Source organism: Prionailurus bengalensis, chromosome D3 (genome assembly GCF_016509475.1).
Source record: "Prionailurus bengalensis isolate Pbe53 chromosome D3, Fcat_Pben_1.1_paternal_pri, whole genome shotgun sequence".
Classification (NCBI taxonomy): domain Eukaryota; kingdom Metazoa; phylum Chordata; class Mammalia; order Carnivora; family Felidae; genus Prionailurus; species Prionailurus bengalensis.
The window spans coordinates 28,182,806-28,460,942 of NC_057356.1; the positions used below are offsets into that span (position 1 = coordinate 28,182,806).

Sequence of the window (278,137 nt, forward strand, 5' to 3'; positions counted from 1 at the left end):
CAGACATTCTGAGCTTGAAACAAGTACCCTTCTAGGTCTGAGAAGCTGTAGGCTAGCAGACCCTGGACTTTTCCCACCAACTTTAATGGTAAACATTCAATAATTAATCTGGGAAATCTGTCTGTCACATAATAGTTGTTGTTTTGTATCTTTGATGCCCAACATACTGCCCAGTATACAGTAAGCACTCAATAAACATTTGTCAAAGGGAGGAAATGGTTAAGATGGTAAATTTTATGTGTATGTATTTTATCACAATTTTTTAAAAAGCTGCCCGGTGAAAGGGGGCAAAGGGTCTTTGCAAAGCCCACTGTGTCCTCATCATCAATTTTTGCATGAATGCTGAGGGGGCACCAAAATGCCACATGGCTCTGGCCCTTCCACGTGAGTCCGGCTTTTAGAGGAGCTACAAGTCACCAAGGGCTGTCTCCAGTCCTGCTTCTCCACCGACTAGCTCAGGCCCTGGCCAGGCCCTCAGTGTTTTCTCAGCTCTTCCTGCCATCTCAAGAAGTGTCTTCCCAGGGCAAATCTAGAAATGCTACCTTAGGAGCAGACAGTGCTGTGAAAGACATGGAGCCATCGTCACATGGGTGGACTATTGTCACACACACATTTACACACACACACACACACACACACACACAGATAGGTCAGGACAAGCGGTTCTATTGGGATCATTCCAGCAACACAGGGAAGTCTCCCCAATCAGCGTGCCTTTGAAGAGTAGCCCGTGAGCTCTGGACACAGGCCTGACTGACTACTGGGGCCCTCCAGCACAGCCCAGTCCTCTCAGTGAAATACATGTGACCCTAATTGGTCTCAGGCCCTGAGCAGTCAGAGCTGGGGACCATCAGGGCACCCATGAACCCTGCTGTCTCTCTGGGAGCCCAGAGGTTCACCCTCCCCACACCTTCCATTTTTTTCCACTCTGATTAAGAGCTAGAGATTTGAACTGACCATGTAAAACTCTACTACCAACCTGAATTTCTGTCATCACAGGAAGGAGGACTCTGTTCCTGGGGTTGGCAAACTTTGGAAAAGGCCAGAGAGGAAATATTTTTGGCTCTTCAGGCCACATAATCCCTAATTGTACTGAGAAAGCAGCCACAGGCAATCCCTAAACAAACGTGTGACTGTGTTCCAATAAAGCTTTATCGTGGACACTGACATTGCAATTGCATATAATTTGCAGGCGTCATGAGATCTTCTTTTGTTTCCAACCATTTAACAATGCAATGGCCATTTTGAGCTCCTGAGCCATTGCAGAGTGACTGGGGGGATCGGGCGGCGGTGGGGGCGGGGGCTTCAGCTGGCTGGTGGCCTGCAGTGGGCCCTCAACACCCCTCTCCCCAGGGACTAGCCTAGGGCAAAATATGAAGTCACAATGACATCAGCTGCAGAGGAAGCAGAGTGGATAAACACAGAGACAGCGGGGCCAGAGGGTCAAAGCCCACGTATGCCTTGGCCTGGAGCTGCTCCCAGAGCTGACGTTGTCAGTCACTCAGAAAGTCAGCTGCTCCAGCCCCGCCCGAGAACTTCAACATCATTCTTTCCCTTTCCCGAAGCTGCTCACAAAACACACGTACTGATTCATGTCCCTGAAGGCCTGTAGTGGACCTTTGTACTAGAAAATCAACCCAGAAATGACACGTCAGTCTCTGTCCCCCGGGGGGGAAGCCACTCTGAGCACACACTCTGGGTCTTGAGGCAGGTGGTGGCCCAGCCCCCTGACAACTCAGGGGCGACAAAGGTCCAGAGACACTCTGGCACGGTCCGTGGCACAGGGCTGACTCGCTTCTGCACCAGCCTCGCTTCCCCTCCCGCCATCCACCCACGCACACCTGTGGCAGGTGTAGTGGGACCCGAGACCACTCCTCAGCTGCCGGCCCCCAGCTTACACAGGAATTGCCAAATGTGGAAGGATGCCCCCTTTGACTCTTGTCCTGGTCAGGATCCAGAAACGCACCCTTAGATTTAACTTCTCTGTGCCTATTTTCTTGGATGCAAAATGACAATGAGATATCTCTGGTCCTCATGGGTCGTTGTGGGGATTGGGACTGAAACAGAATAAAATAAAACCCCAGCCCGGCCTCGGAGAGCCGCTCCGTCTCCTTCACTCCACAGTCAAAGGTGTGAATTAATGAAACTGGCTTCCTGCTGCATCCGTTCTGTAAGGACTAGCCCAAAGCTGGTTGAAAGACAAGAACTGCCTGCAGAGGGCTTTAAGACAGTGCCTGGGAACACAGGCGCTCCACGGGTTCAGCTTTGACCTCTATAAAGATGACTGACATCTGACAGATCCTCTTCCTTAAGATGCAAGCAGCTGTCCTCAGCTCCATCCAGGACCAGGACAACAGGTGGCCAGCCCACACCAGGAGGAATTTGGGCCAGCACACAGGGCCACCCTGTATCCCATGCATGGCTGCAGAGATGATACTTCAGCTGTAGCCCCTGGGTGCCTTGGGTGGGAGGCGGCGCTCAGGCAGGCTCCCCAGAGAAGCATGGGGATCAGGGAGTTCATGTGTAAGGGGGGTAGTGTTTCCACTGAGGAAGATGAAAAACTTCTGGAGATGCATGATGGTGACGGCTGCACTAGAGTTTGAATGTGCTTAATGTCACTAAATTGTGCCCTTAGAATGGGGAAACGGCCAATTTTATGTTATGTATATTTTACCACAATAAAAAAAAAAAACAAAAAAACAAGAAGGAAAAATCACCTTGGGGGAAAAAGTTTTTAAAAAGAATACTGTCCGGGAGCATTTCCAAGGTTATGCTTAGGTTTTTTTTTTTCTTCCTAAGCCAGGAAACATGTAACTTGGCGTTTGATTTATTCCGTTCCCATCTTATCAGCACTTCCAAAGAAGTGAAAACGGAATTGGAGCGCTCACAGCCTCTGAGCGAAGACAGGCAAAAGATGAAAGTGCCCAGCACCCGCCGCAGCCTGCCAACCCGCTTCCTGTTAGGCCTGCCCCTGCCCAGTACTGGGACCAGGACGTGACCAGCCCCTCAGGTCCCTGAGCGGAGTGTGGGGGTTGTGACTTTCACCCAGGGTCCTCATGGCCTCTCTCCAACTCATGTTAGGTCAGATGGAAGCCCCGCCAGAAAGATGCTGTCATGTCCGCACTGCGCTCCCGAGAGGCCTGTGACACACACACACACACTTTGCTAAGCCTGCACATCCAGGGGCTCTTGGTTAGAGGCCTCTTCGTGGCTCCCCCAGACCATGATGCTAGGCTCCTCTGGGCCACGTCCAGTCCAAGGCATGCCCTGTGTGTGCCCTGCACCCCAGGCACTGATTGGCATCTGGCTAGCCCTGAGTGACCCCACCCCCAGGCACTCACCCATGCTCTTCCCAGCAGGAGAGAAGGGCTTCTTGCCCGGGTCCAGCGCTGCAGTGTGGTGGCCACATGCATACAAATCTTCCTCTGTTCCCTGCACGTCATGCCAACCAGCAGCAGAATGCGTGAATGGGCGTCAGGGCCGAGGGCGGAGAGGCCGGCAGCATGGGCTTGGACAGGGAGGCTGAAGGGCCCCAGCAGAACCTTGGGGGACTGTTTGGTTGTTGTTGTTGTTGTTGTTGTTAATAAGTGAACTTGCTTTGGAGTCTGGTATGGTAACATCTTTGCCCTTACATCTTGTGTGATGGGGATCTGCCCTGTGCATCCCTGGGACCACTGGATTCTGAAACCCACACACCCGCAGCCCTAGGAGTTCAGTTCTGGGGAGAGGCCCTGCCCGAAACAAGCTGCTTGTCTAGGTGGAGTTTCCTAAACCCGATGAACCTGCAAGAAAACCAAGCGATGAGTAAGTATTTAGTTTTCTTTCCACTGCTCTTTGCAACAACCTGCCATTTGTGATAAACATTTCAGAGAACAAGTTAAGCAGTGTTAGAGAAAACAGGAAAAATAAACTCCAAGTCTTTATATAAATATATATTCTACCAAAGCCTAAATTTAATCTATGAACTGGCACAAGACAAATGTAAAGGTCACCTGGAGTTCTCTGCGGCTACTCACACAGAAAATAATATCCCAATGTTGTACCAGTTGCTTCTATACAATACGAAACTTTGAACTGTTTATAAAATAATACAACAGACGCCCAATCACTCAAGAACATAGTTACTCTGCCCTTTGAAGCCTGCAGCTCAAGTATTACACAGGCAGGAAGTAGAAATCAGTGCTTTGATTTGTTTAAAATAAATTAAACACAAATGGCAACCATATTTCCTCTTATTCAGAGGAAGTTACAAAAGGTACAGAAGACCAAAAATACCAGGTGACTTTGAAATGAAGAACCAGTCTCTTCATGTGAAAAAACAACAAAAAACAAAAAACAAAAAACCCAAATACTCACCTTTAGCATATATTGGAAGACCTTGCATGCACAAATTTTAAAGCGTTATTGCTGTTCAAAATAATTCAGAAATCACTCCGGGTTTCTTTCAGTTTTAAGAGTAAGTCGTTCAAATAAATGTGCCTCAACATTTTAGAATCGAGTCCTTTTTTTTTTTTTTTTCCTTTGAAATCCAAACCTATACTGTGTTTCACTGCATTGGACCCAGCCACTTCCAAACCTATGCATGGAGGAAACCGTGAGAACTTGGTGCCAGAGGCAGAGTGCAGGAGGCGGAACAGAGTGCCGGGGTTCAGTCTGAAAGCCAGACCTCCAAGGACAATGGGGGGCATCTGTTTGTGAGCTGTAGGGAGGCAGGCAGCCCAGGGCAAGGGCCAGAAACCTGAGACCAGGGTTCATTGGCCTGTCCTGTACTCCGCCCGTGCGAGCAAGACAGATCCATCCATGCTCATTGTGGGCAGCACAGTGAGGGGGGCCCAGACCTGGCCTTGAACCTACCTGTACCGGGTGTGTGACCTTGCGGGGTATCAAGAAAAGCAGGCACAAGGTGCAAATCTCCAGGGGCCTCCTGAGTCATTACTTTCATCATCCTAAGCCAGAGCAGCCAAGCATGGTATGGAAGGGCATGGGCTCAAAGCCTAGCATCACTGTGCAGAACGTGGCTTCAGTTCTCTCATCTGTAAAATGGGGATAATTGTACCCACTTCAGAGAGTTGTGAGGGCAAAGTGATTTAATATTTATGAAGATTTTAGAGTAGCGTTTGGCACCTAGAAAGCCCTCCAGATGGTGGTGGGGGAAACCACATGGCAGTTTGGTTCCTTCCGTGCAAAGCAGAAGGTGACAGTAGGCTGATGTGCAGCAGCCACTGTTTGTACATGTACAGGTTCACGTTGTTTACATGGTCCAGGCCTTGCTCACCTGTCTTCCTCTTCTTTATCTCTGGGGCACCTGCTTCTGCCCCTATTGCTCTCTGATCCTGCTTGTGCTTATGGGGAGTCCTGCCTTCACATATGTTCAGCATTAAATAAAGTCCTGTGTGTCTCTGCCTTGGATCCTTCATGGTCCAGTCACCGTCCCATTCCAGACTCAGAATGCCATCCCTGGCATTCTCCTCCATCTTCCTACCAACTTGGGGTGGTTCTTGCCTTCCCCAAACTTCTACTTCCACTTCTAATTCAATGACTCCCCAAATTGTGTCTCTGCAGCCCAGAAGCCCTCTCTGAGTTTCAGACCATCTATCCTTCTGACTGACCTTTAGATGTCCTGCAAAAACTTTCAAGCCAAAACAATCCATTCTCCGCTGAACTGGTTTTATGTTTTGTCAAAAATCAATTGACCACACCTGTGTGGGGCTATTTCTGGACTCTATATTCTGTTCCATTGATCTGTGTATCCATCCCCTCTGCCATGCCACACTGTCTTGATGACTGTAGCTTTGAAGTCTTGAAATCAGATGGTGTGTGTCCTTGGAAAGCCCCATGCAAACCCATAGAAAGGGTTGTTCTTTTCCTCTGAAGTTGTCTTTTGGTGTGAATTTCAGAATTGGCTAGCCAGTGTTTACAAAAAAGGCAGCTAAGATTTTGATTGGGACTCAGTTTACTCTCTACATCCATTTGGGAGAACAGACCTCTTAAAATAATGACTACTCCAACCTATGAACACAATATATCACTCCATTTATTTAAGGAATTCTTTGATTTCTTTTCAGCAGTATTTGGCAGTTTTCAGCAAAAAGGTTTTGCACCTATTTTGTAGGTTTTATTCCTAGGTGTTTCATGTTTTCTGGCGCTATTATAAATTGAAATGGTTTTTATTTACATTTATTTATTTATTTATTTTGAGAGAGAGAGAGAAAAAAAGCACACAAGCAGGGTAGGGGCAGAGAGAGAGGGGAGAGAGAGAATCCCAAGTAGGCGCCACGGTGCAGAGCCCAATGTGGGGCTTGGACTCAAAAACTGTGAGATTGTGACCTGAGCTGAAATCAAGAGTTGGACGCCTAACCAACTGAGCCACCCAGGCTCCCCTATAAATTGAAATGTTTTTAATTTCAACCTCTGATGGTTCTTTGCTAGTACATAGCTAAGTTCACTTGTTAGTCTTAGCTTTTGCATATATTTCATTGGGTTTTCCTCATAGAAAATCATGTCATCTGCAGATAAAAATGTTTTTATTTCTTCCTTTCCAATCTGTGTGCCTTTGATTTCTTTTTCTTGCCTTTGCCCTTGCTAGGACCTCCAGTACAATGGTGAATAGAAGCGGTGAGGTCAGACATCCTTGCCTTGTTCCTGATCTTGAGGAAGAGCATCCAGTCTTTTACCTTTAAGCATGGGGCCAGCTGCAGGCACTTGCTAGATGCTTTTTACCAGATTAAGGAAAATCTCTTTTAATCCTGGCTTGCTGAGTTTCTTTCTTTCTTTTTTTTAAAATCACAAATGGGTGTTGAATTTTGTTAAAGGCTATTTCTAGATCTATTAAGATGATCATAAACTTTTCCTTTTTGAGTCTGTTGATATGAAGAATTCTGTTGATTGACTTTCAAATGTTGAACCAACCTTCTATTCCTGGGATAAACTCTAGTGACCATGATGTATTATCCTTTTTATACATGGCTGAGTTAAGATTCGATAATATCTTGTTGAGGATTTCACATCCGTATTCATGACAGACCTTGATCTATAGTTTTCCTTTCTTCTGTGTCTCTTTAAGGTGGGAATTTAAGTCCCTTCCAGATTTTTTTAAGTTAATTTATTTATTTTGAGACAGAGAGAGAGAGAGAGAGCACAAGCAGGGGAGGGGCAGAGAGAGAGGGTGACAGAGGATCCGAAGCTGGCTCTGTGCTGACAGCAGAGAACCCAATGCGGGGCTCGAACTCACGAACCCTGAGATCATGACCTGAGCCAAAGTCAGTCGCTTAACCAACTAAGCCACCCAGGCACCCCACATCCCTTGCAGATTATTAGCTTGACCCTTTCAAGACTTGTTTTTAAGCTTTGTTGGGGAGGTTCAACATACACTCACTCTAGGGCTTGTTTATCCCACTACTAAAGTGGAACTCTTTGAGAGTCTCTACAGCATGCCAGCAGGTCCCTGAGAGCTGTCCGCTGAGGTTGAGCTCCTGGAATTGGCCTCCTTGCAGCTCCCTGGCATTTGCTCTTGGTCCATCTCCATGGCATCTCACATTGCACATGCACAGCTCAGTAACTCACGAATGCTCAAGGCACCTTGAGGATTTCTGGAGCTCCTTCCCTGCAGAATTCCCTTCTCTCCAGGACTCTGTCCCACAAACCACAGCTGAGTCCCTGCACTCCCAACTCCACTTCTCAAGGCAGCTAAGCTACCAGACACTGCTTGGGTCCTTGTTCCTCAGCTGTGGTCCACGCAGTAGCCCTGGACAGAAATCCACGGCAACATTAGCCCTTACCTTTCTTTTTCTTTTCTAAGGGATCACAGCCTTATGCTGCCTAGTGTTCAATGTCTGAAAATAGCTGATTTATGAATTTGTCCAGGTTTCCATTTGCTTAGGGCAGCAGAGTACATGTGGTACAGTTACTCCAAACTGTTGACCTGATTTGGTATGGCCAATACTAGGACAGTCCAGTCATGGACCTGTGCTTGACCAGCCTTATGGCGGGCACTGCCCCAGAGAGCCATGTGTCCAGCCCCGAGAGTGGCCCTCACTAAAAGGGTATGTCTTTCCAAAATGCTGCTTTGGGGGCACTCCTTGCTGGTGGCTCTCTCTAGAGGTCTGATACAACAGGGATGAAGGAGGATGACCTACTTAGAAAAGTTCCAAAGGATAAATTATGAAAAATGATTTGCATTATTCAAAATAGATGTCAGTAGAATCATGTCAGTCATTTGAATACAATTGAGTCTGGGGCTCATTTCAATTAGTTTTAAAACATTTTTTTATTTTTATTTTTTTTTAATTTTTTTTCAATGTTTATTTATTTTTGGGACAGAGAGAGACAGAGCATGAACGGGGGAGGGGCAGAGAGAGAGGGAGACACAGAATCGGAAACAGGCTCCAGGCTCTGAGCCATCAGCCCAGAGCCGGACGCGGGGCTCGAACTCCCGGACCGCGAGACCGTGACCTGGCTGAAGTCGGACGCTCAACCAACTGCGCCACCCAGGCGCCCCTAAAACATTTTTTTAAATGTTTGTTTGTTTTGAGAGGGAGAGACAGACAGAGTGTGATCAGGGAGCAGGCAGAGAGAGAGAGGGAGACACAGAATCTGAAGCAGGCTTCAGGCTCTGAGTTGTCAGGACAGAGCCTGATGTGGGTCTCGAACTCACAAATCGTGAGATCGTGACCTGAGCTGAAGCTGGTCGCTTAACTGACTGAGCCACCCAGGCACCCCATCATTTAACAATTTAAATGTAAGCCTATATTTGTTACACACTGCATAAAACAATAAAATTCATGATCGTAGAAGATTGGGAAAAATTAAATGCCAGTTAGAGAAGAATGTCTAAATAAATGATGATATATTAACCCAAAAGATTATCATACAGCTATTAAAAATAAGTAAAGATGGAAAAGATATTTATGAGCAAAGCTGAGCAGAAAGAACCTAAATTTCCCATGTACAGTGGTTACAACAATGTAAAATATGTGTCGGTAAGAGAAAAGACTAGAAGAAAGTCTGGAGAAATGAAGGCAGCTATTTTGCTGTGATAGTGGAAATATGAGTGACATGTCCTTTTTTCATTTTTTTTCAAATGCTGTGATAAATTTTAATAATTAAAAAGGTTTTAGAAAAACTACCTAACGCTCAGCCAGCAGTCCTATTCAAACTTAGCAAACAATAATAATAGGAAAGAGCCAGGAAGTGACCCACCAGCTCCCACGAGGGTGAGAGCCAAGCCCTTGTTGGCAGACTTCCTGTGTACCCGGCGGGCAAACCCGTGCTGCCCTGTGGACTCAGCAGGAGTCAGAACACACAGCAGATGCGTTAGGAGTGAAGAGGAACAAAAGTACCGGTCCGACCCTCCAAACACAACACACATATTTTTGCCTTGTAAATGCCAATTTTTAAAAAGTGAACATTTATCCTGCTACAGAGTTGGAAGTTTACCATTTGAGGGCTTTCTATAATATATGAACAGCCTACAGATCTTCACTGTAGACAAGCCTGCAGGAATAGCAGTGACAATTGGGTGTCAGCACCACACAACACAGAGCACTCACTCTTGTTCAAGAGATCTTGAGAGAATATGCAAATACTGTGACCACAGTCACCACATTGCTGAAAACAGTCCTGAGGCAAACCACATATGTGAACCCCATGCTCAGGTCATGGTCAGGAGCACCTGCAGCAACATCATGGGCTTGCTCTCACCATTAAGGTGATTCCATCAGGCTCTTTGCATGCACCTGGCACGCAGTGGAAGCAATGTGCCTTGCTGCCTGCTGTGCTTTCCAAAGCACTTGTGAAAAGAGAAGGGCAGGAGCCAGGACCACTCAGCCTCTTGAGCCTCCCCTTCCTGCTTCATGAGAGGAAGGGATGTGCTGCCACTCCCCTGTGCTATGTGGCCCCTTCCATGAAGTCCACACCTCCCGTCTGTTCATTGTGCACATCTCCAGGGGTTCGTCTGACTCAACCTCAGCTTCCGGCCCCTGGCCCACTGTGCTGCTTTTCTACTACAGTCTCCACAGAGCTCTAGGAGACCCAGGGAAGGGGCATGGATGGCAACGTTTGCAGATTTCAGCCATAGTGATCTTCATTAGTAGTGACAACGGTGATGATACCAGCTAGCATTTATTATAGCATTCACGTTTATAGGCATTTACATACATTTACATACATTTGTGGTTTGTTTGTTTTTTTAATTTTTGAATGTTTATCTTATTTTTGCCAGAGAGAGAGAGAGAGAGAGAGAGAAGGGGAGGGACAGAGAGAGAAGGGGACAGAGGATCCAAAGCAGGTTCTGTGCTGACAGTCCTATGCAGCGCTTGAACTCAAGAAATGTGAGATCATGACCTGAGCCAAAGTTGGACGCTTAACCGGCTAAGCCATCCAGGTGTTCCTACATACATTTGTTCATTTAAATTTCTTAACCACACTAGAATGATAATATTAGCATTTCCTGCATTTTGGAATGGAGGAAAGCAAGGTGTAGAGAGCTTAAGTTGCTGAAATTGTGTTTCACCAGATCAGAGATTTTAGAGAGATTGGAACCCTCCTGCACAGTTGGTGGGAATGTAAAATGGTTCAAACTGCTGTGGAAAACAGTTTGGTGGTTCCTCAAAAAGTCAAACACAGAATTTACCACATGGACCAGCAACCCCACTCCTAGGTATACATGCAAAAGAATTAAAAGTAAGGACTTGAAAAAATGCTTGTACCCCAATGTCCATAGCAGATTATTCATAATTACCAAAAGGTGGAAATAACCAATTGTCTATGGATTAACAAAATGTGGTCTACCCATACAATGGAATATTATTCAGCCACAAAAAGGAAGTTCTGACATGGAGGAACCTTGAAAACATGCTAAATGAAATAAGTTAGACACAAAAGGACAAGTAATGTATGATTCCACTTGTATGAGGTTCCCAGAACAGCTGAATTCATTCCGGTTTAAAGATGGATAATGGATGGCAGGTGCAAAACTAAAGCAAAATGGGTTTCTGCAGTAATTCGGGTGAGAAATGAAGACTTGCTTGTAACTGGCTGACAAGATTTATTTGAGAGAGATTAGGAGACTGAAACTGGGCATGGTGGTTCTTGGATTTGGAAAATAGAAGGAGGAACCAAAAATTATCCCTAGGTTTCTGGTTTGGTCAGCTGGACAGGTCACTGCTCTGCTCACTGGTTTAATTATCCAGGAAGCTCCCATTCATCGTTTTCCAGGAGTTATTAGCAGGTAATGAGGAAGCAAGTAATGATTTTTAAAAATCATTTGAGGAATACTATACTACTCAGAAACCAAAGGAATGCATGTGGCAACATGGATAAATCTGAAGAATATTGTGTGAAAAAAAGGTGCCAGACAAGAAAAAGTATACATTGGATAACTCCATTTATGTGAAACTCTCGAAGAAGATAAATCTGATCTGCAGTGTCACAAATTTGATCAGTGTTTGCCTGGGGCTTGAATGTGGAAGCTGAGGGAGACTGGGGCCCAGGGAAGTTTTCCGGAGTGATGGGAATGTTGTATATTTTGATGGTGATGGTGGTTACATTGGCCACTAGCATTACAATTTACTTAAAACAAATGCATTTTATTGTATATAAATTGCACTTCAATAAATTTTATCTTAAATTTTTTTTTAAGAATTAGAACTTTAGGCAAATGTATTCTCTTCCTTTGGAGCAGGAATTGTCCTAGATAAGGTCATGGAATTGAACTAGTAACAAATCTTTGCAGTCACATGGATTTCTACTTCTTGAACCTATTACTTAATGAATCTAAGGTTTAAAAAAACATATATATGTGGTTCCAAATCTGTGAGCTTTTCTTTACATCCCACTCACTGAAATAAGTTCAACTGTATTCTTGAAGTTAACAAAATTTAATTTCTTGGATAACTGTTGTTTTAGATTATACTGAGTGTCCATGACTGGGATTACTGCATTGCAGCAAGCAATGTAAGAGGACAGATGGAGCGTCTTGCTTTGAGAGGCACACAGCCTCTGCTTATGTGAACACCCTTATATTTAACCTCGTTTTCAAAAGAATTGGATTTTTGCTGTGACTTGGGTATGATTAGGAAAGTGTGGATGGGAGCAATATGGGGCTGACCAGGGCCACACCACCTGCCAGGACACACACTGCCCCTGGCTCCCAGGGCCGTGCACAGGAGGACACTCCTAGGAAGACTCCCCCTCATCACTCAGACTTGAAGTCTAGCACTGCACTACCCAGCACTTTGGTTTCCTTAGTACTGTTTCCAAGTCATTTGGCAGTCCCAGACTGAATGGCACATTTTTTAGCGTCATCAATTGTAAATCAGAAGTTTTGGTTTCTGTTAGGGAACAGGTGCCCATGATGAAAAATTCAAGTGTCTCTCCCTCTCCGCCTATCCCCCATTACCAGGGGAACTTTTACAAGCAGATTTTGTACACTGATTGACATGGACAAGCATATGGGTAAATAGATCCTTTGAAAAATGGTAGCAATCTTTATGTACCATTCTGGGTTTCCATTCTTTTTTCTGATATAAACTGTAGTTATTTTAGAAAATCCAGAGTAGAGGGGCACCTGGGTGGCTCAGTTGGTTAAGCATCAGACTCTTTGACTTCATCTCAGTCATGATCTCACTGTCCTGAGATTGAGCACTGCATCAGGCTCGGCACTGGGTGTGGATCCTGCTTAAGAGTCTCTCTCTCCCTTTTCTACTTCCCCTCCCTTGCTCTCTCTCTCTCTGTTTCAAAAAAAAAAGAAAAAAGAAAAAGAAAATAAAAAAAAGAAAATACAGAGTGACTATACTACTGTACATAAGTTTTTTTTTTTTTTTTACCTTGGTTGCATACAAGATTTTTGTGAATCAACTTTATTAAGGTATTGTCTATATACAATAGAGAGCACTTAGTTTAAGTGAGTTTCATGAATTCTCACAAGCGTGTATACCTGTGTAAGTAACCATTGTCACAATCAAGACATAGAACACTTCCATGGCCCGAAAAGTTCCTTTGTGACTCTTCCTGGTCAATCCCCTCACCTCCCAAACCATGCCCCAGGGAACCACTGACCTGTTTCCTGTCACTCCAGATTGGATTTGTCCTTTTTAGAGTTTTCTATAGATGAAACCACGCCATCTGTGGTTTGTTTGTTTGTTTGTTTGTTTTACTTCTTTTATTCAACATAATGTCTGCGAGATTTATCCACTTGTGGCATCTTCAGTAGTTTCTCCTTTTTATTGCTAATAGTGTTCCGCTGCACCACTATACCACAATTGTTCATCACATGTTGATGGACATTTAAGTTGTTTTCAGGGTTTTAAAAAAAAATTTTTAATGTTCATTTATTTTTGAGAGGGAGAGAGAGACAGTGTGAGCAGGGGAGGGGCAGAGAGAGAGAGGGAGAGAGAATCCAAAGTAGGTTCCAGGCTCTGAGCTGTTAGCACAGAGCTGGATAAGGGGCTTGAACCCAAGAACCGTAAGATCATAACCTGAGCCACGGTTGGATGCTTAACTAACTAAGCCACCCAGGCGCCCCAGTTTTTGACTATTATTAAATAAAGCTGCTGTGTGAGTCTTTGCAAGGACAGATGTTTTCTGTTATGTATTACATAGCAAGAATTGCTGAGTTGTAAATAGGACATAAATGTTTAAGAGTGAAGAAAACTGCCCAACTTTTTCAAGCATACCATTTTCTTTTTTTTTTAATGTTTATTTGTTTATTTATTGAGAGAGGGAGCTCAAGCAGCAGAGGGGCAGAGAGAGAGGGAGAGAGAGAAACCCCAAGCAGACTCCATGCTGACAGCACAGAGACCGAAGTGGGGCTCCATCCCACAAACCCATGAGATCATGACCTGAGCTGAAACCAAGAGCCGGAAACTCAATGGTCGGAGCCACCCAAGAACCCCACCAATCATATCATTTTTCATTCTCAACAGTAACATATATCTCCTTGGCAAAACTTGACATGGTTGATCTTTTAAATTTTAGCAATTCGAATGGATGTCTCATGCTATCTCACTATGGTTTCAATTTGTATTTCCTTTATAACTAGAGATATTAAACATCTTTTCATGTGCTCATTGGCCACTGGTATATCTTCTGTAAAACACCTGCTCAAATCTTTTGCTTAATGCATAAGGAAATTTTGCTTTTTTCTGATTTTTGAGTTATACATTCTTCATGGATTCTGCATAAAAGTCCTTTGTCAAATGTACAGTTTTTGTCTCATCTTTTCCTTTTCTTAAGGGTGCTTTTAAAATAAGTTTTTAATTTTGATAAATTTAAATTAATCAACTTTTTTTCTTTTATGGTTTATGCTTTTTCATGTTCTAAGAAATCTGCCAGGGTGGCAAATATTTTCTTCTGTGTTTTCTTCTTCAAGTTTTATAAGGTTAGCTTTTATATTTAGCTTTATGATCTATTTCAGGTTAATTTTTGCATACTTTATCAGATAGGGATCAAGATTCATTTCTTCCCATGTTAATATCCAACAGTCCCAGCATCAACTGTTGAAGAAAAAACTGTCCTTTCCTCCACTGAATTCCCTTGGCAACTTTGTCAAAATCAATTGACTATGTATCTGTGAGTTTATTTCTGTTTAATTGATCTATATGTCTACCTTAATGCCAGTACCACACTGTCTTAATGATTATAACTTTGTGTGAGTTTTGAAATAAGATAGTGTAGGGGCGCCTAGGTGGCTCAGTCGGTTGAGCGTCTGACTTTAGCTCAGGTCATGATCTCGCAGCTCGTGAGTTCGAGCCCTGTGTCGGGCTCTCTGCTGACAGCTCAGAGCCTGGAGCCTGTTTCAGATTCTGTGTCTCCCTCTCTCTCTGTCCCAACCCACTCGCATTCTGTCTCTGTCTCTCTCAAAAATAAATAAACATTAACCATTTTTAAAAAATAAGATAGTGTAATTTTCCAATTTTGTTTTTAGTTTTCTTTTTTTTACATAAAAATTTATTTTATTTTATTTTTAAAATTTTATTTTAGATAAACTGAATTATTTACATTATTTAAGATATGTAAGAATTTTTATTTCTTTCATTTTCTTTTTCTTTTTAATTTTTCTTTTATTTTTTATTTTTTATTTTTATTTTTTTTCAATATATGAAATTTATTGTCAAATTGGTTTCCATACAACACCCAGTGCTCATCCCAAAAGGTGCCCTCCTCAATACCCATCACCCACCCTCCCCTCCCTCCCACCCCCATCAACCCTCAGTTTATTCTCAGTTTTTAACAGTCTCTTATGCTTTGGCTGTCTCCCACTCTAACCTCTTTTTTTTTTTTTTTTCCCTTCTCGGATGTGGAGAAACGGGAACCCTCTTGCACTGTTGGTGGGAATGCAAATTGGTGCAGCCGCTCTGGAAAGCAGTGTGGAGGTTCCTCAGAAAATTAAAAAGAGACCTACCCTATGACCCAGCAATAGCACTGCTAGGAATTTACCCAAGGGATATGGGAGTACTGATGCATAGGGGCACTTGTACCCCAATGTTTATAGCAGCACTCTCAACAATAGCCAAATTGTGTAAAGAGCCTAAATGTCCATCAACTGATGAATGGATAAAGAAATTGTGGTTTATATACACAATGGAATACTACGTGGCAATGAGAAAGAATGAAATATGGCCTTTTGTAGCAACGTGGATGGAACTGGAGAGTATGATGCTAAGTGAAATAAGCCATACAGAGAAAGACAGATACCATATGGTTTCACTCTTATGTGGATCTTGTTTTTAATTTTCAAAAGTGTTCTGATTAAAAAAAAAAAACTTGGCTTCAGCCCTTTGCATTTCCACACACTTTTTAGAACAAACTTGCCATTTTTTACATAAATCTTCTGGGATTTTTATTTGGGATTGTATTTAATCTATAGATTAATATGGGGGGAATTGAAAACTTAACAATATTAAATTTTCTGATTCATGAATTTGGTATATCTTTTCATTTATTTAAGTATTTTTGAATTTATCTCAGCAATATTTTGTAATTTTTAGTGAACCTCTCTTGCATATAGTTTGTTATATTTCCCCTTTAGTATTTTGTGTTTTTGATGGTATTGTAAATGGTATTTTTAAACTTTTAACTTCCAATTGCTTATATCCAGCATTTGAAGAAACAACTGATTCTTGAATATTAACTTTGTGTCCTATGATTAGCTTATTAATTCTTAATAGCTTATTAATTCTAGATTTTTGATAGAGTCCTTGGAGTTTTCATGGTACATGGTCATGTCCTATTTAAGATGGACATGGTGTCTATCAATAAAGATAGTTTTACTTCCTTCCAGTTTGTATACTTTTCTTTTTCTTGCCTTAGTCCACTGGCTAGCATTGCCACTAGAATGTTGAATAAAAACAGCAAGAACATCCCTGTCTTGTTACTGACTGGAGGAGGAAGTGTTCAATTTGTCTTATAATATTAGCTCTATGTTTTTAGTATTTGCTCTCTACAAGGTTATGGAAACTCTCTTCCCTCCTTAATTTGCTGTGCGTTTTTTGTTGTTGTTTTGATTTGGTTTGATTTGATTTAATCATGAACAGGTGTTGAATTCTGTCAATGCCTTTTTTTTTTTGCAACTGTTGAGATGATCATGTTTTCTTAAATTACTATTCTGTTAATATAGTAAATTACATTGATTTTTTAAAAATTTTTTTTCAACGTTTTTTATTTTATTTTTGGGACAGAGAGAGACAGAGCATGAATGGGGGAGGGGCAGAGAGAGAGGGAGACACAGAATCGGAAACAGGCTCCAGGCTCTGAGCCATCAGCCCAGAGCCCGACGCGGGGCTCGAACTCACGGACCGTGATTCGTGACCTGGCTGAAGTCGGACGCTTAACCGACTGCGCCACCCAGGCGCCCCAACATTGATTTTTTTAAATGTTAAATTAATCTTGAGGTGCCTAGGTGGCACAGTTGGTTAAGCTTCTGACTCTTGATTTCAGTTCAGTTCATGATCTCATGGTTTGTTAACTCAAGCCTTGCATTGGGCTCTGTGCTGACAGCACGGAGCCTGCTTGGGATTCTCTGTCTTTTTCTCTCTCTCTCTGCCCCTCCCCCACTTGTGCGCGCTCTCTCTCTCTCTCTCTCTCTCTCTCTCAAAAATAAAATAAACAAAAAAAAATCAATCTTGCATTACTGGGATAAACTCCACTTGTCCATGGTTAATAGTCTTTTTTTATGTGTTGCTGGATTCAATGGGCAAATATTTTGAAAGAGTTTTAATGTCTATTTACAAATGAGATACTGGCCTGTAGATTTCTCCTAATATTTTCCCCAGGTTTAGGTATTAGGGTGGTGCTGGCTTCATAGCATGAGCTGGGAAGTACTCTCTCCTCTTTTGTTCTCTCAGAGATATTGTGTAAAATTGGCACTATTTCTTCCATAAATGTTGGGTAAAGTTAATCCTTGGAGTCACATGGGCTTGGAGGTTTCCTTGTGAGAAGGTTTTCAAATATAAATTTAATATCTTTAGTTCATGCAGGGCTACTCAGATTTTCTCTTTCCTCTTGAGTCCATTTTGGTAATTTGAGTATTTAAGTAATTTGTTTTATCCAAGTTTTTGGATTTACTAGCATAAAGTCATTTATAATTTTCTCCTATTTCCCTTTTAATGTTTGTGGAATCATTTCCTGCCTTATTGCCTATACTGGTAACTTAGGTCTCTCTCTTTTTTTCTTAATCAGTCTAACTAGAGGTTTATCAGTTGTATTGCTCTTTTAAAGAACCAGCCATTGGGGCACCTGGGTGGCTAAGTTGGTTGAGCCTCCAACTTCAGCTCAGGTCATGATCTCATGGTTCATGGGTTCAAGCCCTGCTTCGGGCTCTGTGCCAATAGCTCAGAGCCTGGAGCCTTCTTTGGATTCTGTGACTCCCTCTCTTTCTGCTCCTCCCCCATTCATGCTGTATCTCTGGCTCTCAAAAATAAACAGCAATTTTCTTTTTTTAATTTAAAGAAACAGCCATTCAAAATGAACAAATCAGGAGACTATAGATGCTGGCGAGGATGTGGAGAAACGGGAACCCTCTTGCACTGTTGGTGGGAATGCAAATTGGTGCAGCCGCTCTGGAAAGCAGTGTGGAGGTTCCTCAGAAAATTAAAAAGAGACCTACCCTGTGACCCAGCAATAGCACTGCTAGGAATTTATCCAAGGGATACAGGAGTACTGATGCATAGGGGCACTTGTACCCCAATGTTTATAGCAGCACTCTCAACAATAGCCAAATTGTGTAAAGAGCCTAAATGTCCATCAACTGATGAATGGATAAAGAAATTGTGGTTTATATACACAATGGAATACTACGTGGCAATGAGAAAGAATGAAATATGGCCTTTTGTAGCAACGTGGATGGAACTGGAGAGTGTGATGCTAAGTGAAATAAGCCATACAGAGAAAGACAGATACCATATGGTTTCACTCTTATGTGGACCCTGAGAAACTTAACAGGAACCCATGGGGGAGGGGAAGGAAAAAAAAAAGAGGTTAGAGTGGGAGAGAGCCAAAGCATAAGAGACTGTTAAAAACTGAGAATAAACTGAGGGTTGATGGGGGGTGGGAGGGAGGAGAGGGTGGGTGATGGGTATTGAGGAGGGCACCTTTTGGGATGAGCACTGGGTGTTGTATGGAAACCAATTTGACAATAAATTTCATATATTAAAAAATAAAAATAATAATAAAAAAAAGAAACAGCCATTGATTTCACTGGTTTTTAGCTACTGCTTTTCTGTTTTATTTTATTGATTTTGGTTCTTTAATATTTTCTTCTATTTGGGGTTTAATTTTTTTTCTTCTTAAATGTGAGGCTTAGATCATGGTTTATAAGGCCTTTCTTTCTTCCCAATACAAAAATTTAAAGTTATAAATTTCCCTCTAAATACTGCCTTAACTGCATCCCACAAATTTTATTACTATTGTTTTTAATCATCATTCAATTCAAAATATCTTCTAATTTTCTTTGTGACTTCTTGAACTTTAGGGTTATTTGAAAAATGTATTAATTTCCAGATATTTAGGAGTTTTTTCCAGATGTCCTTCTGTTATTGATTTCTAATTTTTGTTATGGTCAGAGATCATACTATGTCAATAAAGTCACACTGATAAGGTTGCTCATGTATTCTGTATCCTTATACTGATTTTCTGTCTACTTGTTCTATCATTTACTGAAAGGTGTTGAGATGTCTAACCACAAGTGTGTATTATCTACTTATTTTAATTTGGTCACTTTTTGCTTCATATATTTTGAGTCTCTGTATTGGGTGTATATATATTTAGAATAATTATGTTTTCTTGGTAAGTGTTGATCTCTTATCAATATGAAAAATCCCCATCCCTATTCCCCTGCCCCTGGCAACCACCATTCTACTTTCTGTCCCTATGAATTTGACTGCTCTAGGATCCGCATATAAGTGGAATCATAAAGCATTTATCATTTTGTGTCTGGTTTAGTTCATTTAGCATAATGCATTCAAGTTTCATCCATGTTGTAGCATGTGTCAGAATTTCCTTCCTTTTTTATGGCTAAATTCCATTGTATGTATATACCATATTTTGTTCATCCATTCATCTGCTGATGGATATTTGGGTTATTTCCACCTTTTGGCTATTGTACATCATGCTTTCAACTCTTTTCAGTACCTAAGAGTGGAATGGCTGAGTCATATGGTAATCCTATGTCTAACTTTTCAAGGAACTGCCAAACTTCCAATTTTCCACATCCTCTGAACACTTGCTATTTTTTCATGTTTATTTCTATATTTTTGAGAGAGAGGGAGAGAGCAGGAGAGGAGCAGAGAGAGAGGGAGACAGAGAATCCCAAGCAGGCTCTGCACTGCCAGCACAGAGCCTGACAAGGGGCTCAAACCCAGAAACTGTGAGATCATGACCCAAGCTGAAATCAAGAGTTGGTCACCCAACCAACTGAGCCACCCAGGCACCCCTTGACAGTAGCCATTCTAAGGGGTGTGAGATGATATCTCATCATAGTTTTGATTTGCATTTCCCTAGTGACTAGTGATGTTGAGCATTTTCCATGTGCTTAGTGGCCACTTGTATGTCTTCTTTGGAGGAATGCCTATTCAAGTACTTTGTCTATTTTTCAATTAGGCTGTTTGGTTTTTTGTTGTTGAGCAACATTCTTTTTTTTTATGTTTATTTATTTTTGAGACAGAGAGAGAGCATGAATGGGGGAGGGTCAGAGAGAGAGGGAGACACAGAATCTGAAGCAGGCTCCAGGCTCTGAGCTGTCAGCACAGAGCCCGACACAGGACTCGAACCCACAGACTGTGAGATCATGACCTGAGTTGAAGTCGGAAGCTTAACCAGCTGAGCCACCCAGGCGCCCCAACATTCGGTTTTTTAAAAATACATTTTAGGGGCATCTGGGTGGCTCGGTTGGTTAAATGTCTGGCTCTTGATTTCGACTTGGGTTCGTTACTTCGAGCCCTGCATCTGGCTCTGCACTGTCAGCATGGAACCTGCTTGGAATTCTCTTTCTCCCTCTATATCTGCTCTTCTCCCACTTGTTCTCTCTCTCTCAAAATAAATAAATAAACATTTTTTAAAAACCCACATTTTATCTTGATTTGTTTTGCCAACTGAGAAATGTTTTATTTTCAGCATCAGAAGCTCAAAATAATAAAAAAAATAATATCATATTCAAGGCCACATTTTTTCTCCCATAATTTTTAACAATTATTGACATTCCACTGAAGTGACTCAATGTGTATAAATATGAGATTTACATTTTCCTCCATCATTCATGTAAGAATACACATTTAGCAATGTGGCAGAAGACCTAAAAGCATACCTGTTTGTATATAAACTAAAAACAAAATCTGTTTCTTCCTATCCCACTGGAACATTAGCATTCCTCATATTACTGATACTCATGATTTTGACCACAATTTCTAATAAATATGTGGAACCAACTCTGAGAGTAAGTGAATGGTTATCAGATCAACATACCACTCTTCCTCTCTGTTTCAAAACCATGACAGGAAATGGAAAAAAGGAAAACCCCTCAGAGTTTTTGAGCTGGTGACGGTGTCCCTGACCAGCACAGGAAGGAAATGACCATGGAGACACCTGTGCAGTGGCTAGAGCCAGGCTTGACCCTTCTGGATGTCATGCAAATAGCACACCCACCCACTCAGGGCGGGTAAGTATGCTGGGCACCATCCCACTGGGTCAGCAGAACATGGAAATTAGCAGTTCATCTCTCCCTCAGACTTTCTTTCTAGAAGCCTCATTTTGAATACAAACTGAAATACTTAAGGATGGCATATCTGTGGTTTGCTTCTAATTAATCCAGGAGTGGGGACAGGGGGCTGGATGAAACAGCATGGGTGTGAATTGGGACTTGTTAGGGCTGGGGCAGGATCATGGGAGGTCACTGTGCTATTCTGTTTGTGCATATATTTGTATTTTTCTATAACAAAGTTGTTTTTAAAAAGGAAGTTTCCTCCCTGTTTTCCTCCTTGGCACTTTCTAAATATCCAAATGTTAATCATGCTCTCTAAGCAAAAACTAAAGAGTGATCATCTCAGCAGAAATGACTCAACCCTAATCAGCCAGAAGTCTTACAAATGGGAGTGCCTGGGTGGCTCAGTTGGTTAAGTGTCCGACTTCAGCTCAGGTCATGATCTCAGTTTGTGGGTTTGAGCCCAAAGTCGGGCTCTATGCTGACAGCTTGGAGGCTGGAGCCCGCTTCAGATCCTGTGTCTCCCTTTCTCTCTGCCCTCTCCCCTGCTCACACTGTCACTCTCTCAAAAATAAACAAATGTTTTAAAAAGAAGTCTTACAAATGAACTCTATACATTTGTTCACTCCATGTATATTTATTGGGAAACTACACTGTACCAGGTCCCCTTCTGTCACCAAGGAGCAGCAGGGAGCAGATGTCCTATGGAGGGGCATGAGGGACATAAAATGTGGGCAGAGTGGAAAGCAGAGCCAAGTGAGGGTGGTCCTCAAGGGCTGGGGGTTCTGGGAAGCCACAGTGTGGCCAGGCCAGGCTGGGTTGGGTGGGTGGGCCTGCAGGTCTGGAGAGACTGTGGTTTGTATCCAGGAGACGTGGACACCTGCCTTTACATAGGCCTGACTAATCACTAACCACATCTTAACCACAGCTCACCATATTACCAAGGGATAAAGAGGGACTCCACCCAACTGGGATGTTGGAGCCCCAGGGAGAAGACAGGAAGAACCCAGCTCTGGCCCTCTCCACAGCCTGGCAGCCAACAGGTACCAAACAATTGGCTCAAGGAAGGCTGTGACATAGGTCATGCCCAGGGTACAGAGCTGGGCACTGCAGTAGCGGGAGGAGAGCACTTGGCCTCCAGTCCCCTGCACAGACAGGCTTATACCCTCTGAGAGGCAGAGGCTGACTTCCTTTCTCCTGGACTCCATAATGTCAGAACTGCCAAGTGCATGAAGGAGCCAAACAGTCCTCATGAGGACAGAAACCCAAGGCCCAGTAGGACAAGGGACTCTTCCATTGTGGCCCTGACTTTCCATATTCACACTAGAGCTGTTCACTTCTTCTTCCAGCAGATACTTACTGGGTGCCTACTCACCAGAGAAAGCAGACTCTGAGCAGCCCTGGGAGAAGTGAGTTGGGGACAGAGCCTACTCCAGACAGCAAGGACAGTCTGCTGTAGGGAAGGTTCTGCAGCATGTCCCGAATCTTAAGGGACCAAGAACAGAGTTGTCAAGATTCTTCAGAGGAGAGCAAGCAGGACCTAGTGACAACAGACAGACACAGGGTGCTGGGGGTGACAGAGAAGAAGGGGAGCTTCTCAGACTGCCGTTAGGTTGGGTGCATCCTTAGACTAGAGCTGTTAATATCCATATCACATAAAGAACTGTTATAGCTCAGTAGAAAAAGGAAAGTAACCCTAAAGAAAAATGGGCAGGGGCGCCTGGGTGGCTCAGTCAGCTGGGCTGGGTGGCTGACTTCGGCTCAGGTCATGATCTCGCAGCTCGTGAGTTCGAGCCCCACATCGGGCTCTGTGCTGACAGCTCAGAACCTGGAGTCTGCTTCGGATTCTGTGTCTCCCTCGCTCTCTGCCCCTCCCCTGCTCATGCTCTGTCTCTCTCTTTCAAAAATAAACATTAAAAAAATTTTTTAAAAAGAAAAATGGGCAAAAGATACAATTTTCTCATGAAAACTGGCTACAGCCAGTGGACATTTTAAAGGATACTTACATTTGCAAGTAATAGATGCAATGTAAATTAAAGTGTCGCTAAAATAAGACTTTTCACCCAACAGACTATGAAAAACTCAGAAAGGTAAAGTCCAGGACTGGTTAAAGGGAAATGGGCCTTCTGGAGCAGCTGGGCAATGTCTGTTAAAACTCTGAAGTATGCACGCACTTTGACCCAGTGATTCCACCTGGAAGACTCCAGCCTGCCAAAATACTCACAAATGCCCACAAATGAAAACATGCCCTCAAGGACCCCCACTACAGTGCTACTTTTTAAATTTTTTTAATGTTTTATTTATTTTTGACAGAGTGAGAGACAGAGCATGAGCAGGGAAGGGGCAGAGAGAGGGAGACAGAATCCAAAGCAGGCTCCAAGCTCTGAGCTGTCAGCACAGAGCCCGACGCGGGGCTCAAACTCTCGAACCGCGAGATCATGACCTGACCCGAAGTTGGACGCTCAACCGACTGAGCCACCCAGGCACCCCAACACTACTTTTTAAGAGGAGGAAATCTGTAGACAGCCTAGGCGTCCTGTAACAGAGGAAAAATTAAATAAATAGCGATGCATCCGTATAACAAGATACCATACAAGCATGGAAGAAAAAGTTGAAGGAATATGTCAACGGCGATGCCTTTCGGAAGACAGGATTGTAGGAGGAGACTTTATGATACAGAAACATCAGGAAAAAACATTTTCAAAGCCAACAAGCTGCTGAGTTGGTGGTGTGGGTAAATGCTGAGTAAAATTTAGGTAAAATGGAAAACCATGTGTGCGTGCACATATGTACATATGCAGAACAGTACTGGGTCTGTAAGGGTATGTGTCTGGATGCACGTGCCATGGCTTAACATCTTTATGACAAGCATGCTCACGCATAACCTGTTTGATTCAATTTATTGTTTTTATTTTTATGTTTACTTATTTTGAGAGAGAGAGTGAGTGAGTGACAGAGAGCAAGCAGGGAGAGAGACAGAGAGAGAGGGAGAGAGAGAATCCCAAGCAGGCTCCTCCACACAGTCCACACAGAGCCCAATGTGGGGCTTGAACTCACGAACCGTGAGATCATGACTGGAGCCAAAACCAAGTCGGATGCTTAACTGACCGAACTACCCAAAGGTCCCATAACTTGTTTAATTTTAAAAAGGAAACTACCCAAGGTGGGCTGGAGCTGGTCACCGTTGTCCTATCCTAGTTTCTCATGGAGGGTTCCTCTTTCCAAGCAGCTCTGACTCCCAGCACCATGCGCATGTGAGGAGTCACCGGCTTCTTCCCTCTGCCCACATCTCAGCCCTGAGCTCCAACCCCATGTGACCAACTGTCTCACCATTATCTCTCTCCACCTCTACCAGACCAAACACAGGGCTTCTCTTCCACATCAGGCTCTCCCTTCTGGTGCCCATCTCAGCACATGGCGGACCATCACCATCACGCTGACCCTCCCTCTCCCTGACCCACATCCACATGGTCAGAAGCTTAGATTCTAGCTGTTAGACACACCTTTGTCCCCACCTCCACCCCAGACAGCCTCAGTGTCTCACCTATATGACAACTCCTGCCCCCCACTCACCCTCCACGCTGTAGCCAAAATGGTGCCTGGGAAGGGGAGGTGGATCCATAGCTACTTCCTGCTTCAGCTGCTTACTAGCTGTCCATTGCTCCTAGGACCAAGGGAAATTCTATAACAAGGCCTGGCAACATGCCCAGCCCACCTCCAAGCCACAATCCCCTCCCTTAGGACTCCATCACCCTGACCGCTTCAGGTCCCTGGCACTACACAAGCCCATCTCACCTTCTAGAACTCTCTTCTCCCTTTCTCCTTGGCATCCAGTTAGTCACGCTTCAGACTTCAACTGGGTAAATCCTTCTGTGAAGGAAGCCTTCCTCCCCCTAGCAGTTTCTACTATTCAAAGTTTTCCTAATACCTCATCTCTGTGCTTCAAAGAATGCCTCTCTGTTTGATATTCAGTATTTGTGTGATGTGAGATTCATGTCTGTCCCCCATCGCTCTGAGCACCGTGAAAGTAGAGAAATGTCACTGCACCCAAACACCCAGCACAGCGTTTGCAGCAGAGACAGGGTGCAGTGAGAATTGCACGGACCATACATTTACACAAATGTTTAAATACCGCACATATTTTTAAACATACACAAAGAGTATGATGAATCCCTGTGTGGCCACTATCCGGCTTCGCTAACTATCAACATGCTGCCATTCCTCTCTCCACCCGCCACGCCTTTTTGCTTCTTTGTTCTTTTGCTTGTTCTACTCACAAAAACTTCACTATGTACACAGTGACACTTTTACACACACACACACACACACACACACACACACGCACGCATGGACAGGAGGAGCTTTGTATATCTGCTCGGAACACACACCGTGAGCAGCCATCACGCAGCACACGGGGAGTGCCACATAGGGCCATCTGCTTCCCACATACTCGGTTTCTCAAGAAGCCGAGACTGGACCCCTCAGAAGAGCTGCCTCGTACCTCAGGTGGAAAAGTTATTTGGCTGTAAGCCGAGTATCTCCCAGTGCGCTGTCACACCCTTCCCGACCCGAACAAACACAAAGAGACGCGTCCCATCAAGTCACCTACTTGGCTGAACTGTGCACCTGGTCACCCTCTGAGAAGCTTCCTTCGTGGGTATTTTTCTCCCCTACACAAAGCATGCCTACGAAGTAAACGGAGAATGACAAAAACAGGAAAGCCCAATTTTGCAGAGACTGAGGAGCCAAGGCCTGCCTGATAACGGGGCCCAAACTCGTAACTTGGATCCCAAAGAAAACAAACGATGCCATGGTTTCTGTGTCCACTTCCAAACTAAGAAATACACTGCAGGGAATAAATCACAGTTTCACAGATAGGAACTGCTAGCACTTACCGATCATATAATGAGTAGGGACAAATGTGTTTATCCTTAACAGTCACAAATAATTTCACAGCTGTTAGTTTTGGCAGCCACCGCTTTGGAGGCAGTATGGGCTTGTGACACACATCTCCATCACCGGCTCAGGCAAAAATCCCATATGCCAAAGGTATGTAATTGTCCGGAGGAAAAAGAGGCTTACGTAATAAGATTTTTAATACTTAAGAGTGCCTGGGTGGCTCAGTTGGTCAAGTGTCAGACTTCAGTTCATGTCACGATCTCACGGTTTGTGAGTTCAAGCCCTGCATTGGGCTTGCTGCTGAGTGCCGAGCCTACTTCGGATCCTCTGTCTCCCGCATGCACGCACTCTCTCTTTCTCAAAAATAAATAAACATTAAATTAAAAAAAAAAAGATTTTTAATAGTCAACACTTAAAAGCACATGAAAGTATTTTTTTAAGACCCATAGTAAATTCAGAGATGTGTGAGGATCAATGCTTTATCCATTTACCAATCCAGATCACATGGCCGCTTCCCACTGACTCTGTCAGGACACTAGGCACAACACTGCAGACAAGCCCAGGTTGTCTGTGCTTCTCCTGTGGCCCCCACCGAACCAGCTTACCTCCAGCCCTTCTGCTCTAAATGCTGCCCTGTCCCCCACCCTCCAGCCCCCCAGCCACCAATAGGCTCCATCTCTACCACCATTATTTATACCTGAGAGTCTGGAAGGCCAGACACTGGCAAGTGACGCTATGTGGTCAGAGAGGTGGCCCTCAGCCTTCCCAGATTAAGCCAGTAGCTGAGAAACTCAGAGGTGTTTGAGTCATTGGATCTTATTTTTCGGGGGTGGGGTGGGGGGAGGCATTTCAGAAAATTATCTTCTACACACATGCCAAATCTTTCCGAGTTTTCAAACTAACACCATTCGCTGAACCGACCACACTGCTGCCTACCTTGGGATGCAGGCTCAGATGTTTCCCCCCTGAGGGCAGAGGCCAACGCTCCTTACTGCCTCGGCTTCCGCAAACCCAAGGCTGCACAATTTGTGTGTGCCCTCAAATCCTCCAGCAAATTCCCATTTCAGTTCCATCGAGGAGAAAAGCTGCCCCTTATTTAACTTGAACAATAAAGAAGGATAAGAAGGTGTACCGAGATCTTGCAAACAACAAAAAACAAAACAGTTTTGGCTGCTGAATGATTGCTGTTCCTAGTTAAGATCTCAAAGACAAATCCTATCGGGGGTGATGTGCCTAGTGGTCAGGAGCTGAGGTTCTGGGCCTAATATCCTGAGTTCAATTGCTGGTTCTGCCTCTCACTGACTAAGTGACTTGGACCAGTTACTCTACCTCGCTTCTACCTCACTCCATTACTCCCCCTCACTCCAACCTTCCTCCCCCTCGCTCCCACCTCACTCCATCTCAATCCAAATTTACTTCACTCCAACTTTATTCCACCTCACTCCACCCCATTCCAATCTTACTCCAACTTTACTATCAGTAAAAATAGTGATAATGATCACACCTAACTCGTGAGGTGTTGCAAAGATTAAATGAGAAAATGCACATGAAGTACCTATGGACGCATAACCCCTGAACAACACCGGTTTGACCTGCATACATCCACTTAGAGAGGGATTTTTCTTGATAAATACCAAAGTGTAAATGTATTTTCTCTTCCTTACGATTTTTTTTTTCTCCAGCTTACTTTCTTGCAAGAATACCATCTACAATACATATAACACACAAAATAATTAACTAAGTGTTCATGTTATCAGTAAGACTTCTGGTCGACAGTAGGGCTATTCATAATTAAGTTTTGGGAGAGACTTAAGTTACATATAGATTTTTGACTGTGGGGAGTTTGGTGTCCCTACCCCCATGTTGCTCAAGGATCAACTGTACTGTGTTTATGAAGCATGCAATAAATATTAACCACTATTTTTATTAGTCTTTGAAGATTTGAAATTCAGTTAAAAATTATGAATAAAACTCAAACTTTATTTATAAATATATGATAAATTATATTTATAAATTTATAATAATTTATAAACTTAAAATAAATTTATAAATATATAAATCATTATTGCTACTTCATTTTATTTTAAAATGTTTATTTATTTATTTTTGAGAGAGAGAGAGAGAGAGAGAGAGAGAGAGAGAGAATCCCAACCAGGCTCTGTGCTGTCAGCACAGAGCCCGATGTGGAGCTCCATCTCATGAACAGTAAGATCATGCCCTTGAACCAAAATCAAGAGTTGGATGCTTAACCTCACTGACTGAGCCACCCAGGTGCCCCAAGCTACTTCATTTTAAACAAAACATTAATTTGTTATTTACATGCATCTGAGCAGAGCTTTGAAATACTTCTGGGACACAGATCAGATAGTCAAGAAAAAGAAAAAGTCCCTCAGATAACTGTGTCACCTCTGGCAAGGTACCTAATCTCTTCATGCCTTAATCTTCTCAACTATAAAACAGAACTACAGTTAGCCTACTCCGAATAGTGGTGATAGAAGTCAATATGCTCCTCTTAATGCACCTAGCAAGTACACGATCATTGGAAAACAGTGTTTTAAGAGAAGGCAGGTCCCTGACAGAGCTCCACAGAGCTGGAGTCCTCCCGGTAGACCCCTAGGATCTTGGTTCCTTGTGACTAAACTCTTAGGGTCAGCTATTCCATGAACAGAAATGGAGGCATCCAGGTGATCACCAGAAGTTATGACACCAGGCAAGAGGTTAGAGATCGCCCCGTCCCAAATCATTCTTTTAAAGATGGCCTTGCCAAGACCATTCAGGCATACATGAGTGCTCAGTTTCTTCCACAGCCAGCTCACTGTCACCAGGCAGCCTCCATCCTGCCCTACAACTGGGGGAATCTTGTTCACTCAGTGCTCATCTGCCTCTTTTCTGGGAACTAATGGGGATGACAGCCAAATCTGCTTGTGCCCACCTCTAATTGTGCCCTCTTTTTTTTTTTTAACTTAATCTGTATGTATTTCCTCTATATTTTACACTGCAGCAGTTCAGCTGTATCTTGGGAATTTAGAACACTGGAAAGTGCTCAGTAAATTTGTCAAATGAATCACCCCAACATCATGAAGTGAATACTGCCATCCCTAGTTGGCATGTGAGGAGACAAGCTTATCAAGGTTAAGTGAACTGCCATTCTGCTTAGCCAGTAAACTGCCAGTAGGTATCTCTACTCCTCCTCCTCAAGGCCCCATGCACCACCCCCCTCCAGCCTCCAGTTCCCACCCCACTACCCCCACACCAGTCTTCTTCTTGCATGCCCCACCATAGCCCAGCTTCAGCCTCCACTCTAACTTACCAACACCTCCTCCATGGAGAATAAAACTCAAGCTCTACCTCCCACCTCACACTCCAGAACTTAGTTCTACTAGTTGATCTAGTTTTATATTCCCACATCTGCATCTAGTGCTCTAAGCATATCACAAATGGCCTGGCCTTCCCACCCATGCATCTTCTGTGCCTCAGATGCCCACACTGCTTAGGAACTCCCGTTTCCCTGAAATGCAGGCCTCTCTCCTCCAGGAAGCCCTCCCTGCCCTCACCCCCACCTCAGTCTCAATAAAGACACCTGTAATGCTGTACACCACATGGATAAAGACATAACCATCTAGGTATGCATCCATTTTCTTTATTCAACTACAAACACCTAGAAGGCAGAGACTAGGTCTTTTCTGGTCTTGAGTGTTGAATACCTGGCAAAAGGTCTGCACTTGGTAGAAACTCAAATGTATTAATGACTCATTCCCCCCTGGTTTTCCAGACCCTGGAGTCATCCTACAGTAGGCTGTACTGGGGAGACACTGAAGCCTGTCAATTACTATCTTCAAAATCTCCCTGAAATCCTGCTTCTGTCTCCATCCCCACTGCACTGCCAGGCTCAGGCCCTCATTACTCCCAGGACTATGAGATTAACTTCCTTCCTCCAACATCCCCTTTGTATAATTACAATTCCTGTCTGGTTCCTGCCAGAGATACTTTGCTGAAATACACATCTGAGGTCAGTTCCCTGCCTGTAAGACTCTCTGCAGTCTTCCCTCCCTGGCCTGCAGGGGCTTTCAAGGCTCTCCACACTCGTTCCTTACCTTCCCCTTTCAAGCCCACCTATTCCCTCCCCACACACCCCAACACTGGTCTCACAGCTATTCCCAGAACTCTCCAGACACGACGACAGCCTGCCTGTAGAGGCTTTCAGGTATCCCTGTGCCAGGCGCACCTCATTCCCATCTCATCCTTCAAGGCTCATTTCAGAGGTCATCTCCTGGGTGAAACCTCTGCTGACTCTCCCCCTCCCATGCATAACTCACACCTGGCCTCCACTCTGTCCGGTACTGTGCTTTCAACATTACTCGTGTCACCACAAGTTCCAGGCTATCTCTTCCCTCACGGGATCCCTGCAGGTGAGCCAGGCCAGACACAGGCTGTGACATCCAATGCAAGAGCATGCATGAGTCAAATGGCCATCTCATTTCCTTCAATTTAATAACCTGTCGTGTTGAACAGAGGCGCACCCTCCCCCTTTTAACAATGGGAATAAAGAGCTCAGGAATATGACGTGCCTGGCCCAAAGCCACGGTGTCAGGCAGAGCTGGCCCTAGAGCATCCGAGTAATCTTATTCACCAACAGTTAAACAAAACCTCCGCACTGAAGGCGACGGAGGGTGCTAAGAAACCACCGGCGGCTTAGGAGTGGGCCCCAGCTGTTCCACACGGTGGGGGGGGGGGGGGGGCGGTCCGCCCCTTTGCCGCTCCAAACCGCTGAGCCCGGGTGTTCCTGGGAAGTCTCCGCTTTGGCAGCCAAGGCCAGAGCTCGGGGGAAAGTTGCTGTTCAGGGTCCCGCGACCGCAGGGACAGGCCAACACCCAACTGACGGCCCAGCACACCTGAGCTAAGGGCGTCTACTGTCTCCGGCTGCGCTCCGCGCGCATGCACCGCCCACCGCCCACCGCCGCGCGCAGGTGTACGCGCCGCCACGCACGCCCCGCTCATGCGCAGCCCTCGCTCTGGCACGAGCCAGGGGCTTTGTGGCCGCTCCCTGGAGGCGTGTAGCGGCCAACGTCGTCGGGAATTGGCCCCCGATCCGGGAACTGCCTTGGTCCCGGGAGGCTGGAGAGGATGGAGCGGTCGCTGCGCATCCCCGCCCCCTCCGCCCCCCCCCCCCCTCACCCCGGGGGGAAGGCTGTTGGATCCGCTGGGGGCCCTGAGCGCCTTTAACAGGATGGGCGTTTGCGCCCCTCGGGTAGGGGTGCTGGGCAGAGGGCGGGCGGGAGATGAGCTGCGCAGCGGGAAGTGGGCTGAATGTGGGGGGAGTGGGGTGTCAGGATGCGCGGGGGCTCCCCCTCCACCACCGTCAGCAGAGCAGAGCGACCAGTCGAGATTTGTACTCTTTTGCCCCCAACCGTGGACTTCCTTGTTCATACTTGACTTAGCCAAATACGCAGCTAAAACTTCAGCTTTGTGGGTATAGTTGTCTTGTGTCTTTTCTACGTGGAAGGCAGCACAGGTGGTGCCTCGCATTGTGGACCTGAGCCAGACCCGCTGAGTCAGATTGAAGCTCTGTGGCTCACTAGCGCTGAGAGATTGGCCAGTTTACCTTATCTCTTCTGTGCCTCAGTTTCCTCAGCTGGAAGAAAGGGGTTAGGGATCGTACTTCACAGGCCAGCCTGTTGTGAAGATCAAATGAGTTAGTGTAAGAATGAGATTGGTGCCTGGCAGACACTATATGAGCTTGTGGGTGTTGTTATTACTCTTTTTTATTAGAGCTGTGTGTAACAGGATGTTTAATGGGCCTTTTCCTGTTACCCTAGAATTTATGAGTCAGGGCACAAAGATGACCCAGAGGTGTTTAGTATCCTACACAGTAAAGAGAATATTGGACATATAAGCAGAGCTTATTAAAGGGCTGTGGAACCAGACCTGCCAGAAGAGAGTATGGAGGAGTTTGGGGACGGTGATGGGAATATTACATATCTTGATTGTCACGGTAGATTGTGTAGAACTCTAAACCTAACAAGAATGAGTGTTACTTGTGCAAATTAAATGTCAATAAACCTGAAGAAAATTAATTTTTTTTAAAGACCTGTTAAGACAATGTAAGGCAAGCCACAGACTGGGTGGAAATCAAAACACATATCTGATAAAGAATACATAAAGAACTCACTCAATCCTGTAATAAAACTACAGATAGAACAGATATTCCAACAAAGAAGTTGTACACATGGCAAATAAGCACATGAAGGATGCTCAGTCATCCTCAGGGAAACACAAAGCCACAGTGAGACACCACTGAACCACGACCGACACATTCACTCAAATGGCCAAAATTAAAAACCCTGACAACATCAAGTGTTAATGAGGATGCAGAGCAACTAGCATTCTAATACATTGTTGGTAAGAGTGCAAAACAGTACAATTTGGAAGCACTTTGGTAGTTTCTTATAAAGTTGCCATACACTTACCATTCACACCAATCCTATTCCTCATTTACCCAACAGAGAAGAAACATGCCCATGCTAGACCTGTAGGTACTAAACTGTTCACAGAAGCAATATTAATAGTCAAAGCTAGAAACAACCTAAATGTTATCAATTAGTGAATAGGTAAATTGTGATAGATCCATACAATAGGTTACTCCTCAGAAAAGCAGGAACAAACTACTGATACACGAAACAACATGGATGAATCTGAAATTTGTTAGGCTAGATGGAAGAAGCCAGACACCAAAAGACTACCTACTGTAAAATTCCATTGATAATGAAATTCTAAAGACAAAACTATAGTGACAGAAGCAGATCAGCAGTTGGGGGTCATGAATCAGGGGAGTCAATTCTCTGCAAATACTGCAGTCAATTCTTGGCAAAGAAGGTGAACTCTGGGAGTGGTGGGAATGTTCTACATCATAATTGTCGTGGTGGTGTTTATCGGATTTCATTTGTCAAAACTCATTGAATTATACTCCTAAAATTGGTGAGCTTTGTTGTAAACAAAGTATACCTGAATTTTTTAAAAAACCAATTAGTTTTTCCTGAGAGGAAACTACAAGCAGTGGCCCTTTAGGTAGCGAGATCTTTACTCTGCAGTAATTCATTCTCCATGACCCAACACCAGAGAAGCAAGATCCTAAGGCAGGTGGAGGGGAGAGGTGGGTAATCAAGAGGCAACCACATCCCACCCTTCGTCTTAAGGTTCTAAGTCATAAACCCAGCTGGCAATGAGAGTGGGCAAAGGTTTACCTTGTATTCAATATTGAAATGGCTGGACTTTGAATAACTGCTAGGCATTAGGAAGTTATACGTTCTGCCCAAAATATGATTAAGGGGAAATGTGGGAAATTTGATAGGGATTGATTGAAGGCAACAATCAGAGAAAGCAATTTATATACCTCCTGAGATGAGAGAATTGAATCATTTGATTGCATATGTCATTGAGTTAGTATAATAAACTACAGAACATAGAGTGTGTGACTCATCATACATAATAATGTATTGTTAAATAACAAGATTTAATGGAGTAAATATTAAAGATATAATTGGCTTTATTAAGTGATTCATGAATTGAGCAGCCTCTCAGCTAGCAAGTAGAGGGGGGCTCCAATGGGCCACAGAAAGGGAAAGGTTTTTAAAGGCAGGACAAGGAAGTCATAAACAGAAAAAAGGATTCTTTCAAGTGAGATCACCTTCCTTTGGGGAAAAAACGGGTCTTAGTTAGATTACTTCATCTTCCTTTGGGAGATGGAGAGAGCCCATAGGACTGGTTACCTTATTGGTGCTGCAGAAAATTCCTGATGGACCAGTTAAGACTACATTTCTGGGAGAGCTTGAAACTGCAGTTAGGTTAGGTATTTAAGCCCTGGTTTGGTGATGTGGCTTAGCGTAAGTGACTCCATTTGGGGCCTGTGGTTTTCTTTTTAATGGTATTTTTCAAGTGTATGTAGGCACTGTTCCTGTTAATAAAATACAGAATCACTTAAAATATTACTGAACTCATACCTTTGTCATTATTTATTCTCTTGATCAGCAGGTACTCCAAGTATAACTGCTATAAGGGGGAGTCCCTACCCGCCCCCCGCCCCCCACCAAATTTTGTCTGTAAAAAGGAGCACTTGTCCTTGGGAGCACTGGTACAGGAGAACCATCCCAGTCCTTTGGGAACAAGAATGAGAATGGATCCTGCTGGGGACTGGAGATATCAAGCAGGAGAAAAGAATGAGGATAATGCCATGTTGTGGACATTATAGGTAAAGAACTTTTCAAGAAATTGGGAGTTTGGGAGCCTAGTTCTGATCCTGAGCGCAGCCTGACCTGCCATCCTACCCACAGGCCCAGACAGGCTGACCAGTCACTGTGGCCGTCCAGCTGTATCCCTATACCTAGAACACTAGAAAGTGCTTGGTAAATATTTTCAGGTAAATAAACACTTCAATGTTATGAAGTGCATACTGGCATCCCCATTTTGCATATAAGGAGATGTGTTCACTAAGGTAAAGAGAATTGCACTTAGCTAATAAATGGTAGACTTGAAGGTGGGGTTGAACCTAGCCCTATTGAACTCAAGAGCCCAAGTTCATGACTACTGTGCTAGTGGCCTCCGAAACATGCAAGGTACTGAGATGAGAGGCATACAGCAGTGTGGCTGCTGCTCTGTGTTGAACAGGGATATGCTTAATGTAGAAGTGGCAAGGACCCAGGGTGGGAGGGTGCCCTTAGAGCCAGGCTCCTAGTGGCCAGCCATGTGATGATGGCAGGTGTCTGGGGCCAGGATACAGAAAAGGAAGATGCCTTGCCATCACCAAGGCCACACACAAGCTTGGAGAGGGGGTTGAGTGGGAAAGGTATACAGCTGTCAGTGATCAAGGCCACAGGGCAGCTGCAGGCCTGGTTCTACAAGGACTCTAAGGGGAAATCAAGGCTGTACACCCATCCACCAACATCTGGCTCCTCCTATGCACCCCAAAGACCACTTCCCAGCCAGTCTCCACTCTCCCTGCAGGCTATGTGGCTGCGTTCCCCACTTGGAGGCCACTGTGAAGCACACGTCCTACTTTTAAATGAGGTGAAAAGGTCGGCCATGACTTTGGGCATGCTTACCTGTAATGGTTTGTAGAATGTTTACCCTAACACATCTCGGGGACGCTCTTTAAGAGACTTACACAGGTGACCTTTGAACAATACAGCTTTGAACTGCATGGATCCAGTTATACGCCGATTTTTTACAAAGCAGTGCTGTAAAAGTGTTTGCTCTTCCTTAGGATTTTCTTAATAACATTTTCTTTTCTCTAGCTTACTTTATTGTAAGAATGTAGTATCTGATATGTATAACATATACAATATGTGTTCATCAACTAACCGTTCATGGTATCATCAAGGCTTTCAGTCCACGGTAGGCTATTAGTAGTTAAGTTTTGGGGGGAGTCAAAAGTTATGTGTGGATTTTTAACTGCACAGGGGTCAGTGCCCCATCTCTTGCCTTGTTAAGGGGTCCATTGTATTTGAGAAACAAAAATGAGCAATTATAAGACTATGCTTTTACTTCTACTTTCTTTTCTAATTCCCCAGAACATGGTTCACCAAAATGGACTTATTTTCTGAAATTTAAAACTTCTAAAATTAAGACTTGAAAATATGTACAGTAATGATAAAACTTGACTCTGACAGCATCCTATATTTGCCTTTAATTTTCCACGACTCCCCCATTCCTCTTTACTGTGGATGCTAATCTTCTCCCTCCACCTTCAGAAGGCAGCGCCTCAGGCATGTTTCTCCCCTGGTATTGCTGAGATAAAGCTCCCTTTGTTCTAGTGGAGACAGTGATGTTGGGAGATGGCAGCCACGCCCTGCCTCCACACTTCTAAATCACTGCACCACTAGGAATACCCTGGTCTTTCCCATTGTTAGGAAAGACTTGTCCCACCTTCGTGGCCAGCGCTGGCTTTCTCTTTTGGGTGGGCAGCAACAGGGTTGTTACTGACAGCTCTCTCTGCATTTGTGTATTCTTTGGGTTCAATTTCCCAAAGGCCTGACATGGCAGACAGAGCTCGGAAGGCAGACCCTCAAGATTCCCTTCCCCAGGTTATTCAGTCAAACAGGACTCCTGGTGCTCCTGTGAAAGGCCTCAGCTGATGGAGTGAAGGTTATGATAAACTGACCTTAAATGAGAGCTGTCATCCTGAATGGCTCGGGACACAATGAAATCCCAACAAGCCCCTTAGAAGCAGCAGCAAGAGGCAGAAGACGCAGAGCCAGAGCTGCAGTGGAAGGGAGGAGACGATGGGGGTGAAAGAGAGCCACCAAGGACTCCACCCGCCACTGGGGGCTTTGAGGGGGCCATGAGTCAGGGAATTCGAGCAGCCTCTGGAAACTGATAGTGATGTCTAATTGACAGCCAGGAAGGAAACACGGACCTCAGTCCTGCAACTTTGTGGAACTACGTTTTACCAACAACATGAATGAGTATGGAAGGGGATGCATCCCAAAGCACCCAGAAAAGAGCGTGGCCCTGGCAGCACCTTGATTTCACCCCAGTGAAACTTGAAGCTGAGAAACACCTATGCCTTTTGAGTGTTGAATGGGAGTAGAGTATGCCATCCCAAAATGTGCCACTTTGACATGTGGATTATTTTGAGCTAAAGTCAATAAAGACCTAGCAGACTCAAGAAAAACGTTTACCTCTTTCTTCATTACTTAAAAGAATTTAGATAGGGGGCCTGACCCAGAAAGGGAGCTATTACCAGAAATGACTTTTTATCTGGAAGACCGATTTGACAGGACACACATCTAATTACCAAACATCTGCTCTTTTTACAGTCCTGCAAATTACCCTCCTCCCTTTTTTAACATATGTATATTAAAAAAATTTTTTTTCTTAATTTGAGAGAGTGTGTGTGTGAGTAAAGCAGGGGAGAGGTGCAGAGGGAGAGAAAGAGAAAGAATCTTAAGCAGGTTCCATGCTCAGAGCAGAGCCTGACACAAAGCTCGATCCCATGACCCTGAGATCATGACCTGAACTGAAATCACAAGTCAGATGCTCAACTGACTGAGCCACATGGTGAGCCATCCAGGTGCCCCTACCCTCCTCCCTTTTGAAGCCAGGCCCCTATCCCATTCTTTAGCTCAGGATGGCAAATAAGCCTCAGTTGTGTAACTTGCCCTTGAGTCTCATGCCTGTGGGGCTCCTGTACATATGAAATTGTTTGTTTTTCTTCTGTTAGTCTGCCTCATATCAGCTTAATTAATAGACCAGCCAATGAACCTAGAAAGGAAGAAAGGAAAATTTTTCTATCTCTGTAGTGTGCACACTGTTTCCAAATGTCTCACATTTTTGTTAAGATCTCCAATTATGATATGAAGGTTGTAGTTGGTCACACTGACTCAAGCACTTGTCACCATTTGTTTTATTGTGGCTCCTGAGGACATGTTGGTACCTTTCTATTAATTTTATTCATTTCCCTTGCCATTATAGTAACAGTCTATTTTATGTACTGGAGGTTTGTGGATACTCATTTCCATTCTTTGGTTAGATCCTGACAGTGCCATTCCCTAGCCCCATGAAATGTCACCATGTCCTTCTCTCGGTGAGTGTGCTGATGGCTGTGCCCAAGGGTTAGAGAGTCTGTGGTATTGTGATTTATACTAAATATTTATTTGGTCTTCACCTTGTTCCCAGCACAGAACTCATAAAAAACTCTTGGAATTTTGTAAATGAGAAGGGTACCAAAGATGTCTTTTGTTATCTTATTGAGGTGACTTTTGGAAGCACCAAAAGTGGGAACTGGTTGCCAAGGGAACCAACCCTGTAATTAGAAGGTTGGAACCTTCATCCCCACCTCCCTGACCTCCAGGAGGGGAGAAGGATTAGAGATTGAGCTCAAGCACCAATAGCCAATGATTTAATCAGTTGTGCCTATGTAATAAAGCCACCATGAAACCCCCAAAAGACAGGATTCAAAGAACTTCAGGGTTGGTGAACACAAGGAGATTTGGGGCAAGTGGTGCATACAGAGGGCATTAAAACTCCACACCCATTCTCCAGACCTTGCTCTGTGCATCTCTTCCTATCTGGCTGTTCCTGATTTATATCCTTTTATAATAAACCAATAATCTGGTAAGTGTAATGTTTCTCTGAGTTCAGCAAGCCACTCCAGCAAAATACTCAAACCTCGGGAGGGGGCCATGGGAACCTCTGATTTATAGCCAGTGGGTCAGAAACATAGGTGACAACCTGGACATGTGGTTGGCATCTAAGATGGGGGCAGTCTTATAGGACTGAGCCCCTAGCCTGTGAAATCTGATGCTGTCTCCAGGTGGATAGTGTCAGAATTGAGTTAAACTGTAGGACACCTAGGAGAATTGCTTGGTGTTGGGGAAAACTCCATGTGTCAAAATTGGGAGGAGACTCAGAGAATCGTATATATGCATCACTCTGAACAGTGCCTGATGCACAGCATATGCTGGGTAAGTATGCTTGTGGCTACTGTCATCAATAAGTCACTGACCAGTCAGCTCAGATGGGTTTTGGCACTGTGCTTATGAAACCTGGGACACACCTATAGGTCCATTTGGCAGGTAGGTACAGAAGCTGGAGGTGGAAGAGGCTGACCACACCTTCTGAGAACTGAGGAAGAGCCAGAGCTAGTTCTCACCATCCACAAAGCCAGCGGGGAGAGTAGAAGAACTAATATCAACAAAGACATGAATTCTTTTTAAGAAGCATAGCATTTGGGGGCACCTGACTGGCTCAGTTGGTAGAGCTTATGACTCTTGATCTCAGGGTCATGAGTTCAAGCCCCACATTGGTTGTAGAGATTACTTAAATAAATAAATTTAAACCTTTGAAAAAACACTTTAAAAAAAAAGCAAAGAATTTGTCTTGTGGACTGGGAGCTGGCAGGGGCCTCTAGGTGGGACCATATCTGATGTTTTCTGTGGGGTTCCCCTGGCCTCCCTGAGCTCAATTCAGGAGGCCTGTAGAGCAAGAGTCAAGGTTGGCCTTAATGGCAAGCCATGTCATGTCACTATACCTTCTTGCCAGTTAAAGTAGGAACACTCCTCTCCCTTCCTACATCCAGAGCTTGGCTGCCAGGCTCAGCTTATGTGCTGTTTCTTCTGAGAAGCCTCTCTGCTCCAGTAACCCTGCCAGACTTCTCACAGTACTGTGGGAAACCCCCAACACTAACTCCTGAAGTATCTTGCTTAGCTCATCAGAGCACAGCATCACCCTGGCTGGGAGTACCAGAAGTCTCTGGTCCCAGTCTCACCTCCCATTGATCCCTCCCTCCCCATCCCTGCTCTTGAGTGGACTGTAGGCTCCATCAAAAAAAGCTTTTTGACTTTTCTGTTTGGAGGTGCTTCCCACGCTAGCACAGGATGTTTGGGAAGGGAGAAACACCTCCAACCATGGAAAGGACAACGAGTCTCTGGCATTTGCTTTGGATCGGAGGGCTTTGGGCTGGATAGTCTAGATAACCTTCACCCTGAAAACAACCCTGCAGAGCAGGGGTGCTGAGGGAGCCACATCCCTCCACTGTGCAGGGAGGAGCACAGCTGTCATCACCTATCCCTTCCCCGGAAGCAGCCATCCAGCTTGGCTCCCCAGCATATCCTGTCAGGTGGCCCCTGCCCAGGCCTCTGAAACAGTTGGCTGGTGAATCCATGGTGTAAGCTAAGCCAACTACCCACAGCCAGCTTCCAAGCAAAGTTTGTTTTTGATTTTATGCTTATGTTTTTAAGCTCCAAAGGCTACTGGTTCTGGGAAGGACTGGGTCACTATGTGACTTTGGGAAGATCCTTTGCAGCCTCTGTGACTCCAGGTTGTAACTCTTGGCTTCCTTAGATCATGGTGTTCTCCTCATGTTGTTGGCACACACTTGCTAGCACCCTTTTCTCTGAAGCGAAGTGGTTAGGGCATGGCCCATGCTAAAGGAGAGGAGCCCTGCTGGTGCCAGGATGCATGGTGCAGTTGCAGCCCCTGGCCAAGGGATGGTGGGCAGGACTGGGCTGGCCGAGGTACCAAGAAGGCAAAGCAGAGTTGTTGGCCAGTAGCCCCCTCCTACTGACTTCCCTATCACTTTTGTTTGTATCTGTTTTATTATAAAGTTGCATTTGAAAAAGGAAGTTCAGGGGCACCTGGGTGGCTCATTTGGTAAGTGTTGACTTTGGCTCAGGGCATGATCTTGCAGTCTGTGAGTTTGAGCCCTGCATTGGAATCTCTGCTGTCAGCATAGAGTCCACTTCGGATCCTCTGTTCCCTTCCTCTCTGCCCCTACCCTACTTGGGTGCTCTCTCTCTCTCTCAAAAATAAATAAACATTAAAAAAAAAGTTCAAACTGTAAGGAAAAAAGTCAAAGTTGCCCTGTCTCACTCCAGCCCCCTCCCTGAAGGCCACCTCCCTTCACCATTTCTGTTTCCAGTTCTTACTATGGTTACCTCTGTAACTGTAACCCATACACCCATGTCTTGATTTCTCAACTTTAGACGGTTTCTCTTGGCTGTGGTCTATGAAAAATATGAAATGAGCACATTTACATGATCCTTTACCTTCCAACTTGTTTGTTATTACTTTTCATTCTTTGAATCCAGTGCTTCTCAAGGGCCCACTGAGTGCCTGCCTAAAATGCAGACTCCCAGGCCTGGGGCAAAATTATCTGAATGTGTGATGGGACCTAGGAATACCCATTTATAATCATCACCTCTAGTTAATTCTTATGTACGTTACAGTTTGAGAACCATCAACCTAATGCCTACCTCTATAAATACATCTCTTATCAGTTGGGATGCTTTTGTCTACTCTATCAGAAACCCAACTAAGGAGCGATATCAGCAAAAATGGAGAAGTGGGGAACTCCACATTCCACCATGCCATAAAACAATGATAACATGGGCAGAAAATTTCAGGATCAACTTTTTTGGAATTCTGAAGACTAGCCAAAGGCTTGCAGCAACCTTGGAAAAACCTATTTCAGAAGAATAGCTGATGGAATGAATAAGTCACAAGAATGAAAGGTATAGCATAGGAAATACAGTCAATGGTACCGTAATAGCATTGTTTGGTGCAGATGGTAGCCACACTTGTGGTGAGCACAGCATATAGTTCAAACGCTATGTTGTACACCTGACACTAATGTAACATTGCATGTTCACTATACTTCAGTGAAAAAAATCAAGGCTGAACTCTTCCCAAATTTGATGGATTTTAGTTAGTAATAAAAAAATGTCTAACAAAAAAAATCCCAGGGCCAAATTATTCTAGTAGTGAATTCTACCAAATGGCGGTACTCACCAAATTGATCTTCAGATTCAGTGCACTACTATCCAAACTCAATCTTAAAAACAATTTAAAAAGACTGATTCTAAAGTTCATTTGGAATTATAAGGGATACAAAAAAGCCAAAACAGTCTTGAACAATGTTAGAAAACTCATAATTTCTGATTCCAAAACTTAATACAAAACTATAGTAATCAAGACTGTGTGGTACTGGCATTTAGACATATAGACCAGTGGAATAGAATTGAAAGTATAAAAAGAAATCCATACATTTCTGGTCAATTGATTTTTGACAAGGCTTTTAATGGGGAAAAAAAAGAATCTTTTCAACAAACAGTTCTGGAACAACTGGATAGCCACATAGTGAAGGATGATCTTGGACCCCTACTTCATATCATATATGAAAATTAACTCAAAATGGACTACATACCTAAATGTAAGAGCTAAATAATAAAACTCTTGGAAGAAAACACAGGTGAAAATCTGCATGACCTTTGATTAGACAGCAGCTCCTTAGACATGACATCAAAAAACATAAAGCAATCAAAGAAAAAAAATAGATAAATTGCTCTTCACCAAAATTAAAAACTTCTGTGCACCAAAGGGCATTATCAAAAAAAGTGAAAAAACAACTCAGAATGGGAAAAATATTTGTAAATCATATATCTGATAAGTGTCAAGTATACAGAATATAAAAAGTACTCTTCCAACTCAGCAAAAAACAAAAACAAAAACAACAACAGCAACAACAAAACGACGACTCAATTAAAATGGGCAAGGAACTTGAATTGACAGTTCTCCAAAGAAGATATACAAATGGCCAATAAACACATGTAAAGATTCTGAACATCACTGATCATCAGGGAAATGCAAATCAAAGCCACGAGACACCACTTCACACCCATTTGACTGGGTAAAATAAAAAAGTAATGACAATAGCAAGTGTTGATGAGGATGTGGAGAAATTGGAACCTTTATACATAGCTAGTGGGAATACAAAATGGTGCAGCCACTACGGAAAAGTTTAGCAGGTCCACAAAAAGTTAAACATAGAATTACCATATGACCCAGCAATTTCTCATCTAGTTATTTGAGAGAAATGAAAATATATGTCCACCAAAAACTTGTACACAAATGTTCATAGCAGCTATATTCATAGTAGCCAAAAAAGTGTAAATAAGCCAAATTTCCATCAACTGATGAATGGATAACAAAATGTGGTACAGTAGTCCCCCATTATCTGTGGTTTTGCTTTCTACGGTTTCAGTTACCACAGTCACTTTCAGTCTGGAAACAGTAGTGTCAGAAGAGCAGTAGTCCTAATGCTACATCACAATGCCTACATCATTCACTTCACTTCATCTTGCCACATAGGCATTTTATTAGCTTACATCATCACCAGAAGAAAAAAGGTGAGCACAGTACAATAAGATATTTGGAGAGAGACTACATTCACATAACTTTTATTATAGTATATTGTTATAATTGTTGTATTTAATTACTAGTTACCATTGTTAATCTTTTACTGCATCTAATTTATAAATTAAACTCTATCATAGGTATGTATGCATAGAAAAAAACAGTATTTATAGGGTTTGGTATTTTCCACAGTTTCAGACATCCACAGGGGATCTTGGAACATATCCCCCATGGATAACAGAGAACTACTGTATATCCATAGGGTGGAATATTTTTCAGCCATAAAAAAAACTAAAGTAGTGACACAGGCTACAATGTGGATGAACCTGGAAAACGATGCTAAGTGAAAGAAGCCAGACACAAAAGACCACAGTTTATATGATACCACTTATATGAAATGTCCAGGACAAGGAAATTCATGAGACAGAAAGTAGATTAGTGGCTGCCAGGGCTTTACTAGTATTTCATGTTGTCAAGCTTTCTAGAGTTTGCCTTTGTTCTCTCATTATCAGGCTTCCATTTGAGACTTCCAGATTGGCTCTACAGTCATTGCGGTGGCTGGCATGGGTTTCTCTCATGGTCATGCTGGCCTACCACTCCCAGCAGCTTGGACCTTGTGCGGGAGGGTGACTGTGGGTTGCAGGGTCCTGGGCAGGGCCAGGCTGCTCTATAGGATGTGTGGTGGGGGCTGCTGGTGGGGGCTCTGCCCCACATCATCCAAGCCCAGAGAATCTTACTTTATTTTGTCCTTTTATTCTGAATGTTTATTTATTTTTGAGAGAGAGAGACAGACAGACAGACAGACAAAGTATGAGCAGGGGAGGGGCAAAGAGGGAGATAGAGAATCCCAAGCAGGCTCCACACTGTCAGTGCAGAGTCTGATGAGCGGCTCAAACTCAGGAACCGTGAGATCATGACCTGAGCCCAAATCGGACGCTTAACCAACTGAGCCACTCAGGCGCTCCTCGCCTTTCTTTAAGAAAACATGCTTTTTTATTCTGAAAGATAACATTCAACATAAAGAGCTTCACAAGTTATTATAAAGCAAACATTCATGTAATCACTCCCCAATCTCCTCAGGGTCTCCAATGTCCTTCCACTCACCTTTTCCCAGAGGTAAAGCCTATCCTCACTTTCATGGTAATCATTTCTTTGTTCCTTATAGTTTCACCATGTGTAAACGCATTCCTAAACAATATGGTTTAATTTTGCCTGCTTTTAAACTTTACAGAAATAAAATCTGGTTATCTATCCCTGTGGAGCAAATATCCCAAACCTCAGGGGCCTGAAACAGGGATAATTCTGTTATTCTCTGGCAAGAGCTAGAGTTGATTGAGCTCAGGGTGGGTGATTCCTGCTCAAGGCCTTGTAAATGGTCATGGGGGTGAGGGGCACCTTTGGAATGCCCTCCCTCTATCCCTGGTAGTTAATGCTAGTTGTTGGCTGGATCATCCACACATGGCCTCTATATCTGGTCTGAGCTTGCTCACTACACAGCACCTGGGTTCCAAGAAGGAGCTGCTGAGGAAGACTGGGAGGAAGCTGTATCACCCTTTAAGACCTAGCCTGGAAGTCACACAGCATCATTCCTGTTTTGGCCTTCCCAGATCCTAGGGGAAGAAACATAGACACCCCCCACCCCCACCCCGCCACCTTTCAATGGCAGGGGCTGGGGGTGGTAAGTCAACATCCTGTGAGAAGAGCATGTGTGTGTATACACATGTGCATGCTAGCATATTGCAATAGACTAAAGATGGAGGCAGCCCAAGTGTCCATTGATGGATGAATGGATGAACATAATATGGTCCATCTATATGCTGGAATATCATTCAGCCTTAAAAAGGAAGGCAATTCTGACCTGTGCTACAACGTGGATGAACCTTGAGGGCATTATGATCAGTGAACTAAGCCAGTCACAAAAGGCCAAATACTGTCTGATTCTATGTGCATGAGGGACCTTGAATCAAATTCATAGAGACAGAAAGCAGAATGGTGGTTGCCAGGGACCGGGGGAAGGAAGGAATGGGGAGTTATTGTTTAATAGGTACAGGCTTTCAGTTTGAGACGATGAAAATGTTCTGGAGATGGGTGGTGGTGATGGTTGCACAATGTGAATGTACTTAACTTTGCTGAAATGCACACCCCAAAATTTAAGATGGTATGTTATACGTGGATTTTACAACAATTAAAAAAACTTTTTTTAATGTTTACTCATTTTTGAGAGAGACAGAGACAGAATGCCAGTGGGTTAGGGGCAGAGAGAGAGGGACACAGAGAATCCGAAGCAAGCTCCAGGCTCCGAGCTGTCAGCACAGAGCCCAACACGGGGCTCGAACTCATGAGCTGTGAGATCATGACCTGAGCCCAGTCGGATGCTCAACCAACTGAGCAACCCAGGCGCCCCTTTACCACAATTTTTAAAAAATTAAGTTACATTTCAAAAAGGAGAGAATATGTGATAAACGATATCTTCAGATATCCCTGCATTTATGCATCTTTGGAAAATATAGTCTGCCATAGAACATGCAACTTACAGTTTGGGGTTTTGTATCTCTTACCCAACATTGAATCTGTAAAATTCCCACAAGTTGTGTGTTGCTCAGTTTCCGAGGCTGTACACTATTCCCCCATGTGGATATGTCACAAAATTTATCCCATCTCCTGTGGATGGACATTTGGGGGTACTCTAGCTTGGGGCTAATAAAAACAGTGCTGCTATGGATATTCCTGCACATGGGCACTTGTTTCTCTGGCTCATGGGATAGATGCTCACTTAACTTTTTGAGATAATAGCAAACTATTTGCTGAAGTGCTTGTACCAACTCACACCCCCATCAAGTGTGCGAGAGGACCTATTTCTTGACCTCCTCCCTGACACTCTAGGGGCGCTAGGATACATTTAACTGACACTGCTTGGTTTCTTTCCTGGCAGGGCCTGCCTTTCTCACCCCAGCTGCCCTGGGGGCAGGCTGGCACTTACAGAGGTGCATGTCCGCATCCTTCCCAGCCACAGCCCACCCAGAGGGGCACTCCCAGGACAAACTGGTTCCCAGGGATACACCTGGATGCTGCAACCCTCTTTCCTGGCTCGTGGCTCCTGTCTGCACACAGGGTTGGCATTTACTTCCATTGTAGTTTATCCCTCCATCTGATCCCATCTCCTTCCTGTCTTCCAAAAACTCTTCCAAGGTCCTCAAAATTTCTGGTCTGCTGATGCAATTTTAAATGATTTTGCATGTTGCCATGAGTTTGTTTATTAGCTCTCAGTATCGTGATTGTTGTACATAATGGGACACACTATAATGGGAGGGAGGGGAACACGTGGGTGGGTTCTGTCTGCTGTCTTGAACCCCATCCTCAGCCCAGGGTCTCTGATTCACTCCAGCCTCTCGGGCTCTGAGCTTGTGAGCCCTCAGAGCCCAGCATTCAAGGGGATGATCGCTGCCCCCTGGGAATAGGAGGCCTACTGAGTTTATGTCTACTCAGCTGAAAGACTACATCTCACCTTTCCCAGCAGCTAGATGTGACCATGTGACTATTTTGGAATGGTAACTTCTGGAACCATAGGCCCTTGGCTTTGTCTCCTTGAGTTCTCTTCCAGGCACCACCCAGGCCAAGTCCAGCCATGCCAGTTCTTCCATTGTTCTACTGCTGTTTCCCCTAGCCTACCCCAACTGTGCTTGTTACTTCTCTGTCCCAGGGTCTCCCCTTGCCCAGAAGGCCAGTTCCCATCTTCACCCTAGTAAACCCATGTAAATGGCAGCTCTTCTCTACAACCTCTCAAACTCCCAAGTAGGTGACCGCGTCTCCTCTGCCCAGCACTTCTCCACCCACTGTCACTCAGTTTATGCGGTCTGGGACAGTGTCTTTGTGGATGTTCACTTGACCAGCATATGCTGCAGGGGTCAGGCCCAGCTAAGGCCAATCACAACACAGGGAATCCCCAGCTCTGCCTCTTTGGTGAGAGTATGAAGAGAAGGGGGTCTGCAGGGGGCAAACAAGGGCAACTGAGGGGTTAATGTGCATACTCCAGACCCTGCCAGACTCCCTGGGCATGCAGGCTAGTGGCAGGCTGGGAGGCACCACATCCTCCCAATCCTGGGAAGGTGGCAGGCTAGGAGAATGTCCCCATGTCCTTGGCATGGTCAGCCTGGCCCTGGATGTCCAGCTCTGACTCACTCCTTGTTTGGGCAAAACGCTGGCTTGGGTGCCAAGTCCCGAGAGCTTGACAAAGGCAAAGGGAGTAACAAGATAGGATCTGAGGGTCAGCTCCTGGGAACAGTGTGGGTACCCAGCCTGTGTTTACAGCTGCTTCCTGCTCTGGCTCTCTGTCTGGTGAGCTGGGTGCGGCTACGGTCTGAGGAGGTGGGGGATCCTCTCCCAGCCCTCCGGGTGGACGCTGCACACCAGTCCTGAGTGTATGAAACAATCACAAGGCAGTGAGGACAATAGCATGAGAGCCGGTGGCAGATAACAGGATTAAAACATTCTAAGGTTTTGGTCTTGGTGGGAGGAGAGCAACGATAGCAAAGATATTAATTTTAAGTTTATTCACTTCAGAAGGTGACTGCTGAAATAGGCAAAGAAGGTATCATTTGCAAACAAGTAAAGGAAAAAAAATATGAAAGAGACAAAAACAATCCAAAAAAAGACAGAAAAGAGGAGTAGAGAGGGGGATCTGCACATAAGCTGTTACAAATAAATCCAAACATACCTGTAATCACAAAAAATGTAAAGGGACCAAATGTTCCAGATACAGAGAAAGATTGCCACATTATTATGAAAAGCAATCCAGCTTTCTGCAATTACAGGAGACCCTCCTGAAGCATAAAGAAATACAATATTGAAGGTCAAGAGAGAGAAAGATACACCATGCAAAGACTAACTAAGAGTGAACTTGTGAGCTATGTCAGATGAAATACAATTTAAGGCAGCAAAGTCCAAAGTTGATTTGTTGGAAATACAAATATAAAGCTAAGTTTCTGGTAATATTAACAAGAAAAAGAGAAGGCACTAGTTAATAATAATAATAATAATAATAATACCAATAGGAAAGAAAAGGAGACAACCATACATGCTCCAGCAAGTAAACAGAAATAATAAGGGGCTATTTGTCAACTGTATGGCAACACATTTGAAAACAGACAAACTGAATAATTTCTTGGAAAACACCATTTTCCAGAATGGAATCCAAAAGAAATAAAAAACCTGATTGTCTTACAATTAAGCTCAGGTCATGATCTTGTGGTCCGTGAGTTAGAGCCCTGCTCTGGGCTCTGTGCTGACAGCTCAGAGCATGGAGCCTGCTTTGGATTCTGGGCCTCCCTCTCTCTGCCCTTCCCCTGCTCTCACTCTGTCTCTCTATCTCTCTCAAAAATAAACATTAAAAAAAAAAAGGTTGGTATAAAATTACCTAATGTAAATCAACCCTGTTAACAGAATAAAAGAGAAAAACCACAGTAATATGTCAACAGATGCAAAACTGTCCAATGAAATTAAATACATTCAAAATAAAAAGTTATAAAAAGAATGAAAATAATAATAGAAGCTAATAAGGGGCACCTTCCAAGAAACTACAGCAGACAACATAGCAATGAGAGCATTCCCTACAAGACTAGAAGCCTGGCTTGATGTCCATAATGAAGACTTCTCTATGATGATCTACTGGACATCCTAACTGGTGCAGTAAAATAAGAAAAGGAAATAAAAGGTAATGGATTTAGAAAGAAAAACACAAAACTCTCATTATTTGCAGATGATATGACTATAAGGAAAACCCAAAGGCATCTATAGAGAAATTATCAGGACTAAATAAGTTTGCTGGATTCAAAGTAAAATTCATTTGTGTTTCTAAAAATTGGCAAAAATCTCTTAGAAAATACAGTTTTATATTTATTTTATTTATTTTATTTTATTTTATTTTATTTTATTTTATTTTATTTTATTTTATATTTTATAGAGAGAGCATGCAAGCGGGAGAGAGAGGCAGAGGGAGGGAGAGAAGGAATCCTAAGCAGGGTCCATGCTCAGTGCTGAGCCTGACATGAGGCTCGATTCCATGACCCTGGGATCATGACCTGAGCCAAAATCACGAGTGGGACCTTCAACCGACTGAGCCACCCAGCTACCCCAAAAATACAACTTTAAAAATATACAATCTAAAATAGCAGCAAAAGGGTCACCTGGGTGGCTCAGTCGGTTAAGTGTCTGACTCTGGATTTTGGCTCAGGTCATGATCTCATGGTTTGTGAACTCAAGCCCCACATGGGGCTCTTCATTGGCAGTGTAGCGCCTGCTTGGGATTCTCTCTCTCTCTCTCTCTCTCTCTTAAAATAAATAAATAAACTTAAAAAATAATGAAATAACAAAAATATAAAGAATCCAAGAATGAATTTTATGTATATATAAAAAGTATAATCCTAAAATTTGGTAAAAATATTATCTGTGGCCCTTCTTATGGGCCATTACTGCTCTAAACACTTTAATCCATGAGCTGGTTTAATCCTCACCATGTCCCAAGAAGAAGCTGTCCTTACCTTTCCACCTGGTAGCTGAGTGAACTGGTCTACCCACCTAGCATCTGGGCACCTGGTGGGAGGATTTAGGTACAGATAGCCCAGCCACACAACCTGGGCTCTAGCCACTATGTTTTCTTGCCTCTTGTTGGTATGCATTGCTTCACAGTAAACATAGTACCCACAGACACTAGGAAAGTTAATAAAAGAAAATTTAAAGAAAATAAGATCAGCTCACCACCCTTGTTCACCTGTGCTCCTCCTTGCTTCTATTCCTGTTCATTCCCATATGGTGTGGGCGACTCCAACTCTGGGTCCCACAACCCCTCCTCAGAGCCCAGGCAAACTTCACCCTAAATTCTCTCAAGTCTGGCCAATGGGATAAGAATTTTTCTTTGGCTTGATGTTGCCTTAAATAAAATTATTCAAAATCAGAGATTTTCTCTACTTTACTACAAGACATATTCCTGTCCTCAAAGATGCTTCCTGGGCCAGGCTGCTTGTTATGGCAAAGTCCTCCTTGCCAGTGACCCCCAGTGGCCTGCTATCTTTCTGCAGAGAGAGCTCTTCCCTTGGCCTCTTCCAGTTAGCAGAACTCCTGACTAATCTCCTCTGATGGTGTTGTGAATGTGCCAGGTATTGTCAGAGGACCTCCCACTAGCTCCAGGGAATGAGCTCACTTTGGCTGTCTTCTGTTGCTATGTTGGGGGTTGGGAGACACCAGATGTGTGTCATCTACTTCTGGTGGGTGAGGGACATACAATTCCTGACATTATGCTGCTCTTTCAGTTCTGGATCCCCAAACCACTTTCCTCTTACTACCTTTCAGAGTTCTCCTTTGGCTGTCTCTTGAATTATTTCCAAAATTTAACATTGTACTTGGTGGAGAGGAGTAAGATCTATGCCATCTTGTCCAGACCAGAAGCATCTTTTTACTTTGACCTATTTGTATTTTCTATTAAAAATTTTTTTAACCTCAAAAATAAATAATTGAGGTGGGGGAGGCAGAAAGAAAGGGAGACACAGAATCTGAAGCAGGCTCCAGGCTCTGAGCTGTCAGCACAGCTCAAACTCACAAACCTTGAGATCATGACCTGAGCCGAAGTCAGATGCCCAACTGACTGAGCCACCCAGGTGTCCCATGTATTTTACTATTTAGAATGAGTTTCTTGTAGACAACATATAGTTGGATCTGTTTTCTAATCCAATTGAACAATCTCTGTCTTTTAATTGGGATGTTTAGACCATTTAATGTGATTATTAATATTTATGTGATTAATATTTAATATTTAATGTGATTATTAAGATGGTTGAGTTTAAATATACCAGCTTGCTATTTGTTTTTTTTATTCATCCCATCTCTTATTTGTTCCCCTTTTCCTAAATTTTTTTTTGTTTTTTTGGGGTTAAGTATCTTTTAAGATTCCATTTTATCTCCTTTGTTTGCTTGTTAACTATATTTCTTTGGTCCATTTTGGTTTTTTAGTGGTTGATTTATTATTTGTAGTATTGATTTTTTTGACTTAGCACAGTCTACATTCACATCGTATCATATGATTTCACATATGCTTTATAGACTTTACACTAATATACTCAGCCTGTATGGTGACAGAGGGTAGCTACACTTGTGGTGAGCATAGTATAACATATAAACTTATCAAATTACTATACAGTACCCGTGAAACTAGTAACATTGTATATCAATTGTACTTCAATAATAATGATAATAATAATAATAATAATAATATATGTTCAGCCTTTGTGTAAATATTGCACTGTCAGCACAAAGCCCGATGTGGGCTTGAACTCACGAACCTTAAGGTCATGACCTGAGCCGAAGTCTGACATTTAGCCACTGAGCCACCCAGGCACCCCAGCAATAAAGTATTTTAAAAGAGGCTTTAAAATAATTTAAAATTTGTCAAATTGACTCCCATATTTACCATTTCTGGTGTTTTTATTCCTCTGTGTACTTTCATATTCCCATCTGGTATCATTTACCCTGTGCCTAAAGGACTTCCTTTAATATATTTGTAGTGCTGGTCTGTTAGTGATGAATTCTGTCATCTCTTCTATGCTTAAAAAAGTCTTTATTTTTCTTTTAAAAATATTTTATTTTGAAGTAATTATAGATTCATAGGAAGTTACAAATATAATATAATAGAAAGATCCTCTGTACCTTTCACTCAGTTATCCCCAGTGATTACATATTACATAATTATAGTGCAGTATCAAAATCAGGAAATTGACAGTGGTACAATGTGTGTGTGTAATTCTGTATCACTATGTACACCCAATGTGTATATGTAATTCTATACATGTAATTTATCAAATGTGTAGATTCATGTAACCATGGCTGAAATCAAGATATAGACTACTGCAGGGGTGCCTGGGTAGGTAGCTCAGCTGGTTAAGCATCTAACTTCAGCACAAGTCATGATCTCATCATTCATGAGTTCCAGCCCCACTCTGGGCTCTGCACTCTCTCCCTCTCTCTCTTCCTCTCTCTCTGTACCTCATAGGATTTTCTTTCTCCCTTTCTCTCTGCCCTTCACTCCTTCATGCTTGCTCTCTCTCTCTCTCTCTCTCAAAACAAACAAACAAACAAACAAACAAACCTGTATATATAGACTACTCCATCACCACAAAGCTCTGCCTTCTATGCCTTCATATCCATATCCACCCTCTCCCTCTGCCATAATCCCTAACCCCTAGGAAACACTAAACTGTTTCCATCTCTGTAATTTTGTCATTTTATAGAAATGGAATCAGAGTATATAGCAAATTGCGGTTGGCTTTTTTTCATTTAATACCCTTGAGATCAAAGTTATTGTGTGTATCAAGGGTTTGTTGGTCTCTTTTTGCTGAGTACTATTCCACACTATGGTTGTGCCATAGTTTTTTTAGCCACTAACCTATTAAGGGACTTTTGCATTGTTTCCAGTTTGGGGCTGTAACAAATAAAGATGCTATTAACAATTGTGTACGGGTTTTTGTGCACTCATAAGTTTTTCTTTCTTTGAAATAAATGCCCAGAAGTGCAATTGCTGGATTATAAGGTATACACTACCATATAGTCCATGTTTAGTTTTTTAGGAAACTGCAAAACTGTTTTCCAGGGTGGCTATACCATTTTATGTTCCCACCAGCAACGTGTGAGAGATTCAGATTCTCTGCATCCTCACCAGCATTTGGTGTTGTCATTATTTTTTTATTTTGGTTGTTTTAATAATTGTAATCTTATTTCATCCTTAGATATATAATGATCATGTCATAGTTAAAAATTTAATTTTAACTTCCCTAATAGTGATTTGAACATCTTTTCATTGGTTCACTTGCCATCCTTTTTGGCAAAAGATTTCTGTGTGTCTTTTGCCCCATTTCTTCTTTTTTTTCAATGTTTATTTATTTATTTTGAGAGAGAGAGCATGAGTAGGGGAAAGGCAGAGACAGAGGGAGAGAGAGAATCCAAAGCAGGCTCTGCACCATTAACACAGAGACCGATGCAGGGGTTGATCCCATGAACTGTGAGCTCATGACCTGAGCTGAAATCAAGAATCGGAGGCTTAACTGACTGAGCCACCCAAGCACCCCTGCCCCATTTCTAATTTGTTTGCTTGGGGGGGTTTTAATTAAATATTTTCATTTTTTTAAATTAATTAATTAATTTATTTATTTTGAGAGAGAGAGAGAGACAAGGCACAAGTAAGTAAGGGACAGAGAGAGAGAGTTGAAAGAATGCCATGAGGGGCAGAGAGAGAGAGAGAGTGAGAGACAGAGAGAGAGAGAAGTGGGGCTCACCTGAACTCGGGGCTCAAGCTCACTCAATGTGGGACTTGAACTCATTAATGGTGAAATCCTGACCTGAGTCAAAGTCAGATGCTTAAAGACTAAACCACCCAGATGTCTTTTTTAAAATTTATTTTAGAGCAAGAGAGATCGAGCACGTACGAGTGGGGGAGAGTGGCAAAGAGAGAGAGAGAATTTTAAGCAGGCTCCACACTCAGCGTACAGCCCAAGGTGGGGCTCTATCCCATGACCCTGGGATCATGACCTGAGCTGAATTCCAGTCCAATGTTCAACTGACTGAGCCACCCAGGTGCCCCTGGATTGCTTTTTTTTTTTTTTAATGATCAATTTTCAGAGTTCTCGACATATTGTGGATATTAGCCCTTTGTTGAATATGTGGAATGCAAATATTTTCTCCAACTGTGTAGCTTGTCTTTTCATCTTTTTAAAAGTATCTCTGGGTGCCTGGGTGGCTCAGTGGGTTAAGAGTCTGACTCTTGATTTCGGATCAGGTCATGACAGCATGGAGCCTGCTTGGTATTCTCTCTCTCCTTGTCTCCCTCTGCCCCTCCCATATGTGCACACATGTTCTCTCTCTCTCTCAAAATAAATAATTTTTTTTAAATTTTTTTTTTCAACGTTTATTTATTTTTGGGACAGAGAGAGACAGAGCATGAACGGGGGAGGGGCAGAGAGAGAGGGAGACACAGAATCGGAAACAGGCTCCAGGCTCTGAGCCATCAGCCCAGAGCCTGACGCGGGGCTCGAACTCACAGACCGCAAGATCGTGACCTGGCTGAAGTCGGACGCTTAACCGACTGCGCCACCCAGGCGCCCCATAAATAAACAATTTTTAAAAAGTGTCTCACAAAGAAAAAGTTAATTTTGGTAAAATTAATTGGTCATTTTCTCCATTTATGAGTATGCTTTTGTATCATGTCTATGTCCCAAAGATTTTCTCCTGAGTTACTTTCTTTTTTCCCCCTGAGTTACCTTCTAAAATTCTTTAGTTTTACATTTTACATTTAAACCGGGATTCATTTTGAGATTTTTATTTTTTATGGTGTGAGGTTTAGATTCAGGTTGGTTCCCCATCCCCTGTTGATATCTAATTGCTTTAGCATATTGTTGAAAAGATTATCCTTCCTCCATTGAGTTCCTTTTTATTTTATTGTGGTAAAACTTACAATCACATAAAACTCATCATTTTAACAATTTTTACAGTTCAGTGGCATGAAGTACATTCATATTGCTGTGCAACCATCACCACAATCCATCTCCAGGACTTTTTCATCTTCCCAAACTGAAACTCTGTCCCCATTTAAATTCCCCATTCCTTCCTCCCCTGGCCCCTGGCAACCACCATTCTGCTTTCTGTCTCTATGAATCTGACAGTATATACTAGGTACCTCATGTTAGTGGAATCATACAATACTCTTCCCTTTGTGTCTGGCTTAGTTCACTTAATGTAATGTTCTCAGCCATGCTGTAGCATGTTTCAGAATTTCCACATTTTGGCTGTTATGAATAATGCTGCTATGAATATTTGTGTACAAATATCTGCTCAAATCGCTGCTTCCATTCTTTTGGGCCATTGAATTGCCTTTGCATGCTTGTCAAAAATCAGTTAACTATACTTGTGTGAGGCTGTTTCTGGGTTCTCTGTTCTGTTCCATTGAACAATGTCTCTGTCCCCTAATAAGCAATATATTAACATCTATATCATAAGTCTCAAAATCAAATAGAGAGATTCTTCCCACTTTATTCTTATTTTTTCAGAATTGTTTTAGCTATTTTAATTTATTTTCAAGTTTTAGAATAATTTGGGTATATCTATAAGGAATCTTGCTGGGATTTTGAAGGGAATTGGCATTATAAACATCTTTGTCACATTGAGTCTTCCAATCAGTGAACACACAAAGCTTCTCCATGTATTTAGATCTTTGATTCTTTTCATCAGTGTTTTGCAGTTTCCAGCATACAACTTTTGTTCGCATTTTGTTAGATTTACATCTATGTACTTTGGTTTTTGAGGGATTGTAAGTGATGTTGTATTTTTTATTTTGGTTTTCATGTGTTCATTGCCAGTGTATAGAAGTGGAAATTGATTTTTGTACTTTGATCTTGAATCTTTGTATTTTGCTGAATTCATTTATTAGTTCTAAGGCCTTTTTAAAAAAGTTTATTTATTTTGAGAGAGAGAGAGCACATTTGAGAGCGGGGCAGAGGCAGAGAAAGAAGAGGAGAGAGCCATAAGTGCAGAACCCAATGTGGAGCTCGATCCCACAACTGTGAGATCATGACCTGGGCCAAAACCAAGAGTCAGATGCTTAACCGACTGAGCCATTCAGGCGCCCCTAGGCCTTTTTTTTTTTTTTAAGTTTATTTATCTTGAGAGAGAGTGCATGCATGAGCAAACATGAGCAGGGGAGGAAGAGAGAGAATTCCAAGCTGGCTCTGTGCTGTCAGTGCAGAGCGTGATGCAGGGCTCAATCCCATGAACCATGAGATCATGACTGGAGCTGAAATCAAGAGTAGGAGGCCCAACCAACTAACACTCAGGCATACCTATCTAGGACTTCCATAGCTGGATGGAAGGTTGTTGCTTTTTTTTTCTTTTAATGGCCCAGAATATGGTCTGTCCTGGCTTAGGTTCTCTGGGCACTTGAAAAGAATGTATATTCTGCTTTGTTGGATAGTATTATATAAATGTTGATAAGATCCTGTTGTTTAATAGTGCTGTTGAGTTCTTCTATCTTCTTTCTGATTTTCTGTCCATTTGTTCTATCAATTGTTAAGAGAGGAGTTCTGAAGCTTCAGCTATAATTATCAATTTGTCTATTTTTCCACCCAGTTTTATCAGTTTCTCATTATTTCCTAGCTCTTTTGTTTGGTGCAAATGCATTTGTGATTGTTATGTCTTCTTGACACGTTGACCCTTTGTAATTAGGTAATATTTTCCTCTGCTTCTGGTAATTTTCTTAGTGAAGCTACTTTATCTGATATTAATACAGCCACTCTGCATTTATTGGATTGATGTTTGCTTAGTAAATCTTTTTCTATCCTTTTGCTTTCAACCCACACATAACATTGTATTTGAAGTGAGTTAGTTTTAAATAACATATATTTAGGTTATATATTTTTGTCTGCCCTACCAATTCTGTTGTTTAATTGTATTTAGACCACATGCATTTAAATCAATGTAATTAGAAGGATGCCTGGGTGGCTCAGTCAGTTAAGTGTCTGCAGCTCAGATCATGATCTTGTGGTTTGTGGGTTCAAGCCCCACATCAGGCTCTGTGTTGACAGCTCAGAGCCTGGAACCTGCTTCAGATTCTGTGTCTCCCTCTCTCTCTGCCCCTCCCCTGTTCGTGCTCTGTCTCTGTCTCTGTCTCTCTCAAAAATAAACATTAAAAATTTTTTAAAATAACGTAATTATTGATATGATAAAGCTTAAGTCTGCCACTTGATATTTGTTTCTGTTTGCACTCTCTCTTTTTGTTTCTGTTTCTGTTTCCTGCCTTCCTGTGGTTTACTTAAATATCTTTTAGAATTCCATTTTGAATTATCTACAGTGTTGTTGTTTTTTTTTTTGAGAGAGAGAGAGACAGAGAGACAGAGAGAGCAAGCAGGGAAGAGGGGATAGAGGGAGAGGGAGAGAGAAAATCTTAAGCAGTCTCCACGCCGATGCAGAGCCTGACACGGAGCTCAGCCTCATGACTCATGAGATCATGACCTGAGGCAAAATCAAGAGTTGGAGACTTAACCAACTGAGCCACCTAGGCGCCCCTATAGTGTTTTTGCGTGTATCTCTTTGTATAGCTTTTTAATGGTTGATCCAGGATTACACTATTATACACATAACTCATCAAAGTCTACTGGTGTCAGTATTTATCAGTTGGAATAAAGTGTAGAAACCTACTTCCCTTTATGTCCTTTTATCCTCCCCTAATTATAGTATAAATATCTAGATATCTCCTCTACATAGACCAAAAACCACTTGAGGCAGTGCAATAATTTTTGCTTCAAGCATCAAACATAACTTAGAAAATTCAAGAAGAGAAGGAATTTATTATATTTATCAGGATTTTGCTTATCATTTTCTTCTTTCCTGATAGATAGAAGATTCCTGATAGATAGAAGATTCCTCCTCTTATCATTTTCTTTCTGTTTAAAGAACACCCTTTAGTCATTCTTTTAGGGTACATCTGCTGGTGATAAATTTCTTAGTTTTCCTGCATCTGAGAATATATTCATTTCCCTTGCATTCTTGAAGAATATATTCAAATATCAAATTCTGGGTTGACATTGTTTTTCTTCCAGCACTTAAAAAAATATATTACTTATCCTGTTCTCCATGGTTTCTGATGAGAAATCTTTGATCATTTGATTTGTTTTCGCCCTATAGGTGAGGGTGTCTTTTTTCTCTGATTCTTCTTAATATTTTTCTTTGTCTTTAGTTTTCAGAAATTTAATTATGATGTGTCTTGGTGTTGATTTTTTGGGGGTTTATCCTGTTAGGAATTTGGGCAACATCTTGAATCTGTAGGATTTTTGGTGTTGTTTGTTTGCTGCATTTAGGAAATTTTCAGCTATTATTTCTTTGAGTACTTTTTTTCTTTTTTTAAAATCCCTACCCTCTTTCTCTTCCCCTTTTGGAACTACAATGGCATGGATGTTAAATCTTTAGTTATCATCATACATTCATCATACATTTCCCCAAGGCTTTCTTTTTTTAATTTTTCCAGTCTACATTCTCTTTCTTGCTTAGATGCAATAATCCTATTGTTCAAATTTACTTATTCTTTCTTCTATCCCCTCCATTTTGCTGTTGAGCAAAACTCTAATCTTAGTTTAGTCCCATCTACCTTGGTCAGAATGGGAAGCCCTCCTTGGCATGAGTAGAAGCAGAAGACAAGTATAAGAAAATATAATTTAACTTGTATCTTCTACATATAGAAGGACTTTTTAACTGTTAGTTAAAAATAAAGGTAGGTAGGGGCACCTGGGTGGTTCAGTGAGCTAAGCATCCGACTCTTGATTTCAGCTCAGGTCATGATCTCATGGTTCGTGGGTTTGAGCCCCATGTTGGGCTCTACACTTATAGTGGGAGAGATTCTCTCTGTCTCTTTCTCTCTCTCTCTCTCTGTCTCTTTCTCTCTCTGTCCCTCCCCAGCTCAGTCTCACTCTCAGTCCCTCAAAATAAATAAATAAACTTAAAAAAAAATAGAAGGCACAGTGAGAAAACCTAAATAGATTCAAATACTCAAAAATTCAAATTTCTGTAACATCCTGAAAAAAATCAGTAACATATTTCATAGCAAATGGCAAAAGGTATGTGCCACATATATGACAGCATGTAATGTTTCTAACATATAAAATGAGAAAAACATCCATTCACCAAAGAAAAATTCACCAGAGGAAATAAAAATAAGCAATATAAATTAAAACAAAATTTTAACACATTGCTACTCAAAGCAAGTTAAAGATACCATTTTCTGCCATCCAATAAGTAAACTTTTAAAACTGTGGATACACAATGCTGGTGACAGGCAATGCAAATGCATACTCAGATAAGAGGTCTATGTGATACAACCTCCTGGATGTGAGCTAAAATTCTTGGAGGAATTTTTCCTTAGGAAATCACTCAAAATACCAAGACCTACTTTTGCAGCAGTATTATTTACAACAGAAAAACCATCATTTATCAAAGTATGTCTTGAGGGATGATTGCATAATTAATCATCATCATTAATGTTAATCCAGCATTCACCTTGAGCTAGGGAACACTGTCCCCTTGACAGCCCCTTGACAACCCTTTGATCCTTATCATCCCCATTTTACAAAACCTCAGAACAGATTTCCCTGGTCACATCCTGCTCCTGGGAATGGTGGAGATAGATTCTATCCTGTCTCTGTCCAACCCCCAAGGCCATCTTCCGGGCAGTTAAAAACAATAGTAATCATGAGGGTGTTTTTAACAAAGTGTAGACATGCTTATTATATGATGCTAAACAAAAAAGGCGAGTCTAGAATCACTTTATGATTTTAAGTGGAAAGAATATAAAATTGTTGTAAAATGCAGCATGCAGAGAAGGAAAGAATTGGAGAAGGAAGCGGTTTAGGGAGAGAAGGTGGACAGAGAGGCCATGGAGGCAGTGCAGGCATGAGGGGTGAGGAGTGGGAGTGGGGTGGAGGACTACTTCTGGTCCCTGGAGGCACTACGGCCATGGGCTAGCCTCCTCCATGCTCCCAAGGGCACCCTGGCCTATGCAGAGACCACCATTTGGTACAATCTATGATGTCATCAGGGGCCTACAGGACCCTGGGTCTCTGTCAACCAGAGCTCCCTGCCCTTCACTCCCCATCCCACTGGGGAAGTAAAAGCCACAATGTCCTCCAATTTGAGCAAATAGCCAGTGGCACCTGTTCTGAGGACTGAAGTCAGATGAGCTGCAAAGGTCAAGGGAGCCAGGGAGGACATCTCAGGAACCCATAGAGTGATCAGGAATGGTAGCAGAGGACCCAGGATTGGTGACAGCCTCCCCTCCAGACTTGCAGCCTCATTGTGAGGGCTTTGTTATCAATGGGGAAAGTAAGACAAGGAGAGGCCAATTCACTAGTTTGAATTGTGAATTCACTAGCTGTTTGTCAAAGGGTGCTCTGCATGTCATCACAGGCCCTGTGCCCCTAGTAGGCCCCCAGAGCAGGGCCAGATGATGTGGGGATTCATGCTGCCTCTGGAAGCACCAAGAAAGGGCACCAGGAGGTGTTCTGTGATCAGACACTCTACAAACATCTGCTGCACTGAGGGAAAACATCCTTAACTGTTTCAAAGCCAAAAGATAGAAGGAAGGTTGTTTTTCACTTCCTGTGCAATTAAATTGGCTACTAGGAGCTTCCCAAACCCCAGTCCCTAGGAATCAGGAGCCTAAATTTAGACTGTCCTTGGAAGGTCACCAGATCACCCCTGGCTCTGGGTCAGTCGGCAGCTGCTCAAGATAAACTTTACTTTCTGCTGACTCAGGCCTTTCCCTCACACAATTAATGAGATCCTGCTGCACTTCCCCTGGGAAAGCAGAACAATAGCTGTAGATGAGCAGGTGGCCTTGGCTGGCACACTGGTCTGGGAGCTCCTCTCCAGAGATCAGGGATTCATGGCCCTGCCCAGGCCTGGACCCCTCTGACCTCAGCCTGCAGGCCCTGGCCCACTATCTTGCCCCAACCTCACTGGGCTCCATTTGTCCCCCCAGTCACCGTGCTCCTTCCCATCTCTGGACTATGACATGGAACTTCTTTCCTGGACCTTGGCTGAGCTGTCACCTCCTCAGAGATGGCTTTATCACTCTGCATCACACTGCCATCTCTTTACCCCATGGCCATGGGCACATCTGAAATGGCCCTACCCAGTTACTGGTTGAGGGCAGGAGCTTGCTGGGTGTGTTCTCCACCCAGAGACCGTACTTGGTGCACAGCAGGTTGTCACAAGACCACCATGAGTGGAAGGAAGGGCAGGTGCACACTCACGCCCCTCCTAGGTCTGGGCTGGGCTTTCTCTGTGCTGCTCTGATTCCACCAAAGGCCTAGGCCACAACCAACACAGTGGTGTTGGGATAGAAATCAGACTGTGATAGGTGGAGACTGAAGCTTTTCATGAAGCTGTCCCCAAAGAGACAAGGGCTCACTGGGGCCACCCTGGGGTGCCAGGCTGGAGGTGGACCCTGGGAGAGCCACGGTGAAGGAGGCAGGTGGGCAGGCAAAGGGGGAGATCCTCATGCTGGCTGCAGCTCCAAGCTGGCTGGAGGGGGTGGCAGTAGCCAGAAGTCAGCCACAGATCACAGGAAGCGCCTTGCCACGGACAGATGCATGAAGATGGTCACTGTGTGGAGGCTCATTCCTGGATACTGATGGGGAAAACCACTAAGCAGAAGGACAGTTCTAACTTGGGCATCTGAGAGTAGGGCTGGGGGACAGAGGCAGAAAGACATCCAAGAGCAAGTGATCTCAGCAGCACAACTTAGAAGATGAGCAGCCCCTACCTGAGGGACACACACTGCAGGCAGAAGAGGCCACGAGTGAGAGCAAGATCAGCCTGAGGGCCTAGAGAAAGACACGTGTGGATGGAGCATGGAGTGTGTGCTGCTGGACTGGCCAGGCCCAAGGCAGGCAGGCAGGCACACATCACCCTGGGCAGCTCCCAGGAGTCAACGCTTTGATCACTTTGTCATGTGAGCCATGACAGGTTTCAGGCAGAGTGTGACCTGGGAGAGGGGCCTGCAAGCATGGCCTGGCTGCTCTGAGAACATACTGAGTGGGCAAGGATGGGGTCCAGACGGCCTGAGGAGGCTACAGCAGTCATCCTGGGAAAAGAGCAGTGTGGAGCATGGTGGGGGACTTGGGCAAGGTCCCTGGACTCAGGCCCAGAGGGAGCAGGATTGGGAAGGGAGTGGGTGGTGTAGCTGGGCCCCCTGGAGTGGACAAAAGGAGGGGATGCCCAGGAAGGTCTGCGGGGTGGAAGGGGAATGGCCCATGAGTCTGCAGCGGGAGGGAAGCAGTGAGGTGATAGCTGGGAGAAGGCGGTGGTCCTCAGAGCCCCATCCTGTGCAGGGATAAGGAGGTTGGGGGTGAGGAAAAGGTTAAAACTTCTCCCCTCTCCCCACCTTCACACACAGGGCCCAACAAACTTGCCTTGGGTGCCTCTCCATGCTAGCTGAACCGGGCATTGGCCTTATCTCAGAGCCAAATGAGGGGGGGGGGGAGGAGAAGGAACCAGGTCCCAGGAAGGACAGATTTATCAAAACTCCTAGGCTGTGGCTGGCCTCAATGTCAGGCCTTCTCTGTGGAGGGCCCTGTCCAGCAGCACCAAGCACCTTGGACCAGAGGAAAGAACCCAGGTCCCAGCCACCTCAGTCCAAGACATTACAGATTTTGCTGGAAACAAAAGGGCTGATGGGGAGTGGGGAGGGAGCTGCCAGAAAGGGGCTGGTGCCCTCATGGGGTTCTGGGCTGCAGGGTCTGTTGCCCCCACCTGAGTCTCAGGGGGACCCAGTGTTCATCCCAGCGGGCCTTTCGAGAAACGGCTGGGCCATTGTGCAGAAGAATGCCCGGAAATCCCGCGCCTCCCGCCTCCAGCGAGGATGGGGGCTCTTCCTCCTGGCCAGGAAACTCCAAGTTAGCTTCCGGAGGGTGGCCTGGGGCCTGGGGTGCCAGGGGTACCACTGCCACTGGTGGGACGGCAGAGCACAGCACCTCTGTGTCCCTTGTGTTTCTCCTCCCTGAGGGCTAAAGGACGCCCCCAAGCCCCCGGCCACAGGCTGCTCCTAGGAGGACAGCATGTTTGTTGAGTCACTGGAGAACACTGGGGACTTCCTGAAAGTGGTGTCGCCTGAGCTGGGCCTCAAAGAATGGGGGATGGAAAACATCTCAGGAAGAGCAGTAGCCAGCACAAAGGTTGGGAGGTCCGGGAATCCCCGGCGTCAGGGGCAGAGTGGGGGTCTCCGGAGGCGGCAGAAAGGCCCCTGTTCCACCTGCTTCATATTGGGGAAGGTGATAGAGTGGGCAGTGGCGCTGGGCAGGACCTTGGGTTGGAGACCCACACACGCCTGCCTGGACTTGTGGTCTCTGAGACACAGTGCCAGGACTCAGAGAGGAACTGCGCAGTAAAGGTGCAGAGAAGGGACTGGGGATGCGACTGGACTCCAGGGCGAGATTCCTGGAGTAATAGGCGGAGCTGTCGGTGGACAAGAGTCTGCAACGCAAGCCTCTGCAAGGCGATGATGGTGAGGGGTACAGTGGAGCTGGCTTGGGTGGTAGAGACCTCCCAAGGGCTCATTCCTGGATGTAGCCGGAGAAGTTGGTGCAGTCATACAGCTCCCTGAAATGGAGAGGCTGGGACACAGGGAGTGGGGGCCCGCAGAGCGCACGCCCAGCTACCCCAGGTCAGTCCCGAGCCAGCTCTGGACAAGAGCCGGGCGGCGGCCGGGAGAGGAGTGGTCCCCGCGCCCTCCGCTACCCCCGAGGCAGTTGTTTCCCTAACTCCGGATGCCGGGGGTGGCTGTGATTGGTTGAGGGTCGACGGCCGGTGCACGGATTGGCTACTCGCGGACCAGAGGCTGGATCTGCAGCGCAGGGTCCGCCCCCGAACCTTCAAATGGGAAGCCCCCCCAGGAGGCGCCCGCAGTTCTGAGGCGGTGGAGCAGACTTGCTGGAGCGGCTGACGGGAGGCGGTGAACCGGTAGTGAGCCGGGCGCAGAGGCACCAGGGCCCTCTCAGGCTACAAAGCCGCTCCACCGAGGCACCGCCGCGCCCTCCCGGAGGCCCGGAGGCCCGGGGGCCGTCGGGCGCCCATCTCGCCTTCAGCCATGGGGTCGGCCGCGCTGGAGATCCTCGGCCTGGTGCTGTGCCTGGTGGGCTGGGTGGGCCTGATCCTGGCGTGCGGGCTTCCCATGTGGCAGGTGACTGCCTTCCTGGACCACAACATCGTGACAGCGCAGACCACCTGGAAGGGGCTGTGGATGTCGTGCGTGGTGCAGAGCACCGGGCACATGCAATGCAAGGTGTACGATTCGGTGCTGGCGCTGAGCACCGAGGTGCAGGCGGCGCGGGCGCTCACCGTGGGCGCCGTGTTGCTGGCGCTCGTCGCGCTTTTCGTGACCCTGGCGGGCGCGCAGTGCACTACCTGCGTGGCCCCAGGCCCGGCCAAAGCGCGCGTGGCCCTCACAGGCGGCGCGCTCTACGCGCTCTGCGGGCTGCTGGCGCTCGTTCCGCTCTGCTGGTTCGCCAATATCGTGGTCCGTGAGTTCTACGACCCGACCGTGCCCATGTCGCAGAAGTACGAACTGGGCGCGGCGCTGTACATTGGCTGGGCCGCTTCGGCGCTGCTCATGTGCGGCGGCGGCCTCGTGTGCTGCGGCGCCTGGGTCTGCGCTGGCCGCCCCGACTTCAGCTTCCCGGTCAAGTACTCCGCTCCGCGGCGGCCCACGGCCAGCGGCGACTATGACAAGAAGAACTACGTCTGAGGGCGCTGGACTCGGTGGGGCCCCTCACGCCGGCCACTCCCGCAAGCGGGACGACTGGCCAGGGGCGTCGTGCATGGACCGCAGCCTACGCTAGGTGGTGCGGCGCAGAGTCTCCGCGGAATGGCCGGTTCTGCCCCTGGACGCGGCGCACCGGCCGACTGAGACCTTTCACGCGCCCGCAGCCCGTTCTCTTCTACGGCCACTAGCCGGGCCCTGCCCGGAACAAGAGCCACGCACTTGGAAGGACTTGCTCGGTTTCTTTTTCGGTGCGCAGAACTTGCTCCGATGTGAGTGGGGCGCGGGGTTCCTTAGGCTGAATGGACAATGGACCGAAATGCCGCTTTCCTCCCCAACCCTCAGGGTCTTGGATGCCGCCATCCTCCCCAGCGGCTCCTGCTGATTCCAGCCAGGCAGACGGAAAGCCCAGGGATCCCAGCCTGGACTGCCGGAGGGCTATATACAACCGACCTTTACCCCAAGATCGGGGCCTGAGCCCAGGGGGCCTTGAAAGACTTGGCCTGGACCTCCCTGCCTCACCCCGGCAGCTCCCCAGGAGAGGATTATGGGCACTAGATCCTGCGCGGGGAGCTAGGGCCCTGCCCTCCTTTGCAGCTTGTGGGGGAGGGTAAGAATTTGCTTAGTAAATGGTTTGAATACCCTCCCACCTGTGTCCTGTCCTCTGTCCAGTCACTGCAAGTGCCCAGCAGCACCCCTCATCCACCCACCCACCCACCAACTCCTCCCTGAAAGGCTTTTTTGGAGACCTCCCAGGGCTGTCCCTGGGACCCAGAAGATGTATAGCCTTATCCCTGGTCCTCCCTGCCACTCAATCACCTTCCCACTGGGTGGGAAAAATAGCTACAGCTCATAGCAACCCAGGAAGGTGAGATCTGTAGTTAGAAGAGCCTGGGGCAGGAGGGTGATGCAGACCCCAGAAGAGGATGCAGGTTGGAAATTACTCCCCCCTTCCCAGGTCCCCCAGCCACCAGCCAGAGTGTGGCATTTTCAGATGCAGGAAGTGCTGAGGGTGGGCTGCCAGGCTGCTGGCTTTGAGGAGAGGCCTGGCTCCATGCACCACAGGTTGGGTGTTTTCCACCAGCGCTCTCAGGGCTTGCCTATCTGTGGATCACAGCAAATGACCAGACATCTGTAAAACACTGACTGGGACCTTTCAGTCAACAGTGCAGCAGGAACGGGCAACTCCAGGATGTGTGCTTGGCTCCAGCAGAGCTAGCTGTAGGTCCACAAGCATGTTGCTATGGGGAGGAGGCGCTTGTGCAGGTTGCCCAGAGAGTACCCGGGCCAGGCTCCAGACCCTTGTCCTGGCTCTTCTGCCAGTCTCAGCGCAGACTCTGCAGGGCCCGTACTCATGTAGCTGGCCTGGCAGCCAGCCCAGAGTTGTACTGACCATTAGCACCTCTGTGCCAGCCCCTGCCAGGAGCACCCTGTGTAACCTTCCTCCTGTGAGTGGGACCCCTGGGAGCCAGTACTCACCTGGGCCAGGAAGCCAGGGGTTGGGGGGGGGGGTCATAGAACAGAGCACACCAGAGTTATCTATTGCAGTCACTGAGAGCTCCTTGCTTCCAGCCCCATTCTAGGTGCTTGGAATGAAAGCAGTTTTACTTCTGCCAAAGGCCAGGGCAAAAGACAGCCGTGGATGGGGGGAGGGAGGGGTCTGTAGGGAGGAGCTCCAAGCCCAGGCAGCAGAAAGGCTTGGCATCTGCCCCCAACCCTGGCCTTGGGGACCCTGTCCAGAAATGCTTGGGCCAAATCCAGTGGCAAGCAGTCTCCCAAGCCTGGCCAGACTCCCCACTGTGGGGAAGAACCCAAGAATATGGGCTCAGGACAGCTGCGACGAACACTGCTCTGAATCCCAGGGTTTGCAGCAGAGCCAGTGAGTTGAACTATTGGGTGGCCTGAGCTCCTTGCAATGGGATGAGCTGCAGCGAGATGGGTCCCATAGCATAGAGGTCCTCAGTAGCCCCCCCGGGGCTGTGTAGCCAGGATCACAGAACAACCCTCAAATGCAAGAGTGTGTGAATCTGGGGCCTTGGCTCTTGGTGGGGCTGCTGAAACAAAGGTCCTTAACTCCTGGGGCCAGCCACACTGGTATTTGGCCAGGAGTGCAGGCCCAAGGCTACATCCCACACAAGCCTAGAGCTGACTCCTTTGGGACCCAGGCATCAGCACAGTCCCAATGATGTGAATGGCCAAGGTGGGCAGCTTGAGGGCCCTGAGGAGTTAGGCTGCTGCTGCTGCCTGACTCATGCCAGGCCAGCCAGGAGCACATTCCATTTACTAGAGGTCAGGCAGGAGGAGCCAGCCTCCGATGCGGCCAACCTTTCCGAAGGTTATGCCCCTTTCCAAAGTTCACCCTTAGACCTGGCCACCCATGTCCTCAGTTCCAGGCCACTGGGGCTTTCCACCAACTTAAAGCCTACCCAAACCACTCTGCTTCCTACTGCCAGGGCCCCAGGCACCACACCCAGGTGGCTGTGTCACTCTAGCCTGCTTCCTTGGCACCCTCAGTCCAGGCAGAACAGCCAGATAGCCTCAGACACTTATGTCAACAGCTCTCTCTTACCTAAAGGGCAGGAATGGCATCCTCCTTGCTTCCAGATTCCCTCAACCCTTGCCAGGGCTCTGGGGACATCTGGGAGAGTGGGACCACCAACTGATGGCACAGCTCCCGACTGAGAACTCTTGCTGTTCTGAAGACTCTGAAAGTTGCCAAGGTCCTGTCCTGCTCGAACCTTCTGTGACCCGGATGCCAGTTAAGCCATCTCCGTCCAGGGCCCCTTAGCCAGCCACACCCTTCCCAGGTGAGGACTGTGCCCTTGCTATCTGCTTGACTCTCCCAGCAGCCTGGGGGTGTTGTGTGTCTATGGGGGTGCCAGGACAGGAGGTGCTGGAGGGTAAGATTGCTGTGGGAGGGTGGGCCTGGCAGGGGGACACAGTCAAGAAGGTGGGCTTGAGATGTTGCCAAGGCCAAGTGGACAGGAAGAAGTGATGGGAGAGCAGAGTGAGGTCCTGGCTGGCATCACTGGGCAGTGGTCAGCGCAGGAAGTATGTAGAGGCCCAGGTGCTGAGGCACCCGACATCCACCACCCCCTGCTTTCCAGGGAGCCTGTAGGCCACCGCCCCCCCCCCCCCACATGCTGTTTACTGCTGGGCCTTGAGGTTACCCAGGACACAGGAAAAGGCTCCTCCACATCCACAGAAGGCTCAAGACAAAAACAAGTGCTGTCCCTATGACCAGAGCCAAGACTGAGGCACCAAAGCTAAAACAAACATTTTATTCCATTAAAAACCCACTGTGGGTGTCTAAAACCATGTCCATAACTTATAGTCTAAATAAAACCCAGTTAATATAAATTAGGAGAAGGAGGACGCATCAGAAGAAATCAAACTCTAGAAAAGAAAAAAAAAAAGTAAATTTCAAACAATTCTAACGTCTTTCCAAATTAAGCAAACAGCTCAGGCCTTGCCTCTGACATGCTGGGCTTGCTTCTGAGTAGCCTCCACCACTCACATAGGTGAGGAGTGGTGACCATGGGTGGAGGGCCGCCCCAGAACTGAAGTGCCCACTGGCCAGGTCCAGGCTGTCATTTGCTTGAGAACCTCCAAGGCCTCATGGCCCTCCACCACTATATCGCCCTGCAGACCCTGCCAGTGCCCTGTCCAGTCTCAGCCCCGTGGTACCTTCACAAGGTTTCTCCCCTGGCCTGGAACGTCTCCCCATACTGTCCCCCCACCCACCTTCCTGGCTGGCTCACTGTGCACACTGTCATGGTGGCAGGGCACACAGCAGCACTGGCATCATCACTGAGCAGGCCGCAGGGGAGGAGTATGCTTCAAATACCAGCCCCCCACCCAAAAGCCCCCACTTGTAGCCATTGATTTGGGTCATAAACTTACACCCTGCCCCCATCTGAAGGCTCAGTGCTCATTGTCCAAGGAGTGTTAGCCCCACTTCAGATGAGGAACCCGTCATAGCCTGGTGAGGTACCCAACAGACCTTGCTGAAGACCCAAAGGGTCTGAGTCCAAAGTTCCTCCCCAACACGAGCCCCTTTATGCCCTAGCCTACTCTGAAAGAGGGACTGTGGGGTCCCTGAGACCCCCTGTATCATTCTCAGCAGAGCCCACTGGGGCCCTGACAGGGGAAAGGCACCTGCCCTCCACAGTTTCCAACTCACTATGGATGGTGGGGGAGCGGGAAGACCCTGGGCCAGAACAAGGGTACCCCTACCTCAGAGTCTTGACAAGGCCTGTCTACCACAGCAGTGGCTCCAGCCCAGGGCTCAAGGAGATGCAGGGCTGGGTGTGAGCATCCACTGTGTGTGGGGCCCTTCAAGAGAGATGGCATGAGTGGCACTGGAAAGAGCCCCAGCTGGTGAGCATCACTGTGGACTGCCAGTGACAGCCTCATGCTGGTGCAGGCCCACAGAGATGACATTTTATAGTTATTGATGAGTGGCTGCCAACAGCTTTGTTTTCTCCTAAGTCAAATGCACAAGAGCCCAGATAGGAGCCTCTGTGGTCTCTTGCCCAGAGCCTGATACAATGCTGCAAAAAGCAGCAAAGCTCCAGGTGTCCCTCCCCTGCCCCCCTCGCCCACAGGGGTCACCCTCTTTCCCGGCAGTGCCAAGGAGGCCTGTATTTCATTCACTGATGCCCAGCCCATAGTGTGGTCAGGAGAGGGTAAATGCCAGCTCTTGCTGAAGGAGTCCCAGGAAGCTTAATGAAATGAGCTCTTTCAAAAATGCCCCGTTGTGGCACTGCCGCCAGCCCAGGGACATCCTTGGGAAAAATGTGTTGGTCCCAAATCTTAGAACACCGCTTGGGTCTGAAACCCAAGTAGAAAAGCCTGGCTTGAGGAAGAAAAACTCAAAGCAGGGAATGAGGGGCCCTCTTTACACTTCAACAAGGCTAGCTTTGTGGCAGGGCCACCCCCAGCCTCTTCTGGGGAGCCCCCCTGAACTCTCCAGCACCCCACCCCTCCCCCACATCTCACCATCAGGACAGGAGAGAAACAAGTGCATCCAGAAACTTGCTCCGATCCTCTGCTTTCAGTTCAATTACTGAAGTAATGAAAGAAAAACACCTCGTGAGGTGGAGGAGTAGGGCTGAGGGTGAGGGAGCAGTAGGAAAAACAAGTCAGGGTGTTTGAACTCCTTCTTCCGAGTCATCCAAGATGGGAACCACCCTCCAGCACATTTCAAAATGCACTCAGCTCCTTGAGGCCTGGAAAATTTTGAACTCAGAGGTTGTACTTCACTGTCTGTATTTAATCCTCAGAAACTGCTGGCTGCCCTGTTAGTGGGGCTAGCTGGGCTTATAGTCTATGGGGAGGACCCTCTGGGCAGCTAGGAGATTGGCAGTGACAGCCAGTAAGGGGGACATGGGATGTGACAGTTTAGAACAGATCTAGGCAGAGACAGGCCTTCCCATCCTGCTGGACACAGAGCCCTGCCCCATCATGGGTTGCAGGAGGCCCTGAGTCTTGCTCTGGCCAGTCTCTCGGCTTCAGTGCTCTCCTCTGCACAAGGGGGACACGATGTGAACTGCCTCCATTTCTGGGGGGCCATCAGACTCAGACAAGCACATGGACCCTCATCAAACAGGGCAAAACTGGACCAGCCTGGTCCTGTGAGCCATCTGGAACCCCAGGCCCAGCGTACCCAGGTGGGTGCTGGCCTGGCTCCCTCTGCCGTGTCCCTCCTCACTGCTCTCCACCCATGGGGGAAGCCAAGTAACTCCCAGCCCGCAAATCTTCTGTGAGAAGCTGGGACATCTTGCAGGCCAGCCAGCACCAACATCTCCCACATTGGTGTGTGCTGCTGCTGGGGTTGAACCCACCCAACATAGAGCCACAGCCCAAGTGGGCCCAGCATGAAAGAGCTGGCTTTAGATGACTGAGGCAGCTGGGATAAACACTGGGTCACTGATGGTAGGAACTCATTGTAACAAATCAGCTGATGGTGATGAAAGACACTGTCCTTTCTCACAGATGGGGGTTATGGGCTGAAGTATATTCTCCCCAAGTTCTTGAGTAGAAGGCCTAGCCACCAGCGCCTCAGACAGCATGTGCTTTATTTGGAGAGGGGGCTCTTGAAGGTGTTTAGGTTCAATGAGGTCATATGGGGGAGCCCTAATCCAGTCTCACTGGGGCCCTTATAAGGAGACAAAGACACAGACGGAGAGGGACGACTGTGTGAGGACACAGCCAGAAGACGGCCATCTGCAAACCAAGGAAAGAGGCCTCAAAAGAAAACGATCCTGTGTACACTTTGATCTTGGACTTCAGCCCCTAGAACGGTGAGAAACGTACTTCTGTTGTTTAAACTTCTTAGTCTACGTATGATGTTATGGCAGCCCGAGCACACTAATACAAAGGGTGAGGGGTCACCATGTCTGTTTTACTTAAAAATCTGTCAGTGAGAATAAAAAGTAAATATGGCTAAATGTCAACCATGTTCCACACTGGCCTATGGAGAAAACTGTGGGGTGTTGTGGGGGGCACTGGTCAGCTTGCAAAGCCACCCCCTGGACTGGGCTCTTCCATTCTCTGGGTTCATGCAACATAAGGGTGGGGCCAGTACCTGGGCTGTCACAGGACTACGTGGGACCCTTCATGATAACACAGATAAGAGCTGCTGGCCTGCAGTGGTGGCCAGCATAGCCTTAGAGGCAGTGCTCTTGGGTTGCCATAAGCCCTGTTTCCATACCCACAGAAGAGGCAGGTGACCCTGATGGGTGAGGCTGGCCCAGGAGGCTCTAGAGGCCAGTCCTCGGGACTCCTTTGTGAAGTGGTCTCAAGGGCTGGACTGTAAGGCCGAAGCCAGGCTTATGGCTCTATGGGCAATACCCGTTCTCTCTCTGCCCTGGGAGCCCACCAGAGGCAGGGGCATCCTAGAGCTCCCTGAGCCACCTGGTCCGGGGCTGGCTCCAAAAAAATGAGGGCTGCTTGCAAGGTATTTCTAGCGATGCCAGCTTCCCTAGTTCAAGGCCAGCGCTGACCTTGAAAGGGCCCCAGTACAGCAAACTCTTACCTGAGAGGTCAAAATGGTTGTGCAGCGTCCGAGAATTGGTGCCCTCTGCTGCCTTCTCAAACGCCCGCCCAAAAAAGCTGCAGACATATAAAAGGTCTGTTGGGAACCCATCCACTGTAATGGACCTTCCTAAGTCCCCAGAACAGACATTAGACTTGGCCCAGACTCCTCCCTGGCTGCCGGTTCTACCTGTTGGCACTCATACTCCTTCCTGGGCCACTGTCCTCTGAGGTCTCACCCACACTCACTAGATAGTCACCTTCTCTTGCTGCTGTTCAGCATCCAGCTGGACCCTGTTCAGCCCTCAGGGCATGAGTGTCCCTGGGCACCTCCCAGGGTATGCCCTGACTGTAGCCTCTCTCGTGCCTGCCACCGTGCCGGCAGCTGGGACAGAAGCAGAGGCTCAATGGGAGGCATGCTGGGATGGGAGTCTCGGCCAAGGCTGGGTCACACACAGGGTGGAGATGGGAGGAACCTGCAGGGCCGGGCTACAGTGTGTGGCCACAACTCAGGGGCGCAGGAGCATCAAGGGTGCAGGTGTGCGGCAGGGAGGCACACCCAACCCCTGGGGGCTCAGGGTTGCTGCAGGTAGTAAGGGCTGGCAGTGGAGGGAGAGCATCATGGGGAAGGGACTCGGGCTGGTCACAGTCAAGGAGAACAGGAAGAGGAGGGGCGAGTGCTTCAAACCTCTGTGGCAACTCTCACTCGAGACTGCATACCAGCCAGAGTGAACCACTAACCACAGTCACATACAGCAACAGATTGATGACTGGAGTGAGGAGGCAGGCAGCTGTGGTGGCCTGTGGGGGAAGGGCTTGCTGGCTGTCTTGGGAACACAGCCCAGGAGCCCCTGGCCAGCTCCACCCCATATGACTGAATCCAAGACCCATGGCATAGCTTTGGAAAGCAGCCCAGCAACATGGAAGCATTTGTCTTAAAAAAGTCCATTGTCTCTCCCAACTTGCTACCTAAATGGCCTTTGCAGACACAGAAGGAGGTCAAAGCTCACAAACCAGAGCTAGGATTGATCCAGATCCAAGACCAGCGTCTTCCACAGCAGAGGCCAATAAGAGCTAACCGGGAAAACTGACGAGCACAAGACACTAGTGGTCCTTGGTCCCCAAGCTGCCCCACTTGGGGGCTAGGTGTCTTGCTGCCAGCTGTCACTCAGTATCTGACCAAGGTCACCTCTTGGGATGTGTTGGGGAGCACTGAGACTCTGCCAGAGAGGCAAAGGATGGTCACACATAGCCCCTGGGATTAGTCACAGGGCTCTCTGGCCATGCAGAGCATGAAGGGGGCAGCAGGGAGAACTGGGGAGCCCCTCAAGGCCCTGCCTGTTGGCCAATACAATGTCTGGATGGAGTGGGCAGGAGAAAACCTGACCTTGCTGCAGGAGGAGAATGAGAACCCAGCCCAACAGATGCAGGGAAGACGTTTAGAAGACGGTGGGAGAAGCTTCTCAAAAGCACAAGAAGATGAACCTATGCATTCACAAACCCACTGGTACAATGTCCACAATAACAAAAAGTTAAAAACAGCCTGAATATCCAATAGAAGATGACAGGTAAACTGTCACCTTCATTTAACAGGTTTCCTACTGCTAGAAGTCACTTTTGAAAAAATGTGCATAAATGCACATTTGCAATGTGCAAAAAATGTTTTCTCGGTGAGAAAACAAAATGCAGAAGTACACCACTGATCAAAGTCCAAAACGTTTCCTAGACGCTAAATAAAGAAAAGGTTGAGGGAAGACAGGGAGCCACGACCCCAGTCTGGGTGACTACAGCAGTTCTACAGGCTTCTGCCAGCATGCAGGCGGTGGGGGGTGGGGGTGGGGGTGGGGGGGGTGGTGTGCTGGATTCTCCACCTGCTGCCCAAACCATGGGGGTGCAAATGAGCTCAACTTTGGAATGGCAACTCTGTGCTGGCAGGCAGCAGCCTGGGTGTGCACGCCCCTGCACACACTCTAGTGAATGATCTTTGGTATTTCAGCTCTTACAACTAAACTTTTAAATGTTTGGCAAATGCCTGAAGTGGGGATTTAGTGAATAGTGACTCTGACTCACTGGGGTGGGGGAAGGGATGGGAGACACTGCCTGGATCTCCTCAAAGGTTAGTGTGAGGCCCCAACAAGATGGTGATCACTCATGAAGGCTTTGAAGGCATTGTACAGAGTTGGTCTCAAGGATCCTTACAGGTGAAGCCTAATTTCTGGGGTGGCTGACCTGAAACCCCTCAGATTTTCAGTATAAACCATTTGTACCTCAGAAGAGGGTTCTGGCCCAGGAAGGGCTGGGGTTCCTGCCCAAGGCCACACAGAGCCAGGATACCTTATCACACCTCGCTGTAGGTGTGGAGCCCATTCTGGATCCTGGAAGAGCCAGACACTCTTGTCTGGGAGGCCTTGAACAAACTAAAAGAATTCAAAAGTCCAGTCAAGGGGTAAGGCAGAGGCTCAGTGGCTAACCTGCAGCCCACATATTTAAACCCTCACAGTCCCGCCACATGGTGGAAAAGGCTATGCTTGGTGTGGCGTTGAGGGCAAAGATCACCCAACTCAGCAGAACCCATGGGCCAATAACACCCCTTGAGATCCCAACTCCCAGGAGATGCAGAACCCGGCTCACTTCTTCCTGTCTGAGCTGTCGGTCTCTGGGGGGATGCCCACCACAGTCACAGTGCCCTGCTCCACACTCAGGGGTGCGGCCATCACCAAAGGCAGCAGCTTGCAGCGCCGGTTCTTTGTCTGCGGAGGTAAATTGCACCCTTAGTCACAGCCCCATAGGGCAAGAGCACCACTCCATGCCTAGAAGCTCTAACAGGGCCAGCCACCCACTCTCCAAAAACCTCCAGGGGCTTTCTCTCACCACAGATGCTCAAGTCCCCATGCAGCTGCCCCCCACGCTGTGACACCCTATTCCTAGCCTCCTTCTGTGCCAGTGTCCCTTGGTTGTTCCCTCCCTCACGTCCTTTAGGTCCTGAAGCAGTTGTCACATTCTCCAGGAGGACCCCCCCCCCCCCAACCAACCCCCCTCCGTCATCCTGCTTCAGCTTCTCCATGGCGTGCCACCATCTGACACCATACATAATCTTTCGTCATCTGTCCCCTTGCCAGCATGCATCCGCCTTCAACATGGAGACTCATGTGTTTCCTTCACTGCTGTACCCATTGCACCCATACCCTATAAAAGAGGTGACCAACTATCCTGATTTGTCCAAGACTGAAGGGTATCCAAGGGTCATTGGTCACCCTATGATATCAGAGCCTGGCTGGTGGTGACTGCTTAAGGAATATTTGATAAATGATGGGTCCTGTGAAGCGGATATTCATTCATCCTTTTTACAGATGAGGAAACTGAGGCCAGAGATCAAATAATTGACCTCACATCACACAACTGGTAAACAAGGAGGCTGAGATTTAAAAGAAGCCTAGACAGGGGCGTCAGGGTGGCTCAGTTGGTTAAGCGTCCAACTTCGGCTCAGGTCATGATCTCGTGGTACATAAGTCTGAGCCCCATGTCAGGCTCTGTATGGACAACTCAGAGCCTGGAGACTGCTTCAGATTCTGTGTCTCCCTCTCTCTCTCTCTCTGCCCTGCCCCTACTCACACTCTGTCTCTCTCAAAAATAAATAAACACTAAAAAAATAATAATAAAAGAAGCTTAGACAACTTTAGAGCTCATGTTTTGTCTCTAGTCCAACTTTTGTCATTATTTGACTGTCTTCACATAATACTCAGATAATCATTTTATAGGTCAGTTCAGTGGTATGAGATAATGTCAACATCCTATTAAACATTTTGTTTAGAGTAGCCCCCAGTGTAAACTGTCATACAGGAAGCAGAGTAAGACTTTGATTGTTGACATGTGTGGGATCATCCCTTTTGTGATCATACCCAGGGGGTGTGTTAGCCTGATGTTAGCTGGGTAGGGGTGGGTGTCCCCAGGCCAAGGCAAAGAAGGCTGTTAGGCCATACAAAAGATGGAACCACACATGGAAAAGGGAAAGCCAGCCCAGAAAACAAAGTTTTGCTAGGAAGCAAGTCAGTGCTACAACCAACTTCATCTCTCCCTGATCTGCCACAGCTGAACATTCTCCATGAGGTCCCTTCCTACTTGTCCAAGAGACCAGGATGGCCAAGTAACAAAATCAGAGCTTCTAGGAACTAGAAGATTCCAAAGGGTCAGCTGAGGAAAACACAGCTCAGAAAAAGTGAGCGTTTTCCTCAGACCCCACAGCTGGTGCACGGCCACCAGTACCTCAAGGCCAGCCTCTAACGCCTAGTCCAAGCTCTGCTCTGGGCATCTACCTTCTGGCACCCACCCACCCAGTTCCTCACCGAACACACAAAGGACTTCAGCAGGTGTCTGCTGAGCAGGCTCAGGGATGCTGGCTTGGAAAATAGCACAATGTCCGGAGTGCCCTGCAGGGGAAGGACACAGAGACAGTCAGACGGGGCTGCTGGCAGGCGTGGCCTGGTACTCAGCTGTCCACAGGAAGCCTGACCTCCATGAGGGAGCAGTAGAGGAAGGGCCCCTGGGAGATGACAAGGTTGGTGCACAGGCAGCTGGCGATGGTCTGCTGCGTGGCTCGCAGCTGCTTCTTGGCGAGTTCCAGGCCATGGTAGAGTTTGTCCAGGTTACTCCTGTAACACAGCAGACACACAGCTTCAGCATAGTCACAAACAGAGCACTTGGCTCCTGGGAGGGTATATGGGGATGAGAGTTTCTTTCTTTCTCTCCTGAGTTCCCTTTCATATGAAAGGAAGGAATAAAACATACATAAACCCAGTGACAAACATGAGATGTGGGAGGGACATCAGAAGACAGGAAACTGAAAGCCAACAGAGGGAAGACACTGTCCAGCAGGACCTGGAAGGTGTCCAGAGGGCTCTGACAGAGGGGCCAGGGCAAGGTCCAAGAGGAGGATCAGGGACACCTCACCTGACGGATGGATTATTACCCTTCCCCCCACGAAAGGAGGGTTCTCCTCTAAATACATTAAAATGAACTCTGTGGAGGGGCGCCTGGGTGGCGCAGTTGGTTAAGTGGCCGACTTCAGCCAGGTCATGATCTCGCGGTCTGTGAGTTTGAGCCCCGCGTCAGGCTCTGGGCTGATGGCTCAGAGCCTGGAGCCTGTTTCCGATTCTGTGTCTCCCTCTCTCTCTGCCCCTTCCCCCATTCATGTTCTGTCTCTCTCTGTCCCGAAAATAAATAAACGTTGAAAAAAAAAATTTAAATAAAAAATAAAATAAAATAAAATAAAATGAACTCTGTGGAGAAGTGCCCCAAGAAGTTAAAGGTCTCAATTGGCTCTCGACCTGCCAAGATGAAGCAATGCCTTCTAGCCTGTATGCTATACCCAAAGACCCAGTGCCTCACCAGGTTTCCACAGCTCCCCCTCTTGATCATGAGGACCACCAGGTATTTGAGAAATGCCTATGCCCAGAAAAAGTGACCCTAGATGAAACAGATAATTTGGAGAACAAAAGAAAACTTGAAATGAATTCTAATTAAAATCTTCAAAGGAATTTGGGCAACTAAGATATTTGTAAACCAGTAACAGGATGCCATGAAAAAGGAACAATCAGAAACTCAAAGTGTTTGTGGAAAGTAAAGTGATTGCAAAAAAATAAAAAATTCACTCAAAGGATAAAGTCAAGAAGCTTCCTTAACACCAAGAATAAGACAAACATGGAAAACATAAGGCAAAAATCAGACAGAGCATTATTCCAGGAAAGAAAGAATAAAAAAAAACACATATGTATGTTTGAGAGGAGTAATAAATAGTACAAAAGAATTCCCAAGCTGAAAAATCTGGGGCGTTGGATCAAAAGGGCTCACCTGAGAACCCAGTGCAATCCATGAGGCAAGATCTACCCAAGACACATCACTATGAAATCACAAAACACTGAAAATAAAAGAAAAAACCCTGCAAGCTTTTTTAGGTGGGGTATGAGGCATTGATAAAGAAACAAGAACTAAGATAGCTCAGACCTCAATTAGCACCACTGGCTGCTAGAAGACAGGGGAGCAATAAAACCCACATTTAACAGGAAATTACCTTCAACCTTGAATTGTATACAAGCTATACCAGGGACCAGGTGAGGGTAGAATAAAGATATTGTCAGATGTGCAAGAACTCAGAACATTTACCTCATATGTGCTCTTTCTTTAAAGAAAGAGAAGTATGCTCTAAAAAAATGAAAGGCTGAAAAAACCAAAGACAAGGACCCTAAGAAACATTGGCTCCAACCCAGGGCAGAGTCAGTGCCTGGGATTGGCACAGTCAGTGCCAAACATCAGTGGTGGCAGCGAACAGCAGGCCTAGAGAGCTGCAGGTCCAGGCTGGTGTCAGAAGGCAGAACCCCAGGCTCTCCTAGACAAAAGGGATTCAAGGAATAGCTCCTGGAAGTAGAGCTGAGGAAAAAACTGGATATTATAAAGAAGGCAATTAAGAGTTCCAGGAAAAACAAAGAGCAGCATCAGAAAGTAACATAATCACTGCACACGAGTGATTCTGGAACATTGATTTTCATCTTTTAGAATAAAATCTATAGTCAAGGATGAGATGACTTGCATTCTATTCTCTAACCAAGTGTTATTAACCCTAAAAATATAAAAGCATAGATTTCACAAAGTAGAAGGTATAGGGAAGAGAAAAGTAAGAATGCTAATATCTTTTTCTTACAAAGTAGGGAGAAAAGAGACAATGGTGATAGAACAAGATGCAAGTATGTTACAGTTACAAAGGAGCTAAAAACAGTGGCACAGGAAGGGAAAGGAGCACAAAAGAGGAATAAATATTCTGTCATAGCAGGAAGTCAGTAAACAATGTCTAAAACTGCTCCATCAACTCTGGGATGAGGGCATCAACAGTTGATACTATAGTTTTGGGATTTCCTTATATTTCTAGATAAAAATAGAGCAACCACATTGTAAAACCAAAAATCTAGGACTCTCACGACAAGAGAATAAGGGAACACTGTAGACCCCAAAATATAAGCAGGGGGAATAGACCACCAACTGGCCATAAGACTGGTGTATCTTTGGGAGTTAGTGTGGGAGGGAGCAGAGAAGCAGCAAGAGCTAAGAATGTTTAAAAACACCAGGCAACTGGGGCACAGTGGTTCAAAGTGAGAGTTTTACCCTGTCCAATAGCAGGTGAGTGCAGGAGCTGTGATAAAGTGCAAGGGGACATGGTAAAGACTAGGGGGCAGTAGCAGTCTAGCTCTGACCAGCCAGAGCTCCTTTCCACTCTGGGTCCCTCACTGAGGAGAAACTGCCAAGATGGAATCAAAATTGAGTAAGACAGAGACAATATGAAAAAGGAAAAAGAAGGTACAGATAAAAATGTACCTGGGATTGTAGTGAAGGTTCTAGCAGTTGGAAAGGAAGAAGTAAAACCATCTCTATTTGCAGATAACATAATCTTGTATACAGGAAATCCTAAGAAATAACTAAAACCTACTACAACTAAAAACAAACAAAAAAACTATTAGAGCTAATATATAAGTTCAATACTGTTGCAAGACACAAGATAAAGATACAAAAAGCAACTGTATTTCTATGCAATAGCAATCAGTAAACAAAAATAAAATTAAGAAAACAAGTCCATTTACCATAGTGTCAAAAAGAATAAAATATTTAGGAATAAATTTAACAGGGGCAACCTGGGTGGCTCAGTCGGTTAAGCATCCAACGCTTGATCTCAGCTCAGGTGATGATCTCAAGGTTCATGAGATCAAGCCCCAAGTTAGGCTCTGTGCTGATGGTGTGGAGCCTGCTTGGGATTCTCTCTCTCCCTCTCTCTTGTCCCTCCCCTGCTTGTGAATGTGCTCTCAAAATAAATAAACATTTAAAAACAAGAATAAATTTAACAAAAGAAGTACAAAAAGAATTTATTCTCTGAAAAATACAAAACGTTCTTGAAAAAAATTAAAGAGGATCTGAGTTAATGGGAAAACATCCCATGTTCATGGACTGGAAGACTTCCTATTGTTGAGACAACAATACTCCCCAAATTTATCTATAGGTCCAAAGCAATATGACTTCTTTGCAGTATCTGACTAGCTGATCCTAAAACTCATATGGAACTTCAAGGAACACAGAATAACCAAAACTAGCTATAAAGCTACAGTAATCAAAACCGTGTGGTATTGCCACAAGGACAAATACACCAATTGATGGGACAGAACTGAGAGTCTAGAAATAAATTCTCATATTCACAGTTCACTGATATTCAACATGGGTGCCAAAATGATTCAGTGGGGGGAAAGAAGTCTTTTCAACAAATGGTATTAGAACAATTTGGATGTACACATACAAAAGGATTAAGTTGAACCTGTTCCTTGCACCAGACACAAAAATTAACCTCAAATGAATCATACACCTAATGTAAAGGTAAAAACTATAAAACTCTGAAGTGGTTTCTTAGATATGACATCAAAAACATAAGAAACAAAAGAAAAAGGATAACCTGGATATGACTGAAATTAAAACCTTGTGCTTCAAAGAACTGTATCAAGAAAGTGAAAAGATAACCCACAGGATGGGGGAAAATATTTGCAAATCATGTATTTGGTAAGGGATTTATATTTAGAATACAGGAAACAATTCTTACAGCTCCATAATAAAGACAATTTAAAAATGGACAAAGGACTTGAATAGACAGCTCTCCAAATGAGATCTACAAATAGCCAATAAGCACATGAAAAGCTGCTCAACATCATTAGCCATGAGGGAAATGCAAATCAAAACCACAATGAGATCCCACTTCACGTCACTTCACACTAGGATGGCTATCGTGGGTGTGGAGAAATTCAAACTCATACACTACTGATGGAATGTAAAATGATGTAATCACTTTGGAAAACAGTCTACCCACTATTCAAAAGATAAAACAGACTTAACATACGACCCAGAAATTCCATCCTCAGGCATATACGTAAGAGCAATGAAAACACGTCCACACAACTTATATATGCGTATTTATGGCAGCATTATTCATAACAGTCAAAAGGTAGAAACTACCACTGATCAATGGATGAATAAAATGTGGTATATCCATACCATAGAGTCTTATTTGCAAGAAAAAGGAAGGAAATTTCTTCATGTTGCAACATGGATGAACCTTGAGAACACTAGTCTAAGTGAAAGGAGTCAGTCATAAAAGGACATGTATTGTTCAATCCCGTTTATACGAAGTGTCCAAAATAGCAAATCTATGAAGACAGAAAGTAGATTAGTGGTTGCCTAGGGCTCAGAGAGATGGGAGATTTGGGAGGTGATGGTTCAGGGGAATGGGGGGCTTCTTTCTGATGCAACGAATATGTTCTAAAATTAGGTAGTGGTGATATTTGCACAACCTTGTAAATATACTAAAAGCCACTGAATTGTACACTTTAAATGGGTGGATTATATGGTGTACGAATTATAACTCAGTAAAGCTGTTTAAAAAAAGTATGTCAGGGAACAGGGCAGGAAACCCCAGAAAGCAGACCCCTACATTTTTTAACACTGCACAGCAACAGAAGTGGCAGTTCTCTGAAGTTAGAAAGCTGTCTGAATCATGCCTCCTCTGAAAGTCAGGGAAGCTAAATTTACACACAAAAAATGAGAAACAGACAAGGAGCAAGGTCAAATCCTCTCAAAGTTACTATCAGAAAAAAGGGAATAGGGAGAATAGCATACCTATATCGATAATGAAAGTACTCTAGAAAGATGTGCCCCCAGAAGGTCAACACTGTAATGTTCTATTTCAAAGCAAGCTCAGACACATTAAAAACAAAATATAAAATGAGACATCTCAGGAAATGAAATAAAAAAATTAGAAATAAGAGGCAAATAATTGATAAATGAAGATTAAACTAGAAAAAAACTCACAAGAATGAATAAACACCACAAATAATGACTGAAGAGGTCAAGGAGATAAGAAACGATGATTAAAAATCAAAAAGAAAGGAGAAGGAAAGGGTTTGAGAGGAAGATGGACAGGAAATGTGTCACATGCTCCCCTGGTGGACTGCGATTACTTTCTGCAGGACACAGTCACCCCCATGCCCCTGGGGTTCCTGTGACTTGCCTCCTTGAAGAGTATTAGGATGAGGGATAGTGGCCCACTACCTGGAGAGACTGTCCAAAGCCTGGATGAAGTTATCTGTCCCTGAGCCGTCCTTCTCGGGACTCTCCATCAGTGACATGGTGGCAAAGACCACGTCACTGGCCAGGAACTTATGCTTGAACCCGAAGTGAATGCTGAAAGTCTGCACGCGCATGTCCTTCATCCTGCAATGGGAGCAAGCAACATGGCTGATATCCCTGTGTGCATGTGGGAATGCTCTCAAGTTGTGGGTGCTCTCACTGCCAGGCCGGGCCAGCAGATGTACGGCTGTCTCTCCCTGGCCCCTGCTAATGCACAAGGCAAGACCACTGTGGTCCAAGAATGGAGGGGGGGAGAAGACCTGACATAATAGCCCTGTAACCTGGGGCACTGAGTGCCTTGTCCAAAGCTGTCCTATTGGTTGGGGGAAAGAGCAGAGATGTGTGTGCAGCCCCTCCCATGTCCCAGGATGCTAGAAGCAGCCACAGGACCCTCTAGGCAGAGCGCACCTGAACCTGGCCTCAGGGGGCCCTTCCCACAGCTATTTCCTGTGTCCAGTCAGGGATAGACCAGATTGACCTAGAGGTCTACACCTCAGCCCCAGGATGTAAGGACCCGGACTTCTCTAGACCTGGACCTACTTTTAAACCAAAGAGAACTCAAAACTTTGGGAAAGATTAGACAGGTCATATTTGCTTGTGTATTCTTGTTTTTGCATTATTTTAGGTTAAAGCTGAAGCCTGAACAAAGCTTAATGCCGAAAAACATGTGTTTACCCAAATTTATTTGCAGACTCTTCGATCATCTCCTGCAAATTCTCCTTCAAGGAGACGTCCATGGACTGGAACTTCTGCTTCACCTGTTTCAAGGGGAGGCTAGAAAGATGACAAGCACCAGTCACATGAGTAACCTGGCTTCAGATGGAGGTCACCAAGCACCAGTGGGACTGAGAGCACCCTACAAGGAGTCCCAGTGCTCATGAGAGGGGTCTTCATATGTAGGCCTTTGGGCAATATTCTGGGGTCTCCAAGTGAGACACTTCAGGTAGAAATAGGCAGCCTCTGAATGTTGGTCACAACCAAGGGAAGGGACCTTTCCCCTGGTGGGAGAAGTGGGGGGGGCCTCTGGGCCAAGGCGGTCACTCACCCTACATCTGCAAGGAACTCCTGGAGACGCTTCTGCCCATGCACAGACCAGAGCTTGAACCTGGCTGCAGTGTAGCATGTGTTGCATAGGCTGTCATGGAGGGACCAGTGCTGGTAGAGTGCCAGGCGGAGGCTGGGCCCAGTCAAGGAGGCAGTGGCTGGGCAGTGACCCGTGGCTTGGGCAGTGCACGGCCCTACCCATCCCCAGAGAGCCTGCCTGCACAACCAGTTACACCTCCTTAGCTTCATTTGACCCATATGGAGAGCTTATAAGGGGGTGTCTGCACACCATTATCACTGTTGGACAGACGGGGAAACTGAGGCACAGGGGTTCTGAGAGTCTAGGTACTGTGGTGACAGAGACAGTCCTCATGGCTACACAGGGCAGTCCATGCTGTCATCACATCTGCTCCCTGCATGCTACACCTAGCTTGGCCCTCTCCCACACCCGCCTCTCTGCTGGACGCCCCCTGAACAAAACCCCCTCTTCTTAAACACACTGTTTACTGCCAGTGGGGCTGTGAGCATGGCTGTGTGTGAGGGTGATCCTGTCCCCACCCCATTGTGTGCCCCTTCTTCCCCGTCCCAAGGGTCTAAGCAGGATGTCAGGCTGGTTCTGCCTGCCTCCCAGTGTCATGCTGGTGCCCTGACACCATTTCTGCCAACACATCTCCCCTTGAGGCTTGGCTCTGACCACATGGTGGGCTCTGTCCTCAGTGCTGCCCAGCCTGATGGCTGGGACCTGATCCCTGGACATCCTGTGTCAGGCCGTGGTGGGCTCTCCAATCCTGGGAGCTCAGATGCCTCACATTTAACACCTCTTCCTAGACATGACCTTCTACTCACCTATCCATATCCACGTTTATTGGTCCCCATCCATCCCAGCAGGCATAGGACAGCATCATTCCTGCCATCACTACCTACCACTGAAGCAGCAGGCCCCAGCCCTGCCTTATACCTATGGCTGCCAGTCTGTCTCCCTGCAACCAGCAGTCCAGGGACCTTTTAAGCATAAAGAATTGAACTCAACAACCTCCTCAACCTCCCACTGCCCTGGGCTCTCTGACCTTCAGACTCCACTCACCTCTCCAGTCCCTTCCTCAGGGCCTTTGCACAGCCACGGTCTTGGCCCAGGCTGTCCTCCCTCCCACCCCGTGTGTCTGAGTCTCAGCCTGAGATGTGGCCCCCCCCCAAAGGCCTTTCCTGAGTATTGCCACCCAACAACCCCCTGGTTACTCCATCAATGCCCCACCTTCTTATGGAACATTTGTGCTCTGTAATCACATGCTGGCTTACTGCTTCCTGACGGGCTTGGCAAGAGTCTGCGCTCATCATTAAACTGCCCGCACTGCACAGATAGGCCCTGCAACACACCAGGCCTACAATGAGCCGTAAATAAATAGATGATGCTTCTGAACACAGCACTGGCATTTAGGAGCCAAAGCCATACAGAAGAGCCAGGACAGAGTCCGCTCCCCAGTACCTGGTGCTTTGCCCAGCCTGGAGAGCACACCAGGGCCCCTTTCTCAAAGCCTTTTGTTTCATCCACTGCCTGCCTGGGTACACAGTAGACACAGCAGTACAATCCAGGCCTGTGACTTCACAGCCACAACCACACCACCCCCAGGGGGATGTGGGCTGGACTTGCAGAGGTGATAAAGTGGTGTGTGGCTGAGCAAAACTGAGGGCAGGGGTGCTGCCTGTGCTTGGCCGGCCTGAACAACAAGGATACTCGTACTCGAAGGAGATCCGTGTACAGTCCACAGAGAGGGAGTTCTCCTCATCCTCATTCCGGTGGTTGTGCCGAGACACATGGCGCTGCAGGATGCCAACGTCCGTTACGTACTTCATCCTGGAATGAAAGCACTGCCAGCCGCCTGGGTGGATGCCTTCCTCCCTCACATGCAGCCAGGCCACGTGGCTTCCCTCCTTCCCTCGGGGGAACCCCCTCACAGGCTAAGGGGCTAGCCCACCATACAGGCTGTTCCTATCAAGATGAGGGTCCACCACCTCTGCAAAGCCAAATGTGGCTGTGGCACCAGGGCCTTGGCAGCTAGGTTCTAAGCCCTTCCTCCACGACGAGGATCCAGGCCCAAGGGGGCATGTGAGTAGACAGAGCTGGGAGGGGTGGGTTTTGGCCGCAGCCCCTGCCCCCTTGCACTCTCCTCTGGGTGGCAGCTATCCTGCCCTTACTTATTTGAGGCTTCCTGAAGGCAGGCACTGCGGGAGGCCAGAGCCCTGTCCAGCAGTCACAGTCAAGTGGACGGACTACATAGTGACAGTAGTCCACAGCAAAGGGTGTGGATCCTCTCAAGCACAGCAGGAGAGGGCAGACCCCAGTCCAGGTCCACCTGCAGATGGCCACTGAGCAGGACAGTGACAGTGGAGCCTCATGTGAGGGGCTGCCATAGGCCAGGGACAGTGCCTGGCGCTGCACACAACGCATGCCATCTTTAAGAGAGAAGGGGGAACAAGGCCCAGCAAGGTATCCATGCCTGTGAGACTCAGAACCCTCCTGGTCCCTAGGCTACACCATATGACTCAGGTGGGCAGAGTGGGGTGGAGAGGCAGGGAATGGGGGTGCTGGGGCCTCTGTAAACTGCACAAGGAGTGTTCTTGGACAGGGTTAGGGTAGGGGTCCCTGTCAATTCTCTTAGAGTCCTCACCTGATGGCCACCAGAATGCGGATGAGAGGGGGTGCCGGCACCCCCTGCTTCCCAGGTATTTCTATTCTGGGGCAGCCCTTCAGCTCTCCATCAGGAGTGATGGGGAGCACTAAAGCCCGCTCACCAAGGGGCAAAAGAGAATTTGGCTCCATGCCAGCCCTCCTGGCAGTCCTTGCCAGCCTTCCCCTTGCCTTTGAGATCACATCCACCCTCCCTGGTAGGACTCCTGGGGTCCTCACCTCCTCCTCCCAGCCCCCATGTCTACCTTGCAAGGACCACATGGAGAGCCAGGATACTGAGCTCCTCCTCTCACCTCTGGCTCCACCTGCTGGGCTCCCCGAAGGTGGATGAAGCATACACACAAGGCCTAGTTCTAAGCCCTTCCTCGGTGACAAGGATCCAAGCCTAAGGCCAGCCCCCTCCTCATCAGGGCTCTGCCACCCATCTTCCCACTGCAAAACTGGGCTGCAGCCAGGCCATGCACATGGCCACAGCACAGGCCAACCTCTGACAGCCTGAGCGAGTGCATCCTTACTGGGTGATCTTGTCTTGCACCCACTGGTCCGTTAGTCCAACAATGGCCCACCTGGAAGAGAAGAGTGCAACAAAGCTCACAGGAGCATGGCCTGGCCCAGGCCCACCGCCCAACAGTCTCTCCTCTGCAGGATAGAAGGTTATGGAGCCAACTCAGGGCTCGCAGCATAGCAGCACAGCAGTGGGAGTTTTCGGTGCACAGGAGGGAGCGCTCCCAGGGCAAGGATGGCAGGCCTGACGTGGTCTCTGGGAGCTGGCTGACCCCAACACTCTCCACCCTCATCTTTCTGGAGCAGAGCTGCGGCAGACTCGGTGCTCAGTTGCTGGTGGGTCCTGGTGTGTCACTCCACCCCCAAGCCCCTCATGTCACCTGCCCCTCTGCAATATGGCTTGCAGCACAACAGACCCTCATCAAGTCCATGTCTGTTGTCCTGGTATGAAATGGCAGGACATAGAGTCACAGAATTTAGGCCTCACAAGAGCCTTCCAAGGTCCTGTCTCTAAGCTCATCTTTTGTGGATGAGATGATGGAGGCCCAAGCTGGCCTGATCTCCCCAAGGACCATGGCCAGCCCATGGCAGAAGGAACCAGGACCTCAGGTATTATCCTCTGTCAGTCCCCAGGCAGCGTCCTTCAATAATCCCCTCTGGGACCAGAGCCAAGAATAGTCAAAGATGCTGGGAGAAGTGAGATGGAGAGGCCCTGGAAGGTTCATGTGGGGGCAGGGCCTTCGAGCACCCCACCATATCTGTCAGTGCAGTGAGTCCCTTCTCAGAAGGTCTTCTTCAAAACATGCCACCATGGGGCGTCTTCCCAAGCCCACCCTTTCCTCCTTCCAACCTTCCCATGCATATATTTTGTATCAGATTATTTTGTATTTGTTCTTGTGCTATATCTGGAGTTTTCTGGAGGCATTTCAAGGGGGCATATTCTGACATCAATGCTAAACTGGAGGTACTTGTTGTGAGTGGGCCATCAAGGGTGCCCCCAAGCACACAGCAGGGGGTGCAGGTGAGGCTAAAAGAGCTGAACCTGAGGATGGCAGGTAGGCATCTGCTCAGGGTGATGACAGAGCACCCTGGGGTGTAGGTGTAACCAGGGCTTTGGTCCTGCCCCAGCCCCCGGCTGTCATAAAACCCTGATTCAGCAAAGACCATTACAATCCCCACCATGGGCTCAGGCCTGGAAAGAATATCCCCTCCTCATCTCGTAGAGGAGAAAACCAGAACTAGAGCAGAGGACCGAGGGGGTGGAGCAGGCCGGACCTGTATTTTTTTCCCTCAGACTCTGGGTTTAGTTTTTAAACCAACCTGTGTACAGCACCCCAATGTGCTGGGTGCTCCTGCTTGCAGCCAGTGCAGCAAACTCAGAGGTGGGCTAAGGGTTATTCCTGTACCAGATTTCACAGCACGCCAGGGAAGCAAAGCTGCCTGACAAAGGCTGCCATAGTCAAATCTCCCACTCCTACTGTCACCTGAATTTACGAGGCAGCAAGGCTGAGTGGTAGGGTGGGAAGGTTAGAGTTGCACTCGGGCCCCACCCCCTGACCCTCTGCACCCAACAATGCTCCCTACATTTCCCCTAGGAGTTTGTATGCAGACAAAAGCCTCAAAGGAAGACAACCAGGGCTATGCCTATTCCCAGAAAGGGGTTGTGTCCAATGTTCCTGGTGGGGACCACACAGTGATGTCTTCTTCCAGACCCTGTTCTCACTGTGGAAGGACAAGGCTACTTGGAGAAGAAAGCCCCACACAGCACTGGTCTTGACTGGGGCCTACATACCACAGCATGTCGTTCAAATCCTTTGACATCATCCACGCCAGGTCAAACATCACCATGGCTGACTGAAAGAAAGAAAGAAGCCTGAGGTCCAAGGCAGCTGTGCTCCTAGGCAGGGTGTGCACCAGGGCTGGGTTGTCCAGGATCCCAGCCAAGCCCCTGCAGATTGAAGGTTTTCCCAACTAGGGAAGGAAGCATTGGTGGATTCCAGGCCAAACCAAGGGAGGAAGACAGAGGAACTCAAGTCATCTGCATGGTCTCCTCTGTTAACTAGTCATTTCTATGTACATACTTCATCATGCAAGGGAGAACACCTGAGTACAGCACTGTGCTAGTGCCTCTACACATCTCACTGGGTCCCTCAGTGATACCTGGGGAGGCAATGAAGCCAGGAGGTTAGGGACCTTTGTCCACACACTCCTCCTGGCTGGCTGGCAGGCTTACACACACTCTCAGGAAGGCTGGATGAAGCAGGGCCTTGGTTCTCATCACCTGGTCGTTAAAGAGGAAGGGTGCTTCAGGACCTCTGTGAGGAAGATCTTTCTAACAGGGCTGTCTGCAGACAGAAGCAACTAACTCCCTGTGAGCATAGTCTGGGTTTTGGTAGGAGACAACAAGGGGTATCAGTGTCTGACCAGAAGATTCTAAAGTCCCATTGGCTGTGCGATGCTGGGCTGCCCACCAGAGAGGATTTCCAAGGGAATGATTCACAAATCTGGAGGGAGCTGGGCGTCTGCTGCCCCACCCACCTCCCACTGCTTGGAATTTTCCATGTGCTGGGGCAGAGCAGAGAGGGAAAAAGATGATCTTTCAAAGGACAATGAGACCTTGATACTAAAAGGGATACTGGAAATATGGCACTCAGAGTTCAAGGCCCCAGGGCCAAATGCTAACACCGAACACATATTTTACTGGAAACTAATTTTCTAGGGATCCTTACAGCCTTGAGCTCTGCTCAACAGTACCAGAGTCAGGGGCACCTGGGTGGCACAGTTGGTTAAGCGTCCGACTCTTGATCTCAGCTCAGGTCAAAATCTCACAGTTCATGAGTTCAAGCCCCGCATCAAGGTCTGCACTGATGATGCAGAGTCTGCTGAGGATTCTCTCTCCTTCTCTCTGCCCCTCCCCTGCTTGTGCATGCTTTCTCTCAAAGTAAGTAAACAAACTTAAAAAAAATTTTTTTTTTTAATTAAACAAAACAAAGCAAAAAAATCCCTGCCACAGTCAACACAGTAGGTTTTCCATGTGAAATTCTGTTCTATAACACATGCAGTGATGGGCCTCGGTAATTATAAACAGACTTGTTCTGTATTTTTGATGGTGAACAAAAATAATAGCTGTTGTCCTTTGGGCACCTATTGGGTGTGCAGGATCATCCTAACAACTGCCTTTGAAATCAGGGCTGTTCTCTTCCTTTTATGGAGGAGCAAAAGTTTAAGTCTCAGAGAGGCTGCCCCACATGCCCTAGGTCACACAGCAGAAGTTGTGAGGCTCAGATTCAAATCAGGCTTTTATGGTTCTAAAAATTTTTTTTTTTAATGTTTATTTTTGAGACAGAGAGAAAGCATGAACGGGGGAGGGGCAGAGAGCGAGTGAGACACAGAATCTGAAACAGGCTCCAGGCTCTGAGCTGTCAGCAGAGAGCCCAATGCGGGGCTCAAACTCATGGACCATGAGATCATGATCTGGACCGAAGTTGGACATCTAACCACCTGAGCTACTCAGGCACCCCAGGCTTTTGTGGTTCTAAAACATATGCTCATTTCTCCTCATGTTTTAGGTCACTGACCCTTGAGTCAGAACTTTATGGTGAAGTACACCTATTCGTACATACCGACGTCCCATGATATTCATACTGTTCATAGTCAAAGAGGATGTCTCTTCTGTAATGACATAAAATGCAGTTCTTCAACAGGAAGCAGTACAAGGAAGACAAACATTTGGAAAATGCTAAAACTTGACAGTAATCAAAGAAACACATTAAGTCACAGTACTCTTTGTATTCGCTTATGGACTGTTTCAGAGTGCACATGTGCAATGCAGGAAAGGGAGCAATATTGACATAAAAGGCTTGTGGCAATGAAAGAAGTAAAATAGCATAGAACAATCTTAGAATCCCACTTTTATCCTAAGACAACAATTCAAAGGAACAAGCAAGACAACACTATGTGCACAAACACAATTGTTCATTGCAGCCTTATTTGTCATGGCAAAATACCAGAAGTAACCTCCAGTTTGAAAAGGAGATTGGCCATATAAGTATAATGCAAGTCATAAAAGCGTTGGAACTATCAAAAATGGTTAGATTAAGTAAAAACAATGCAAAATTAGGTGCGTGTTATGATCACATAAAAAATACACAAGTATGGATACCCCAGGAAGATTGATTCAAAGCCAGAATCTCTTCCAATCATTGAATATGGATTATATTCACTTTCCTTTTCATTGCACTTCCCGAAATATATTTTCATTGTCCTTTCATGAGGGAGTAGCCAAGTACAACGCCCTCAGCTGGAACAGCAGAGACTTTCAGGGACTGGATCAAGTAACGAATACTCAACTCAACGGCACTGTGGCACGGTCACCTCAAGCTACAATAATCTTACCATTTTTTTATTTTAGAGTGCTTCAATTTTTTTTAAATATTTATTTACTTTTAAGAGAGAGAGAATCAGTGCATGAGTGGAGGAAGGGCAGAGACAGAGGGAGGCACAGAATTCGAAGCAGGTTCCAGACTCTGAGCTGTCAGCACAGAGCCTAAAGTGGGGCTGGAACAAATGAACAGTGAGATCGTGACCTGAGCTGAAGTCAGACGCTTACCGACTGAGCCACCCAGGTGCCCCTGGAGCACTTCAATTTTTTAATTTGCAATATGAAGAGGAATTACAGATAATTCAGTTTTCTTCTCATTCACATTTTCTATGAAAACTTTTATACAATTAGCATCTATCTCATTTAGGAAGAACTTACAAATAAAACTATATCTGGAAAAACAACAAAAATAAAAGACAAGGGGCTGTTATCCCTAACAGAGAGCAGAAGACCTCTGGGCCCAGTCCTGCCACTTGTAAGACCACAGCATGACACAGAGGGGATCCAGAGCTCTTCTCCGATACAGGGAACACATGCTCACTCCTGGAGCCACCAACCCAGAGACTCTAAACTAACTGAATTGGGGGTGCCTGGGTGGCTCAGTTGGTTAAGCATCCAACTCTTGATTTTGGCTCAGGTCATAATCTCATGATTCATGAGATTGAGCCCTGCGCCAGGCTCTGCAATGACAGCGCAGAGCCTGCTTGGAATTCTCCCTCTCTCTGCCCCTCCCCTGGTCGCATGCACTCTCAATCTCTTTCTCTCTCTCTAAATGTATTGTCCTCAAATGCAAAAAAAAAAAAAAAAGAAAAAAAAAGAAGGTATCCAGTCGCCATGAAAAACATAGGTATCCCAGAGGGATTGCAGACTCCATGGCACAGGGTGCTGCTTGAAGTACACACTCACCTCCGAGCCTCCCACTCTCTTCGCTGCCTCCTCTTCATGGTTTGTGCCACTATCTCCTGATGTAGGGACAAAGAGAACAAAAGGTTGAGCAAATAGGGGAGGCTGGGTGGCTCAGTTGGTTAAGCATCTGACTCTAGCTCAGGTCATGTTCTTAGAACTTGTGAGTTCGAGCTCCACATCAGGCTCTGTAGTCAGAGCCTGGAGACTGCTTCGGATTCTGTGTCCCCCTCTCTCGGCCCCTCCCCTGCTCATGTGCTATCTCTCTCTCCTTCAAAATAAGCATTAAAAAAAAAGTTGAGCAAATAAGCCAGGAATGTACCCCTGTAGCCCGAGAAGGTTCCGATCAGGCAGAAGCCACTGGGAATGGACCCCTGAGGGAAAACATGGGTCATTCATTCCCATGTCCTGAGCTCAGCCTGGTCCTAGAGAAGAGAAGAACTGAAGTGGGGGATGATTGAGACCTCTCTAGCCCACTGGCACTACAGACACCATATGGTGGACAGAAGCAGATGCTTCCCCAGTGCCTGCTCAGGCTACACTCTGTCCATGTGCTCTGTCTGTCCACTCCAGCCTTCCATCATCCCCATCACTGTGTGATCCAGAAGTGCATAGCTACTTCATACTGGCTTCCCCGCCAGATCACTAAGCACTAATGTTACCAATATCCTTCCAGCCACTGGTTTTTTTTTTGTTTTGTTTTATTTTGTTTTGTTTTGTTTTGCTTATAGATCCTAGACTTGGAGCTGAAGAAGCCAGCAACCTGGAAACCCCAACAGGCACAGAGAAAAAAAATCTTCAACAAAAGCCAAAGGATCCTGAAGAGCAGCCTTGAAAGACAAAAAACTTTTAGACAATAATTGGTCTAATCCAGCCACCACGACCAAAAACTGTGGCCCCACCCCTATCCACTTGGCAAAGACAAAGTAGAAGCCTAGACTCCCACCCTGGTGAATACCTCCCACCTGTAACACTTCCACCTTTCACTTGTAACATCTCCCAACATGCTCACTGGGGTGGTATCAGAGGAGGCCAAGTAGTGAGACTAGACCTTTCTTTTTTAATTTTTTTTTTCAACGTTTATTTATTTTTGGGACAGAGAGAGACAGAGCATGAACAGGGGAGGGGCAGAGAGAGAGGGAGACACAGAATCGGAAACAGGCTCCAGGCTCCGAGCCGTCAGCCCAGAGCCCAACGCGGGGCTCGAACTCACGGACCGCGAGATCGTGACCTGGCTGAAGTCGGACGCTTAACCGACTGCGCCACCCAGGCGCCCCGAGCCTAGACCTTTCTTGCCCAGTGGTAACAAGGAGCCACTCCTCTTGGTGGCTAATGGAGGTTAAGTGGAGAATCTTTACTTCTATCTCCACCTGGCTATAAAGAGACATGCTGCTCACCTGCTCTTTGGCCAGAATGATGCCAGAGAAAGCAGGTAACACAGAAGGCTTAGTTAAGATCCAGAGTCTCAAAACATAATATAAAAATGTCCAGGTTTCATTTGAAAAGCACTCATCACACCAAGAGCCAGGAAAATCTCAAATTGAACACCAAAACAGGAAATCCATAAATGTTAATGCAAAGATGACAAAGATGTGAGAATTATCTGACAAAAATTTTTAAAGCAGCCATCACAAAAATGCTTCAATGAGTAATTAAAAACACAGTTGAAACAAAAGAAAAAAATAGGAAGCTTTAGTAAATAAGTAGAAAAATGAAGAAGAACCAAAATGAAATTTAAAACTGAAAATTACAATAACTGAAATAGAAACTCAGTAGAGGGGCTCAAGAGCAAAATGGAGGAACAGAGGAAAGAACCAGCAGATATGATGATAGAAAATATCCAGTCTGATTAATAGAGGGGTAAATGGACTGGAAAAACAAACAAACAAACAAACAAACAAACAAACAGTAACATGTGAACCTACAACAAAAGACCTAACTTTCCTGTCATTGGTGTCCTGGAAGGAGAGGGAAAAAAAAGGGTGAAAACACCCTGGAATAAATAATGCCTGAAAACAAAGAAATATAGCTCAAAATCTGGCAAGAGATATAAACCTACAGATTCAAGAAGCTGACTGAATCCCAATAGGTTAAACCCAAAGAAATCCACACCAAGACACATCGTAATTAAACTTCTGAATATTAGAGCCCCCATTTTTTTTTTTAAATCTCAAAAAAAGCAAGAGAAAAATGACATCTTATGTACAGGATAAAACAGTATGAATGCCAGCAGATTTCTCACTAGAAACCACAGGGGCCAGAAGTAGCATAACATTTTCAAGCACTGACCAAAAATAGCTGTTAACCCCAAATCCCATACCCTGTGAAAATATCTTTCAGGAATGAAGGGAAAAGTCAAGAAATTCTCAGGAAAAGGAATACTAAGAGAATTTACTGCCAGCAGAGTGCCTCTAAAAAAAGTTAAAGGAATTTCTGTAAATAGAAAATGACAAAAGAAAAAACCTTGGAACATCAGGATGGAAGGAAGAATGGGTAAATACAATAGGCTTTCCTTATCCTCTTGAGTTTTAGAATAGAATCATGTTTGATTGTTGAAGCAAAATTTATACCATTGTATGAGGTGGATCTAAATGTACACAGAGAATATAAATAATAAACTCACATAAACAGAGAAGAGTAAGGGAAGTAAAGGAAGGTAACGTTTCCATATTTATAGCCTGTTGTCTCTAAATCTCTTTGAGTGTACACTCTTATTAATAAAAATATTTCTGGGGCGCCTGGGTGGCTCAGTCGGTTGAGCGCCAACTTCGGCTCAGGTCACAATCTCGCGGTCCGTGAGTTCGAGCCCCGCATCGGGCCCCTGTGCTGACAGCTCAGAGCCCGGAGCCTGTTTCAGATTCTGTGTCTCCCTCTCGCTGACCCTACCCCGTTCATGCTCTGTCTCTCTCTGTCTCAAAAATAAATAAATAAACGTTAAAAAAAAAAAAATTAAAAAAAAAATATTTCTGAGAATATATCTTGAATCCACGTATATTTACAAATCATGAAGATTTAATTACCGTTGAGGTAGTCTCAGAGGGCTAACTTAACCAAAATCAAATATGTAGCCCTAAACTTGGATTACAGAAAACACAAGGATAGAGGAGCAAGTAAAAGTATTCCACAAACAAGTGATAAATACTAGACAACTGGATTGGCCTCCAATGTCATTCAAAACAAAACAGAAAAAAAAAAAAAAAGAAAAAACAAAAAGAGTGGGGTCCTGGTCTAGGTGAAAAGACAATTAAGAGGGGTGTCTGGCTGGCTCAGTCAGAGAAGCGTGTGACTCTTGATCTCAGGGTCATAAGTTCCAGCCCCACGTTGGGTGTAGATATCACTTTATTAAAAAAAAAAAAAAAAAAAAAAGAGAAATAGCTAAACGCAAATGTGCCAGCCCTGGTTGGATGACACTTCAGAAACAAAAGCAGCTGCAAAATCTATTCTGGGGAACAAGTGAAATTTGAATATGGGTTGAATATTAGAGGACACCGTTAATTGCTTACATACAATAATGGTATTGCATTTATAGAGGAGAATGATCTTAGAAGATGCGTTTTTTTGTTTTTGTTTTTTAACATTTATTTATTTTTGAGAGACAGAGCATGAGCAGGGGAGGGGCAGAGAGAGAGAGAGAGACACAGAATCCGAAGCAGGCTCCAAGCTGTCAGCACAGAGCCAGATGCGGGGCTCGAACTAACAAACCACGAGTTCATGACCTGACCGGAAGTCAGATGCTTAACCGACTGAGCCACCCAGGTGCCCTGAAGATGCGTTTTAAAGTCTATTTATTTAGGGGCATCTGGGTGGCTCAGTCAGTTAAACATCCAACTCTTGATTTCAGCTAAGGTCATGATCTCACAGTTTGTGGGATCGAGCCCCTCATTGGGTTCTTTGCTGACAGTGTGCAGCCTGCTTTGGATTCTCTTTCTCCCTCTTTTTCTGCCCCTCCCCTGCTCGCATACATGCATGCTCGCTCTCTCTCTCTCTCAAAATAAATAAACACTTTAAAAAGTAGATAAAGCTTATTTATTTTGAGAGAGAGAATGCATGTGCCTGGGGGCGGTGGGGGACAGAGAGAGAAGGAAAGAGACAGAATTCCAAGCAGACTCCACACTGTCAGCACAGAGCCCAATGAGGGCTTGAACCAACAACCTGCAAGATCATGACTTGAGCTGAAATCAAAAGCCAGATGTTTAAATGACCAAGCAACTTAGGTCCCCCTGCAACTTATTCTCAAATGATTAAGCAAAAGAAAAAAATATACATATATATACATATATATATATAAAAGAAGGCAAATGTGGCAAAATGTGACAAATGGGCAAAATTGCTGAATCTATATGAAAGGTATACGGGCATTCATTGTACCATCCTTTCAACTGTTGTATACATCAAAAATTTTTTTTAAATAAAAAGTCGGTGGGAAATTATGCATGTTACACATGCATAATTATGCATGTGAATATCATAGAAAGCATTCACAAACTCAGATTCTAAATAGACGCATTAAACATGTCAATGGAGGCTCTGACATGTTCTGACATCTCATCAAGACCAACGACATTCTCTTTACTGACAAACCCTCCCGTCAGTTCTAGCCTGCCTGTTCTTCCCTCAGAGCCCTCGTGTCTGGGGACACTGCACTGGATGTACCTTCTAGGGATATTCTTGGTTCTTTCCTTCCTCATTCAGGTCAAGTGTCCATAGCCACCTTCATAAAAGCAGCCCATTCCCTGTCCAGCCCCTTACCTTGCTTTATTTTTCCTGATATGACACAGCTCTCCACCTGAAACCATCCTTGACCTGTGCTCATTCCTGATGCATCCCCACTGGAAAAGAAGCTTTGTGAAGACAGGAATTTGTTCTCTCCCAGAGACACCAGGGCCTTACTGACACCTGGCACAGAGTAGGTGCTGAAATATATTAGTCAGGATGGAGAATTCTAAGACTCTTATCTGCAGAACGTGAATGTTTCCAAAGAAAATCCCCCAGATACTGATATTTGGAGCCTGATGAAAAGCAGTTGGTTAATAGTTAAAAGAATGCTACAACAAAAAGGAGCTTTAGATAACAAAAAAAGAGCTGTTAGAAATCAAAGATTAGAAGATAAAGACCAGATGTTGGCCAGAGAGTGGAACAGATAAAGAGCTAGACAAGATGAAAGAGAATCTAAGAATGTATCCGAGGTCTCTGATCAGACTACCCAAAACTCTAGAGAAAGGATGGCTCAAAGGCAGGGAAGGTAAGGAGAAAACACTCCCAGGACACACCCCTCAGATGGACAGAGTGTACTGAATGTCCCCAAAATGGCTCAAAAGAGCTCTGCTAAAGCACCTTATTGGGAAATGTCAGGCCAAGGATGAAACATTCCAGAGGCAAATTTCAGCATGGACACCCAGGACTGGGAATCAGAGGGCATCAGCTTCTTCCACAACACTGAACACTAGAATAAAACATGGCCCTATTAGAGGAACAACCACCTCCCACCTTTAATTTTCCATGTAGCAGAAGCCACCAGTGTTGGGCAGGCCACTTCTGTTGGCCAGGCCCCAGATCGGGTAAGCATCTCAGACCCAAGACTCACGAGGCTCAAACAACTCTAATCTTTGCACACAAGATGCTTCCCCTGGAATCACCACTGGAGACTGAGCCTGGCTGAGGGCCATAGATCCATGTCGTTCCTTCATGATGACTGCAGAGAATCCGGAGGGGAGTGGGGAAGGGAGAGGATGTTTATGCTATTTATCGTTTCTCTGTATTGCTGCCTTTTTTTTTTTTAATGTTTATTTACTTTGAGAGAGAGAGAGAGAGAGAGAGCATGAGCGAGCATATGAGCAGGGGAAGGGTAGAGAGAGGGAGAGAGAATCCCAAGCAGGCTCTGTACTGTCAGCGCAGAGCCCAACACGGGGCTTGAACCCACAAACTGCAACCCCACGACCTGAGCTGAAATCAAGAGTTGGATGTTTAACTGACTGAGCCACCCAGGTGCCACTTTCTGTATTGCTCAGCAAAGAGCTGAGCTATCCTAAGTTTCATTTCATCTGATGAAATTCTACTGTACAGACAAGGATGCCAAAGCTCAGAGAAGTTCGGTAGCCCGCCTGAAGCCATGCAGCCAGGGGATAGCAGAGTCCAGGGTCAATACCGGTGCCTGCTGAATCCCAGCCACCCCTGGACCCCGAAGGCTCCAGCCTGAGCTCTGACCTCTGGGAACGACGTTACTCAAGACTGTGGTGAGGCCAAAACCCACCTCTTCTAACCGTGTGCGCTTCACAGAAGGCTCTGACCCATTGTCACTTTCATTTCCTGAATGCTCTTCACCTTCTTCTTCATCCCTGAAGATATCATCATAGGCAGGAACTTCGAGATCATCATCTTGTTTAATGAGTAGTTTGATCTAAGATTAAAACAAAAACCAATCAAGGCTCTCTTCTCTCATTGACAGAAAACTCTCCATTACATGTTTTCTCTTACAGAATCTTATTTCCCAATGAGCTGACTCATTAAGGTTTCTTTACAAAGAGCCACTTGAGAATTTCAGACTTCTCAAACATTTTCTTGCTTTCATTTCCTCTCAGAGGCATTGGAGTTGCACCACACGATATGCAAAAATTCCAAAAATTAAAAAACTATCCAGTCATGTAAGTCTGGGGAAAAGACTCCCTCTCATGCCACACTCCAAGCAAACAAAATGAACACCCCACAACTTGGACTCTGAGAGAAGACAGGGAGGTGTGCGACCCCTAAGGGAGTAAAACTGCTGTCTCTAAAAGCAGTTCCAGGCTGACTTCACTTAGAGTGGTCCTTCACATGAGAAAATCAGGGCCAACACTTTGATAACATGGGTGGGATCAACTCAGAGAATGGTTAGGTGGCTGTCCTGTGCCAGACTCCATGTTTGCTGCTGGGGGTTCAAAGAGGAAGCACAGCATGGCCATGTTAGGCTAACAGTGGTCTCTTACACTATTGTCTTGTTGGTCCTCACACTACCCTTTGGATGGGCAGGGCAGGCCCTAGCCCCACTTGTAGGGCTAACGCCTCTAGATCCCCTGGTATTCAATGACACCAGGCTGGGCCTCAGCTCCCAGGGCAGGCTCAGTGCAGGGTTCTGGTCCCTACACTTTCTAGGCTAAGTGAATTCCAAAATGCATTCTGAGCGCCTCCAAGGCTTACTTAGGTGCTATGTTTCTCACCACAGATAAGCAAGACCAGATTCTTGCCCTCAGGCTGGTCTAACTCTTGTAGGAGAGGTGGATACATGCCTTGCTTAGAACATCAGGTGCGATGTTGCCCATGGCATAAAAGGTACAGACAAAGGATAGAACTTGGGGAAGACATGGGCCCCAAAGGCCTAGTTACCTGGGTGTCATTATAGACATTCACGACATTAACTGGCCTGTGGGTGTCACACACAAAAAATATGGCATCTTCATCAGGCTGAAGGATATCCAATAGGTCTACATTAGCTCCACAGTTTATGAGAATAAAATAATGGAACTGAAAAAAAGAGAGAGACATTGGGAAGTAAGTGCCTTGAGTAGATCCTTTACCTTCAGCATATTAGGTCTCTGAGTCCTTCTGCTGAGACATATCAAGCCCCTGACACCAGTGAGGCCCTGATGGCAAGGGGCTTTACACAGCTGGCCTGTGTGAAGTGCTTTAATATACTACATATGCCATTTCATTTCCATGATGACACCTTGAGATAGGCCCCATGGGCAGCCCTGTGGCTGTCTCTGCTTCACCAAGGAGCACATGGAGGTTCAGCATGACTGAGTCTCATGCACAGGGTCAAGAAGTTGATGAGGAGCATAACAAGACTTCAAATGCATAAATGGGCCTCTGCAGGGGTACCTGGGTGGCTCAGTCAGTTAAGCATTTGACTTCTATGTCTCTCTCTCTGCCCCTCCCCGACTCACGCTCTCTCTCTCTCAAAAATAGACATTAAAAAATAATAATAATATGGGGCATCTAGGTGACTTCGGCTCAGGTCATGATCTCACTGTTGGTGAGTTTGAGCCCCGTGTCAGGCTCTGTGCTGACAGCTCAGAGCCTGGAGCCTACTTCGGATTCTGTGTCTCCCTCTCTCTGCCCTCCCCTGCTCATGCTCTGTCTCTCTGAAAAATAAATAAGCATTAAAAAAATTTTTTTGGGGCGCCTGGGTGGCGCAGTCGGTTAAGCGTCCGACTTCAGCCAGGTCACGATCTCGTGGTCCGTGAGTTCGAGCCCCGCGTCGGGCTCTGGGCTGATGGCTCAGAGCCTGGAGCCTGTTTCCGATTCTGTGTCTCCCTCTCTCTCTGCCCCTCCCCTGTTCATGCTCTGTCTCTCTCTGTCCCAAAAATAAATAAACGTTGAAAAAAAAAAAATTTAAAAAAAAAATTTTTTTTAATAAGTAAATAAATGGGCCTTTGAAGATCTCAGTCACTCTACTGTGTTGCCTCTCTGTACTGACAGTGTCGTACAGGTTTAAATTTGTAACAAGTCTCGGGCACCCCATGCTTAATAAGCATCTAAATATAATTTTAAGTCTTACTATATCCTATCTCTATAGAGAACCTTTTGCTTATAAATATCAGGTTGGTACAGGTAGCTCCTTCCGTGATGACAGGAGCTCCAGGCAAGGATTATCTCTGGACAGTCCTAAATGTTGCCACAGACTCCAGAGACCCTCTTCCCTACTCCAGTCCCATCCAGTGGGATCTAAAATGTCCCATCTCTCAGCATAACCCCATGCAGAGGTGGTAAGAGTCCTGGCCTCTACTGTTTAAATTGCAAAGGGAGAAGATATGTTCCTGGATTACCAGTTGGAACTGGGATACTTTCTCTTGGAAAGATAATGTAAAATAGCCACCTTATCTAACATAATTTTAACTAGGCCATATCAAAATCAAACTGCTAAACTCTAAGCACCTTACAATGAAATGTCTGCAACACAAATTCAAAGTTAGACGGTGTCCACATTCACTATCTTTTTCGGTTATCAATTCTGTCTCTACAACTTGAGAGTAAGTCACTCTGCATATATCTCATTTTTTCCTTCCATATTGGCTAATGTAGTTGATACTTAAACATACAAGCAACCTATTGAGGACCTAGAAAGAATGCTAGTGTTAAATTGCAACTGAATAAAAAAAAAAAAAAAAAAGACTAATGACTCTTAAAATGCTTCTATCATACCTGTTCTTTATGCTCAAGAAATGCAGTTTCAAGTTCTTGCCACCCAGAAACCGGAACCAGCGTATACTGCACGTGATCACACTGGAACAGAGCCTGAGAGAGATCATTTCCAAAAGTTATCATATTTAGGACGTCTGTAATTTACTTTGAAATGCACTTAAAAAAAAATAAGGTTGAGAAACGAATGACCTGTGATAAGTTTAGTAAAATGTTAATGGAAGAAACTAGGTGATGGAAATATGAGTGTTGACTATATCATTCTGTGAACTTTAATGAATTTTTGAAAATCACCAAAGGAAAACATCGAGGGTGGGGGAGGCTTATTTTATTTCTAGGTCTTCAGAGAAGTAGTTCCTGACCCAACAGCCTGATCAAAGGTCATGTAAAAATTGCACCATATTCAAAACCGAACCAATGATCTTCCCTAATAGAGAAAAGAATCCTGTATTTCCTGTATTGCTTATGACACCACTGTGCCCTCAGTTGTCACAGACTCCTCTGAAACCCCACATTTGAGAAGCCACTCCAGGTCTAACGGTCTCTCCAACGCAACCATTTTTCAGCCAGGTTATTGCAAAAATACTAACTGCCTTTTGCCGCATCCTTCTCTAACCCACCCAATACTCTTGCCAGAGAGGCGACCTCTAAAAGTCCCTCTCCCCAGATTTCAGTTGCTCCAGCACCTTACCCTAGCCTGCACTCTCTCCTGGCGGGTGGGGAGAAGAGCGGTTCCCTATGCGATCCTCACCTCCTGCGCCGACTCCCAGCCCATCCTGCACTCCTAAACTCTTCCCAGGGCCCCGCCTGCTCCCTCACCCTTTGGCCCTGGCCCTTCCCTCCCAAAGTACGCAAGGCTCACCTGAAGAATCTTGCAAGCGCACAGAGCGTCCACGTCCGAGGCCACAAAGAGAAGGACCCTCTGTCAGGAAAAGAGAGGGCCAGTTGAACGCAGAGAACAGAACTCGGGCCCCTCGTGCCCTCCCAGGGCCGCTCCCCCGGATCCTCCCCCCCCCCCCCCCCACAAGGCCACAAGATGTAAGAAAAAGGGTCACCTGGTTTTGAACCACCTCGTAGAACTCCTTGCGGAAATCGGACACAAACATGGCCACGGCGGCCGGACACCCAGAGCTAGCGCTGAGGATCCAAGAGCTCCGGCGGCGGTCAAGACTCCCGCCAAACAGGGACTCTTCCGATTAGCCCAGAAGCCAACCAATACCTACTTAGTTCTCAGCTTTTCCCTCTTCCCGATTGGGCCATATTGGAGGCGGGCCTAGCGCTCCGCCAACCGGGCTGGAAATGTTAGGCCCGCTCCTAAAGGAGCGTCATCCACAAACAAGACGCAAACAATGTTGCCCACTTCAGTTCTGACTCCCTTTTACCCACAAATCCGACGTTTGGTGGACATCTTTAGTTTGGGAAGAGAAGCCTATTGCCTCCCACTGGGCCCTCCAGGAAAAGGAAATCACGCCATAAATTCAATTCACTTACACATTGAACGAAGTCGTCAGTTTACGATTTCGGTAAACTCTCGGCATAGTTCGAAGGCAAATGTGTAGCTTACTTCCGCCAGCTTCCTCGATGGCTGACGCAAAGGCTGGAAGGTCTACGTGCATTCTGGGTAGTGTAGTAGATAAGGAGAATGGGCCCCACTAAATTGGTCTAGAGGGGAGTACTATAAAAATGTAATTTTAAAAAATTACACAAATTACCCTAGAGTGAACAAAAAATTATGAAATAGTATTTTAGTAAATATCCCAGTGAAATTTTAGGCCCTAGAGCCACTGCCTGGCCTTTTCTCTTTTGTAGCCGACCGCTGTCCTCCATACCTACCCCCGGGTCCCGGGTCCTGCACTTCCGGTGAGCCTCCCAGGGCGTCGGAGCGGAAGCGGCGGCGGCGGCGGCTTCGGCGGCTTCGGCGGCTTCGGCGTCTGTGAGCTGAGAGGGTCGGCGGGCTCCCATCCTAGCATTCTCTGGGTGAAGCGGCATCTGCCAGGCAGAGGTGTCCACCATGGTGAGTGTGGCCTGTCAGGGTCTGGGAGCTGGGGCTGGGGCCCGGAGCCAGGGGCCGAGGCCGGGCCCGGCGGGGCGGACAGAAACGGCCACGGAGATGCCGAGTCACCCCCGCCGGGCGAGTGCCGGACTCTTGACCACGATCGGCCTCAGCTTATCTCTGGTAGTCCTGGGCATGGTTCGAATTTCCTCTCAGTTGGACTTGAACTCCTTCAAGGTGAAAACTCTTCTACGTTTGTGTCCACTCACGGGTCTCATAAGTGCTATACAGGTGACAGGTTTCCATTCCACCAAATTAATTGAAAGGTTGGGCGTGAGCAGCAGAGTCAGCCCCCCCCTAGGGAGAATGCTTGGGAACCATTCCGGTGGGCCGGAACACTCAGCCCTTGAGCCAGTTCCTCAAGCGCAGTACCTCTTGGTCTTGGCTGGGTTGTAATGATGCCTTCGGCTATTTAAGTGATTTCAGTGGATAACAACAGTAGTAGCTAATTGTTGCTGGCGCTTTTTCTCTTACACTTCTTTCAACACCCACAGTCCCTTATTACACCTTATCCCATTTAATCCCTATTATGCTCTTGGAGACAAGGACGATTAGTATGATTTTAACCATGAAAAAAACAAGGTTTAAAGAAGTAGGTAGTTTACTGGTAGTCAAAGAAGCTGGTAGTGGAAATTTGAGGCCAAGTCTGTCTGGATGCAATGCTGAGTCTCATTACCGTTGTACAGCATTGCCTCAGTGTCATTTGCTTATTTTAGCAAAAATAATGACTACTAGGTTTTGTCCCAAGTATTGCATTGTTGAATCATGTTTCCATTCTCAAGTTCATCCTCATCCACTTAAAGACCCTGAATACCTGATAGGTCTAGGCAGTATACTAGACATTGGGATTATGAAGGAAAGTAGGACTTGGGGTAGGGAGCAGCAGAGAGGGGCAGAAGGTCAGGTTCATGGGTGGATTGAAGGCAGATTGTTAAGGGTGTTAAATACTTCGTGGGGATTTTCTGACTTAATGAGGAACAAAAGCAAAGAGAAAAAATGCCTTGGATGGGGTGGTGTAGTGAAAGCCTCAGGGAAGCCCCACTCCACTGCTCTACCTTCACATTTGCTATGCTTCTGGCCAAGACTTTGTTGAACAGAGTTCTGCTTAAAGGAAGGAGAGACAAAGGTTTGAAAACTACTGTGCTAAAGCCCCAGGGATTGAAGAGCCATTTGAGATTTTAAGCAGTAACTTGCTGTGTTTGCATTTTAAGAAGATTGCAGATTCATCTTGCTAATTTTGATTTTGGAATTGCTAGTAAACTACCTAATCAGGCTTTGTCTCTACTTGATGTATATTTGGAATCAAGTCAAGAAATATTTGTCTATTGTGAAATATTTTTTAAAACTTGTAGAAACCACATAAATTTACCATCTTAACTGTTTTAAAGCATAGATTCTGTAGTGTTAAGTATATTCGCATTGTCGTGTATTAGATCTCCAGAAGTTTTTCATCTTGCAAAACTGAAACTCTACCTATTAAACAACAATTCCCGCCATTTCCCCTCACTTACCCCCTGACAACCAACATTTTAATTCTTGTTTCTATGAATTTGATGGCTCTAGAGACCTCCTATAAGTGAAATCATATAACATTTGTCTTTTTGTGACTGGCTTATTTCTCTTGAGCATAAAGTCCTCAAGGTTCATCCACGTTGTAGTATGTGATAAAGTTTTCTCCCTTTTAAAGGCTGAATAATATTCTATTATATGGGTGTACTACATTTTGTTTATCCATTCATCTGTTGATGGACACTTGGATTGTTTCTATCCCTTAGCTATTATGAATAATGTCGCTATGAGCATGTGAACATCATACAAATATCTTTTCAAGACCCTGCCTTCAATTCTTTTGGGTTTATGCCCTATAGTGCAATTTTATATTTGGTTGGGGGGACGTCATGGCAATTGCAATACTTTGAGAAGACTCCAAATTGCTGTGTAAAATGTTTTCTAAGCCTCACCATAGTCCACAAGTTAAGAGCTGGGATATTAACTTTGGTGGCACAATATCTTGGCTCTACTTATTAGCAGGAGGGACTACCATGGCATAACACCATGAGAGCACATTGGAGGGGCATCAGTCCAAACCCTGGGCAAAGCAGGGAAGGTTCCTGGAACCAGGAAAGGATGGTCGTGGAAGCCAGGGGAAAGGGACGGGGTGCAAATGCTGGGTGCCTGCTCTTCCTGTTGTCTGGAATGCCGTTCCCTGTTTTTTACCTGGCTCCCTCCTGGTACTCAAGTCTTTGCAGAGTCCCTTCCTGACCACCCATTTAAAATAGCATTCTCAGGAGCTCTTTCCCTTACCCCGTCTTGTCCTTAGAACATTTATCAGTATCAGACGTGGAAACATTTTCTCTTACTTGATTCCCTTGTCTTGAATGTCAGCTCCTCCAGGGGCAGATGTTGTACCTGTTTTGTTAGTGAGCAAACATCATTAGAGTGTTTTGCTAGTGCTTAGCTCAGAGCCTGGCAGATAGTGGGCACTCAATAGATGTTTTGGCGGAGGCATCTAGGTGGCTCAGTCGGTTCAGCATCTGACTTCGGTTCAGGTCATGCATGATCTCACGGTTTGTGAGTTTGAGCCCAAATTGGGTGAGCTCAAGCCCCGCTCCAGGATCTGCACTCTCTCCCTCTCTCTCTCTGCACCTTGGGGGATTCTGTCTCTCTCTCTCTCTCTCTCTCTCTACCCCTTGCTCACTCGGGAACTCAGATAGATAGATTTCTTTTTTTTTTTTAAATTTTTTTTTTCAACGTTTATTTATTTTTGGGACAGAGAGAGACAGAGCATGAACGGGGGAGGGGCAGAGAGAGAGGGAGACACAGAATCGGAAGCAGGCTCCAGGCTCTGAGCCATCAGCCCAGAGCCCGACGCGGGGCTCAAACTCACGGACCGCGAGATCGTGACCTGGCTGAAGTCGGACGCTTAACCGACTGCGCCACCCAGGCGCCCCGATTTCTTTAAATTAACAAGAAGAGGGCAAGTGTTTCTGTTGGAGAAACCAGGTGTGGCCGGTATAGGAGATTGTAAGGGCTGTCAGTAGCCAGTCCTGAGGTGTATGTGAGATCTGGCCTGGATCCTTGGGGAGCGGAGGCATGGGAGACTGAAAGAAGTTAATGACAGGCTTGACGTGGCCAATCATATATTTTAGTAAGATTTAGTAAGAAAGCAGTAGACTCTAGATTGGAGGGATGATACTCGGCATGGCAGAATGTGTAGAAACAGATTTGAGATTCACTGTGCCACCGGGAAGTGCTTCAGGCAGACTGCTCTGGTCCATCAGGATTGCCGTGCATCTTGCCCTTTATGCACGTGCAGCAGCATCAACTACCCTGACCTGTTTGGGCTTTTGACGTGAAGAGATGTACCTTTGTTCTGTTCTAACTCCAGTATCTCTTTCCTTCCTTGTAGTTCTCCTTCAACATGTTTGACCACCCGATTCCCCGGGTCTTCCAGAACCGCTTCTCCACGCAGTACCGCTGCTTCTCCGTGTCCATGCTCGCAGGGCCTAATGACAGGTCAGATGTGGAGAAAGGAGGGAAGAGTATGTGCTCGTTTTTATTTTGAATAGTAACCTTTCCTGCCCTCAGCCTACAGTGCTTGCAGTCTTCAGGAGCCCTTGTTTTGCATGTGTAACCAGAAGCTAGTTACAGTGAGAGTCTTGCTTGCCCCAGACTTCCTAAGGGGGGCCTGGGGTGGGAGGGAGAGTTCTAATTATGATTAGATTTATGACTAATAGCTATCTGGTTCCCGCAATAAATTACAGCAAGTAAAATTTCTTATCAAAGATCATTATGAAATTCTGGCTACTTTACAAGTATCGTGTAGTATGTTTTAAAGATATGACAGCAACTAAATTTTGGCTTTGTGCTGCCTTTTTAATTTTTACTTTCTTAATGTTTCTTAAATGTTCTTTCCACAGTAATTATGCCGCCCTCAGCCCTCGATCAACTCAGTAAGTATTTTCTCCATGACCTGGGAACTGAGGTCATTTAAGTATGGACATCAGAAACTTGGGCATATGTTCTTCAGTATGTCCAGACGTAGGCATCCTTCATTGTGTCTGGATGGGAAGTGTCCCTGGAGGTTGCATACTGGGCTGGACTGCTGGGCCCACGGATGCCTGGTGAGGTGATGGCCAATGGCAGCCAGCTGTCCAGTTGGGGGCCAGTGAGTACTCAGCTCTAGATTTCTCCCCTATGAAGGGGGCTCTCTACTCTCCTGACACCGACCCCCCCACCTCCACACACACACACTTTATCCAGATCCCATCAGGACAAGGAAAGTTTGAACACAGTGCTTTTCACCCTGCGGAGGCAGCTGACTCTGTTGGCTGGGTTCACTAGGTTTTTCCCTAAAGGAGGCTGTCAGCTCCCAAGAGAATGCTGTGCATAGGCTTTTCACCTCCTCCCCAAACATGTTTCTTTAGTTCCAGGCCCAAATTTCTAGCCCTGTCTGCCCCACTGCATCGACAGCGCATTATCTTCTGCCCCAGAACCTGCCCCTCTCATCAGGTTCTGTCTCTTATAGCAGGAGCCAGAAAGTCCCAAGGGTTGTGAGAGTGGCCACACTTCCTCTTTCCTCAACCTCTCATCCCCTGAGAACAACCCATAGAGACACCTCATGCCCCTGACTACAGGCACAGTCACTGCTTTTTGAGATTCAGTGGTGTTTCTGGTGTGAATTCCTCCCATCCAAGGGAGGACAGTGGAGGTCACCAAAGCACAGGTCCACACTTGGTATCTGCTACATGTGGGACGGCACTGTAGAGAAGGGGTGCAGCCTGGCCTGGCTATAGACTAGTGACTTGGCCTCTGAACTTCAGTGTTCTCATCTTTAAACAGGGACGCATGGCACCTGTCCATCAGAGCTGCTATGTGGCAGGAGTGCCTCCTCTAGATGGTGCCCTGTGGCATGTGTATAAACAGCCCAAGCCCATGTGACGCCAGTCAGAAAACAGGAGGTGGCCTTTAGCCAGCATCGCTTAACCAATGCCAGCAGTGGCAGTGGCCACACACAGTAGAGGCCTTGAATTCTGGCATTTGCTTAGCCAGTGGGTAGATAGAGCACCCTGGAGTTCATAGCTCTCAGGCTGTCATCATAGAGGAGGGAACAAGGCCCCCCCAGAGAGTCTGCCCTTCTATTTGAGCTGACCCAGGAGCTGAGTGCCAGGAGTGACCTTTGGTACAAGTGTCTAAAAAGTGACTTGGATTGGGACAGTAGAGTTTAGATCAGTGTTCAGATCTTTTAAGTCTTGGAAGAAATTTTGTCTAAATGAAATCTTACAGGGAGTCTTAATTTATAAAAGTGTCACTACTCAATTTGGAGGAGGTGAGGGAGTGCAGAGGGCTCAGAGCCTCAAGGCACTTCTCTAAATCAGGAAATGCACTTTGAAAACTACTAGACTGAGGAACATAGGGGTTTCCTCCAATGACAAGAATCTTGGATCCTTGGCTACAGCCTGATCTACTTCACCCTGACTGACCATGGTTCTGCTTCATAACTCCACAGCTGAGAGGTGCCCTGGGGACAGAGGGCCTGGCCTCTGGGCCCTTGGCCATTGTACTCCAGCATCCAAGGCACCCTTGGTGACTGGCGGGGGGTGGGGGGGGTGGGGGGGTACCCACACCCACTGCTGCCACTTCTGAAGGCTCTTCTCTCTCATCTGTGGCTTCCTGCCCAAGCTTCTTACTTGATCTGCATCACCAGAATCCTAGGCAGAGTCTGCCATACCTCCTGGTGCTGAATGGAACTTTTGTTGCCATGTTTAAACCGACAGGCCAAAGTGGGCTTTAGCGGTTAAGCCAGATCAACCTGGGCCAGTAGCCTGGGTTGAATCGCAGCATGGTCACTCCTGGGCTGTGTGATCCTGGGCTTCTTGCTGACTGGGCATGTTAGTTCCCCATAGATGAAAAGGGTAATGATTGTCCCTACCTCACTGTTCTGGGAAGAGTAAGCAAGAGCCTGGCACATGGCAAACAGTGTTGCTTGTCACTGCATCAGTCTGTTGCAGAGCCCTCCACCAGGTCCCCGACTCTTGGGTTCTCCTGCTTCACATTGCCTGCACCTCCTACACTCCTGAGTCAGCCTGCCAATGGTCCTGTTGCCTGCCTCTGGCTATCCATGGGGCTTCAATTTGGGACCACTAGAGTGAGGGGACGGACGGACTGTGTGGTGACCTTGCAGAGAGCCACATTGCTGAATGCTTCCACCCTGCATAGTGTCTGGCCCATCCCTTCTCCTCCTGACCACATTCACACCCTGTCCTGGTGCCCCAGCCTCACCCAATTGCCAGCCATTCCCAAACTGGCTGGGTTTCATGCCTTTGTTCAGGCTGCTTCCTCTCTGGCATTCCCTCCCTGGCTGGCCTGCCTATGACTCTCACAGAGCACTGCAACATCTAGGTGTACATGTTTATTTCTTTTCCACCCTTCTTTTTTTTTTTTTTTTTAATATATGAAATTTATTGTCAAACTGGTTTCCATACAACACCCAGTGCTCATCCCAAAAGATGCCCTCTTTAATACCCATCACCTAACCTCCCCTCCCTCCCACCCCCCATCAACCCTCAGTTTGTTCTCAGTTTTTTCTTTTTTTAATTTTTTTTTTTAACGTTTTATTTATTTTTGAGACAGAGAGAGACAGAGCATGAACGGGGGAGGGGCAGAGAGAGAGGGAGACACAGAATTGGAAGCAGGCTCCAGGCTTTGAGCCATCAGCCCAGAGCCCGACGCGGGGCTCGAAGTCACGGACCGCGAGATAGTGACCTGAGCTGAAGTCGGACGCTTAACTGACTGAGCCACCCAGGCGCCCCTGTTCTCAGTTTTTAAGAGTCTCTTATGCTTTGGCTCTCTCCCACTCTAACCTCTTTTTTTTTTTTTTTTCCCTTTCCCTCCCCCATGGGTTTCTGTTAAGTTTCTCAGGATCCACATAAGAGTGAAAACATATGGTATCTGTCTTTCTCTGTATGGCATATTTCACTTAGCATCACACTCTCCAGTTCCATCCACGTTGCTACAAAGGGCCATATTTCATTCTTTCTCATTGCCACGTAGTACTCCATTGTGTATATAAACCACAATTTCTTTATCCATTCATCAGTTGATGGACATTTAGGCTCTTTTCCACCCTTCTAACTAGAAACCCTTGCAGGCATGGATTTTGTCCAGCACATGGGTGGCAATGAAATTATTTATGAATAAATGAGTTAACGTATCACTTTTTAAAATTGGGGTTTCAGAAAACTTCAAGTGTGAGCCGGTACTGTGTACCTGGGTCACCAAACATTCCTGAGCTCTGGGCCAAGTGATATGTCAGGGGAGCATGGGGTCTACTGGGTGGGTAGGCACTCAGGGGCCTAAGCACCTTGTGGGTTTGAGTGCCTGCTCTGGGGAACACCCAGGGAGGCTGATTTTCAGAGGAGCTCATTCAGAGAATAGAACTCCCTCACCGAAGCTCTGCCTCAGCCTCTCTCTCCTCTTCAGGCCGACTCAACATTACCTACCCCATGCTGTTCAAACTGACCAACAAGAACTCAGACCGCATGACGCACTGTGGTGTGCTGGAGTTTGTGGCCGACGAGGGCATCTGCTATCTCCCACACTGGGTGAGTGGGACTGTGCCAGTCTCTGAGAGCCTGAGAGTCTCAGGTTGGGGCTTTGAAGTAGGGAGGGCCCTAGCAGGTGGGAGAGCCTCGCCCCGGAACAATGACATGGCTAATAGAGAAGGGTTTCGGAACAAGGTTTTGCATGCTGGGGGGTGACCTTTCTTTGACAGTAGACCAACTGGTAGCCTAGAAACCACAGCCACCTGTTTACCTGCCATTTCCTAGGCAAGGCTTTTGTGAAAATAATGAAGCAGGAGTATTTTTGAAGTGGTCTGTGTACAGAATTTTAGGTTTCTTTTTTGATTTATTTTTTTAATGTTCATTTATTTATTTTAAGAGCACAAGCGGAGGAGGAACAGAGAGGGAGAGAGAGAGAGAGAGAGAGAGAGAGAGAGAGAATCCCAAGCAGACTCTGCACTGTCAGCACAAAACCCAATGCAAGGCTGGAACTCAAAAACCATGCATGATCTGAGCTGAGATCAAGAGTTGGATGTTTGACTGAGCCACTAGGGCACCCCTGGAATTTTAGGTTTTTATACATTTGCTCCCCAAGTCTAATTTCTCCCCCAGTTTTGTCACATCATCGTGTGTGTGTTTAGATATTTGTCTGTAACTGAGTCTTTCCAAAGTGTATCACTTCCTTGCCATAAAAACAAAGTCTCTTTTTTGCACTCAAACTTTCTTTTGAGCCTGGGTCCTTCCTTAATGGTAGGCCCGGCCAGCCTCTTCCCCACAGGAGCCCTGCACTCCCATCACACCTGCTTCCTGGTCCCTCCTGTGTTGTTTCCCAGCCTCTGTCCCAAAGGAGCTCTTACTCACGCCTCAAAGCCCAGACTCAATTTGCTTCCTTGCTCAGTTGCCCTTCCCAACACTTGCCACTTGGTACCTTATTGTCCTGTAGGTCTGCAGGTGCCCCTCCTGGGCTGGACGACTTGTCCCACTCATCGGATAGAGTGATGTGGGTGGCTGAAGTGTTGCACACTGACAACTTCTCAGGGCCACTCTGGATCCTCAGAGCTGCTCTGGGACCCATGTGTAGAGGTAAAAGAGGAGGTGATAACACTGGGGTACACCATACCTCCAAAGTTATCTCTCCAACCCACAGACTTGGTGGCCCCTTGTCCAATCTCCCAGGATGCTTTGGACCAGAAAACTAATTGGATCCTTTTTGCCAAGAAATATCATATTCCCTGGGAAGCTTCTTTAGGTAGCATAGACCTGCCTCTTCCTGGGCTGGCCTTCCAGCTCTTGGCCAGAGCAGATGATTGCCTAGGGGTTTCCAGTTGCTGCTGCAGAGCTGGCCTAAGGATCTTTTGACCCTCAGTGGTACGTGAGCAGGTGCTTTCTGTTAGGTGCTCTGTCCCACCCAGAGCTCCCAGGCCTCTTCAGGACAAGTCAGCCTGGAGCAGATGCTGGCCTTTCTTCTAGCACCTGAGGCCTCATCTGCTGGCTTAGATCGAGATCTCCGCCCAGGACCACTGGGAGTGCGTGGAAGCCTGCTGCCTTGTGCCTGTCCTATGTGTACTACATTTGTTGGAGCGACCACACCGGCCTGAAGAGTGTCCTTCAATGAGAGTGTGTCAGGACCTCTACAGGCCCACAGGGCCCTGCTCACCCTCTAGCTTCACTCATGACCTCTGCCCTCCTTGGCCCTGGCCTACCTTCCTCTTACCTGTATCTTGTCCTTGGACTGTTAGAGTTACCTCCTAACCGCCTCTGTGAGCCACAGTGCTGGTCCGTCAGTGCCGCCTGGGTGAAGCGTTCTTGAAGGGATGTGATGCCTGGGACTGGCTCCAGGGCAGCCCAGTGTGGGATGCGGTCAGGGAGTGGGGTGTTGAATGAGGAGCCGAGGTTAGCTGTGATCTGTTGAACCCAGGGATGGGTGTGTAGAGGCTCACTCATACGGTTCTCACTGCGCTTTTTTTTTTTGAAGGTTTTTTTTTTGGTTTTGGGGGTTTTTTTTGGTTTGGTTTTGGTTTTTGGCTTTTTTTTTTTTTTTTTTTTTTTAAGCTACACCCAACATGGGGCTCAAACTAAACCTCAGGATCAAAAGTTGCATGCCTTACTGACTGAGCCAGCCAGGTGCCCCTGGTTCTCTCTGAGCCTGGGTGGCTCAGTCGGTTGAATGTCTAACTTCGGCTCAGGTCATGATCTCGTGGTCTGTGAGTTCAAGCCTGGCATTGGGCTCTGTGCTGACAGCTCAGAGCCTGGAGTCTGTTTCAGATTCTGTGTCTCCCTCTCTCTCTTTGCCCCTCTCTTGCTCATGCTCTGTCTCTCTTGCTCTCAAAAATAAGTAAAACATAAAAAGAAATTGTTTTTTAAATAAATAAAATAAAAAAAAAAAAGAAAGTTTAAAATAAAAAAAGCAAAAAACCACTCCCAAGACATGCAGGGTTCCTCATTCCTGGCCCACCCTCCTTGTGTCAGACCCTTGAGTGTCAGCCTTATGGTCTCTTGACTTCCTGCACACCAGGTACTCACAAGCCTTTGTTCGTATCTTTCTGCCTTGTTCCTCACCCAGCACCCACCACACAGGGTGGTTTCATAGAAGTATGAAGTTATCTTGTCAGTTTTATGTGACCCCCTGTAGCAGACACCTCTGGGGACTTGTCACCACCCTGCACCTGCCTCAGCTATATGGCCATTCCATGTGAGGTAAGCCCACCTGGTGCCATTATTATCCTACTCCCGTTGCAGCCATGTTTGCTCCAAGGCCTTGTAAGTTGTGTGTGAGACAACTCAAAGGTATGGAGGGGTGAGCTTCCCTGGGGAAACACTGTCCCTAGGAGACCTGGAGCTAGTGGCCTTTCCTTCTAGGGGACCATCTTTTCTTAGAGGCTGACAGAGACACATTGCTGGCTGCAGGCACCTAGGTAGTACCCCAAGGCCTCCTTCCTTTCACGCCTTTGACTCACTTGCTGGTTGGCTTTACCTTCTTTCCTAACATCAAATCGCAATTAAATTACATGTCCCCAAGTCCTCATCTCAGGCTCCTCTTCCAGGGACCCAAGGAAGATCCATCAGAATGCCAGACTTTGGCTTGCTGAGTGTGTGGTTAGATGATGCTCATGCTGGCCACTTGATTTCCAGGAGCCTCATGTAGCTTTCTTCTTCTTTTAGATGATGCAGAATTTGCTGTTGGAAGAAGGGGGCTTGGTCCAGGTGGAGAGTGTCAACCTTCAAGTAGCCACGTACTCCAAATTCCAGCCTCAGAGCCCTGACTTCCTGGACATCACCAACCCCAAAGCAGTGTATCCTTTTGAGATAAGGGTTCTTCTCGACAAGGGAAGGGTGTGCTGGCAGTCTGTAAAAAGCGAGCTCTTTGTTGAGCATGTGCCTACTTTGGGGACCATACATTTGTTTCTGATTGGAGTTGTGGTTTGAGAATAATGGTGTTTAGCCAGCATGTCCACCCTGGCCTGGAACTGGGCTTGGGCCTGGACAAGCACACGCGGCACTCTCTGGGCCTCTTCTGGACACTCTCCAGATACTTCCTTGAGAGCAAAGTGGAACCCTTCCTCCAGGTAGACTGGGGCACCTGGCACAAAGCTCAGTGTATTTGGTGGAAGGAGGCTGGCTGGTTTGCCTCTAAGGCCCAAACCCTCACGGGCCCCTCGTGCCCCACCTCAACCATGAATGCTACTCAGCCTCACCTTTTACCCAGGGTTAATGCTTTTCACTCCAAACCATTGGGGAGCAGTGACACAGTACATTTTTCTGTAAGCAAGAGAAAAGAAAAGGTTTTAGGTTTTAGTGGTTTTTGATAATGTTCTCTGAATGTGAGCCAGACATGGGTGTTGATAATTTAAGAAACAACTGGTGTGGGCAAGGAGCATGCTGTGTGTGGTCTGTGGTCTAGACCTCTAGATTGGAGGCCCTGGCTTGCTTGTTGAGATCTTGTTATAGGGCAACCACTCCACTATCTGTTTTTAAAAGGCTCGATGAAACACAGTTGAACAATACAGACAGGTAGGTTAGTTTAAAAAAAAACAAAACTGCTTCTACCCGCCCTACTTGCACACTGTCCCCAACCCCAACCCAGGAGCAAGCTGATGTCGGCTACATCCTGGACGTGTGGGCTATGAGTCTCCTGCTGACTATGTCTGGACCAGCGTATTGAGTTCCCTATGACTTGGTCCTGGACATGGTGTGGGCTTGGGGAGCTGTGCTCGCCACACTCATTGTTGGAGGCTTCCCGTTTTACAGGCAGGGTGACATACTGTGACATGTCTGCTCACCTGATGCCTCAGAGCACTGCCTTGGAGGTGCTTGTCTGGTGATCAGTGCCCAGGAGTGTCTGCCTCGATGACCATGCCCCCTTTTGATCTTCTCTGGATTTTCATGTGTGTTGAGGTGCAGACTTTCCAGATTGTTTTCAGAGGCTGTTTCTATCCGCATAGTTAACTTGTTAGTTCATGGAGAAAGAGTGTCAGTTTCGTCAGCGGAGAGGCAGTCTGGTGCTCCTGGGTCTGGCTGACAGGCAGGATAAAGGCACTCTTAGTAAAGGCAGACTCAGCACAGAGCCAAGAAGGTTGGGCACGTAGAGCTGTGATGCAGAAACCAAGTGGGCTGGCTCTGACAGCTGGGCTGGAGCTAAGGGAAGGGCACCCCAACAGCATGGCATTTTATGCAAGGGAGCGAAGACAGTGTACACAGAATGCCCTTTCACAAAGCTGTTCTCATCTTGAAAGGCTATCTGACCAAGAGAAGGGATCCTGGACAGGCTGAGTCTTCTCCCCTCAAGTCAGACTCTTGAGAGCCTTGCCTGGTATGCCATGTCACAGTGCTAGGTTCTGGAGGAGTGTCGTATGTTTGCCCATTCTATTTAAAGTAATTCTCTGAATTGACAAGGATGATATGGTTAAAGTATTCCGTGTGATTAGGCATAACTCCCTTGCCTGGGCATTTGGGTTATTCAGTTTTAAAGAAATTATTATTATTTGCAATTATAAAAAGGGTTTACAGGTTACCTTTCCCTCTTTAATTTTTATTTTTTTAGTTTTTATTTTAGAACATACTGCCCTAAAGTTGGGTTACCACCCAAAAGATAGAAGAACAAGTGTCAGAACATCTTTGATTTTTGATGAACTTTTGAGGGGGCCTATTTATGATTCATTCAGTCTTTTTTTCTTCCATGCTCCCATAGAATTTTTAAGATCAACTTGTTGAGTGTAATTTACATACAATAAAACTCCCAGTTTGGTCAGTTGACAAACGTGAACACCCATGTACCCAGAACACTTCCATCTTCCCAAAAGGTCTGCTGTGCCCTTGCCTGCCCCTCCTCACCTGATATCCAGCTCTAGGAACCTCCCTGCTGCTTCCCACCCCTCAGAGAGCTGCCTTTCTTGAGGGAACACTTTGTGGCAGGTTCTTTCCCTCAGCAGTGTTGGTGAAATTCATCCATCTAATGAGTTCACCCTCTCTTATTGCTGAGTAATATCTCACTGTATCAAAGCCGTGTGTTTTAGCACCAGCCCAGTATATGCCTGTCTGGTATACTTTATGACAGTGATCATCTAAACCTTTATAGAACTTGTTTCAGATTTAAGGTACCCATCTTGCCATGTTGCCTTAACAGTGTGTGTCTGCAGATTAGAAAACGCATTAAGAAATTTTGCCTGCCTGACCACAGGGGATGTGATTGCCATCAACTACAATGAGAAGGTGAGTGTCTCAACCGCGGGGCCAATAGGGCCCAGAGCCAAGGTCAGCGTAGGTCACACCTGAAGACTTGCAGTGTCCATTCTGATGTTTGAATGGTGGAGGGAGGGATCTTTCTTTCTTTCTTTCTTTAAAAATATTTTTATTTATTTTTGAGAGAGAGAGATAGCACAAGCGGGGCAGGGGCAGAGAGGGAGGGAGACACAGAATCCAAAGCAGGTTCCAGGCTCTTAGCTGTCAGCACAGATCCTGACCCGGGGCTCAAACCCACGTCATGAGATCATGGCCTGAGCTGAAGTCGGTTGCTTAACCAACTGAGCCGTCCATGGGTCCCCTTTTTTTTTTTAAGTTTATTTATTTATTTTGAGATAGAGAGCATGTGGAGCATATACACACGAATGGGGGAGGGGTTAAGCGGGAGAGAGAATCCCAAGCAGGCTTCCTGCTGTCAGGCTGTCAGCACAGAATGAATGGGGGTTCTTTTTAGGCAGGGTATGCATGGCTTTTATCAGGATTGCTGCCTACTCTTTGCTTTTTAAAATCCTTATGCGTTCATGTTTAAACCCCTGTAGTAATTCATTCAGCAGCTCTGTTTTGAGGATTGATTGCATTTACAGGTGAATGAGCTTAACATTATTAATCATAGTCTGTATCCCATGGGGCCAAGGGTACTGATTGTGCCTCCATTAGAACCTCTCCACTGCACCTATGATCTGAGCTAATCCCTTTGCTGGTCTGTGGGAACACAGAAACAAAGTAGCCTGGGTCCTTGTCCTTGTGATTCCCTCCCTTGGACGGGCCCTCAAGGAGCTGGCCCTGCAGGGTGCTCCAAGTGCTGTGGGGCACAGGGGAAGCAGAACCTGGCTTTGCCTGGGGACATTGTCACTTGACACCCAAGCAGAGACAAGAAAAGCAGATATAGACCCTTAAGGAAATCAGTATTGGCATTTTCAGGTGCAAACATAAAGTACTTATGTGTAAAATGTTCAAAGATATTTTTAAAAACAGAATCATAAAATTTAGCAATCAATAAAAGACTACCAAAAATAACCAGGAGGGTTTGAAAAACAGTCAAAGAGTTAAATAACAGCTGACAAAGAATTAATGAAATGAAAGCTAAATCTGGAGAAATGCCTTAGAATTCTACACGGAGGGGCACCTGGGAGGCTCAGTCGTCCGATTCTTGGTTTCGGCTCAGGTCATGATCTCATGGTTTGTGAGTTCGAGCCCTACATCAGGCTCCATACTGTTAGTGTGGAACCTGCTTGGGATTGTCTCTCTCTGCCTCTCCCCTGCTCACTCTCTCTGTCTTTCTCTGTCTCTCTCTCTCAAAAATAAATAAGATTAAAAAAAATTTCTACACAAGAGATCAAGGCAATGAGCATAGGGGAGACTGAATTATTGGGTACACTGAGAGAGTCACACACACTGTGAAAATCCCAGCAGGAGAGAATGATGGAGCCACAATATTGTGAAGAGATAATAAATGAAATTGTTTTAGAACTGGCTTTCAGCCCACAGTAACAGGGAGTATAGTATATATCAAACAGGGTGAGTTGCATATACCAAATAAGCAGAGAGAAGGTACTTAGAAAAGAACGGTAAATAGTAAGCCTTTGAACAGCAACTGTTACAGCCAAAAATAGCAGAATACAGTTTGCCCTTGAAGAATATGGGGTTAAGGTCACCAAACCCACAAATAACTTTTCAGTCCCCAAAATTTAACTACTAATAGCCTACTGTTGGCTGAAACCCTTACCAAGAACATAAACAGTCGATTAACACATATAGTTTATGTTATATGTATCGTGGAGCTGGACAAAAGAAAATGTTGTTAAAAGAGTCACAAGGAGGGGTGCCTGGGTGGCTCACTTGGTTGAGCATCTGACTTTGGCTCAGGTCATGATCTCATGGTTCATGAGTTCCAGCCCCTAATCAGGCTCTGTGTTGACAGCTTGGAGCCTGGAACCTACTTCAGATTCTGTGTGTCTCTCCCTCTGCCCCTCCCACGCTCACACTCTGTGTGTGTCTCTCTCTCCCCAAAATAATAAATAAACATGAAAAAAATTAAAAAAAAGAAGTCACAAGGAAGAGAATATACATTTAAGGTATTGTGCTGTAAAACTGCATGTAAGTGGACCAGCGGCAGTTCAAACCCATGTTGTTCAAGGAGCAACTGTATCTTCAGAGGCTGACAGAAAGTAACTGTCACCAAAATCTTTAAAGAATGCAGGCAAAATCAAAATATTTTCAGATAAACCAAATCCCAGAGAGTTTATTTACTAATGGAACTTCAAAAGCATGTGCTTCAGGAATAAGCATTCTCCTAGAAGGAAAGACCAGCATGCCAGAAGGAATGGTGAACAAATAAACTAGCAAATATGAAGTAAATCATGGTAAATGTCGCCACATAAAGCAGTAATAACGTTTGAGAGCCTCGAGCAAGAACATCTAAAATATTAGAAAAGAATAAGCCTGAAGAGTTGTTCAGAGTGAAAGTGTCTGCAACCCAAGAAAAAGTTCAATCAGTAAAACTAACTGGGAACTCCACATATATGTTGAACGTTTAAGAATAATACAAAACACTAGAAATTGTCACGGAAGTATAGGAAGTATACCTCACGCAATATATTCTAGCATTTCTATGGTGCTCCTTCTAAGATTTTTCTTTCCCAGCTCTGGTTGCAACATAGTTGGTATTATGGTCCACTAATTCCTTGTGACCTGCAGTTTGACAGCAGTACTGTAGCAAAATGAGAACATGTTCCTCCGGAGACAGGGGTGCATGTACAGATTTCATAGCAGTTTTGGTAGTAGTGTGGTGCTGGCAAACCCATTGGAGTCAGCCCAGATTTTGACTGGAGAAATTGCGTTACATCTGTACAGTAGCATGCATTCATTTCTGTTCATCTTTTTTTTTCTCCCAATTTTTTTAACGTTTATTTTTTTTTTAATTTTTTTTTTTTTAACGTTTATTCATTTTTTTGAGACAGAGAGAGACAGAGCATGAACGAGGGAGGGTCAGAGAGAGGGAGACACAGAATCCAAAACAGGCTCCAAGCTCCGAGCTGTCAGCACAGAGCCCGACGCGGGGCTTGAACCCACAGACCGTGAGATCATGACCTGAGCCGAAGTCGGCCGCTCAACCGACTGAGCCACCCAGGCGCCCCAACGTTTATTTTTGAGAGAGACAGTTTGAGTGGGAGAGGGGCAGAGAGAGAGGGAGATGCAGAATCTGAAGCAGGCTCCAGGCTCTGAGCTAGCAGCACAGAGCCTGATGTGGGGCTTGAACTCATGAACCATTGAGATGATGATCTGAGCCCAAGTTGGCCACTTAACTGACTGAGCCACTGAGGCGCCCCTGTTCATTTTCTATTAAATAATGAGGAAACTTTTAAAAACAGACTGGGCACACGAAGCCTTCTCACTTTACTTTGGGGACCCTCCCCCTAATGTTGAGGCTTTTGTTTAATGGTGGGACTCTCCAGACTGTTCTTTGTAAAAGCAGGACATACTCAGGTAAACAGAAAACCAGAAACGATGCATGAAAAAGCAGATTCTGCCACTTTTTGTTCTTACCCTTCTGAATGTTTATTTGTTTGTTTTTTGTTCATGTTTATTTATTATTGAGAGCCAGAGAGAGACAGAGCATGAGCAGGGGAGGGGCAGAGAGAGGGGGAGACACAGAATCTGAAGCAGGCTCCAGGCTCTGAGCTGTCAGCACAGAGCCCAACACAAGGCTTGAACCCACAAACCGCGAAATCATGACCTGAACCGAAGTCAGACGCCCAACTGACTGAGCCACCCAGGCACCCCGCTTCTGGATGTTTTGATACACATTTTTGACACACTTGAGATCATCTTGGACATACAGCAATATGACTTTTTTTTAACTTCTCCCATTGACTGCATGGTATTCTGCTGGCGACTATAATTTCTATATATGTGAACAAATATTATTCATTTAGCCAATTTATTGGTAGGTATTTTGAGAATGCACTATTATTAGCAATGTTGGAGTGAGCATTCTCAGAATTTTCTCTTTGGGTATTTAGCTAATTATTTGCTTAGAATAAATTCCTAGAAGTGAACTTCCTGGGATAAAGGTTGTGTCTTTTGCAATTTGATGCATAACTACCTTGTCTGATTTGAACCACTTATGGGCATCAAAGCAGCCTTCCCCCACAAAGGCAGCCCCCTTGTCATAGCAAGAGGTGCATCTGGGGGAGGGGGTCATGGAGGTGAATGATGTGTCTGCGAGCCTAGTAGGGAGCCACAGTAACATGAATGACGACAGCCCCCAATGCTGCCATGAACTGTGAAACTGATTTTTGTTTTTTTCCTACAGATTTATGAACTGCGGGTGATGGAGACCAAGCCTGACAAAGCCGTGTCCATCATTGAGTGTGACATGAACGTGAGTACCTTTGCTGCTTACAAGTGCGCTTGGGGTGAAGGAAGATGGGCAGTTGATGGCCCCTGCAGGCCAGTTCCCCTCGAGGGTGTCGTGTAGCCCCTGGGACTGTTTGGGTGAAAGAGGAGGAAGATGATATCAGAACATTATAAGGAGGCTGCTGACCTTATGATCCTTCTTAGACCAAGAGAACTGGCAGAGTTGTAGCCAGTTCTGAGATGGCTGCACCCACCAGCATCTTAGACATGCTAAAGAAGGAATATTCTTTTTTTTTTTTTTAATGTTTATTTTTGAGAGAGTGTGAGCAGGGGAGGGGCAGAGAGAGAAGGAGACAGAAGATCCGAAGTGGGCTCTGTACTAATGGCAGAGAACCCAATGCGCAGCTTGAATTCATGAACTGTGAGATCATGACCTGAGCCCAAGTCGGATGCTTAACCGCACTGAGCCACCCAAGTGCCCCTAAAGAGTGAATATTCTTAAAAGCTGAGGAAACTTGGGGCACCTGAGTGGCTCAGTCAGTTAAACATCTGACTCTTGATTTCAGCTCAGGTCGTGATCTCACAGCTTCGTGGGTTCGGGCCCCACGTCAGGCTCTGCACTGTCGGCAGTGTGGAGCCTGCTTGGGATTCTCTCTGCCCCTGCCCCACTTGCACTGTCTTTGTCTCTCTCAAAATAAATAAATACACTTAAAAAATAAAAAGCTAAGAAAACTTAGCTCCTGTGTAGGAAGCAACTACTGGTACACACAACAGCCTAGTAGATCTCCAGGGAATGCTGCCGAGCAAGAGGGGCCAATCCCAAAAGGTTATATTCTGACATATGTTATATGTCCCATGTGTATTACATTCTTGAAACTGGCAAGACTTTAGACTTGGAATACAGAGTAATGGTTGCCAGGAGTTAGGAGAGAAAGCCAGGAGAGAGGCGGGTGTGGTTGTAACAGGACAACTCAAGGGGTCCCTGTGATGTTGGAACAGTCCAGTATCTCAGCTGTGGGGATGGAGACATTGCCCTACACTTGTGATAAAATTGTGAGGCCTTAACATGCACACACCAGTGAGTCAGTATAGAACTGGAAAATCTGAACAGGAAGGTGGGATCATGTCACTGTTGCTATCCTGGTGGTGATACTATATGCAATTTTTCTAAAACACTACCATTGGGAAAACTGGGCAAAGCATACAGAGCAACTTTCTGTAGCATTTTTTACAGCCACATGTGAACCTACAGTTGTCTCCATTAAACTAGAAAAGCTAAGGAAGCCTAAGTGTCTCCACATCTCAAAACTACTTTTCTGACACCACAGGTAGACTTCGATGCCCCACTGGGTTACAAGGAGCCTGAAAGACAAGTCCAGCATGAGGAGTCTGCTGTAAGTTGTTTCACCAACATCCCTCCCCAGCTCCAGCACTGTTTGCCCTCTTTGGTAATGGGACTTTTGTGGGAGGGCGTCCTGAGTTTGTCCTGACAGCTGATTCTCGTTTGGCCTCTGCCGCTGCTGACATGGCCACGTGCCCTGCTCCCGTGGAACAGTGTGTCCCAGCTGTTGGGGTGCAGGGTTGGCAGTAGCAATGAGAGGCCCAAGAGAAAAGCTGGGGTATCCCTGCTGAGAGGCTTATCGCATGATTTCTGTCCCTATCAGGAAGGTGAAGCTGACCACAGCGGCTATGCTGGAGAGCTGGGCTTCCGTGTGAGTACCAGGCCACACATTTAACTTTCTGTATGCCCACTGTGCCATCTGGGGACCTCCGTAGGGACTGGGGCTCTGGGCATCCGTGTACACACATATCTGGCACTTTCTCGGTTACGTGGCACTTTACATCCATTTTCTCCTGGAATCCTCCTGACAGTTCTACGAGGCTTTTCCAATTTTTTTTCTTCTTTTTGAAGATTTCTAACTTACCAAAAAGTTAAAATAGGACACACGTATTCTTCTCTTAGATTGACCAGACATGACGACATTTGCTCTATCCCTAATAACATGGCCTCTGTGAAAGGAAGTTGCAGTGTGACCTCCCAGCACTGCCGCCAGCCAGCCTCCCTGGGAAGAGGTAGAGATGGCTGGTGTGCTGGCACCAGGGTGCTGGGAGGCAGCAGAGGAGATGGACTAGAAAGTAGAGCTGTGGGGCATTGCAACAGAGGCCTTAGCCCACCCCACCCCTGGGGCCCTGAGCTGGGTGGCCCTGCAGAAGCTAGGGCCAGACCTTTCGACCTGTCATTAGCTATTGGCTGCCCCCGTAGGGTGGCTGTGTTTGGGCCAGGAGGCTCCTTTCATATCACTGTAATCCTCTGAGGAGCTGGGCAGAGAGTTCTCGGCTGTCCATACTCCAGCAGCTGGGGAGTGAGGGCTTCAGTTCTTAAGGGGTCTGGACAGCCCACCTCCAACACACATCCCTGCAGCGATCTCTGGGCAAAGGGCATGTGTATGCTCACTAGCTCTTGCGCACTTTCTTGCTCACCTGTCTAGGCCTTTTCCGGCTCTGGAAATAGACTGGATGGGAAGAAGAAAGGTGTAGAGCCCAGTCCCTCCCCAATCAAGCCTGGAGACATTAAAAGGTGGGTCTGTCCTTACTCTGCTCCCGCCTGATGCTTTCTCATCCTACAGGGAGGCTCTGTGCCAGATTCCTGGGGTGGGGCCACCTCACTAGAGCTCTAGAGACCAAGCCTGGACCAAGGAGGCTGGCAGTATTAATGGATGACCCCTGCCTGTTCTCCTCAGTGGGCTGGAGCACCACCAGAGCCACTGTTTCTGGAGGGGTGGGGAGGGGGACAGTGGGTATTGGTGCCCTTCCTCAACTGCCAAGCCTCTCCCACAGCCTCCATTGGTGCTTCCAGTTCTGCCTCCACCTGTTCCCAAGTAGTACCTGATCAGCTTGCTTTCCTGTTTCAGGTCATTCCACTACCTGTTTAGTAATCTCCCTGTTTTCCTATTTTGTGACTTCAAATAATTCAAGTCACATTATGTCAACTTCCCTCAAACAGGAGGCAGGAACTGCCTTACTTAATGTGTTTCTGTTTAGGGGCCCAGAGACTCTTAGAGCAGTTTCCCTGCTCTGGTGGCCTTCATGGAGGTAGCAGGGATATGTCGTCACCTGTCTACTCTGTGTGTTAGAGCAGAAGGAGAATGTTGGCAGTGTTTTTACCCAGTCTCTTAAGAGAGCTTAAAGAATTCAGTGTGAATGTAGCCCTTGCAGGCTCTATGAGGCTAGAGGACAGAGATGATGAGGCCCCCAAGCCTCCAGGTGACCCCTCCCTGCAGGCCAGGCCCCAGGTCTACAGGCCTCTTCCCCAGTTGCCTTCAGGTTACTTCAGGAAGGATGCTGGGGAGCACCAGAGGGCTGGCCCAAGGCCAGAGTGGGTACAGCAGTGTACCCCAGAATGAGAGTTGTCGGGAGGACACTTGTATCTTCTGCCTGCCTTCCTCTTGATTGTCAAGAATGAATTTTAGGGGTGCCTAGGTGGCTCAGTCAGTTGAGTGTCCGGCTCTTGATTTTGGCTCAGGTCATGATCTCATGGGTTGTGAGATCGAGCCCTATGCCGGGCTCTGTGCTGACAATGCAGGGCCTGCTTAGGATTGTCTCTCTCCCTCTCTCTCTAGCCTTCCCCTGCTTATGTGCATGCTCGTTCTCTCTCTCTCTCTCTCTCTCTCTCTCTCTCAAAATAAATAAACTTTAAAAAAAACAAGGTATTTTAATGCGGGGTATCTGGGTGGCTCAGTCGGGTAATTGTATGAGCCTTGGTTTGGGCTCAGGTCATGATCTCATGGTTTGTTAGTTTGAGCCCCATGTTAGATTCTGTATGGACAGTATGGAGCTTGCTTGGGATTCTCTCTCCCTCTCTGCCCTTGCCCCGCTTGTGTGTGTGTGTGCTCTCTTTCTTCCACACCCCCCTCTCAAAAAATAAACATTAAAAAAAAAATGAATTTTAATGCTTTTTTCTCTTGAAACTAACACTTCTCCTCCTTGCTCTCCTTCACAGGGGAATTCCCAATTATGAATTTAAACTTGGTAAGATCACTTTCATCAGAAATTCACGTCCACTGGTCAAAAAGGTTGAAGAGGTGAGTTTATTTTACTGGTAATGAGAAGTTTTATTTGTTAATGATGACTGGAGAGTTCTTTCCATTCTGAATAAGGATGTTCTGTCATATTTTTCCCCATGCCTAGGGCCCTCCTCTCCCTGGCAGCCTGATTGTCCCGTTGAGACTATGCGGGGAGTGTGTAGGCCACAGCTCTGGTGTCACCTGGCAGTGGTGATCGACACAATACCAGCTCACAGAGCCTTGACCAAGTGCCATAGTTAACTATTTAATCCCCAGCCCCGTCCCTTGAGGTGGCTGCCGTGATTGTCTGCATTTTTACACATATGAGCCTGAAGATGTGGGGAGGTGAGGGCACCCAGGGTTCAGGGGCAATTCGTGTTATTTCTAGAACACCAGCACTTCAGACCCACCACTCTCCTGGTTCCTTTTCCGTAAGGCTCAGTGTCTTGGGGATCTAGAGTAGGCTAGAGGGCAGATGTTCTATGAGCCCACTCAGGATCCTGGCTGCAGGGCCATCACCAGCCCCTTGGCCACTGAGCTCTTCCCCTCTTCCTGTGGGGTGGTTGGGGATAGAGACCACTACACCGTTTATATATTTCCTACCCCTTTGCATCCCGCCCTGGTCTTAATGTTCCTTGAATTAACACGATGTTGGGAAACTTCCAGGCTCAGAGGAACCAGTGTGGTTCCCCAATGAGACCTTACCCTCTGACTCCTCCTTGAGTGCCTTTCCAAGCCTTTGCCAGCTACATGCTGGGGCTTGCTGCCTCCAGCTTGGAGGCCTCAGCAGGGCCGTCCTCCAGGCTGACTTGTGACCTGACTGCTGGAGATACAGGAAAGGGAGGGCGAGGCACAGCTGGAGCTGTTTAATCCATAAGTACTGGAGAAGAAATGTGTGGCTGATGATGGGATTGAAGGCACATGCTTAGCGCTACCCCATCCTGAACCCTCAGGAAAGCTGTGGCACAAGGTAATAAGGTAATAAAGACATTGGCAAGAAGAGGAGGCAGCTGCTACAAAACTTTGAAAGCCCCAGAACAGAAGGGGTAACTGACTTCGCAGGCCATGGAAGCCACATTCTGAGCTGGCTGTGGGGAAAGCCAAGAGGCAGATTGGTGTAGAGAGTAGAGCTCTGAAAGGCACCTCTGGAAATGGGGGACAAAGATGGAATGTGTGTCACAAAGAACCGAACCACAGCACCTCCTCTCCCCAACCCCCCGCCACTATCCCCTTAACCTGCTGGGGATGTACCTGCCTGACCCCGGGAGAAAGCTGGAGGCTCGTCTTCTGGAAGAGGCATCACAACAGGTCCCGAGGCTGGGGCCATCAGTACAGTGGATAGGACTGAACTAAAAGAGCAAATGAGTAACAGTTTGCATCCTGAATGTTGTCACCCTTGATATCCTTCCCTTGCTTGGCTCACACACTGGCTGCCAGACTTGCTTATTGCAGTTGGAGGAGCTTTCTCTGGACAGTCTGATGAACCCTGAGGAATGTGCCAGCCAGCTCACCCCAGAGTGAAGACTGTAGTCAGGAAGTTTCTGCTGCTAACCTCTAAATCAGAAGAGTTCTGAAAAGAGATTAGAGAAACTAAAGGTGCAGGAACCATCAGGGAAGTAATGTCCCCAGACTAAAGGGCACAGAGTTTACAGATTGGAGGGCCCCCTGAGCATCCAACACTGTGAATGAAAATAGCCCCCTATTGAGGCAAAGAAGAGAACCTAAAGCTTTCAGAAGGCAGAAAGTGGCTGTACCACAGATTAAGAATGGCATCATTTTATCAGGACACAGGAAGCTAGGAGATCTTGGAGCAGTGTCTTCAAAATTCTGAGAGGGAACTTTTCTAAAAAGGTCTGTACCCAACTCTTACAGGCTGAACTATATTCCCCCAAGTCCTGTGTTGAAGCTCTAACACCCAGCACCTCAGAATATGACTGTATTTGGAGATAAAGGCTTTTACGGGAGGTGATTAAGTTAAAATGAGGCCATTAGGGTGGCCCCCAACCCAGTCTGACTGGTGCCCTTGTAAGAAGAGGAAAGTTAGCTGTACAGAGGGAAGACCATGCGTGTGAGGACGTTGCAAAAAGACAGACATCTGCAAGCTAAGGAGCGAGGCCTCAGAAGAAACCGAACCTGTCAACACTTTGATCTTGGACTTCCAGTCTCCAGAACCATGAGAAAATATCTGTTGTTTAAGCCACCCAGGCTGTGATATTTTGTTATGGCAGCCCCAGCAATCTAACACCAACCAAACCTATCAGGGAAATGTGAGAGTAGAAAAGGCTAATTTCAGATACGTAGGATCTCACAAAAAGGTATTCCTCAAACACCGTTTCTCAGGAAGCATCTGGAGGATGTACCCTACTAAAATGAAGGAATAAAATAGAAATAAGAAAGCCTTAGGTCCAGGAAATAGGGAGCCCTGAAGCCATTCGTAGCACCAAGAGGATGGCCAGTCCAGGTAGGGCAGCTTAAAGGCCCCATGAGATGCACCTGCAAACAGACAAAAACAGCGGGATGCCTGCTGTGATTGAATGTATGCAGAAGAGAGAAGCCAGACACAGGGACAGCAGGACAAGACAGAAGGCTCTGCAGAAAAGGAAGGCTGATTGGTTTAGCTATGACTCAACTTGACATGGTTGCCACCACACCAGTACACTCCTGCATGGAGGTCAGGAGGGGCAAGTGCAGGCAGGGGCACGTACTATGGAGTGTGAAATCCTCTTGCACAGGTAACGCCTCCAAGTGACTAGCAAATACAAGCTGATGAAAAGATACTTGCTGTTTTCAGGAGTTCAGAAAAAAACAAGCCCTCTTTCTTTTGGTGGGAAAATAGCTTGATTGAATGTTTCTGAGGGCTGGTTAGTGACCATAATATTAAAAGCCTTAAAAATAACACACAGTCCTTTTATGGAAGAATAATACTTCTAAAAAAAAAAAATCAGAGTTGCGTACAAACACAGTAAGCTGCTCACCACAACTGTTTACAATACCGCAAACCTGGTAGTAACATCCAGTGGTGGAAGACTGCCTCTCCCACATGATGGAATTTTCTGTAGTCTATACGAGAAAAGAAATTCATTGACTTGAGACTCGGGAAGTATAATAGGTCATATATAGTCATATATAATAAAGTGGCTGGAAATATTTTTGGGTGCTGAAATTACAGATGATTCTTCTTTTGGGGTGTATTTTATATTTTTTACATTTTTCCATTTTGAAAATGTGATTCTTCTGCAAAAGGATGTACATTCAACCTGAGAATAAAGGCTGTGGTAGAGGCATAGCTGTGATTCTGTGGTTTTGTTTCTCAATTCAGTAGACTATGATTTATGTTTCCACTTAAAAGACATTTCTTCTTATGTATAATGTGGAAGTGAGGAAAATGGGTGGCTGGCACATGAGTCAACAGAATAAAGCATTTATTCTAAGCCTCCAAGGAGTTTCTGAAAATAGTATTTTATCTTCACACTTAGGATGAAGCTGGAGGCAGATTCGTCGCTTTCTCTGGAGAAGGACAGTCGTTGCGTAAAAAGGGAAGAAAGCCATAAGTTGGGACTGTTGGCTGATTGGAAAATAAAATAATCAATTGCAACATAATGGCTTTTAGTTACTGGCTCTGATGGGATTAGACTGTTGCAGAGGATGCTGTCACTTTGTGTTTTGTTTAGAGTTACCTAAGAATTACTGAGTCTGACCTGGAAGTGGAACAATCAGACTTGGTGGTTGATTTTGGGAAGGAGAAAGCTCACTCTGAGATCCCATAGGCAAGCCTCCTCCTTGCCCCTTCTTGTTTTCAGCCCTTGGGGGTGCTCCCACTGCCTTAGCCAAAGCAGAGTTCCCCAATTCCTGATAAAAACCAATGGAGGGGATTGGGTTGCTCTAACTTGAGGTGTTGTTTCTCTTTTTTCACTTAATCCTCTCTTTTCCCAGGTTGATAGCTTAGAACATTGCCTTTGGCCTAGAAAAAATGGCTAGATATGTGCTCTATAAATAGTGGTTATCCCATTACTCTGGCTGCAATTTAAGTATATGAGGAATGGTGTTTTCTATTTTTATTTTACATATTGATTTTTTTTTTTTTTTCAAAAGAACCATCAGAAGGTGGATTCCTGATCTGAATACATTTCCACTTGTATTTTGATTTCATGTGGAAATATGAGTGAATAAACCTAAATGAATCTGTTCTACAGTAAAACAACTTCATGATGAAGCACAAATACGAATTAGAATAAATAAGTGCTAAAGGTACATTCCTCTTTCTCCTTCCCTACCTCCCACTCCCAGTTTTAATGTATTAAATTATCCAAGGTTCTGCTGGCCTATCTTTTTTATTAATATTAATTTGGTCTCAGATCACTTTCTATAATGTGAGATCTTTTGACATGTTAATCTAATTCAATCTCTTTTGTTCCTTGAAAATAATTTTACATCAAGAATTTCAAATAAAAATGGGCAATGACTAAAACCTGGATTGCTTCCAAATGTTTGATTAGGTACCAACATGGGTTGCCCCAACCGGGCCTCCAACCAGAAGTTGGAGGAAGACTTGCTTGCAGGTGTCCCTTGTTCCATCCTGCCATTAGAAAAGAGCTTCTGTGTAGGACTTCTGGAGAATGTAGGGAGAAGTGAGGTTCTCTGAACCCTGTGTTGGGATTGTCAGCCCGAGCAGGGTCTCCTCTTGTACCAGGACTCCTGCTTGAAAACAGAGGGTTCCATCTCTGGACAGAGCTCCTTGAACACTCAAGAGAGGATGCCCCCTTCAGGATGGTTGCTCCAGGGTCCACCCACATGTCATCAAGTCAAGAGAATAGATGATTGTCATGAAGACAAGAGCTGGACTATTGCCCAGACTGTCACCACTGATGATGGACAAGGTATTAAGAGGCATGAAGCACTGCTGTGACTTCCCTGACCCTCCACTTAAGGGGATCTCTCTTTCACTAGCTGAAATAGAAGCCCTCCTTGGTGGGTAGGCAGCCTCCATTTGCAGGATCACACTGGCTAATGTATCATTTGATGCATAATGAATATTAAAGTAAGGCACTGGCCTTGGGTTTTTGTCTTTCCTAAGCAACATCTACAGTGTATGCAATAAAACCACTCCTGGTGCTTTGCTGGAGCCACACTTCTTTTTGCCTGGGCTGCAGGTGGACTCTTTTGGTGGGCCTTCTGGTGATATAGAGGGGAGGGGTCACCTTGTCATTACTGCTGCCCCCTGGTCTGCAGCCCTCTCTGTCTTCAAGCTTGGTCTATGAGCCAGCTTGGCAGAACTCCTGGTAAAATTGCAGCATTCTGGCCCACCTTGAGAGTCTGACCCTGTCGCATTCCTGGGGTGGGTCCAGCAACTGCATTGTAAGAGGCTCCCCAGCGGATGACTAAGTTTTCCCAAGTTGGAGACCCACTGCATAGGTATTGCAGGACTACTCAGATTCACTAGCTTCTTTGCTTTTATTTCCTCTTGTGCACCTCTTTTGTTTACAAACTTTCCATGTCTTCCCATGTCTCAGAGTAAAGCCTTCATTCCTAATCAGACATACAAGCTGCCCCATACTTACTTATTAAGGCTTCTTCTCTGCCCCTTGTCACACGCAGCCTCCATGCCTTGGACCAGCCTGCCACTGTGCTGGAAACAACCTTCGCTAGCCTCCACTACTAGCCTGGGTTCCTTCAGGACATCATTGGGCTCCCTAGACCCCCGCCCAGCCAATACAGGTTATTTTGTGAGTTCACCCTCACCCTCGAGTGGACACTCAAGTGAAACTACTGTAGCCTCAGACATGGCAGCTTCGTCACATGGAGTTGATGCTCAGTATGTGCTTATGAAAATGAGCCCTATCTTTTGAGGTTTATGAAAATGAAACCGGCCTGGACCCCGTGGTTTCAGAAATAGGTAACGAAGTGCTACCTGGGCCGCCCGCCAGGCACCGGGCAGCTGTCATTCCTTTGGCCTCCAGGATGGACTACAGACTTTCTTACCCTCGGGACACGCCCCCCCCCCCAATCCCTTGGGCCTCATGGGCCCCGCCTTTCCACGTGCCACCGTCCCCGGTTGTTATTGGCTGTTCTGCCCTGATGTCTTGTTTATTAGCTCGTGACTAGGAGGTGGGTGAGGAGGTATCGGCATATCTCTGAGTTCATTGGTTCGTCAATCCGTCAATCATACGGTGCGTGCTTTCTTCAATTTTCATTGGCTAGCGAGCTCAGAGGGGGGATTCGGCAGTCGCCCGGTAATGGCGGATGGTGGCGGCTGGCGGGTAAGTGCTGGGGGCGCCCGGGAAGTGGGGGGAACCTCCTCGGACCTTGTGACCGGATTATCCGCGCCTTCTTCCAAGGAGGAGGCGGGATGGGCATCTGGGCGGGCAGCGCAGAGGCCTCCGGCTCAGGCGAGCTTCTCACTGCAGCCGCCGCGCCCCTGCGAGACCTACAGCGCTGAATGGAAGCTCTGCAGCAGCGCGCGGCACTTCCTGCACCACTACTACGTCCACGGCGAGCGGCCAGCCTGTGAGCAGTGGCGGCGCGACCTGGCCAACTGCCGAGAGTGGGAGGAGCGCCGGAGCGCGGAGGCCCAGGTGTGCCAGGGAGCCAGGGGTGGCGTTGGGCCGAGGGGGGGTGTATTGCTGAAGCGTCCGAGTGCACGGATCACGCCCTTCCCACGTTCCAAGTCCTGAGACGCCGGAGAGGAGTACTCACTGGGTCCCTCCTCTTTTTGTGCTTCCTTTCTTTTAAGAAATACGAAAAATTAGCATATCATCGGGGCTTTCATACATTGAAGACAAAGGAGGAAAGTTTAGAGTTTGGAGGGAGAGAGTGTTAGTGTTCTTAGCAGGCCTGCAGAGAAGGGGATATTGGGGAGGCCTGAAAAACCAGAAACCAGCCTTAAGAACCTTCACCCAGACCCAGGCGGGCACATCTGAAGAACAGAAAGAAGGTCCAGGTGTTTGGAGCAGAAGGAGGGTGGGCTGTAGAGAGGTAGGGGGTGAGGCTGGAGAGGTACCAGGTGGTATCTGGTGGGCCTTAAAAAAGGGTTTAGATTCAAGTGTAAACGTGTGCTGGGAAGTATGACTTGATTTGTATCTTTAAAAGGTCAGTCTGACTGCCATGGTGGGAGAATGTATTATGGAGGGGCAAAGAGACCAATGAGGAGATAGTTCTAGTTTTCCATTCATTCAGCAGATACTTATCATGATGGGAGCTCTTAGAGATACAGGAGTGATGAAAACCGAGCCCCTGCCCTTCTGGCACCTTCCGTGCCTTAGAGCTGTTTTTGGTTGGGGAGATGGAGAGAAGCTTGAAGGTGCAGTGCTCATGGGAAAGGGGTGAGGGCCCAGCAGGACTGGGGACTGCTTCAGCATGGTTAAATGTATGTGATTATTGAAACAGACAAACAGATATGGAAACCAAGCTCCTGTATAAAAGAAAGTGATGACAAATCCATAAGTGGAAATCAGAAAATTTTAAACAATAGCTTATAGCCTATACAGGAAGAGGTTAATGACTTTTTTTTTCTTTTTTTCTTTTTTTTTTTTTTAAGAGAGAGCTCATATATCAGTAAGAAAAATGGGGAGTGCGTGGGTGGGTCAGTCAGTTAAGTGTCAGACTCCTGGTTTAGGCTCAGGTCATAATCTCATGGTGTGGGTTTGAGCCCCAAGTCATATTCTGTGCTGACAGTGTGGAGCCTGTTTTGGATACTCTCTTACCCCCTCTATCTACCCCTCCCCTGCTTGCTCTCCATCTCTCTCTCTCTCTCTCTCTCTATTTAAACAAACATTAAAAAAAAGATTAAATGGGGATTATTTCAGAATAGAAAAGTTTGGCAAAGGGCAGGAAGAAGGAATTCATTCAAAAAAATCAAATGGCCTGGGATACAAGTTCAGATGACCAGTGGTTTCTGCCCAGTGACACATCAGAAGTGTCTGTAAGGATGTGGAGAAGCAGGGGTACGTGTGCAAATGTTTGTGGAGTGTTACGTGTTCTGATTATCCAACAATTCCATCTGATTATCCAAACGAATACCTTTTGACCCCCTAGTTTTACTTCTGAAAGTCCATCCTAGGGAAGTAATTGGGTAACAGTGCACAGTTAAAAGTTTAAAATATCCATTGCATCACTATTTGTGATAGCACAAAACCTGAAAGCATCCTAAATGCCACTAATAGACATTTAACCAAATAACTTCCTCCAAACAGTGGGGTATTACATAGCCATTAAAAAGAATAAATAGCGAATCTATCTGGGCAGGGAAAGGAACCTGTAGTATATGGTTTAGTGAAAAACTGAGGAAGTACAATAGCCAGTAGATTATTCCATCATCAAGGAAATATGTAGCATTAAAATTTAGTTCTAAAATTGTGTTGAGGAAGCTGTGAATTTCACCTCAGTTCCAGAAGTCTGGGAGTTTTTCATGTTCTTTGCATTGCTGATTGCTTTTTAAACAAGAACAAAAACATTGAGACAGTTGAGCTCTAGCAAAGACAATTAGAGAAGGTGAAATTATATGTGTAAAAAGGCTAGTAGAACACCTGGTGCCTACCAAGTGCACCTTTCATGGTGGTAAGGTACTGCCCTGTGTTTATTTGGCAGGGAGCAGGTGGGGGGAGGTGCGGGAATGGCAGAGAAAAGCCTGTTGGTTGAGTGTCACCTATTGTCTTTCATCTAGATTCCTCCTTGCCTGTCTGGGGCTCCCTGCTCATGTGTCTCTTGCCTTACCCTCCCCACTCTAGCCACTCTTTCAGACTCTTGTTTCTCTTCTCAGCCCCATCCTGGTCTCAGGAGGTAAACCTGATTAGGTCGACCGAAAGCATCAAGCCCTGAGACCCAGGAGAAGACATTTTAAAATTTACTCAAATTATGGTGAACTGCACAATAGTTTTTCACAGTAGCTTGGGAGAAAGTATGATCTATATGTGTGTGTTCTAATACGGAACAATCGCCAAGGTTTATTAGGTGGAAGCAGCCAAGTTTGTCTGACTTGTGTTTGGGAGGGTGCTATGGAGGAGGGAGGTTCAAGGGCCATGTGAGCCAGAAGTGATTGGGGTCTCCTTTGCACAGCAGTCCCTCTGTGAGAGTGAGCGTGCGAGAGTCCAGGCTGCACGGAAACACACCCTCGTGTGGGCCCTGAGGCAGAGCCCTCCTGCAGACTGGCACCTCCCTCTGCCACAGGAGGAGAAAGACCAGTGACGAGCACTCCTGAATGGCTTCCCCTGATCTAAGTGGGGCTATCGCAGGACCCTAAGAACAGTGACTGGCCAAAAGAGTCTAGTCGGTCCCTGAGAGCTTCTACCGCCTAGAACACAGAGCCTGAGGTCTCCAGCCCTACTTGCGCACCCTTCACCTGCATTCAGAGTGAACTGAACCTGAACTGCACCTGCTGCTGCAATGCTCTGAAAGACAATTTCACCCACTGCACAGCTTCCAGGATGCCAGACACCACTGCAGATCCCAGTGAGCAGCCAGGTCAGGCTGGTTTGTGTTCCCCTCTTGGGGACAGCAGCATTCTCAGGTAAATTCTTGAGTGGCAGCCCTGACCCAAGTGGTCATGTAGGGGGATCAGAATGAGGTAGCTAAATGGTTGTGTTGTAGTGAATGCCTTTCCTGGTCCTGGATTTGGTGAACTGCATTGCCAGCCCCTGGTGCTTACACAGAGCTACAGCCCACTCAGTTCCTCTGCGGACACAGGTGGGGTGTTTCTTCTCCTACGAGATAGGCCTCTTGAAGACTCTGGTTTTTAAGAAATGCACACAGGTACAGAATACACAAGCTTGCGTTAAAAGGGTTCATAGACTCTTGGCTTAAGAAAGCCAAGCCCGAGACACAATGGAATTTTAGTCTCTTTCCTTCAGAATATCCCTTGGTCATTTTTAGAAAATGTAGATTATATCAAAAGCCATTTCACATATTTTATTCCAAACAAAAGCTGACCATTAAATCCACAATTTAATAGTTGAGATTGTTAGATTTAGCACCTGACATTGTTGTACTGGGAGAGTTTTGGGATTTTGTGTGCTTATACTCTTGTAGATGTTTTAAAAATATATGCATATGAACCAACAAGAACTCTAGTTCTTGAAGAGGTCTTTTTATTACTAATAACTTTGCATCTTGTGGCTGCATAGCAGGCCCCATTGTATGGTGCTGAGGGTGAGGCTGGCTGTGTGCCCAGCACCCTCCCTGCTCCTTCCTGGCCAGTGAGGCCCACCGCATTTTATTTATTTATTTATTAATGCTTATTTTATTTTTGAGAGAGAGAGACAGAGTGTGAGCAGGAGAGGAGCAGAGAGAGAGGGAAACATAGAATCCGAAGCAAGTTCCAGGCTCTGAGCTGTCAGCACAGAATCCGATGCGGGGCTCCAACCCACGAACTGTGAGATCATGACCTGAGCTGAAGTCAGACATTTAACCAACTGAGCCACCCAGGTGCCCCGGGCCCACCGCATTTTAGTACTTCTTCACGACTGGACCCCAACCTGGCCAGAAAGGACATGTTTTAACTCCACCATCTTTTAACACACTCTTCGGGGCAAAATAATCCCATCTCTTCAGAAAGGCATACATTAAAGAAAACTTTGCCTTTTCATGTGCATTTTCTCCTTTGCTATGCTGAGTCCCTGTGACTGCATGTACCTGTAAATGTTAGGGGATCTGCGCGTAGGTCCTCAGTAGCCTTTCCTGAGTGTGTATGTACTTGTGAGTGGGGGGCGAGGGGAGAATGTGCACACAGGTCCCCAGTGGTCCTTCCTTGTGACTGTATACCTGGGAGTAGTGAGGGGTGTGCACATAGGTTCCAGTAGCCTCCCCCTGTATGTTTGTACCTGTGAGGTGAGGGGGGGGAGTGGTGTGCACCTAGGACCCCAATAACCCCTTCCTGTGTGTGTATGTAGCTGTTGAGTGGTGGGGATGTGTGTACACAGGTTCCCTATGGTTCCTCCCTGTGTGTGTGTCCCTGAGAGTGGTGTGGGTGTGCACATAGGAGCCCAGGAACAGAGGTGAGTATAAAGAGCCCATCCCAGGGTGGGGTGCCTTCACATCTGAGTCAACCAGGGTATCTCTTTTGTGGTGTGGCTACTTTCTGGAGCATTTTAGGCCAAGAAGGAGAGGGAAGGCTGCTGGCGATCTACGGGCATCCTCTTCACTCGGAAACATAAGGGATATTTGAATTTTCCAATCTGCATATGATCCCTTGGGCTTCCTGGGGCAGGGCTGCAATAGCAGCCAGCAGTCCTGAAGGGCTCACCTCAAGGGGTCCACACTCTACGTGCTTCTTTAGGGCCGGGGGCTGCCTGCCACTGACTGCTCTGTTAAGAAGTCTTATTCCTTCTCTGCTACTCAATGAGTTCCACGTTGACAAATAATCATCATTGCACAGAATGTTCCTACACCTGCTCCTGTGTTCACCCTTCACAACATCTGAGCACCTGCTACATGCCAGGAGGGCTCAGGCTCTAGGATTGCAGTCTTGAAATGGGCAAGTTACTTCAAAGAGTTTTAGTTGAGTTTAGGAGACAGACAAAACATTTAAACATCATTAAATAAGTCTAAAGTAATGTTAAGTGCTGTGAAGAAAATAGAGCAGGATCTCTTAAATTTCTTGCATGAAACCCGTAATAACAAGGGTTTTATGATCTGTACATACTTTGTATACAGCATATATGGTTGAAACAAGTTTCACAAAACAATCCTTGTATAGTGTGTGGTACACTGACATTTTCAGTTCTGTGCCACTGAAAATAAACTGCTGCACATGTGGCAACTTGGGTGAAACTCAAGGAAACCATGCGGAGTTAAATGGATACATATGATAGTTCCATTTATGTAACACTGGTGAGATGATGTAATTATAGATGGAGAATGGTTACTGCTGCCAAGGGTTAGGGATGGGAAGAGGGATGTGGATGTGGCTATTAAGGGGCACACAAGGGCATTCTGTGGTAATGGAACCTTCACATATACAGAGCTGAATGTGTGATGACATTTTGTAGTGCTAGGCATACACACAGATGATTGCAGACATAGTGGGAAACCTAAATACACTCTAGGCTGTACCTATGTCAGTCTCTGGGTACTGAGACTACTTGGTGTTTAAGATGTTGACACTTGAGACTGGGAGAACCACACACAGCCCCTCCCTGCACCCTTATTTCCAACCTCCTGTGAATCTGTAACTACTTCAAAATAAAAAGTTAAAACTGCTGGCCATGACCCCATGAATTGATTATATAACCTAATGGATGAAAACTGTTCGAAAAGCACTACTGCAAAGCACCTGCAGTGGGCCTGGAGGTGGGGAAGGCAACATCGGAGTCCAGACTTGGATTAAGAGGCTTGAGCCTTGTAGAGAAAGGGGCACACAGGCCACAAGGAATAAGTAAGTGCCATGTGCATACCAGGGGAAGGTGGATGGGGGGCTGTAAGGTGTAATCAGGGTGGTCAGGAGCCAAATGCCTGACCTGGCTTGTGCTTCACAGAGCCCTCTGGTTGCCTTGCAGAAGAGCTTGGCAGGGGCAAGGGGAATGCCCACATGGAGAGAGGAGTTGGCTGCTGCAGTGGAACAGGCAAAAGTTGGCAATGACGTGGACCTCAGAGGTAGCAATGAGGTGAAAAGTGGCTGGATTCGGTGACTGGCTCATAGGTAGAGCCAAAGAACTTAGAATCCTTAGGCAGGTTTTTCTCCGGTAAAAAGATTTATCTAAGTAAACCAGAAGTGAACCACACACTAGGAAAACCTGAAGTCTTACTCAATTGTTTCCCCAGTTTATGAGCACTAAGGTGGTGAAGAACCCAAAGCTTTTCTGAGGTGGCTAGCAGGCTCTATTTGTTCACTTGACCTTCACTATTTATGGCCTGAATTGTGCCCCCCGCCCCATTCCTACGTTTAAGCTTTATCTCCAAGTATGTCTGAATGGGACTTTATAGATAAGATGCTGAAAGAGGTAATTAACTTAAAATGCGATCATTGAAGTAGGCTGTAATCCAATTTGACTGGTATCCTTATTAAGAGAGGCACAGAAGGATGATGACCCTGTGAGGACACTGAGAAGGCAGCTCTGCAAACTAAAGGAGAGAGGTTTCAGGAGAAACCAATGCTGCCAACCCCTTTGATCTTGAGAGTTCTGGCCTCCAGAACAACTGTTGTTCAAGCCTCTTGGTTTAGGGTACTTTGTTCTGGCAGCCCCAGCACATTAATACATTCACTGTTCTAGACTAACAGCACTTGAATAAGAGGGGTGCCATGTGCTCCTAGGGGACACAGCAACTTTAGTGTGTCCCAGGCTTGCTCCAGTCTCTTCAGCCTCCCTTCCCAGCCTAAAACCCAAAGCTGGCCCTGCCAAAGATACGAGGAAACCCAAGTGCTCCATCTGCCCCAACAAGAAGGTTCTGCCTGTCTGCACAGGCGTGCGATACATAGTACAAAACCTGCATATCCTTCATTTCTCCTTGAGGTGCTTTGTGCCTCTTGCTGGTGGTGTCTGCCCCACAGGATTGGAATCTTTTTACTCAAAGTCTTGGCCATTCATTCCCCAATACCAGACAAGGAAGGGTAGCATCTCTCACCCCCATCCATTCTCAGGTGAATTAATTTTGACTCTAACATAAAACAGACACTTGATTAAACATTTATTCACAACGTGCTTGAGTCCTGTTCTGGCTCTAAAGGCAGCCTGCAGCTCTACCTCTTAAACTCCACCTGTGTATACACCTTGGTGATGTCATGGTACCTGCCTTCAGGGGGCTGGTAGTTGGAGACTGGTGGTGTGTAATCTGGCCCTTCTTTTTCAAAGGGGAACAAATTGGGGTCCCGCTTGGTGGCCTCCGCATGTAGCTCTGGAGACAGGAGTTGCAGCTCCTGCAGAGCTTCCTGTTGGGCCTCAAGCATGGACTTGATGGCATCTCTCTCCATCTCATGCTCTCGATGCTTATACAGGGACCACTTCTTCAGAAGCAGAGCTCTCCGCTCACTCTCCTCAAAAGGAAGCTCCATGTGAGGCCGCTGTCTGGGAACACACAAATCCAAAGGTGTGAAGTTGGGGATCACCAGTGTCACTGGCCAGGAAGTCTGGGTGACTGCATATGACCTAGCCCTCCCCACTGCCAGAAACAGATGAGACTTTGAGAAAAACATGGAAGTTAGGGACAAAATAAAGAATGGAATGTTGGTGTAACAGCTTTAACTGACGCTGGAAGCCAGTGCTATTTGCTTTATGTGGACGCAAGAAACAGCGATGCTCTAAGAAAATTGGTAGCACTTCCTCTGCCCCAGGCTGAGACTACCTTTGGGGAGAGGTGACTTTTCAGTGAAGTGGTGTTATGAAAATGGACACCCAAATCCCAGGGAGTCAAGAGCCCAGATCAGCCCACTAGAGTACCAAAAAAGCACGTGCCATGTCCCGTAGGTATGGCAAAGTGCTACTTTATAAATGGTACACTTTTTACAAGGCAGCACACAACAAGCCTACACACAACACATGCCAACTATGAGCATCTGTATCATAAAGCTTGAGGCTAAGTGTTTTCTACCATCAAGATGGGGCAAGGGCTGCAGACCCAAGACCCAAGTCATCAGTCATATAGCTAAAACTCCTCTTGCAAGAAAGCAACAATATGAACTGGCTTATCAAACAGTTATTCCGAGTTTCTTTCCCATTTCAGCCATTCAAGAGCACCACCAAAGAATGCTTTTGCCAACTGAGGTGCCTGCGTGGCTTAGTTGGCTGGGTGTCTGACTTCAGCTCAGGTCACGATCTCGTGGTTTCGCCAGTTCAAGCCCTGCATCAGGCTCTCTCCTGTCAGCACAGAGCTGCTTGGATCCTCTGTGTGTCTCCCCCCCCACCCCGGCTTTTGTGCTCGCTCGCTCTCTTGAAAATAAATATTTAGGGGTGCCTGGGTGGCGCAGTCGGTTAAGCGTCCGACTTCAGCCAGGTCATGATCTCGCGGTCCGTGAGTTCGAGCCCCGCATCGGGCTCTGGGCTGATGGCTCAGAGCCTGGAGCCTGTTTCCGATTCTGTGTCTCCCTCTCTCTGCCCCTCCCCCGTTCATGCTCTGTCTCTCTCTGTCCCAAAAATAAATAAACGTTGAAAAAAAAAAAAAGAAAAGAAATATTTAAAAAAGTAAAAAAGAATGCTTTTGCCAACTCCCACAAGACAGTCAAGGAGAAAAGGACTCAGACCAGGACCTAGTCACCCCACACCCACTCACCCCTTCCTGTCACAGGCATGAAATGCAGACAAAACTAGCCAAAGATGATGGAACTCTTTTGTCCTGAGAACCTCAACTCTAGAGGACCCTTACCTTGCTTTATCCAAGAGCTTCACAGGTGTTATAAAATCTTCAATGGGGATTAGCTCCTGGCTAGCTTTCTCCAGTCGTCTGATTCTCTTTTTCAAACGGTCCTTTGCTGCTTGGTCTTTTTTAGGATCTACCTTTTTCTTCTTTCTCAGAGGTTCCGCTCTAATGGGAAAGCAAACATTAGACATTTTCCTCTTCAGGCTCAGGAACATGCTGAGACATGGCACTAGGTGAAGTGCCCTGAACTTATACTGAGCTCTCCACTGGGGAAGGAACTATGCAGGGGTCTTAACCTCACCAGTGGAGTGTGTAAGGGAGATGGCCTCCAATCCAGGATCCTTGTGAGAACTGTGGGTACTGTTAAGCCAGGAAGGGCTAGAAAAACTTCATATGGCATCAGGATATAAATTAAAAGTACTCATCTTTAGTGTTGGGTTCAGGTGTGCCTTGGGGTTGCAATGGAAACTGAAAATACTAAACGGATGAATTAGAAAATCATTACGTTATAAATGGATTTGTAATTTTTTATTAAAAGTGATTTTAGTAAGACTAAGACAGTATAATAAAAGTGACTGGCGTATCCCTATTTACTTTTCAGGATTTCTTAACAAATTTCCCCATCCTAGAGCATTGACAAAAGTCCGATGTACTCCTGAGAACATATATCCTCTGGTGAGAATATACTACTAAAAATTAAATTCTCTAGCATCAAGACTGAGCTTTGTGAATCAAGTCCCTAGAAAGTATCCGGACTCCTAGGTGGGAAATCTAGTCCTCATGCCTCTCCCCACCTCTCCAGGGAACCAGAAATGGAAGGCCCATGGAGAAACAAGTCTATGCTGTGTCCTTTAAAACATACAAGAATCCCTCTAAAACTAATTTTTATTTAAACCACTTTTAAGTTAAATTTTTGTTTTGTGTTTACAGACAGCAGTGTTCCACATATAGAATGCTGAAAGAAAAGCATCTGCCAAAATTTTACTGAGAAAATTTGCAGGAAATTAATTTTGCAAACAATGTCCAGTGGTCTCTTGCTTTCTTCTGTTCATATGCACATCAGTCTCCCGCCGACACCCCCAAAGAGGTCAGGCCCACGGTAGTTTACCTCATGGGAATGAGTTCCCAGAAGGAAAATAATGAAGCTCGCTGGTGGGTGTCTCTAATCTGTGTCTGCCAAGTTCCCAGAAGCCTGAAAGAGATAAGATATATAAATGTCTGATTCTCCCCACTGAACAGGAAAAAGGGAAAAAATTATGATACTCAAAATCTGGGGCCCTTGTAACTATTGGATGTGACGACGAGGTCAATGTGGGAGACTTCAACCCCCCCCCCCCCCCCCCCCCCCCCCCCCCCCCCCCCCCCCCCCCCCCCCCCCCCCCCCCCCCCCCCCCCCCCCCCCCCCCCCCCCCCCGTTCACACTAGAGAGCACTTGGGCAGGGTCCCTGCTCGCCAGGGTCCTTGGTTTTCCAACCACAGGAAGAGGCGCCATCAGCTAGCTCCTCCCGAAGATAAACTGGTCAAGAGTGGTCAGGGAGGGAGCGCAGGCGAGGCACCCGCCCGAGACACTGCTGAGGTCCGCACTCACCAGCTCCCCGAGCGCAGAGCGCGGGCGGAAGCTCTCAGCGCTGCGACAGCCATGGCCCCTCTGGCAGCCGACCGGCTATTTCCGGGCGCACACCCTTGGCTGTCCGTCCCGCCGTGCGCCGCGCAAAGGTCCGGCCTTCCCGTGGCTCCGCGTTCCCGCGTTCCGGCTGAGGAGGGCTGGATTGCACCTGGCCCGCCCCCGACGTGGCCCCGCCCCGCACGTCCCGACGGCACGCGGGCAAGCTCTGAGAGCTTAGAGCCTTGCGTGACGTCTTCCTTTCTGCCTATGTTTGCGGTTGAGAGCCTTTCCCGGCTGAGGGCACGACCCCGCCAGTGGTTCTCCTAATTAGTCGGCCTGCGCCCCTGTGAGGGCCAAGACCCCACAGTACAGCCGAAGTGGCCGAGAGGGCGTCCTTATGGGTCCAAGTGCCCCCGTCTGTGAAAACGGCCCCGATCTTCCATAAACGTGTTCGTCTCGGCATCCCCCTGACCCTTCCCGGGACTAGTTCGTTCCCCCGTTTTCGTCTGAGCCCGGGGCTGCGGCCCCTGCCGGCAACAACATCCCGGCTTTGGCACGTGGCCTGGCGCTTTCGAGATGCCCAATAAACGCGTGTTGATGAATGACGGAAGCTAGCTAATTAGTCGGACTCGGAACCAGCGAGGTAGAGAGCTGGAGAGAGGCCGTTCACGCCATCCTGACCCCTCCCGACTCCGGTGGCCCGGGCTGCAACTCGAGGCCCTGTTCGCCCGCCGCACTCCCAGCCGACCCCCTCGGCGGCAGCCGCGCCAGGGCGGGCCCCAAGCGCAGCCAGCCTGCTTTGCCCCTACCCAAGAAGGAGCCTGGCGGCCCCGTCTGCGCAGGGAGCGGTTTCCCGCCGGGGCGATTTGGCAGGTGCGCGCCGTGACTTCCGGCGTTGCCCGGGAGCCGCCGGAGGAGGAGCGGCGCAGGGGATGCGGCTGTGGCGGCGGCGGCGGCGGCCGAGCGCGGGGGGCGGCTGTGGCGGCGGAGGGGGGCGCGGGCCGGCGATGGCGCGGCGGCGCTGAGGGCGCTGGGCGGGCGGCGGCCGGAGGGAGGCGCGGGAGGAAGCAGCAGCGGTGGCTCCATGGCCCGGGCGCGCTGAGGGACACGGCCCTCGCCTCAGCCCGGCGGCGGCGGCGGCGGCGGCGGCGGCCGAACAATGAAGCTCCTGAAGCCGACCTGGGTCAACCACAATGGTGAGTGCGCGCAGTGGTTGCGGAAGGCCGAGCCTGGAGTGGGGTCGGGGTCTAGAGTAGGGTCAGAGCCGCGCACAGGCCGTGCCCGCCTCGCCCCCCGACGAGCCCGGTGCCCAGTACCCAAACCGCGGGGTTGGCGAGAGCGGACTTTGTCCTCGGCACGGGGAAGCCGGCGAGCTCGGGCACGTGCTCCGCTTGCCCTCAGCGAATCCGCCTTCACCCCTGGCACTTACACTGAGCCCTCGGTCGCCCACCCGTGGTCCGTGGAGGAGCCGCGGCCTGCCTCCGGGGAGCGGCCCTGGGCGCCAGCCAGCTCCTGCCACTCGTCTGCATCAGCCAGGATGTGCTCAAATGGTCCAGTGTCTGAAACTGGGGTCCAGTCCTCCTTGTGGCCTTTCAGTGGCAGGGTGAACACCTGAAATATGCGTATCTCTGCCCTGGTGAAGGGGCTGTTACTGCCAGGGTCTGGTGACAGTGCCCCCATTTGGGGGACTGTGGCTCGGGCCCCAAGGTCCCACAGCTGAACGAACCACGTTTGTTCTGTACTGAGACATCAGGGTGACTTGGGTTGGAGCTCATAAGGCGAGTGGTGATCTAGGAGAGGGCTTTCCTTAGCCCTGTGGCAGTGGCTCCAGAGCACACCCTTGGGGAACAGACTCTTTCAATCCTCTGGTTGTGTACAGATAAGCACCCAAAACTGGTAGCACAGTTTGTCATAGTTGTACTTGATTAGCACAACTGCAGGAATTGGCCTTTGCTCGCCAGGGAGGTGAGGAGAAAGAGCCACCCCCCCTCCCCAATCTTCCTGCTGATAGCACTGAAGCCCAGGGAGCACTTCTCCAGCCTAAGGCCTGAAGCCCTGATTCCAGGCTGTCTCTGCTGACAGGAAAAGGGTCACCCTGATTCTGTCTTGTTCCTCATTTCTACTTTGCAATGCGACTAGAGGGAGCTAGTGTTTTCTTTGAGAGCAAGTAGAAGGCCCTTTTTTATACATGTGTAGCTTTTTAGTTTTGAACTTAATCCCAGGATGTTTTCTACTATTGCAACTGAACTGAACTGAAACTGTATGTCCTTACAGTCAGAAGTGCTCTTTCCTCCATCTTCTTGTGTGACATCTTTCTCATTTTTCAGTGTCCCGATGAGGTCACCTTTTTTGTTGTTGTTCCCATTTCTCCTGTTGTATTCCACTTGATGTGCCCTGTCCCTGTGGGTTTACGTTTCATATTACTCACCCTCCAGCCCCAGCCCCTGCCCCAGGGCAGGGCCTCATTCTATATTCCCTGCTAAACTCAGCAGTACCTCCCACACAAAGGGTATGTGGTAAATATTGGGTACAAGAGGTATGCTGAGGTTTCCATAATTTACAAAGACACAATTAGGTTTACTGTGCATGAAAGCAAAAGTGGTGAACTTGAGTTTCATTTCTCCTGTGCTGATCTCCAAGAGCATTTCCTGATGTGTAGCATGTAGATCTTTCCCTGGAGAATTGGGCAAATGTTCGTTAATTATAAATTATGGTGCTTGTGAGTCAGGAAAGGAAACGTTTTGTTATGAACTAGTTTGCTGTGTAAGTGAAGATCTGAAGGAATTTTTATTTTAAAACGCTTTGTCTAGATCAATTTTTGTGTATGGTCTACCCCTCTTCAGTCTCTTTTACTTCTTGCCATATAATTTCTAACTTTGTGATAAACTCCTTTGTAAGACACAAGTTTTATGCTATGTAAGCATAAGTATGTCAAGATGCTTAAGCGATTAGGTACAAATGAGAGAGAGAGAGTCTGCAACCAGGCCAGCAGCCAAACATCCCAGCCTGGCAGAGTGGGCAGAGCAGTGGGCTCTGGCCTCTTGTTGCTATAGTCTCTCTCTCCATGGTCCTAGAATAGAACAGGATGATATCTGCTCTGCTTTCTTCACAGTACAAATGTGATCTTTGGTAGCAAAGGTAGACACAAAAGGTAGACACAAAAAAAGGTAGAATATAAAGTGCTTTCGAAATCTAAGAGACAATAATAAATTAAGACTGGTGGTCTAGGATATAACTTTCTTTTAAAATATCCTGAAATCAACCTCTGTCTCTTCAAGTGTTCAGAAGGACTGTCAGGGTAGATTACCACTATCTGAAGGACATGATAGTGATCTAGATCACTACTGAGCAGTCTTTTAAAGACTGGTGAATAGTAGTTGCTGCAGGGAACAGGGGCTGCTTAGCCAGAAGCCAGAGTTGTGGCTAGTGGCCAGTAAAATCACACTTACTTTGGATTAACAAACCCAAAAGACCATGGTGCTTTGGAGAGTGCATCCTTGCACTTTCTGCCTTCCTGATGCTGCATTCCTGTCTCCTGACCCGTTCTGTAGCTTGAACATACTTTTTCTGGTGTCTGAGAGTCCAAAGAGGGAAGGAGCAGAGAGCCCAGCATATTACCTGTGGGGGCAGAATCCATTCACACATGGTGGAGAGGACAGCTAGAATAGAGCAGGTTAAAGGCAAAGGAAGAAATATCTGTTGGCGTGTAAGCATTCTTTTGGTCTCCATCTTCCTGGTTAATAATATTGGTAAGACCTTTCCTCTAAGCTAGGTTTCTCAACCTCAGCACTATTGACACTTTGGGTCACATAATTGTTGTGAGGACCATACTGTGTGTTGTAGGATGTTAACATCCCTGGCCTCAATCCATCGGATACCAGTACCACCCCCCACCCCCAAACGCACACACTCAATTGTGACAACCAAAAATGTCTCCAGACATTGCCGGTATCCCCTGGTGGCCAGAATCACCCCCAGTTGAGAATCACTGCTTTAAAGTGACCAGTAAATTAATAAATCTTGAGGTGTGTCATATCACAGTGAAATGAGCCTTGAACATGGAATCAGACTGGATTCAAGATGCCATCATTTATTACCTGTAAATACTTAGGCTTGTGAGTCCACTTCTAGGCCTTGGTAAAGTTGAGGAAATGTAAAGATTTGTTCCTGTTATTTCACCCTGTACTCAAATATGAAAGACTGTCTTAAATTAAGATATATAATAAAAGCTAATAATATTTATTACTTACATAGGAGTTACGTACCAGCCACTGTTTATACCCGTTTTACTCTGTGTTCTTGGATATTGTATTCCATATATATTTAATTTTATTTTAGGCTTGGCCAGAATAAGTTTCATTTATAAGTTAGGTTAGTTTGTATTTTAGAAAATTTCATGGAAATTCATGGTTCTTGGGGTGCCTGGAGGGCTCAGTCAGTTAAGCATCCGCTTTTGATCTTGGCTCAGGTCGTGATCTCATGGTTCGTGGCATTGAGCCCTGGGTCTGGCTCTGCACAGACAGCATGGAGTCTGCTTGGGATTCTTTCTCTCCCTCTCTCTCTGCCCCTCCCTCCACATGTGCATGCTTTCTCTCTCTCAAAATAAATAAATAAACTTAAAAAGAAAAAAAAGAAATTCATGGTTCTTCCCATCCCTGGGCCTTTGTTCCTGAGAGTTTCTGGAATTTTTCACCCCTGAGCAGATAGCGTTCATGCACAGCTCTTCAGGGAAGCCCATTCTAACCAGAAGGGCCAGGACTGAAAGAACTCTTGTCCTCCCTTGGCCTCTGGCTCACACTTTGATGGCATTGTTGTAAAAAGGCATTTGGCAAATTTTCAACACTGGGATAATTTGTCAGTTAATCACATTGCTTTATGGTGTATGTTTTTGCTTCTGCCCTTTAATTGGATTATTTTTCCCCCTACCCTATGTCCTTTCAGAAGGGATTTCAAGACATCTTCCTGAGACATATACTGCATCTGGGTGAAAATAAATAAGTCAGCTTGAAGGAGAAATGCAAGCAGGATAGTACAGTAATGAAGTCAGCAGCGGGTGTGGAAAGGCCCTGCCTGGTTGCTAGAGGGGCACTGCAGACTTATCTCTGAGAACAGCCTGGGAGGGACCCTAATGGTGATATTTTATGATTGCAGTGGTCGTTAAGATAAGCTTTGCAGTTTGTTTATGTCAGGGGTTCTCAAACAGGCCAATGTCTGGAAACACTTTTGGTTTTTACAACTGAAGTGGGGGTGCTACTGGCATCTAGTAGGTAGAGGGTGGGACTGCTGCTGAACACCCTGCAGCATGCAGGACATTCCCCCATAGTAAAGAACCATCTGGCCCAAAATGTTAGTGGTGCTGAGATTGAGAAACCCTGCTCTACATAAGAACTTTGTTTTGTTTTGTTTTTTTAAATATGAGAGAGGGGGCGCCTGGGTGGCGCAGTCGGTTAAGCGTCCGACTTCAGCCAGGTCACGATCTCGCGGTCCGTGAGTTCGAGCCCCGCGTCGGGCTCTGGGCTGAAGGCTCAGAGCCTGGAGCCTGTTTCCGATTCTGTGTCTCCCTCTCTCTCTGCCCCTCCCCCGTTCATGCTCTGTCTCTCTCTGTCCCAAAAATAAATAAACGTTCAAAAAAAAAAAAAATTTTAAATATGAGAGAGAGCACGCAAGTGGGGGAGAAGGGCAGAAGGGAGGAGAGAGAGAGAATCTTAAGCAGGCTCCATGCTCAGCACAGAGCCTGATGCAGTGTTTGATCCCGTGACCCTGGGATCGTGACCTAAGCCAAAATCAGGAGTTAGTCACTCAACCAGCTGAGTTACCCAGGCACCCCTAGATAGAACATTTTTATTGTTATTTGCCTTTTTATGTATTTGTCTCATGGTTCCAACTAGATTATAAGTTTCGTGAAGACGAGAATTTTATCTTTTATTTTGGAGTCAGATAGTCTTGTTCTTGAATCTCTGTGCTCTGCTGCTCACCAAATATGTGTTACAGAGGTTCTTTTAATTTCATTTCCTGACTTGTTAAATGAAGCCAATAACACCTGTCTCACCTGCTACCTATCAAGGCTCAGGAAACCCAAGCTCTCTCCATAACTCATTGAGTTATGCCTGAAGACAGTAGGTTGATTTAAAAAAAGAACCAGAATACATTTGAAGAAGATTCAGAAGAAAACTGGATGAGATTTTAACTTAGATAATATACATGTGGATCTTTCACTTATTTATGGATGAAACTTTGAGCCATTCTGGAGAGAAGATCCATGGTGATCAGAGGTAAATAAGGCTACCCCTATATATGGAAGGCTGTGTAGTAGGTGGGAGAGAAGGACGTACAGACTACATTCTACGATGCAGGTGGAAACCAGGAGCTACACGAGTGAGCCACAATAGTGCTGGGGACAAGGGCCTTGTTTGTGGGTGAGCCTTGATGGGGTTGGATTGTGGTGGTGGAAAAGGCACTGCTGCTGTGGAAGTGTCAGAAGGAAAAGCTTGGGGAAGATTGAGAGCATTTTATGAAAGGGAGTAGATGAAACAAACAGATAGCAAGTGGTTCAGAACACCTCTGGCTTAAAGAAAACCCATTTGGGTCAAACCTTGCTGCTTTTGAAAGCCATACCTGTTTTGATGCATTAACTAACCTAGGATAGACCAAATCACAGGGAGGCTGCCCTGGCTAGAGCTACTATAATGAGAGACAAACAAGAGGCAGCAAGCCCCATTTGAAGGCCAGGAAAAGACCTTCATAGGAGTGGTCTCCAGGTCTGCTGCATCATCCATCAGAAGGTCCTGCACAAGAGAGGCATTCAGTGAATTCATCCATTCAACAAATAATGAGTACAGATTGTAAGTGCTGACAATGTAACAGTGAACCAAGCAGCATAGCAAGATCTTTTGAGGAGCAGCATGTGATGCATTTAGCCAGTGAGACTAGAAGGGCTATCTGCTGGGAGCATCCTGTCTAAGCAGACAGGGAGAGGGAGGAGAGGAGCACATGGGGGAGACAGCAGACATCATAAACAAGCAGTTGCAGAGAACATTAGATGGGTGAGTGTGTGGAGAAACAGCCGACAGATGAGGAGCACTGTGGTAGGGTTGGAGGGTGGGAGAATTTTTTTTTTTTAAGTTCACTTATTTAATTTGAGAGACAGCACCAGCGGGCGAGGGCAGAGAGGGAGGGGGACAGGGGAAGAGAGAGGGAGAAAGAGAAAGAATCCTAAGTAGACTGCGCTGACAGTAGAGAACTCAGAGCTCGAACTCGTGAGCTGTGAGATCATGACCTGAGCCAAAGTCAAGAGTGGGATGCTTAACTGAGCTAACCAGGCACCCCAAGGGTGGGAGAATTTTAAGTAGGGTGCTTTGGGAAAGACTGAGTGCAAAGGTAACGTGAGCAGACTGTTGCAGGAAGCAGACTCTTAAGAGTGAGAGGCCTTGCATGCAGAATTATTAACGGAGGGGCATCTGGGTGACTCAGTCGGTTAAGCGTCTGATTTTGGCTCAGGTCATGATCTTGCAGTTCATGGGTTCAGGCCCTGCATCAGGCTCTGTGCTGACGGCTCAGAGCCTGGAGCCTGCTTTGGATTCTGTGTCTCTCTCTCTGCTCACACTCTGTCTCTCAAAAATTAATAAATGTTAAAAACAATTAAAAAAAAAGAATTATAGGGGAGTGCTGGAAGCAGGACTGGACAGGGAGAAGGTGAGTTGAGATGCAAGTGCAACAAAAGCTGCAGCTGACCTTGTTAGCTCTGCAGCTAGTCTTTGTGAATTGTCCTGAATTGAGGTGAAGGGCCAGGTCTTTCCATTTCCATGTCCACAGTCATTGGGCACAGGCTCTCTTGAGGAGGGGACCTGACCTTGGTCAAAGCAGTTCTTCCACTGAGGTCAGGTCCCCTATGGAGAAGGTCTGAGCCGGGAGCTTTCACAGGCTGCCAACATTCCCATAGCTGGGGGCAGGTGCTTTATTCCTGGAGGGAGGGGGCCTAGCCAGGTACCACTACATCTGTGACAGGCCCGTTGGAGGTGAGGAAGGCTCCTCTGAGGGACGAGCATTACAGGCAGAGAGTACTTGCCTGGCAGGTTTGAGGAATAGTATGGATGTCTTGTGATTGGAGCTGCACATGGACAAGAGCACCAAGGAATGAGGCCGGAGAGATCAATGGGCTGACTGGGAGGGCCTGGTGGCTGCTAGGCCTCAGTTCACAGTGCCTTGTGAGCAGAGGAGTAACATGGTCTGACTTGGGTCTTAGAAATCCCCCCTATTGCTGCACGGGGACTAGGATGGGTATTGGGGCAAGGGAGGAAGCTGAGAGACCCATTAAAAGGCAGTTGCAATGATCCAGGCAAGAGATGACTGTGGTTTGGACCAGGGTGATGATAAAGGAGTGATGATGGAGGTAATAGTGCTGGTGAGAAACAGCTGGATTCTATATGAGTATATATGTTTTTTGGTATAATTTACATACATTATTTTATAAAATTATAGTGAAATGTACAGACAATTCGTATACAGACAATTGGATGAATTTCGGCAAATAAATACACTCTCTAACTCATTCCCAACTCAAGATACAGAACATTTGCACCCCCCTAGAAAGTTTGAGTTACAGATATATTGTGAAGATAGTCACCAGGGCACAATGTGGGATGTGAAATGGAGTGACTCCCAGGTGAAGGGCAGGGTTGCTGTCCAGTGAGATCAGTAAGACTGTGAACAAGGCAAACAGAGAGGAAGAGCCAGGATTCAATTAGAAGAGGTAGACCAAATGAGGCCACCACACAGGGCCTTCCCCAGGTGCCCATTTAAGTAGCTTCTTTATCTTCTCCCTTTTGAAAACACTATAGAGTTCCATTCTAGAGCTGTTGTTAAGGAATAGGACAATATTTTGGCTAGTTGCCATATATAATTATACTAGGATACATCTTACGGTGTATACGTGTTTCTAGATAATGAAGCATTTTGTGATTGGGTATTTTTAATTTGTAAAATTATTTTTTTTATCACAGTAATATCTGTTCAGTTTAGGAAAAAATAGAAAATGCAAAAAGGAAAACAAACATATTGCTAAAGCTTTTTAAATGGTCTTTGAGACTATTTGGAAAAAAATAACTGGGTGGCTCGGTGCTTTTTAAAAAAACACACACGTTTTATTTAGTGTACATAACACATTGCAAAAATGTCTGCATTCTTTAAAATCTTAGCTAAATCCCTGATACCATAGCAAATTCAGTATTTTTATTGTGTAGCCTCCCTTCAGATCTTGCATTGCACATATAACTGGAGTAATTAAAATGTTGCTCTGCATTTTCTACTTAAATATTATTGTAGGTTTGTTATTTATATTTTACTTTTTTTTAAATGGAGATATAATTAACATGGCGTTAATGTTTCAGGTGTACAATGTAATGATTCCGTGTTTGTATATATCGCAAAATGACAACCATAATAAGTCTAGTTAACATCCATCACCATACGTAATTACAGAATTTTTGTCTTGCAAAGAGAACTTTTAAGATAGTAAATCTTTCAAGTATGGGATACAGTATTATCAACTGTAGTGTTATTTTCTTAATCGTTAAAGCTACGTTTTCCTCCCTGTGGGAACATTGTTTTTAATTGCTTTTAATTTTCTAATGGAACTGTATAGAAGAGATTATTATGTTTACAGAAATCCATTTGCAGATAACTTTTAAGGAATTTATCTGTTCTGCAAAAATAGAGGAGAAAAGAGTATGAAGAAATAGATAATGACTGTTACCAAAGCTTCCTTGATTATGTATTGGCAAACAGTACTGGAGAAGTCAATGATATACCTGTCACTTTCTTCTTTAGTTTGTGGCAAATACACACACACACACACACACACACACACACACACACACGGTTACATGATTTCTACAGCTTCCTTCCTGTGCTGTTTTGAATCTCTCAGCCACCTGATACCTATGAGATGTCATTGTGGTAGTGCTTACTTAAGGAGACTGGAGGAGAAGTTTTTGTGGTTGAAAGCAGTAGAGGTAACAGCAGCAGATGGCTTTGTGAGCCAGCCAAGACTGTACTTCCACTTGCAGGTGTTTGGTGACATCTGAGTCCCCACTTCAGGAGATGAGGAGCCTGCTTTTCACAGATTGGGATGCTAGTGATACTGAAAGTGTTTTTTGAATTTTGGGCCTCTGCTGTAGGCTTCCTCCAGCCATTAACAAGTATTTATTGAGTGCCTACTGTGTGCCAAGCTACAGCTCTAGGTACCATGGTGACTCTGTGACTGAAACAGACAAAAATTGCTGACCTCTTGGAGTTTACATTCTGGTGGTTGGGGTGGACAAACATGCAATAAAGGAAATTATACAGTATATAAAAAGTTGTTAAGAAAAAAAATAGATGAGAATTGGGAGTGGTTGTGCCAAGTTGAGGAGTAATACTTTCAACTAGGGTGGTTAGAGCAGGACTCAGTGAGAGGGCAACATTGAGCAAAGACTAAAAAAAGGTGAGAAAGGATTGTGTGTGTGTCTGGGAAAAGAGCTTCCAGCTGAGGAAGGAACCAGTGCAGGGTGCTGAGTGGAAGCGCACCTTCACAGTCTAGGAACAGAGGGGAGGCCTTGGCTCTGGGCCAGTGACTGGTGAGGAGGCAAAAGATGAGGCCAGAAAAGTCGTGGGGCTGGTGGGGCCATTGTGCTGGGCCTGTTGGTTCCCCTGTCCCAGGCATAGTCTTAGCCAGTGGGTAGATGACAGGTAGAGTAGGTTTGAGCCGGGAGATCAGGAGTTCTGTTGTAGAGAAGATGAAGATGAGATGTCTGTAGACAGCTGGATAGAGGAGCTAGCTGCACATTAGAGCGCTTAGGTGCAGAGAGATATTTGGTTGTAGATGTAAAAGTGCATATTATCACCTGCAGAAGGAATCAGTTTTATTTACAGCCACTTATATTTTGATATTTTCCTTTTACTTTTATATTACTACATACATACACGCACATATTTAAAAACAGACCATATATATGTGTGTATTTATTTATTGAGATAGTTGTAGATTCTCACACAAATGAAATAATACTAGGAGATTCTTTGTACACTTTGCCCAGTTTCTCCCACTGGTAACAGTTTGTAAAACAACAGTATAATATCACATTGACATTGATATTGACACAATCCATCTCTTATTCAGACTTTTCTACTTGTATTCATTGGGAGCAGGGGGCGGGGGGCACATTAGTTCTATACAGTTTTTCACCTATGTGGGTTCATGTATCCACTACCATAGTAGACACTGAGCAGTTCTATTCCCCAGGAAAGCCATTTGGTCCAGGACTCTTATTTGTTGGGAGATTTTTGATAACTGATTTATTTTCTTCACTAGTTATGGGTGTGTTCAAATTTTCTATTTCTTCCTGTTTGAGTTTTGGTAATGTGTGGGTGTTTAGGAATTTGTCCATTTCTTCTAGGTTGTCCAGTTTGTTGGCATATAATTTTTCATAGCATTCCCTGATAATTGCTTGTATTTCTGAGGGATTGGTTGTAATAAATCCATTTTCATTCGTGATTTTATCTGTTTGGGTCCTCTCTCTTTTTGAGAAGCCTGGCTAGAGGTTTATCAGTTTTGTTTGTTTTTTCAAAAAAACCCGAACTCTTAGTTTCGTTGATCTGTTTTTTTTTTGTTTGGTTTTTTTTTGGATTCTATATTCATTTCTGCTCTGATCTTTATTATTTCTCTTCTTCTGCTGGGTTTGGGGTTTCTTTGCTGTTCTTCTTCTTGTTCCTTTAGGTGTGCTGTTAGATTTTGTATTTGGGGTTTTTCTTGTTTCTTGAGATAGGCCTAGATTGCAATGTATTTTCCTCCTAGGACTGCCTTTGCTGCATCCCAAAGGGTTTGGATTGTTGTGTTTTCATTTTCATTTGTTTCCATATATTTTTTAATTTCTTCTTTAATTGCCTGATTGGCCCATTCGTTCTTTAGTAGGATGTTCTTTAACCTCCATGCATTTGGAGGTTTTCCAAACCTTTTCCTGTGGTTGATTTCAAGTTTCATAGCCGTGTGATCTGAAAGTGTGCATAGTATGATCTCAATTCTTGTCTATTTATTGAGGGCTGTTTTGTGACCCAGTATGTGATATATCTTGGAGAATGTTCCAGGTGCACTCGAGAAGAAAGTATATTCTTGCTGCTTTAGGATGAAAAGTTCTAAATATATCTGTCAAGTCCATCTGGTCCAGTGTATCATTCAGGGCCGTTGTTTCTTTATTGATTTTCTGTCTAGATGATCCGTCTGTTGTTGTAAGTGGAGTATTAAAGTCCCCTGCAATTACCACATTCTTAACAATAAGATTGCTTATGTTTGTGATTAATTGTTTTATATATTTGGGTGCTTCCGAATTTGGTGCATAGACATTTATAATTGTTAGCTCTTCCTGATGGATAGACCTCGTAATTATTATGTAATGCCCTTCTTCATCTCTTGTTACAGCCTTTAATTTAAAGTCTAGTTTGTCTGATATAAGTATGGCTACTCCAGCTTTGTTTTGGCTTCCAGTAGCATGATAAATAGTTCTGCATCCCCTTACTTTGAATCTGAAGGTGTCCTCGAGTCTAAAATGGTATCTTATAGACAGCAAATAGATGGGTCTTGTGTTTTTTTTTTGTCCATTCTGATACACTGTGTCTTTCGATTGGAGCATTTAGTCCATTTACATTAAGTGTTATTATTGAAAGATAGGGGTTTAGAGTCATTGTGTTATCTGTAGGTTTCATGCTTGTACTGATGTCTCTGGTATTTGTGGTCCTTCCAACATTTCACTCACAGAGTCCCCCTTAGGATCTCTTGTAGGGCAGGTTTAGTGGTGATGAATTCCTTCAGTTTTTGTTTGGGAAAACCTTTATCTCTCCTTCTATTCTGAATGATAGGCTTGCTGAATAAAGGATTCTTGGCTGCATATTTTTCTTGTTCATCACATTGAAGATTTCCTGTCATTCTTTTCTGGCCTGCCAAGTTTCAGTAGATAGGTCTGCTACTACCCTTATGTGTCTACCTTTGTATGGTAAGCCCCATTTATCCCTAACTGCTTTCAGAATTCTCTCTTTATCCTTGTATTTTGCCAGTTTCACTCTGATATGTTGTGCAGAGATTGATTCAAGTTACGTCTGAGAGGAGCTCTCTGTGCCTCTTGGATTTCAGTATTTGTTTCCTTCCCCAGATTGGGGAAGTTCTCAGCTGTGATTTGTTAAAGTACACCTTCAGCCCCTTTCTCTCTCTCTCTCCTTCTCCTGGAATTCCTATGATACGGATATTGTTCTGTTTGATTGAGTCAGTTCTCTAATTCTCCTCTTGTGATCCAGGATTTTTTTTGTCTCTCTCTCTCTTTTTATTTTAATTTTTATGTTTACTTATTTCTGAGACCGAGAGAGACAGAGGATGAGCGGGGGAGGGGCAGAGAGAGAGGGAGACACAGAATCCGAAGCAGGCTCCAGGCTCTGAGCTGTTAGCACAGAGCCCGACACGGGGCTCGAACTCATGAACCGTTTGATCATGACCTGAGCCGAAGTCGGTCACCCAACCGACTGAGCCACCCAGGCACCCCTCTTTTTTTTTTTTTTTTAAATGTTTATTTACTCTTGAAGGAGAGAGATAGAACGTGAGTGGGGGAGGGGCAGAGAGAGAGGGAGACACAGAATCTGAAGCAGGCTCCATGCTCTGAGCTGTCAGCACAGAGCCCGATGCGGGGCTCGAACTCACAATCTGTGAGATCATGACCTGAGTGAAGTTGGTTGCCCAGCCGACTGAGCCACCCAGGCGTCCCTGTCTCTCTTTTTTTCGGCTTCCTCTTTTTCCATAATTTTATCTTCTAATTCACTTCTTCTCCCCTCTGCCTCTTCAGTCCATGCTGTGGCCGCCTCCATTTTATTTTGCACCTCATTTATAGCATTTTTTATTTCATCATTACCATTTTTTAGTTCCTTGATCTCTGCAGCAATAGATTCTCTGCTGTGTTCTATGCTTTTTTTCAAGCCCAGCAATTAATCTTATGACCATTATTCTAAATTCTTGTTCAGTTATATTGCTTATATCTGTTTTGATCAGTTCATTAGCTGTCATTTCTTCCTGGAATTTCTTTTGAGGAGAATTCTTCCATTTTGTCATTTTGGCTAGTTTTCTGTCCCTTACGTGTTTTAAAAGCTTGTTATGTGCTCTACCCCTGCGAGCACTGCTATATTAAAGGGGGGGTCATACACTGTCCAGGGCCTCGCCCTTCAGAAGGTGTTTTTTGGAGAGTGTTACTTGCTCTCTGTTGTTGTGACTTTGGTTATTTTATTTCCCTACTTGTAGTGGTGTTTTGGACCCTCCACCAGGTGTGCTTTGATTTGTTCCTTGGAGTAGCCCTATGGCCTGTCAGGTTGTCCTGGTGTATCCCTGGTAGTGACTCAGTCTCTTTTCCTCCCAGCCTCTTGGGGTTCAAAGTCCTTTGGCTTCAACCCTTCTTTGAGAGACGTGGGAAGTTTGGATCCCCCTACTTCTCTGCCATGTTTGTCCCTCCCTCAATACTGAGCAGTTCTAATTAATACTTGTTATAACCCTCCCTTGCCCCCGTACATTACAGACAGGTAGGTAGGTAGATGGGTAGAGTTATACAGATATCTAGATACATAGATTGATTTGGTTTGGTTTGGTTTGGTTTTAATTAGCATTTTTTTAAGTTGTGGTAAAATACACATAACCAAATTTACCATCTTAACCATCTTTCAAGTGTGTAATTCAGTACTGTTATGTATGTTCACAGTATTGAGTAACCAAGCTCCAGAACTTTTTCATCTTGCCAAACTAAAACTATATACCCATTAAGCAACAACTCCCCATTCTCCGTCCCCCAGCCCCTGGCAACCATCTTTCTGTCTTTATAAATTTGACTGCTTTAGAGACCTCATATAAGGGGCATCATACATTATTTGTGTTTCTGTGACTAGCTTATGTTAATTACCATAATATTGGCAAGGTTCATCCATTTTGTAGAATGCGTTAGAATCTCTTAAGGCTGAATAATATTCCATTGTATATGTACACCACAGTTTGCTTATCCATTCACCCATCACTGGACACTTATACTGCTTCTACTTCTTAGCTATTGTGAATATTGCTATTATGAACATGGGTGTACAATATCTCCTCAAGACCGTGCTTTCAATTCTTTTGGATAAATACCCAGAAGTAGAATTGCTGGATCATGGGTAATCCTATTTTTAATTTTTTAAGGAATCTCCATACTGTCTTAAAAGCAGATGTCCCATTTTACACTCCCACCAGCAATGCTCAGGATTCCAATTTCTACACATCTCTACCAGCACTTGTTACTTTCTCTGTCTCTTGTTAATAGTAGTCAACCTAATAGATGTGATAATCTCATTCTGGTTTTGATTTGCATTTTTGTGGTAGCAAATGATGTTGAGCATCTTTTTATATGCTTATTGGCCATTTGTACATCATCTTTGGAGAAATATCTGTTCAAGTCCTTTGCCCATTTTTGAATGGGTTTTTCTGTTTTCTGTCATTGAGCTTTCTCTATATTTCTGGACATTTAATCCCTCATCAGATTATGTGGTTTACAAATATTTTCTCCATTTTGTGGGTTGCCTTTTTATTCTGTTGATAGTATCCTTTGGTGGGCAAAAAGGTTTTAATTTTCAAGAAGTCCAGTTTGTCTATTTTTTTTCCTCTTAATTCCTGTGTCTTTGATATCATGTCTAAGAAAACATTGCCATATCTAGTGTCATAAAGCTTTCCCCCATGTTTTCTTCTAAAAGTCTTATAATGTTAGGTTTTATATTTGAGTCCTTGACCCATTTTGAGTTAATTTATGTATATGGTGTAAGGTTCCAGCTTCATTCTTTTGCAGGCAGATGTTCATTTTTTCCAGCACCATTTGTTGATAAAACTGTCCCTTTCCCATTGACTGGTCTTGGCACCCTTGTTGAAAATCACTTGACCACATATGCAAGTGTTTATTTCTAGGCTCTCTATTCTGCCACACTGGTCTATTTATCTGTCTTCATGCCAGTAACACACTGTTTTGATTACTGTAGCTTTGTAGTCCGTTTTGAGATCAGGAAGCATTAAGACTCCAGCTTTGTTCTTTTCCAAGATTCTTTTGGCTATTTGGTGTCCCATGACATTCCATAAGAATTATAGGATGGGTTTTTCTATTTCTCCAAAAATGTCATTGCAGTTTTTTGTTTTGTGTGTGTGTGTGCATGTTTTTTTTTTTTTTTCAAGTAAATACAGGGCTGAAACTCATAACCTCAAGATCAAGAGTTGCACACTCGACCAACTGAGCCAGCCAGACACCCCTGTCCTTGCAGTTCTGTTAGGGATTGAATTAAATCTGTAGAATTTTGGGTATTGTTGACATCTTAACAGAATTAAGTCTTTCAGTTCATGAACACAGTATGTCTTTCCATTTATTTCTGTCTTTAATTTCTTTCAGCGCTGTTTTCTAGTTTTCACTGTACAGCTCTTTGGCCCCCTTGGTTATGTTGATTTCTAAGTATTTTTTTATTCTGTTTTAAATGGAATTGTTTTCTTGGTTCTGTTTTGTATTTTTCACTGTTAAATGTATAGAAATGCAACTAAGTTTGTTGATTTTGTGTCATTCAGTTTTACTAAATTCATCTATTCTGTGGAATCTTCAAGGTTTTCTATATAGTAGATCATGTCCTTTGCACCCATCTTATATTTTAATATTGTTTTATAACTTTTTTCACTTAATAAATGTTTCAAACATTTCCCCATGTTTCATTTTTAGTTACAGATTTACCAAAATTTGTTAAAACCAGGTATTAATGGACTATACAGGAGAGAAGTGATTCCAGGAACAATGTGTATTGGGTGAAAACCTCAAATTCCCCCAAGCTTCCATTTCAGCAGGGCATGCTCACATCACAGATGTATCATTGGATCTGCCTCGTGAGCTGTCAGAGCATAAAGGCTCGAAGACAGGAGCCCAAACCAAAGGTCTGAAGGCCACTGAGAGGGCCGGCTACTCTCATTTGGGCCCTTCCTGGTGCTCTCTGGCCATTGCTCTTTGTTTGGACTTTAAGTTCCACATGTGGGCTCCTCCAGGAATCTTTTCCTCTGTTGTAAGGGAGGAGGATTCTACCTTACCACACCTGGTCAGAATCCAGCTTCTGAGATTGACTCTTTATTCCTGCTATATGCAGAATAATATTCCTGCTATATGCAGACTGTGCTGCAGTCGTCAGATCAGCAACCCCAGGCAGGGGACAGGGGCCAACTGTCATGGCTCCGTGGAGAGAGTGACAACGGGGTATTGTATGTGGTCTGAGGAGGGGTGCAGGAAGGTGTCCAGGAGGGGGGACCTGGAAGCAGAGCCCCAAGGAGAATGGACTTTAGTGGGTGTGCAGGGAGAGGATGCTGGCCGTTGTCATTCAGAGGATGTGACATTGCTTGGCAGCTCTAGGATCCAGGGAATGGATTACTTTCTCTTTTGTCTCTGTCACAGTACAAAGAAAGATGGAATGCAGGAGGCAGTTGGGAATTCATCTTTATCATTGTGCTATGCCACAGTAAGGGTTTTCTAACTAGTCAGGCCATAGATCCTTTTCCTCAGCTGTACCTCAAAGCCCTTTAGAAAAAAGGAGGTCTGTTTCTACTGAGGGAATGTGAACCACTGTTTTTCTTGGACTGAAGAATCTAGTGCTAAAAGGAGGTAGGGAGCCAGCACTATGTTCGTGGCTTTGTGTAGGTGCACTACCGTATTTCTTCTGCTTTGTGGCACATCTCTACAAAAGCAAACATGGTGCCCATTACCTCAGTCACACCTTTCACCAAAGCACATCTTGATCTCACAAATGTTCACGTGTGAAATGTGACGTCTTCAAAGCAATGTGACATGGCCTCTTAATCTCTCTCAGAAGGTGCTTGTAAGGGTGACTGTGTCTTCCCCATTGTTCTGATTAAATAACTTATGAGCAATAGGGCTGAGAATTCCACCAAGGTGCATTCATTGCTCTAACCCAGGCCTATTTCCAGCCCTCAGTTCTGTCTTCCCTTGGAGCCTTAAGGCCCCCTCCAGCTTAACAGTTCCCTCCAGTCTTAACAAAAGCCCATTCCATACAGCTTTGTGGAGCTGAAATGTGAATCTGATCGTGGCATTCCTTTGCTTCAGAGATAGCTATAGAAGATGGTCTGCTTTCCACAGTGGTGCCTTGCTGGGCCCTGCCCCTCTCCCAAGCCTCCTTTCTCCCCACACTCTGCAGCAGCTTGTCAGGCTTATTCTGCATTTCATGCCATATCCCCTCTGCCTGACATTCCCTTCCCTCCTCTTCTGGCTGACTTCTCCTCAACCTTTGGGACTCACTTCAATTGTGATTTCTGTAGGAAGGCCAAGCTTAGGTAGCATTCTACCTGTGCAGACATCCATCACTAGGAGCTTTCTGAGTGCAGAGCTGAGCCATTCACAGCTTTACTTTCCCTCGACTTAGTCCAGTAGCAGGCTCATAGCAGACAACCACCAAGGTGGATGGATGAGAAAACATTCTATTGATGCTATGAGTGGGTTAGTGGTCAAGACTCGTGCTATGACGAGTACCTGTGCAACAGAGCCCCTCTGCTAAGGTAGCCTCTACTCTGAGTGTTCTTGGGGAGTCGGGCTTGTCTTTGGCTTACACTTAAGTGATTTTGATGTACTTCTTGAGGGGACATACAATGTCTCATATACTTAAGGAACTGAAAAGCACTCCTATAGTCAGGTGGATACTCCTCCCTGATGGCCTTCTCAAGACTGTCACTGAGTCAGCTAGAACTTTTTTGGTGAAAATGACAAGTATGCAGATCCAGTTACCTTAGGCAGAAAAGTGAATGAATTAGCATTTTGAGTAGTCTCTTGTATAAAAAACTACCCCCAAAACCTGCTGGCTTAAAACAATAGCTGTTTTATTATTTATTTGTGATTGTGAAACCTGGCCAGGCCCAGCAGGGACAGCTCAACTTAGTTCTGCATAGAATCTGCTGGGGTGGCTAGAGCAGCTTGGGGCCAGAACAGGTCAGTCTGGGTCCTGTGCCAGGGCCTTGATTCTCACTGTTGTCTGGGTTCTTTGACCCTTTTTATGTGGCCAGCTTGGAGGTCTCTACATGGTGGTCTCAGGGTACTTTAACTTCACACATGGCAGCTTCTCCAGAAGTCAAAAGTTGAACTGGACCTGTTTGAGGCTTAAGCTCAGAACTAGAACAGCATCACTTCAGTCACATTCTGTTAAAACAGGTCAGAGAGCCAGCCCAAATTCAAGGAGAGGAAAACACACAAGGGCAGGAGTCCTGGGGAAATGTGGTTCAGTGGAGCCTAATCAGATAGCTGCCTCCCCCAGCCTGTGGGACTGAGGTGTCTGGGGTGATCAGTGCTCAGTATAGCAAGTCCAAGGCCAAGCCCAGGTCATCAGGACTAGTTGTGCACATATGCATAGCTCTCACTGGTGCTCTGTCTCTCTACTTCACCTTTCATCTGTAGGCTTTAAATCACTTCCCTGCAGGCAGTGTCATCCTAGCCCTCCAGCATCTCCAGGAGTATCCCCTCCTAGCTTCCCCCTGGATAAGTACATTTCCATACTTGAATCTCAGGCTCTGGAAAAAGCAGCTTGTGTGGCCTTGGGCAACTTTCCTAACTTGTGTGCCTCAGTTTCCCCCTCTGTCAAATGAGGATGTCAGAACTATCTACTTCAGAGGACACTGTGAAACTTAGAGAATATCCTGGGCTGTGCTGCCTGCAGGGCTTGAGTGGCACATCAGATGCTCATTAGAGCATGTCATGGACTGGGAAGAAGAGGTCCACAGGGCTTACCCCAGTGTGACTCTGCCTCTCCTGGAAGGAGTAGCTGGCTGGTACCTCCAAGGACTGGCCCATTGCAGCTTCCTGGGAGGTCCTGAGTAGAGATGGTGGTGCTAAGGGGGTTGACACTCCTCACCACTGTCCTCACCATACTGGGAGACATCTGTTCTTCTGAATTTCACGAGGCTCTTAGTGGTACTAATCATTGCCTTCGTCTGGTGTCTGGCAGTACTCTGAACCTCACTTAGTCTCAGCAGTAAGTGCCGTGGTCTGCACAGCCTGGGCCCAGAGCCCCTACTGTCCTTTCTTGTTTCTTGAGGCTTCCCTATCAGGCATTTGTCATGGCCCAGATGGGCAAGAAATCCACCTTCTTGCTACTGCTTCCCTCCCAGGTCCTCAGCCTGTGGAAAAGTGTGGCACATTCTCAGCAGCAGCATTTCAGGCTCTCTGGCTTAGCACACCTGGCAGCCACCTGACCCAGGAAGGGTGTGGTGTGCCAGTGTAGTTGTGAGTGCACAGGCACAGGGGTACCAGTTTGAGCATTCCCAGTCCTTCTCACCTGTGTTCTCAGCACCTGCCTTCTTTTACCTACTGTATATTGTTTTCTGGATTCTTCTTTTGAAGATGAAGATGGGACTAATTAGGGTCTGCCATCTAGACTATGGAAGAACAACTTGCAATAACTCTCTCTCCTCATGCCCCCGGAGTGTGCTCCACTGCTGGTTCTGGCTCCTTCAAAGCTATAAGAGTACCGAGCTGTGTTGGGGCTTGTCTTGGGAACCCTTGGAGTAAAAGCTCAGATCAGACCAGGGCTGAATTTCCTATATGTTTGGGACAGCTTTGAGTATGCATGTGCTCTAGGAAGGCGATCGGTAGCCACTTGGCTAAGTTTCACCTTTCACTGTAGAGCTCCGACTCTTGAGTATGTACCTGGAGGTGACCGAGGGTCTCAGGGACCAGACTGGAGCTGCCAGTATGATGTCAGGGGCTTGTAGCAGGCTGTGTTGTCTTGGATTTCAGTAAGTAGTAGAGACGAAATAACATGTAATGTGATTTCCAACTTTCCTAGGGTTTCTCCTTGTTCTCTGAGACAAAATGGGTCCCTTGCATTTGGCACACCTGCTTGATACTGGCCTTGCACAGCTGTTTTCCCCACTACCACATGACAAGAAAGAGAGCACATTTCCCTTTGTTTTGTGGAAACTCAGGCTCAATTTGCCTGTAGGGGTATGGCTATCCAGAAGAAGGTAAGGTGAGCTGGCTGTTTCTTGGGGCCCATGCTGGCCATTGCCTTTTTGAGTACCAATATTTTATTTTCTACACTTAGGCACTAGCCCTAGCAGGATTTTGAGCTCTTAGGCAGCCACCACCTGCCTCTGCCCTGCCCCTCCCTGCCTGCACTTGCCACCATGTGATTCTAGAGCTGGTAACCCTCGTTCTGGTGTCCATGCCAACTCCTCTTGGGTAACAGAGACAAAGCATGCTCAACTAAGATACTCCTCAGCAATAGCACCTTGACTATATCAGTGATTGCTGGTATTCATCATGCATCTAATTTGTCACTAACCAAATGTTACTGAGCCACCACTCATCAGACCTATGCTAGAAGCTGAGAATGTGGTAACGAACACGGCAACAATTGACATGCCACTCTTACCATGAAAGCAGATGAGGGAGCCAGACAAATGCCCACAGGCCCCAGGCCCCAGGAATACTTGTAGTCTGCTGGGTTTCAAGCTGTCACGACGCCTTTGCCAGTCTGGTCCACCAAGCTATAGCTAGCTACCTAGCTTCATGGGCTCCTGGTAGGGTCTGCACCCTGCACTCTAGGAGCTAGTAGCTATAGTCCTTCCCCCTAGACAGACTGAATATCTGGTTGAATGAGGGCTCATCCTGTAGAGGAAGTTCAGCCAGAGGAGATGCTGAGAATACTGACTTTCCACGGACTTTGATGCAGCACAAATGTATAGGAGGTCTTTTGGAATCAGAAGCATGATGAGGGAAGTGATGCGTGTGATCGCAGTCAGCTACTGGTCCTACCCAGCTGTCAGTGAAGCAAAAAGGCCAGGGTGCTTTATGTGTCCAGGCTGTCAGCCAAGTGCAGATCCATGGGATGGGGAGATGGCTGGAGGTATAGCCGTTGTGACTCAGCTGTTGTCGTGACCTGCTCATAGCCTTTACAACTGTGTGTCCTCAGAAGGTGGCCAGCTCTTGTCTGCTGGACATTTGTGCAAGTGCCCAGGCGATCTGTGGACTCAGTTGTTCTAGTGACAGAATGCTTTGTGCCACTTTTAGACTAAGCTATTTAATGTCACTTGGAGAGTCTTCCAGCAGTTTATACTTTAACTGAAACTGTTAGATCACTCCACTCTTACAGATACTTTATCAACAGCCTATTATTTTTTCCTAGGAGCAGTGATTAAAGATATTACTCAGATAACCACCATTTCAAAATTTTTGACTCTGTTGATATTGTCCAATGAATACAAGCCAAGGTAGACGTTGTGTGTGTGTGTTTTTTTCTTTGTTTCTAGGCAAGCCAATTTTTTCAGTTGATATTCACCCTGACGGGACCAAGTTCGCAACTGGAGGACAAGGTACGTTCACAGAGTAACAGAGGGAGTACTCAGCCCTGACACCTTACTCTGCTTCTCCTGGTTGTCCACTGAGCTGAAAAAAGAACACTTCTGTTTTTCAGTATGGATAAGATTCCATTTAAAATGTATAATTATAATCTATTATCTGAATAGGTTAAATAAAAATTCTTTTTTGGCTCCAGTGTGCTTGCTCTGTATAAATACTTTGGTAGTGGGTGTATCTTTTTAATTCCTATTCATTGGGCTAATATTAAAATCAGTTTGCGTTCCCAAGCCCCAACTTATTGAACACGGAGAGTGGCAGGTGGTCCCGAGGGTAGAGCCCCAGTCCCAGAGGCTAAGGTTGGTTCCTCATCTTTGTTCTGGCCACACTTGCTCATCTGAAAAGGAGGAGGAGGTGACTGAACTATGGAGGTAGTCGTGTAGTTATTAGGCCCATTTTCTGGGTTCAGAGGAATTTGGCTGAGTTAGAGAACAAGTATGCTGTAGGCAAGTAAAATGCCCATGCCATTTGAAAATACGGTCCATAGCGTTGTCAGTGTACTACATCCAGTGTTGCGGTGTCACAATAATAGCCCTGCTTAGAAAGACAGTCATTTATCAGGCCACTACACCAAGATATATATATGGTGGCATAAAATAGCATTCCCAGAGCCCAGTCCCTGGTAGCTTCACCCCAGAGCAGTGTCTTTCTCTGGCCAGCAACTCCCTGGATAAGAGTGCTTCTGTGAGTTCCAGGTCCTCAGGCTGGGTGCTGCAGAATGGGCTGTCTATAGACTTCCTGCTGCAGGGGTATGCAGGGAGGTCTTGATTTCCTTCCTGCATGCTGTGGGCTGCACCCAGAAGGTGCCCATGATGTCACCTACGGCCACTGGACTAAGCTGAGGGACTGGGTTTTTTCCTCATCCATAAGAAGAGGCATACCTTCCCACCCTTCTCAATAGAGTAAGGTCAAGAAGAGCTGTTTAGGAAATATTTTTACATAGTGGCCAATAGGCAGTTTCAGGTATGCCTTATGGTAATTCTTATCTGTCCATTAGTAGGCATTTAGTGGTTTTTACTCCTCTAAACTAGTTCAGTGAGGGGCTAGACTTTTCATTAGGTATCAGTAATGGAAAGCTTAGAAAGAAAAATCATTGCCAAGATGCACACATAAATTTTTTAGCAGAATACTGTATCACTTTATTACACTAGAACAGTAAATGCCCTCTTTCAGTTGATCTCCCATCTGCAGGTGAAAGCAAAGGGCAGATAAGGTAATGAACCTTTTTTCCTATGTTCAGGGCACATTTCATTCAGCCATGGAACCAGGCAACATCTGGAAAGGGACCGAAGTACCAACAGGGATGTGCTGCTATCCTTGGGTCCTGAAAGGGTCCTGGGACATCAACTTTTCCAGCTCTTCATCTTACAGATGAGGAATCTGGGTCTTGGGCCTGGATGAGGACCTTCTGGGAGTCTGGAGAGATCTGTGTTAGAGGCCAGACCAGACCTCAGTGCCCTCCTGTTTTTTAGTGCAGAGTTCTTTTCAAAGTCAGGTTGGCCTCAGCCTACTACTAAATCCACATCGGTTTTGATCCCCATAAACACTTGTTTTCTTCATCTTTTCCATATATTAGTAATGCAAATTTAGTCTCCTCCAATCTAGTCCATTATGGTTTATGAAAGCTAAATGAGGACTGTGTCTCAGAGTTAATATCAAATTTCTACTTATTGCACATTGAATTATTTTTGCTCCTTCATTCCAGGACAGGATTCTGGGAAGGTTGTGATCTGGAATATGTCTCCAGTCCTCCAGGAGGATGACGAGAAGGATGAAAATATTCCCAAGATGCTTTGCCAGATGGACAATCACTTAGGTATTACAGAGTGGCCCTTTGCAGGCTTTGCGTGTTGGCAGAGTGCCCAAGGTTAGCACATGTGTTTGTAATTAGAAAGATAAGGCCCCGTGCGGCGGTAACTCCCCTCGGCCTGCTGTCTGAAGGCACAGATGTTGGCTGCACACCTGGGTGAGTTATTCGGCAGAAGACTCGGCCCGCCCACAGAACCATCTTTGGACAGTCTGCAGGTACCTCTGGTGATTTCCTGCTCATGAGTCGTTACTGCCTGATACCATGGGGCTTTGGGGCCAGCGACCTGGAAGCAGTAGGGTTCTGGGGAAGGGTGTATTAAAGACAACTCACCAAAATGTCTCAAGATTGCCACTGTGTCACTCTGAGGCCCTCTGCCAGGACCCTTTTGTTGGTCAGACAGTGTTGTGGTTTCCTTTCCTACATTTAGCACCTTAGTTTCCTGCCTCTGAGCAACAGGGTGACTGTATCTGGCTCTGGTTTCCAACCTAGTTGCCTCCCCGGAGATGCTCCGTTAACAGTTATGTCCTCCCTTCCTTGACTCTGTGTGTTCTTGCTCTCCCATCTGTCTCTCAGTGCCCTCCGACGTGGAGTACAAGTCACAGGCAAGCCGTTTGTGGGCTACAACTTGGATAGTGTCCCTTGTATTGCAGGGCTCCCAAAGGCCCAGCTGTGAGTTGCTCTAACCCATCAGGGGCCAAGGAGGCATTTCTGCTGGTCTTAATTTATAAGTGCAGAACCAGTCAACCTGCAGTGCTGACAAGTTTGGAAAATCCAAATTTAAAAGGGCTACAGATGGGATGAAGTCAGAGATTTATGCTCTAACAGGCTGCTCCCCTGAAAGTTTTGGGAAGGGCATCTCAGCCTTTTTAGTACTTGCCCTCATTTTAAGAATTCTCCCTGCTAAGAAACATATCTCATCATGAGACAGCCCTTTTGAAATAATGAGATTTAGTTATCAATTTTCATGGAAACTTACCTTCTCCTATTGACTGTTTGATCCAGCACTAACACTTCTCAGGTTGTGCAGAGTGTCGCCCTCCAAACTCTGTCCTGGTCATTTGTTATTACAACACAAGTAGAATAGTATTTGAACTGGATTGTTCTTCTGGGGCTTACCCACAGTGGATGCCTTGAATAGTTGAGACAGAGTAGGTTTTATAAACCCTTTGCATCTTGCCAGACTTTGCATAAAGCAAATGGGCGTGACTATTGGATTTTCATCACCCTATTTTTTTTTCTTCCCAGCATGTGTGAACTGTGTGCGGTGGTCAAACAGTGGGATGTATTTAGCTTCTGGGGGAGATGACAAACTGATTATGGTGTGGAAACGGGCTACGTAAGCATCATTTTCCTTTCTTCACATTTTATTTTTAGAAGCTTCTTGGCTGGTCTTAATCACAGTCACCTTTTCCCACTCTGGCACTGAAGTCCATAGAGCTCCAACTTCCTGAGTAGCAGGAAGACACGTAGGCCAGGAGTAGCTGGAGCCTGACCAGGGTGTCAGGAGGCCACCTACCTGCCTGGAGACCTGCTCAGTCACCCCCTTACAGGGCTGCAGAGTTTCTACCTGAAAAGCTCATCCTGTCCATTGCTGATGTTGGTGGTTTTGTTTGTTTTGTTTTCCAAATGAAATTTTCCAACATACAACATAGGTAAACATCAAGGTGCTCTGATGGAATTTGGGGGAGGGGACCCAGAGCCCACCCTCTTTGCCATTCACCTCATTCTCTGTCAGCCTCACCCTGGGATAGTAAGGAGTACCCCTTCAAAGTCCTGCTCTGTACCCACAATGAACTAACCATCACCTAGAAAACATTTTCTTTAAACCTAGACTGAGTCTCTCAGGGTGGGTCCTGGGACTCTGTTTCATAACCAGCTCCCCAGGTAACTCTGGGGGCTAGTCAGACTAGGGAACCAGACCCTAGCCCACTGCCTAGCCAAAGTGGCCCCATGGACATGGCCATGAGAGCAAAGGCATGCTGTCTCCTTTGGTCCACTCGGTGAACTTTTTCTGTGGGTCTATAAGAGTTCTATGGGAGCAAAGAATGTTAACAGAGGCTCTGTGCATCAATGGTGTTAACACCACCTTCATGGGGACCCACCCAACTGCTCACATGGCAGGAGCTATGAGTGCTTTCCAAGAGGGCTTTAAAAAGACTGTTGGTTTTGCTGCTTTAGTCAACATAAATAACATATTTAGTATATAATTTGGAAATCTGAAAAAAATATATAAAAGAAAATCACCATCCCACCACCCGAAGAAAGCCAAAGTTAATATTTTGGTATTTTTTGTGTGTCTTAACCATTTTCCACGCATAGATGATACCCATGTTACATGTATTCTTTTTCTTTACATACTGATATCTAGCATATTGTATAAGATGTCCTGTGGCCTGCTTCTTTCACTTAATTATATATGGTGAACATTTCACCATGCAGTGGATAGTCTTTTACCACAAGATTTGTGATGGCTATTTGGTATTTCATAAAGTGCATGGAACATAACTTACCTAATCAGCCTCTATTGTTCACCAATTCAATGCTTTCCAGCCGTTGTCTGGTTTTGCTTTGTTCTGTCTGCCATGATAAGCTGTGCTGCAGTGAGCATCTCTGTGCAGTGCCTAGAGCATGCCTGGAGTGCCTTTCTGACTCCTCTTTCACACAGGTACATCGGCCCCAGCACTGTGTTCGGCTCCAGTGGTAAGCTTGCCAACGTGGAGCAGTGGCGATGTGTCTCTATCCTCCGGAGTCACTCAGGCGGTGAGTGGGGCTGCCTGTTGGGGTGGGCGGCCCTGGCAGCTGTCTGAAATCAGCAGCAGCACCTCCACGGCCCCCGTGGACTGTTTTGGTCCTTAAAGCAGCCTTGCGTCTGGGCCGTCCCTCCCCATCACCATCGGTCACACCCAGCCTGTCCCTCAAGGTCTGTGCAGTTACCATCCCCACTGCCTGCCTCCAGCTGCATTCAGTGCCCCCACTCCTGCCCTCATGGGGTATATGTTTATATCTTCAATGTAGAATCCCCACGTTCTGCTGTTTTTCCTGGTGAACTGAATCACTACCTTCATCAGTGGATCACTAAGTCTGTAAGCACACTTTATTTATTCCACAGAAACGAGCACACATAAAAAGGGGCTCAAGGAAAAGTTTTTCACTTGACCTTGAGTAATTTCGCAAAATGTTTAATAGATTTGGAATGGAAAGGGACAGATTTGGACTGAAGAGAAAGAAGGGCGGTCAATAGCTGTCATAAGCCATGTGCTGTACACTCAGATGCCAGGGATACTAGAGGGACTATACCTCAGAATAGAAGCCTGTGGTCTTGCCCAAGAATGGCCTGAAGTGTTTTCCTAGTCAGGGTGACAGCAGAAGCCAGAAAGGCCTGACGTGCATGGTGGGTTGGCAGCATTTCACCACTGCTAGATCTTTACATACAAGGCAAGGGAGCAGCACAGAGTGGGGCTGGCTGAGTATCAAGGACCAGGACACAGATGGTTCTTGCTCCCTGTTAATGAAGGTGGCCTTTATCGTGGAAGAGACAGGAGCCATTAAAAGCTTTGAGGTATAAGAGGGGGATCATTCTGACAGGTATAGAGAAGAGCCTGTTTTAGTGGTTCAGATGAAAACTGCAAGGGCCTGAACCAGGCCTGGGATAATTGGGATAGAGAGGGAGAATGACTTGGGAAATTCTTAAGACAAAGCAAGTGAGGGACGAAGGAGATTCCTAGCTGGTGCCTACATTGCCAGTGGTGTCCTCTCTCAGGCCATAATGATAGTGGGCTTACAGGGATGGACACCAGTTCAGTGTGGTATATGCTGAGTTTGGGGAGCGGGGATGGGGAAGAATGTCACAAGACCCATTGGAATTGAGCCTGGAGCCCTGGGAGAAGATGGGACAAGAGTGAGAGGTTTGGAAGGCATCAGCTATAATCTGCTGACAGAATATGCTCTGCAAATACTCTACAGACATGTTAAAGGTGAACAGACTTACCTCTAGGTGACCATAGATTAATTCTACATTTTTGAAAACTGACAGAGTAGCGTTGTGTAATTGTTGATAGCCATAAAAACGTGTAACTTAACCTCACTTATTCACAGTTGCTCACAGCAAGGTCTATCTAGTTGGGCTCCTCTGGAACTTGGAGAAAGTGTCCATGTAGGTGTTCAAGTGTGGGGTAAGGCCTCAATGAGACCTTTGATGGGTTTCCTAACCTGAGACTTGGGCTGAGCCATAACCTCGACTTCTCTCCAGGGCTCTCCTTTACCAGGCAAGTAGGGTTGCCCAGTTTCAGCAGGGTTACCCACTGCTTATTCAGTGGTCCTGATAGCAGCGGTGGGCAGAACTGTTGGAAGAAGAAAAATCAGTGGGAAAGCAGAAATAAATAGAAAACACTGGGTTTTAAAAGCAAAGCGTGAAAAACATACACTTGGCATACTTAATAGGGGGAGAGGAAGAAAAGACCTAGATGAAATTAGAAGTAAAGGGTCTAGAAAAACATTTAACCTAGAGGGAAAAAAATCATCAGAGTACAGCATAATGTTTTTTAAACTAAAAAAATAAAATAAAATTCCAAAAAATATAATCTAGAAAATGCAAGTTTTCAGAATTGATACCATAAGGTTAAGGGAAACTTCTTAAAGTAGTTAACCAATGAAGAAGTTGGAGTCATCAGAAATGACTCCTAATACTAAATCATTTGTTGACTTGTTGATGCATTGTTTCAAGCTTTTAAGAAAAATTATTCCAAAATGTAGAAATATTTATTCTTCAAAGGAAGCTATAACTCTGGGTTTCTAAAACTTAAAAGAACACACACACACACACACACACACACGCACAAAGCATAGATGAATATGAAAAAAGATAGAAAAATAAGAAACATAATGCAGGTGAATTTGGTAACTTTGGAAGAATTTTGTGTAAAAGTAATCTATTACTCTTTTTTTTTTTTTTGACAAGTACTGAAGGCCTTTATTGTACTAGATCCTTTTCTATTCATAATCTTAGATTTCTTTTTTTTTTTAATGAAATTTATTGACAAATTGGTTTCCATACAACACCAAGTGCTCATCCCAAAAGGTGCCCTCCTCAATACCCATCACCCACCCTCTCCTCCCTCCCACCCCCCATCAACCCTCAGTTTATTCTCAGTTTTAACAGTCTCTTATGCTTTGGCTCTCTCCCATTCTAACCTCTTTTTTTTTTTTCCTTCCCCTCCCCCATGGGTTCCTGTTAAGTTTCTCAGGATCCACATAAGAGTGAAACCATATGGTATCTGTCTTTCTCTGTATGGCTTATTTCACTTAGCATCACACTCTCCAGTTCCATCCACATTGCTACAAAAGGCCATATTTCATTTTTTTCTCATTGCCATGTAATATTCCATTGTGTATATAAACCACAATTTCTTTATCCATTCATCAGTTGATGGACATTTAGGCTCTTTCCATAATTTGGCTTTTGTTGAGAGTGCTGCTATGAACATTGGGGTACGAGTGGCCCTATGCATCAGTACTCCTGTATCCCCTGGATAAATTCCTAGCAATGCTATTGCTGGGTCATAGGGTAGGTCTATTTTTAATTTTCTGAGGAACCTCCACACTGCTTTCCAGAGCGGCTGCACCAATTTGCATTCCCACCAACAGTGCAAGAGGGTTCCCGTTTCTCCACATCCTCTCCAGCATCTATAGTCTCCTGATTTGTTCATTTTGGCCACTCTGACTGGTGTGAGGTGATACCTGAGTGTGGTTTTGATTTGTATTTCCCTGATAAGGAACGACGCTGAACATCTTTTCATGTGCCTGTTGGCCATCCGGATGTCTTCTTTAGAGAAGTGTCTATTCATGTTTTCTGCCCATTTCTTCACTGGGTTATTTGTTTTTCGGGTGTGGAGTTTGGTGAGCTCTTTATAGATTTTGGATACTAGCCCTTTGTCCGATATGTCATTTGCGAATATCTTTTCCCATTCCGTTGGTTGCCTTTTAGTTTTGTTGGTTGTTTCCTTGGCTGTGCAGAAGCTTTTGATCTTCATAAGGTCCCAGTAATTCACTTTTGCTTTTAATTCCCTTGCCTTTGGGGATGTGTCGAGTAAGAGATTGCTACGGCTGAGGTCAGAGAGGTCTTTTCCTGCTTTCTCCTCTAAGGTTTTGATGGTTTCCTGTCTCACATTTAGGTCCTTTATCCATTTTGAGTTTATTTTTGTGAATGGTGTGAGAAAGTGGTCTAGTTTCAACCTTCTGCATGTTGCTGTCCAGTTCTCCCAGCACCATTTGTTAAAGAGGCTGTCTTTTTTCCATTGGATGTTCTTTCCTGCTTTGTCAAAGATGAGTTGGCCATACGTTTGTGGGTCTAGTTCTGGGGTTTCTATTCTATTCCATTGGTCTATGTGTCTGTTTTTGTGCCAAGTAATCTATTACTCTTAACAACATACTAGGAGGTTAAATAAGAAAAGATAGTTGGGGAACCTGGCTGGCTCAGTCAGTAGAGCATGCGACTCTTAATCTCAAGGTTATGAGTTCAAGCCTCACATTGAGCATGGAGCCTACTTTTAAAAAGACAGTCTTCTTAGGAGGTATTCTGAAAGGAATATCAGATAATTCAGCATCAATTTCTAAAAAATGTTTTTAAAATGGCCATAGGAAGTTATTTCCTTAACCTGAAAGTGTCCTATGTCTTTTTCAAACCAATGGCAAATATTATAACTCACAGTTGTTAGAACTTAAAAAACATTGAAAAGTACTTAGGACTAATAAAAACGAGTCATTGGATTGGTCTTCTATAAGAAAAAACTTTAAAAAATTTTTTTTTAACGCTTATTTATTTTTGAGAGACAGAGCACGAGCAGGGGAGGGGCAGAGAAAGAGGGAGACACAGAATCCGAAGCAGGCTCCAGGCTCTGAGCTGTCAGCACAGAGCCCGACACGGGACTCGAACTCACGAACCCTGAGATCATGACCTGAGCCGAAGTCAGACACTTAACCAACTGAGCTATCCAGGCTCCCCAAGAAAATTGTTAATTATTCATCTTTCATTAGTAATAGCAAATTAGAATATCTAATTATAAAAAGAGAACTCTTATACAGCAGGAACAAAAGTTGTAAATACCCAGAAATAATCTTACCAAGAAATATATGAGGTCTGTAAGACTTCAACTACAAACCTTTTTTGAGAGAGATAAAAATGACCACTTGATAAATGGAAAAACTGGATAAAATAAAGACACAATTTTTTCCTAAATTCTTTTAACAAATATTTATTGAGCACCCAGTATGTTCTGAGTACTGTTCAACCCTCAGAGAGTTTACATTCTTTTAAAAGAGACAGACAATAAACTATTCATGTCAGAAACTAGAAGTTAAGTGCTGGGGAACAAAATAAGGCGAAGTTCTCAAGGAGGCCTCACTGAGAAGGTGACATGCAAAGGGAGACCAGGTAGAGGTTAAGGGACAACTGTGTGCACATGCAAAGAACTTACCAAGCTAAAGGAATAGCCAGGGCAACAGCCTTGGAGTGTGGATGTGTGCTTGGTGTATTCAGAGAACTAGGACACAAGGAGTGAACAGGGGAGGGAAGCAGGGACAGGCCTTCTAGGCCTCTAGGAGGAGCTCTTCTTTGAGTGAGATGGGAAGGCTCAGTAGGGCTTTGAGCAGAGAAGCAAGGCCTGTGGCAGCTCCATGGACTATGGACGGCACTAGAAAGACCACTGATGAGGCTGCTCACATAATCTTGGTGAGAGACGGTGGACCTGGGTTGTGGCAGTGGAAGTCACAAGGAGCAGTAGTCAGAGGCAGAGTTCCTGGTGGATGGGATGTAGGGTATGTGAGATAAGCAAAGGAATCAGGATGGCTTCCTTGACTGTGGCCTGGAAGGTGGTAAGGATGCATATGCCATCACCTGATGGAAAGTGTGTAGGTGGGACAGAAATGTTTGCTGGGGGAAATGTTTAGAAATGCTTTGGGGCATGTTTGGTTTGCATTGTCTAGCAGGGGTGTAAGTGTCCTGCTGCATAGGCATTTTGATATGTGAAAGTTGAGTACAGGGGAGAAGCGTAGGTGGGACTGGAGGCCAAGGGTAGAGGTTGGGGTTTGGGGTGATGAGGAACAAGTGAAACAGGCTGAGTCGGAGAGGAGGCCAGTTTAAGACAGTGGAGAGAGCATTTGAAGGAAAAGTGATTAAGCAGTGCATCACATGTTACCTGGGGGTCAGGTAAGGATGAGGATATTGACCATTGAACTTGATGGCATGGAGGCTGCCCATGGCCTTGGCTACTGCTGTTCGTTTTGGTGTTGTTGGGTGGAAGACTCATTGGAGGATGCTCAAGAAAGACTGGGATGGGGAGGGGAGGAAATAGCTAGATTGAACCAGGCTGGGTTTTGTCAGGCACATGTGAAAACACAGGAGAAGAGCAGAGGGTTATGGTGGACTCTAATCCGAATAGGGAGACAGCAGAAGGCCCATAGCACCTGCAAGCCCTGTTGGAGTTGAGAGGGAGGGAGCTGGAAGCACTGGGTTGATGGTAGGAGTGTGGGAGGGTTGGAATGAGACCAGGGAAGAGTTGCAGTGATCTGTCAGGGAGGGTCTCTGGGCATGACTGGGAATGAGTGCCTGAGGTAGTAGAAGCCAAGGTCACTGGAGGAGGCTGTGAAGTTTAAGGATCCAAGAGCCTTGTGTCAAAACAAAACAAAAGATTATCCTCCTAGAATCAGCAAGGATGATGATGAGAGTTTCTGGAATGACATGTGACCAGAAATATAACTCTTTAAGTGCAAGAGGGTGTCAGATATATGTAGATGTGCAATGGGAAGGAGAGGGAGTGGTATAGTCTGAAGACTGAAACTCCAAAACAGGGGTTTAGGGAGAAAATTATGTCACTTTATGTGGATTTACAGCATAACTTAGCAGTGACTCTGAAGAGCATTCGGAATTATAAGGAAGGTTGTGGAAGAAAACATTCAAAGCTTCAGTGATTTAAAATGTCATGGGTTTGGGACCAAAACTTAACCAACATGGAAGTCAGGTACATGTACCTAACAACTTGACGTATTGTGAAGGAGGCATCAGTTATCAATTATGGACATTCTATCACAAGTGATAGAGTAACCATTATACAGTTTGTGGATGAGGGGAGAGTAATATAGAGCTTCACTAAGTACAGCATGCACTGAAATAAATTCCAGATATTAAAGAGAGAAACATTCTAAATAATTAAAGCAGAAGAAAACAATTGGATTGTTGCAGAAGAATTGAATATTTATCAAACCTCTAGCAGAGAGAGTATTTTTGAAGGTTAACAGGCAATAAAAGACATCACTAAGGAGAATAACAGACTTTACGTCATAAATCGCCTGCGGTGTTAGGAAGTTAAAACTGATAGAATTTGCAGCTAATGCCTGTATTATCAATAGTCTATGAAAATTGCTAAGAAAATGAAATCTCCTTTCTGGAATTCTCAGCTGACTACTTCTCTGCTCTAAGACTTAGGTACTGCAGTGAAATTCTGATGTTTACACATTTGCCCCTCCTGGCCTGGAAGCTCCTAGAGGAGGTTCCTATTCCTCATTTTTATAGGCACTACATTTGTTTGTCAGACCTGCTGCACAAAAAACCTCCCAACAGACGAGAAAGGAAGAAAATAGTCTAAGAAGACAACTTTGTTAGACAAATATGTGAAAAATCTTCACTTTCATTACTAATCAAAGTGAAGTTAAAATATAAAAATGTACTTCATAAGTTAGAAGGGAAAAATCATAACCCTCAAGCTAATAAGAGAATTTGAAATGGACATTCTGCTTATAAAAGTGTAAAGTTCTAGAGGTCTCTGGAATGCAGTCTACAGGGTTAAGAGAGTCTAGACTTAGGAAAACCTTTAGGCCTTCTACCCAGAGTCCCACTTTGCCACATCAGTCACAAGAAATAAACCAGAGTGTAGAGAGTGGCATATGGCTGTGTGTTCATTAGCATGAAAACATGGAAGCCAGTTATAGTTCATTGTTAAATGAGGTCTATTTATGGTAGTGAATGCTCTCAAAGACAAAGGATGCAGGGGCGCCTGGGTGGCTCAGTCGGTTAAGCGTCTGACTTCGGCTCAGGTCATGATCTCACGGTCTGTGAGTTCAAGCCCCACGTCGGGCTCTGTGCTGACCGCTCAGAGCCTGGAGCCTGTTTCAGATTCTGTGTCTCCCTCTGTCTCTCTGACCCTCCCCTGTTCATGCTCTGTCTCTCTCTGTCTCAAAAATAAATAAATGTTAAAAAAAAAATTTTCTTTTTAAATAAATTTTAAAAAGACAAAGGATGCAGAGCAAAACAGGAGAAGCCCTCAGGATCACATAGGCTATTAGAATACTAAATGCATGGGGTGGCTGGGTGGCTCAGTCAGTTAAACATCTGACTCTTGATTTCAGCTCAGGTAATGATCTCACAGTTCAGGAGATTGAACCCCTCATCGGGCTCTGCTGTGACAGCGTGGAGCTTGGTTGGGATTCCTTCTCCCTCCCTCCCTCCCTCCCTCCCTCCCTCCCTCCCTCCCTCCCTCCCCCTTCTCATACACACTCTCTTCCTCTCTCAAAATAAACATTTTTTTAATTAAAAAGAATACTAAGTGCAGCACACTAGTGTGTATGCTGTGTGAAATACCAAGTACAATACCATGTGGGAAAAAATGCATTAAGCTGTCCCTGAAGATTTTTTTTAAAAATAGAAAAAAACAAAATAGAACTTATGAATATTTTGCTTACACATTTAAAAAAGTCCTGTGAGGAGAGGACTAGAAAGCTGTTAACTTGGTGCCGTGTTTCTGTTTCTTCATCTCTCATCAGCCATTCTCATACCTAGCACTGCACCAGGCACAGAGGTTAGAAAAAAGTCACACCTGGATGACGAGATGGGCCTGGTCATTGTCACTGTCACAGCTGATCTATATCAATGCCTTGGTGTGTGCCTGGCACCGTGCTACAGCACTTTTTCACATTTAATCCCTGTAATAACCCTCTGAGCTTAGTTTTTTGTTTTTTTTTTTAATCTGCATTTTACACATGAGAAAACTGAGTCACAAAAGAAGTGAATATGAATAATTGTGTTTGGGGGCTCTGTAGGGGAGGGATGCTCTGGCAGGATCTTGGAGATGAGGTCTGGTTCGTGCGAAGGGCCTGAAGATGGTCCCACTCATTTGGTACCTATTGAGCGCTGTGTGCCAGACATTCTGCCAGGTGCTGTACCTGTAGTGCTCAAAGGGCTCTCAGGCCCAATTGGGATCAGAGAAGCAAGCTTAGTGAGCCTGAGGCCACAGACCCAGCAGGTGTCAGAGCCAGGGTTCTACGTAGCCCCAACCTCTCAGCTATGATCCTCAGTTGCCTCATCTGTCAAAGGGGTGATTGAGGTCACTTGGATGCTTCAAATGTCATGACCAATTCAAAAACATTAGTGGGGAAGTTTTGCAGATTGGTTTTTAAGAAATAGTCTAGTTATGATCTCAAGTTTCCTCAGACATGGAATGCTAGGGGTACGGGCCCACTTGGCAGACAGGCGTTGCTGAGTAACCCCCTAGCCAAGTCTGTGCACCAGGTAAGAGACTCACTACCAGCCCTCTGTCTTCCAGATGTAATGGATGTAGCATGGTCTCCCCATGATGCCTGGCTGGCCTCGTGCAGCGTGGATAACACTGTCGTCATCTGGAACGCTGTGAAGTTCCCAGGTCTGGGCCTCTGACTGGGTGGTGGCAGAAATGGGCCGCTCATCTGGAGCAGCGTGGGCTCTTGGTCTCCTTAGGCTGGTGGCAACAAGTGTCTCATAGTGGATGAGGATTCACATTGTCTTGTCAGAGACTCCATTCTTTTGTTCTGCATCATTGACATTTGTTTAAGGTTTTAAAAGAGGTTTATGTTAAAGAAAATTATAAATGAGTGTTAGCATGGATGTGCTGCAGATCATGAGGCTGATAGGATGGCATCGCATGTACTTGGGCACCTGGCACCCGCACATACACATATGCCCTTGAGGGTATGGCTTCCCGCCACTGGGGTCCGGCCTTCGCTCAGTTGCCATCTACTCTCTGAAGCCTTTGAGCACATACAGGCTAACAAATCCAGTTTTGCAAAAGATTGTTTTTCTTATTAATGTGTTTAAAGTCACAACAGATGGCATAACCTGGCATATCACTGCAGATTAAAACTGGTAAGATACATATCCTCTTTCTGCTAGTATCTGGAATATGTTTTCTTCATGGGCTAAGAAGCATCCCCCGTGACCTTGATCCAAGTCATTTTCTCTCTTTATAAGCCACCAAGATGTATAGGTCCATTTTCATCCTGGTCATGGAGTGCTGGAGTAGTATTTAGATTATAGATCCCTAGGATGTGCCGTCCCACACACCTTTGTCTCAGTGATGACTTACAAAGGACTTTTAGCACGGTGCCCTTTCCCCTGAGCTGTCAGGCCAGCTCCTTATGGGGGAGCTGCCAGGGAGGTTCACATCAGAAATGCTGATGTCAGAGCCCAGGTGGGCATGACCTTCTGTTCAGAAAGGGAAACCACTGGCAGAGCTACCAACTACAGACAAGTCCAAGAGGCAGAATTTGCCTCTGGCCCAAGCCTGTGTCCCTGCTTGCCTGCCCTTTAGGGGGCTCATGCATCGTGCCTGCCTCCTGGGTGCAGTCCTTCCTTCAAGTTGCTTTGCCTTGATAGAGATCAGATTAGGGGGCTCTTCTGCTTGTGCCCAGGGGTGGGAGCTGACGAAGGTAGACTCCTGAGGTCCCTTCTCTTGGCTAACCATTCCATAGCCCATGGATTGCAGCTCATGTTTAGACAGACTCATCATTTTCCCCTAGCTAATACCTTTCCAATCTCTTCTTTTTCTCCACAGAAATTCTCGCCACTCTGAGAGGCCATTCTGGGTTGGTAAAGGGGTTGACCTGGGACCCTGTTGGTAAATACATTGCCTCTCAGGCTGACGACCGCAGCCTGAAGGTGTGGAGAACGCTGGACTGGCAGTTGGAGACCAGCATCACCAAGCCTTTTGATGAGGTAAGGATCCAGCCCAGCGAGCTTGGTCCATCAGCCCCCACTGGCCTCAGTGCACAGAGGAGGAACTGGCTGGGGTCCAGACCTCATGGGTGAATGCGGAGTTCCAGGGCCTGAGCAGACTGGTCAGCGTTCTCTGGAGCAGGCCCTCTGCCCCAAAGAGTCAGATGATGAAAATCTTTCATTTCTCAGATGGTATTAAACGTCCAACTTTGAAGTGAGAAAAAGCTGAAGAAAACCCCTTAGCAATGCTCCCTCACCATTGTGCCACACAGGTGGAGGAGACCCTCTCTTTTATTTTTCCTAACTGTGCTGTGGCTTTGCTCACTGACTTGTACTCTGCAGGCCATCCAACATCTTTCTAGGCTAGCGTTATGAGTACAGTGTGCACAATGTCTAGAGGTTGAACTGCAGTGACTTGTAAAGTATTTTACTGTCTCTTCCTTTATTTGGGTTCTCATTTCATATGGAATCAGATCTTAAGTGCCTACTGTGAGAAGGGCAGTATTAGGCAAATGAAATGAAAGTGGACTAAGATGGACTCTCTCCCTTGAAGCTTAGACCCTGGTGGGAAAGATAGACTTTCACATCAGTTGTGAGCATGGTGGTGGAGTTGTTCAGAATGTGCAGAAATAGCCCAGGAGCAGTGATCGCATCAGGGAAGGCTTCTCAGAGGTAGGGCTGTGAGCAAAGTTTTGCAGGAGGAATAGACATTCCCCCACGGTTCAGGGCTGGCTGTAGAAGGAAGGTGGAAATCATGTATTCCATTTTCCCCAAACCAACAGCACCACATTAGCACTGTTATTCACCCTACTTAATCTTGCCCTTCTTGGCTATAGTCTGGAACTGGGGACATGGGCCTTCATGCCTTTTGGGGCTCCTCCTCAAGGTTCCAGTGACTAGTCAGTGGGGTCCCACTAGCGAGGCTCCTGTGGGCAGTTATGGAAGATGGGCAGGGGTGTTTGGAGTCCCAGTGGGAGCAGACAGGACTCCTCAGCCTCTGGGGTCAGCCTGTCCTGCCTGGGTCTGTGACCCAGCTGGAAGTTGAGGCAGATGTGTCACTGCATTCAGGCCCCACCTTGTCCTGCCCTCTTTTGGGGCTATGAGGCCAAGATCTTGACTCTTAAGTCTTTAAAACTGCCCTAAGCCAACCTTGAGCTTTAGGGGGCTGGTTTTATGGCCCATATCATCTTACTTTGCAGTAATAATAATGTGGAAAGATGTCTTGTTTCAGCCCTAGACCAGGTCAGGTAAACAGTGCCTTTCTGCTATGTGTTTTACAGTTGATATGGACTTTATGAAGCTCTTCTCCTTTGCTAGTAACACCACCAGGCTTCAGTTGAGGAGGCAGGCTCGAGAGAGCACATAGTGGCTCATGGTTACTGGCTGCCTCACAGAGACTGGCTCCTGAGGGTCCATAGGACTCTTCTTCCACAGAAGTGAATGTTCTGCAGACCTCATGTGGTAGGGTTAACATGCTGGGCAGAAGAAAGAGGTCGGTGACCAGATAGATTTGACCCATGCAGAATTGAGAGTTAAAAGAGGTGGCTGTCCTGCAGATCCCCTGAGGCCTATGCCACTGTGTGGTGTTCAGCTCCCGTAGGGGAGTGTAGGATGCTGCAGCTCCCAGTCTCATCTAACAGCACCTTTATTGTTACATCATCTGGAGAGACTGGAGTTACAGCTATTCATGTAGCCAGAAGCTTGGGTACATGCTCCGCTATCCTACATTTATAAATCAGAATTCACCTCTATTCTTGAGGCCACAGTGTTGGTCACACAATTGGCTTTGAGCTCCTTCCAATTGCAGATGTTTCTTTCAGTGTGGAGGGACAACCCATGTGTTGCGGCTCAGCTGGTCACCTGACGGGCACTACCTGGTGTCTGCCCACGCCATGAACAACTCTGGCCCCACTGCCCAGATCATTGAACGGGAGGGCTGGAAGACCAACATGGACTTTGTCGGGCACCGGAAAGCTGTGACTGTTGTTGTGAGTGTGCTTAGCCTCAGCCTGGGAGGTGCCTTGCCTCAAGGCTGGGTCAAATGTGGGACTGTGGTGGTGGGCTCTGAGAGTCAGCACATGCCACATCCTTGTTTCATTTTAAATACTTACGTTTCACAGTTTTTGAAGTGATTTTACAAAACAATATATATTCACATGTTTTAATGAGTATCACCAAAATCAATCTGTGATTGGGAACACTGTAGCTCCACACTAGCCTTTTTACACATTTGGGTCAGGTCACGGTGCTCAAGCATGCTGGTCCTGACAAGTGCCCCACGAGCCAGACTCGGGAGCACAGGTGCAGTCCATGTGCCTGTTGAGCACATGTTCCTGCACCCCAGCACTGGACAGTCATAGCTATGAGGCCATGCTGTGGATCACCTGAGTCTGGAGTTGCCCCGCCCAGTCGACATGGGAGCCAGCAGATGCGGGCTACTATTAACGAGGATTTTCTCAGCACTGGGCAACCAAAACGAAGAAAATAAGTTGGTGGGCTAAAGGTTGGTAAAAGTGAAGGATCATCCAGGACTCTGATCTCAGTTTTTTTGTATTCCTTAAAATGGGCTCATCCTTACCGTTGTTTAAATTCATGATAAATATTGTATATTGTAGTTTAAAATATTTATAACTTTTATACAAATAAAATATTACTTCCTTAATTTTTTTTTGTATTAGAGCCCATGTAGGACTTTGTTCAAAGCCAGGCCCTTGTTACTAAAATATTTGAAAAATCACTGCTTCGGGTTAGCATGGTGCTTCCACATGACTCTGTCAAGTGGTCCTCACAGGCACTGTTTAAGAGTAGTTTTGTGAGATCATGGTACTGAGGCCTCTCAGCCAACCCAGGGTAGCCAAGACTCAAGCCCAGGATGCACACCTCCAGGTTCTGTGTTTCTAGTCTCTGTGCACCTGGCTATTCTTGCCTAGCCTCTGGGATTAGAACCCCTCTGGGCCAGGCCAGCTGACATCAGGCTCCCCGGAGCCACCTTTCCTCCTCAGTTGTCCTGGCGTGGGGATTCCAGCTCTGACTCTAGAGTTCCCACCCCTTTCAATTCAGGAATGTGGCAGGGAGCTCTCTGTGTGCTTCCAGCCTTGCCAAAAGCAGCACCCAGGTTACACTGAGGATAAACCCCAGAGTGCACTTTAGCGTGACTTAGCCATTGTCCTGGCCAAGTGAGATCATGCGGGGCTGATCAGCATCTGCTAGTTTTTACAGTGAAGGGGAAGGGATTAATGGAGTAGACATCTGACAGTCCCATTGACCTCTGTCAGGACCTTATCCCTAAAGCCACATCCTGGAACTGGCCTTGCCCAGGCCAGGAGGAATTCAGAGAGCAAGCTTCAGTAGCTCCCATGCCATCAACCTGGCTGCAAGCCCAGAAATGGAGAGTTGGTAGAGCCAGCCTCAAATCCTTGTCTCACCACTTACTCATTGGGTGACTTGGCCCATGTTTCCTGGCCTCTCTGAGACTCCATTTCATCCTCAGCAAAATGCCTCCTGGGTAGTTCTGAAGATGAAATAAAGTATGCTGAGTGCCTGGGGCTGGGAGAATGTCAGTGTGGGTTTCCCACCAACAGACTGGTATTGTGCTATATTTCTGATACTGGGCATAGGGTTTGTGCTTGATGCTTGATTAATTATTTTAACATTTGTTATTTGGTTTAGAAATTCAACCCAAAAATCTTCAAAAAGAAGCAGAAGAATGGGAGTTCTGCAAAGCCCAGCTGCCCATATTGCTGCTGTGCTGTTGGCAGCAAGGACCGTTCTCTCTCTGTCTGGGTGAGCCCCCACTCCTTCCCTCCCCACCTCCCCCACCAAGACCTTTTGTGGCTCCTGCAGGGCAAAGGAGAAGGAACTAGTGAAGGAGGCAGAGCCCAGAGGCTTGGAGTGACTCCCCTACCCTCCACTTTCAGTGGTGCTCAGTGTGTGTTTCTGCCCCAGATCTGGGGTCAGGCCCTCTCATTACCCCAGGAGGAAGGAAGTGCTGAAGACTAGGCTTGGGGCGAGCTAGGAGAGGCCACCCTGAGCCCCAGTCAGAGCAACTCTTATGTCCAGATTCAGGGAATACCTTCAGTTGGCATGCTATGTTTGCTTCCTTTTAGAAAAACTTTGTGTCCTTATATAACCTACAGCAAATGTATTCACCTGAAGTATACAGGTCAATGCATTGTCATACATGTTTACACCAGTGTAACCACCACCCCAGAACGCCTCATCCCTGCCCAGTCAAGAACCTACTTCCCAACACCCCTTGGCCAAGGCAGCCACTCCAACAATGTCTGTCACATTGATGAGTTGTGCAGTGTTTACTTTTTATGTCCTGCATTGCTTTCACTTGGCATAATATTGTTGAGATTCATGTGTGTTGTCGCATTTAGCATTAGCATTTAGCTAATTTGGCATTAGTTTATTGCTAACTAATTACAAGTTCCCTGTAAGCAGAGCGGACTTATAGTTGTAGACTTGAAGGTTATCCTCTGGCAGCATTTATTACAGTTCTTTGTCACAGAGAAATTGATTGCTGTGTGTACACTGATTTTTTTTTTTTTTAGGCCCGTATTCATGTGACATTTCAGAATCTGAACCCTACCATAGGTAGTTCCTGGTGTGTTCTTCCTGGGCTCCTTCTGGCCTGGAGTTTCATTTGTGGTGCTTTACCCAAAACATCACAGATCATATATTCATTTTCTTAGAATGCTGAGGTCAGATGTTCATAAAGGTTCCAGATTTCTGAGTGGTCTGTAGGCACATTTTTGGGAGGAGAGACAGTGCTATTTTTTTTCTGGAAGTGGAATTAGAGTAAGGACAAGAGTCTTCTGTGGATTCCAGGTAGTTCAGACTCCCTTTCCTCGGGACTAGGGTGGCCACAGCAACTCTTCCCCTATAGAAGCAGCACTTGATGGGAGCCATGCAAAAGGTGTTCCCTCCCACCCACCGCACTGTGGCCCCAGGACCTTGTCAGCAGGGTGGCCAGACACTAGTATATGAGCTGTGGGAACAGGGAAACAGCACATAGCCCAAACTTTGAGTGACTAGATATAAGTGTGCATGTGGTGAATCTTGTGCAGTCATCAAAGACAGGTTTTTACAGGGTGTTTAATGACATAATGTATTAAATAAAAAAGTTATCATGTGCCAAAGAATAAAATATTTGCACAAGAAAGACCGAAAGAAAATAACTCACCCAAGTGTTAATAGTGGTTAACTTTAGATCTGGATTCAGGGCAACTTAAACTGTTTTTGGTGTTTCTGAACTATCTGCACATACTTTGTAGAATGAGCCCGTGGGATGTATGTAACCGGTTATACCCAGCTTTGCATATGTATGTACCAGAACTCCTTGGGCCAAGAGGAGATGTGCTGGCTTCTCTGAGGCTGTTTTCCTGTCCTGGGCACTACTTTTGCTGCCTCATCTTCTGCCCAGGCCTTGGCATCCCATCCCTTGCTTGTAAACTTCTGCTCAGGTCATGGCCTTTCTGGAACCCCATTCTCCCTTCTAGATTGTCCATTATGAAGCCATCTCCCCAGCCAGACTACAGCGAGCCCTTCAGACAGAGACCACACTAAAATGTCAGGTTTTGGTTTGCACAGGTTTGGATCTTGCTGGTTGCTATTTGAATAGAGTTGAATATGCCTTGTATGTCAACAAAAACTCAGACCAAGCTTCTAGGACTGTTGGTATTAACAGAACTGAGTGCACGAAAAACAGTTTTTGTTCATTACATTAACCTTTGCTGCTTCTTTCCTTCCAGCTCACGTGTCTGAAACGGCCTTTGGTTGTCATCCATGAACTATTCGACAAATCCATCATGGATATTTCCTGGTAAGATGGATTCTTATTACAGTGCACAGGCTAGGAAAAGAGAAGCTACACACAGGAACATGAGGCCTTCCAGATGTGACTGGGGTCAGGCAGTCAGGGCCACCCCCCTCCCCAGGTGTGGTAGCCAGAGCAAATGATTCAAGAAAGGGCAGCTTGGGCCTGACATTGGGAGAGTGTCAGCTGCTGTGCTTCCTGCTTTGTTGGCATTTGCCCCTGGAAAATACTTCCTCAGGCAAACTGACATTTGGGGAAAAAGTGCTGTGATCCTGGTTTTACTTCACTCTGTCATTGCATGAACCAGATTAGCATAGGTATGAAGACACATTTGTTGCTTCTCAATGACCTCATTTAGATGTATATTCCCTCATGTTTTTTTAAAACATGGTTTCAAAATAAATAAAAGTGAAATTCTTACAGAATACATGGTGAGAGATACTTTGTACATGTGCAAAGAACTAAAGGGCACCAGAACCTTCTGCAGTGTGATTGTCTCCCCTGCCCCCACCCTACCAAGGAATGCCATAGAAGGGAACAAGGGGTTTCTGGCATCTGAGAAGAACCCTGCATGCTACCCTCTCGGTCCAGCCTTGGAGGTGTGGTTAAGCCCCATAGGGACTTGCTCCCAGACTGCTGATAGCCATCTTTTTCAGGACTCTGAATGGGCTGGGCATCTTGGTGTGCTCCATGGATGGCTCTGTGGCGTTTCTAGATTTCTCCCAGGATGAGCTTGGAGACCCCCTGAGCGAGGAGGAGAAGGTAGGAGAACAGTACACCTCCAGCTGGTAGCCTGAGTGCTGCGCTTGCTCTTGGGCCACAGAAATGGCCACCACAGCCCCTTCGATTGGACCCTCTCCTTAGGACATACACAGACACATTGTTTCTTAAAGTATTCTTGGGTATTTGTCTCGTACAGATGGTAATTTTTTTTTTTTTTTTTTTACAAAATAGATTAAATAAAGATGAGGCTCTCATTCATGTCAGAAATCAGTTCTGGAACTAAGAATAAAACAACTTTGGGCATCTGTTCTTGAGGTGATAATTAGCCACACACTGGGATGTTTTCACATGTGGGAGATAGCAAGAGTGACTCCTAAGGGTTCCTGTTCACGTCCCTTTCCCCATTGTGTCATACAAACATAGTTGCCATAGAGCAGTAACATTGATGGTTTCTTAGCACTTGCTGCACGCCAGACTCTGGGCCATGTATTTTGCATGTATTATTTCATTTGAATTCTATAAAACCCTTCAAGGCAAGTCTCATTCATTTTATCAACAAGGTAACTAAGCCTCAGAAAATAGTGTGACTCTTCGCCAAGACCATACACAACGCTTAATTATGAGAACAGAACCATGGGCCAGGCCCATAGGCTTCCTCCCCTCTGTGCTCTCTGCCCAGGACAGGGTGACCCATGTGCCCTTCTTCAAGGACTTTAGGAAAGGCCCTGCTTTATGGACCATAGACTTAGAAGGCAGACATTTCTACAGATGGGCCTTTGCCACCACTCAGTGGGATGTATTCATTTGTCTGAAAGGAGCCTTGTGAAAGCCCAGAGCAGGTGGGCAGCTCTCCCCTTCGAGCTGCAATTACTGGTAGAGGCTCCCTCATAAGCTACTGTGTGGACTTCATGCTATGAAGTAAACCCCTTGGGCATAGGGGTCTGCCTTGATGACAGCACCTAAAATGGCCTGGCACCCCAAGAGTCACTTGTCAATGAAGGGATGAGTGTCTCAGTGGCTTCAGGTCTTTCTGCCTTGTCACTGTCATCAGGTAACCTGGGACCCTTATGCATTCTCCTCCCCATTGGAGAGTCTGGTGGAGGGCAGTGGCGGGGAGGGCTACAAAATAATGCCATCTAGTTTACCTTTTCCCAAATGGCAGGCAGGGACCCCATGTTTGAGACACACAGGTAAACATCTGCCAGATTCTGAATTCTCCTCCAGATTCCAGGGGAGGGATTGAGGGCAGAAGGGACAGGTAGCAAAGGAGGGAAGTTCCCAGCCACACACAACACACCAGGCCCTGCAGAAACGAATCCCAAGGCGTGACCTCCCCCTGCCCAGCATCCTCTGCTGTGAGGCATATGTCCTGCTGGCCTCCGTGTTGGTCATTAGGCCTTCCTTGTGAGTCTACTCTTCATCACACCAGTCACTCTAACGTGCTGGGGATGCTATCCCTGCCAACATGGGGTCCTGTCCAGCTTGTTGTGGCATTGAATTAATGAGACCTAGGAAGATGAAGGGAGGGACCCTGCTCAGAAGGGTCAGGACATGTTGGGGGACAGGAGAGGAAGAGAAAGATTTCCCCAGGTTTGCTATGCCAGACATTCCCTTACTCTTAGATACTGTTAGCAGCCCCATGGTAACTTCCATTCACATGGAACTGATGACAGCAAACAAGAATGGTGTGAGAAGGCTCTGAACTTCAGTGTCTGATTCCCAAAAAGTGTTTGGGGTACTTGGGGTGATTTAAGAACCTGGGACCACTGCCCAAGACCCTTTCCATTCTCAGAACCAGGAGAGTCAACACGCAACTCACCCACTGGTGGGCACTAGCCACCACGTTGCTGCTCACAGCTGGTCTGTTGCACTTCTCTCTGCTTCCCCTAGAGCCGCATTCACCAGTCTACCTATGGCAAGAGCTTGGCCATCATGACTGAGGCCCAGCTGTCCACAGCTGTCATCGAGAACCCAGAGATGCTCAAATACCAGCGCAGGCAGCAACAACAGCAGCTGGACCACAAGAGTGCCTCGGCCAGAGAGACAAGTTCAGCTACCTCAGTTGCTGGCGTTGTCAATGGGGAGAGTCTAGAAGACATTAGGAAGGTGAGGGCTCATCCCCATAGCCCTGAGGACATGGGTACACACCCAGGGACAGAGCAGGGGGAACAAGCGGTCTGAACATAGCACAGACACAATTTGGTAAGCAGGTGTATGCTGTGCCTAGAACAGGACCCAGGGGTAAGCCAGTTTGGGGCTACTTGGCCCCATTGCCATCAGCTGCATGAGGTAGTAATGGGGCCTAAGGCACTTTATCAAAGGCCTCTGTAGAGGATATCATTTCTTATAGGAACTTCCAAACCTCACTTCTAGCCTTTCTAGGAAATTTTAGATACTGAGAACAGTGGGTGTCAGGTTCTATCCTTAGGATATATCAATGGGTTCCCCCTTCTTCCTCTGGAAGCCCATGTCTCACTGGGAGAGGGGGTGGAGATGGGGCAGGAACAGAGCAGAAAACGTCAGGATCACCTGGGGAACTTAAAAGATCTCCAGGACCTATACAGGGCAACAAATCTGTAATTTGGACACAATGTGTGCCTGGGAACCTTTGGTTTTATGAGCCTTCAGTAGAAGAAATGACTCTGATGAAAGAAGATTTGCAAATCACAACTTAGAGACAAGAGTGGCTCACGGATACAGGTTTCATTTGTTTGTTCCCTCATTGAGCCCCCTGGCTGCTGGTTGAGAGTGGCCAGACTGGCATATGCTCACTGCCTAGGAAACCTGGCCAGGCCTGCAGTGCAGGTGATAAGAGCAAGGTACTGAAGCCAGTTCAACTGGGAGCTTTCTGTCATTGCTGCTTTACCGTGCAGGAAGTTGAATGCTCACCCTGACAAAAATGCTTGCTCAGTGGCTGAGTTTAGTTGGCCCAGAAGGCCATAGAAAAGGAAGTTAGAATTCATTTCCTTAGAAGCCTTATTTTTTTATATGTGGAGGTGCTTGGCAGAAACTTTTCCATTCATATATGTCACTCTATTTTGCCAGAATCTTTTGAAGAAACAAGTTGAGACTCGGACTGCAGATGGTCGCAGAAGAATCACACCTCTCTGCATAGCACAGCTGGACACCGGGTACTTATTCACTCACCGAGCTTTCTGTGGCTTTATCTGGGGAGTTCTTCCTCTCTCCTTTCACCAGTTAGCACTTTCATAATCAGGGTCTTCACAGGCTCTTGGGTCAATCCGACCCCTAATCTGGAAATGGGGGAGTAGAGCCCAGCTTCCCACCAGCCTCAAAGCCCTGTGCTTCCTGCAGAGCCCTTATGCACATTTGACTCATGCAGAAGGTGGGCTGGGAGGAGCCTGTGACAGGCTGGAAGGCAAGGGCATCTTCACAGGGCCTGTGTGTCCACACGGCCAGTTCTGCCTCATTGTTGGTGGGGCATTGAAGAAACCAGGGAGAGAAGTCGGACTGATTTTTTTTTTGTTTCATTTTGCCCTTTTATACACATTTTTGAATAGTAAAAACCCAAAGAAGGATATAAACATTACCCTTAATCTAGTCTCTCAGATATAATTGCTGTTAACATTTTGGTATCTGTATCTCCGGTCTTTTTCCCCACCTGTTCCTGTATCTTGACCTTGCATCCATTTTAATAAATAGTCCTCTGAAGCAAAGACTTGCTGATTGTCCAGGTTCCCAGGTTGTGAATGCACCATGATTTACTTGACCAGCCCCTTAAGTGTAGACTTGTAGTTTGTGTCCAGTGTTTTGTGATTGTAAATTAATCTTTGAGCACACCCATGACTGTTACCACAGGATACTTCCCAGAAGTGGAATTACTGGACAGAGAGTAGGGCTCTGAGGCACATTTCCCTGAGGGGGAAAAGTAGGGGAAAAGTGGACTCAGTCACCATTTGCTGTTGTCTCAGAGTCTGTAGTCAGGCTTGCTTTTGTATTAGTCATTCTCCTCAAAACAATGCATGTTGATTCAAAGGATGGTAAGGCCCTGTGTGAAAGAAATAGTCCCCCCGCTGTCAAAGTGATTTCAGGTTTTATACTTATTCAACCAATGTTCTCAGGGTGCTACCCACACTAGTCCTCTGCACTTTGCAGTTGTTTTGAAGTCTGAAGAGACCTTCTGTCATATGATGTGCTGATCTGACCTCCTCATGTTGGGGGTGTGGGCTGTGAGGCCCTGGAGGGCAGAGACCTGACCAGATGGAGCCAAGTCTCCTGACTCCTCCCAGAGAGTGGTTTTCCTTTGATCAAGCCTTTTTCCGTTGTTCACCTACCAGGGGTAATGCTACATGCTTACTTTTTATTAGGACCAAATGAGACAGGTACATGTGACTGTGCTTTGAACACTGTGAAAAGCTGTGGAAGTGAGGGTAATGGAGGTGGTGGTGATGGTGACATTTTTCTTCCAAGCATCCTTTCAGGCCCTACCTGATGAGGAGATAGAGGTGTTAGGTGGCTTTCCACCTGGCCTTAAGCCAGCTTTCTGCCACAGGACACCTATTTCTGGCACCAGAACTTGATTCTTTTGGTCTTAAAGGCTTTTTTGCCCTCTTGACTCCCGTGTTAAAACAAGTAGCAACAGAATAGGTAATGATTAGTTTAACTAATCAAGCAAGAAAAGAAAAAGCACAAATATTTTAAGTAGAAGTAATCACAGATAAAGAAGAAATGAAAAGGACAAAAGACTTCTTTACTGAATTCTGTGTAAATAAATTTGAAAGTAGGTGATTTTGAGGAAAATAAAATTATGAAAACTGAAGAAAATCTATACAAATGAATTATTATAGAAGAAATAGAGGACGCTGTCCCAGAACTAACCTACCAAAAGCCACCAGACTAAGAAGGTTTCACAGAGAAATTATAAGAAAGTTTCATTCTAATAATTAGAGGAACAGATCATTCTAATACCATTCAAAATACTTGAAAATACTCTAGTGCATTACAAAACCGTTTTTGAAATGAACACAGATTTACATCAAAAACATGACAAAGGTAGAACATAATAAATTCCTGATCGATCTCATTTCTGAACGCCAATGCAAAAATGCTAAATAAAATAACAGAAACTTACAGTGTGTTAAAATGTTAATATGCTATGACCAGGTAAGGTTTATTTCATGAAAGCAAGGTGGTTCAAATTTGGGGAAATTTAATTTGCTTCTGCATATCAAAAGATCAAAAGAAATATATGGTCATCTCCATAGATGCCTAAGAGACATTTTTATTAAATTCAACATTGTTCTGATTTAAAATTTATTTAAACAGATGGGCACTTCCTTAACTTGATAAAAACTACCTTATTTTAAAGTAAATTCAAAAACTAAGCATGCATCTAGTCTGGTAACTATAATTTAACATTGTTCTGGAAGTCCTAGGTCATACAATTAGTCAAGAGAAAGAATATATTGGAAAGGAGGTGGTAAGATGTATCATTATTTAAAAGATGGTGTGATCTGCAAGAGAATCAACTGGGAAAACTGCCATAGATAATAAAAGAAGATAATAAAGTGGATACAATCAACACAATGAGATCCGAGTGGCAGCAACTACCTTTAGAAGATCACTTTCACAAATGCAGTGCCTACAACGTAACAAGAAATGTAGAAGGTCTTTATGAAGAAAAATTATAAAATCGTACTGAGTGACCTAAAAGAAAATTCAAAGAAATAACTAGAAATGTACATCCATTTCTTCCCTAGGATGATTTGACATTATAAAAATGATAAATCTCTCTCAACATGAGCCCATACAAATAACCAACAGGAGTTTTCAGAATCAGACAGGCTCATTCTAAACTTGTGTGGAAAAATAAGCAGGAATAACTGAAATATTTCTGAAAAAGAAAATCAGGGAAGACTAGCCCCACCAGAAATTAAAACTTATAAACTGTAATAAAATGGGTACTGACATATGAATAGATAGAGTGGTGGAATACAGTAGAAAATGCAAAAGTAAGCCCAAATATTTATGGGAATTTATGTGGCATTTTGCATCAGTGATGAAACATCAGCTAATGTAATAAATTACATTACATCAGAGAGAGAGAGAGGAAGAAAGAGAGAGAGAGAGGGTCAGGACTACTTACCTATAGAACAAAGTTAGATCCCTACATCACAACTTAAAATTAGATACATTCCAAGCAACTCAGATTTTTTTTAACTTTTTGGTTTAAAATTTTAGAAGATTCTTTAAAAGAATATTTTTATGATCTATGGCACAAAATTTAGTCCACACAAAGAACATTTTGGGTGCAAGGAAAATTGTACTATAAAGAGTCAAAACAGCATCATGGGGACACCTGGCTGGCTCAGTTGGAAGAACATGCAACTGTTAATCTCGGGGTTGTAAGTTCAAGCCTCCTGTTGGGTATAGAAATTAGTTAAAAATAAAGTCTTTACAAAAACAAAAACAAAAACAAAACAGCATCCTGGGGAAAATACTTCCTGCTCGTGTAAGGAATTTATTAGATATGTAAATAGGTCTTGGAATCAATAGTAAAGACAACCAGATAGAACAATAAATAAGGAATATAAACAGTTCACCAGATAAAGAAAATCATATGCTTCCGCATGAAAAAATCTCAACCTCGCATCAAAGTAATTGCAAATTATTAAAACTATAGTAAGGTACCATTTTTCATCAAATTGTCAAGTATCAAAAAATTTGGTAAAACTGTTGGTGACGGTTTGGGGAAGCAAGCACTCTGATACACAGCTGGAATTTAAACCTCCAAGGAAGGCACTTTAGAACTATTTATCAAAACTCATCAATGAACGTTCCATCTGCTGCTGAAATTCCACTTCTAGGAATTTATCTCATGTAATCTGTGAAACAACTGTTGTACTGATGATTATGACAGGGTGCATCTTTGAGCAGCTACTATGCGTTCTAAGTGTGTGCTACACTAACCACGTTAGTCCCAGTCTCAGGAGGGTTCTGTGAATTTCTGTTTTGCAGATAGAAACCTGAAGCACAGAGTGGTTGAAGTGCCCAAGGTCCCAGAGCTTGTTCATGGCAAAGGAGTAAAACCTGGCCAGGTTGGCCCGGGGCCCTTAGCCTTAACACTGCAGTATCTTGCCACCTGTGACAGCAGTGTCTGTTACAGAAAAAGCTGGGAGACAGCGCTGGCATTCCGCAGTAGAGGCTGGTTAGGTAAATTATCGTATATCCACACAGCCCATAATGAAAGAGAGTCCTGCTCTGTGTACTGCATTTCATGAGTTCTGAGACACACGCCTGCATATTTTAACATTTCTGAGATTAGGGTACATCTTATAATCAGGAGCTTCTGACAGTTACATTTGGTAATAACCTCTTCTTTCTTAGTGGCACATGAAGTATCTATCAGTTCATCTTAGGTTCGATTAATTTTAGTTTTCTTTTTACTTTTCTGTGACTTGACACATTTTCTTCCATGAAAATACTTCACCTTTGGACCCAGAAAAAAATCACTTCAAACATAGAAAGTACTTGATGTGTCTGATTTCCCAGGCTGATTTTTGTTCTTGACAACAGGGACTTCTCCACGGCATTCTTTAACAGCATCCCACTCTCGGGCTCCCTGGCGGGCACCATGCTCTCCTCTCATAGCAGTCCACAGCTACTGCCACTCGACTCCAGTACCCCCAACTCCTTTGGCGCCTCGAAGCCCTCCACAGAGCCTGTGGCGACAGCTGGTGCCAGGCCGGCTGGTGATACTGTCAGTAAGGACAGGTGAGTGGGCATGCCAAGGCTTGCTCCTGTCCCTGGGGAAAGTTCAAATTTGGACACAGTTCCGCTGACACTTCATGGCTCCTTCGATAAAAAAAAGAAAGGTGCTTGATTTTTGATGAGGTCCTGCTTGGGAGGGAGACCTTGTTCAGGTGAGTCTCTGATGCACAGGGCCATGAGGACTTCACCTCCTGGGGCAAGATGCAGTCCCAAGATGCACTCCTCACTCCTAAGGGTGCGAACCACCCAGGGATGCATTGCCTGCCCCAGGGTCAGCCCCACTTTCCAGCAGTTCTACATTTGAAGTGGCTTAGGCCCCCACTGCACGGTGGAGATCATTGCCACACCAGTCATCTCAGGAAGGGTGTCTGGGGAAGGATAGACAGCTCCAGATCTGTGAGACATTTTAATAGTTGGCCTTGCAGGTCCTGGGAGAGGAGGAAGGAACTCCAGGATGCCTGCCAGGTGTCTGTTGTGGGGTCCAGGTGGGTGGATGTGGTCAGTAGGAGGCCCAGTGGCTTTGGGACTCAGCGTGTGTGATGTGCTTGGGCATGGGGGAAACTTACAGGCTCATGCCTAGGCCTATTCTCTGTGGAGAAGACAAGGGCTATGAGATGAACTCTTGGAGGAGAGTATGAAGATCGCATATTGCCAAGGTGGGATGAGAGAGGGGCTTCCCAGGCCACAGTGTGTTTGGCTGAGCATGAAGGCTGGGAATAGACAGTGACTTCAGGACCCTGGGTGGGGACTTTTCTTGTTAGACCATTAGTCAAAGTAGGAAAAGCTGCTTTGGTTTGGAGTGATTTGGGATGGAAATGCTGTATTCAAGTTGTGGAGGTAGGGCTGTATAGTGAGAAAGGTTGTAAGAGCCACTTTCTAGGCCTCATGCTACCTCTAGAATCTCTCACAACAATACAGTGGGGCAAATGTGAGTGCATTTGCTCATGACCTTCTCACTAGCCAAACTTCCTGATTTTTACAGATGAAAATATTGAAGAAATAAGAATAGTAGATTACATCTTGAAATTGTATTTATAGAAGTTTAATATCTGTGGCCCTTTTATTTGGCTCCCGATAACACAAATGTAGGACTCCCAAATGCTTGATGGATTGTGCTTAACGTACTCTCCCATCTTCTTACTCCCCACCCCCAGTGTGAATGCTACCTCTACTCCTGCTGCATCGTCACCCTCCGTGTTAACAACCCCGTCCAAGATCGAACCCATGAAAGCATTTGACTCCCGATTCACGGAGCGGTCTAAAGCCACGCCAGGTGCTCCTGCCTTGACCAGTGTGACTCCAACAACTGTGGAAAGGTAGGTGGTGGCTGTGTGGGCCCCCGAGAGACCAAGTAGGACACAATCTCAGCTAGCAGTGCAGCAGCCACTTTCCCACCAAGCAGCCTGCTTTCCCATGCAGGAGCACACTCTGGTCCCTGTGGACTCAGGAGCCCCTGAGTCCAAGGAGAAAGGAGCAGGTTTTCCAAGTGGGAAAATGATTGGAAGAAGCCATGGCGGGTACAGAACAGACACAAAGAACATCGAGGGCAACAACACCACAAGGGCTGGTCAGTGCAGAGGCTCTGTGGAGTTCAAGGTCATTGTTTGAATGGAACCGAGTTTGCCTAGAAGAGGAATGGGAGATTGGGTGGGGAAATAGAAGGCTGTGATACTGCCGCATCATGGAAGTAATGGCCTGCTCAGACACTGACCAGGTGTTTGGGAGCAGAGATAAAAATGATAGAGAAGAGGTCTTCATGCAAGTATATAAGCTCCTGAGCTCTTACAAGCTCTATGCTACTCACCCCATTCTCTGCATCTCCCTTAGCACACTGCAACCAAGCCACATGGGATGTAGCCTATTTCTTGGAATTACAGTCCTCCTGAGGTGGCTAGAGCAAGTGGGTTTGTTGGCACAGAGCTTTTCTGATTCCTGGGGAGCGTGTCCCCAGCTCCATGACCATGAGTCCACCACGACACAGAGTTCACTGCATAGCCCAGTGAGGTAGGGGTTTGGGGGAGTTAGAGTGGGGCTGGGCCAGCTTCCTACAGAGGTGCCAAGGCCTTAAGTGATGTCCTCTTGAGGTTGCACCCCAGCTTGACACGACAGGCTCAGCAGCACCCTACCTAGCCTTTGCCACTATCAGCTAAATGCAGGACATTTTTCACAGACTCTTGCAGTTACCATACAACCAACAGGCACTCAATAAAGGGAGCATTTGTGATGAGACCTGACCTTGCAGTAGACTATGTCTTGGAGCTAAAGCTGTAATATGCTGTCCCCAGGACTTGACTCATGATCTCAAAACTGCTTGTCTAAACAGAATTTGTTCTCCTTGGAGAACGGCCTCTGGAGACCAGCATGGGAGGACTCTCAGGTCAGCTACTGCATCTTTGACCTTGGTGCAGGACCTTGTATTCTACTCTATAGTGTGATCATGCCTGTTTTAGTATACAGGTATTCCACACGATCTCTTTATCTAGCAGTTTCTCTGTCTAGTAGTATGGAGGATCTGAAAACCTTCCTGCTGCTCAGTACTTTGAAATGGTGGATGAACTGCAATACATATCCTTAAAACATGTAACCAGTTGATGATAAAGTAAGGGAAATCCCCTGGAGCCAAAATCTAAGAGTAAACAAAATGACCAGGGTGTTGGGCTGGGAGGGGTTACCTACATGGTAACCTTGAGTTTTAATGGCCACAAAGATTCAAGACAGGGCCTTGGGCCTGAACCATGTAGTGGGTTGGAACTAAGACACTAACATTAAGTCAAACTTCTTGACAAAGTATACCTCTAGTGAGAGAGAGGACAGAAAAAGCCTGAAGGGCAGCATGAGAACATGGCCAAGAAGTTGAAATATCTCAGCCAGTCCTCAGGGTTAGGAAAACAGACTGTATAGCCACAGGCCTGCCCTCCTGTGGATTGGGGATGTTTAACAATAACCACGTCATCTCGAAACCATCAAGCAAAGAAATGAACACAAAAGGAGATTTTTGACTAATTAACACCCAGAGGCCCTTGGCAAAACCAGTGCAAATCCCCACTGCCATTTCCCTCACCCCAGCAAGTACAGCATTCCCACTGACAAAGCACTGCCAAAGAGGGACTCAAAATCCAAAGTAACAAAACACATGAAGAAACAGTGTATTACATACAAATGTCAGGAGACATAATGAACAGGTTTAGACTTTTTTATAAATTTGATCATAGAAGAGAGAATTGCCAGGTAAAGACTGTAAAGTAAGTATACTTAAAGACATGAAAGATAAAACAAAATGTGAGGAAAGGTTAGTAAACATCCCACATACAAAAATTAACTTAAAATGGGTCAAAGAACTAAATGTAAGAGCTAAAACTTTAAAACTCTTAGAATACAGATGTAAATCTTTATGACACTAGATTAGGCAACTGTTTCTTAGATGTAACACTTAAAGCACACGCAACTAAAGAAAAAATAGATTGGATTTCATCAAAATTTAAAACTTTTGTGATTCAAAGATCATAATCAGCGTAGTGAAAAGACAGTCTACAGAATGGGAGGAAATATTTGTAAGTCACATCTGATAAAGATCTAGGACCAAAATGTATGAAGAACTTATAACTCAACAATAAAAAGACTAATAACCCAATTTAAAAATAAAGGATTTGAATAGAAATTTCTCCAAAGATACATAAATGACCCATAAACACATAAAAAGATTCTCAACATCATTAGTCGTCAGGGAAATGCAAATCAAAACCACAATGAGATACCACTTCATAACCACCAGGATGACAATAATCAAAAAGTCACATAGTGAAAAGTGTTGGTGAGGATGGGAAGAAATCAGAACTCTCATGAATTGCTGGTGGGATTATAAAATGCTGCTGGGTGGGATTATAAAAGCTCCTTTGGAACACAATCTGATGGTTTCTGAAATGGTTAAACATAGAGTCCCCATGTAACCCAGCAATTCCACACCTACATATATACCTAAAGAACTGAAAACCTATATTTATTTTAAATCTTGTACACAAATGTTCATATCAGTGCTACTCATAATAGCCACAAAGTGGAAACAACTCAAATGTCTATAAACTGATGAATAAACAAAATGTGGTATATCTGTACAATAATACAAATAGCTATTTGCATAGTAATACAAATAATAATTTGGCAGTAAAAATGAATAGAGTACTTAAATGTTATGCCACACAGACAGACCTTGAAAACATGCTAAATAAAAGGAGTCAGTCACAAAGGACCACATATTGTCCAATTCCATTGCTATGAAATGTCCAGAATAGACAAATCTACAGAGACAGAAAGTATTAGTAGTTGCCAGGGGCTGAGGAGAGAGGAGGTTAGGATGTCACTGGTGGGTACAGAGTTTCTGTATTATGAAATTACTCTGGTGTTAGATAAGGAAAAAAAAAAAAAAAACTACTGAATCTATATCTTAAAATGATGAATTTTGTGGTATGTGAATTATGGCTCAAAAGAAATAATGTACCATAAAAAAGACCAGATAGACTTGGAAATAAGCCAGAAATTACTTTTAGCAAAGAAAAATAAAAATCATTGCAATTGAAAAGCCACGGTAAGCATGTCCAACAGGAGATGAAACCCAGCTGAACAGAGCATTACATCTTAGGAACTGACTGGTGTGGAGGTGAGAAAGTGGAATGTAAGAAGGAGAGGCTAGAGATAGGAGGGCAGACAGAAGGAACAGTGTGCCCTAGCAAGAGTTCCCCCAAAGGGGGCATGCTGTGGGGCAGTTTTGTCAAGAGGGAGTATCTGGTATTTCACAGGCTAAACTCAAATGTTGAAACCTCAGTTTGGAAACAGAGTGAGTTCTGAACAGAATAAGTAAAACTAAATCCCTGCCTTAGAGAAACTAAGAGCACCATAGACAGGAATTTCTTCTTTTCATTGAGGAAGGCACCCCACATTTGTCTTGCAGGTTTCCATGATCTTTGTCATACTCTTTTCCATCTCTTAGAGAGTACAAACCCTGATTGGGGAAGCATATAGAATACCCCTTGAAACAGGCTACTAGAAAGCAAAGTCTTGACTGCATGATCTGGGCCCTGATGCCACCACGATTGGTCCCTCAGCAGCTGTGTACCTGAGGTTTCACAAGACCTTGCAGCCATACCTCCAGCTCCAAGAAAAACTATGGAATAGAGTAAGGGAGCATCAAATTTGTCATTCGCAGCTTCTCACTTGAAAATGGCAGCGAGTGAGCATTTACTCAGGGCTGAGTTTCCTGCCTCCAAGGCAACGGGAATGTCTGGTGAGACTCCAAGAGCTCGGTGCTAAATCCTAAGGAGTTATGATTGGATACTTATATAAGGAAAACAGAATAAAATACACTATCTTTAATAAAGGCTTTACAGAAAATGTAGCTTTCTTGATACGGCTGTTTCTTGTATTGATTCTCAGTAAAAGCCAAGGGGAACCCTTTCAATTACCCATCAGCATAGGTCTTCCTTGGGGGCACAGTGTCATGCATGGTAAGGAGCAGCACTCAGAGCTATATACCGTGAGGTTAAGTCCCAACTCTCTACCTTGTGGTGGGGTGATCTTAAGCAAGACACACAAGCTTTCTCAGCCTATCTCCTCCTAAGCAGAGTGGCTCTCCGAGGAGCACTACCTATAGGAAATATAACTTGAAAATTGAAGAGGGATGGAGTGCCTGTAAAACCATGCCTTGATCTTGGTCTCATAGTGAGCAGCATATATCAGCTCCTGCTGTTACTCCTTCATTATACTTCATGGTGGCTTGGCAGTTGGTCACTGCAACCTGCCTGGCACTTCTTTGCCAAAAGTGTTAGGTGAGTCCTGGGGCCTAATGCTATCCTCCCAGGTTCAGGGTGGCAGTCCTAGTTGAACCTGCGGGCCCTCTACTTCACCCTGCCTTAAGTCTGTTCATCAGTCAAAGGTACAGAGAAGGGTACAAGTTGGCCTGTGTGCAGGTAGAACCTATGATGGAGCCCATGTGTAAGTGGGGCAACTCTGGCCAACTATGCTCTTCAGCTCTTCTTCAGTAAGTATCTTAATCTAGGGGACAGCTGCTGTAGATCTATATAACCTGGTATCCCTAGGGGTACTGGGTGACCAGTGGTAGTGGCCCATACAGGCTGGGAGGCCCCTGAGGTCAGGGGCCCTGAATGGGGTGTCAGAGGCAGGAGGTGGGGAGACTACCGAGGACTCTCATAGAAGTTTCAGCCATAGAGAGTGGGACCACCTGAGCTGGTATAAGGCTAAGCAAAGTGAGGTTCATGTACTGGTATTGAGCTCAGAAAGTGATCAATTTAGAAACTTGTGTGGCAGTTTGACATTGCTGTGACATTCTTATTGTATTTTATAAAGCTATAATTACACAAAGTCTAAAAAATTTTGAAAGGATTTTGGGAAACACTGATTTAAGGTTTCTAGAACATCAAGCTACACCCAGAAGTGGATGTTTTGTCCTGCTGTAGAGCATTAGAATGGGGAGCAGGAAAGCAAAGGCTTTCATGGAGCAGAGTTAGGAGGTTCTGGGTTTTCCTAGTTTGATACATGGGTACAGATGGAAAAAGTTTAGAATTTGTACACACTGGTGTGCCTGTCTGCCTTTCTATGACCTGGGGTTACCAGGAGGAAGAACAGCAGAAGGTAGTGCCCAAAGGAAGCGCTAACAGTCCTAGGGCCTATGGTCACACTTTCTGGTTAGCAGAATGAATGCAAGCAGGTATGAGGGCTCTCAGACTAGGTTGGAATATAATTCACCATGAACTCCTTGAGGAAAGGTGTTCAGTGATGGTGTCTGACCCAGGTATTCTGTCATGTCCAAAGATATCTATTGCAACATTATAATAGAGCACATTTACCCAACTGCCTCAAAAAAGAAGTATTGAGGAAATAAGCTATTGATTTTGTAGCCCCTAATTAATATCTATGAAGACTGAAGTACTTTAGAAAAATAGTTCACATGGAGTATTATTTGGAAAAAGCAGGATATGAAGTTGTATTAAAGTATAAAGACAATTAGAAGGCTGTTGGAACACCTGGGTGGCTCAGTCATTAAGCATCTGACTTCACTCAGATCATGATCTCACATTTCATGGGTTTGGACCCTGCATCAGGCTCCCTGCTGATAGTGTGGATCCTGCTTGGGATAGTCTGTCTGTCTCTCTCTCTCAAAATAGGTAAACTTAAAGAAATGAAGGCTGGGGGCGCCTGGGTGGTGCAGTCGGTTAAGCGTCCGACTTCAACCAGGTCACGATCTCGCGGTCCGTGAGTTCGAGCCCTGCGTCGGGCTCTGGGCTGATGGCTCAGAGCCTGGAGCCTGTTTCCGATTCTGTGTCTCCCTCTCTCTCTGCCCCTCCCCCGTTCATGCTCTGTCTCTCTCTGTCCCAAAGATAAATAAACGTTGAAAAAAAAAAATTAAAAAAAAAAAAAAGAAATGAAGGCTGTTGCAAAAATAAATAAGTAAGAAGGTATTATATTTAATTGTATACCAATAAATTAGATAACTTAAATGAAATGGAAAAATTCCTAGAAAGACATGAACCACCAAAGCTGACACAAGAAGAAATAGACAATTTGAATAGACCTATAACAAGAGTTTGAATTAGTAAACAACCCACAAAGAAAAGCCTAGACCCCGATGGCTTTACTTCTTTATTCTACCAATCAATTAAAGAATTAATACCAAATTCTTCATAAACTCTCTCAAAAAATAGGAGAGGGATACCTGGCTGGCTCAGCCAATGGAGCATTTGACTTAGGATTGTAGGTTCGAGCCCAAACTGAGTATAGAGATTACTTAAAAATAAAATCTTTTTTAAAAAAATAGGAGAGAACATTTCCCAACTTATGCTAGGAGGCCAATCATCAGGATACCAAAAGCAGACAAAGATATCACAGAAAAGAAAAATACAAACCAATATTTCTTACGACTGTGGACACAAATCCTCAAAAATACAGCCATATGTATATACATGCATACATACATATATATATATGTATATATGCATGTATGTATATATATATTTGGCTCAACATATAAAAATCAATTGATACAGTATACTATATCAATAGAATAAAAACAGACACCACATGATTAAATCTAACACCCATTCATGACCTAAACAAATAACAGCAAGCTAGGAATAGACTAACTCCATCAACATAATAAAAGGACATCTTTGAAAACCCCATTCAACTAACATCATACTTAATGGAAAAGACTGGAGGCTTTCTTCCTAAGGAAAATGAACAGGAACAAGACATTGTACTAGAGTTTCTAGGCTAAATGACTTCACGGTACAGGATCAATCTATAAAAATCAGTTGTATTTCTCTACACTTGTAAAGAACAATCAAAAAACGAAGTTAAGACAATAATTACAATAGCACAGAAAAGAATTAAATGTTTATGAGTAAATTTAACAAAAATACAGTATAAATCTTATATTTTGGATGCTACAACTCATTGTTGTACCAAAGACCTAAACAAATGGAAAGACATTCCATTGGATGTCTTAATATTGTTAACATGGTAGTAGTACCGAAATTGATCTACAGATTCAATGCAATCCCTTTCAGAATTCTAGCTGGCTTAGAAATTAACACTCTGATCCCAAAGTTCATGTGGAAACTCAAAGGCCCCAGAATAGCCCAAACAGTCCTGAGGGGAAAAAAGCAAAATTGGAGGACTCACACTTCCTGAGTTCAAACCTTAATGCAGAGCAATAGTAATCGTGATAGTGTGGTACTAGCACAAGGACAAACCTTATAGGTCAAAAGAGTAGAACTGAGATCCTGGAAATAACTCACATTTCTGTGATCAGTTGATTTTTAACAAGGGCACCAAGACCATTCAATGGATGGAGAAAGAGGAGTCTTTTTTTTTTTTTTTAAGTTTGTTTATTTTGAGAAAAAGTGGGGGAGAGAAGGAGAGAGAGAGAATCCCAAGCAGGCTCTGCACTGTCAGTGCAGAGCCTGATGTGGAGCTCAAATTCACAAATTGTGAGATTAGGACCCGAACCCAATTTAAGAGTCAGATGCGTAACCAACTGAGGCACCCAGATGCTCCTGAAAGAACAGTCTTATCAACAAATGTTACTGGGACAGCAGGATATCCACATGCAAAAACATAAAGTCGGGTCCTTACTTCACATTGCATACAAAAATTAACTCAAAATAGATGAAAGAAATAAATGTAATAGCCAAACTACAGAACTCTTGTGACTTTGGATTTGCTAATGGACTTTTGGAGATGAAAGCAAAATCACAAGCAAAGAAGAAATAGGTAAATTGTATTTCACTAAAATTTACCACTTGTGCTTCAAAGGACACTATCAAGATGGTGGGGAAAAAACTAGAACTGGGAAAAATATTTGCTAATCATATTTCTAATAAAGGACTTATTTCTAGAATACAAGTATTCTTACAACTCATGCAACTCAGTAATAGATTAATGACACAATTTTTAAATGGGCCAAGGATTTAAATAGCTGTTTTTAAATATGATATACAAATACCCATTAAGCAAGTGAAAAAATACTCAACATTATTAGCCATTGGGGAAATACAAGTAGAACCACAAGATTCCACTCCACACTACTAGGAAATCAAAAGATAGATAATAAGTATTGGCATCAATGTGAAGAAATTGGGACTTCCGTACACTGCTGTCGGGTATATAGAATGGTAGACACTTTGGAAAACAGTGTGGCAGTTCCTTAAAAAATTAAACATAGGCATAACACTTGACAGTCCTCAGTAAATACCCAAGAAAAATGAAAACCTGCCTACGCAAATAACATTTATTTGAACGTTAATATGAATGTTCAAATAGCCATTTGACAAAGGAACTTTTTTTAAATGTTTTGAGAGAGAGAGAGAGCATGAGTGGAAGAGGGACAGAGAGAGCAGGAGACAGAATCTGAAGCAAGCTCCAGGCTCCTAGCTGTCAGCACAGAGCCTGATGCGGGACTTGTACTCATGAACCATGAGATCATGAGCTGAGCTGAAGTCAGATGTTTAACCAACCAAGCCACCCAGGGGCCCCGACACAAGAATTTCAGTCTTCAGTAAATATCCAAGAAAAATGAAAACATGCCTATGCAAATAACGTTTATTGAATGTCTTTATGCATGTTCCTATCAGCATTATACACAGTAGCCAAAAACTTTAAACCAACCAAATGTTCATTAACGGAAGCAAGGTGTGGTTATCCATATAATGAAGTACTATTCAGTCATAAAAAAGGAGTCAAGTACCAATACATTATACAGCATGGATGAACCTTGAAAACATGTGAAGTGAAAGAAACCAATGCTGGATGTCACATATTCTGTGATTCCATTTATAGGAAATGTCCAGAATGGGGACATCTCTGGAAATGGAAATAGATTAGATCATCCCATCAGGGGAGATCTATGAAAACAGAAAATGGACTAGAATGGGAGAATTGGGGGGTGGTAACAGATACAGAGTTTATTTTTGAGATGATGAAAATACTCTGAAATTGCTATTGCGACTGTTGCACAACTTTGTGAAGATACCAAGAACTGTTGAATGGTATATTTTAAGTTCATCAATTGTGTGGTATGTGGGTTACATCTCAGTAAAGCTATTCACCAAAAATAAACACATTACACACATACATATACACAGATTAAAATGGAGAAGTGCAAGAAAATGCATGAGACACTTTCTATGTCAGCAGCACCTAGGACTTGGAAGTGGCTTTTTTTTCATAGGCTTTTGTTTTGAAACTTTAAAACCTTGAGCAACATGGAAAAATAGTCCATTGAACATCTTTGTACCCTTCACCTAGATTCACCAGGTTTTGTCATGTTTGTCAGTTTTGACTTTACTTTTACTCTACAACACATATGATAAACACATGACACTTCTTCCTATGAGAGGCACTTCCTAAACAAGGATGCTGTCCTACATAATCACATTCCATTATCACACTCCACTGGGTATTTAGTCCTATACTTTAAAGCTTTTTAACAATTTTTTGTGAAGTACTGTCCATTGTTTAGAGTTCACTCTTTGTGTTGTATAGTTGTATGTGTTTTGACAAATGCATAATGTCATGTATCCAGCATTATAATCATGCACACTAATTTCCTCTCCCTAAATATCCCTTGTACTGTAGCTATTCATTGATCCCTTCCTCCTCCCTGAACACCTGACAATCACTGGCCTTTTTACTGTCTCCATAGTTTTGCCTTTTCTAGAACGTCATATAATTGGAATCATACTGTATGTAGCCTTTTCTAATGGGCATCTTTCACTTAGCGATATCTATTTAATGTTCTTACATGCATTTTCATGGTTTGATAGCTCATTTCTTTTTTTTTTACCAAATAATATTCCATTTTATGGATGTACCACAGTTTGTATATATCACAGTTTATCCATTCCCCCATTGAAGGACATCTTGGTAGTTTCCATTTTGGGGAGTTATGTATAAACAATATATAAGGCTGCTATGAACATTCATGTAGAGGTTTTTGTGTGAATAAATGTTTTCAACTCGGGCAAATACCTAGGAGTGCCATTGCTGGGCCATGCCATAAGACTAACTAGGTTTAGCTTTAAAGAAACTCCCAGGCTATATTTCACAATGACTGCATTCCCACCAACAGTGATTGAGTTCTTTTGATCACATCCTTGCTCAGCATTTGTTATTAGTTTTTTAGGTTTTAACCATTTTAATAATCATTGAGTGATCTCTTATTTTTTTAATTTTCAATTCCCTGATTTTCACTTCTAATGTTGACCATCTTTTCATATGCTTATTAGCCATCTGGATCTTCTTTGGTGAGGTGCCCCTTTAGATCTTTTGTTTATTTTTTAAATTGGGTTGCTTGTTTTCTTACTGTTCTACAAATTCTTTGTATATTTTAGATACAAGTCCTTACTCAGATAATGTGATTTGTAAATATTTTTTCCCAGTCTGTGGCTTATCCTTTCATTCTTTTAACAATGTCTTTCTCAGAGCATAATTTTCTAATGTTAAAGAAGTCCAACCTAACCAAATTTTTTCTGTCATGGATCATGCTTTCAGTATCGTATCAAAAACTCATTGCCACTGTAGTCAATAGTATTGTAGTAATTTGTGTGGTGACAGATGGTAACTACACTTACCCTGGTGAGCTCTTTGTAATGTAAAACCAAGCTCATCTAGACTTCCTACTGTGTTTTTTTCTAAGTTCTCATTTTATAGTTTTGCATTTTCCACATAGATCTATGATCCATTTTGAATTAATGTTTGTGGAAGATGTAAGGTATGTGTCTAGATTCAGTTTTTGCATGTGATTGTCCAGTTGTTCCAGCATTATTTGTTGAAAAGACTATCTTTTCTATGCCTTTGCCTTAATCAAAGATGAGTTGACTATATTTGTATGGATCTATTTCTAGGTCTTTTGCCTTTCCATATAAACTTTAGAACCAGTTTGTCGGGGCGCCTGGGTGGCGCAGTCGGTTAAGCGTCCGACTTCAGCCAGGTCACGATCTCGCAGTCCGTGAGTTCGAGCCCCGCGTCAGGCTCTGGGCTGATGGCTCAGAGCCTGGAGCCTGTTTCCGATTCTGTGTCTCCCTCTCTCTCTCTGCCCCTCCCCCGTTCATGCTCTGTCTCTCTCTGTCCCAAAAATAAATAAACGTTGAAAAAAAAAATTTTTTTTTAAAAGAACCAGTTTGTCAATACATACAAAATGATTTCCTGGGATTTTTATTAGGATTCCATTTAATCTCCAGATCAAGTTATGAACAATTGACATCTTAACAATATTGAGTCCTTTGTCCATGAACATAGAATATCTCCATTTTTTAGTTCTTTGATTTCTTTCATCAGTTTTATAGTTTTCCTCATTTAGAATTTAGATATATTTTGTTAGATTTATATCTAATTACTTCATTTTTGATGCTAATGTAAATAGTATTGTAATTACAATTTCAAATACCAGTTGTTCATTACTGCCATGGACTTTTGTATGTTAACTTTGTATCCTGAAGCCTTGCTATAATTGCTTATTCTGTTTTTGTTGTTTTTGATTCTTGGAGATTTTCTACAAAGACAATTATGTCATCTGCAAATAAAGACAGCTTTATTTCTCCTTCCCAATCTGTATGCCTTTTATTTCTCTGTCTTACCTTACTGCATTAGCTAGGACTTTTACTACAATATTAGAACTAATGAGAGGGGACATCCTTACTGCCTTCTCAGTCTTATGAGAAAGCATCTAGTGTCTCACCATCAAGTATGATGTTAGCTGTAAGTTTTTTTGTGGATATTCTTTATCAGATTGAGGAAGTCCTCTAATCCTGGTTTGCTAAGAATTTGGTTGGGTTTGTTTTTTTTGTTGTTGTTGGGTTTTTTTTTGTTTTTTTTTTTTTAATGTTTATTTTTGAGAGAGAAAGAGAGAGCACGAGTTGGGGAGAGACAGAGAGAAACAGAGACACAGAATCCAAAGTAGGCTCCAGGCTCTGAGCTGTCAGCACAGAGCCCAACATAGGGCTCAAACCCATGAACTGTAAGATCATGATCTAAGCCAAAGTAACCAACTGAGCCACCCAGGCGCCCCTAAGAGGTTTTTTTTGTCATGACTGGATGTTAGGTTTTGTCAAATGCCTTTTCTGCATCTATTGATATGATCATAAGATTTTTCTTCAGCTTTGTTGGGCATGATGGATTACATTAATCACTTTGGAAGTCAGCTGTGCTCACCACTATACCACCAATGCTACATTAATCACTTTGAATGTTAAGCTAGTATGCATTTCTACAGTAAATTCCATTTGGTCGTTGTATGTAATTCTTATACATTGTTGGATTCAATATGCCAATATTTTGTTGAAGATTTTTACATCTATGTTCATGAGCGATACTGGCCTATAGTGTTGTTTTTTTCTTGTAATATCAGTATCTGATTTTTTATTTGGGTAATATTTGCCTCATGAGTGTTAGGATCTACCTCCTCTTCTTCTCTTCTCTAGAATATATTGTAGAGAATTGGTATAATTTTTTCCTTAAATATTTGGTAGAATTCACCAATAAGACTGTGTGGACCTGGTACTTTTTTTTCTTGGAAAGTTACTAATTGTTGATTCAATTTCTTTAATAGGCCTATTCAGATGAGTTCTTTTTCCTTGTGTGAGTTTTAGTGGATTTTTTTTTTTTTTTTTCAAGAAACTGGCCCATTTCATCCAAGTTATCCAATCTGTGGGTATATTCATAATATTCCTTTATGTTCCTTTTATTGTCCAGGAGATCAGTAGTGAAGGCCCCTTTGCATTTCTGACATTAGTGATTTGTGTCTTTTCCCTTTTTTTCTTAGCCTAGCTACAAGTTTATTAATTTTATTGCTCTTTTCAAAGAATCAGTTATTTATTTCATTGATTTTCCTGTTGTTTTCCTGTCTTTAATTTCATGGGTTTCTCTTCTAGTTTTTATTATTTATTTTTTCTATTTGCTTTATATTATCTTGCTTATTATTGCCTTAATATATTATTATATTGCTACTTATTATTTATTTGCTTCTGCTTGTTCATCTTTTTCTAGTTCCTAAAGGTAAAGTTTAGATTTTTTATATCAGGTCTTTCTTCTTTTCTAAAATATGCATTCTCTGCTACAAATTTCCTTCTAAGCACTGCTTTGACTGTGTTCCACAAATTTTGATAAATTGCACTTTTTCATTTAATTAAATGTTTTTACATTTCTCTCAAGACTTTGACCCATATATTGTTTAGAAGTCTGTGGTTTAATCTCTGGGGATTTTCTGGTAGCTTTCTGTTATTATTGTCTAGGTTAATTCTGTTTTGGACCTGAAGCATACTTTGTATGATTTTTACTCTTTTAAATTTGTTGAGGCCCTTGGGTGGCTTAGTCAGTTGAGCAACTGACTTCGGCTCAGGTCATGATCTCACAGTTTGTGAGTTCAAGCCCCCCATCAGGCTGTGTGCTGGCAGCTCAGAGCCTGGAGCCTGCTTTCAGATTCTGTGTCTCTCTCTCTCTCTGCCCCTCCTCTGCTCACGCTCTCTGTCTCTCAAAAATAAATACGTGTTAAAAAAAATTATTTTCTAAGTATGTTTTATGAACCAGAATGTGGTCTACCTTACTGAATATTCTTTGTCATCTGGAGAAGAATGTGTATATTATTGTTGAATGAAGTATTTTATAAATATCAGCTAAATTCAAATGATAGTACTTTTCATTTAATTATTTCCTTATTGATTTTCTGTCTCCTGGATCTTTGAATTACTAATAGAGGTAGAGTGAAATCTCCACTTGTAATTGTGGATTTGTCTACTTCTTGCAGTTCTATCAGTTTTTGCCACATGTATTTTGACACTCTCTTGTTAGGCATGTATACATTTAGGTCCCTTTTATCATTATGTAATGCTCCTCTTTATCCTTAATAATTTTCCTTAGTCTGGTGTCTACTTTGTCTGAAATTAATATAGCTACTCCAGTTTTATTTTAAGTAGAGTTAGAATGGCATACAGGTATATGTTGGAGATGTTGCAGGTTCCAGACCACCACAATAAAGCAAATATTGTAGTGAAGCAAGCTAAATGAATATTTTGGTTTCCTAGTACATGTAAAAGTTGTTTATACTCTATGGTAGTCTAGTAAGTGTTCAATAATAGCATTATATCTAAGAAAGCAATGTACATACCTTAAGGGAAAAAATACTTCATTGCTAAAAAATGCTAACCATCATCTCGGCTTTCAGCAAGTCATAATCTTTTTGCTGGGGGAGGGTCTGCCTCAGTGTTAATGGCTACTGACTGATCAAGGTGGTGATTGCTGAAGGCTGAGGTGGCTGTGGAAATTTCTTTAAATAAGACAATGAAATTTGCTACATCGATTGACTCTTATGAACAATCTCTACCTCTTATGAACAATCTCTCTAGCATATGATGCTATTTGATAGCATTTTACACGCAGCAGAACTTCTATCAAAATTGGAGTCCATCTTCTCAAAGCCTGCTACTGTTTGATCAACCGAGTTTATGTCATATTCTAAATCCTTTGTTGTCATTTCAACAGTCTTCACAGCATCTTCAGTTCTAGATTCCATCTCAAGAAACCACTTTCTCAGGGCGCCTGGGTGGCTCAGTCAGTTGAGCATCTGACATCGGCCCAGGTCATGATCTCGTGCCTCATGAGTTTGAGCCCCACATCAGGCTTGCTGCTGTCAGCACAGAACTCACTTCAGATCCTCTCTCCCCTTCTATCTGTCCTTCCCCCACCTGGGCTCTCTTTGTCTCTCTCAAAAATAAACAAACATAAAAAAAATCACTTTCTCTGCTAAACCATGAGAAGTAACTGCTCATTCATTCAGGCTTGATCCTGAGATAGTAGCAACTCAGTCACATCTTCAGGCTCCACTTCTCATTCTAGATATCTTGCCATTTCAACCACATCTGCAGTTACTTCTTCCAATAAAGTCTTGAACCCCTGAAAGTTATCCATGAGAGTTGGAATTTACTTATTCCAAACTCCTGTTTATGTTGCTATTTTGACCTCTTCCCATGAATCTTGAATGTTCTTAATGGCATCTAGATGATGAAGGTTTTCCATTTACCTTGTCCATATCCATCACAGGAATCACTGTCTGTGGCAGTTATAGCCTTAGAAAATGTATTTCCTTAATAATTAAGACTTGAAAGTCAAAACTACCTTTTGATCTATGGCCTGCAGAACAGATGTGCTAGCAAGCATGAAAACAACATTAATTTCATATATCTCTATCAGAGTTCCTGGGTGACTAGGTGTATTGTCAGTGAACCAGTAATATTTTTAAAGGAATCTTTCTATCTGAGCAGTAGGTCACAACAGTAAGCTTAAAATATGTAGTAAGCCATGTTGTAAACAGATATGCTCTCTCTAGACTTTGTTCTGTTTATAGGATATAGGCAGAGTAGATGTAGCATAATTCTTAAGGCCCTAGGATTTTTTGAATGGTAAGTGAAGATTGACTTCTACTTAAAGTCACCAGCTGCATTGGCCCCTAACAATAGAGTCAGCCTGTCCTTTGAAGCCAGGCATTGGCTTCTCCTGTCTAGCTATGGAAGTCCTAGATAGGGATGCCTGAGTGGCTCAGTGGGTTGGATGTTCGTCTCTTGATTTTGGCTCAGGTCATGATCTCATGGTTTGTGGGAGGATTGAGCCCTGCATCAGGCTGAAAGCACAGAGCCAGCTTGGGAGTCTCTCCCTTCTCTTCTCTTCTCTTCTCTTCTCTTCTCTTCTCTTCTCTTCTCTTCTCTTTTCTTCTTCTTCTTCTTCTTCTTCTTCTTCTTCTTCTTCTCTCTCTCTCTCTCTCTCTCTCTCTCTCTCTCTCTGTATCTATCTCTGTCTCACCCTCTCTCTCAAGATAAATAAAAAAAAAATTTTTTTAAGTCCTAGAGGTGGTTGGGTGGCTCAGTTAAGCATCCAACTCTTGATTTCAGCTCAGATTGTTATCTCACAGTTTGTGAGTTCAAGTCCCATGTCCAGCTGTGTGCTGATAGTGTAGAGCCTTCTTGGGATTCTCTCTCTCTCCCTCTCTCTCTGCCCCTCCCCTGTTCATGCTCTCTCTCTCCCTCTCTCAAAATAAATAAGCTTTAAAAAAGTGTAAAAGTCCTAGATAGCATCTACTTTCAATACGAGGCTGTTTCATGTATATTGAAAATCTGTTGTTTGATGCAGCCACCTTTGCTAATTATCTTAGCTAGATCTTCTGGATAACTATCTGCAGATTCTACATTAGCACTTGAAGCTCTGCCTTGCCTTTTTAGTTATGGAACTAGCTCCTTTCCTTAAATTCATGAACTAACCTCTGCTAGTTTCAAATTAGTTATTCTACCCTTATTATACCTGAGCCCTGTCTAATTGGTGGTGAGATTTGGGGGAGGAGACACATTCTCTTATCTTGTGATTAAATCTTTTGTTTTTTGGACCAGAGACCCTGGGCTATGACCTTCAGATGAGTTCCTTAGCCTGTGTGTGTGTGTGTGTGTGTGTGTGTGTGTGTGTGTGTGTGTGTAAGGCTACTCTGTAGTTGGTTAATTGCCCTGCCCACAAGTTATATAGGACTCTAGTAAAGTAGTTCCTCTTAAAGGTAGGCTTTTGTTAAGGAGAAGGGAACTCTGGGTGTGTTTCAACTGGTTTTCTTCCCCCTCTGCCAGCCCAAAGCACACAGGGGATTTTTCCATCGCTGATCTTCACCCATGAGAGCCTGTTGGAGCTCCTGGAAGTAAAGTTAACATAAGTGTGGGTACCCTTCTGCCACTGGACCCCCCAAGACTTTTAACTCACAAGCCAGCCCACACTCAACCTCTAGCAGTGTACCAGTTATTTTAAGTCTTCCTACCAGTTAGGGCTCCAGGGGCTTTGGCTGCGGGTGAGCTATAGCTTTATGTCTTCACCTGGTGTCTCCAGTTTTCAGGGTGGCAGTTTGCCTTGTGACCTTACTTCTCTGATGAATCTAAGAAGAGTTGTTGATTTTCAGTTTTTCAGCTTTCCTCTTACTTTGAAGATGAGAGAGACAACTTCCAACCCCTTTGCATGTTGGAGCAGAAACCAGAAGTCCTTTCTTACAATTTTTATTTATTAACTTTTGGCGATGAGTATGGATTTTATTCATCATTATAAATGTAATAGACACATGGAGAAAGCCATGGATGTCTGTTTGCGCAGGTTGAAAGAGCAGAACCTTGTGAAAGACCTGAGGCCCCGGGACCTCCTGGAGAGCAGCAGTGACAGCGACGAAAAAGTCCCTGTGGCCAAGCCCTCCTCGCTGTCCAAGCGAAAACTGGAGCTTGAGGTGGAAACAGTGGAGAAGAAGAAGAAAGGGCGACCTCGGAAGGAGTCTCGGCTCATGCCTGTGTCTCTGTCTGTCCAGGTGAGGCCATTGGGCCCATGCTGCCTCCCCCAGCCTATCTCATAACCTCAGTGCTGGAGTCCCCATGTGCCCAAGTGGGATAAGAGAGGCTGTGCATGCCACAGTGTGCCTTATCAGTTGGGAATAGTTGGCGAGACATGCGTAACCCCAGAGGTAGTATGGAGGCCATGCTGCCCCACACCTGGCGCTCAACCCACTCAGAGTCCTTGAGCAGTGCCCTGAGGTCAGCTATTCATCTGGAAAGTGAGGGTCTTTAGAGCATTCATCTGTGCTTTTACCCTCACAGAGTGGGTGGAAATGCCTGGGGAACCAGCCCAGTGTCACCTGTGGGTGACTCACCTTTACCTGACATTGCCCTACAGTGCTGGGGTAGGGCTCAGGGACATTTCTGCTCTTGCAGTCCCCAGCTGCCCTGACCGCAGAGAAGGACACCGTGTGTTTGTCTGTACCAGCACCTGCACTGAAGCTGCCCATGCCAGGCCCCCAGAGAGCATTTACCCTCCAGGTGAGTAGGTTTCCTGTCTCCCCCAACAAGTGTGCACATTCTCTCCACTCTCCCCCTGTGTAAACCCTCAGTTGTCACTGACTTAGGGCTGCGTTCCAGGGGCTCTCCATCTCTTTCTGGGGGAAGTTGTAGCTGATCAGGGCCCATTACTAGCCTCTTCCCCAAGGGCCCCCTTGCTGCCTGCCCACACACATGCACATTTCTCTTCTCTGTGCTTCGCTCTTCCAGTCCTGCTGCCATCTTCTGGATGGCCAGCTCCTTCAAGACTTGTCTCAGTTGTTCCTTTTGGTAGCCTCAGACTTGATATAGTTGGACTGCATCATAATGGCCTGTCTCCCAACCAGCTCACTGGCCCTGTCCTCTTCCCAGGACCCAGCAGAGTCATCATCAGAGCTGTTTGAGCTCTTGGAGTAGAAGCTTATGACCATGTGCTTGTTCAAAGCACAGCTCTAGAGCAAAGAATCCTTTATACCCAGAGCTCTTCCATTCACTCAGTCTAGCACCTGACCTTGGACGTGCCATAGGTTTATGCCTCTTGTTCCTCAGCTCAGATGCACATCCTTGGGAAACCTTCTAGGGCCCCGCATACAGGTCACTTTCTACTGAGCATACACTGCCCCACCCAAGCTGGTCCTCATGGGATACCAGAGGTGTCAGCCCTTCCCACCACAAGGCTTTCTGGGCCTAAAGGTAGGGACCTACGTGGTTTGTTCTTGTTGTTGATGTACTCGGAGACAGGGCACACAAACCCTTTTCCAAACTCTAGCTGCCCCACCCCATAACCCAGGGGCTTTAACACTGAGTGCCGCTTAGGGCTGTTCTTGGTTTCTGGGGATCTATGAAGGGACCCGTCTCCCAGCAGCATCCAGCCCTCTGCCCCACCTCACCCACTTGTTTGGCCATATGAGTGCAGACTGTTCAGCTGTTCTCCCTTGGTTTTCCATATGGGCTATCCGTCCATCAGCTCCCTAGGCATGAGAGATGAGGCTGAGCCAGCTCCCAGCCCTCTCCCTTCTCTGGGGGCCACACATCTGGACCTCCGTCCTACTTGTCCCACCCCATTACTACATATGCCACCACCGTCCTGTTGGCTAGCCAGCTCTGTCTACTTCTCTGTGTCTTTTTCCTGCTGCGGGGTCTCTGAACATCTCATCTGTCACATGACCCAAGTCTCAGTGGGCCCACCATCACCCGAAAAGACATTTTGTTTGTTTTCTTCCATCCAGGTGAGCTCCGATCCCTCCATGTACATTGAAGTGGAGAATGAAGTGACTGCTGTGGGGGGCGTGAAGCTAAGTCGTTTGAAGTGTAACCGGGAAGGGAAGGAGTGGGAGACGGTGCTCACCAGCCGGATCCTCACTGCTGCTGGCAGTTGGTAAGGGTGAGGGTCTTCGCCCAGCCCAGCCTTTAATGTCAACCAAGCACCACGTGCTATGCTGTGTGGCACGGTTACTGTCTGAGGCATGGTGCATTGCCCTACGTGCTAGCTCTCACAGAGGCCTGTACCATGCCTTGCCCTGGGCTTAGGACGTGTATCTGTCATCTCAGTCCCCACAAGACCTAATAAAGCCGGCATCATTATCACCATGTTACAGGTGGGGAAACTGTCTTAGAGGGTCACCCAAGGCAGGATTTCAACCCAAATGTTATGATTCCCTTATCTGGTCAGGTTCCAGGCTGAGCTCTGCCTGGCTCTCTCTGACGTGGAATGGTTCCTTCTCTGGACCCCAGATTTTCATCCAGGGAGAACAGGATGGATTTCTGATTGTCCTGTGAGTCCCCAGCCCAGCCCTGTCCATATTCTGTATGAGGGGAGAGCTTAATTCAGTGGTTAGTCATCCAGTGTCTTCCCGTGGGCTTCCAGGACACAATCCCCTGGAGCTGTTTTTACATGTGCTTGATCTGAAAAGAGGACCAGTGTTTTCCTCAGGTGTCTGTTGAAGTATAGGATCTGCCGTCAGGACCATGTATTTGGTACTATTATAAGGATTTTACAAAGATAATTGGCTTAGATACAGTCATTTTAACTAGATCCTTAATTAGTTATCATGAGACTGCATGTAAAATGCTTTCATAGTGCCTACAAGTACTCGGCCTTCCATCTTAGGTCACAGTTCCCATGGGCTCTGAGCGGGTGCATAATGTTGCACCTAGAAGGAACCATCATTCTGTACCTCCTTTTCATTCTCTGCCAAGATGAGTAGACTAAGCTTCTCAATCCCAGGCACCCATGAATGACTAAGAGGCCTGTGTGGTAGATATTGCTGTGGGCTCCCCCTGGATCAATATTAGTCTGAGCTCAGAAAAGCTCAAGCAGCCGCTGAAGGGAAAGAGAACACATTCTCTTTAATCAGGTCTCATTTAGGCTAAGCTCCCATGAGCCCTGCTACCCTGATCCTTGTGGCAAGCCCTTGCTCCACCTCTCCCTCTGCTGCTTCTGCTCAAAGGAAGGTCACAGCAAGTATAGGTGGGCACAGAAAGAGGAAACATTCTGCATTTCAAGGCTGCTGCCTCTGCCACAGCTCCCTGTCATCATGACACCTGTCCCTTCTCTACCTTTTCAGTGACGTGGTATGTGTCGCCTGTGAAAAGAGGATGCTGTCAGTGTTCTCCGCCTGTGGTCGCCGTCTCCTCCCTCCCATCCTCCTGCCGTCCCCAATCTCCACTTTGCACTGCACGGGTTCCTACGTCATGGCACTCACGGCTGCAGCCACATTATCTGTCTGGTGAGAGGCAGGCCCAGGGTGGGATGGGCTCCAAGCAGGATAGGGCTGTGCAGATCCCCTCTCACTGCAGGGACAAAGAAGGAAGCAAAGGAGGCCACTCAGCAGAACAGTCCTTGGACACTGTAGGTCTGGGGGTCTTAACGCCTGAGGGGCCCTAAGCAGTCATACACTGCTTGTGATAGCCATCCCTTGTTGGGGGAGGGAGGATGTGCAAGGAAGTGGGGCAGGCTGCCTACCCCTGCCACCATCCTTAAAGGAGCAAACCTCATGACAAATCATATGCCTGATTGCATGTGCCAGGGTCCAGAAATGGGATCTCAGCTGCCAGAGCCTGGCCACGCTTCTCCCAGAGTTGGCATGGTGTTGGTGGCAGACCCCACAGCTCTGTTGCCTAAGCCCTCATCTGTAGACTTGTACAGAGGTAGTGTAGTGACACATGGGAAGTGGAAGCCACTTGTGGCACAGAGCCCCTGTCTGGGGAAGCAAGGGCTGGCTCTATACCAGGAACCGTAGAGTGGGGTCTTACCACCAAGGCACACTCTGATGTATTTATTCCAACTGGAGAGTAAGCTGTTCCCTGTCTGTCTCCTAGGGATGTTCACAGACAGGTAGTTGTGGTGAAAGAAGAATCGCTACACTCCATCTTGGCAGGTAACCTCAGCGGTGGACCACCCCTTGTTCCCAGGGGGTGGGGAGGGGGTGGGGAGGGATGCCAGGGCTAGGCAGCTTCAGTTCCTGACATGAACCAGGCTCTGGGCCCAGCCTGAGGCATTCAGTGTTGGAGAAGATGCATTCTCTCCCAGGGCACATTTGAATGGGTCTCTGAGAGGTGACAAATAGCCTAGTGGGTGGCAGTGAGACCAACATGCACAGAAGAGCAGCAGCTGCCTAGTTGCTGAGTCAGTGTGAAGGCACGTGTTGCTGGGACAATGGGAGCCGTGGTTTACGTTTCTCCTTAGGTCATATGCAGGCACCTGCTGATCAGAACACACCCAGAACCCATTCTTGTACTGTCTCCCTAGGAAGTGACATGACAGTGTCACAGATCTTGCTGACACAGCATGGAATCCCAGTGATGAACCTGTCCGATGGGAAGGCATACTGCTTTAATCCATCACTTTCTACATGGTAAGTAAGCCAGCTCCTAGCCCTGCCCTTCTGGGAGAGTGTCCGTCTGAGCTGGAACAGACTTCTGGTCCTGGCAGTCAGGCCTTCCTGGCCTGGCTTCTCTTCACAGTAAAGCCCTGTGGTTCGGGCAACAGTGGCAGCCCTGCTGGGCTCTATCTGCTTTATACAAGGAAAGAGAGAGCTTGAACCCACCAATAATGCCTCACTGTCCCTGGGCAGGGGTGCTTTCCTTCTGCATTATCCTCTGAGGTCACTTTGGAATGGGCATTTGAAAATTAAAAATTTTTGTAAATTAAGAAAATTGGTTGTCAATACACATGTCCAGCCTGGCGTCCTTAGCATTGTCAGCATAGGTGAGTGGGCTTCACAACAACATTGCCACCACTCATCAATTTTTGTAGCTTAGCAAGAGCCAAGTAGCGCTTCCGCTGACTTTGTGAATTAGTAAGTTTGCACCATCACTCGCCATGTGTCATGGTCTTTCCTCGGCCCATTTTGGAGTTTAGAGCTCTTTTCTGTATTTGTCAAATCTCTATTCCTCCAAGATCTTAATCGAGACATGTGAAGCCTATACATTGTGTACCAGCCACTCTTTTCTTCTGCCTGCACCTTTGGTCCTTCATACCCAAGCCAGCTATCTGTCCTCCAGCCCTTGTCTGTCAAGAGTTGCCAGGCACAAGTTTATCCTGCCACTGAGATTTCTTTCTTGAGTTAAAAACAAAAACAAAAACAAAAAAAAACCAGGTCCCTGGCTAGCTCAGTTGGTAGAGCATGTGATCTTGAGGTTGTAAGTTCGAGCCCCACATTAGGTATAGAGATTACTTAATAAAATATTTTTGGGGGCACCTGGGTGGCTCAGTCAGTTAAGCATCCGACTTCGGCTCAGGTCATGATCTCACAGTTCGTGGGTTCGAGCCCTCTTGGGCTCTGTGCTGACAGCTCAGAGCCTGGAGCCTGCTTCAGATTTTGTGTTTCCCTCTCTCTCTGCCCCTCCTTGGCTCGCACTCTCTCTCTCTCAAAAATAAACAAACATTTTAAAAAAATTTTTTGATAAATAAATAAAAATAAAATATTAAAAAAAAAAAACCTCCCCATTCATAGCTCTTCCAAGTTATAAACCCTTGTATATTATATGTGATTACTGTAATTATGGAAATAGGCTGTTTCTTTAAGAAGAGAAATGTTGGCTCTGTATTTTGGAAACATTTTTACAAAGGCACCCAACTTTTTAAAATTTTTTTTTAATGTTTATTTTTGAAACAGAGACAGAGTATGAGCGGGGGAGGGGCAGAGAGAGAGGGAGACACAGAATCCGAAGCAGGCTCCAGGCTCTGAGCTGTCACCACAGAGCCCAATGTGGGGCTCGAACCCGTGAACTCTGAGATCATGATTTGAGCCGAAGTCAGACACTTAACTGACTGAGCCACCCAGGCGCCCCAGCACCCAACTATTTTAAAAGTGTGGGTAGAATGTTTTCTTAACAAAAATGTGAAAGGTCCTGAGAAGCTGATTGCTTGTGATGCTGTAGAAGCTCAGGAAGGCTATGGCCTGGCATTCCTGGAAGCTTCCAAGGACTAGGCCAGGTGGGCCCCAGGCAGACAGGCATCCGATGCACACTTCACACACAGGCCTCTGTCCTCAAGTGCTGAGACCATGGAGCTCAAGTAGTCCCAGCAAGAGCCCTGTTGGTGACCTTCACCATCATCAGTTTTGCCTCATAATGAAACCTGTCCATGAGTACTCTATGGAGAGAATGCAGTGACACTCAGCCTCTGCTGGTGCTCTGACCACAGGTCATGTGGTGCTTGCTCCTTGGTGGCCTCACTGCCAGCCTTTCTGGTGGACCTCTTGGTTTTCCTGACCTCTGCTCCTACTGTTGCCTCCCCAGGAACCTGGTTTCTGACAAGCAGGACTCCCTGGCCCAGTGTGCAGACTTCAGGAGCAGCCTGCCTCCCCAGGACGCCATGTTGTGCTCCGGACCTTTAGCCATAGTCCAGGGCCGTGCCTCCACGTAGGTGACCCAATTTGCTGGGGGAGGTGGCTGGGTCACACAAGCACAGTCCCACCCAGGCCTGCGCTCTGACTGCCCATCTCCTTTGCCTGGCTACTGCTTAAAACAGGCAGGCTCGAAGGTGCCAAGGATCGTGGGCCCATATTAGGTAATAACACACAGTGCTGGGTCACAAGCCCTGTCACTTCAGAGCACAGATGGTGGTCTGAGTTGCTATGTGTCACGGACATGATGATGGGCAGTATTTTGAAGGGCAGTGGGGGAATGGGCTGCTGGCCTGTCACCTCAGGGGCCTTGATAGGAGTTACAGGGTGGGATACACCCAGGATGCTAGACAGACCGGGAGGCCTGTGACTGGGACCTGGGGATGCTTTGGCCAGTGTGGAGTCTGACACCTGCCTCTTTACTGGCTCCTCACTGGTGTCCAAGGACACAAGGTGGCAGCCTCCTGCCCCATGCAGTGCCCACTGCCTCATGATGCTTGCTCTGCCAATCTCTACAGTTCAGGAAGACAGGCAGCCCGACTCTTCTCCGTGCCTCATGTAGTGCAGCAGGAGACCACCCTGGCCTACCTGGAGAATCAGGTTGCAGCAGCACTCACCCTGCAGTCCAGCCATGAGTACCGCCATTGGCTACTCCTCTACGCTCGGTACCTTGTGAATGAAGGTGAGGTTTCTGGTGGTCCCTCCATCTTCCTGGGTCTGGCTCAATTTCTATCCCAACATGATCTTCCAGAAAGCCCATGAATCAAGGCAGAGATGCAGTGGCCTAGGACTGTCTGCACTCTCCTTCCTCCCAGTCTCCTATGGTTACCCCCAGAGGCCCTGGACTCCAACTGCCCCATCAGCAAGATGGCCCTCAGCCCCCATCTCTTAGCCTGAGCTGTAGTCAAAGCAGCTCAGCAGGCATCCAACCCTATTATAGACTCTGAGACCCTGAATTGGGTAGGCCCTGAGGACCAGGAGGACTGGCAGTAGGAGGGGGTGGGGGCACAGTATGCTTGAACAGACATGCTCCAGAGGAGCAGAAGGCTCAGACTCTTGCCTTCCCTCATACCCTGGAGCTTCAGTGGTAGCTGGTCACCCCAGAGGGGGGCTTCTTCTGGCAGTATCCATTGAGCCTGCATCTCTCTTCCTCCAAGCCCCTCCTACCCTGGAAGGGCCTGCCTGATGTCCAGCACCTCTCCATGCCTTCTAGCCCAGCTTTCCCTGCCAGCACTTCTGATCTCTCCCACCACCCCCTCTTCCCTTTTCGGTCAGCAGAAAGCTCGGTGTGTTGGAAGAGGTGGACATCCTGTTGTCAGGGCGCCCTGCAATAAATAGACTTTCATCTCTCTGCTAGGCAAGTGTGGGGTTGTTTCTTACCACCTTCCTCCCACTTGAGCTTGTCCTCCAGGGTTGTGGCTTGGGAACTAGCACTCCCAAAACTCCCTGCGTGACCACACAGCTCCAGGCCTGGTCACAGAACTGCCTTCCCCACACCTCTCCTGGCCTTCTTGGTTTTGGTTTGCTTTTGACCTCACCCTCCCTATTTTGTTTATAATTTAAAGTACAGAAAAGAGAAAAAAAAAAAAACGTGCCGAACCCCTACAGGTGTCACTTCCAGAGCTCACATGTCACATTGCCTCTGATGACATAATTGTGTGTATATATAAACCTCTGATGACAACAAATATGGCTGACCAACTCAAAGTCCTTCCCAGCAGACTCCAATGATGAGTTTAATTTGCCTCTTCCCGCCCAGTCTGCATGGTTGCCCAGCCTGTGTGGTCACTGAGTCTTCTAAATACTGAATCTTCCCAAGCCCACACCTTTGCTGGGGTGCTCCTGTCACATCTGAGCCTCATACCCCAATCCCCTGGGGAGACCTGTCCTCTGGCTCCTCTAATTTACTTCATCCTGGGTGTTGATCAGGACTCATCCTGACACCCTGAACAAAGTCACTGCCTCCTCTGGGTCCTGCACCTACTTGTGGGATCACTTCTGCTTGCTTCTCTTTCTCCATCTTTCACACATCTGTTCCTGCGTCCAATAACACAAGTCACCTCTGTTCTATTTCTTGCTTCCTTGACTATAAAAGGACTAAAATTTTAAAGGGAGACCCCTTTCACTTTTAAAATTCCTCAGATTCCAGCATCACCCTCTTATTCTCCACCCTTATCTTTGGGCGATTTCATCATACCCTATGGCTTCAGCTGCCACCAGTGCTAACAGGCCCCCAGATTCTGCCACCAGCATTTGTGGCACTCCACATGGCTGTGCCATAACCTGTGAGTTGATGGGCCGGTGACTGCTTCTCCTATCTCCTCTGTTCCATCACCACCTCACTCTAAATTCATACCCTTGCTATCTCTTACTTCCCGAAGGTGCCTCCTGACCCTGCTGATCTCCTCTCACTGTCAACATGTCTTGTCTGAAACAAATCTGACCAGCCCACTCCCCTCCTTCCACAATTCCCACATTTTCCCATCACCCTGGGGAGTTTGTCCCAGAGCTGGCCACATCTCATTTTTCCCATGGGCCCAGCACATAGAGGGGCTGCTGTATATGCTATCAAGGGAGTGGGTTCATGAGTGAGTCTGTCATTATGGGTGTCAGTGCCCCAAACTGAGAGTCGTTCAGGAGGCTTTTTGCCCAAAGCAGCCAATAAAATAAACATTTGTTCAATCTATTTTGATATACACAACAACTTAGCATATTCTTGATTTTTTATTTCTTTTTGTAATGTGTTCCTATTTCTGTTTTGTTTTGTTGTTTTTTTTTTTGTTTTGTTTTTTCCCGTAATTAGGGTTTGAATACCGACTCCGAGAAATATGCAAGGACTTACTGGGTCCGGTTCACTACTCCACTGGAAGCCAGTGGGAGTCAACGGTAGTGGTAGGTGCTGCTTTCATTCTTGCCACAAGAATTCTGTCTTAAAAAGTGAAGGTAGAGATGAAAAATAAGTCAAAGTGCTTTGAAATTCTTCCCCATTAGACTTCTTCAGCACACCGCCTTGGACCCCAGCATCAGTGAGAGGCTGAGATGTCAGTACTGCACTTGTGGGCAGGAGCTGGGTCTTTGGCATCAGGGGCCTAGAGAGTGCTCGGCCACGTGTGCACATGTGCTGAGGAAAGCTGCCTGCCAGGGGCTGTGGGTTTGTTCAGTAGAGAAGATGAAAGATCTTTCCCTGCTTTCCTGGAGCTCCCAGTCTGGTAGCGAGGCAGACAGAAGCAAGTAAGCAATTCCATCAACAAGATAGTTTTAGACCATGGATTATGCTAAGAAGGAAATAAGCAGAGCAATAAGCCGAAGGTGCCTGGGAATGAGCAGCCAGGGAGGACCCAGAAGGGGACTTTTAGGATGAAACCCAGGGATAAAAATGAGCCAGCTCTGCTGAGACCTGGGAGTCTCCTGGTAAAAGTGATAGTGAATGCAAAGAGGGCATGGTACATGGGGGCCACTGTGGCTGGAGTATAGTAGCCAAAGGAGAGGGTGGTGTGAGATTAGGTGAGACAGATGAACAGGAAGGAGATCATTGAGACCTTGTGAGGAGCTGGAGCTGTTGGAGGAGTTTGTGCAGCGGTGACATGAAGTGACCCAGATCAGTCAGCAGGAGTGATATGAACTGATGTAGCAAAGCAGTAAGAGCTTGTTTTTTGCAGCAGTCTTGCAATAGGTGAAGGTGACTTGGATTGGCACAATGGCCATGGAGAGAGGAAAGGAGAAAGATTCAAGTTGTATTTTGGAGGCAGATCCAACCAGACTTGGTGGGTGGATGGGTGGATATGGAATAGATTAAGAGAGAATAATGAGTATGCATACAGTTGCCTCCAGAATTTTTGGCTTGCACACACGGCTGCTAATTCATTGAAAGGAACAGGTTGGTGAGGGATGGGAGTTGTAGATATAAGTTAGCTCCCCAGCTTCTTCTTTAGTCACTGAGCAAATACTGATGGAGCACCCGCTGTGGCCAGGCATGGGACAGTGAGCAGTGAACAAAGCTGACAGGCCCCACCTTCATAGGTCTACATTCTTGTGCAGAGAAGCAGATTCTAAACAACTGAGCAAGTACATGTATTGTGATGGGTGGGGGTGGTGCTATGGACAAACATAAAGAGGACAAGGGGATACTTTCAGGATGCTATTTTATATTGGGTAATCAAGGAAGCCTTAACTAACTGAGCAGAGAGACCAGAAAAGGTGAGGGGCAAAGCCCCACAGATAACTGGAGGAAGAACATCCAGGCAGAGGGAACAGCAAGTTCAGAGGCCCTGAGGTGGCAGGGCTTGCAATGTGGAAGGAATAGCTGAGCAGAATAGCAATGGGAGGGTGAAAAGGGCTGTAGTCAGAAAGGTTGGAGGGTCAAACCTCATAGGTTCTATAGGCCATGGTGTGTGCTTGGCCTGTGTGTTTTATTTGATTTTTATTTTGTTGTAATAGATCTTAATTTGGTCAGTTAATAGAATCCTACCTTCAAAGTCCCAATTCCCCTTACACCTTTGAAGGTATGGTGCCACAGTTTTAACATCCACTGTTGTTGCTAAAAATCACTGCTGAAAATCTGATTTCCATTGCTTTGTAAGTTCTTTTGGGATCCTCTCTTATTGTTCTGAAGTTTTACAAAGCCCATAGTCTGTTTCTTTCATTCATACTGTGGATTTTTCTTGGTTCTCTTCTTCAGTTATATCTTCCTTTCCATTTTCCCCATCATCAGAGAGATGTAATGTCCTCTCTTTTTAAAATCTTCTGTATAATTTTTTTGTAGTTTCAGTTTTCTCCCCAGATTTTTAATTTAGTCTTTTATCTGCTTGAGCATAGTAAGTTTAGTTGTTTTAAAGTTGTATGTCTGATAATTCTGGTATCAGGAACCCTTGTGGATCTGTTTCTCTTGTCTATAGATGTGTCTGTGCTTTCTCATTTATATTCCTGTTTCCTTACACATTTGATTATTTTTAACTGTCTGCTGGACATGTTATTTGAAAAATTATTTGTAGGAATGATATGAGGACTTAGGTAATGTTTCTTTATTTCATGGAGTACTTTTATTTGCTGCTGCCAGTTCTTGAGGCATCAGTACTGCAGGGTCCCCTCAACCCAGTTCAGGGATTTAGGTTTTCTGGGCTGTCTTGGAATTCAAAGCCAGATACTCATTTGTGCAGGGTCTGGTTTACTTCCAGTTTACCCTTATTCTAGGGTACATCCCCTTGGGGTGGCAGCAGAAGGTGGGGGATGACTTACCAGGAACTCCCACTTTTCATTTTGGCCCCTGCTTTGATCCCCCTATGCCCTCAAGTCTGGCAGAAGCTTGCTCAGCCTCTTTCTCATCAATAAATGTTCCTAAGGCAAAGGTGTCCTTCTCTGGCCTTCTACCTTCTCCACATGCCAGCTTAATCCTTTGTCACTAGCACATTAGCTGTCTGAATTCTGTTTCTGTTTGTGTAGCTAGGTCCCCAACGGGACGGGTTCTGAATTATCAGTAAGAGTAAAGCTGTTTCTTTACCACTCATCACCTCCGGAGCACCCTGACAGGACATCTTCTTGGGTGAGAGATAGGCTGGCACATGTCTGACCAACCCTTCTCTGGGCCAAGTTGTAGAGGTTCACTCTGTGATCCAGCAGCCACTCTGGGAGCCTTAGCCTAGGATGTCAGCTGGAGCTCTACTATGTAGCAGTTTTCTGTCTCAGCCTCAGGGTGAGCATGCTAGGCCAATATGGTGCAGATGGAAGGGGGCACAAGCAGGCCACCAATTATTAGCCATGTGCTCTTTTCTCCCACTCCTTCCTGCTGCTTGTTCGTGCCAGCTCCAAGCAGGATACCTCATTGGAGCTTTGTCTAGGAGAGCCTGGAGCTCTCTTCACAGGAGGGAAGGTGTAGTCTTACCTGCTTTTTACCTTCTGTAAATTACCTAATATAGCTGGTCTGCTCATGGTCCCTGGTATCCATAACAAATGCTTTCAGCTGCAGGTAAATGATACTCCTTCTAATGGTGCTGAAATCTTTTTTTTTTTTCCTCTCTTTCTAAGTCATCTGGAGGTAGGTGGTACCCCTATATCTCTGTGATTCTCCTGGCCTTTACCTCATGGTCACAGGTAGCTTTCATACCCAAGTTCAAGGAAAGAGGATAGTAGGAAGCCAGTACTAGCAACATCAGAAAAGGAAAAGCTACCTGGCACAAAAACAGACACATAGACCAATGGGATAGAATAGAAACCCCAGAACTAGACCCACAAACGTATGACCAACTAATCTTTGACAAAGCAGGAAAGAACATCCAATGGAAAAAAGACAGCCTCTTTAACAAATGGTGCTGGGAGAACTGGACAGCAACATGCAGAAGGTTGAAACTAGACCACTTTCTCACACCATTCACAAAAATAAACTCAAAATGGATAAAGGACCTGAATGTGAGAGAGGAAACCATCCAAACCCTAGAGGAGAAAGCAGGAAAAGACCTCTCTGACTTCAGCCGTAGCAATCTCTTACTCGACACATCCCCAAAGGCAAGGGAATTAAAAGCAAAAATGAACTACTGGGACCTTATGAAGATAAAAAGCTTCTGCACAGCAAAGGAAACAACCAACAAAACGAAAAGGCAACCAACGGAATGGGAAAAGATATTTGCAAATGACATGTCGGACAAAGGGCTAGTATCCAAAATCTATAAAGAGCTCACCAAACTCCACACCCGAAAAACAAATAACCCAGTGAAGAAATGGGCAGAAAACATGAATAGACACTTCTCTCAAGAAGACATCCGGATGGCCAACAGGCACATGAAAAGATGTTCAACGTCGCTCCTTATCAGGGAAATACAAATCAAAACCACACTCAGGTATCACCTCAAGCCAGTCAGAGTGGCCAAAATGAACAAATCAGGAGACTATAGATGCTGGCGAGGATGTGGAGAAACGGGAACCCTCTTGCACTGTTGGTGGGAATGCAAACTGGTGCAGCCACTCTGGAAAACAGTGTGGAGGTTCCTCAGAAAATTAAAAATAGACCTACCCTATGACCCAGCAATAGCACTGCTAGGAATTTACCCAAGGAATACAGGAGTACTGATGCACAGGGGCACTTGTACCCCAATGTTTATAGCAGCACTCTCAACAATAGCCAAATTATGGAAAGAGCCTAAATGTCCATCAACTGATGAATGGATAAAGAAATTGTGGTTTATATACACAATGGAGTACTACAGGGCAATGAGAAAGAATGAAATATGGCCCTTTGTAGCAACGTGGATGGAACTGGAGAGTGTGATGCTAAGTGAAATAAGCCATACAGAGAAAGACAGATACCATATGTGTTCACTCTTATGTGGATCCTGAGAAACTTGACAGAAACCCATGGGGGAGGGGAAGGAAAAAAAAAAATGGTTAGAGTGGGAGAGAGCCAAAGCATAAGAGACTCTTAAAAACTGAGAACAAACTGAGGGTTGATGTGGGGTGGGAGGGAGGGGAGGGTGGGGGGTGGGTATTGAGGAGGGCACCTTTTGGGATGAGCACTGGGTGTTGTATGGAAACCAATTTGACAATAAATTTCATATATTGAAAGAAAGAAAGAAAGAAAGAAAGAAAGAAAGAAAGAAAGAAAGAAAGAAAGAAAGAAAGAAAGAGGGAGGGAGGAAGGGAGGAAGGAAGGAAGGAAGGAAGGAAGGAAGGAAGGAAGGAAGGAAGAAAAAAAGAAAGAAAGAAAGAAAGAAAGAAAGAAAGAAAGAAAGAAAGAAAGAAAGAAAGAAAGAAAAGAAAGAGGGAGGGAGGAAGGGAGGAAGGAAGGAAGGAAGGAAGGAAGGAAGGAAGAAAAAGAAAGAAAGAAAGAAAGAAAGAAAGAAAGAAAGAAAGAAAGAAAGAGGAAAAGCTACCCAGAAAGAAAGAAAGAAAGAAAGAAAGAAAGAAAGAAAGAAAGAAAGAAAGAAAGAAAGAAAGAAAGAAAAGGAAAAGCTACCCAGAAGTTAGTCCATGCTTCACAGGCAACCAGCAAATCACTTGAGCACACTCGTTTCAAGGGAGTCTAGGGAAGTGAGCAATTAACGAGTATGTAGAAGAGGTCTTAGAGCAGGTGTAGAAATAGCCAACTCCTGACCTCAGCACTATGCTGAATTTATTCTTTTTAAAAAAGCAAAACTGCTTTGTAGTCTCTTTATCGAGATACTGAGGGCAGGTTTGAATATGAACACTGTACTCTTGTTGAGTTTCTTTGTGAGCACTTTTATGGTAAGAATTGATCCTTAAAATGGAACTGGTTCTCAAGGTAGCTGGGAAAATGGAGTGGTGGATGGAAGGTGGACTGAAAACCAGCAGTGCTGACTCAGCAGCCAGCCCTCCCAAGAGGCTCATTAGAAAGCATCATTTAATATATTTAAGAGCCACTTATACTCCCTTTCTTTGAACTATCTGTTGAAATACTTTGTTGCCATGTGTTCTTACTGGGTTTGTAGGAGCTCTTTATATACTGGGAAATTACTCTTTGTGATATGAGCTACCAGTTTGCTTCCGGAGACCCCAAAGGTCCAGGCTCTTTCCCTCAAAGATCATTGTTCAGTGTCGAAGGGTTGGACCAGTCTTCGTGGTGGGACCTGTGACAATGGCCAGAGAGGTAGTAATGAGCTGTGTCCCACGCTGCTGCCTTAAACAGTAGAGAGACATACTGAGAGCCCAGAGTGGGAGGTGGTACTTGGTGGCAGTTGGTATTGACATAAGCCTTCAGGCCAGAGGGGAGATCCTCTTGCAGCTTGCCCCTGGTGCCGCAGGCAGGCAGTACGTTCTGCTTTGTTTATGCAGTTTACTTCATCCCCTTTTATCTTTTTTTAATTAAAATTTTCAGGTTTTTAATTTAAAATTTTATTTTGGCTGGTAATATAGTCACATAGTTCAAAAATTAAAAGGTACAATAGTTTTGAAATAAGCTTTGTTGTTTTGGTGGGGTTGTTTTTTGGTTTTTGTTCTACTTGTACTTGCATTTATTTTATGTGGAATTTACTCCCAGGCCATAAATTTTTGTTCAGTTTCTTCTGAGGTATCTTTTTCTTCCGTGCAGCCACCTCTTCTGGTTTAGGAACAATCTCCTTTTCAATAAAGATCGGCTCAGTGTGGCAGGAAGAGCTCATATATGGGTCAGTCCAAACATGACCTCTGTAAGTTCTGTGCTGTATCTTGGGGTTTTGTTCACCTGAATGTGCTGCTCAATGACCAGAGAATCTACATCCAAACCCTTAAGTTCAGCATTACTCTTAGCATTTTTAAGCATGTGTAGTAAAAATTGAGCGCTCTGTTTGAGCCTCTGATTCTGTGTCCAGCCCCACTCTTTGGCCTGGGCATACCTACCAACTCCACCATTGTAGTAACAGAATGGCACACATTGCTTCTCTAAAGTGACAGTCTTCAGATACTTGGTGACTTTTCAGATATGCATACCCTTGATGCTTGTGCAGGTTCACATGCATTCATAAAGTGAACACAAAGCTTTGAACCTCTTGATTTGCATGATTTTGTAGGACTTTCTGGGTCAAGTGAATAGTGACCATTTGCAGAGATCACCCCAGACCACTTCTAGGAAGAGCAAAAATAAGTCTTGAAGTCAGAAACTAAAGGCTTCTCTACCTTTTGTCTTCTTTTTCAAAATTCTTACGGCTATTCAGGGTCCCTTGAGATTCCATATGAATTTTAAGATGAATTATTCTATTTCTGTGAAAAACACCATTAAGATTTTGATACGGAGTGCATTAAATCTATAGATTGTTTTTGGTGTTACTGACATCTTAATATTAAATCTTCCAATCCATGAACAGAGGATGTCTTTCCGTTTACCTTTAATTTCTTTCAGCAATATTTTATAGTTTTCAGTGTACTAGTCTTTTACCTCTTTGGTCAAGTTTATTTCTAAGTATTTTATTCCTCAGAGACTATTGTAAATGGAATTGTTTTCTTAGTTTCATTTTCAGAATGTTTGTTGTTGGTGTACAAAAATGTAACTGATTTTTGTGTAATTTCTTATTGTGCAAATTTGCTGAATTCACTTATTCTAACAGGTTTTTTTATAGAGCCTTGGGGTTTTCTACATATAAGATGATGTTGTCTACAAACTAGAAAGATTTGTTTCTTCCTTTCCAATTTGGATGCCTTTTATTTCATTTTCTCTCCTCATTGCTCTAGTTAGAACTTCCAGTACTCTGGTAAAAGCTAGGATTCTTGCCTTGTTCCTGACTTTGGAGCAAAAGCTTTCAGTCTTTTAACATTGAGTGTGATGTTTTCTTATATGGCCTTTATTATACTGAGGTGGACTACTTCTGTTACTAGTCTTTGGAGTGTTTTTGCAAAGAGAGAGTGTTGAACTTTGTCAAAAAAATTTTTGCATCAATTGAAGATTGTTAATAATTCTTTAAATGTTTGGTGAAATTCACCAACGAAGCCATTTGGGCAGTCATTGGGTCTTTTTTTGTTGAGAGATTTGTGATTACTGATTCAATATCCTTGCTAGTTATAGATCTGTTCAGATTTTCTATTTCTTCATGATTCAGTCTTGGTAGGCTGTGTGTTTCTAGGAATTTGTCCATATTGTCTAGGTTGTCCAGTTTGTTGGTGTACAATTGTTTGTGTAAAATTGTTTATTTATAATGTTTACTTTTATTGCATCAGTTGTAATGCCCCTGTTTCATTTCTGATTGTGATTCAAGTCTTCTCTCTTTTTTTTTTCTTAATCCATCTAGGCAAAAGTTTATCAATTTTGATGATCTTTTCAAATAATATGTTTCGATTTCATTATTTTCTCTATTTTTCTATTCTCCATTTTATTTTCACTTGTGTGATTTTCTTGCTTCTGCTTGATTTGGGTTAGGTTGCTTTTATTTTTCTAGTTTCAAAGATGGAAGGTTATGTTACTGATTTGAGGTCTTTGTATATTCTTAAAGCTATGAATTTCTGCTAATGACTGCTTTTGCTGCATCCTGTCATTCTTGGTATATTGTTTTCATTTTCATTTGTCTCAGATATTCTCTAATTTCCCTTGTGATTTCTTCTTTGAATCATTGGTTAACAATATGTTGTCTCATATTTGCAGATTGTCCAGTTTTCCATTAGCTTTTGATTTCTGGTTTCATTCCATTAATTGGAAAAGATACTTCTATGATTTCAGTCTTTTTAAACCTATTGATATTTGTTTGTGACCTAACATGTGGTCTTTCCTGGAGAATGTTCAGTGTGCACCTGAGAAAAATGTATCCTGTTGTTGGGTGTGATGTTCTATATATGTATGTAAGGTACAATTGGTCTATATTGTTTTTTAGGTCTTTGTATTCCTTATTGATCCTCTCTCTGGTTGTTCTGTCCATTATTGAGAATGGGATATTCAAGTGTCCTACAGTTATTGTAGAACTATATATTTTTCCTTTCAACTCGATGTTTTCTTCATATATTTAGGAGCTCTGATGTTTGGTGCATATGTTTATAATTGTTACATCTTCTTTGGGAAATTGACCCTTTTATCATTATACAATGGCTCTTGTATACTTTATGAGAGACAGAGAGACACGTATACATACATTATACTTTTGTCTCTTGTAATAGTTTTTGAAATAATATCTATTTTGCATGAAACTAGTATAGCCATCTCTTCTGTATTTTGGTTACTATTTCCATGAACTGTCTTTCTCTGTCCTTTCATATTCAACCTATGTGTGCCCTTAGATCTAAAATGAGTTCCTTGTAGGTAGCATATGGTTGGATCCTGGTTTCTTACCCATTTTTTTAATTGGGGAGTTTAATCCATTTACACTTAAAGTAATTACTGACAGATAAAGACTTAATATTGTCATTTTGTTACTTATTTTCTGTATGTTTTATAGCTTTTTATCCCTCATTCCCTCCTTTACTATTTTACTTTGCATTTAGTTAATTTTTTTAGTGACATGTTTTGATTCTCTCCTCTTTTCATTTTGTGTATATTCTATAGATATTTTCTTTTTGATAACCATAGGGAAAACAAAAACATTCTAAAGTTCTAACAGTCTATTTTAAACTAATAACAGTTTAATTTCACTTGTATACAAAAACATTGCCTACTCCTTTACAGTTCCACTCCATCCACTTTGTTATTGAAGGCACAAATTATATCTTTTTATATTCTATAACCTTTAACATAGATTTATAATTTCTTATGCTTTTGTCTTTTAAATCTTATAAAAGAATAAAAAACGGAATTACCAAACAAATGTACACAATATGGGTTTTTATATTTGTCCTTGTTTTCACCTTTACCAGAGAACTTTATATTTTATTGTCTAGCATCCTTTTATTTCAACTTGAAGGACTCCCTTTAGCATTTCTTATAGGGTAGTTCTAATCATAATGAATCCATCAGTTTATTTATCTGGGAATGTGTTCATTTCTTTCTTGTTTTTGAAGGATAGTTTTGCTGGATATGGTATTCTCAGATATCAGTTTTTCTCTGGCCTTTAGTGTTCCTGCTGAGAAATCACTGATTGTCTTATTGAGGATGCTTTTTACATAATGAGCCACTTTTCTTCTTTCAAGATTATCTCTTTGTCTTTGACTTCACATAATTTGATTAAAATGTGTCACAGTATGAGTTCATTTGGGATTATCCTACACGGAGTATTTGTTGAGCTTGGATTTGCAAATCCGTGTCTTTCTTCAAACCTGGGAACGTTTCAGCCATTATTTCTCCAAATAAGTTGTCTTCCCCTTTCTCTCTCTGTTATTCTTCTGGGACTTACATAATGCATGTATTGGTCTGCTTGATGGTGTCCTATAAGTCTCTTATGCTGTTTTCTCTTTTCTTCATTCTATTTTCTTTTTGCTGTTCAGATTCAATAATTTTAAATAACTTGAATTCAAGTTTATTTATTCTTTCTTCTGTCTATTCAAGTCTACTGTTGAACCCCTCTAGTGAATTTTTCTATTTAGCTACTATGTTTTTAAGCTCCAGAATTTGGTTTGGTTCTTTTTTATAATTTCTGTCTCTTTGTTAATATTCTCATTCTGTTCACATATCATTTTCCTAATATGTCTGTTCATGTTCTCTTTGAGAATATTTAAGACAATAGTTTTAAAGTCTTTGTCACGTAAGTTCCAAGCCTGTGTTTCCTTAGGGTCAGTTTCTGGAGGTTTATTTTGTTATTTTGAATGGGCCATGTTTCTTTGTTTCTTTGAATGCCCTGTCATCATTTGCTGAATATTGGGCATTTGAAAAAAAAGGCCACCTTTCCAGTCTTTGCAGACTGGCTCCCCTACTCAGCTGGTCATGAAGGCTCTTGGTCCTCCAGCCTTTTCTGGGGATGCCTTTTTCCCAGGTCTTTGCTTGTGCTTTTCTTCCATTTCCCCATTTACGTAGCTGCTTTTAAGTGTTTCACTTTCCCTAGAAATCTCACTCCTGCTTCTTTTCATAACCTTAGATGTTCTGTTGTATTCTACTCATCGTATCCTTCCCATAGGCATCCACAGGTCCACAGTTCCCCTACAGCTCTCAGTCACCACTTTGCCCACCACTGCCCTTTTGCAGCCTCCATCATGATATCTAAACTATGCCGTTGTTCCCATCAGCACTCTCTGTTCATTTAGGTTTTCTTTAATGGCTTTCAATACAGTTTTATAACTTTCAGCACATAGGCCATCCATGTCTTTTGTTAGATTTATTCTTAGATGTTTTATAATTGTGGCTATTCTAAACAGTATATTGTCCTATTTATGTTTTCTAATTATTCATTGCTGCTGTATATATATATAAATGCATTTGGTTTTGGTATTTTAGTCACCAAACATCTTTCTACACGTTTTTGTTATGTTTATTATTATTATTATTATTATTATTATTATTAATTTATCAGTAGTTTTGTGTTTTCTGTGTAGAGTAAGCAGCCAAATCATCTTAAATAGTTGTTTTATTTCCTGTTTTCCAATTCTTGTGCCTTTTTTCTGTAATATTAAAACCTATTAAATTAATAAGCTTTCTAAGATTAAATTATCCTCAATTTCTTGGATAAACAATAACTTGGTCATAGTATCTTTTCATTCACTGTTAGAACTAATTGCTAATAATTTATTAGAGATTTGTACACCTGATTTCATGGGTGAAATTGGCCTGGGATCTTTCATTCTCATTTTATTTTTGTCTGGTTTTAGAATCAAGGTTATTTTGTCTCATAGAATGTATTGGGGGTAGTTCCTCTTTTTTTGTTCTTTGAGTTTATATAAATTTGGAAAAATCGGTTCCTTGGAAGTTTCTTAAACATCAGTTTACAAAACTAGTATACCTGTTATTTTCCTTGTGGTAAGATTTAACTCCTATTTTCTATTTATTTTTGAATTGATTTAGATAAATTATATTTTCCTAGGAATTAGTCCATTTTCTCTAAATGTTCAGTTTTGTTGGCATAAAGTTGTTGATCAATAAATGATCAGACAAATAACTTGTCTTTATTCATCTTTTCTATCAAAAGTTTTTAATTTCATTGATTTCAATTCTTTATTATCTCATTTTATTTTTAAAAATGTTTTTTCTTGGGGTTCCTGGGTCGCTCTGTCGGTTAAACATCCAACTTTGGATCAGGTCATGATCTCACAGTTCGCAAATTTGAGCACCACATCAGGCTATGTGCTGTCAGCACAGAACCCACTTCAGATCATCTATCCCCCTCTCTCTCTGCTTATCTCTCTCTCTCCAAAATAAAATAAATAAGTTTTTTTTGATGTCTTTTTTTCTTTCTTTTCTTATTTTATTTTATTTTATTTTATTTTATTTTATTTTAGTGTGTGTGTGTGTGTGTTGTTTTTTTGTTGTTTTTGTTTTTCTGATACCTAAGTTGGACTCGGGTAATTGGTTGTCATTTCTGTATGTACTCTGATAGATGTTTTATGTTTTTAAGTATCCTTATAAGAGCCCCTCTTCTGTTGCATTTCACCATTTTCGCAGTATATAGTGTTTTTATTGCCATTCACTTGTAAGTCATTTTTAGTTTCAATTAACAATTTCATTAATTAACTTAATTGATTAATTAGATTCATGAGTTCTATTTGTGTCTTAGTTAGAGAACATGAGCTATATCAGGGGTTGGCAAATTTCTTCTGTCAGGGACCAGAGAGTAAACATGTCAGGGTTTGCAAATTCATGCAGTCTCTGTACAACTGCTTGACTCTGCTGTTGTAACATGGTATATAAACAAAAGGACGGTGTGGCTGCATTTTGATAAAATTATTTACAAAAACATATAGTAGGCTGTATTCGACCATGCCAATCTGCAGTCTACATGATGCCTATTTTTTGAGGTTTACTTTTAGAGCAATTTTTTGTATTTCTATGTGTGCCAAAGAACATGTATTTTCATTTTGTATATGTCCATTAAGTCTTATTTACTAAATGTTCAGTTCAGATTACCTGAATCTGCAGCTTTTTCCCTTTCTGACCCATCACTAGTTGGTTTTGTATTAAAATCTCCCTGAGAGTGGTTTTGTCCCTCTCTTTGACTTTCTCTTTCCTCAGCAACTTTTTGTCATGAAGTCCTCTTTGGTAATTGTAAAATACTGGCTCTCTTTTTACTCTTTACTAACGTATCTCTCTCCAACTTTTAACCCTTCTGCACCCATGTTTATATGTTTCTTACTAACATTGGATGGCTGGCTTTTATTTTATCTAATCTGACAAGCTTTTTTTTTTTTTTTTCCCTCATTGCTAAGCTCAAACCATTTACATTTTTTGTTTTCTTGGTTTTCTTAAGGCTAATATAAACTTTAGCCATAGTTGATCACATTTCTTTTCATGTCTCTTAGCATTGTCTGGATTTATCTTCTCTTACTTCAAGTATTTCCTCCAAAACATTTTCACAGTGGGTCTTTTTTGTGGCAAACCTTTTGAGGTCTTATAAGCCTAAGAGTACTTTTCATTATACCCTTTAATATGAATACTTATTTGGGTAAAAAAGTTTAGGTTATGAGGTTTTTTCCCAGTATATTATAAATATTACTTTATTGTGTATCTTGGTATCTCTCCTTTTGTAGGTAATATGCTCTTGTTTTTTAGAAACTTTCAGAATGTTTCTGTCTTTGATATCCTCAAATTCTGTATATTTTATCCTAACATGTCTAGATACCAGCTTTTCCATATCTTTTTTTCCCCCAGTTTTGTGAAAAATGTTGTTGGTATTTTAATAGGGATTGCATTAAATCTGTAGATTGCTTTGGGTGATCTGGACATTTTTACAATATTGGTCCTTCCAATCTATGAACATGAAATATCTTTCCATTTATTTGTGTCTTCAGTTTCTTTTATCAATGTTTTACAGTTTTTGTGGAGTACAAGTCTTCCTAGGTATTTTATTGTTCTTGGTGCAGTTGTAAAGGGGATTGTTTCCTTATTTTCTATTCTGCTACTTCGTTATTAGTGTGAAGAAATGTAAGATTTCTATATATTAACTTTTTGCTGTGATTTTACTAAACTCATTTATCAGTTTTAGTTTTTTGGTGGAGTCTTTAGGGTTTTCTACATATAATATAATATATTACAATAGTGTAATATATTATAATGGTATAGTATAATAGTGTCATGCAATCTGCAAATGGTGAAAGTTTTACTTCTTACCAATTTAGATGCCTATTTCTTCTTCTTATCTGACTGCTGTGGCTAGGACTTACAGTACTATGTTGAATAAAAGTAGAGAGAGTGGACACCTTTGTCTTATTACTGATCTTAGAGGAAAAGCTCTGTTTTTCACCACTGAAATATGTTAGTTGTGTGGTTTTCATATATGACCTTTATTATGTTTCCATATCTTACATGATCAGCATTCATGGAGGCTTTCAACCTAAGGCCATTTGATTTTATTATATGAAATGCACCTGTATTATTTCCTTAAATATTTCCTACTCTCTTCTTTCTCTCTTCTGGGACCCATTATGTAGATATTGCGCCCATTTGCTGCCTCCTTCTGCCTTTACTTTTCCCATACAATTTCTCCTCCTCCCCTCTCTTGCCTCTCTCCTCAAGCATGATCTGTGGTCCTCCATCTGACTCTACTCTGACTTGGTCTTCAGCAGTGTCTGTTCTCCCGCAAATCCCATCTCCTTCAATGACTATGTTGCTCATACTTAATATCTACACTTGGTTCTTTTCTATAATTCCTTGTCTTGTTACCATGCTTATCTTAACATCTTGGGCCTTCCTTCACTTCCAATGGTCAGTGTTGTTGGTTGGTGGTTTTTTTTCTTTGCAGCAGATGTGCTCCTCAGGGTTCTGTGCAGTGGAGACCCCTCCTCACAGTACATGTTGCAGGAGAACCCAGGCAGACCATGGTGCCAGTGCACCCAGGCATGAAAGATTCCTGGCAAAGCCCAAGGGCAGAGGCCCCAGGATTATAAAACCAAGGCCAGCCACTGCCTCCCAGGTGCCTCTTCTCCCTTGAATTTGACCTCAGTCCCCTAGAGAAAATCCACATGAGGGAACAGCCATTCCTGGATGGCTATCCACCTGTCCCTCTACCCTAATATCCTACTTCTGTCCTGGTCTGGAAGGCCAAGCTACCATGGCCACTAATCAGTACAGTTCAAGGCCAGTGGTGATTATGCCAGCAAACTTAGGGGACACAGAGGAGCAGAACCTACCCTGGTTTTCTTTGCTGTATCCTTGCACTATGTCCTTTCCCTACTCCCTGCCACTCCATCCCACATGCCCCAGCTCACGCTTTTGGCTTGCCTAGGACTTGCCAGCATGTAGAGAAATTGCTCTCATCCATCTGTAGTTTCTCCAGGGGGTCTCTGGGGGTCAGATGGGCAGACAAAATTTCTCTGCCAGGCCAGGGAAGCCCCCCCATCTTTCAGGTCTCCTCACTGACACTTGAATTTAACTGTCACTCTTTGTGTCCACAGGGTCTCCGGAAGAGGGAGCTGTTGAAGGAGCTACTGCCAGTCATTGGGCAGAATCTCCGCTTTCAGCGCCTCTTCACCGAGTGTCAGGAGCAGCTCGATATCCTGAGGGACAAGTAGCCTGCCTAGGCCTCCCCTGGCTACAGCAAGGGCAGGGCCACACTCTCGCCGCTGACAACACAGAGGACCACCTCTCACCTCGTCAGGCTACAGAAGGACGAGGAGACACTGGCAAGAGGTGGGCTGTCCCGTGCCAGCACCAGCCCAGCTTCCTGGGCAGACTTCCCCTATTTCCTGGGCCTGTTGCTCCCTCAGAAGGGGGAACCTCTGCCAGCCATTCATCCCTCCCTCCAGGACCCCTGTGCAGAGCTGGGGCTGGGGCCCTGCCCTGCTGCCCTGGGGTCAGTGAGGCACTCCCAGGCCTACCGTCTCCAGCACGGTCCCAAGGTGGACGCTAGTCCCTGCCACTGCAGGCACCGTGCTGCTTCAGCTATGACGAATGAGCCATTTGTGAAAGAGAGAGAACCCCGAAATGTTAGTGTATTATGCGGTCAGTAGACTGACCCTGAGACCTATGTAAAAGGAAAGCCTATTCCAACACGGACTATTTTTGTACTAGAATTTGCTAACTTGTAATATGGAATTTTCCTTTTGGCCAATAATCAGGATTTCCCTATAAGTCACTTGGACATTGGTCACTTGTAGGAAATTTAAACTCTAATTATGACAGCTACATTGAAAAATAATTGTACTGAAATTAACTTGTCTATCTTCATTTGGTTTTAATTTTTAAATGTTTGTAAAAAGAGACTGTTTTTTGGGGGAACGGGGCAGAGGGGTGGGCGATTTCTTTTGTAAGTGTAAAATAAATGAACACGCATTGGATACCAAATCATCCTGGCTTCCCCTGCCTTTTCCTTCTAACTTCCACCTTCCCCTGAAATGGGCAATAATGGAACATCAGAACCAGAAAGGATTTTTGATGTCATCTATTGGCCCCAGCCTCTCTGTGCAGAAATTCTTTCCCACTGTGGAGGTCACTTCTTTGAAGGATCTGAGGCTGAGCTGGGGGTAACCGATAGGCCACCTCACATAAGTCTCTTCCCAAGCCATGCCTCAAAGTTCTTCTGGTGGTGGGGCCCCTTGGTCTCTGATCATACTGGCAACCAAGAGCTACAGCTGACTTGCCAATTTCATGGAAGGAAATCAGTAAGTACAGGCTTGAGTTTTCTGAAGAATTACCTGAAAGCTGGGATTTTCTTAGAAAGTGGTCCAGAGGCTGACCCACAGGAGAGGAAATAGCTAGAATCACGGAAACCTCAAGTGTGGTAAGGACTGAGCACCTTTACCTCTGTGTTATGCACCTCACTGTTGCCTCCCTGCCAGCTGTGTGGGATCTCAAGTCTGGAAACAGAGACCTGGATTCGGAATTAGAAGGCCTGGGTGACTTTGGCCACTGATAACCCTCTCTGGATGCTTCCTTACTTAGTGTCCATCTTACTGCCTTCTCATTCATGTCAAGTGGCTGGATGAGACACCAGCATACATGCATGCCTGACCAAGCCAGAGTACAGAGTGCATGTGGGTATGAATACCCCAAAAGCCAGGCTACAAGTATGAGCCCTTCTTTAAGGAATGAGGAACCAGAGATGCTATGTGGGTCAGTCAACTCCCCAGACAACTCTGCAGCAAAGCATTAAGAAATTTTTGGAGCCACAGAATGCACATGGCCTCAGGACTGACAGGCTTGCTGAAGTCCAAACCAGCAAAACTCTGGGCCTTGCTTTTCAGCTGTCAAATGGTGATGAGGTTAAGAAAACCTGCATGGTTGTAAGGACTAACTGGGATCACGTAGTTAAAGTCCTGACACTTAACAAATACCTCCTTGAAGAAAATTTTGACAATCAGTGTTTTAACACTCTTATTTGGAGAGGAGAAGTTAAGCAGAAAGATGTCAGGGACTTCTACTTCCAGCCAAGATGGAGTAACAGAAACCAAATCGACCGTCCTGCCTGAACCAACCAAAAAAGCCAGTCAACATACATGAAACGATGATCTCAAGACACTGAATGTCAGAAAGCAAGGGACAGTAATCCTGGGAAATAGGAAAAACAAACAAATTGAGCCCTATGACTGCTCCAGTTTACTACCCAGAGAGAGAGTTTCCAGTCTGCAGCAAAGGTAGGGTAACCTGAGGAAACCAGCAGACCTACTTGAGTTGAAGAAATAAAGCCTAGAGCCCAGGGAGACCAAGGCAGCTAGAGTTCACAGGACATAACACCAGAAAGGAGAAAACTCCGTAGAGAGAGAACCCTGGAACTCAGCAGAGGAAGCCCTACCCTATCCGTGCATATTGAACTGAGCACTGATCAGTGTGTGCAAATGAGAAAATAGCCAAGGCTAGGCAAAAAACCACCTGAACAGATTAGAGTGAAAATTGCCTAGGTTTTACTCAGGGTTAAGAACAGCACTTGTTCCTACGAACCAGACTAGAAAAACATAACTCACAGGCTTGGTTGAGGTAGAGTACTTAGGAAGTATTGCCTCAATATTGAAGAATAATTAGAACAGTGCTCCGGATTCATCTAACAAAAAAGCAAGACCCAAAAGGATCAAATTGTCCAGCTAATTAATTACATTGCAAAGCAAAGTTCAAGAGGATTTATAACAATACTAAAGTATGCAACATCCAACAAAGTAGAGTTTACAATGTCTGGCATCCAAACAAAGACTACCAGGCACACAAAGAAGCAGGGACACGATCCAAAATGAATTATAGCATTATCCATTATGATCAAAAAATTAAGTGCAAACATAACAAGAAAGTCACAAGCTTCTAAAGATGAAATAGATTAGACATCGCAAAAGATTTGTGAATGTAAAGCCATAGCAATAAAAATGTTCCAAGACAGAAAAAGTCCGTAAGAGGAAAGAAAAAAATAGTATTAATAAGCCATGGGACAGCATCAAGTGGCTCAGTATACAAGTAATTGAAGTCCTCAAAGTACATGATAGAAAAGTGAGTGACAGAAAAAAATATTTGGAGAAATAATGGCCAAAAATTTGCCCTATCCTTATCCTTTGTACTCTTCCTGGTGACCCCTGTGCCACTGTCCCTTTTCTCCTCACACCTACCCCTAATGCCTGATGACCTCCCTACTCCATCTACTGATGCCCCACACCTTCCCACTACCTCTGCCCACAGACCTTGTTTGTAAGCAGAACACTGTGGGCCTGTATTGTCCAAGCCTAGGACTCCTTGCCTCTCAAAATTCTGACCTGATCATATTGGGCACCTCCCAACTTTAGCCTCCAGATCATATGGGAGGAGTCAGAGCATTTTACAAATTAGGTTGGTGCAGTAAGAGGTTATATATACACACAGCAGATACACTCAAAAGAAAGAGCAAAGTCCATCATCTCTTCACATATGGTATCTACTCTCCCTGTCCTTTCACATACATGGCAAATATTATTCTCCACATCGTTCTTCATCTTTAAATGTTATTTCTGTTTTGGTTTTAAGTTTCTAATTTTTGTGAAAATTACTATTCTTTTGTAACTTAAATTTAACTTAATTACTTCTGTAATTTTTTAAACTTTGTTTTTGAGACAGCGTGCACATGAGCAGGGGAGGGACACAGAGAAAGGGAGAGAGAATCCCAAGCAGGCTCTGCTCTGTCAGTGTGGAGCCCAATGTGGGGCTCAAACTCATGAACTGTGAGATCATGACCTGAGCCGAAATCGAGAGTCGGACGCTTAACCAACTGAGCCACCCAGATGCCCCTTTAATTAATTATTTTAAACTTAGGACACTTTACTAAAGATACATGGATGGCAACTAAAACAAGTACATGAAAAGATGCTCAACATCATTAGTCATTCAGAAAATGTAAGTGATAGATGATAAAACCACAATGATGTAACAACATATACCTATTAGAATGGCTTAAATTGTTAAAAATTACAATACTGAGTATTCATGAGAACGTGCAGCAACTGGAACTTTTGTACATTGCTAGCAGGAAGACAAAGTAGTCACTTTGAAGTTTGACAGTTCCTTATAAAGTTAAAAACATACACTAACCATAGAACTCACGTATTCCATTACTAGGTTTTTGTTTTGTTTTTAAAGATACAGAACATTTTAATCAACTCAGAATGCCTCATGTTGCCCCTTAAAAATTTTTACCGAGATAAATAATTCACATAATATGCAGTTCATCTATTTAAAGTGTACAATTCAGTGGTTTTTAGTAGAGTCACACGTATGTGCAATCATCACTGTGATCACACATAAGTGCAATCATCACGGCAGTCACTATTAGAACATTTTCATCACCTCAAAAAGAAACTCCATACCCTTTATTATGCCCCATTCCCATAATCCCTAAGCAGCCATCAATCTACTCTTTGTCTCTATCATTTGCCTATTCTGGATATTTCATAATAAATGGAATCACAGAATATGTGGTATTTTGTAACTGGCTTCTTTCACTTAGCATGTTTTCAAGATTCAACCATGTTGTAGCCTGTATTAGTGCGTCACTCCTTATGGCCGAATAATATTCCGTTGTTTGGATGTACCATATTTGGCTTATCCATCCACTGATGGACACTTGAGTTGATTTCACCTTCTGGCGATTATGTGTAATGCTGCTATCAACATTGTTTACAAGTTTCTGTATGGACATGTTTTCATTTCTCATTAATATATACATAGGAATAGAATTACTAGGTCATATGGTGACTAGTTAACTGAAGAACAAGACTGCCTTCCAAATGGCTGCACCATTTTACATTTATACCATCAGTATATGAGAGTTCTGATTTCTCCACATTCTCACCAACGATTCTTGTTACCTGACCATCCAAGTGAATGTGAAAAGATATCTCACTGTGGTTTTCATTTGCATTTCCCTAGTGACTAAAAACATTGAGCATCTTTTAATGTACTTATTGGTTATTTAAATATCTTACTTGGAGAAATGTCTATTCAGATATTTTGCCAATTTTTAAATTGAATTATTTTTCTTTATTTTTGAGTTGTAAGAGTTTTTTATATATTCTAATACAAGTTCCTTATCAGATATAAGGTTTAAAAATATTTCTTCCCCTTCTGTAGGTTGTACATTTACTTTCTTGATAGTGTGTTGAAACATAGAAGTTTTCAGTTTTGATGAAATCTAATTTGTTTTTTCATTTGTTATTTGTGCTTCTAGTCTCATATATAAGCAACCATTGCTAACATCTGAGGTTATGCGAATTTACCCCTGTGTTTTCTACCAAGAATTTTATAGTTTGGGCTCTTATATTTAGGACTTTGATCCATTTGGTGTAAATTTTTATATATGGTGTGAGTTAAGAATCCAGCTTCACTATTTTGCATGTGGCATTCCAATGTCCCAGCACCATTTATTGAAAAGACTATCTCCCCCATTGAATGGTCTTGGCCCTTTTGTTGAAAATCAGTTGGCCATAGACACATGAGTTGTTTCTAGACTCTCAGTTCCATTCCATTGATCTATATTTCTTTATACCAATATTACACTATCTTGATTAATGTTGCTTTACAATAAGTTTTGAAATCCAGACATCAGTTTGTTCTCTGTATTTATGGGTCTGTTCCTGCTTTTTATTTGTTTTGTTTTTTAGATTCCATATTAAATGAAATCATACGGTATTTGTCTTTCTCTCTTAGCATGATACTCGTAGGTCCATCTCTGTTGTCACAGATCACAAGACCTCATCCTTTTTTTATAGCTGAGTAATATTCTATTACACACACACACACACATGCCACATCTTTATCCATATATCAGCGGGCACCTAGTTTGCTCACAAATTTTGGCTATTATAAATAATGCTGCAATAAACATAAACATAGGGGTACATATATCTTTTTGAATTAGTGTTTTCATTTTCTTTGGGTAAATACCTAGTAGTGGAATACTATTTCATATGGTAGTTCTGTTTTTTAATTGGGGGGGGGGGGTGGGAACCTGCATACTGTTTTCCACAGTGGGTGCACCTATTTGCATCTCTACCAACAATGCACAAAGGTTCCTTTTTCTCCACATCCTCACCAACACTTGTTATTTCTTGCTTTTAAATTTTAGCCATTCTGACAGATGTAAAGTGATACCTCACTGCAATTTTGATTCGCATTTTCCTGGTGATTAGTTATGTTGAACATCTTTTCATGTGTCTGTTGGCCATCAGTATGCCTTATTTGGAAAAATGTCTATTCAGGTCCTCTGCCCATTTGTTAATTGGATTATTTGTTTTTCGGGTGTTGAGTTATACAAGTTCTTTATATATTTTATATATTAACCCCTTATCAGATGCATCATTTGCAAATATATTCTCCCATTCAGTAGGTTGCCTTCTCATTTTGTTGATGGTGTTCTTAACTGTGCAAAACTTTTTATTTTGGTATAGTCCCAATAGTTGATTTTTGCTTTTGTTTCCTTTGCCTGAGGAGACATAGATAGAAAAATGTTGCTATAGCCAATGTCAGAAAACACTGCCTATGTTTTCTTCTAGGAGTTTTATGGTTTCAGTTCTCACATTTGGATCTTTAAATCCTTTTGAGTTTATTTTTGTGTATGTTTTAAGATACTGTTTTTAAGTAATCTCTACACCCAATTTGGGACTCAAACTCACAAACCCAAGATCAAGAGTTGCATGTTGCACTGACTGAGCCAGCCAGGAGCCCCTATCTTTGTGTACGTTTAAGACGTGGTCTGGTTTCATTCTTTTGCATGTAGCTATCCAGTTTTTCCAGCACCACTCATTGAAGAGATTCTTTTCCCCATTGTATATCCTTTATCATAGACTAATTGACCATAAAAGCATGGGTTTATTTCTGGGCTTTTTATTCTGTTCTATTGATCTATGTGTCTATTTTTGTGCCAATACCATACTGTTTAGGTTATTACAGCTTTGTAGTATATCTTGAAGTCTGGAATTGTGCTAACTCCAGCTTCGTTCTTTCTCAAGACTTCTCTGACTATTCAGGGTCTTTTGCAGTTCCATTCAAATTTTAGTATTATTGGTTCTAGTTCTGTTTTGGGGTTGGGGGGAAGTGCCATTGGGGTATTTAGATACAGATTGTGTTGAATCTGTAGATTTCTTTGGATACTATGGACACTTTACCAATATTAATTCTTCCAATCCATGAACATAGAATATCTTTTCATTAGTGTCATCTTCAATTTCTTTCATCGGTGTTTTATAGTTTTCAGAGTACAGGTCTTTCACCTCCTTGGTTAAGTTTATTCCTAGGTATCTTATTCTTTTTTTTTTTTTAAGATTGTTTTTAGGGTTTTTTTTTAATGGTTAATAATCTTTGAGAGAGAGAGTGCACAAGCAGGAGAGGGGCAGAGAGGGGAGCAGACAGAGGATCCAAAGTGGGCTCCATGCTGACAGGAGAGAGCCTGATGCAGGGCTTGAACTCACCAATCACAAGATCATGACCTGAGCCAAAGTCAGACGTTTAACTGACTGAGCCACCCAGGTGCCCCCTAGGTATTTTATTATTCTGGTGCAATTGTAAATGGAATTGTTTTCTTAATTTCTCTCTCTGCTACTTTATTATTAGTGTATAGAAACATAACCAACTTCTGTGTATTAATTTTATATCCTACAACTTTACTGAACTCATTTATTCTAATAGTTTTTTGGTGGGGTCTTTAGAGTTTTACATGTATAGTATCATGTCATCTGCAAACATAGTGACAGTTTCACTTCTTACTGATATGTATGCCTTTTATTTCTTTTTCTTGTCTGATTGGTGTTGCTGGGACATCTAGTACTATATTGAATAAAAGTGTGAAAGTGGACATCCTTGTCACTGATCTTAAAGGAAAAGTTCTCATTTTTTTCACTATTTAGGATGATGTTAGCTGTGGGCTTTTCATAAGTGGCCTTTATAATGTTGATGTATTTTCCCTCGAAACTCCCTTTGTTGAGAAAGTATCCCTTAATTTCTTTCAATAATATTTTGTTGCTTCCAGTATATAAACTTTTCATTTCTTTTATAAAATTTATTCCCAATTATGTTATTCTTTTTGATGCTATTATAAATGGAAGTGTTTTTATTTTTGTTTTTGAGAGAGAGAGAGCATGTTAACAGGGGAAGGACAGAGTCGGGGGGTGGCAGGGACAGAGGATCTGAAGCGGGCTCTGTGCTGACAGCAGAGAGCACCACGAGGGGTTTGAACCCACGAACCAGCAAATCATGATCCGAGCTGAAGTCCAACGTTTAACCAATTGAGGCACCTCTATAAATGGAAACATTTTTAAAATTTTTCTTCCAGATTGTTCATTGCAAGCATATAGAAATACAATTGATTTTTGTCTGTTAATCTTTTATCCTGGAACCTTGCTGAACTCTTTTATTAGTTTTAATACTTTTTACTGAACTCCTGGAGATTTTCTACATACCAGATTATGTCATCTGTGATTAGAAATAGTTTTACTTCTTTTTCTATCTAAATGCCTTTTATTTCTTTTTCCTGCCTAGTTGCTCTGACCAGAACCTCTGGTACAAGGTTGAATAGAAGTGGCAAGAGTAGGGGCGCCTGGGTGGCGCAGTCGGTTAAGCGTCCAACTTCAGCCAGGTCACGATCTCGCGGTCCGTGAGTTCGAGCCCCGCGTCAGGCTCTGGGCTGATGGCTCGGAGCCTGGAGGCTGTTTCCGATTCTGTGTCTCCCTCTCTCTCTGCCCTTCCCCCATTCATGCTCTGTCTCTCTCTGTCCCAAAAATAAATAAACGTTGAAAAAAAATTTTTTTTTAAAAAAAGAAGTGGCAAGAGTGGATACCATTGCTTGTTACTGATCTTAGAGTGAATGTGTCCAAGTCTCTCACCATTAAGTATTATATACTAATTGTAGGTTTTTAAGATGATTTAAGATCCGATTGAAGAAGTTCTCATCTAATTATAATTGATTTTTTTGTATATTGAACCATCCTTGCATTCCTAAGATAAATCCCACATGGTGATGGTATATAATTCTATTTACATGTCACTGTATTTGTGTCCATATTCAAAAGATATATTGGTTTGAAGTTTATTTGTGAGGTCCTTTATGGTTTTAGAGACAGGGTATCACAGAATGAGTGAATAAGTTGTGAAGTATTCCCTACTGTTCTATTTCTTTGGAGAATTTGTGAAGAATTTATATTAATTTTTTTAGTGTTTCATAGACTTAAGCAGTAAAGCCACCTGGGCCCGTGCTTTTTTTGAAAATAGGTTTTTTGTATTACTAATTCAATCTTTTACTTGTTAGAGATCTATTTGGATTGTCTATTTCTACCTGAGTTGATTACAATAGTTTGTCTTTCTAGAAATGTGTTCATTTTATCTAAGCTATCTCATTTATTGGCATACAGTTGTTCATAGTATTGCTTTATAATTTTTTTTATTTTTGTAAGATGGTAATTTCCCTCTTTTTTTCTGATTCTAATAATCTAATTTTCTCTCTTATTTCCTTGATCAATATAGCTAGAGCTCATCAAATTTTTTAACTTTTGCAAAGAAACAGCTCTTGATTACCTTTATATTCTCTATGGTTTTCATATTCTCTCTTTCATAAATTAGTGCTCTGATCTTTATTACTTCCTTCCTTCTGCTTGTTTTAGGTTTAGTGTATTCTTTTCCAGTTTATGTAATTAAATTAAAGCTATGAAATTTCCCTGTAAGTACTGCCCTAGCTGCATCCTATGAGTTTTAGTATGTTGTGTCCTTGTTTTCATTTATCTCAAATTATTTTCTTTCTCTTTTGATTTCTTCTTTGACTCATCAGTCATTTAGAGTGTGTGACTTAATTTCCACATATTTATGAATTTCCCAATTTTATTTCTGTTTTTGGTGTGATTTCATTCTACTGTGGTCAAAAAAGTACTTTGTATTATTTCTATCTTTAAATGTATTGAAACTTGTGTTATAGTTTATCCCAGAGAATGTTCCATATACACTTGAGAATAATGTATATATTACTGTTATTAAGTGGACTCATGTTGCTCTTTTATAGCCACAACAATTCCCATTCACCCCATCATCTCTTTAATCTGTTCTCCCTTTCTGCAATTTTGTCATTGCAAGAATGTAAAATAAATGGAATCATATAGTATGTAACCTATTGGAATTGGCTTTCTTCACTCAGGATAATTGGAGACTAATTCAAGTTGTTTTATATATCAATATTTCATATCTGTTGCTAAATACTAGTTTGTGGTTTTGCTACATAGTTTTTATAATCATTCACCTATTGAAGGACATCAGAGCTGATTCCAATTTTTGATTACTATATGTTAAAACTACTAAATTTTTTGTATAAACCTATATCTTTGCTTTTCTTTTTTCTTTTTTTAAATGTTTATTTATTTTTAATAAAGAGAGAGAGCACAAATAGGGGAGAGCCAGAGAGAGAGGAAGACACAGAACTGAGGCAGGCTCCAGACTCTGAGCTGTAAGTACAGAGCCCAACATGGGGCTCAAACCCATGAACCACAAAATCATGAACTGAGCCAAAGTTGTACACTTAACGGACTGAGCCACCCAGGCGCCCCATCTTTGTTTTTCTTAAAATAATGCCTAGGAGGACAATTGCTGGGTTTTATGATAGATGCCCGTGTCATTTTTTCAATAAACTGATAAAGACAATTCAATGAAGAAAGAAAGAATAGTCCTTTCAGCAAATGGTGTTGTAAGCACTAGATATCCACATGCAAAAAAAAAAAAGAATCTAGACTTTCAAAATGCTGCTCTAAGTCAATGTTTTTTAATACAATTTTATCATTTTTAAAATATTTACTTATTTTAGGAGAAAGAGCACAAGCAGGGAATGGGCAGAGAGAGAGGGAGACGGAGAATCTCAAGCAGGTGCTGCTGTCAGCACAGAGCCCAATATGAGGCTTAAACATCATGAATTGTGAGGTCATGACCTGAGCCAAAACTAAGAGTCAGGTGCTTAACCAACTGAGCCACCCAGGCGCCCCAGAAGTCAATGTTAAAAGATTAAAAATACAAGCCTCATACTCAGAGAAAATATTTGCAAATAAGTTATCTGATAGTAAGGACTTGTATGCAATGTATATAAACTCTTCATAGAACTCTCAAAATTCAACAATAGGAAAACAAGCAACACAATTTAAAAATGCACAAATGATGACAGACACTTCACCAGAGAAGATATACAGATAGCTGTAAGTATGTGAAAAGATGCTTCAATTAGGGAATTAAAAATTCAAAAAAACAATGATATAACTAGTACACATCTATTAGCTTGGCTAAAATAAAAGAACTGACAAAAAACAAAAACAAAAACAAAACCCTGGCAATACCAAATGCCAACAAGGATGTAGAACAACAGGAACTCTCATCTATTGCTGGTGGGAATGAAAAATGGTACAGCCACTTTGTTGTTTTGTTTTGTTTTGTTTTAAGTTTATTTATTTTTGAGAGAGTGAGAGCATAAGTGGGGAAGAAGAAGAGAGAGAGGGGGACAGAGGATCTGAAATGGGCTCTGTGCTAACAGCAGAGAACCCAACATGATCTCTTGTGTTTTTCTATAGGAACATCTTTATTTTCCCATCATTTCTGAAGAACACCTTTGCCAGATATAATATTCTTGGATAACATTTTTTTCCTTTCAGCACTTTGAGTTTATAATCCCACTTTCTCCTAGCCTATAAGGTTTCTGCTGAGAAATCCACTGATAGCTTTATGAGGGTTCCTTTGTAAGGTACAAGCTTCTGTTCTTATCCTGTTTTTACGATTCTCCCTCTGAATATGATTTTTGTCATTTTTATTAGAATGTATCTTGAAAAAGATCTCTCTCGAGCCAAAGCATAAGAGACTCTTAAAAACTGAGAACAAACTGAGGGTTGATGGGGGGTGGGAGGGAGGGAAGGGTGGGTGATGGGTATTGAGGAGGGCACCTTTTGGGATGAGCACTGGGTGTTGTATGGAAACCAATTTGACAATAAATTTCATATATTGAAAAAAAATAAATAAAAAACAAAACAAAACAAAAGAAAAAGATCTCTCTCTTTTTTGAGAGAGAAAGAGAGAGAAAGAGAGAGAGAGAAAGCACCAGTGGGGGCAGAGGGGCAGAGGGAGAGACTCTTAAGCAGGCTCCATGTTCAATACAGAGCCTTACACAGGGCTCAATCCCACACCCCTGGGATCATGATGTGAGCTGAAATCAAGAGTTGGATGCTCAACCGACTGAGCCACCCAGGCACTCCTTGAAGAAAATCTCTTTAAGTTGAGTTTGTTTGGTGACCTATGAACTTCATTAGCTTAGTAATCTAAATCTCTCCCCAGATTTGAGATGTTCTCAGCCAGTATTTCTTTAAATAAACTTTCTGCCCTCTTCTTTCTTCCCCTTCTGGAACACCAATCATTTACAAATTCTTCCTTTTGGTGGTATCCCATATATCATGTAGGCTTTTGTCACTCTATCATTTTTTAAAAATTCTATTCTGACTAGATAATTTCAAAGTTCCTGTCTTGAACTTACAGTTTCTTTCTTATGCTCAATCCATTCTAATGTTGATGTTCTCTATCTCATTTTTCATTTCATTTATTATATTCTTTAACTCCTGAATTTTTGTGCAGCTACTTTTTATTATTTCTATCTCTCTTTTTTAAAGGTTTTATTTTTTTAAGTGATGTCTACACTCAACATGAGGCTCAAACTCATGATCCTTAGATCAAGAGTCACATGCTCTTCTGACTGAGCCAGGCAGTGGCCCCAATTTCTATCTCTTTTTTAAACTTTTCATTTTGTTTGTGTATATTTTCCTGATTTCACTGAAATCAGGTTTTTTGTAGCTCAATGAACTACCTTAAAACAGCTATTTTTAATTCTTTATTAGTAAATCTCAGATCTGCATGTCTTTGGAATTGATTACTAGTAAATTGTAGTGATCCCTGAGTGGTGTTATGTTTCTTTGATTTTCCATAGAAGTTTTGTGTTGATGTCTTTGCATTTGAAGTAGCAGTCACTTCCTCCAGTCTTACTAACTGCACACAGGAGAGAAATACCTCTGTCAGCTCTGCTAGTGATTCTGAGGCTTTCTTGGTCCTTCTATGGACATGCTTACTGTACACTTTTTGCTCCCTTTGATGGCAAAATTATTAAGTTTGTATGCCTTTTCTCAACCCTGCAATGCACCAGGGTGGGTGCTGACAGTCTCTTTTTTTCTTTCCCAAGGGTGGTAGAAAAAAATTTATGTTTGTTGTCTCTCCCTAGCCTGCAGTTTGGGGCTGCTTTCTTTGCATGCTCACAAGCCATCTGCCAGAGCTTGCTCTTACCACCACCATTGAGAACAAACATAGGGAGCCAACCATAGGATGTGGCATGTGGGTGAGGTACACGGAGTTCTGGGGGTGCCTATGGACCAGATTGCAGGCATCTGCAGGTGAGACATCCTTAGCAGCTTGTGGGTGGGCTTTTTGATGGAGAATTCAATGTGGTTGATAGGATCTTCATTCCTTTAATGTCCTCCAGGAGTCCTATCTGCCACATTCCCAGCCTCTTCCTGGCCCCCAGTTATGTAACTCATGATTCAGTACTCTGGCTGGCATGAGGAATAAATAGGCCCCTTTGGCAGCATACTGCACAGCTAGGAAAGCCAGGTGCTCACTCAACACTCTCACTTTCCCCTGCAGGAGAAACCACAAGCTGAGAAGATATCTTGGCCCTGAGCTGTGCCACCTTGGAGAAGGGGTGATGCAGATAAGTTAAACTGTTCCTCTTACCTTCTCCAATGCATCCAAATTCATATTTTTTTGCTTCAGTGGTATGATGGAACTTCTCCACTGGAAACTTGGACTTCCACAAAGACTCTTTCCTATAATTGATTGTCTAAGACAGCGTTCTCCAGGGGCTCCTGGACCATGGCCAAGAGGGGCTGGAGTCAGTTCTTGGGTCACTGCAGGGTTTCTGTGAGGACTAAGGTCCATATGCCTATTACCTGATGCACAGTGAGCAAGACTCCTCCTGGATCCATTGGTGTGTAGTACTGGATCCCATAGACTATAGATGGATGCCAAATTGTTGTTGTTGAGGAGGGTCACAAATGAGAGGAATATTATTAAGCCATCTTTCTGATGCCACTCCCTCATTTATAATATAAGCATTTACTGCTAAAATTCCCCTCTCAACATTGCTTTGGCTACATTCCACAAATTTTGTTATGTTTAATTTTTATTTTTGTTCAGTTCATTGTATTTTTAAAAATTTCCCTTGAGCCTTTGTCTTTCATCCATGGATTATTTTGAAGTATATTGTTTAGTTCCCAAGTATCTAGGGATATCCTGTTATCCTTATACTGTTGATTTCTAGTTACTCAACAAATTTTAAATTTGTTGAGGTTGTTTTATAACCTAGTATATGGCCCATTTGATTTATATTCCATAGGTGCTCAAAAAAAATGTGCATTTTGTTGTCACATGGAGTATTCTACACAACTCTATGAGATCCTGTTTGTTCCTCTTTTCTTCTCTTAGCTGATTTTAAAAACAATTGTATGAAACAATATGTTTATAATGTTTCTTTGGGCATATAACTTATAGAAATATAAAATACTTGACAATAATAACACAAAGGAAATGGGTGCAGCAAAACTGTACTGAGCTAAAGAAATTACTCCAGATGCCAACTCAAATACACAAGAACAAATAAAGAGAACTGGAAATGATAATAAAGAAGGTAAATATTTTTTAAAGCTATAGATATGTATTTGCTCTCTTTCATTTTCTTATTTTAAAAGCCATTAAATTATATGAAGTAATAATTACAACAATGCATTTAGAGCCTAACATGTGTGAGGTATAATATATATAACAGTAATATCACAAAAAGGGGGAAAGGAATAGTGCTATATAGTTATGTTTATGTATCTTACTGGAATTAAGTTAGTATAAATCTGAACCTGCCTCTGATAAGTTAAAATGTGTATAGTAAGTCCTAGAGTGACCACTAATGATATAACTTTAATATGTGTGTATATGTATGTGTATGTATGTATGTGTGTGTGTGTGTATATATATAATTGAAAATCATTGAAGATGTTCATCAAAAAGTTAAACATAGACTTGTCATATGATCCATTAATTCTACTCCAAGGTATAAACCCTAAAGAATTGAAAACAGGGTATGCCAGTGTTCATAGCAGCATACTTCACAATAGCCAAAAAGTGGAAATAACCTAAGTGTCCAATCACAGATTAATAGATTTTTTAATGTGGTATATACATACAATGGAATATGCAACTAATATCATTCTGATACTAAAACCAGACAAAGACATCACAAGATTTCAACAAGGTGTCAAGATAATTATATGGAGGAAAGAAGTTTTTTTCAACAAATGGTATGGGGACAACTGGAAAGTGAATCATAATTTGCTGGCTTCAGGTTGACAGCAATACTAATAATATATTGTGGGATTTAATAACGTGTATGACAACAATAGCACAGATTACAAGGGGATAAATTTGAAGTATGTTTAAATTATTTTTTTTATAAAATTTTTAAATTATTTATTTTTGAGAGAGAGACATGAGAGAGAGTGTGAGTTGGGGAAGAACAGAGAGAAAGAGGGAGACACAGAATCCAAAGTGGGGGGGCGCCTGGGTGGCGCAGTCGGTTAAGCGTCCGACTTCAGCCAGGTCACGATCTCGCGGTCCGGGAGTTCGAGCCCCGCGTCAGGCTCTGGGCTGATGGCTCAGAGCCTGGAGCCTGTTTCCGATTCTGTGTCTCCCTCTCTCTCTGCCCCTCCCCCGTTCATGCTCTGTCTCTCTCTGTCCCAAAAATAAATAAACGTTGAAAAAAAAATTAAAAAAAAAAAAAAAGAATCCAAAGTGGGATTCAGGCTCCGAGCTGTCAGCACAGAGCCCGGATGCAGGGCTTGAACTCACGAACTGCGAGATCATGACCTGAGCTGAAGTTGGAGGCTTAACCAACTGAGCCACACAGGCACCCCATTAAATTATTATGCTATATGTGAAATGCTATTGTATTACTTGAAGGTAAACAGTGACAAATTAAATATGTATAAAGTCTAGTGCAACCACTAAAAATAAAACAAAAATAACAGTTATACTTACTAAAGCCACAATGGAGATGAATGGCATTATAAAAATACACTGTTCATTCCAAACAAGCAAGAACAAAAATAAGTAAACAAGGCAGGAAAAAGTAGTAAAAAATACAGATAGGACAAATGAAAAAAAAAAAAAAACAGCAAGGTGGTAGACTTAAATCCAAGCTAATCCATAATCAAATATAAATGGTATGAAAAATCTAAGTGGTATAAACACTCTGAATTAAAATGCATGGATTTTCACTTTGGATAAAAAACAGCAAACTGCTATAAATACTGCCTATAAGAAACCCACTTTATACATAAAACAAATAGGTTAAAAGTGAATGGATGGTACGTGACATTGTGAATATAACTAATGCCACTAATTGTGCACTTAAAATGGGAAAAATTGTGTTATATGTATTTTAACACAATAAAACAAATAGTAAAGTTAAAAAGTGAAAGATTAGAAAATAAATTATGGTAACAGTGTAGAAAAAGATTAACATAGCTAGTTTGACTGCTATGCTTTGATAGCATCTTATAAGGTTGGTCCTCGGCTGTTGTCTGGAAACTTAGATTTCAGGAGAATTTCTACCATTAACTGGTAATAGAGGATTGGTGAATCTAAACTTTTTGTACAAACAATATGGTATATGCTGAACACGTGCTTTCACCCTGGCAGTCTGGAATTTGATTATTCACCAGAATAAAGTTATCTTGTGATCATACCCCAATCAAAATCTTGGGCATTTAGTTTCTAATGACCTCTCTTGATAAACAACATTTCACGCAGGTTGTGACATCTTTTGTTGGCAGAACTAAGCATGTCCTGTGTGACTCCACTAGGACAAGACTCTAGAACCCCGCACTTAGTTTCCCCTGAACTGCACCCCAGCGTGCACTTGATTTATAGATTAAATTTATTCCTAACCAAATTTCAATCAGCTTTTTTTGAGAAACTGCCAAACTGATTCTGTAATTTATTCAAAAATGCAAAGGAACTAGAAAAACCAAAAAAATTTGAAAAAAAGAACATAGTTGAAAGACCTACACTGATTTTGAGTTACTTTAAAGCTAGTCATATTGGGGTGCCTGGGTGGCTCTGTTGGTTAAACAGCCGACTTTGGTTCAGGTCATGATCTCATGGTTCATGAGTTCAAGCCCCGCATTGGGCTCTGTGCTGACAGCTCAGAGCCTGGAGCCTGCTTCAGATTCTGTGTCTCCCTCTTTCTCTGCCCCTCTCCCACTCACTCTGTGTCTCTCCCTCTCTCTCAAAAATAAATAAATATTTAAAAAGTTTTTTTTAAGCTCAGTCATTAAGACAGTATGATATTTATACAAAAACATATAAATAGATGAATAGAATAGAATAGGGCATGCAGAAATAGACCCAAAGGTATATAGTAAATTTATTTTCAACAAAGTTGTCAAAGTAACTCAATAAAGAAAACATAGTATTTTCAACAAATGGTGCTGGAACAATTTGACATCCACTTGTTTAAATAATGAACTTCAGTTCACACCGTATCTTTTTTTTTTTAATCTCAAAATGGGGTAAAGACCTAAATACAATATTTTTTTTATAAAAGCAACTGGGATTCTTAATGATAACACAAAGGAATGAAATATGAAGAGAAATATAAAATATATGTCATCAACATTAAAACATTGGAGTGAAGTAAAGGAAGATAGAAGAGTAAGAAGAATCAGGAATCTGTCTCTCCACAATCTGTCTTTCCACAAAAATTATACTGACAGAAATCATCTGATGTAAGTATTTTGGAACTCAAGTCTATATGGATGATTACAGCTTCCTGGGGAAAGCTTGGCTAGTAAATTGCAGTTTATTTTTATTAATTTCAGTTTTAGCACAGTAATGGCTATCCATTTTCCATCCATTGAAGCCTACAGCAAGCAGGCAAATCTATGTTCCTGGTGTGGCTTTCTGGAACCACCACGGACAATAAGGACCTTGTCCTCAAATATTAGTGTTTGGTATTCCCACTGTGAGCAATAAGGGCTGCAATAAGCAATTCCCACTGTGCCCACTGTGGGCAATAAGGACTTTGTCCCCAAATATTGGTGTTTGGTATTCTGATTTTTTTTTAAGGCAAGTATTTTTGTTTAGTTTTTATTTTAGGGAAAGAGCATGTACACAAGCCAGGGAGAGGGGCAGAGGGAGAGAGAGAGAGAGAGAAAGAGAGAATCTCAAGCAGGCTCCACACTCAGCATGGAGCCTGATGCGGGTCTCAATCCCATGATCCTGGGATCATGACCTGAGCTGAAACCAAGAGTAGGATGCTCAACTGACTGAGCCACCCAGGTGCCCCAGTATTCTGATTTTTGACTGCTGCTTTTGACCACTGAGATGCAGCCCAGAGCCTGGCCACTGTTGTTTTAACTTGCACCGGTTGAAATTCCTAGCAAGGGACTGAAGAACAGTCCCTGGGATATTTTTTCTCTCTGTTTCTTTTTACCTTTTTTTCCCCTTCGAGAGTCAGACATTTAAGGATTATGACATTCAAAATCAGACATGTATACAGGGAAATTTAGAAAATTTCTATGTATACCCATGGAAACAGAGTGTCAGAAAAGAACTGAGAAGATCTCGAGCTTTCATCTCAGGCTAATCACAAGCAAAGACACCCTTGAACAACTTTAAAAACAGAGAGAGAGAGAGAGAGAGAGAGAGGAGAGAGAGGGAGGGGGGAGGGAGAGAGAAAATTCTGGAGAAGGGGAACAATCTGATTCCAGAGTTTCCACATTATGAAATTCAAATGTCCAGTTTCAACAACAAAAAATCACAGACATACAAAAGGGAAAAAGAAAAACGGTAAAGTATAGACCATTTAAAGGAACAAAATAAATCACCATGAGCTGTCTCTGAGGAACCACTGACATCGGCTTATTAGACAAAACATTAAATATGACTTTCTTGGGTCACCTAGGTGTCTCAGTCAGTTAAGTGTCAAACTCTTGATCTCAGCTCAGGTCTTGATTTCAGGGTCATGAGTTCAAGTCCCACACTGGGCACTGCGCTGGGCATGAAGTCTAGTTAAAAACTTTCTTAAAGATGCTAGAAGAGCTAAAGGAAAACATGGGAATAGACAGGAAAATTATGTATGAACAAAATGAGAACATCAATATCAAAAAGAGGTAGAAATTTAAAAAGAAATTCTCGGGGCGCCTGGGTGGCGCAGTCGGTTAAGCGTCCGACTTCAGCCAGGTCACGATCTCGCGGTCCGTGAGTTCGAGCCCCGCGTCAGGCTCTGGGCTGATGGCTCGGAGCCTGGAGCCTGTTTCCGATTCTGTGTCTCCCTCTCTCTCTGTCCCTCCCCCATTCATGCTCTGTCTCTCTCTGTCCCAAAAATAAATAAAAAAACGTTGAAAAAAAAATTTTTTTTAAAGAAATTCTCGAACTAAAAAGTACAATAAATGAAATAAAAATTCACTGGAATGTTTTAAAAGTATATTGGAGCAAGCAGAAGAAAGAATTGGCAAACTTTAAGATAAGGCTATTGAAATTATTTAGTTTAAGGAATAGAAAGAAAAAGGAATGGAGAAAAGTGAACTGAGCCTAAATGACCTGTGGGACACTATAAAACAGTCCAACATATATGTTGTGGGAATCACATAAGTAGAAAATAGTGAGAAAGGAGCAGAAAGAATATTTGAGGAAATAAGGATTGAGAACCTCCCAAATTTGGTTTAAGACATGAATCTACAAATCTAAGAAACTCAACAAATTCCAACTAGTATAAACAAGCCAACAACCCCCCCCCCCCACATTATAGTCAAACTATGAAAATCCAAAGACAATCTTAAAAACAGCAAGAGGGAAACAGCTCCTCACCAGAAGGAATCTCAATAAGGTTATCAACTGATTTCTCATGAGAAATCTTGTAGGCCAGAATGTAGTGTGCTGATATATTCAAAGTGCTGAAAGAGAAAAAAAAAAAAGAAGAACATTATTATTTCTATATTCAGCAAAACTGTCCTTCAAATATGAAGGAGAAATACTGACATTCTCGGATAAACACTGAGGGAGTATGTTACCATTAGAGCTGTTCCACAAGAAATGCTAAAGGGAATCCTTCAAGTTGAAATGAAAGAATGCTAGACAGTAACTCAAAACTATATGAAGAAATAAAGATTGGTAAAGCTTGTGGATCCTTCCTGTGCTGCTTCTCTCTTTTGCTCAGGCCTGTGGTGCTGGCAGGATGGGCAAGTGTCATAGTTTTCATACTTCCAGGAAGTTCCATAGTCAACGACAAGATCAGAAGTGATAAACATGCTAGAAGGCCCATTTTGGCACAGCCCTGAAGGCCAACCCTTTTGGTGGCACTTTCCATGCAAAAGAATTGTGCTGGAAAAAGTAGTCCTTGAAGCCAAATAGCCAAATTCTGCCGTTAGGAAGTGTGTCAGGTTCCAGCTAATCAAGAATGGCAATAATAATAATAATAATAATAATAATAATAAACTATTGGGACCACATCAAGATAAAAAGCTTCTGCACAGCAAAGGAAACAATCAGCAAAACTAAAAGGCAACTGACCCAATGGGAGAAGATATTTGCAAACGACGTATCAGATAAAGGTTTAGTATCCAAAATCTATAAAGAACTTATCAAACTTACCCCAAAAACAAATAATCCTGTGAAGAAATGGGCAAAAGACATGAATAGATACTTTTCCAAAGAAGACATCCAGATGGCTAAAAGACACATGAAAAAATGGTCAATATCACTCGTCATCAGGGAAATACAAATTAAAACCACAATGAGATACCACCTTACGCCAGTCAGAATGACTAAAATTAACAACTCAGGCAACAATAGATGTTGGCAAGGATTCAGAGAAAGAGGATCTCTTTTGTACTGCTGGTGGGAATGCAAACTGGTGCAGCCACTCTGGAAAACAGTATGGAAGTTCCTCAAAAAATTAAAAATAGAATTACCCTATGATCCAGCAACTGCACTACTAGGTATTTATTCAAGGGATATAGGTGTGCTGTTTCGAAGGGGCACATGCGCCCCAATGTTTACAGCAGTGCTATTGGCAATAGCCAAAGTATGGAAAGAGCCCAAATGTCCATAGATGGATGAATGGATAAAGAGGATGTGGTGTGTGTGTGTGTATATATATATATATATATATATATATATATATATATAATAGAGTATTACTCAGCAATCAGAAAGAATGATCTTGCAATTTGCAACTACATGGGTGGAACTAGAGGGTATTATGCTAAGCAAAATTAGTCAGAGACAAATATCATACTACTTTACTCATATGTGGAATTAAGATACAAATAGATGAACATAAGGGAAGGGAAACAAAAGTAATATAAAAACAGAGAGGGAGACAAACCATAAGAGACTTAAATACAGAGAACAAACTGAGGATTGCTAGAGGGGTTATGCGTGGGGGGATGGGTTAAATGGGAAAGAGGCATTAAGGAAGACACTTGTTGGGATGAGCACTGGGTGTTTGTTATACACAGGGGATGAATCACTGCAATCTACTCCTGAAATCATTGTTGTATAATATGCTAACTTTGATGTAAGTTAAAAAACAATAATAATAAATTAATAAATTTTTTAAAAGAATGGCAAAAAAAATCACAGCCTTTGTACTCAATGATGGTTGTTTGAATTTTATTGAGGAAAATGATGAGGTTCTGGTTGCTGGGTTTGGTTGCAAAGGTCATGCTCTCAGTGACATTCCTGGAGTTCACTTTTTTTTTTTTTCAACGTTTATTTATTTTTAAGACAGAGAGAGACAGCATGAACGGGGGAGGGGCAGAGAGAGAGGGAGACACAGAATCGGAAACAGGCTCCAGGCTCTGAGCCATCAGCCCAGAGCCTGACGCGGGGCTCGAACTCACGGACCGCGAGATCGTGACCTGGCTGAAGTCGGACGCTTAACCGACTGCGCCACCCAGGCGCCCCATCCTGGAGTTCACTTTAAGATTATCAAAATAGCCAATGTCTCTCTTTTGGCCCTATACAAAGGCAAGAAAGAAAGACCAAGATAATAACTTTTGATGATGAAAACATGGCAATAATAAATTTTCATTTACCAAGAAAAAAGGAAATAAAGATTAGTATGTGACAATTATAAAAGCTAGTGCTATTGCAATTTTTCCTTGTAACTCCATTTTTTATTTTCCACATTATTTAAAAGACAAATGCATAAAAAGAGTTACTAATCTATGTCATTGAGCACCAAAAATACAAATATATAATTGTTGACATCAGTAAAAGGAGGAAGAATGAGCTGTATAGGAACAGATTTAAGTTGATATAAATTCAAATTAGATTGTTATAAATTTAGGATACTAAATTTAATCCCCATGGTAAGGACAAAAATGTATTTATACAACATACACAAAAGGATATAAGGGAATAAAGATTTTACTACAGACGGGTGCCTGGGTGGCTCAGTCAGTTATAACTTCAGCTCAGGTTATGATCTCACGGCTAGTGGGTTCGAGCCCCGCATCGGGCTCTGTGCTGACAGCTCAGGGTCTGGAGCCTGCTTCAGATTCTGTGTCTCCCTCTCTCTCTGCCCCTCCCTCCCTCCCTCTCTCTCTCTCTCTCCCAAAAATAAATAAACATTAAAAAATGTTTTTAACTTTACTACAGAAATAATCAACTGAACACAAAAAAGGCCATAATAGAATGAGATACATGAAAGGCCTATAAAGCATATAAGAAAGCAGTAGCAAAATACCATAGTTCCTTCCTTATTAGTTTCTACTTTATGTAACTAAATTAAACTCTGCAGTCAAATGAGAGATTAACACAATGGATTAAAACACATGATCCAACTATATGCTTCCGATAAGTGGCTCACTTTCAGTCCAAAAATTCAAATTGGTTGAAAGTGAAAAGACAGAAAAGGATATTCCATGCAAATAGTAAATAAAAGAGAGCTGGAATGATTATACTAATATCAGACAAATAGACTTTAAAGAAAAAAGATTACAATAGACAAAGATATTGTATGTTAATAAAAGGTTTACTACAGAAAAAAGATACACTATTTACAAACCTAATAACAGACCCTCAAAGTATATGAAGCAAAAATTGATAATACTGAAAAGGGAAATAGTACTACAATAACAGTTGGAGACTTCAATAGCTATCTTTTAAAAAGAGATAGAACAACCAGACAGCTGATAATAAGGAAGTAAAGCAATTGAACAACACAAGAAACTAACTAGACCTAACAGACATAAACCAACACTCCACCCAAAACAGCAGAATATACATTCTTCTAAAGAGCACTTGGAAAATTCCTAAATAAATTAGGTCGCAAACAAGTCCTGATAGATTCTTTAAAAAATTTTTTTAATGTTTACTCATTTTGAGAAAGAGAGAGAGCACAAGCAGGGGAGGGGCAGAGAGAGAGAGAGAGAGGAACAGAGGATCCCATGCAGGCTCCACAGTATCAACACAGCCTGACATAAGGCTCAAACCCACGAACTATGAGATCATGACCTGAGCCAAAGTCAGAAGCTCAATCAACTGAGCCACCCAGGCATCTGCCTAATTGATCTTTTAAAATAGATATCATATAATGTATTTTTGCTTACAATAAGAAGATGAGGGGTACCTGGGTGGCTCAGTTGGTTAAGAGTCCGACTTCGGCTCAGGTCATGATCTCACAGTTTGTGGGTTCAAGCCCTGCATCCGGCTCTGTGCTGACAGCTCAGAGCCGGGAGCCTGCTTCGGATTCTGTGTCTCCCTCTCTCTCTGCCCCTCCCCGCTCACACTCTGTCTCTCTCTCTCTCTCTCTCTCTCTCTCTCTCTCTCTCTCAAAAATAAATAAACACTGAAAAAAATTAAAAAAAAAGAAGATGAAGTTAAAAATCAATGACAGAAGGAAAAGAGAAAAATTCACATATATGTGGAGATTAAACAACACACTCTTCAACAACAAATAGGTGAGAAAATCATGAGGGAATAACAAGTACTTGAGTCAAATAAAAAAGAAAACACAACACATCTAAACTTATGGGATACCACAAAAGCAGTTCTCAAGGGAAATTTACAGTTGTGAATACCTACATTAAAAAGGAAGAAAGATCGGATGCCTGGGTAACTCAGTCGGTTAAGCATCTGACTGCACCTCAGGTTATGATTTTATGGTTCATGAGTTCGAGCCCTGTTTCAAATGAGCATGAGCCCCACTTCTCTCTCTCTCCCTCTCCATCTCTCTCTCTCTCTCTTTCTGCCGCTAGTGGGATTATCTTCCTCTCTTTTCCTATCTCTCTCTGCCCTTTGTTCACTTGTGCTCTCTCTCTCTCAAAAAAAAAAGGAAGAAAGATCTCAAATTGATAACCTAACTTCTCCAAATCAAGGAACTAGAAAAAGAGGAGCAAACTAAATCCAAAACTAATAGAAGCTAATAGTGACATAATTAAGATTAGAATGAGTTTAAAATAGAGAATAGGAAAATAATAGAGAAAAACGATGAAACCAAAAGTTAGTTCTTTGAAAAGATCAGCAAAACTGACAGCTTTAGAGTGAGAAGGAAGAGGCAAAAAACTAAAAATATTAAACTGGGGACATTACTACCAATCTTACAGAGATAAAAAAAATATAAGTATGTATCTGTAAAAAATTGTATGTCAACAGATTATATAATTCAGAATAAATGGACAAATTCCTTGAAACACACAGTTAGCTATCCTGACTCAAAGAAAATCCCAAAAGACCTATTATAAGTAAAGAGGTTTAATTAATAATTTAAAACCTCCCAAATTTCACAATGAGTGAAATCGTATGGTGTTTGTCTTTCTCTGATTTTTTTGCTTAGCATTATACTCTCTAGCTCCATCCATGCCGTTGCAAATGGCAAGATTTCATTCTTTTTTATGGCTGAGTATTATTTCTTTGTATATATATTCTACATCTTCTTTATCCATTCATCGGTCCATGGACACTTGGGCTATTTCTATAGTTTGGTTATTGTAGATAACGCTGCTATGAACATCAGGGTGCACATATCCCTTTGAATTAGTATTTTTGTATTCTTTGGGTAAGTATCTAGTAGTACAATTAATGAATCATAGGGTAGTTCTATTTTTAACATTTTGAGGAACTTCCATACTGTTTTCCAGAGTGGCTGCACTAGTTTGCATTCCCACCAACAGTGTAAGAGGGTTCCCCTTTTTGCACATACTCCCAACACCTGTTGTTTTTTTGTGTTAACTGTAGCTATTCTGACAAGTGTAGGATGATATCTCATTGTAGTTTTATTTTCTAATGTTTATTTTATTTTGAGAGTGGGGGAGCATGAGTAGAGGAAGGTGAGAGAGAGAGAGAGAGAGAGAGAGAGAGAGAGAGAGAGAGAGAGAAAGGGAGAGAGAAAGAAAGGGAGAGAGAAAGAAAGGGAGAGAGAGAGAGAAAGAGAATCCCAAGCAGGCTCTGTGCTGACAGCACAGATGTGGGACTTGATCCCACAAACCATGAGATCATGACCTGAGCAGAAATCAATGATCAGTCACTTAATGACTGAGCCACCCAGGTACCCCTGATTGTAGTTTTAATTTTTATTTCCCTGGTGATGAGTAATGTTGAGCATCTTTTCATGGGTCTGTTGGCCGTATGGACATCCTCTTTGGAAAAATGTCTATTTGTGTCTTCTGCCCACTCAACTTTTTAATTGAGTTATTTGATTTTTGGTTGTTGAGTTTTATAAGTTTTTTAAAAATATATTTAGGATACTAACCGTTTATCAGATATGTCATTTGCAACTATCTTCTCCTATTCCATGGGTTGTCTTTTAGTTTTGTTGATTGTTTCCTTCACTATGAAGAAACTTTTTATTGTGATAAAGTTCCAATACTTTATTTTTGCTTTTGTTTCCCTTGCCTCAGGAGACCTATCTGGTAAAAAGTTGCTATGGCTGATGTCAAAGAAGTTACTGTCTGTATTCTCCTCTAGGATTTTGATGGTTTCCTGTCTCACAATTAAATCTTTAGGCCATTTTGAATATATTTTTCTGTATGGTATAAGAAAGTGGTCTAGGGGCGCCTGGGTGGCGCAGTCGGTTAAGCGTCCGACATCAGCCAGGTCACGATCTCGCGGTCCGTGAGTTCAAGCCCCGCGTCAGGCTCTGGGCTGATGGCTCGGAGCCTGGAGCCTGTTTCCGATTCTGTGTCTCCCTCTCTCTCTGCCCCTCCCCCGTTCATGCTCTGTCTCTCTCTGTCCCAAAAATAAATTAATTAAAAAAAAAAAAAGTGGTCTAGTTTCATTCTTTGGAATGTTGCTGTCCAGTTTTACCAATACTATTTGTTGAAGAGACTGTCTTTTTTCCTTTGAACATTCTCTTCTGCTTTGTTGAAGATTAATTGACCATGTAGTTGTGGGTTCATTGCCGTGTTTTCTAGTCTCTTCCATTGATCTCTGTGTCTACTTTTGTGCTAGTACCATACTGTCTTGGTCACTACAGCTTTGTAATATAACTTGAAGTCTAGAATTGTGATGCCTCCAGATTTTCTTTTCTTTCCTTTCTTTTCCTTTTTTTAGTTTCAGGTGTAGAATTTAGTGATTCAGCACTTACATACAACACCCAGTGCTCATCACATTTGCCCTCTCTAATCCCCATCACTCATTTAACCCATCCCCCCACCCACCTTCCCTCCCAGGAACATCATTTTGTTCTCTTATAGTTAAGAGTGTTTTATGGTTTGCCTCTCTCTTCCTCCCTGCCCATGTTCATTTGTTTTATTTCTTAAATTCCACATATGAGTAAAACCATATGGTATTTGTCCTTCTCTGACTGACTTATTTCACTTAGCGTAATACTCTCCAGCTCCATCCATGTTGTTGCATGTGACAAGATTTCATCTTTTTTATGACTGAATAATATTCCATGAGAGAGAGAGAGAGAGAGAGAGAGAGAGAGAGAGAGAGATAGCTCTATACACACACACACACACACACACACACACACACACACCCTATCTTCTTACCCATTAATCAGTAGATGGACATTTGGGCTCTTTCCATAATTTGGCTATTGTTGATAATGCTTCTATAAACATCAGGGTGCATGTATATCCCTTCAAATCAGTATTTTTGTATCCTTTGCATAAATACCTAGTAGTGCAATTGCTGGATCATAGGGTAGTTCTATTTTTAACTTTTGAGGACCTTCATTTTTAAGGACTTTTTGAGGACTGGTACAGAGTGGCTGTATCAGTTTGTATTCCCACCAACAGTGTAAGAGGGTTGCCCTTTCTCTGCATCTTCACCAACATCATAGGCGGAAAAAGGAGACAGGCAAACCAAGAAACGCACTCTTAGCTATAGGGAACAAACTGATGGCTACCAGAAGGGAGATGGATGAGAGGATGGGTTAAATAGGTGGTGGGGATTAAGGAGTACATTTGCGATGAGCACCAGGTGTTGTATATAGGTGCTGAATCAATAAATTGTACACCTGAAACTAATATTACACTCTGTTAAATAATTGGAATTCAAAACAAAAACCTAAAAAAATAATTTAAAACTTCCCAACAAAGACAAATACTGGGCCATATGGCTTTACTAGTGAATTCTACCAAACATTTAAAGAAGAATTAACAAAAATCCTTCTCAAAATTTTCCAAATAAATTAAAGAAGCAGTGACCTCTTCCTAACTCACTCTATGAGGCCAGCCTTATCTTTAAACCAAACCCAGATAAATACATCACAAGAAAAGAAAATTATAGATCAATATTCTTTATGCATACAGATGCAAGAACCCTCAAAAAAATATTAACAAATCAAATCCAACAGCATGATCAAGTGGAATTTATCCAAGGAATGCAAGAGTGAGTCAAGATAAGAAAATCAATGTAATACATACCCTAACAGAAAGATGGGGAAAAAAATCCCAGTTAGTATGGGAAAGGCATTTGACAAAATCCAGAACCCTTTCATAATAAAAACTCTCAGAAAACTAAGAACAGAAGTAAAATGACCCAATATGATATAGGGTATCCATTAAAAAGTCCACAGCTAATGTCATACTCAGTGGCTGAAAATGAAAACTTTGCCTCCTAAGATCAGAAACAAACAAGCTCAGGATGTGTACTTCCACCACTGTTGTTCACATTGTAGAGTAAGTCCTAGCCAGTGCTGTTAAACAATAAAAATAAATAAAAAGCATCCAGATCGAAAGAACAGGGTAAAACTATATTTGCTGATGACATGATCCTATATATAGAAAATGCCAAGTGATCCACAAGAAAGCTACTAAAGTGAATACACAAATTTAATAAAGCTACAGGGTATGAGACTAATTCTCAAAAACCTGTTGTGTTTTATGGTACACCAGCAATAATCCAAAAAGAAAATTAAGAGATTCTCTTTTTTGTTTTAATTTGCTTCTTGTTTGTTCAAATTTTTATTTAAACTCTGGTTAGTTAACATATAGTGTAGTATTGTTTTCAGGAGTAGAATCTAGTGATTCATCACTTACACGTAATAGCCAGTGCTCAGCAACAAAGCACTCTCCTTAATACCCATCACCCATTTAGCCTATCCCCCACCCACATCCCTCCATCAACCCTCAGTTTGTTCTCTACCTTTTAGAGTCTCTTATGGTTTGTATCCTTCTCTCTTTTTTTCCTTTTCCCTTATGTTCATCTGTTTTGTTTCTTAAGTTCCATATATGAGTGAAATCATGGTATTTGTCTTTCTCTGCCTGCCTTATTTTGCTTAGCATAATACACTCCAGCTTCATCCACATTGTTGTCAATGGCAAGATTTCACTCCTTTTGATGACTGAGCAATAATATATATATATATATATATATATATATATATATATATATTATAATACTATGCTATATATATATAATAGTACTATGCTATATATATATATATATATATATATATATATATATTTCCATAGTTTGTCTATTGTTGACAATGATGTTATGAACATCAGGGTTCGTGTAACCCTTAATCTGCATTTTTATAGGTATGTACCCAAATACCTAGTAGTGCAATTGCTAGGTCATAAGGAAGTTCTATTTTTAATTTTTTGAGGAACCTCCATACTGTTTTCCATAGTGGCTACACCAATTTGCATTCCCACCAACAATACAAGAGTGTTCTCATTCTCTGAATCCTCACCACCATTTGTTGTTTCTTGTGTTGTTAATTGTAGTCATTTTAACATGTGTGAGGTGGTATCTCATTATGGTTTTGATTTGTATTTTGCTTCTGATGAGTGATGTTGAGCATCTTTTTATGTTTCTGTTAGCCATCTGGATATCTTCTGTTAGCTATCTAGATGTCTTCTTTGTGAGGTGTTATCTCATCATGGTTTTGATTTTCTTTTTTTTTTTAATTTTTTTTTAACGTTTATTTATTTTTGAGACAGAGAGAGACAGAGCATGAACGGGGGAGGGCCAGAGAGAGAAGGAGACACAGAATCCGAAGCAGGCTCCAGGCTCTGAGCCGTCAGCACAGAGCCCGACACGGGGCTCGAACTCACGGACCGTGAGATCATGACCTGAGCCGAAGTCGGCCGCCCAACCGACCAAGCCACCCAGGCACCCCTCATCATGGTTTTGATTTTCTAATAGCATTCCCCCAAATTAATATTTAGGAATAAATCTAATCAAAGAAGTAGAAAACTTGTACACTGAAAAACAAAAAAATGTGTTGCATCTGTAAATCACTTAACTAGTGATTTACACTTAACTAGTATTGACATCTTAACAATATTGTCTTTTGATCCATGAACATGAGTTGTTTTTTCCCATTACTTATGTGTTCTCTAATTTCCTTCAGCAATGTTTTTATAGTATTCAATTTACAAGTCTTTTACCTCCTTGGTTAACTTAATTCCTCAGTGTTTTTTTTTTCTTGTTGATATTATTGTAACCAGAATTGTTTTCTTAATTTCTTTTTCAGATTGTTCACTGTTAGTGAGTAGAAATGCAATTAATTTGTTTATTGATTTTGTATCCTGCTACTTTGCTGAATTTATTAGTTATAATAGTTTTTTCCCAATCTTTAGGGTTTTCTACATATAAGATCATGTTACCTACAGAGATAATTTTATTTCTTTCTTTCTAATTTGGATACAATATAATATTATTCAACCATGAAAGGAATGAAACTTTGAAATATGCTACAACATGGAAGGACCTTCAAAATACTATGCTAAATGAAAAAAGTCAGACACTGAAGGGCAAATACTATACTATTCCACGTGTATGAGGTACCTAGAATTGGCAAATTCATAAAAGCAAAAAATAAAATAGTGGTTTCTGGGGCTGGGAAGAAGAGAATATGGAGTTATTTTTTAATGGGTTCAGAGTTTATGTTGGGAATGATGAAAAAATCTTGGGTATACATAGTCAATCTGATACACAACATTGTGAATACATTTAATGCCATTGAATTAAATACTTATAAATGGTTAAATGATAAATATTAAGCTATGTATGTTTTACTACAAAAGAAATGAAGACATTTTGTTCTTCACAACATTGTAAAGAAAACAAAAAGGCAAGCCCTAGTTTGGGAGAATATACTTGTAAAATGTATAATCAATACAAGGCTTATATCTAGAATATTAAAAGATATTTTACTATTGGGGCACCTGGGTGGCTCAGTCAGCTGAGCATCGGACTTCGGCTCAGGGCATGATCTCACAGCTAACTCATGAGTTTGAGCCCTGCATCAGGCTCGCTGCTGTGAGCACAGAGCCTGCCTTGGATCTTCTGTCCCCCACTCTCTCTACCCCTTATCTACTTGCGTGCTTTCTCTCAAAAATAAATAAATCTTAAAAAAAAAAAGAGAGATTTTACTATTTAAAAAAATTTGGGGGGGTGGGGAGCTGGGTGGTTCAGTTGGTTAAGCGTCTTTTTTTTTTTTTATGTTTATTTGTTTTTGAGAGAGAGAGAGAGCACAAGTGGGGAAGGGGAACAGAGAATGAGACACAGAATCTGAAGCAGGTTCCAGGCTCCAAGCTATCAGCACAGAACCCCGCACAAGGCTCAAACTCGCTAACGGGGAGATCATGACCTGAGCCAAAGTCCTACACTCAGCCATGACCTGAGCCAAAGTCTGACGCTCAGCGGACTGAACCACCCAGGTGCCCCAAGCGTCTGATTCTTGATTTTCGCTCAGGTCGTGCTCTCACAGTTTGAGGGAGAGAGATAATCCCAAACAGGCTCTGAGCTGTCAGCACAGGGCCCCACATGGTGCTGGATCTCACGGATCGGATCGTGCGATTATGTCCTGAACATCTCAAAAGTCGGACACTTGACTGAGCTACCCAGCCTCCCCAAAGATATTTTACTATTCAGTAAGATGAGCCAATTAAAAGTGGGCAAATATGGGGCACCTGGGTGGCTCAGTCGGTTAAGTGACCAACTCCAGCTCAGGTCATAATCTCCCCGTTCGTGAGTTTGCGCCCCACGTTGGGCTCTGTGCTGGCAATTCAGAGCCTGGAGCCCATTTTGGGTTCTGTGTCTCCCTCGCTCTCTGCCCCTCCCCCACTCACACTCTGTCTCTCTCTCTCCTTAAAAAATAAATAAACATTAAAAAAATTTAAAAGTGGGCAAATAAGTTGAGCAGATATTTCACCAAAGAACATACACAGGTAGTAAATAAGTATCTGAGAAGATGTTCAGCATCATTATTATGGAAATGCAAATTATTAAAATTAAAATAAGATACCTTCACACATCTCCTAGAATGGTTAAAATTAAAAAGAGTGACCATATCAAGTGTTGATGAGCATGTAGGGAAAACAACTCTTACATGCTGCTGGCAGATGTAAATGATAAAACCCCTTTGGAAAACAGGTTGGGCTTGGAAGTTTCTTAAAATGTAGAAGGTACAACTACTGTATGACCCATCTGTTCCACTTCTAGGTTTTTACCCAAGAGAGATAAAAGCATAACATCCAAACGCCTGTACAGAAATGTTCCATAGCAGTTTCACTGGTAGTAGTCAAAAATTCGGAAACAACCACAATGTCCATCAACAGATGAGTGGATAAACACACTGTGGCCTATCTATATAACAGAAAGTTATTCAGCAATAAAAATAATACAAGATTGATACATGCATCAAAATGGGTGAATCTCAAAATAATGATGCTGAATAAAAGAAGCCAGACCAAAAATAGTATATGGTATATGCTTCCATTTATATAAAATCCTTGGAGCACTTCAGTCAGTTGGGCATCCGACTTTGGCTCAGGTCATGATATCATGGTTTGTGGGTTCAAGCCCCTCATGGTGCTCTCTGCTGTCAGCACAGAGCCTGCTTCAGATCCTCTGTCTCTCTCTCTGCCCCCCGCCCCGCTCACACATGCATGTGTACACTCTTTCTCTAAAAAATAAATAAACATTAAAAAAACATGAAAAAAGGGGTCACAAGGAAACTTCTGTGGGTGAGGGATAGATTCATCATCTTGACTATGCTGCGGGTTTCATGGGGGTATATTTATATGTCTGAAACTTACCAAATTGTACTTTAAATATGTCTAGTTTGAGATATTTCAGTAAAGCTGTAAAAAAAAAAAACTTGTTGGGTTGTTTCTTTTGGCTTACTGTTCCATGCAGATATTTTCTAGACTCTTTTATTACAACAATTTGTAATGAAATATTGTATACATATATATGAAGATACATACATACACACATACATACATGTTGTAGTGGTTCTAAAAATATGTTCACAGATTCCTTGATTTTTGTGATGGTTAATTTTATGTGTCAATTAGCCTGGGTCACAAGATGGCCAGATCTCCGATTAAACATTATTCTGGGTGTGTCTGTGAGGGTGTTTCTGGATGAGATTATCATTTGAATTGATAGACTGAGTAAAGCAGAATTCCTTCCCCAATGTGGACAGGCCTGGTCCAATCCACAGAAGGCCTGAATAGAACAAAAGGCAGAGCAAGAGAGAATTTGCCTCCTTTTTTTTTTTTTTTTTTTGAGACCAGTCTGCTTCTGCCTTTGGACTTAGACTGGAACTTACACGATTGGCTGTCCTGGTTCTCATGCCTCCTTAACTGTATGAAACAATTCCTTATTATAAATGTGTGTGTGTGTGTGTGTGTCTGTGTGTCTGTGTGTCTGTGTGTCTGTGTGTCTGTGTGTCTGTGTGCGTGCACGTGCCCTTGGGGAGGAAATTAGATTTAAAACTTTTTTTATAATGTTCATTTATTTTTGAGAGAGAAAGAGACAGAGCGTGAGCAGGGGAGGGGCAGAGAGAGAGGGAGACAGAATCTGAAGCAGGCTCCAGGCTCTGAGCTGTCAATACATTGCCCGATGCTGGGTTCAAACCCATGAACAATGAGATCGTGACTCCAGCCGAAGTTGGACACCCAACCGATTGAGTCATCCAGGCACCCCAGGAGGCAAGTAGGTTTAGATGAAGTCATAAGGGTGAAGTGCTCATGATGAGATTAGTGCCCTTATAAGAGGAAACCAGAGGGCACATTACATGCTCTCCCTCCTGCTTTCCCTCTCTCTCTTCCCCCACGCACCTCTGTCAGGTGAGGACTTAGCAGAAAGACGGCTATCTACAAGCCAGGAAGAGGGCCCTCACCAGGAACTGAATCAGGTGGCACCTTGATCTCAGACTTTCCAGCCTCCAGAACTGTGAGAAATAAATTTCTGTTGTCTAAGCCACCTACTCAATCTATGGTATTTTGTTATAGCAGCCCAAGCTAATACAATACACCTCCCATCAAAAACTGAAGTTTAATTTCCAAGCCCATGACTACTAATTTAAGTCCAAATTACTAGACTTAGTAACTCACTTTTTATAACATAGTAAAGCAGAATAACAGTGTGTCAGTCTGATACCTTGTTAAAAAAGACTTTGGGATTTTCTCCTCCCTCTCCTCTTCCCCCTCCTTCTCTCCTTCACCTTTTCCTTCTCCCTCTCATCACTCACTCTGGGACAAGACAGCTACCAAGTCATGTGGACACTCAGGCACTCCTTGGAGGGGCCCATTGGAGAAACTGAGGCTTCCAGCTAATAGCCAGTGAGGAACCGACAACACCCACATGAATTAGCATGGAAGTGAATGCTTTAGCTCCTGTTGAACCTTCTGATCAATGCAGCTCCTGCTGACAGTTTGAGGACAACCTCATGAGAGATCCTGAGGCAGGCTTACTCATATTCTTTTTTTTTTTTTATGTTTTTATTTATTTTTGAGACCAAGAGAAAGCACAATCTGGGGAGGAGCAGAGAGAGAGGGAGACAGGAACTGAAGCAGGCTTCATTTACACTGACAGCAGAGAGCCCAGTGCAGGGCTCAAACCCATGAGCTGTGAGATCATGACCTGAGCTGAAGTCAGATCCTTAAAGGTGCCCCTCACTCAGATTCTTGTACAAAATTCAAGATTCTTGTACAAAACTGAGATTCTTGATACAAAAATTGCATGAGGTAATTATTTGTCATTTTAAGGTGCTTAGTTGGGGAAATTTGTTATGTAGCCATACAAAATACAATTGAATAAGTCACCGAATTTTCGCAAAAGAAAAACACTCATTTAATCAACACTCAGAACAAGAAAAAGAACATTAACAGCATCCCTGACCTATCCTGCCTTCCCTTTCCAGTCACAAAACCCACCAAACAGAAGTACCAACCTATTTTTTATACATAAATTAGTTTTGCCTGTTTTTCTCTTTAAAGAATGGCATCATACAAAATATCCTCTTTTATGTCTGATTTCTTTTATTCAACATTATGTCTGTGAACTTCCTCCATAACATTGTGTGTAGCCTTAGATCATTTGTTCTCATTGCTTTATAATATTCCACTGTGTGACCACACTACAATTTATTCATCTATTCTGCTGTCAGTTGGCATTTGGGTGGTTTCAATTTGGGGGTGTTATAAATAGTACTACAATGAATGTTCTAGTTTTAATACACATCTTCTAATTAATATATCTATGTATTTTCGTTGGGCATGTACCTGGGAGTAGAATTACTGGATCACAAAGCAGTCCTCTTTGTTTTTAATTCTTGAGATACTGTAATTTTTTTTTTTTCCATCTGAATGATCATTCCAACCCCTGAATTATTTGTGGATATGTTTCTGCTGTCTTTATTTCTTCTTGTTCTATCCTATTGTACTTTATTTCCTTGGGTGATTAGTTGACTGTGAGCTACTAATCTCCTTGGAATATTATCAGTGAGACAGTTTTGAGGTGTAGGATGAAGATGCCTCTCTGAAGGTCACTAGAATTGCTTTAACCAGGCCCCTAGGTGGCACTACCAGTCTAGGAGCACCACAAACTAAAGTCATGGCTTGGGGTTTTATGGACAAATTAAAAGATACAGATTTGGCCTGTCAGTGTATAGAAGGCCTGGCTTATCATTACAACTTCTTAGAGAGAGCTCTGTCCTCCCCACCTTGCCCTGTTAAACCACCCAGGCAGCTTTCTTGATGTCCTCTCAGGGTGGAGCTGGATTGCTGATGAGTCATCCTGACCCTGAGGGCAATATCTGGCGTCCTGCTTTTATGCTATTATATTCCTAACCTTGGGCAGGATCTGTGTTTTGTCTTTTGTCCATGCACTTCTTTTGGGGGTTCAGACAGGAGACACATTGTCTACCTGGGGCATGTTTTGCTCATGATGGAGCAGGAAGCTCTCAGAAGAGTAACTGATGTCTTGAAAGGACCAGTTATAGAACTCATGCCATGTCATTTCCATCTACATTCCATTGGCCCCAATAAGTCATATGGCTAAGCCTAAAATTGCCATGGGAAAGTTGTACTTCATCTCAATAGTGAGATTGGGTAGAAAGTAACTATTACTTGAATAATAATCCAAACTATCTCAACCCACACTTTTGTTCACAAATATTCATTTTAATTCAGCATGAAAAATATGCTCATCCCATCCTGAGACCTCAAAATCTCCATTAATCACAGCATGACCCTTGAAGTCCAGGATTTCAAGATCTACATCAGCTGTGCATAGATGTACACACTAAAATTTTACACAAGTTACTTGCCCCCTCTCCCTGTCCCAACCACCCAACATCCACTGGTGGAAAAGGGACAGGAGTACTGCAATAAATACTCCCAGTGGCAAAGAATGAGAGTGGCAAAGTGGAAGAATGAGAGGCAAAATGGTCACTGGCCCTTAAAAATTACAAAATATCTCTGGGAATAAGTTGCCAGGCATCCCTACCCTATGAGTAGGAAATAGTCCTTGTGAACAGTTCCCCAGTTCACCATTGTCCACTCTTCTTGGCTCCACCCTCTGGGAGATCATTGATTTTCCATCATTCTCCTTGGCCACTTCTGAAGAAGACATCAAAGAAAATGCTCTTATAGTGGTTGATAGCTTTCTTAGCATACTCAGCCTGCAGAAAGTTCAGGGCCCAGACATCTTTTTCATCTCAAACAGCATCACTGTCTTTTTAGTCTAGTGTGGCAGTGCTTTTACCAATACCACTCCAAAACCTTTGTGGGTGTCTTAGTCTTCGGGCTGCTATAGCAAAATGCCACAGACTGGGTGATTTATAAAGGACAAAAATTAATTCTCACAGTTCTGGAGGATGGAAGTCTAAGATGAGGTGCCAGTATGGTTGGGTTCTGGTGATGGCCCTCTTTCAAGTTGCAGACTGCCAACTTCTCAGAGTCCTTGCAGGGTAAAAAGTCAAGGGAATTTTCTCAGGCCTCTTTTTTAAGAGCACTAATCTTACTATTCATGAAGATTCCACCCTCATGACCTAATCACCCCAAAGACCTACCTCCTACTACCATCATCTTGGAATTAGGATTTCAACATATGAATCTGGAGAGGACACAAACATTCATACATTACAGTGGGCTTTCCATGTATTTGATTCCATGTGCCAAAGTCATGAGTGAACTCTACGTGCCAAAAACCATTCCCAAAATTCTTTTCAAAACATCTGTGAATTTACTTTGAGCACATTAGGCTTCTACAGAAACATAATCTTTATAGGAGTGCTCTTATCCAGCTGAAAGACTCTACCAGGTGCCACCCTAACAAACCATGTCACAGCTACACCTTCAATTGATATTTACCCTGGGCCAATGTCTTACTGGCCAAGTTTTAGATATGGACTTCTTCCTGAGGTTGCGTGGTTCACATTTGATTGATTTAGAAAGTCTCATTTTCCATCGCTGCAACTTTGCCACTCTCACCATTGCTTTTAAATTCAGCTTGCAAATTGGTCATTTTCTGAGGGCATTTTTGTGTGTATGTGGTAGAACCTTATTGAGTGAAGCTAGAAGCAACCCCTGTTTTCAATATTTGCCTTATTATTTTCACCCAATGATAAAAGTTCATTAGATACATTTGCTTTTTCACAAGATACTTAGTCAGTCTACTAGGGCTGCCATAACAAAGTACCAAAGACTGGGAGGCTTAAACATCAGAAATTTATTTTCTCACAATTCTGGAAGTTCAAAACAAAAACAAAAACAAAAACAAAACTGTCAACAGGGTGTTTCTCCTGAGGTCTCTCTCCTTGGGTTGTAGATGGCCTTCACTTCCCTATGTCCTCACATGGTCATTTCTCTGTGTGTGTGTCCTAATCCCTTCTTTTCATAAAGACCAGTCAGATTGGATTAGGTCCACCCATATGACATCATTTTAACTTAATTACCTTTTTAAAGACCCTATGTTCAAACACAGTCACATTCTGATATTCTGGTGGTTAGGACTTCAACATATGAATTTCAGAGGAGCATAATTTAACCTGTAACATATACCAGAGTCAATTTTGTCAGTTAATAATACAGATCTCCATTTTTTCAGTTTTGTTAAACAGCTTCTTACTATCACACCACCTGGTCCCAAAGAAATGCCATATATTTCTGGGTTTTGATATGTAAGTACATCACTTCCAGGTACCAATTTCTGTATCTGTTAATAATACCACAATAATGAAATTATCACATTGCCACAATAATGTAACAGCCTCAACCTCTCTATGGCTTATGCTTATAACCACATGTACTTTTTTTTTTTTAATCTCATTCTAGGTCTGTGGGTTGGTTGGGGTTTGGATGATCTTGACTAATCTTGCATCCAGGCTTCAGATTGGGGTTGGCTCTTCTCCACATGCTCCATTCTGAGCTTCAAGCTGAAAAGCTGGGGCTACTGGGGACATGTACTAATGGATACAGCAGAAGTTCAAGAGTGCAAGCCAAACAATAGAGGGCATTTAAACCTCTGTTTCAATCATGCCTGCCAGCATTCAATCGGCCAAAGACAGTCACAGGGCTACACCTGAAACCAAGGTGTGAAGAGGCACTTTAGTTCATGACAAAACCATGGCAAGAGTACAGATGAATCCTACTACAGAGAATTAAGACATGGGACCAGTCATTCAATCTACTACAAATCTAAATTCTCCATACCCTTTTCTCAGATGATGCTTGGATTTTGATATGAGAATACTTTATATCAGCTTATTCCACTCCTGAGATACATACTATGATTTCATACATTTTAATTTTAATTCTGATATTTTTTTAATCCCAGAGGCATTGTTATTATTATTTTATGCTATACAGTCATCTTTCATTTAGATTTACCAACACATTCTTCTTACTGACTTTTATTCTTCCTTTATCTCAGATTCTACATTTGAGGTCATTTTATTTTTGCCTGAAGAAAATCTAGTAGTGTTTTTTTGTTGTTTTTAACTGTTTTTGTTGTAATTAACTTCCCCAGATCTCATTTGTCTGCAAATACCATTTCCTGTTCATTCCTAAAGGATTTTTTTTTCATATATAAAATCTAGGTTAACTTTTTTTTCTTCACATTTTGAAGATATGGTTCTTCTGTGTTCTGGCTTCTATTGTTTGAGAAGTCAGTTCTCAGCCTAATTACTGCTCCTTAGAAAGTAATCTGTCTTTTCACTCTGGCTGTTTTTAAGATTTTTTAAAAGCTTTCAGCAAGTTTACTATGATATACCTAAGTGTGATCTGCTTTTTCTGGATGAATTCTGATTGAAATATGTAATGATTCTGGAACTTGAGGCTTGATCTATTTCATCAATTTAAAAAAACTCCAAGCCATTATTCTTTCAGACATTGCTTTTGCCTCATCCTCTCCACTTCAAGGACTCCACTTACATGTATGTTAGATTTTCTTACTGTATCCTCTCTATTCATCTATGTTCTGTATTTCCTATCCTATTCTCTCTGTGCTTTGATTTGGATATATACTCTGACCTAACTCTAACTTCATTAGTTTCTCTTTCCAGCTACGTATAACTTGCTAACAAGCACTATCCACTGAATTTTTAATTTCAGTTATATTTTTCAGTTATAGAATTTCCATTTGGTTTTTCTTTTAATTTGTTAATGTTTATTTATGAGAGACAGAGGGTGAGTGGGGGAGAGGCAGAGAGAGAGGGAGACACAGAATCCGAAGCAGGCTCCAGGCTCTGAACTGTCAGCACAGAACCCGACACGGGGCTGGGACCCACAAACCGTGAGATCATGACCTAAGCCAAAGTCAGACACCTAACCAACTGAGCCATCCAGGTGCCCCCATTTGGGTATCTTTATAGTTCACAGGTCTGATAAAATTAAGTACAGCTCTTAAAAAGTCTTTGGGAAAACTGCGTTATCTAGACCTCTATAGATCTGTTTTTCTGTTATTTCTCTTGTTTTATAATCACTTGTCTTACCTCCTTGGATATCTACTTATTTCTGATTGAGCATGATCACTGCATATGAATAATGGCAGAAACAACGTGAGGCCTATCATGAGGTTATCTGTCTCCCAAGAGAATTTATGTTTGCTGCTGGCAAAGACTAACATGATTTGAATGGCATCCCAAACAATTTGTGGTCCCCAAACCATACATGAGGGTACCTCCTTGATGGTTCCCAGACTTAAACTTTGTCCCCCTATGGTTATAAGTGTGATAAAAATGCTGCTCAGAGTCCTAGCTTCTCAGTCATTCCACTGGGCTTGGCAGATTCTCCTCAGGAAAAAGCATCCCAAAGGCCAGGCCAACCTCTCTCATTTCCTTTTTTTTCTTGGATATTGGCTTCATAATTATTCATTCCCTTGTTAGTTCTCTGATGCTTTCTGGAAACAGAAGTCCTCTATGGGCTTTTTTATTTCACTTATCTGAAAGTCCAATGAGAATTTTAATTGGGATACAACATGTTGTTTCCTGTGCCAGTTATTAAGTTTTGTCTTTCAGCTCTCTTTCCTTCTGTCCCCCTCCCCCCCTTCTCCCTGCTTATATAAACTGCCTTGTGGTGCTGGGGCTGAGACTCTGGAAACTGTATGTCTGTGCTGGCCGATATTCCATTAGACTTTGCCTATCAGGACACTGAAGAGTGACTACAGGATGTTTCCATGAGCATCACCTCAGCTACACTTCTTCAACAAGACAGAACAGATTATTCTCAGAAGAGGCTGAATCCAGTCTGAAGTTTTTCCAAGACTTACAGAACCAGCCTCAGGGCATCTCTTTCTCAGAGGTCTGGGTCTTGGCTCCACTGCCCCTCACTAGCAGTGTATGTACAAGTCTTATAGAGACCCTTCCTCTAGGCTTAGAAACGCTGGCCCCTCTCCCCAAAGGCCTGAGTTCCAGCTCTGCAGAGGACTTCCTCTAAGTTGGAATATTTCCAGGTTCTTTCTATTTATCCTTGAGCTCTAGGAGTGGTAGCTAATTCCTACACTTGTAACTCCATGATAACTTGGCGCTCTTATTTTACCCTTGCAGTTATTTAATTAATAATTTCATTTCATGTTAACTCTTTCTTTTTTTTTTTTTTTTTTTAATTTTTTTTCAACGTTTATTTATTTTTGGGGACAGAGAGAGACAGAGCATGAACGGGTGAGGGGCAGAGAGAGAGGGAGACACAGAATCGGAAACAGGCTCCAGGCTCTGAGCCATCAGCCCAGAGCCTGACGCGGGGCTCGAACTCCCGGACCGCGAGATCGTGACCTGGCTGAAGTCGGAGGCTTAACCGACTGCGCCACCCAGGCGCCCCTCATGTTAACTCTTATTTACATTCAATTCCCTCTGTTCAAATAACTAGTGTGGTTTCTGTCTCCTAACTGGATTTTGACTGATACGGGTCACATCCTTGTCTTTCCTCTATTCTCATTTTACCTCACAATACAATTAGAGAATTTGGGGCCCACTTACAATATTGTACCAAGGCTTTACTGTCCTCTATTACATTTTCCATTTCTAGAATTTCTATTTGGTTCTTTTTCAAGTCTGCTTGGTCATTCTTTAGTTTCAGGTTTCCTGCATGTATTTTTTCCCCACAAGTATTTTTAAGCTGTTGCTTAGCTCTTGTAATATATTGAATATAATAATGAAAAAGTTGTTTGTGATAATTTCATTTTCTCAACTTTTGTGAGTCTGTATCTGCTTCTTGGTCTTCCTGGTTCTTTGTTGTAGTGGCTTGTTTCCCTGAGTGGTTATGTGTCTGGGACTGTCTGTCTGTCTATCTATCTATCTATCTTTACCATGAACTGCTAATTTTCCTTGGAATTTTATTTGTAGGATGAAGGTCTGCAAGAGTAACTGTAAAATAGATACACTTGGTAGGACACTAAAGTGTACATGCATAAATATCACAAAATTGCCCTCGTCATACACTTCCATCACAGCATTATCCAAGTTTTTGACCTGCTGATGAACAATTTATATGCATATATATATAAATGTATATATATATGTATATACAGTTATATATGTAAGTATATAATATGTAAGTCACTCACCAGCAGTGAGAGTACTAGAATCCTTAAATCAGAATGTTTAGTTCCTTTAGAAGTATAGACACAGAGCGAGGTCCAGACTTATTAACAATCCTTTCATTTTGCTTAACCACAATTTTCTTGAAATTCTTCTAGGATTTAAGTTTTTAGTTTTGACCCTAAGCCTCACTCTCCCTGGGGGGAAGATGGTAGTTTAGGGAACGATACTATTAATATTAAAGCATTTGGTGTACAGAGTACTCGGGGTCATAGGCATTACTGCCAACATGGAGAGATTTGAGTAGTACTACCCATGGCAAAAGTCGGCTCTATTGTTAGATGATGAGGCTACACAGATGTTGAAAGGGCAGTCTGCAAAGGTTTTGGCTGACACTGGAAAAGAGATTTAATTTGAAAGTAAGCAGTCTGTTTTCTTCTTTAACACATTTTTGGATGATACTAGATTATAAAGCAAATAATTGCACAATCACTGTGTCATTCACGGTTGACTATTAATTTCTTAAAATTACCAGTGAGCAACATGAAGCATACAGGGTATCCATTACACTGTGGGAATGCGTACACGGAATACCAAAGGTTTCCCTTCCCTGACAAACCTCTTTTTTGCAGCTGAGCCATCTGCATGCAAAACACATCGTCAAATGGTGCCTCAGAAAGCAACTGACCGCTGGGCAAAGCAGGTGTGGACTCTAGTTCCGGAACTGCCACTACTATTGCGTGACCACAGACAACCCAGGTGACCCTCAGTGGCCTTGGGTTGGTCATCTGCTGCTAGATGTGATCTTTGCAGGCTCTCCGCACTGATATTCTCATATAGCACTGTCTAGAAACTGCATGAGCCAGGAAAGGTTCCCTACAGGAGCGGGGTACACGTACTTCTGAGATTCCTTTCGCGATGGTTTTGGGACATCTGTGCC

At 44.1% G+C, this 278,137-nt stretch overlaps 6 protein-coding genes and 1 pseudogene across 11 annotated transcripts; 4 read left to right on the forward strand and 3 right to left on the reverse strand.

Annotated features, from left to right (window-relative positions):
* The first annotated feature begins 63,242 nt into the window (after positions 1 to 63,242).
* Positions 63,243 to 64,758, forward strand: CLDN5 (claudin 5). Its single transcript, XM_043558085.1, has one exon. It carries the CDS (start codon positions 63,441 to 63,443, stop codon positions 64,095 to 64,097), a length of 657 nt encoding a protein of 218 aa, XP_043414020.1. The 5' UTR covers positions 63,243 to 63,440; the 3' UTR covers positions 64,098 to 64,758.
* Positions 64,759 to 67,379: 2,621 nt separating this feature from the next.
* Positions 67,380 to 101,498, reverse strand: CDC45 (cell division cycle 45). The gene is made up of 19 exons (XM_043558091.1): positions 101,104 to 101,498; positions 100,911 to 100,970; positions 100,052 to 100,144; positions 98,234 to 98,371; positions 97,125 to 97,271; positions 90,878 to 90,933; positions 89,214 to 89,262; positions 87,383 to 87,444; positions 85,602 to 85,652; positions 84,133 to 84,252; positions 82,402 to 82,533; positions 82,032 to 82,130; positions 81,279 to 81,440; positions 75,661 to 75,799; positions 75,494 to 75,577; positions 73,782 to 73,900; positions 71,152 to 71,228; positions 69,114 to 69,180; positions 67,380 to 67,508 (listed from the first exon to the last, which is right to left on the reverse strand). The coding sequence occupies exons 1-18, from the start codon at positions 101,152 to 101,154 to the stop codon at positions 69,116 to 69,118; spliced, it is 1,704 nt and encodes a 567-aa protein (XP_043414026.1). The 5' UTR covers positions 101,155 to 101,498; the 3' UTR covers positions 67,380 to 67,508; positions 69,114 to 69,115.
* Positions 101,499 to 101,630: 132 nt separating this feature from the next.
* UFD1 (ubiquitin recognition factor in ER associated degradation 1) lies at positions 101,631 to 127,425 on the forward strand. Its single transcript, XM_043558092.1, has 12 exons — positions 101,631 to 102,062; positions 105,511 to 105,643; positions 106,022 to 106,054; positions 109,584 to 109,705; positions 112,826 to 112,956; positions 115,300 to 115,372; positions 119,718 to 119,786; positions 121,090 to 121,155; positions 121,426 to 121,473; positions 122,251 to 122,339; positions 123,762 to 123,843; positions 127,302 to 127,425. Exons 1-12 carry the CDS (start codon positions 102,060 to 102,062, stop codon positions 127,374 to 127,376), a joined length of 924 nt encoding a protein of 307 aa, XP_043414027.1. The 5' UTR covers positions 101,631 to 102,059; the 3' UTR covers positions 127,377 to 127,425.
* A 129-nt stretch (positions 127,426 to 127,554) lies between these two features.
* CD3H22orf39 (chromosome D3 C22orf39 homolog) lies at positions 127,555 to 136,014 on the forward strand. 2 transcript variants are annotated; one of them, XM_043558095.1, is made up of 4 exons: positions 127,555 to 128,702; positions 129,421 to 130,082; positions 130,230 to 130,397; positions 132,877 to 136,014. In XM_043558095.1, exons 2-4 carry the CDS (start codon positions 130,059 to 130,061, stop codon positions 133,003 to 133,005), a joined length of 321 nt encoding a protein of 106 aa, XP_043414030.1. In that variant the 5' UTR covers positions 127,555 to 128,702; positions 129,421 to 130,058; the 3' UTR covers positions 133,006 to 136,014. The 2 variants fall into 2 exon arrangements, with proteins under 2 accessions (XP_043414030.1, XP_043414031.1); XM_043558096.1 differs by having other exon boundaries at positions 132,880 to 133,881.
* A 1,408-nt stretch (positions 136,015 to 137,422) lies between these two features.
* On the reverse strand, positions 137,423 to 141,560 carry MRPL40 (mitochondrial ribosomal protein L40). Of its 2 annotated transcripts, none has more exons than XM_043558093.1 (4): positions 140,693 to 141,560; positions 140,213 to 140,296; positions 139,111 to 139,269; positions 137,423 to 137,816 (listed from the first exon to the last, which is right to left on the reverse strand). In XM_043558093.1, the coding sequence occupies exons 1-4, from the start codon at positions 140,743 to 140,745 to the stop codon at positions 137,492 to 137,494; spliced, it is 621 nt and encodes a 206-aa protein (XP_043414028.1). In that variant the 5' UTR covers positions 140,746 to 141,560; the 3' UTR covers positions 137,423 to 137,491. The 2 variants fall into 2 exon arrangements, with proteins under 2 accessions (XP_043414028.1, XP_043414029.1); XM_043558094.1 differs by having other exon boundaries at positions 141,183 to 141,533.
* A 177-nt stretch (positions 141,561 to 141,737) lies between these two features.
* On the forward strand, positions 141,738 to 236,258 carry LOC122470460 (protein HIRA). 4 transcript variants are annotated; one of them, XM_043558089.1, is made up of 25 exons: positions 141,738 to 141,906; positions 163,059 to 163,121; positions 164,870 to 164,980; positions 166,220 to 166,310; positions 167,640 to 167,734; positions 176,566 to 176,661; positions 177,829 to 177,989; positions 179,810 to 179,977; positions 181,659 to 181,772; positions 183,746 to 183,816; positions 184,467 to 184,572; positions 186,424 to 186,639; positions 187,579 to 187,664; positions 192,070 to 192,267; positions 193,419 to 193,580; positions 210,940 to 211,144; positions 211,545 to 211,649; positions 212,876 to 213,024; positions 214,214 to 214,375; positions 214,968 to 215,026; positions 215,398 to 215,503; positions 217,392 to 217,514; positions 218,017 to 218,180; positions 220,302 to 220,390; positions 235,367 to 236,258. In XM_043558089.1, the coding sequence occupies exons 1-25, from the start codon at positions 141,870 to 141,872 to the stop codon at positions 235,481 to 235,483; spliced, it is 3,054 nt and encodes a 1,017-aa protein (XP_043414024.1). In that variant the 5' UTR covers positions 141,738 to 141,869; the 3' UTR covers positions 235,484 to 236,258. The 4 variants fall into 4 exon arrangements, with proteins under 4 accessions (XP_043414024.1, XP_043414021.1, XP_043414022.1 ...); XM_043558086.1 differs by lacking the exon at positions 220,302 to 220,390; XM_043558087.1 differs by lacking the exons at positions 141,738 to 141,906; positions 163,059 to 163,121; positions 164,870 to 164,980; positions 220,302 to 220,390 and adding an exon at positions 164,993 to 165,189.
* LOC122470465 lies at positions 226,441 to 227,005 on the reverse strand (annotated as a pseudogene).
* Positions 236,259 to 278,137: the final 41,879 nt, after the last annotated feature.

What these genes read in the sequence shown, in the direction of transcription:
- CLDN5 (XM_043558085.1), top strand. Translation starts at nt 63,441, where the DNA reads ATGGGGTCGGCCGCGCTGGAGATCCTCGGCCTGGTGCTGTGCCTGGTG.
- CDC45 (XM_043558091.1), bottom strand. Translation starts at nt 101,154, where the DNA reads ATGTTTGTGTCCGATTTCCGCAAGGAGTTCTACGAGGTGGTTCAAAAC. An exon ending in ATGTCTATAATGACACCCAG is followed by an intron (nt 97,272 to 98,233) that starts GTAACTAGGCCT and finishes TTTTAATCTTAG; the next exon opens with ATCAAACTACTCATTAAACA. An exon ending in TGAAGTCCTTTGTGTGTTCG is followed by an intron (nt 73,901 to 75,493) that starts GTGAGGAACTGG and finishes TTACCTCCGCAG; the next exon opens with ACAAAGAACCGGCGCTGCAA.
- UFD1 (XM_043558092.1), top strand. An exon ending in TCTGCTATCTCCCACACTGG is followed by an intron (nt 109,706 to 112,825) that starts GTGAGTGGGACT and finishes TTCTTCTTTTAG; the next exon opens with ATGATGCAGAATTTGCTGTT. An exon ending in TCCAGCATGAGGAGTCTGCT is followed by an intron (nt 121,156 to 121,425) that starts GTAAGTTGTTTC and finishes TGTCCCTATCAG; the next exon opens with GAAGGTGAAGCTGACCACAG.
- CD3H22orf39 (XM_043558095.1), top strand. Translation starts at nt 130,059, where the DNA reads ATGGCGGATGGTGGCGGCTGGCGG. An exon ending in CGGATGGTGGCGGCTGGCGG is followed by an intron (nt 130,083 to 130,229) that starts GTAAGTGCTGGG and finishes TTCTCACTGCAG; the next exon opens with CCGCCGCGCCCCTGCGAGAC. An exon ending in GCCGGAGCGCGGAGGCCCAG is followed by an intron (nt 130,398 to 132,876) that starts GTGTGCCAGGGA and finishes TCCTTTGCACAG; the next exon opens with CAGTCCCTCTGTGAGAGTGA.
- MRPL40 (XM_043558093.1), bottom strand. Translation starts at nt 140,745, where the DNA reads ATGGCTGTCGCAGCGCTGAGAGCTTCCGCCCGCGCTCTGCGCTCGGGG. An exon ending in GCTCTGCGCTCGGGGAGCTG is followed by an intron (nt 140,297 to 140,692) that starts GTGAGTGCGGAC and finishes TATCTCTTTCAG; the next exon opens with GCTTCTGGGAACTTGGCAGA. An exon ending in AAGCTCTTGGATAAAGCAAG is followed by an intron (nt 137,817 to 139,110) that starts GTAAGGGTCCTC and finishes GTGTGTTCCCAG; the next exon opens with ACAGCGGCCTCACATGGAGC.
- LOC122470460 (XM_043558086.1), top strand. Translation starts at nt 141,870, where the DNA reads ATGAAGCTCCTGAAGCCGACCTGGGTCAACCACAATG. An exon ending in ACCGTTCTCTCTCTGTCTGG is followed by an intron (nt 181,773 to 183,745) that starts GTGAGCCCCCAC and finishes CTTTCCTTCCAG; the next exon opens with CTCACGTGTCTGAAACGGCC. An exon ending in GTCCAGGGCCGTGCCTCCAC is followed by an intron (nt 217,515 to 218,016) that starts GTAGGTGACCCA and finishes CAATCTCTACAG; the next exon opens with TTCAGGAAGACAGGCAGCCC.